The 230,842-nt window shown below is 35.7% G+C and overlaps 2 protein-coding genes and 1 long non-coding RNA gene across 5 annotated transcripts; 1 reads left to right on the top strand and 2 right to left on the bottom strand.

Moving 5' to 3' along the window:
* Positions 1 to 13,978: 13,978 nt before the first annotated feature.
* On the top strand, positions 13,979 to 18,201 carry LOC126824334 (uncharacterized; the record flags this gene model as incomplete). Its single annotated transcript, XM_050553536.1, has 3 exons — positions 13,979 to 14,090; positions 14,735 to 15,116; positions 18,198 to 18,201. Coding segments are annotated over 3 exons (498 nt in total), but the record flags the coding sequence as incomplete, so codon positions are not given.
* Positions 18,202 to 85,020: 66,819 nt separating this feature from the next.
* Positions 85,021 to 228,161, bottom strand: LOC126825375 (dynamin-binding protein). Of its 3 annotated transcripts, none has more exons than XR_008788428.1 (15): positions 228,061 to 228,161; positions 199,878 to 200,151; positions 176,303 to 178,549; positions 154,624 to 154,694; positions 154,247 to 154,385; positions 147,875 to 148,104; positions 127,791 to 127,914; positions 127,182 to 127,273; positions 113,927 to 114,076; positions 96,126 to 96,231; positions 92,765 to 92,895; positions 88,586 to 88,690; positions 88,145 to 88,242; positions 87,193 to 87,326; positions 85,021 to 85,772 (listed from the first exon to the last, which is right to left on the bottom strand). XR_008788428.1 is itself a non-coding variant. In XM_056101584.1 (13 exons), the coding sequence occupies exons 1-13, from the start codon at positions 228,082 to 228,084 to the stop codon at positions 88,207 to 88,209; spliced, it is 3,729 nt and encodes a 1,242-aa protein (XP_055957559.1). In that variant the 5' UTR covers positions 228,085 to 228,161; the 3' UTR covers positions 87,955 to 88,206. The 3 variants fall into 3 exon arrangements, 1 of the variants encoding a protein (XP_055957559.1); XR_008788429.1 differs by having other exon boundaries at positions 87,209 to 87,326; XM_056101584.1 differs by lacking the exons at positions 85,021 to 85,772; positions 87,193 to 87,326 and having other exon boundaries at positions 87,955 to 88,242.
* LOC126825434 (uncharacterized) lies at positions 180,541 to 188,547 on the bottom strand. The gene is made up of 2 exons (XR_007681947.1): positions 181,632 to 188,547; positions 180,541 to 181,143 (listed from the first exon to the last, which is right to left on the bottom strand). It is a non-coding gene; the product is annotated as an uncharacterized LOC126825434 (long non-coding RNA).
* Positions 228,162 to 230,842: the final 2,681 nt, after the last annotated feature.

The following is a 230,842-nucleotide window of genomic DNA, read 5'->3' as shown; positions in this document are numbered from 1 at the left end:
TTTACCAGCAACAACATTAAAATCAATTTATAACTAAAAGAAATGAACAAGACGATGTGCATTCTTTTGGATGAAAATAATATATATCTCTACAATGAACCTGAGTGAAATTTATATGACTTTGTTGTCAAGGTACTAATCTCTAATAGTTTTAAGTTCAATTTGTTGTACAATAAACAATTATAAAATGTTGCCACTAGTAGGGTGACCCATGCACCTACAGAAATACAGTCAACCGCTGATAGTTCGAGACTACCACTGAAGCGTGCACATTCGCCGTGTCGAGGCCAACTTTCTGACAGTATGATACTATAAATAGCCATGGCACGTGCAATTCTCTACAAATCTATCAACTATTACAGCCGTAAAAAATTTATTGTTGACGATTTTGAATAGCAGTAAAATTAAGCTTCTTGGTTATTACAGCAGATTTAGAAATTACGTTCGTTTCATTTTTTAAATCGCTTTATCATTAACTGTACCGATAAGAGCGGCATCTTTTGGTTTAGTACAAATAATATCTCTGAAACACTCGGGTTAGACAGGAACATGATACTAGCAGTAGTTTCATTTTACTTTTACAAGGTTCTTAAAACAATTGTTGAGCTAGCTAACGTGCTCATTTCTAAATTCAATTTCTTGTTCTAGCTTTCTGTTATGTTTCGTAAAAAAGTAGTCTTGATTATCCCGACCTGTCAATCAGACGTAGAATGGTCGATAGACTGGTTAAGCGAGACTAATTTCAAAACAAGGGCACGTAACCTTTCTTTTACTCAAAAGTGTCTGGATGTTATGGACGACACATGGAACCAGTTTTCAGTCTATTATTTATAGATGATTAATGGTCATAGCTTATTAAGTACAACATGATCGTTTATTTAGTGACTATAATTGTGTGAAACTGATTTGAGGCTCGGCATATATATAAAGTTTGTGGCGAAATTGTCGAGATATATGGAGATATTTATTTATGGTGGGTCATCCTACCACTAGTGACTTAAATTAAATAGTTAATTAAATGGTAAATAAAAACAACTAAATGCTATTCAACAACTATACAATAATACTTATGTTGATAAAAGATCAAGATTAAAACAACGAATGGGGTTCCTTGAATGACATTTAGAAGTAGAGGTACAATATTCATAATAACACAACTTTACTACTTCTTAGTTTATTACATGCAACGTTTCAATACTCTTACAGGTATCGTTATCAAGCAATGATCATTAATGAATAATAACCTACATTTCTAGTACATCCATGAGTAAAAACAATATAACAATCAAAACATAACATTAATTCAGATTTATAACAACAACTATTTCCCTTTGAATATGACTTCACTATTTCTATTAAATATACAGATTAAATAGGGGGTGTTCTCATCCAGCTCAAAATATTGATTAAGGGTTTAGGGCTGGGGGATTATGGTCTGTAGCTGAAATGTGTTCACCTAATTAGATATGGATTAACCGTTTAATAAGTGTCATGTGAACTGTGTTTAATAAGTGTCATGTGAACTGTGTTTAATGAGTGATTTTTTACAAAGTAATGAATCAATTTCGCCATCCCCATCCGAATATCTATAAACTTGTTACTGTGCTGAAAAGAGAGCAGACGCTGACTGAAATAAGAATTGTACAGCTCAGTGCTAACGGCATTTCCAGGCCAAAGAAGAAAGCCTACCGTGAACTAGAAGAGAGACTTCAAGCATTGATAGATCAGTTCCGAAATGGTCAAAGAGACATTATGCTTTATGTAGATGCGGTATCTCATCTTGTCCATTTAGAGTAAAAAGTATGAAATGTTTACTTGCCCATATGAAATATATATTTTTAATGTTGATGCTCATTTCATAGTGCTATTTAGTTATTTATTTTTTATATTAAGTTTTTCCATTTACATTAAAAGTGTTAAAATAAACATGTTTTACTATAATAAATGTTGAATAAAACATTATCAAGTGATTTTGTTTTACTATTAGGTTTAACCTAATGAAATAAACAGTGCCCAATGTGAAACAGACTACAGCTAATCCTTCTTTAGAAATTCCAATTAACACCTTAGTCACGCTAACATGATTTTTTAAAGTTTTGAGCTGGGTAAGAATGAACCCAATGAATACATTTAATTATATTGTAGGAGATTAGTGTCCCAGTCTGACTATAGCTGTTAACAAGTTGAACCAGCGGCTGGCAGGCAGGATACGCCCACATTTTCGAGAGATGGATAGAGAACAAGCTAAAAAGAAAGTGATTTTTCGTACAATCAGGGGCCATAATTCAGGAAGTTACTGTCCGATATGCACGAATATCGACAGGAACCGAGATCTTTGAGTTACAAACTTACATTTAAAGTTTAAACTAAATCGGATAAAAATTGTGACCTCTACAGTGTTCACAAGCTAAAAATATGATTTTTCGTACAATCAGGGGCCATAATCCATGAAGTTACAATCTGATACATGCCAATATCGAAAGGAACCGAGATCTTAGGGTGATAAACCTATATTTCAAATTTCATTGAAATCGGATAAAAATTGTGACCTGTAGATTGTTCACAAACAATTGTGGACGGACGGACGGACAGGGGCGACGACAATATACGTCCACATGAAAATGTGGCGTATAAAAACTATAATATTGGGTTCTTAGAATTATTTCTGAATAAACACTATAATAAAAATATTTCTGTCAAGCATCATATTGAAATGCTTGGTTATATAAACACCTACACCAAGTTTGAACATTCTAGCTCAATTAGAAAGAGTTATTGTGTCCCAAAAAGTGTGACGGACAGACAGACAGACAGATGGACGAACCCATTTTAATATTCCCCATGCTTTCGTCAAGCAGATTGTGAAAATATATATATATGTTTTGAATGGAGATTATTGGTATACCTACCTCCATCATCAACAAACCATCGGTCTTTATTACCCATAGGATCTTGATCTTTCAGTAAACCAACAACACTACCTTGCTGTAAAGATAGATCCATTAAATCTACAGCTGTATAATTGCTGGTAACTTCATACAAATTATAGGATGTATGTTGTTGTGTTACATAAATCTTCTGACTATCACTCTGATAACAACTAGAACCCTAAAATTACAAGTTACATTTGAAGAAACAACTCGTAAAATATTTCATTTTTGACCAATACCAAAGTTCAAGATGGGCCTTTTATGATAGTGGGGCTTGTCCATAACTATTTTGTATCCCTATAAAGCATTGCAACATTCGCTAAAAAAAAATTCATCTATCCATCATACTACAATAGAACTGAATGAAACATACACCAAGGGTTGTCAAGTCCCTAACAGACCCACAAGACCCCCAATGCTTCAAACCAGATTTGAAATAAATCTGTTAAAAAATATGGCATTTATCGTGTGATTTGTGTTCACATTGTTTTCTGAAAAGGAGGCATAGCCGCATAACTCCAGAACAGAAGGTCTGACGAGCACCAAAATCATCCAGGATCATTCCATGTCAACTGGACCAAATTTCGGAAAGTTGGGAACATGACCCCCTCCGAAACCAGCAGCTGCCAGGCAGGATACGCCCACATTTTGCAAGAGATGGATAGAGAACAAGCTAAAAACAAAAAGGATTTTTTGTACTATCAGGGGCCATAATCCAGAAAGTTATGGTCTTAAATGCGCAAATATCAAAAGGAACTGAGATTTTTGGAATATAAAGATATGTTATAAATTTATACAAAATTGGATAAAAATTGTGACCTCTAGAGGGTCCATAACCTTTGTATTACATACTTATACACAATTTGTGTACAAAGAGTGTCCATTTTGTAGGGCTGTTTCATTTCGATTTTTCCGAAATTCCAATTCAACCTTCATTATGGTGGAATGGTGATATATCTAAACAGGTTTTAACATCGGAAAAAAAATTGTGACCTCTAGAGAATCCACAAGCTAAAAATGCGATTTTTCGACCAATCAGCGGCCGTAATCAAGGAAGTTACGTTCGGATATGCGTGATTATCAACAGGAATCAAGATCTTTATGATAAAAACATATATTTAAAGTTTCATACAAATCAGATAAAAACTGTGGCCTATAGAGGTCAACACTCCACAACCTTGATATACCATATTTTTACACTATTTGCGTACAATTTTTGTCCAATTTTCACGAAATTCGAACTCAACCATCTTTAGTGTATAACTGTGATATATTCATAAGTTTTGTTTTTTTTAAATTGGATAAAAATTTTGACCTCTATAGGGACCACAAACTCTAAACGTGATTTTTCGTACAATCAAGGGCCATAATTCAGAAAGTTATAAACATCCATTTCAAGTTTCATCAAAATCAAATAAAAATTGTGACCTCTAGGAGGTCCACAACCTTGATATACCAGATGTTCACACTATTTGCGTAAACAAGGGACGGCCATTTTGTCTGACATTTTTGGTCCAATTTTCACTCAGTTTGAACTCAACCATCATTAGGGTGTAACGGTGATATACTGAAATGTTTGTGACCTCTAGAGGGACCACAAGTTAAAAGCGCGATTTTTCGTAAAATCAGGGGCCATAATTCAGGAAGTTACGATCCGATATGCTAAAATATCGAAAGGAACCAAGATCTTGGGGATATAAATATGCATTCCAAGTTTCATCAAAATCAGATGAAGATTGTGACCTCTAGAGGGTCCACAACCTTGATATACCATATTATACACTATTTGCGTACAAGGGGCAGCCATTTTGTCTGGCAGTTTTGGTCTGATTTTCACGAAAATTCAAACTAAACCATCGAACTAAAACCCACATTTTGCAAGAGATGGACAGAGAACAAGCTCAAAAAAAGAAGTGATTTTTCGTACAATCAAGGGCCACAATTCAGAAAGTTACAATCCGATATGCATGAATATTGAAAGGAACCAAGATCTTTGGGTTATAAACATGTATATCAAGTTACATCAAAATCGGATCAAAATTGTGTCCCCTCTCTAGAGGTTCCAAAACCTTGATATACCATATATTTACAATATTTGCATACGAGGGGCAGCCATTTTGTCTGGCAGTTTTGGTCTGATTTGTACGAAATTCGGACTCAACCATCATAAGAGTTTAACAGTGAAATATTCAAACGTTTTTTTTAAATCGGATAAAAATTGTGACATCTAGAGGGATCACATCCTAAAAACGCGACTTTTCATACAATCAAGGGCCATAATTCAGGAAGTTATGATCCAATATGTGCGAATATCGAAAGGAACCAAGATCTTTGGGTTATAAATATGTATTTCAAGTTTCATCAAAATCGGATCAAAATTGTGACCTCTATAGGGTCCACAACCTTGATATACCATATTTTTACGCTATTTGAGAACGAACGGCGGCTATTTTGTCCGTCAATTTCGAACTCAGTTGTCCTTAGTGTGTAACGGTGACATAATAATATGGTTTTTTAAATCGGATAAAAATTGTGACCTCTATAGGGTCCACAAGCTAAAAACGTGACTTTTCGTACAATCAGGGGCCATAATTCAGGAACTTACGGTTCAATATGCACGAATATCGAAAGGAACCGAGATCTTTGGGTTATAAACTTACATTTCAAGTTTCAACAAAATCGGATTCAAATTGTGACCTCTATAGGGTCCACTACCTTGATATACCGTATTTTTACGCTATTTGAGAACGAAGGGCGCCCATTTTGTCTGTCAGTTTTGGGCCGATTTTCACAAAATTCAAACTCAGTCGTCCTTTGGGTGTAACGGTGATCTAAAAATACGTTTTTTTAAATCGGATAAAAATTATGACTTCTATAGGGTCCACAAGCTAAAAACGCGATTTTTCATACAATCAGGGGCCATAATTCAGGAAATTACGATCCGATATGCGCGAATATAAAAAGTAACCAAGATCTTTAGGATATAAACATGCATACCAAGTTTCATCAAAATCGGATGAAAGTCCGATTTTCACATAATTTGAACTCGACCATCATTAGGGTGTAACGGTGATATACTAAAACGGTTTTTCAAATCAAATAAAAATTGTGACCTCTAGAGGGACCACAAGCTAAAAACGCGAGTTTTCGTACAATCAGGATCCATAAATCAGCAAGTTACGATCCAATATATGCAAATATCGAAAAAAACCCAAGATATTTGGGTTATAAACATGTATATCAAGTTTCATCAAAATCTGATCAATATTGTGACCTCTAGAGTGTCCACAAGCTAAAATAAACTTGATTTTTCGTACAATCAGGGGCTATAATCCATGAAGTTATGGTCCGATACATGTGAATATCGAAAGGAACCGGGGCGATGACAATATACGTCCACATGAAAATGTGGGCGTATAAAATTCATAAAAAAATATCTTCGCTGTCAAATTTAACTACTTTTGATGAGGGTGAAAAAAACTTTCACAATTTTTGGGTTTGAGTCAAACTAACTCTAAAACCATTCCAAATAAAACAAAAAACGTTGTAATAACATACACCAAACAGATAACACAATTGGACTTTTGATCGTATTTTTTTAACCAAATTCTGAGATACGAGTTTTACGTGAATTTCTTTGCCAAAGTTTTACAAAGTTTGGATGTATTATGTGTATATACGAGATTTTTTTACAATATGGTAAGTAACGTACTGTTAGTTATCTACGGTAATACAGGCAAATATCTTAAATACACTTTTATAAAGGAACGAAATCATTTTTTTTAATAATTTGACAGTTTTGGCAGGGTTTTTTGTCGATAAAAGAGACATTTATGGAGGGATTCATGAGTAAAAAAACCAAACAACAATTATTACTTAATAACAATTTAATTTCAAAAACACTAACAAAACTCAAATTCAACAGTAGGTTAAATTGCTAATGACAAACAAAATGACAGAGGTTCATCACACGAATGACAAAGGTTCAATACACGATTGACAGAGAATGACAGAGGTACACAACACGAATGACAAACATACTGACATAGGTTCACCACACGAACGACAAACAGAATGATAGAGGTTCACCACACGAATGACAATCAGAATGACAGGTTCACCACACGAATGACAAAGTGAATGACATAGATTCACCACAAGCATGACAAATAAAATGACAGAGATTCACCACACGAATGACAAACAGAATGACAGAGGTTCACCAGACGAATGACAAACAGAATGACAGAGGTTCGACACACGAATGACAAACAGAATGACAGAGGTTAGACACGCGAATGACAAACAGAATGACAGAGATACGCCAGACGATGACAAAGAATGACAGAGGTTAATCAGATGAATGGCAAACAGAATGACACAGGTTAACCACACCAATGACAGAATCACAAAGGTACACCAGCAGAATGACAAACAGAATGGCAGAGTTTCACAATATGAATGACAAACATAATGAAAGAGGTTCACAAGATGAATGCCAAACAGAATGACAGAGGTGCACCAGCCGAATGACAAACAGTATGACAGAGGTTCACCTCACGAAAAACAAACAGAATGACAGAGGTTCACCACACGAATGACAAAGTGAATAACATAGGTTCACCACAGGAATGACAAACAAAATGACAGAGGTCCACCAGACGAATGACAAAGAGAGTGACAGAGTTTCACCACACCAATGACACTGGTGTACCAGACGAATGACAAAGAATGTTCACCAGACGAATGACAAAGAGAATGACAGAGGTTCACCACACGAATGACAAACAGACATTAGGCCGATGAACTCGTGTCATACGCACAAATGACAGAGGTACACCAGACGAATGACAGACAGAATGACATAGGTTCACCACATGAATGACAAACAGAATGATAGAGGCTCACCACACGAATGACAATCAGAATGCCCAGTTCACCACACGAATGACAAAGTCAATGACATAGATTTATCATACGAATGACAGAGGTTCACCAGATGAATGACAAACAGAATGACAGAGGTTCGACATACGAATAACAAACAGAATGACAGAGGTCCGACACACGAATGACAAACAGAATGAGGTTCGACACACAAATAACAAACAGAATGACAGCAGTTCGACACACGAATGACAAACAGAATGGCAGAGATACACCAGACGATGACAAAGAATGACAGAGCTTAATCAGACGAATGGCAAACAGAATGACACAGGTTAACCACACCAATGACATAGAATGACACAGCTACACCAGCCGAATGACAAACAATACGAATGACAAACATAATGAAAGAGGTTCACAAGAGGAATTCCAAACATAATGAAAGAGGTTCACAAGAGGAATTCCAAACAGAATGACAGAGTTTCACAACACCAATGACAGAGGTGCACCAGCCGAATGACAAACAGTATGACAGAGCTTAATCAGACGAATGGCAAACAGAATGACACAGGTTAACCACACCAATGACATAGAATGACACAGGTACACCAGCCGAATGACAAACAGAATGGCAGAGTTTCACAATACGAATGACAAACATAATGAAAGAGGTTCACAAGAGGAATTCCAAACATAATGAAAGAGGTTCACAAGAGGAATTCCAAACATAATGAAAGAGGTTCACAAGAGGAATTCCAAACATAATGAAAGAGGTTCACAAGAGGAATTCCAAACAGAATGACAGAGTTTCACAACCCCAATGGCAGTGGTGCACCAGCCGAATGACAAACAGTATGACAGAGGTTCATCACACGAATGACAAACAGAATGACAAGTTCACCAGACGTATGACGAACTGAATGACACAGGTTCACCACACAAATGACAAAGTGAATGACATAGGTTCACCACACGAATGACAAACAAAATGACAGAGGTACACCAGACGAATGACAGAGGTACACCAGACGAATGACAAAGAATGACAGAGCTTCATCACACCAATGACAGGTTCACCAGATGAATGACAAACGGAATGACAGGTTCAATACGCAAATGACAAACAAAACAACAGAATGACAAGAGAGTGACAGAGTTTCATCACAGCAATGACATACTTTGTCATACTTCTGGTATACCTTTGGCATTCAGCTGACGAATTTCTTGCCATCCACTTTGTCATTCGCCTGGTGAATCTGACATCCACTTATCCACATTGTCATTGGTCCTGTAAACCTATTTTATCCACCTTGTCATTCGTCCGTCTAGCGAATTATCATTCACTCTGTAAATAGTCCGATGTAGGCTAATTCCCTGTCATTCGTCTGGTGATTTCTATTATTCACGTTTTCATATGTCAGTCATTCGTCTGGTGTACCTCTGTCATTCGTATGACGAAGCTCTGTCATTCTCTTCATCTTCATCTTCATTTTCTTTCATTCCTCCCGTAAACCTGTGCCATTCTTCTTGTGAATCTCTATCATTCATTTTGTCATTCTTCTTGTGAATCTCTATCATTCACTTTGTCATTCGTGTGGTTAACCTCTGTCATTCTGTTTGTCATTGGTGTGGTGAACCTTTGTCATTGGTCTGGTGAACCGTTCATTTTTGGGCAATGTATTTCCGTTCAGGCACAAACATTAGAGAATACATATCATATAATTGACAAATGAAATCGCTCGGGGTTTACTTTTGGAATACTACAATACGTAAGTGGAGCTTTGTGCAAAACTCGTTTTAGTTTCAGATTGATTCATTCTAAAAATTCGGAAGACAAAGAAAATTTTTGGTCAAATTCCCCACCCCCAACCTGCCCCCTATACGGAGGTTCACCAGACGACTGACAAAGTGGATGACAGAACTTCGCCAGACGAATGACAAAGTGAATGACAGAAATCACCAGGCGAATGGCAGAGAATGACACAGATTCACCGGACGAATGACAAACTGAATGACATATCCACCGACCGGAGGAATGACAAAGTGATCAGTAACAAAGATCTAAAGAATGCCAGATGTTCAGACAACGAATGACAAAGTGAATGACAAATCACCAGGTGAATGGCACAGATTCACCAGACGAAAGACAAAGTGAATGACAAGTCACCAGACGAATGACAGATTCTACTGACGGAAGGTTGATAGATTTGTTCCCCGGACGAATGACAAACTGAATGACATATCCACCGACTGGAGGAATGACAAAGTGATCAGTAACAAAGATCTAGTGAATGACAGATGTTCAGAAGACGAATGACAAAGTGAATGACAAATCTCCAGGTGAATGGCACAGATTCACCAGACGAATGACAAAGTGAATGACAAGTCACCAGACGAATAACAGATTCTACTGACGGAAGGTTGAGAGATAAGGTTTCTTATCTAGTGTGATACAGTCTGTTCCCTGATCAGTTTCATGCAATTGAAATAAAATATTAATTACTCCAAAAAAGACAAATTAACACTGAGAAGTAGTAATAGTGTTATTTGTACCTTTAGGGCATAAATATCACCCGATTTGGTAAATTTGTATGAATATCGATAAAATTAAAAGGGGTGAGAAATTGACTGAAAGGTGATTTAATTATCGCTAGGGGTGAAAATCTCTGCGACGGTGCGTTTTCTGTACTGGATGTGTTAATTAATGAATGGGTTAAAAACGACTGACACGGTGTGTATTCTTTGTTTGGTGAGTTTTCTCGAAAGCGTGTAATAACTGCACCAAAGGTGTTTTATCAAGGACTAACAGGCTTTATCTGACGCGTAGGTGTTAAATCCAATTTACCGTGCGATTTCTTGTTCGACCGTGTGTTTTACGCAGATCGGTCTTTGTTATGGGTAGGTCTTTATACATGGATTTATACTTGGTGTATAGATACATCTGTGCCTTCTTTAATCTATGCTTATTTCATTTGTTGATTAATACGTCTTTTATACTGCGTACCATTGCCTGGCTGCAGTTATTTACATTTCTTGTCTCTTTGTGGGTTTCATTTGTTAACATTATTGTGGTACCACTGAACTATAAATGTGTGTGTCTTAAAATCGGTCACACGCAATATCGTTACAGGCCTTCACGTCTAAAAAATCATGGAGAGCTAAAAAAAGCTCTCCTGGGATTGGAAAAAACTGAAAATCGCTCTCCTGGAATTAAGGACAGATGATGACGCATGTAATGTTGTTTATTTCAAGAATAAAACACTGTATTGCTATTATTTTGTTTCTTTTTTATTTTGACTAGAATAAAAAAAACACTTTAATTTTAAACAAACATAATAAACTGACTAGAACTTAGTACCTTGCCAAACTACAAGCATCAACCATCGCTATATTATTATATATATATATATTTTTTTGTTCTGACAATTTATTGTTTTGCGGGTTGAAATTAGTACCACGTAAACGGTAACTCATTGCCGGTTTATTGTTTTGCGTGTTGAAATGAGTACCGCGCAACCCATAGCTCATAGCCAGTTTATTGTTTTGCGTGTTGAAATTAGTACAATGTACGTAACCCGTACTTGTTTCGTTGCAACTTTTAATAGATAACCATTTTGCAATTATATTTATATTATAAACAAAAAAATGTTAGCTGTTCAATAATAATTGTTATATAGCCAGCGTATTTAACAATCATCACATAGATGGTTTCCTATACCGTGAGGGTTTGAACAGTGTTTCATTAATAATTAATTAGACCTAGCAAAACTTATTTAACAATCGTCACATATAGATGGTTTCCATAGCGGTCAGATTAAAGTACATAGTTGAGTATTGGTGGGAGGACATGAAATTTCATATATTATATAAATCCCATGTAATTTCGTCAAATCACTTCATTGTGGAAGCAGACTCTACATTAAGTTATTTGAGACACACTCTTCTATAATTAAACTAATTTTCTGTACGATGTCGGTTCGATATCAGTGTTGGTGTACGCGTTGTGATGGAAGTGAAGAATATAATCGTCGAACTGTCGAGGAACTCATCGTAGCCGAAAGAGACAGAGGGATTATTAAAAGATGTATTGCATAATGGTGTTTATTTTGCCATCCGGTTTAACAGTTCGCCGGATAATGAAATGTCCTTAGAAATAGTCAGGACCCACATAATGCGCACAATAATAAATTTTCTGAAATAATAATAATTCAAACAAGTCAAATGATTAATTGATTCCAAGTATATATCATGGCATGTCAGTACAGACTACTGCAATAAGAGTTATTTTCTTTATTACAAATAATCACAAATAACCAAATCAAAATAAGACAATAATCGTCATAAATTTATTCACATTTTTGATATTTTCAATAATACCATTATTGATCATGAAAGCTAATTAATAGCTGAGAGACTAATCTTGTCGGCTCATAATCTTAATTGGTTAATTAACACGTCAGTGTTATAAACTCTACCAAATGTTGACTCATCTGATTGTGTATTGGTCTGTTTATAAAGTTTAACACTGATATGCTTATTACCCGAGATTATTAGCCGATTATAAGATTAGCCAACATATGATTTTACCATAATATATTAACATGGAGTTTTAAAGTTATAAAAGAGAAACCAACATATTTTTGAAAATCAATATTAATTTCATTTTCAGAGAACTTCTATTGGAAAATTGCTAGCTGATCCAACAGATTCCCCATTCCCCACATTGCAAAACAGATCAACATGTCAAATCGATTCAGTTACTGGTATAAGGTTTTAAAATATCATGTCTTAAATAGCCCCTTCGTCCCTTTAAATATATATTTTTTTATAATTTAACTTATAAATGCAAGACACAAACTGCTTACCGTATTTATACAATAGACGATAAATATCCCAAAGAATAACCCGGTTCAGTTTCTTTCCAATAATTATCACAAAAACAGATCATTAAATTTCATTTTTCCAGTTAACATATCGAAGAAGCTTTCAATAAAACACCTAACAACCAGATCTTATGAATGGAATCTTGTCAGGACAGAACTTAGATTAATAGTAACTGATGCGACAATTACATCAAAGAGTCCACATCAAAAGAGTACAAAATAAATTGCCTAACAAAAAAGCGTGTATTAGTTAAAGGGGCATGGTGCGATATAAGGGATGATTTTTATGCCAAATTACAAAAATTATCACCACCGGTTAAGGAATGATTTTATTGACAGTATGTCAACTGCGAATATGATGATTAAGTATTCTTTTCACACCCTGCATGCGCCAACCTTCAAGTCTATACCGATTCAAAAATTTAATTATCTCTCATATCCACAATTTTTAAAGCCTGAGTTTTATCGTAAATAAAATTAATAGAATCCGTTGTAACCTACTGGTAATACATGATGTAAATTGCAGGAGATGGGGTGTGCTATTCATCGTAGCCCGTTCGTAATTTAGCCATGACAACGGCACATATTCTGTGTGAAAATCCAGATTGGTCGCGTCCCAATGATTTCTTACTACAAGGACGTAACTAGCTCATAGAAACGATGGGGTGGGGAGTGTTCTCAAGGGGTGCTGTAAAATTGACGGACAATGTATATCTATAGACAAAATCATTTAACGTGTCACGTGACTTGAAATGGGTGTTTACATTTGTCTCAAAACGAGGCTACGTTACAATTTATAGTAATAAAGCGCGGAAAAAATGTTTCTAAGATTTTTGTAAGAGCCAGTGAATAACTTTTCGTATAATATATATACCAGTAACTAATAACTGATTTATAAGTGCAGTTGTAATCGAATCTTCGATTGATAATAGACTATAATTAGCTATCACTACCAGCACTCAGCAGCGAATAGGCTATAGCGGTACACTGAATTGACGGCATTATTATTGCATGGCTTCTACTACACTGCATTGTGTATGTTGTTCTAACCACGCTGGTTGTTGCGCGTGTGTTACAAAGCTGATAAAACACTGGACCAAATCCCTTCGTAGTTTCCCCAAAATAAATCCAGTCACATGGGCCGAATGGTTAAAACAAGGAGGTAAAAAGAATGTTGGTGAAAAAAGTTACAAATTCTTTCGTGAAGCCTACGTCCATGAGATATACACAGCACAATATCGGTCTGACCCTGTTGGGGATATATTTCACTATATTAAAGCTAGATGTTATCGATCACTGAAAAAAAACGAAGAACCACATTATATATATCTAGTACTCGAAGCAACAGGCGAAGTTGAAAAACACGCCTCTGTGCACAAAGCTCACTGTTCGTGTAAAGGGGGGATCGGAGGACACTGTAACCACGTATTCGCTCTAATATTTCAGTTGAATGATTTTTCGTGTTTGGCAATAAAAGACATACCGATTGATGAGTGTTGCACCAGCCGGCCACAAACTTGGCACATTCCCCGGGCAAAAAATATATGCCCATTGCCTGTCATGGGAACGCATTTTGCACGTGCAGCAACTGATTATAATAATGAAAGAAAACGAGATCCTGTTAGATGCAAGCTCTTTGATGCTAGAGGCCCCACGATTAAATCCGGCTTAGAAAAGGAACATGTTGATTCTCAAGTGGAGTATTTGAAAAATAAAAATTTGAAAATAGGCCCAAGTTCATTAACTTTCCGGATATCCCAATAGTTAATCCTAGTGAAAACGCTTTCCATTTAGATGTGCCGGATTTGTCCGTAAGAAACTTTTGCCTTGATCACATTTTGATAGATATACACGATTCTCATAGTTTAGAGAAACGAACAGTTCTGCAAAATGATTGCACTGAGTGGTTATATGAACATAAATATAGATTAACGGCTTCTAATTTTAATAAAATATATTCACGGGTTAAAATACCTACAGATGCCATGCTTAATTCAATATTTTTATCCAAAGATTTATCTAACATTAAAGGTAAATTAAACAAAAAAATAGCAAGAACAATTTATGCCAAAAAAATGCAAAATCAAACACCAGGATGTTTAGTTTTTGACGCAGGACTATTAGTGCACCCGTCTATGCCCTACCTGGGTGCAAGCCCTGATGCAAAAGTGTTTGACCCATCTGCTTATGAAGCGTATGGGCTATTGGAGATAAAATGTCCATTTTCAAAGAAAAACGAAACGCTCGAGCAAGCTGCAACAGACACCACATTTTATCTTGAGAAAAATGGAGATAGTTACAAACTAAAAAGGAAACATCCAAATGGATACTTCTGTCAAGTTCAGGGACAATTAGCGCTCACGGGATTAAAATGGTGCGATTTCTGCGTATACCTTTCCGAATCTAATGAAATGTGTGTTGACAGAATATATTTTGACAATGTTTTTTGGACAAATGAACTTTTCCCCAAACTTTCTGATTTCTACTTGCATTATGCAATGAGATTTCTTATACATGGACATATATAGTTTATTTCTTATTTATGAAATTAAATATTTAGGACGATAAAATTACCACTTCGAATAACAATATATATTACACAGTGTAGCTGTTACATTGGGTAACATACAGATTAGCATTGTGAAGAAAAAAAAATAACTGTCACTTCCTTGGCCGAAAATACAGCCCCAATTTTAATAATTAGGCCTTAGGCCTAGGAATAAATAAAGCACACGCAAATAACGTCTATATTTCTAGACTGAGTTGACTGTCACTTAATATATATAGAACTAATTATGAGAAAAGAATAATGTTTTTTTTGTTATTTTGTGTCGATATACCATTTCTTGTCTTAATGTACATCGTTACAATAAAAGCCTTATAAACATACACAGATTGTTTAAAACATAAATTTCAACAATCATTATCCGATAGAAGAACAGGATTTTGCAAATTCGAAAGAAGACAAGCAACTGTCCATATTTGATTAATGCTACCAAACATTGTAACTGGTATTACCGAATTCAATATTCTGAACCTACGAATTTTACAAATTGCTCGCTCGACATGTATACGATGCTTAGCTATTGTCTGGGTTTTTATAACATCATCTTCTTCAAATCCAACCATATTTCTGAGAAAAGGTGGAATATTCAAATGTAGTTTAAGCTTGCACAATTCTTCGTGAATTTCAAAACCTTTGTCGGCCATGACCCCGTCACCCTCGTTTATCTCCCCGTGTGCAACCTTTTGCCTCAAAACCTGAAAAAAACCAGACCTAGTTACTATCTGTTTATCGCTTATTGACCCTTCGTAAAGTTGTGATACAAACATAATTCCTCCGTTGGGATCTACGCCTATAAGACCCTTTAATGTTGTGTGCGATTTATAATAACTGTAACTTTCACTGTGTTTCTGCAGTGCACTTGGAACCTGAATTTTAAGCTCAGTTGCATCAATAATTATTAAATTATTCGGATAAATATCAAGAAAGTCTTTCGGAGAATTCTCTAAAATAATAGTGCGATTTGGCCAAATTTTGAGACTACCCAAAGTAAGGTATAAGTAATTTATCCACGTGTAAAGAATATTAGTTACCGTGCCATCAGATATACAAAATCTCTTACCGAGATCAATATTTGTTAACCCCATTCTCAGTTTCATTAGCAGTAGAAGATATTCGTCTTCTATTAGTAATTTATGGGATGTCGGTCTTGTTTTGATTTGATCAGTTTGGGTAGCATTTTCATGTACAGAAATATCTTGTGTGTCATTGTTATCGAACAAGTTTTCGGTATCAATCTGACTTGATTTTGCTGCATTTGTATTCCAATATGTTAAAAGTTTTCGGTCAATTCCAGGTAGAACAAATTTTAAGCTATTATAAAACTCCTCGTGGGAATTAAATCCGGTGAAGTGTGTGAACAATTTAAATTCTTTCTTAGCACTTGTACACTTAGACAGTAAATGTGAAACTGAAAATTTATGCGTGCATGATATTTGTTGAAAACGTCTCTCAAGGTCACCACAGAAGTCGTCATCAAATGTTTGGGTTTTTCGAGATACGAGGTGACCAGTGACACTGTCTCCCTCTCCCTCCGATGCCGTGTCTGTCGCTTCGTCCTCTTCCACTCGTCTAGCGGTCAATTTTGTTAAAACATTAGAGTGTCTTGGATTTACTTCCTTTGTCCATTCAAAAATTTGTGGAATAGCATCGGATTTCAATCTTTTTTTACTAGCATCAGGCTCAATGAAAGACTCGGGTAAAAAATGTTCACTACATATTTTTGTTGAAGAATTAACATTAAAAAATCTAGGGTCTCGTTTCATTTTCACGATCCATGCTTTTAAGAGAGGTTTGTTGTTTATTGGGAGACCATGAAATGATAAGTCCTTACGCTTTTCGGAATTGTTTTTACACCTTCCTGCACAACAATAGTGCGGCATAATTATAATAATAACAATGGCGGGTGTCGGCACGAAGGCCTACACCGGTCCGGTACCTAAATGTTAGTCACGAGAATGTGGACAAATCGATAATAATAACATAATATTAAAACAATAGTAAGTCGTATATGTTTGGGATAAACACTAGGGAGTTCTGTAATGTTAATATAATAAACTTGATTAGCTTTATAAAACTATAAACGGTTTGTTTATGTTGTTACAACCATTACACACGCTACGCTATGACGCGAGAGTTGTAGTGTTGTACCCAATTCAGATCACGTGACATTCTCGCTGACGTTAGCTGATTTTGTCTATTGTTTGCGGGGGGGGGGGGGGGGGGGGCTTTGCCCCACCTGCCCCTTAGTTACGGGCCTGACTTACTGACAATACAGAATATAAGTATTGTCTACAAGACTACGGCATGGTAGCAATTTGTTGTTAAAGGGGCTTCTATTTTAGTCAATTATCGATTCCTATTGATAGCACGTGTGAATTCACGTAATTTGGAAACTTGACTGACAGTATGCATTGACTCAGACTTTTTGGTGGCAAAATGAAAAGGTCATCAAGATATTATCCGACTGATAACGCGTTAATGTGCATGTGTTCAGCAAGGTTGACAGTGACTTCTGACGATGTGTGCTTAAAAACAGGAGATGAAGGCATTTAATTCATTTGTGATTTAAACCCGAAGATATATTACTTCAGATGTGATTTATCAATTTAAAATGCATTGTGTAACTTATTTGTCAGAATGGAAATGGCTATTTCAATGGACAAAACTTTCGCCCACGGTAAGACCAGCATCTATGTGTGTAAATTTTGAAATTTCGTAATTTTAATGAGTTTGAAATAGTCGATCGATGCAAGTATTAAAATGTCGAACATATTGATAAGTAATGTATCGGTACAACCATAATTCTGTTTATTTTATTATATAAATGCCTGCCAATGTTTGATATTTGTTATATTTTCAATATAAGCCAGTAAAATCTGCGTGTCTAACCGTGTTAAATTAACAATCTTTTTTTGCATGCCGTATTAGCTGATATTCGACTACGATATCACTGCCGTGGAATCGCACGATAAATACATAAACCTATTTCAAACCAGCTATGGATGTGCTGACTGTACATGCGTGAAAGTCAGACTTTTTAAAATTCGCCGTGGATGGCGGTTTAAAATAATCACGGAGGTCGGCAGTTTACTCAAATTCGCGAAGGAAATTTAGAGCGGAATTTTGAGCTTGGCCAGAGCAGATTGATTAACCGACGTCGTCGATTTTTACATTTATATTTTATTATGCAACTTTATAAGTGGCGTGACTATAAAACACGTACTGCGTCTTATGTTCATCAACAAATACAAAAGACGCATAGAAGAAACAGCCCCGTACAACTTCCACATATAAAGACCTGTCCTTATACAAAGTCCTATTTGCGAAAAACACACCGGCGAATGAAAAATCGCACGGTAAAAACAATTTTCCTTCCCAAGTTTCCATTTAACACTCACGCGTCAGATAAAGTCGGTTGGTCCTTGATTATACCCTTTTGGTGCAGTTATAACAACTATCGAGAAAACACACCAATTAAACAATACACACCGTGTCATTTGTTTTTAACCCGTCAGTTAATTAACATACTCAGTACAGAAAACGCACCGTCCCAGAGTTGTTCACACCTAGCGATAATTAACTCGCCTTTCAGTCTATTTTTCAACCTGGTTAATTAACACACCTTATCTAGAGATTTTAAGCCATAATGAGGAGTTATAATCCGAATTTTATTTTTTTATCGAGATACGTAGGTATTGACCGTTTTGCGAGTTTTTAATGCGGCAAACGTACGTTTTAACCGTTACCTATTTCTCAGTGATAGCCAGGACCGAACATTTACTTCAATTTCTTAGCCTTTAAAATGCGTGGATAATCGAGACTAGATCGTGTGAACGATTATAATACCGAATCGCTGATTGGGTATGTTTGTGTAGATATATAAATATTATCCAATGAAATTACTCGTTATGGAGCTAATTAATCGGAAGCGTTTAAAAAGTAAACACAAATGACACTCGCCGAGGCCTACCGATTTTTCTCAATTTCTGACGTTTTTATTGGAAGTTAATTTGAATTTCATGAAAAACTATAGCGGGAACATCTGTAATAACGTTTTGTTATTGCAACCGCCTGACGATACCCATGGAGGGGTTGAAATAGTTATTCCATATTTGACGCCCATGTATAATTCAAACGAATTGCAACGAAAGCATACATTAATTTCTTGTAAACAAAAATCACATACACGAGTTATCTCCCTTCAGGCGAGTAAGCGTAAAACTCTGATTTGGGCTCAACGTTGCGAGGCTTTTAAATTCAACTAAATTGTTATTTTGTACTTCCAAAGTCAACAATTTGGTGTTATTGGGCAGTTATTGGGTGTTATTGAGCAGTTATTGGGTGTTATTAATTTCTTGTCAACAAAAATCACATATACGAGTTATCTCCCTTCAGGCGAGTGAGCGTGAAACTCCGATTTGGACACAAAGCAGCGATGCTTCTTAAATTCAACTAAATTGTTATTTTGTGTTTCCAAAGTCAACATTTTGTAGTTATTGGTTGTTATTTTGGAGTTATTGGGCAGTTATTGGGTGTTATTGGATGTTGTTGGGCAGTTATTGGGTGTTATTGGGTATTATTGGGCAGTTATTGGGTGTTATTGGGTAATTCGACGCGCCCTTTACAGGTACAGTGGATTCAGTCTCATCCTTATTATAGAATTTATACTATCCGGAGAGCACGCTTTTCACACGAGATATTGCCCTTTGATCTCAGCCCCTCTTTGATCTCAGACCGAAAGGCGACACTGTTAATGGATTTGCTGAAATAGTTGGATGGAGTGTGACTATTTTTGCCCGTTACACTTAATTCAAGGATGACATACTGTGGACTATTCAGTGTTGGTATTGTTGCAATGACATAAATGTATGTTTTACTTCTCTATCATCTCATTTGAATAAAGCTTGATATTTTATCAACATGTATACAAATTATTTTGTTTCTCATAGGGAATTTCGGTAAGTATCTCAAATGAAAAAAAACCCCAGCCCAAGCGATTATATTATAATCAGAGAAATGTTCAAACACACAAGTAAAATAGACAAGACAAAAATACAAGCAATACCATTATTTATTATTACATTATTGATATGCAGTTTTAATTAAATTGTAACGTATTAATTATCTGCTTTATTTATTTTTTAATTGGCAGTTGATATGGGCCAAAGCATTCGCTTCTATGCATATTAGCTCTGCTCCAATAATGAACCTTGGTTTATTAAAATTCAATATATGACCCTGTAAATTAATATAGATGTGTTGCGTATCCTATTTCAAAAACGTAATTTGTCATACGAACTATTAATTACATCAAAGGTGTATAAGAAATTATTAATTTATTAATTAAGCTGTTAAAACGTCAAATTCTGGACATAATGTGTGCTATGCAAGGTTCTAAAAGTTGAAGACTTTTATGACGTGGGACTCAATTTAGCATAAAATAAGGCCGGAAATATTGTAAATGAAGCTATTTAAGTTTGGGTTTTTCGAGATACGAGGTGACCAGTGACACTGTCTCCCTCTCCCTCCGATGCCGTGTCTGTCGCTTCGTCCTCTTCCACTCGTCTAGCGGTCAATTTTGTTAAAACATTAGAGTGTCTTGGATTTACTTCCTTTGTCCATTCAAAAATTTGTGGAATAGCATCGGATTTCAATCTTTTTTTACTAGCATCAGGCTCAATGAAAGACTCGGGTAAAAAATGTTCACTACATATTTTTGTTGAAGAATTAACATTAAAAAATCTAGGGTCTCGTTTCATTTTCACGATCCATGCTTTTAAGAGAGGTTTGTTGTTTATTGGGAGACCATGAAATGATAAGTCCTTACGCTTTTCGGAATTGTTTTTACACCTTCCTGCACAACAATAGTGCGGCATAATTATAATAATAACAATGGCGGGTGTCGGCACGAAGGCCTACACCGGTCCGGTACCTAAATGTTAGTCACGAGAATGTGGACAAATCGATAATAATAACATAATATTAAAACAATAGTAAGTCGTATATGTTTGGGATAAACACTAGGGAGTTCTGTAATGTTAATATAATAAACTTGATTAGCTTTATAAAACTATAAACGGTTTGTTTATGTTGTTACAACCATTACACACGCTACGCTATGACGCGAGAGTTGTAGTGTTGTACCCAATTCAGATCACGTGACATTCTCGCTGACGTTAGCTGATTTTGTCTATTGTTTGCGGGGGGGGGGGGGGGGGGGGGCTTTGCCCCACCTGCCCCTTAGTTACGGGCCTGACTTACTGACAATACAGAATATAAGTATTGTCTACAAGACTACGGCATGGTAGCAATTTGTTGTTAAAGGGGCTTCTATTTTAGTCAATTATCGATTCCTATTGATAGCACGTGTGAATTCACGTAATTTGGAAACTTGACTGACAGTATGCATTGACTCAGACTTTTTGGTGGCAAAATGAAAAGGTCATCAAGATATTATCCGACTGATAACGCGTTAATGTGCATGTGTTCAGCAAGGTTGACAGTGACTTCTGACGATGTGTGCTTAAAAACAGGAGATGAAGGCATTTAATTCATTTGTGATTTAAACCCGAAGATATATTACTTCAGATGTGATTTATCAATTTAAAATGCATTGTGTAACTTATTTGTCAGAATGGAAATGGCTATTTCAATGGACAAAACTTTCGCCCACGGTAAGACCAGCATCTATGTGTGTAAATTTTGAAATTTCGTAATTTTAATGAGTTTGAAATAGTCGATCGATGCAAGTATTAAAATGTCGAACATATTGATAAGTAATGTATCGGTACAACCATAATTCTGTTTATTTTATTATATAAATGCCTGCCAATGTTTGATATTTGTTATATTTTCAATATAAGCCAGTAAAATCTGCGTGTCTAACCGTGTTAAATTAACAATCTTTTTTTGCATGCCGTATTAGCTGATATTCGACTACGATATCACTGCCGTGGAATCGCACGATAAATACATAAACCTATTTCAAACCAGCTATGGATGTGCTGACTGTACATGCGTGAAAGTCAGACTTTTTAAAATTCGCCGTGGATGGCGGTTTAAAATAATCACGGAGGTCGGCAGTTTACTCAAATTCGCGAAGGAAATTTAGAGCGGAATTTTGAGCTTGGCCAGAGCAGATTGATTAACCGACGTCGTCGATTTTTACATTTATATTTTATTATGCAACTTTATAAGTGGCGTGACTATAAAACACGTACTGCGTCTTATGTTCATCAACAAATACAAAAGACGCATAGAAGAAACAGCCCCGTACAACTTCCACATATAAAGACCTGTCCTTATACAAAGTCCTATTTGCGAAAAACACACCGGCGAATGAAAAATCGCACGGTAAAAACAATTTTCCTTCCCAAGTTTCCATTTAACACTCACGCGTCAGATAAAGTCGGTTGGTCCTTGATTATACCCTTTTGGTGCAGTTATAACAACTATCGAGAAAACACACCAATTAAACAATACACACCGTGTCATTTGTTTTTAACCCGTCAGTTAATTAACATACTCAGTACAGAAAACGCACCGTCCCAGAGTTGTTCACACCTAGCGATAATTAACTCGCCTTTCAGTCTATTTTTCAACCTGGTTAATTAACACACCTTATCTAGAGATTTTAAGCCATAATGAGGAGTTATAATCCGAATTTTATTTTTTTATCGAGATACGTAGGTATTGACCGTTTTGCGAGTTTTTAATGCGGCAAACGTACGTTTTAACCGTTACCTATTTCTCAGTGATAGCCAGGACCGAACATTTACTTCAATTTCTTAGCCTTTAAAATGCGTGGATAATCGAGACTAGATCGTGTGAACGATTATAATACCGAATCGCTGATTGGGTATGTTTGTGTAGATATATAAATATTATCCAATGAAATTACTCGTTATGGAGCTAATTAATCGGAAGCGTTTAAAAAGTAAACACAAATGACACTCGCCGAGGCCTACCGATTTTTCTCAATTTCTGACGTTTTTATTGGAAGTTAATTTGAATTTCATGAAAAACTATAGCGGGAACATCTGTAATAACGTTTTGTTATTGCAACCGCCTGACGATACCCATGGAGGGGTTGAAATAGTTATTCCATATTTGACGCCCATGTATAATTCAAACGAATTGCAACGAAAGCATACATTAATTTCTTGTAAACAAAAATCACATACACGAGTTATCTCCCTTCAGGCGAGTAAGCGTAAAACTCTGATTTGGGCTCAACGTTGCGAGGCTTTTAAATTCAACTAAATTGTTATTTTGTACTTCCAAAGTCAACAATTTGGTGTTATTGGGCAGTTATTGGGTGTTATTGAGCAGTTATTGGGTGTTATTAATTTCTTGTCAACAAAAATCACATATACGAGTTATCTCCCTTCAGGCGAGTGAGCGTGAAACTCCGATTTGGACACAAAGCAGCGATGCTTCTTAAATTCAACTAAATTGTTATTTTGTGTTTCCAAAGTCAACATTTTGTAGTTATTGGTTGTTATTTTGGAGTTATTGGGCAGTTATTGGGTGTTATTGGATGTTGTTGGGCAGTTATTGGGTGTTATTGGGTATTATTGGGCAGTTATTGGGTGTTATTGGGTAATTCGACGCGCCCTTTACAGGTACAGTGGATTCAGTCTCATCCTTATTATAGAATTTATACTATCCGGAGAGCACGCTTTTCACACGAGATATTGCCCTTTGATCTCAGCCCCTCTTTGATCTCAGACCGAAAGGCGACACTGTTAATGGATTTGCTGAAATAGTTGGATGGAGTGTGACTATTTTTGCCCGTTACACTTAATTCAAGGATGACATACTGTGGACTATTCAGTGTTGGTATTGTTGCAATGACATAAATGTATGTTTTACTTCTCTATCATCTCATTTGAATAAAGCTTGATATTTTATCAACATGTATACAAATTATTTTGTTTCTCATAGGGAATTTCGGTAAGTATCTCAAATGAAAAAAAACCCCAGCCCAAGCGATTATATTATAATCAGAGAAATGTTCAAACACACAAGTAAAATAGACAAGACAAAAATACAAGCAATACCATTATTTATTATTACATTATTGATATGCAGTTTTAATTAAATTGTAACGTATTAATTATCTGCTTTATTTATTTTTTAATTGGCAGTTGATATGGGCCAAAGCATTCGCTTCTATGCATATTAGCTCTGCTCCAATAATGAACCTTGGTTTATTAAAATTCAATATATGACCCTGTAAATTAATATAGATGTGTTGCGTATCCTATTTCAAAAACGTAATTTGTCATACGAACTATTAATTACATCAAAGGTGTATAAGAAATTATTAATTTATTAATTAAGCTGTTAAAACGTCAAATTCTGGACATAATGTGTGCTATGCAAGGTTCTAAAAGTTGAAGACTTTTATGACGTGGGACTCAATTTAGCATAAAATAAGGCCGGAAATATTGTAAATGAAGCTATTTAAGTTTAAAACTATGACTTTAGAATACATGTATAGTGAAAATGTTGAAATTGATCACTACAGCAATAAATTGTTGTTTCAGAATTAACATATCTTTAACAAATAAATCATGCTATAACATTATTCTAAACCCGTACCCAAGAATAAATATTAAATATTTAGATTTCGAAATGTTCACAATTAAACAGAATTAACACTAAAAACAAAATCACAAATTACTACGGCATACATGTATTATGAAAATCTTTTCAAATAAAGCGACTCAAATAACAAAAGAGATTTTAAAGTCGTTTTAGACTGGAAACTAACTGATTCCCTAAGGGGATTGCATGCTTTTATAAATAGACACATGGAGCCCGTGCTCTTGATCTGTCATCACGTTGATAAATCACATAATAAAAATTGGATCCACTCGACCCATAGTTTATTAGTACCGACGACCCATAGTTTATTAGTACCGGGAGAAAAATAATAAAGCTATTTCATACAAATAATAGAAATATTAACAAGTGTTTAAATTTAGCTGTTCTTGTAAAGCCTCTATTTCCATATTAAGTCAAAGGTCAATGGACAATATCAACGCCGGCGCATGTCCCTATTTGCATTAGTGTTATTTGATATGTGAATTATCATTTGTTATATATGTGGAAATTAAATTTTTCTTGGATAGTCCTTTTAACAACCCAGGTAGAAACAATACATTTATGCATTAAAATGCCCACGTGTCGTAAATATAGACATGACGAAACCAATAGTTTTTCATCAATTGCTCGATTTTATATTTATAAACTTGCTTTTCGAAACAGATTCGTTAGTCTGATATCAATGGAGGTTGGTTCGGATATACGTAAATTCTTCAGTGGTACGCACGATAATATATAAACAAATTTAACCCACAAAAAAGACAAATATATAAATAATTGCAGCCCGACTATGGTACGAAGTGTAAAACACGTAGTATTCATCAAGAAATGAAATACGTATAAGAACGAACATATGTAACTACAGCACGTATAAATCCATGTATAAAGACCTACACTTAACAAAGACCGATCTGCGTAAAACACACAGTAAAACAGAAAATCGCACGGTAAATTGGATAAAACACCTTTGGTGCAGTTATAACACGCTTTCGAGAAAACTCACCAAATAATAGACACTGTGTCAGTCATTTTTAACCCGTTCGTTAATTAACACACTGGTACAGAAAACGCACCGTCGCCGAGATTTTCACCCTTAGCGACAATTATATCATGACTCAGTCAATTTCTCACCCCTATTAATTAACACACCGTATCTACAGATTTTAGCCTCTTCGTATTAGATTTTAGATTTGAAGCGATAATTGGAATTTTAACGATATTCGTACAAATTCAACAAATCGGGAGATATCTATGCCCTAATCGTACAAATAACACTATTACTACTTCTCAGTGTAAGTTTATAGTAAAACCCAATACTGTTGTTGAATTATATTAGCCTAAAGGGAGCAGTTATTGCTTAGAAATTCTTTGTCATTCGTCATTTGTTTGTCATTCGCCATGCAAATTATAGAGCTTTATAAGACTGACCCAGATAACGGCAAAAATGATGCCGTAAGGAAAGACAATGAATTCAAATGGATTCACACTTTAAGAACTTTCGCAGCGGATGGCATTAACGATAAGATGTAGTCCCGGAACCAAGCTGATTGGGACCATGGCTGATTGGGCCAAAAGTCAAAGCTGATTGGGACCACATTTCAGGCTGATTGGGACCACATTCCAGGCTGATTGGGACCACTAGGCTGATTCGGACCACACGATAAAAAATACTAGAAACTGAGGTTTTGATATTGAATTAAGTTTAAAGGAGTTTTATCTAGGCTATAGCGTGACTATAATTATGTGCTTTTATGTAGGCCTATGTTATTTATGTTTATATTCCATTTTTTTATGTCACAGTTACTATATTAACAGAGATTATCTCATTAATCTTATGTAAATTATCATACGTTTTATGCAATTTAAACAGACCATTTTTATTTTATTTTATAAACTTCATAGCTTGTTTCGGAATCCATTATAGCCTATATATTGTGTGTAATTATACGTAGAAATACTGTTTAACCCATACAAATTTGAAAATTAATACCAGCAATACAGTAGCAACGGTAATCGGTTATTTCAAATATGATGTATATAAAAGCAGTCAAAATGTTAATCCTACCTTGTAAAGAAAAAATCATAACAGATTTATAGACTCAATTTTAACACAAGTAAACAGGTATGTGATATCTAGGAAAGTGTACTATATGACTACATGAAAATTACTCAGACCTTACTGACAGCCACAACAGGGAATTCGTGTGATTGGATCTGATTGTTTATTGGATTACTAGGCTTGTCATTAATTAACAATAAATGGTGTGATTAAGGTCTTGTATATTGCTACCAGAGTTTTATACTATAAAGTGTGATTTAATTAACTTTCACTAATTACACTATTATTGGTGACTAATTACACTATTTAGGGTTTCACACTGCGTAGCTTGTGTGAAACACTATTGTTTTTGTTAAGATTATTAAGCTTTCATATGTATTACATATGAAAGCTTATTCTTTCTGTTAAGATTATTATTATTATTATTTTTTTTTTGTGTTTTTCCTGCAAATCTTATATCTCAGAATCTAACTGTGGGATCTTTCTGAAACTTTGACCTACCCCCCCAAGAATGGGTGGTGGCTTTGGAATAGGTATATTTTCAAAACGTTTTACACATCCGAAATCACCGAATTTTACGAACGAATGCATTTGCCCTACATTGCTGTAACTATGTGACTTTTTGACCTATTTTACTAAATAAAAATTCTTTGAGTACCTTGAATCATTTATTTCAAATCTGCAATTTCGGATTTTCGAATTTCGAAAATTCGTCGCTGCGATTTCGAACCGGAAGTTAAAATCAACTTGACAACTTCTTTAATAGTTGCACGATTTTCATGAAATTCAGTATATAAGTAGATCTTACTGATACAACTTGATAAATGTCATTAGAAATTTTCTGTATTATCTCCCCTTGATGAAATTAAGGATCAAATTTTTAAAAAAAATCGACGAAATATAGGTCCGATTGCCTTGAAATTGTATTTCTTTACTAGTTACGACACTACTGATTCGTACACAAAAAATGGAGTTTGTAGCCCAAACCGGAAGTGCCACCATCTTGAAATGTGAAATATCGCTAAGGCTTTTTTTTATATTTTACTTACAGACAAGAGGATTATATTTTCCAAATCCTTGAAGGAATGCCTAAACAATGTTCGCCGCAGAATTTTGATTTAGGTCAACTAATGGACGCTATTTTGAATTGAAAATGAAAAATAGTGAAAAATCCACATGAATGGGCTTGAAAACATACACAATTGGTCGTGACTTAGAGAATGTGTCTCCATTACCGAAATTATTACATTACATAGCCTGGATCATGGTCGAATGTTTGGTATTTGAATATTTCAAAACTTCGAATTTCTCCTTTGATGTTTTCCGTGCCGACAAGGTTGTTTTCGAGTTTAGCTGGTTTTGATTTCGCGCCTGCGCTACACAGGAACCAACGGTACCATGAGTACTAAGTTCCGGCGAGCAACTTTTCACGTTGGTACCTAGGTACCCTGAAAATTTCAAGGTGATACCTGCATTCGTTCAAGTCGTTTGTTCTTGTCACCTGCCTTTCGTCGTTTTTGTTCTAAGTCAATTTACGGTTTCCATGAGGGGAAAAAGTGGAATTTCGCCGTGACAACAGCACCGATTGTCCGAAAACCATGAAATTTGGACACAATACGCCTATTATCACCTCGGACTCTGTGCTTTACCCCCATTTTGATCCCATTAAAAAAAAAAGAGTTTTAGCAAAAAAACGATTTTTGGAATTTAATATTGGTTTTAACCCTGTAATACATATTATTATAATCCCTATGAAATATTTTAATTATTTACTGCTATAATATGAATTATCATTTATTCCCCGTTAAATGTATATCGGTCACCGGATGCAGCTGTACACCTTCAAGGACCCTGGCCTCAAGTCAAATTACGGCTTCCATGAGGGGAAAAAAGTGGAATTTCGCCGTGACACCGGCACCGGTTGTCCGAAAACCATGAAATTTGGACACAATATGCCTATTATCACCTCGGACTCTGTGCTTTACCCCCATTTTGATCCCATTAAAAAAAAAAGAGTTTTAGCAAAAAAACGATTTTTGGAATTTAATATTGGTTTTAATTAATTTTGAAATTGCAAATGCAAAGAGATTTTATCGCCTCTTAATTATGTGATAGGTATTGGCACTATACACATTATCCTTAAAAGACAATTTTTTAAAATGACCGTAACAATGTATCAACACTAGAAACCGAAATCGCCTATTTTGACATTTTTTGACTGCTGAGGCATCCTTCCGATGGTCCAAATCTCTGGAATTTCTAGCGGTTGGCTGCGCCGCGATGATATTTATCACATATTAAAAGGAGAAAATGCTGAGATATCAAGAACAATAAAAATTCGATAAAATACGGCAATTTTTTAATCAAAAAAACTTTGATGGGTGGGGGTGGGTTTCGAATTTATTTTCAACGTTCTCGGAATCCCACACTCTTCTATTTTTAATATGTGATAGCTAGAATCCCAAGGTACAGTCTGTGCAAATTAAAAGGCAATCGGACCAACGGAACGTTGCCTGGGCAGTGCAAATCAACCCCGGTCGCGAAAATTTGCTCATTCTACAACGCTTATTATAATAGATCAATCCGGGTCCCCGATCCACCGTCACATACCAAACCACTCCGAAATATACCCATAATCTCCAAATCGACCGTAATTTCTTTTGAATTCACGCATGTGCCACGCTGGAACCAAAGGTACGATGACTACCAAATTCCTGCCAGGAACTTTTCACATTGGTACCTAAATGCACTGAAAACTTCAAGGCGATACCTGCATTGGTTCAGGTCGTTTGTTCTTGACACGGTTCCTGCCGACACCGGCACCAATTGTTCGAAAACCATGAAATTTGGACACAATACGCCCATTACCATCCCGGACTCTGTGACTTACTCCCATTTTGATCAGATTAAAAAAAGGAGTTTCAGCAAAAAAAATACAACCGATTATCGGAATTTAAATTTGGTTTGAATTAATTCTGAAATTACAAATGCAAAGGGATCTTATCGCCTCTTCTCGCCTCTTCCTTATGTGATTGCTTTTAGTACTATACACATTATCCGGTCCAGTCTTCACTATAATTTGTGATAGAATTACTTATTTAAAAAAAACTGAATGATATAAAAATAAAAATGGTTGGAGTGCCCAAGTTTAGATTTGTCGTTGATTTCATAAAGATGTTAGGATATACATGGAGAACGTTAAATACTGTGTGATTCAGCATGGCGGCCGAGGGGTTTAATATGATATAAGTACGAAATACATGTACATGTAGTACAAAATGGTTTATATGTATGAGAGTCAAGGTTTGGACTATAATCTCTTGGGGAAGTAGGAGGCGACTAGTATGTGCCTCTCTTTAGTGGACCTATGTGAGATTGCCCATTGTATTAACTGGACGGGTAGGCCTATTCACCTTCGGTTATGTGTCAATGTCAAATAAGCGGCTTCTTATCAACACGATCGGCTCTGGGCCGGTTTAATTCTACTTATCTCTCGTAGCTGAGAGAAGAAAGATTTTTTAGCCGAGAGAATATCTTCCGTCAAAGTGATTGTTGATTCATAGATTCATAATAACCCCTTTTGCAGTTTATATGAAAGCTTTGATATCTGCTATGCAGATCTAGTTAGGGTTTCACACTGCGTAGCTTTGATATCTGCTATGCAGATCTAGTTAGGGTTTCACACTGCGTAGCCATTTCGATTTAAAGGTGAAAAACGGTGTAAAATTGAACCCATTCAGGCTTTTCATATTTTAAAACATTTCTTAGCAACTTTCATAAACTAGTAGCAATAATCCATACGAAGAGAATGTATGTGAAAATTAATTTTTAATATGAACAGTTGCCGAGAAATGGGCAATTTTGTATGAGTCACTTTTTACGCTAGTTTGCCTGTATAAGAGTCAATTATTATTCGATTTTCATAAAAGTGACACCATTTGATGCGTACTGTCAATTTTAACAAGGTCAAACCAATTTAACATTTTCAATGTCACCGGAAATGACGTAATTTGGGCAAAAATTGTATTTATAACCTTCAAAACCAGTAATTTATTCAAATGAGTCTTATTTGTTATTTGTTTAAAATTTTGATATTTGATTCCAATCAACTAATAGAATGAATCCAAACGATCATATAGATATCACAAAATGGTTTCTAACTTGTTCAGTTGCGGAGAAATAGACGATTTTAAACAGGTAACTTTTCAAGGTTTTTGGTCCATAAAAGTGTCAATTATTATTCGGTTTTCATAAAATTTTCACTGTGTGATACTTAATGCCATTTACGATTTCATACAAGTAATTTAAGACTTTCATTATCACCGGAAGTAACGTCATTTTGGCAAAAACTGTATTTTTAGCCTTCAAAACAGATATTTTATTCAAACGAGTCTGATTTGTAATATTTTTAAAATTATGATATTTGATTCCAATCAGCAAATAGATAGAACCCATACGATCATACAGATACCAGAAAATGGTTTCTAACTTGTACGGTTGCAAAGAAATAGGCGGTTTTCTACAAGTCACTTTTCAAGGTCTTTGGTCTATAAAAGTGGCAATTATTATTCAATTAACATAGAATTTTCACCATGTGATGCCTTATGCCATTTCTGATTTCATAAAACTAATTGAACATTTTCATTATCACCGGAAGTACTGTACACTTACATGTAAAAAATGTATAAAATGAATTGATATTGCTGAATTTGGTTGATTCGGCGTCAATTTTATTTGTGTGCAATGCTTATGTGGAAACTTGTTTAATGGTTTCATTGGTACCGGAAGTGACATATGTTTTGGGTAACGTGGCACCGGTGAAACCCGTCATTACTGCTTCGCAGTTCTAGTTCTTATTATTATTTTTTTTTTTTCCAGAAACTACATATCGGATCGATACGATTTCTTCGGTTTTATTGGGAAAGTGGGTCTGAGTTAGAGATTAAAGCTATTTTGGGCATTCTGTGACAATGCGAAATGTCCGAAATCACCGAAGTTGTCGTTTTTTAAAAAAATGCTGTAATATTAACAATAACCATCGAATTTTAACATATGATGCATTTTGACATAGCCGGAGACCAGGCACATAGCTGTGGTATTTTTGATTGTCGACGAATCTTCGTAGATATTAAGCGCCAAATTTCGAAAATTTAAAATTTTAGAAAAAACTTGTTTATTTATGAATATTTTTATATGGCATTTTAACCAGGGTTGAAGAGTTATCCGATTTGACTAAAAATGTCAACATTTTTTGTGTCCGTAATTTTCCTTGGCCGCCATTGGCTAATTCAGTTTTTCAGTCCTAGATTAATTATTTATTATTCTATTTGTACAAAAGAAAGTTCATATGCTGTGTGGTCCAAAATGTAATTTTTTTTGTTACTGGTAAAGATTCGTGTCGGCACCGGAAGTGAAGTAAAAAAGCAAAAACTACAATTTTGACAGATTTTGACAGTCCGGTACATCTTTTTAAAAGCAAATATTATTTTTTCAAAATTTGATATTACCAAAAGTATACGCCATGCAAAGGTGCACAAATCATCGGACTCAGTTTTTTTAATTTCGATTTCGTTTTCAGGCTATTTCGATTAAAAGGTGAAAAAAGGTGTAAAATTAAGCTATTTACAACCCATCCACCTTCTTCATATTTCAAAATATTTCATCGTAACTTTCATAACCTCGTAGCAATAACCCATACAAAGAGAATGTATGTCAAAATTAGTTTGTAATATCAGCAGTTGTCGAGAAATAGGCAATTTTGCATGAGTCACATTTCGTGCTATTTTGCCTGTACAAGAATCAATTATTATTCAATTTTCTTTCACCATTTGATGCCGAATGCCACGTTTGACTAGATTAAACCATTTTAACACCTTTACTGTCACCGGAAGTGACGTCATTTGGGCAAAAACTGAATTTTAGCCTTCAAAACCGATATTTTTTTCAAATGAGTCGTAAATGTTATTTGTTTAAAGGTATGATATTTAATTTCAATCAACAAATAGAATGACCCCATACGACCATATAGATACCACAAAATGGGTTCTAACTTGTAAGGTTTCAAAGAAATAGACGATTTTCTACTAGTCACTTTTCAAGGTTTTTGGTCTATAACAGTGTCAAATATTATTCGATTTTCATAAAATTTTCACCATGTGATGCCTTATGCCATTTCTGATTTCATAAAACTAATTTAACATTTTCATTATCACCGGAAGTAATATCATTTTAGAAAAAACTGTATTTTTTGCCTTCAAAACAAATATTTTTTTGAAGTGAGTTATATTTAGTATTCATTTACCATTATGATATTTCATTCCAATGGAAATATAGATTGGATCAATACGATCATAAATATGTCAAAAAATAGCTTCTAGCTTCTTCTCTTGCAAAAAAATGACCAATTTCGTCAGGATCATTTTTTAAGACTTTTCACATTTTTATTACAGTTTATGGGTTCGAAATTAATTATTTATTGCCTGATTTGTATAAAACAAAAGCTCATATACTCCTTGGAGCAAATTCTCAACTTGTTTCTACCTATAAAGGAAGTGACGTAATTTTGACTAAAATTTAAATTTTTCCTAAGGAAAAATCTTAATTTCTACAAATCTTATCAATGAAGATGAATGCTCCTACTGCAGGCGCAAAATATGTCGGGCTTTGTTTTTTTTTATCAGTTTTGTATTTGCGCCATTTGGATTTAAGGTTGAAAAAAGGAGTAAAAATCAGCTATTTACAACCCATTCATCGTCTTCATATTTTAAATTATTTCTACGCAACTTTCATAATTTTGTAGCATTAATCCATACGAGGACAATGTATGTCAAAAGTAGATTGTAATATGCGCAGTTGCAAAGAAATAGGCAATTTTGCATGCATCACTTTTCACGTTATTTTCATGTAAAAGAGTCAATTATCGTTCGATTTTCAATTTTTGTTACCATGTGATGCCTCATGCCACCTTTGACTAGGTCAATCCAATTTAACATTTTCACTGGCACTGAAAATGACGACATTTGGGCAAAAACCCATACGACTATACAGATATCACTAAATGGTTTCTAATTTGTTCGGTTTCAGAGATATAGGTTTTGGTCTATAAAAGTGTCGATTATTATTCGATTATCATAAAATTTTCACCATGTGAGGCCTGATGCCATTTATATTTTCATAGAATTAATGTAAAAATTTTATTATCACCGAAAGTAATGTAATTTTGTCAAAAACTGTATTATTAGCCTTCAAATTGTTTTGAAGTGAGTTATATTTATCATTCATTTAACATTATGATATTTAATTCCAATGGACATATAGATTGGATCAATACGATCATATAGATGTCCAAAAATTGCTTCTAGCATCTTCCCTTGTCGAGAAATCTCCCATTAAATAGTCAGCTAACTTAGCGGTAAGTTAGTAACAAATTTTGTAAGGATCACTTTTTTGACATATGTAACACATGGTAACAAATGTATAAATGAAATTAATATTGCTGGGTAACTGGCACCGGAAGTGACATAAGTTCAAGGGTAATGTGGCACCGGTGAAACCCGTCATTACTGCATCGCAGTTCTAGTTATTGTCATAGTTGTCTTATTATTTTAAATACACGCGTCATTTAAGTAATGGTCCGAATGAGCCTTGTCGTGGTCCCAATCAGCCGAAAATCTGGTCCCAGTCAGCCAAGAATCTGGTCCCAATCAGCCACAAATCTGGTCCCAGTTAGCCACAAATCTGGTCCCAGTCAGCCATGGTCCCAATCAGCCAATTACCGTAGTCCCGAGGGGTCCCCCACTTTATTGTTTACTCTGAAAAAAAATTACTGAATTTATGATTGGTTTCAGTGCCCTAATTTTAAATGGCCATACCTCAGCGAGTTTCCAACCTAGAGAGGTAAAATTTCGGATTTCTTAGTTTAAGGCCATATTCTATAATATATATTTTTTATAATTTTTTTGGAGGGGGTCATGTTCCCACCATTGGTCCAGTTGATATGGAATGACCCTTCATGATCTTTTGATTCTTAAAGGAGAATGCTATAGTAAAAGTTTAACTTTATCATTTACTTAGTTCATTGTGTAAATTCCAATCACACTCATTTACCTAGTTAAATCTGACAGACTTCCTACATCTAGGACAGTGATTCTCAACCAGTGTGCCGCTGCACACATGTGTGCCGCAATATCTTCCTAAGTGTGCACACTAAGACAATTTCTCACTAAAGAAGCCTGTTATTTGACGGATGAAATTCGAAACACTACAATAAAGTAAGTTCATAGCTGTGTTTTTCTTTATTTAGTTTGAGTCATTCTATGTGACTATGACTAGTCTGTGTCTACGGTTGTATTGACTTGCCATGTTTTTATTTTGCAAAATTCAAATAATTTTCATATATATTTAGCCATCGATGCCACTATTTTTTCCTGTGTTCCAAGATGTGCCGTTGGCAAAAAAAAGGTTGAGAACCACTGATCTAGGACTATCTATAATCGACTGCAAGATCATCGACACATGCCTACGCTTACTACTGACGCGGAAGACGCTTCGAAAAGGGGATATTAATTTCCATTAGTATTTAGGCTACCTAGCTGTGTTTATTTACATTTTGTTGCTATGGTCACATCAGTCAATTCTATTGCTAGATTTTGAAGCTTGTCGGTTTCACCATAGAACTATGCACAGTATTAACATAGAAAGATAACATAACTGCTATATCTTGATAGAGACCAGCCCTTCTCGCCTCATTGACATCGCTGTGTCCAGACCTTTCTGCGTGTTGCCTCGCTTAGAAATTTTATTGTTTGTGCACCGCTACTGACCATGTTTATGCTCCAGGTTAGTCAAAATGACAGGATGCAATACTCAGTTGCAATAGCCTTCTATAGGGAAATTCACAAAGTCTGTTGTCAATGATGACACTCACAGAGAAAATCAAAACAAACCTGCAGATACGCATAAATGTCAATTCAGGATTTTTTTGGTATATTTTTCCTTTGTAAAAATATTCGGAACGACTTTTAAAATTTAGCAGGGCTAAAAATATTCTAATACTAGAACTGTGATGCAGTAATGACGGGTAACACCGGTGCCACGTTACCCTTGAACTTACTTCACTTCCGGTACCGATGAAACCGTTAAACCGACTTCCACATAAGCATTGCACACTTGTTATAAAACGGAAGCAGAATCAACCTTATCCAGAAATATCAGTTCCATTTATACGTTTGTTACATATGTCAAAATAGTGATCCTGACAAAATTGGTAAGTAATTTACTAGTAAGTTAGCTGATGAGACTTTCTAATGGGAAATTAAAATGAGAAAAAAATCTTTAAAAGTGACCCTGACAAAATTGGTTACTTCTCAGTAACGGAAGAAAATAGAAGCAATTTTTTGGTATCTATAGCATCGTATTAAATCATTCTACATGTTGGATGACATTAAATATCATAAATTTAAATGAATATTGAATAACATTCATTTTACTTTAGAGATTTAAAGCAATGGTTATATCCTAAAATATCAAACGTCGTCAGACTTCCATTGCTAATGAATGATGTAAATCTTATATATGTTGAAATAAACCCAAATATTATCAGTTTGTTGTATTTTTTCTGGGCATGGATTGCCCTACTATGCCATAATAATACAAGTCTTTTAGAGATACAAAAGTAATTTATCTTTATAGAAAGCCCAGTGAGTGCAATGACGTGTTTAACCCATTTAACCCGAGAGCTAATTAAAAGATTAGCTACCTACCCCTAGACTCATTAAATCAGCAGGATCCATCTCCCAAAGCCAATTAGTGGATTATTGTTAATCCTAATACCCTCTACAAAATTGCGGTGTGTTCCCACTTAGCCGGCAGACTGTTAATCCTTTGATTGATCTTCAAACTATAGTCTGTTTAAAAGTAGTCACTCAAGAACTGTTAACTAATGTTCAGCGTTAATGAGCTCTTAATCCCTCTTAATAAAGTTTATTAACCAACTAATTAATGACATTTTGAACACAGTTCATGCCGGCGTTATGATTTCAATCATGAATTCAATTCACTATATTAATAAAACAAGAACAATCCTATGTCGAAATCACCATTTCACAGAAAATATTATTTGGTGGTATCGAAAGGCCTCGAGTTAAGAAATATCGACAAATTGATACAAGAATTGAACATTTTGAAAACACAGTTATTAAATGTCTCTTTAAGTGTAAATCGGTATGGAACAAATATTTCCTATTTAGTGGGGCTGTAAAATGATTGTTATGTTGTAAAGCATTTATTTATATGTGTAAGCTATTTAATGTTATTTAATAAAAGTTAAATTTGTTAAAATCAATACAGTTTTAGTCTTAAAAAAGATATGGACTATAGTTTATAACACCATTGTTCTAGGATTAACTCTGGATTAACTCTGGATTAGCGGCAAAATTTGACATCAAAGCCTGCCGGCTAAGTGGGAACACCCTAAAATTGCAAATAACTAAACAAATATTTTCTATACAAAGAAATACTCTGTTACAAAAATGTACAGATTGTGGTGATCTTTCCAATGATATAAAATTCAATTGTACAAAGTAGCATCTATATTACTATAAATAATATTGAAAAATCAGTTCCACTAAAATTATGACACTTCTGTCATAATGGTAAAAGACTATCCCCTAAGATTTTTTTTTTGTTCAAATAGAACGCAGCAGTGTTCTAAAGTAAATATAAATATAACTTTTAAAAAGAAATATCACCCCAAATGACCGTCACTTCATCGCTACGGGCATGTGACATCTCTGCATTTGTTTGGATATATGTCGTCTTCTTTGCTTCATTGCGTCGGAAATAAAAATATATACTTGAAATCTTCGACATATGGCATGTATCAAATCCTAAAAGTTTTGATTCGATTTAGATTTCCAAAGTCTAGAATTATTATCCGTAAGTTTTGTGGTATCGTCTGTCAGGAAGCGTATCCAAGATGGCGGCCGACACGTTTGATCTCAACTGGAGTATACGTATTCTTTGCATCATAACGTCAAAAAAATATATAAATAGTTGATTTCTTCGACATTATCATATTCCATGATATGCCTGCCAGTAAATCATAAAAAATCTGATTACATTTCACTCTCCAAATTATAAAATTATCAGCCGTAAGTGACGACGTGAAAATATTGGAATAATGCCAAAGTCATTGACACAGTGTGAATTTTCACCTCTGACCTATTACAGAAATATTGGAAGATTCTTTGTTGAAACTATGTTTTTTATTGGATAATTAGCGAATATAACATTCCTTTTCATTTGGTGTTTTATTTGTATTACTCAATCATCATTAATTTAAGACATAAAAACAATAGAAATCAGTTGATTGATCTGGCGCTTTTGTTCGCAAAAATGCCGTTGTCAAGTATGATGGGTTCACGAGTTGATTCGCTGATGACAGGTGCGAACTGATTCCCACTCATCAAAAATGGGTTAATGCAATCTAACTGCCAATGAATCTTTTGCACATTGGTTTTGACACTTAAGACAATGTTTAGGTATAAGCATGTCTAACCTTTGAATTTATAGACAATCCAGCATCTAACGACACTCTTTTATTCTGTTTATCACATCTAATACTATCTTGACGATGTAGACTATCATATTTAGGGTTCAAGCCAAGTGGAATAAAGCTTAAACCAGATAATCTATCTAATGCTGTGGTATGTTTAACATCAAAAGATTCTATAAAGCACTCTCTTGCACCCAGCATAAATGGTAACTGAAATAAAGAAATTAAAGCGGATATAATAATTGAAGAAATATTTCTTCTTTCACATATTGTACTGATTACATTGCCTTTTTACTTGGAAAAAATATTATCTTCGAAATATTCTCACAGATGTTGGCCCAGTATAATAGGCCTACTCAAAATGACAGTTATGGTAAGTCTTTATGTTAAAATAAACCCCAAATATTGTCTGTTTATTGTATTTTTTGTGGGCATGGATGGACCGCCCTAAAATGTTACCTTTCGTGGGACCACAAGCTTAAAATGTGATTTTTCATACAATGAAGGGCCATAATTCAGGAAGTTACAATTTGATATGCGTGAAGATCGAAAGGAACCAAGATCTTTGGGTTATTAACAAGTATTTCAAGTTTCAGCAAAAACAGATTAAAATTGTAAACTCTAAACTCTAAATTGGTCTGATTTTCACGAAATTCGAACTCGACCGTTATTAAGGTGTAAAAGTGATATATTCAAACGGTTTTTTAAATCGGAAAAAAATTGAAACCTCTATAGAGTCTACAAGCTAAAAAACGTGATTTTTCGTACAATCAGTGGCCATAATTCAGGAAGTTACAGTCTGATATGTGTGAATACCGAAAGGAACTGAGATCTTTGTGATATAAAGATAAATTTAATCTAAAGATAAATTCAAAGTTTCATCAAAATCAGTTAAAAATTGTGGTCATTAAAGGGCCAATCCCGATAATATTTTGGAGAAAAAAACTGCTTATTTTTGTGTTACATCCTCTACCTTAGGGCCGAGGAACTAACTCAGTATATATGATATGTTTTCAAACAACTTAAACCTGTCAGTCTTCATCTGGAAATGGAGATCTGTGTCCCAAGCTGTATTATTTGGTGTCCGGACAAAACCAGACTTTTATTTTATAAAACTAATGTGTAGGTGAAATTTACCTTTCATTACCAAGTACAGCGCGTGGGTCATTCACAGTATAGACTTCTAAAGGAACGGGAATAGATTATCAAGTCACCCAACGAAAAATTGACCCGAAATCTTAAAAGGGTTACGTGTTCGGATAAGCAGTTTTGACGTTCACGCCCACACGACTCAAAATTTTGAGCTGGAATTTTGAGACAAGGTAAATACACCACCCCTCTATATTTTGATGCTTAAATTTGATACGTACTCGGATTTTTATTTTTGAGACTCTGTTCAAATCGGGATGGTTCCTGTGTAACGGTGATATATTCAAACGTTTTTTAAATCGGAATAAAATTGTGTCCTTGTCCACAAGCTAAAAATCGTGATTTTTTGTACAATCAAGGGCCATAATTCAGGAAGTTACGGTCCGATATGCGTGAATATCGAAAGTAACCAAGATCTTTCGGTTATAAACTTACATTTCAAATTTCAACAAAATCAGATAAAAATTGTGACCTCTATAGGGTCCACAAGCTAAAAACATGATTTTTCATACAATCAGGGGCCATAATTCATGAAGTTACAGTGCCAATATCGATAAAACCAGATATGTTAGGAAGATAAACCTATATGTCAAGTTTTATTGAAATCGGATAAAGATTGTAACCTGTAGAGTGTCCACAAACAATTGTGGACGGACATCTGTGCGAACAGGGGCAACAACAAAATACGTCCACATGAAAATGTGGGCGTATCAAAATGCAGTAGAAACCATGATTTGGCTGTAGATTTCCAACAACAAAATACGTCCACATGAAAATGTGGGCGTATCAAAATGCAGTAGAAACCCTGATTTGGCTGTAGATTTCCAAAAATGTGTAAATTGGCACTTCCAAGGGTAAATGATACACTCAACTGCAGGCCCAACCAAACAAAAATAGCATTCAGGGTAATAGATATAACACAAGCAATAGTAACCATATACCAGCGGCTGCCAGGCTGGATATGCCCACATTTTCGAGAGATGGATAGAGAACAAGCTAACAAGAAATTGATTTTTCCTACAATCAAGGGTCATAATTCAGGAAATTACAATTCGATATGCGCGAATATCGAAAGGAACTGAGATCTTTGTGTTATAAACTTACATTTCAAGTTTCAACAAAATCAGATAAAAATTGCGACCTCTATAGGGTCCACAACCTTGATATACCATATTTTTACGCTATTTGAGAAAAACGGCGGCCATTTTGGGCCGATTTTCACGAAATTCGAATTCAGCCGTCCTTAGGGTGTAACGGTGATATAATAATACGTTTTTTTAAATCTGATAAAAATTATGACTTCTATAGGGTCCACAAGCTAAAAACGCGATTTTTTGTACAATCAGGGGCCATAATTCAGGAAGTTATGGTCCGATATGCGCGAATATCGAAAGGTACCGAGATCTTTGGGTTATAAACTTACATTTCAAGTTTCAACAAAATCTGATAAAAATTGTGACGTGATTTTTCGTACAAGCAGGGGCCATAATCCATGAAGTTTCGATCCGATACATGCCAATATCGAAAGCAGCCGAGATCTTTTGGGGATAAACCTATATTTCAAGTTTCGTCAAAATCGGACAAGAATTGTGACCTGTAGAGAGTCCACAAACAAATTGTGGACGTCCGGACGGACAGGGGCGACGAGAAATACGTCCACATGAAAATGTGGGCGTATAAAAATTTATGTAATTAATCAAAATTGAATATGTAGCCTACAGTAAGAAATAATGTCAAAAACAATTAAAACTAGAACTGTGATGCAGTAATGACAGGTTTCACCGGTGCCACGTTACCCTTGAACTTACTTCACTTCCCGTACCAATGTAACAGATTTCCATATAAGCATTGCACATGTGTTATAAAACGGAAGCAGAATCAACCAAATCCAGCAATATCAATTCCATTTATACATTTGTTACCAAATATTACATATGTCAAAATAGTGATACTGACAAAATTGGTTACTAACTTACTGTTAAGTTAGCTGATGAGACATTCTAATGGGAAATTAAAATGCGAAAAAAATCTTTAAAAGTGACCCTAACAAAATTGGGTACTCCTCAGTAAAAGAAGAAGTTAGAAGCAATTTGTTGGTATCTATAGCATTGTATTAAATCATTCTATATGTTGTATGAAATTAAATATCATAAATTTAAAGGAATACTGAATAACACTCATTTGAAGACGATATTTGTTTTGAAGACGATATTTGTTTTGAAGGCTAAAAATACAGTTTTTGTCAGATTGTTGTCACTCTCAGTAAAAATAAATTTTTGAAATTGGTTTTATGGAATCATAAATGGCATTAGGCATCAAATGATGAAACTTTTGTAATAATTGACAATTTTATGGACCAAAAACCATTAAATGTGACTGGCAGAAAAATCATAAATGGCATTAGGCATCAAATGGTGAAACTTTTGTAATAATTGACAATTTTATGGACCAAAAACCATTAAAAGTGACTTGCAGAAAAACATATATTTCTTTGCAACTGAACAAGTTAGAAACCATTTTTTGATATCTATATGATCGTATGGGTTCATTCTATTTGTTGAATGGAATTAAATATCATACTTTTAAGAACATAACAAATAAGACTCATTTGAATAAAATATCTGTTTTAAACATGCATTATGCAAGAGCAAAATCTGCTTATTACAAGTCTTTCTTTAGGCCTGGAATGTTATCTAAATTATCAATTAGACATTAATTAACTTATCCAGACCATAATAAACTCTCGATGTCAAGGCTAGCCTTCGATGTTGGCTGGATTAGATTCCTATATGCCGCTAACGGCCGTTGATAATTAAATCATAAAAAGTGGATAATCGAGACTGCTGTTTATATTAATGATTTTAGTAATGATGACCGAGACTATGCAAAAATTTCACCCGCTTCTTTCTCGGCTCATAAAGGATCAATTTGACTGAAATTTTCAGCAAATTACCTAGTTTATAACTATTATACCGAGAACTGCCATCTCTTTATCTTATCTCCCATAATGTATCTTTAAAGGTTAGAAAGCCAACAGTGAGGCTGGTGTCTCCTGTCAAAATCCCAAAATAAATAGATGACACATTTTAATTTATCGCACATTTATTTTTTTTCAAAAGTATCAAGCAATCAAACTGATTATCAACTATACACTAAGTTTCATCACTCTCTATCAAATAGAATCAAAGTTATCTTGCCCTAAAGCATTGACCAATGACATTGCTCAGCTCTGCTTAGCTTCAGCACGAAATGTTAATCATTGGACTCTACATCAAGTTTAAACATTTTACCTCAATTAAAAGCAGGGTTGTTATGTTCCAAAGTCTTGAAGAATCAAATTGCTTATCGCACCTTAGCCTCAGCAGAAAATTCTCATCATATAGCTGTAAGCTGTTGTTAGACACAATGTCTGTAAACTTAGCTTCATTGTGGGAGGGTCCATTTTTCAGAGTGTATTTATCATTACTTATTATACATTTACGATACATATACGATTGACCAGAGTGAGGCTGAGCGCGATATGCTGCTCGCGTTCTACCTGTGGGAATTTTTTGATTTTTATGTTATTAATATACAATTTTAACGTGCCATTTTTTGCATGGACTTTTTGGGACTACTGTGGATACATTGTGGGAGGTAATTTTTTAAGCTTTTTGTGTGAATTTTGCAAAATTTTGCAAGATTTGTTTGTCTATGGATTTTTAATAGTGATCATTCAGGTGTGACATTGACTTTCACCCTAACAAACGCGAGCGGATTAGTAACATTCAGTGATTACTTATCAGTAATGTCGCTTAAGTACTCCAGAGACTTCTTGCTGCAATTTTCTTTAAGTAATATATTCGACAAAAATAATTTGAGCTTTCTAAAAAACGCCACAATGCGTCTAGTTAAACGCACGAGACGTGGCTGTTCTGCGGGGAAAAGGCGTCGATCTAAGACCCCAAATCGAATCCCTGTCCATACAACAAACAGAATCGTCAGTAAACCAAACGACCGTCTTGTCAATCACAACAATCTCCTTGTACCAAAGATTGATAATGATGCTAAAATTAAAAAATTCCATGTCTCTCTCTTGAATGCGCGATCAGTTAACAACAAGGCAACTGAAATAAATGACTTAATTTGTGAATCAAAAGTTGATGTTCTTGCTATAACTGAAACTTGGCTCGGTACTGACAGTGACAATTATACTATCTCTGCTCTTGTTCCCAAAGGATATCATATAAACAACATAAACCGTCATACTAGGGGTGGCGGCGTAGCTCTAATTTATCTGTCAATCGGAGTAAACTCCGGTTAATAACTATATACAGACCCCCAGCAAAGCAGCATGAACAATTGTTTCTTGAAGGCTTTAGTCTACTCCTGGATTCGATATCACAATCTAGTCTTCAGCTACTTATAACTGGTGATTTTAATTGTCACTACGATGATACTAACAATTCTTTTGCGTCTAATTTCAAAGACGTTATTGACAAATATTCTCTTAAACAACATGTCTCTTCGCCGACTCATAAACACGGTCACATCTTGGACTTGATTCTGACGAGAAAATCTGAACTGGAAGTTGTTAATATTCAAGTCACGAATAAGCTTTTATCTGACCATTTTTTAATTAATTTTTACATTAACATTGAAAGCTCGAACTTTGAAAATAAGCAATATTCCTTTCGCAAATTTAAAGCAATTGATATAGAACAGTTTATCAGTGAGGTAAAATCATCAAATTTCATGGAAGCCATAGCCATCAAAAACATCGACAGGAAGATGGATATTTACAATAATTCTTTATTTTCTGTTATTGATTCTGTCCTCCCTCTCCAACATAAACGTGTCCGTGTTCGTCCCGGAACAGAGTGGTATACGCCTGAAGTCGACACCGCCAAAAAAGCTTGTAACTCCGCAGAAAAAACTTGGCGTAGCACTGGTCTGCAAATTCATAAAGACATTTATGACACACTTAGGCTTAAAGTAAAAACTCTCATCGAAACCACAAAAACTGACTTTTATGCAAATAAAATCTTAAGCAGCACAAACAAACAAAAAGATCTTTATAGAGATGTGAATTCCCTTTTAGACCCTAATTTTGGAAAAATCATCCTGCCAACAGAAAATTGTTCTGATTTACCAAACAGATTTGCCGATTATTTCTCCGACAAAATATCAAAAATCCGTAATGATCTCTCTGCGAATGCAACTGCCGAAGATATTATCTCTGAGCCTTTTGACCCTATTACTGATGTGTGTCCTTTGAGTAGTTTTTGTGAACTAGATGAACTGAACTTAACGAAGATAATCAGATCCATGAAATCCACTTCCTGTTCGCTGGATCCTATACCTACCTGGTTCCTTAAAACCCACCTTGAAGTGTTCTTACCGGTCATTTTGAATATTATCAACACATCGCTTAAATCTGGAATATTTCCAAACCCGTTAAAAACTGCTTATGTGTCTCCACTCATCAAGAAACTGTCTTTAGATCCAAACATCGACAAAAACTACAGACCGGTCTCAAACCTTAGCTTCTTATCTAAAGTACTCGAAAAATGCATAGCTGAACAATTTAAACGCCATCTTAGTGAACAGAATTTACTTGACAAATTTCAAAGTGCCTATAGAAAATTCCACTCCACTGAAACTGCGTTATTGAAAGTTCACAACGACATCTTAACATCAGTTGATAATAATAAATGTGTACGGCTGGTACTTCTCGATTTATCCGCAGCTTTTGACACGGTGGACCATGATACCTTGCTGTCATGTCTTAAATCTGAATTCTGTGTTCACGGTACAGTGCTTGAAATGTTCCGTTCGTATCTAGCTGGTAGAAGGCAGTCAGTGTTAATCCATGGAAAACTATCTAACTCGACAGATGTTAAGTATGGTGTGCCTCAAGGCTCAATTTTGGGTCCAATCCTTTTCACCGTTTACACGACTCCGCTCGGTAAAATTGTGCAAAGGTACGGCGTTGGTTTCCATCTATATGCTGACGATACGCAACTCTACATAGCATTTAAACCATGCGATATTAATTCTTCTAAGGCAAAACTTGAACAGTGTATCAGTGAAATTAAATGTTGGATGCGTACTAATTTCTTGAAACTCAACGATGATAAAACTGAGTATCTCCTATTAGGAACAAAATCTTCTTGAAGTAAAGCAGAAGCGGGGGGTGATACAAGTATACAAATCGGTTCCCATACTATCTGTCCGGTTGAATCCGCCCGAAATATTGGTGTACTTTTTGACGATTATATGTCTATGAATGCCCAAATTAACAATATCTGTAAACTCTGTTATTACCATCTAAGAAACATTAGTAAAATAAGGTCAACCCTCACTATTGATGCCATTAAAACTGTCGTAAACTCCCTAGTAACATCAAGATTAGATAATTGCAACTCCCTTTTAGCAGGAATACCAGATGTTTTAATTAATAAACTACAAATGGTACAAAATAGTGCAGCAAGGCTTATCACCAGATCAAAGTTTAGAGAGCACATAACCCCTATTTTAATTGAATTACACTGGCTACCTATTTATTTTAGAATTCAATATAAAATCCTTCTTTTAGTTTTTAAATGTCTTAATGGTCTTGCACCTCTTTACTTACGAGATTTACTTGAATTATATACTCCGTCCCGAACGCTTCGTTCCTCCTCTGATCCATTAATTTTATGTTCTAAACGATCAAGACTCAAAACAATTGGTGATAGAGCTTTTAGTGTACAGGCGCCAATTGCATGGAACAAGCTTCCATTTTCTATCAGAAACGCTGTGTCTCTTTCTGTTTTTAAAAAATCTGTCAAAACTTTCTTATATAAAGAAGCCTTTAGCTTATAACGATTTTAATTATTTGTGAATCTTTTAGTAATATTTTATTTTACTGACTTCTGTTATTTTGTTTACTAAATAATTTATGATTATATTGTTTATCTGTGATACTGTTTTGTAATAATTTATAATGTGTGATAATTTATAATGTTTTGTAAAGCGCATTTGAGCACCTAGTGAATTGTGCGCTATAAAAATGTTCATAATAATAATAATAATAATAATAATTTAGGCCTAAGTAAATTCTTAATTATTTCTGTTAATTTCTTTTTCCGCCGTTTAATTGCAGAGTATTTTGTTCGCTGATACCCCTCAATGTTCCCAAAACCACCTATAATAACCATTTGATCAAGAAATAACAACCGCTCCCTCACTTAAACTGGCACACAATAAGCTGGCAGAATTAACAGTCGGGTTGCCAGTTAGTGATACCCTGACAATTTTGCCCAGTACTTGCCCCAGGGGCATTTTTCGGGTAATCCAGTATTTTTCTAGTAAGACTGGGTGTCTATACTTTCCATATATACCAAATTTGACATACTTTTATTGGAAATAACCACCCGATAAATACTTTTCTGGGAAAGTATCTTTAACAAGATTGAACAAAGTGAAACAAGAGCCATAACTCTAGAAGTAATTATTGTAAATTGCTGAAATTCAATAGGATTCATGGTTTCACTAATTTAAATAATGCATATAAATTTCACAAAGATCGGATGACAACTTTCGGCGTTAACAAGGTTCAATCGTGAAACGAGCCATAATTCTAGACGTAATAAATGGAAATTGCTAAAATTCAATCGGATTGTTCTTTTTACTAACTTAAATGGCACATATAAATTTCATACCGATCGGCAGATAACTTTAGAGGTTAGAGCATTCACGAAGTGCAACAAAGTAAGTGAAACAAGGGCCATAACTCTAGAAGTAATAAAAAATTCAACAGAATTCTTCTCTTTACTAATTTAAATGGTGCATCCACAAGATTTTTCAAAGTGATCAAGGGCCATAACTCTGGCAGTAATTATCGGAAATCGTTGGAAATCAATAGGATTCCCCATCTCATGACCCTTAACACTGTATATAAATCTAAAGTCAATCGGATACCAACTTTAGTCTCTTAGAGCATCCACAAGATTTTTCAAGGTGATTAAGGGCAATAACACTGGCAGTAATTATCGGATATCACTGGAAATCAATAACCTTACACACTGTGTATAAAATTAAAGTCAATCAGATATTAACTTTAGTCTCTAGGGCATCCACAAGATTTTTCAAAGTGATCAATGACCATAACTCGAACAATAAATATCGTAAATCGTTGGAAATCAAAAGGCTTCCTCGTCTCTTGACCTTAAACATTGTGTATAACTTTAAAGTCCATTGGATACAAGCTAGTTACTGATTAGACCTAATCACAGATTATTTTAGACACTGTTCGAAAATATGGGCCTAACTATCTAGTTAGAGATTAGTGGTTGACTAAGTTTGATATTCTCAAAAGTCAGATTAGCTAATCTTTGACTATAATTTTTTGTAATCAACGATTAAAATTCATGTTTAAACTTTGATTATAATTAAACATTTAATCAATGATTACATATAATTGGTGATTAAAAAGGCTTTTGTCATTGATAAAGGGGCCCAGTTACAGGAAGTAGATTAGAAAAGTACATGTTTTAAAAGTACATCCTAGGGTCTGTGAAATTATTTTTAGGTTCCGCAAAGTCAAAGGGGTTCATATGGGTGGGCAGGAAAGAAATAAAATGTGTGACAAAAAGGCAATGTTTAGTATTTGAAATAATATGAAGTGGGGGTTACTGTTCAGATCCAACTGGGTTAAGGGAGACGAATATACGCCATACAGTGTGCTATGAGGGCAATTTCGCCTCGACAGCGGCACTACGGCTCAGTTATACCAAATTCTAACTGCCAAGGGTTATTTTACGAGCACCCCAATATGTACACGGTACTTAGGTTTGTTATTCAATCCAAACGATTCAACCTTGTCCCATCCATCCTGCATCACCGTGGCTCCTTTTTAGTAATCGATATATGAATTTCTGTCGCTAATATCAAAGTCCCATTTATTCTCCTGATGCAATTAATTTTATGCCACCTCTTTTCTATTAAAATCCAAAATGATCACTAATTGTCTATTGTGCATAAACTTGCTATATCTGTATTATTAATTTATTTATCCGCTTTTAATACCACTTTCCCAAGTGTCAAGCATATAAAATGTCATTTAGCAACATCAATTATTGCATATCCATAAAAATGTGAAACATTGAATTACATTTATCAAGTTTCAAAGAACTTGTTTCTTAAATCTCTTACATCGGAAACATTGCTTGAACAGCTAAAACTAAGAATTAACAAATTCTTTTTTATTGACAAAAAGAAAGCCATTGTGGACACCTTGAAAAAAATAAAAAAAATAAAGATTATGCTAAATCAAAAGAAACGTTTGACTTTTCTACTTTGTATACTATTCTAATCTTTACTTGCCCTTGATCACTTTGAAAGCTAAAGTTAATATCCGATTGATTATAGATTTATATACAGTGTTTAGGGTGGGGAATCCTATTGATTTTCAATGATTTCCGATAATTACTGCATGCATTATGGCCCTTGATCACCAAGAAAAATCTTGTGGATGCTCTAGAGGCTAAAGTTGGTATCCGATTGACTTTGGATTTATACACAATGTTCAAGGTCAAGAGATGAGGAAGCCTTTTGATTTCCAAGGATTTACGATAATTACTGTTAGAATTATGGTCCTTGAACACTTTGAAAAATTTTGTGGACGCCCTGGAGGCTTAAGTTAATATCTGATTGACTTTAATTTTATACACCTTGTGTAAGGTTGATTTCCAGCGATATCCGATTATTACTGGCAGTGCCCTTGATCACTTAGAAAAATTTTGTGGAGGCTCTAGAGACTAAAGTTGGTATCCAATTGACTTTAGGGTCATGAGATGGGGAATCCTATTGATTTCCAACGATTTCCGATAATTACTGCCAGAGTTATGGCCCTTGATCACTTTGAAAAATCTTGTGGATGCTCTTAAGTTAATACCCCATTGACTTTAAATTTGTACACAGTGTTTAACTTCATGAGAGGAGGGGACCTATTGATATTGATTGTCAATGCTCTCCGATAATTACTTCCAGAATTATGGCCCTTGATACTAAATGTTTTGCATAGTAAACATTCGTAGAGGGCAGAACTAGGAACCAAACAAATTCTACTGATTTCTGATAATTACTTAATGGGTTGTTACTCGTACTCAGATCTTCTTAGAGTCGTAAATGTTTTCATAACTGACCAAAGAAAAATAATATGTGATAACCCTTGTTGACTGCCCGGACGACTTAGCTGCTGTGGGTTCCCTTTTGTGCTAAGAGGTTGATTTGCTCCATCTTTGTAATTCCTTTTGTTAAAATGTTCTTTGACACTTCTAAAAATTATTTGTATTTTGTAGTTTATTCATTTTGATTAAAGTACACATAATTATTTATGTTTTATATTATAGAGAATGTTGAATATTTAAAAATTCTTTTTCGCCAGAATTTACGGTGAATGTGAATTGTTTGCTTTCGTGGCAAAATATATGAGCAGTGTGTCTGAATTCAATAAAAAATAATCATTTCTATAACATTCAATACGTTGTTATTGCATATCCATGTACTTAATCCATCCTTAAACTACCCCCCTGAGATGATTAAATATTGGGGTGATTTAGTCAATGATTAAGTACAAGTCAACGTTCGAGAATACCACATTTTATGGTATTCTCGAACAATGATTAACTCAATGATTAGGCTAATCAAAGTTTATAAAAATCTTAGCTTAAAATTTAATCAGCTTTTCAGAATATGGCTGGTCAGAAAACCAGAGATTAAATCTATGATTAGCACTAATCCACTTTCGAAAATACGGGCCTAGGACGTTAAACCCCATTTCATTTCATTTCTATTATGAATTTGAGGCCGAAGCAGGATCGGCAAGCTTTCATTTAATCAATGTATTACGACAACACATAATTTTGTACGAATATTAACATAAATTTGAATACCATACAGGAATTAAATATGAAAAATATCGAGGTGCACCTATTTTTATTACGTACGGGATTTGAATATTTTGTTGACACGTGACTTTTAAGAGGTATGAATCTGTCTGCTTAAATAACCATAAGAGTTATGCCACTTTATTTTTGGTAAAATGTCAGACAAGAACATTTTTGAAATCCCAATTCTAACTCATTTGTTTTTCATTATTTTCGAATGAGATATGGTTTGTCGATAGAGCAACGTGTGAACTTCAAATTTCATCCCTGATGACCTCGCGATTAAAGTTCAAATGGGTGATTTTCATGGAAGTCAGGTCTGTTTTGTATAATTGTCAATTTTCATCTGCTCTAAGTTAAGACTGTTTTTCAAAATTTTGAATTGAAATCTCTCATTTTTCATAGAAAAAAGATAGGTTGCCAGGCAACGAAACATAAGCCCACAGCAGCTATATCGTCCGGGCAGTCAACAAGAGTTGTCGCATATTTCTACTTTTTTCGGTAATGAAACATTTGTAATACATTAAAATCTAATTAAGAGTAATAACTCATTAAGTAATTATCAGAAAACCTTTAGAATTTGTTTAGTTTTTATAAAGTTCTGTCCCATGCTAACATTTAGTATACAAAACTTTTAACATCATGGATTTAGCTGTTCAAGTCATATAAAGATTCATTGAAAATCAATATACTTGTTCGTCTCAAGACCTTAAACACTGTGTATAAATTTAAAATCAATCGGATATTAACTTTAGCCTCAAGATTTTTCAAAGTGATCAAGGGCCATAACTCTGGCAAAAATTATTGGAAATCGCTGAAAATCAATAGGATTCTTTGCCTCATGACCTTAAACACTGTGTATAAATTTAAAGTTAATCGGATATTAACTTTACCCTCTAGAGTGTCCACAAGATTTTTCGAAGTGATCAAGGGCCATAACTCTAGCAGTAATTATCGAAAATCGTTGAAAATCAATAGGCTTCTTCGTTTCATGACCTTAAAAACTGTGTATAAATTTAAAGTCAATCGGATATTAACTTTGACCTTTAGAGCTTCCACAAGATTTTTCAAAGTGATCAAGGGCCATAACTCTGGCAATAATTATTGAAAATCGCTGAAAATGATTAGACTTCTTCGTCTTATGACCTTCAACATTGTGTATAAATCTAAAGTCAATGGGATACAAGCTAGTTACTGATTAGACCTAATCACAGATTATTTTAGACACTGTTCGAAAATATGGGCCTAACTATCTAGTTAAGTCAATCGGATATTAACTTTAGCCTCTAGAGCGTCCACAAGATTTGTTTAAGTGATCAAGGGCCATAACTTTGGCAGTTATAATAGGAAATCGGTGAAATCAATAGGCTTCTTCATCTCATGACCTTAAACACTGTGTACAAATTTAAAGTCAATCGGATATTAACTTCAGCCTCTAGAGCATTCACAAGATTTTTTGAAGCGATCAAGCGCCATAACTCTGGCAGTTATTATCGGAAATCGCTGAAAATCAATAGGCTTCTTTGCCTCATGACCTTAAACACTGTGTATAAATTTAAAGTCAATCTGATATTAACTTTAGCGTCTAGACAGTCCACAAGGTTTTTTGAAGTGATCAAGGGCCATAACTCTGGTAGTAATTATTGGAAATCGCTGAAGATCAATAGGCTTCTTCGTCTCATGGCCTTAAACACTGTATATAAATTTAAAGTCAGTCGGATATTAACTTTAGCCTCTAGAGCATCTAGAGACGGACGGACGGGGGCGACGACAATATACGACCACATTTCAATGTTGGCGTATAAAAATGATTAAATAATCAGGATCGACATTTTAGATCAAGAATTTGCGAAAATCCATATTCACTGGGAGACGCCATCTTGGATTTGTAGACTGGATACCAAACCACACCGAGACTGAATATTTTGGCAAAGCAGGTTGAAGGGGAGCCGGAGTAGATATATTGACCCTTTGAATAACAATATAGGCGATTGGGTACCTGAATAATCCGCCGATGTATCCCAATCAAAACTGAAGTTTTTGCTAAATTTCGACACAAATTTTCACACTGTTGCATGTTAGCTGACAACGATTTTATTTCTTATGTTGTTAGAACTGGTCAAGCTGTAAATAAAACAATTTTCATTTTTATCGCAAAACCTGCTCCATAGGGTACATTTCAGGTATCTCCAGACACGTATCTTGTGTAGTCTCCTGACACCTATGGAAAATGAACTTTAACCGGATGACCATGATAATGTGATAGGTTAAGACCCCGACTATCATGAACAACCAAAACCTAGTTCGCCAGGGTCATGTAGTAGTGCGACAAAAATAGTTAAATTTGGCTTGAAAATGGCAAAAATCAGCCGAAAAACGTAATTGGCCTGTATCTCGGAAACGGTCGATTTCTGAAATCGGTGATTTTGGCTGGGGAGTAGGCTCGATGGGTCGACCCCCACCTTCGAACATCTGCATGATATTGCATGGTTTTCTCGTGGACTGGGTCTTAATTACTCTACTCACCTTATGGTTATTACTGACCATTTATAGGAATACTAACGCATGGTGCAAGTACTGACAGGTTTAAGCGACTACTGACAACACATATATTTTTCAAGAGTTTCCATAAATAGTAGCCACAATTAACTTTTTCTACTTGATTTAAGGATATTATAACACAGAACCCAGTTAGTAGATCAGTTCTACACACTATGCATCTTGTCGTGTAAAGTGTCCACAAACAAATGTAAATGGGCACACGGACGGACAGAGGCGACGACATAATACATCCACATGAAATGTGGGCATATAAATTTTTTTTTTTACCTGGGTAATTTATTACCCAACCACTAGCTATGCACAAATGAGAACTCTGCTACCCTACCTGTAACTCGGTATAAGTCTGTTGTAAACAAACATCCACATATTTCTTCTGAGCTTGAATAAATCCACACATACAATCTTTTAATACTGAATGTGCTAATTTATGCAGAGTTGGTAATTCATCTAATAATTGGGCATTCATAGCTTCATAATCATTCTTAGCTAATAGTAATTGTTCATTATACTGAAATTACACAAGCAAACCTGAACAAAATCCATCATTATAGATATATGGTACTAAATGGGATTTTAAAGCCAAAGGGTTTGTTATTTAAAGGTGGGGGTGGGGTGAGGGGTAGGGATTGAACAAAAGATGTCACTGAAAGGTCTTACAAATTCATGGCAATTTCACCAATAAAATCCTGGCACCGCTATTTGTATTTCTATATAGATAATCAAAAAAAATATCCATTGTTCAAAAACTAGATCAAAGTATTAAAACAGAATTTATTAAAATTCAACAATAATACTTACCTTCTCTGTATCTTTTGGTTTACCTAACAATCGATCATAATCTAGTAATTTATCAAACCGTTTGCCCATTACTTTTATAGGACCAATAAACATACTGATTAATCTATTGAGTGGAATTATTAATAACTCTTCTAATGTTGATTTCTGAAACATAAATAAATGAATGATTTATCACAGTGCAGAATAAATATAGACTTTGAGAAGTTATGTGATTTGACAAAGAAATATGGTATGTTTAATTTTAGTAGATGAGCCAAAAGAAACAAGCCAACAGTGAGGCTGATGTCCCCCGCCGAAATAGGAAAATAATTAGAGGACACATATAAATTTATCACAAATAAGCGGAACGGACAGACAGACAAACAGACAGACGGACGAACCCATTTTAATAGTTCCCTGCTTTCTTCGAAAGGCGGGGGACAATCAAAGTAGGAGAGTTATTGTTTTCCAAAGTCTCGACCAATCAAATTGCGTATCGCTCTGCTTACCCTGAGCAGAAAATGCTCATTATCAAACTTAGTCAAGGTATTACTGTAATGAAACTATACACCAAGTTTCATCAATCTCACTTAATTAGAACTAAAGTTATCGTGTCCCAAAGCATCAACCAATCAAATTGCTTATCTCTGCTTACCCTAAGCGGAAAATGCTCATCTTTGAACTCCATCAAGGCATTGACCTAATCAACACATACACCAAGTTTGAACATTCTAGCTCAATTAGGAAGAGAGTTATCGTGCCCCAAAGTATCAACCAATCAAATTGCTTATCTCTGCTTACCCTAAGCGGAAAATGCTCATCTTCGAACTCCATCAAGGCATTGACCTAATAAACACATACACTAAGTTTGAACATTCTAGCTCAATTAAAAGTTATCGTGTCCCAAAGCATCAACCAATCAAATTGCTTATCTCTGCTTACCCTAAGCGGAAAATGCTCATCTTCGAACTCCATCAAGGCATTGACCTAATCAACACATACACCAAGTTTGAACATTCTAGCCCAATTAGGAAGAGAGTTATCGTGTCCCAAAGCATCAACCAATCAAATTGCTTATCTCTGCTTACCCTAAGCGGAAAATGCTCATCTTCGAACTCCATCAAGGCATTGACCTAATAAACACATACACCAAGTTTGAACATTCTAGCTCAATTAGGAAGAGAGTTATTGTGTCCCAAAAAGTGTGACGGACAGACAGACGGACAGACGGACAGACAGACGGACGAACCCATTTTAATAGTCCCCTGCTTTCTTCGAAAGGCGGGGGACAATAAATATTTATGCTACAGCGCTGAAATAATCTAGGAAGATCTTAACTTGAAAATAAATTTTGATTCAATTCAATAATCGAGGATGAACTTATTCAGGTACCCCAAATGCTTTTAATGTGAGAAGTTAGGCCTGCAGCTAGAATTTCTAGCGTGAAACTTCGCTACACAGTCCTCCTAACTACAATCTGTGACCAGTATAAAAAGCTGACCATATTTTAAAACTAATTCTGATTAGTTCAAAGTATTATCGGCGCACAAACAGGTGCAATCAATATATTTCTACAGGATTTTATTATCTTGCGCTGTTATAGTGAAATGACAGGTGATTTGGTGACTGGCACAATGACCTATATGATATGCTTGTGTAAACAACTAGCGGCTGCCAGGCAGGATACGCTCACATTTTGCAAGAGATGTATAGAGAACAAGCTAACAAACAAAACGATTTTTTTGTACAATCAGGGGCAATAATCCAGAAAGTTATGGTCTGAAATGTGCAAATATCAAATGGGATTGAGACTTTTGGAATATAAAGATATGTTTTAAGTTTCGTCAAAATCGGATAAAAATTGTGACAGAATTTGCGAACAAAGAGCGACCATTTTGTCGGGCAGTTTCATTTCGATTTTTCCAAAATTCGAATTCAACCTTCATTATGGTGGAATGGTTTTATATCTAAACGGTTTTTAAAATCGGGAAAAAAAATTTATCAATGTGACCTCTAGAGAATCCACAAGGTAAATTTGGTAAAAATGCGATTTTTCGACAAATCAGGGGCCATAATCCAGGAAGTTATGTTCGGATATGTGTGATTATCAAATGCAACCAAAATCTTTATGATAGAAATATATATTTAAAGTTTCACCCGAACCGGATAAAAAGTGTGGCCTTTTGAGGGTTCCACAACCTTGATATACCATATTTTTACACTATTTGTGTACAAAAGGCTGCCATTATGTCCGTCTGTTTTTGTCCAATTTTCAATAAATTCTAACTCAACCATTATTAGTGTTTAAATCAGATAAAAATTCTGACCTCTACAGAGACAACAAGCTCAAAATGCCGTTTTTACGAAGTTACAATCCGATATGCGCGAATATCAAAAGGAACCAAGATCTTTGGGTTATAAACATGCATTTCAAGTTTCATCAAAATCGGATCAAAATTGTGAGCTCTAGAGGGTCCACAACCTTGATATACATTCAGGTGCCATAATTCAGAAAGTTACCATCCGATATGCGCGAATATAGAAAGGAGCCAAGATCTTTGGGATATAAGTTTCACTAAGTTCAGATGAACATTGTGACCTCTAGAATGTCCACAAGCTAAAAACATGATTTTTTGTACAATCAGGGGCCATAATCCATGAAGTTATGGTCCGATATACATGCCAATATTGAAAGGAACCGAGATCTTTGGGAGATATTTTAAGTTTCGTCAAAATCGGATAAAAATTGTGACCTGTAGAGTGTCCACAAACAAATTGTGAACGGACGTCCGCACGGACAAACAGGGGCGACGCCATCATACGTCCACATGAAAATGGCAAGAGCATAAATCAAATGACGAAACAGTAAATCAATGCTGGTCTGTTCTATTTATAATATTGATGGAATGAAATGAAAGGAAAGAAATGGCGTTTAACGTCCTACTCCGACAGGTACTTATGCCATACAGTAATGAAGAAAAGGTTCTATTTTGATGGCATATTCTCGGGTTTATGATAATATTTTGAATGGGATTTATGTTTTTAAATAAATAAAGAAAAAAACAAGCAAGAAATGTCAAGAAATATTTCGATTGGAATAGTGTAAGTAGTTAAATGTTTTAGATGATAGCGTGTGCGAGTGTCAAGTGCTATTATTTACCAATTGATGCCACTCGCTCGGCATCATTAAGCAACGGTTATGGCCCAAAAATTTTCAGGATGTCAATTTTTTTTACCTTCATCCGTATGTAAGTTGGAACGGTGCATAAGATGAATGCTGGACTTCTGCTGAAAAAAGTTTCAACTTATACCCCGAAAAATATAGTAATTTTGTAGGAATACTGTTATGAATTTGAAACACTTACGGGCCAGCAGCTTTCATTCTATCCTATATAATTTAGAATACCGTACGGGAATTAAATATTAATATTTTGTTGACAAGTGATTTTTAATTGTGGTCTGGATTCGCCTGGTTAAATAACGGTAAGAGTTATGCCCCTTTATTTTCGGTAAAAATGACCAAGAAAAATTTTGAAATAGCAACTATGCCGTAAACGCTGTGTAAAAATTTAAAGTCAATGGGATATTAACTTTAGTGTCTAGAGTGTCCACAAGATTGTTCAAAGTGATCAAGGGTCATAACTCTGGCAGTAACTATAGGAAATTGGACACAGCTCACCAAATATTTCTACGCTGTCACCCACGAATGTAGGGCGAAAGTTATTTTTAGTCTTTCTCTCCCTTTCCCTTTTTCCCCCTTTTGCATGGCGATTTTTGTTGACTTTTTGGTTTTGGTGTAGAATTGAAGAAAAAGGTTTGAAAATACATTTTCTACCAGGTTTTGGTGAATATTCATGATTTTGAGGCAGAAGGATACAAGAGTTGAGAGGTTGGTTAGGTTCAAATGTAGGGTCCAAAATTGCATGTTTTCTTGTCTCTACTTCCAGCTTGTTTGTGTATCTCAAGTTTTCCATGGTGAACCTCATACCTGCTTTTGGGCAAGAGGTTGCCACATGTTGCTCCATCTGTGGTAAAAAGCGTTCTACCCAACGAAAATTTGGGAAAAAGTTAGAGCCGGTTTAAGAGATGAGAATTAACATTAAAGTCAATGGGCAAATATTTAGTGATCTGTGGCCTGTCTATGTGTGACCATCCTCGGTTACCCAGTGTACTCATTCCGTTCTACTCCACTATTAGGGTGACCCATGCACTCTACAGAAATACAGTCCACCGCTGATAGTTCGTGACTACCACGGAAGCGTGCACATTAGCCGTGTCGAGACCAACCTTCTGACAGTATGATACTATAAATAGCCATGGCACGTGCAATTCTCTACAAATCTATCAACTATTACAGCCGTAAAAAAAATTATTGTTGACGATTTTGAATAGCAGTAAAATTAAGCTTCTTGGTTATTACAGCAGATTTAGAAATTACGTTCGTTTTATTTTTTAAATTGCTTTATCATTAACTGTACCGTTAAGAGTGGCATCTTTTGGTTTAGTACAAATAATATCTCTGAATCACTTTCGTTAGCAGGAACATGATACTAGCAGTAGTTTCGTGCGTTTTTCTAAATTCAATTTCTTGTTCCAGCTTTCTGTTATGTTTCGTAAAAAGGTAGTCTTGATAATCCCGACCTGTCTGGTTAAGCGAGACGAATTTCAAAACAAGGGCACGTAACCTATCTTTTACTCAAAAGTGTCTGGATGTTATGGACGAAACTTGGAACCAGTTTCAGTTTATTATTTATAGATCATTAAATGGTCATAGCTTATTAAGTACAACATGATCATTTATTTAGTAACTATAATTGTGTGAAACTGATTTAAGGCTTGGTATATATATAAATATTGTGGCGTAATTGTCGAGATATTTGTTTATGGTGGGTCACCCTACCACTATACCAGTGATGGGATTTTGCCCATATATTCCGGACATGTCCGACGCTATTTCCGAAACGTCCTCAATTGTCCGACCAGGAATATTCCCAATCGGACGTCAAGACATGGTAAATAATATTCAAAATTCCAAAATTAATATAGTGTACTGAGTATAAATAACTACCACTCAACCCGATTATCGTTGATAACAGGCTGGATTGATTAGGTAATTAAGTGATCAACGTATTTATCGCTTAAAGATGGGTTCCCAGAAAAGTATTTATCGGGTGGTTATTTCCAATAAAAGTATGGCAATTTTGGTATATATGGAAAGTAGAGATATCCAAGCTTACTTGAAAAATACTGTATTCCCCGAAAAACATTCATGGAGCGTATACAGGACAAAAATGTAAGGGTTCCCCTAATCGACGGGCTGTTGATTAGGAACTTCTGCACGCGAGATGTCAAAGGTCACAAGCAAACATTGAGCGCTTGATGTACAAGTTGATAAACTTTATGAAGAGTTAGACGTACAATATTTTCTGAGATAAAAATGACAGAAAAATATGCAGGTAGTGGATAATTCGAGAATTTAATTAGGATTCAATATTTGTAATAAATAGTAAGCGATTAAAGACAACATCGTCTTATGTATGCAATGAATTCTCCTCTGACACCCAAGACGTGACGTAAACATGACCTGGTTTGATCGAATTTTAATAGCAGGGCATTCCTTCGCAATTACAATGTTTGAGAAGAATTTGAAGCATAATTATGACAAATTAATTAGTTTGAATATGTTTTTGGTCCATATATACCATTAAATCACCAAGTTTGTACGCGGGAACCCATCTTTAATACCGTATAAACACCTACCTTGATTAACTACTTAATCTGCCTTGATTGGCTGACTTAATTCTTTGTCGGACAATTCATCAATTCAATCCTGAACAGAAGTCAGATTAACCCGTGATTTCTCCATTGTCTCACATTTTAATCTCCTTGATGTCGACCGTCGACATTACGAATTTGTCACATATCCTAATAGTATATAACACCCCAAATCAATATACATTGTGTCCGATAACTTGTCTGTGATATTTCTTCAGTGGAAGCCGAAGTTAAATAAAGCTATTTCACACACAAGCAAAATGAAAGTAGAAATCTCGCGAGACACGTGGAATTAAGAGGTTTAAACGTGCAGAACTTAATACGTCTGACGTCGGGAGAAAAGATTATATTTTGATGGCATATGTCGAATTTATGATTATATTTTGAATGGGGTTTATATTTTTAAATAAATAAATAAACACGCTAAGAAATGTTGACGAATATTTCGATTGGAATAACGTAAGTAGTTATAGTAATTGTTTTAGACGATAGCGCGTGCTTAGAGTAGAATGGGATTATTTAGCAGTTGGTGTCACTCGCTCGTTGTATTAGAACGACGTTTATTATGGTTTACGGCCAAATAAATTTCGGGATGTCATTCATTTTTTTACTTTCCTTATATAAATCGAAACAGAGTGTAAGACTAATGCCGGGCTTTGCTGAAAAATATATCGACTTATGACCCCGAAAAATACGGTAATTTTGGGGGAATTTGAAACCCGAATGGGCAGTAGTCGGCACGCTTTCATTCTATGGTATTACGATGTCATGTAATTTTGTAGGAATATTATTGACAAATTTGAATACCGTACGGGAATTAAATATGAAAAATAACGATGTGCACCTATTTTTTTTATTAAGTATGAATTTGAATATTTTGTTGACACGTGTTTCTTAACTGTGGTTTTAAAACGCTTGCTTAAATAACGATAAGAGATATGTCCCCTATTTTCAGGAAGAAAATGTCCGACAACTAAAATTTTGAAATCCCATCACTGCACTATACCCTGGGTTAATCTATTTGGGAGACACGTTTTCAAGTTATCCGCCCTTGATGATTGTGTTATTTTTATCGACCAATCCCATAAATTGTTATTTGAAAAGGAAGTTGGCAAAGGGAAGTTACTCTCATCGGACAGTGTTAGGAGTTGGACACAGATCACTAAAGATTTCCCATTGACTCCAATGTTAATTCTCGTATCTTAGACCGGCTCTAACTTTTTCCCAAATTTTCGTTGGGTAGAACGCTTTCTACCACAGATGGAGCAACATGTGGCAACCACTTGCCCAAAAGCACGTATGAGGTTCTTCATGAAAAACTTGAGATACACAAGCTGGAAGTAGAGACAAGTAAACATGCAATTTCAGGCCCTACATTTCAACGTAACCAACCTCTCAACTCTTGTATCCTTCCGCATCAAAATTATGAATATTCACCAAAACCTGGCAGAAAATGTATTTCCAAACCCTTTTCCTCAATTCTACACCAAAAAGTCAACAAAAATCGCCATGCAAAAGGGGGAAAAAGGAAAAGGGAGAGGAAGACTAAAAATAGCTTTGGCCCTTGTTTCGTGGGTGACGGCGTAGGAATATTTGGTGATCTGTGTCCTATATAGGGGTGAAACTTCAGGGATCACCAAAAGGCCTTTTTTATTTCCTTCCCATGTGTTCTGGCAACATGCCGATGAAAGAAAATCAAAATCAAAGAATAACTGTAAAAATGATGGCCCTTTAAGTACACATGCTGCTTTATGTACACTGGTGCATCTCAGGTCCATAGGCCTTTTGTGCTAAAATTTAAAAATCTTTCTTATTAAAGGCAGTATCTGAGTTCTGTGAAAAAATTAGACAAGTAACAAAGAAACTACATACAAAACACTCATAATTTGGAATTTTTTTCAAAAATATAATTTTTTACTGCCATGTGATGAAAAATGTACAAAATTTACATGTAGCATCTCTCAAAATACCAATAATTTTCCACTTTTTTAAATATCCGGACGGACAAGAAATATATTTTTAGAATCTGTGGACAATATGCAAACAGAAAAAATGCAAACCAGTTGCAATGATTGTAATATTAGAGATCTATACTGAAACATGTATGCCTACCCCCTGAACATGCCACTGATTGAATTAATCTAATCTATGGTTGCAGAACTTACATTACCAAAGGAATCTGTCTAACAGCTATGTTTTACCATCCCTGGCTAACATATGCACATATAAACTAAAATAGGTGCAATAAATATGAATTATGGTTAAAAATAGGCCTTGATGAATGAAAAAAATGCCATATTAGGTCTATGATCACCCCTCTCTAACAGAAGGGTCACAGAATACACAATTTTCACAAATTTGGGAATATTTCAATGTTTCCAACATCTCAAACCTCAGAGGCATGTTACAAATTTGTATTGCAATCCTTGTGCTGAAGCAAGATGTCTGGAACTTTACATTAATTTCCTGAAAAAATGAAGTCAAAAAAGTAGTCATGACAGACTTGACAACATAAAAAGAGGCCTGAAAAGGAGAAAAATTAACATTTTATTGTTTTATAGGCAACATAAATGCAGCAAACACCACAAATGCTGGATTTTGATAAGAAAATATTGAACATTAAACTGACATTTACACATCTACACCAGTTTTATATCTGGGTCTGGTCTCATTGGCCTGAAATGCCTCAGGGTTCTACGTTTGACTCTGAACAAATAAGGGTTAGAAATCCTTGAAATGCACAAAAAAAATATTTTTGGGTGAAAAATAACATTCTTAGCTGTAATTCAACCACAAATTCCAATTAAGATCATTTACATGTCAACACAGGTGCATTTAAATCCCTCAAAACACATTAATAGAAAAGGGTGGGGTGGGGCATTTATTGCCTCTCTAAACAGAATGATGGAGTAAAAAATGTCTAGAAAGGCTGGGATATTGCTTCCTACATGAAGGAAATGCAAGAATTTAATGTTTCAAAGAAGAAAAAAATGCTTATTCTGGGTAAAATAGTGGCAAAATTGAGCCAACCCCTGTTTTGAACATTTTGTACAAACCCATCTGCTGTACATTATTAACTCAGTGTTACCAATTTTCAATTTTCTGTAGGAAAGCTGGAGCTATTTCTAAACCTGACAAACATGTAGATCCCATCTAAGTTATATTAGCAAAGAAAATATGGGCATTTTTAGACATTTTGACTCATTTTAGTAGTCATGAAAATATTAATTTCTACATCCAAATGGGGGGAATCTCAAGATTTTTTGTGAATATTCCTGATTTTTAGACAAAATTTGGTGAAATTTCAATACTGTTCATTTTATCTGTGCTTTCTGAGACTGAATAAGCCAACATTGGGCATTAGAATATTTTACTTACTGTTAAAAATTCAATAAAAATTGAAAATTGAGAAATTTGCAGTAAAATCACAATTTTTCTTCAAAACTTTGATTTATTTTTTTTAATTAACTTTTTTTAGTTTTTCTGTAGCCAAACTATTTTATTCATATTTTCTGAGAATTTAATCTTCATATTTTCAAAACTAAGGCATATCAGTGACAGCCTTATCACACACAGACAGCACACAGATCACTAAAGATTTCCCATTGACTCCAATGTTAATTCTCGTATCTTAGACCGGCTCTAACTTTTTCCCAAATTTTCGTTGGGTAGAACGCTTTCTACCACAGATGGAGCAACATGTGGCAACCACTTGCCCAAAAGCACGTATGAGGTTCTTCATGAAAAACTTGAGATACACAAGCTGGAAGTAGAGACAAGTAAACATGCAATTTCAGGCCCTACATTTCAACGTAACCAACCTCTCAACTCTTGTATCCTTCCGCATCAAAATTATGAATATTCACCAAAACCTGGCAGAAAATGTATTTCCAAACCCTTTTCCTCAATTCTACACCAAAAAGTCAACAAAAATCGCCATGCAAAAGGGGGAAAAAGGAAAAGGGAGAGGAAGACTAAAAATAGCTTTGGCCCTTGTTTCGTGGGTGACGGCGTAGGAATATTTGGTGATCTGTGTCCTATATAGGGGTGAAACTTCAGGGATCACCAAAAGGCCTTTTTTATTTCCTTCCCATGTGTTCTGGCAACATGCCGATGAAAGAAAATCAAAATCAAAGAATAACTGTAAAAATGATGGCCCTTTAAGTACACATGCTGCTTTATGTACACTGGTGCATCTCAGGTCCATAGGCCTTTTGTGCTAAAATTTAAAAATCTTTCTTATTAAAGGCAGTATCTGAGTTCTGTGAAAAAATTAGACAAGTAACAAAGAAACTACATACAAAACACTCATAATTTGGAATTTTTTTCAAAAATATAATTTTTTACTGCCATGTGATGAAAAATGTACAAAATTTACATGTAGCATCTCTCAAAATACCAATAATTTTCCACTTTTTTAAATATCCGGACGGACAAGAAATATATTTTTAGAATCTGTGGACAATATGCAAACAGAAAAAATGCAAACCAGTTGCAATGATTGTAATATTAGAGATCTATACTGAAACATGTATGCCTACCCCCTGAACATGCCACTGATTGAATTAATCTAATCTATGGTTGCAGAACTTACATTACCAAAGGAATCTGTCTAACAGCTATGTTTTACCATCCCTGGCTAACATATGCACATATAAACTAAAATAGGTGCAATAAATATGAATTATGGTTAAAAATAGGCCTTGATGAATGAAAAAAATGCCATATTAGGTCTATGATCACCCCTCTCTAACAGAAGGGTCACAGAATACACAATTTTCACAAATTTGGGAATATTTCAATGTTTCCAACATCTCAAACCTCAGAGGCATGTTACAAATTTGTATTGCAATCCTTGTGCTGAAGCAAGATGTCTGGAACTTTACATTAATTTCCTGAAAAAATGAAGTCAAAAAAGTAGTCATGACAGACTTGACAACATAAAAAGAGGCCTGAAAAGGAGAAAAATTAACATTTTATTGTTTTATAGGCAACATAAATGCAGCAAACACCACAAATGCTGGATTTTGATAAGAAAATATTGAACATTAAACTGACATTTACACATCTACACCAGTTTTATATCTGGGTCTGGTCTCATTGGCCTGAAATGCCTCAGGGTTCTACGTTTGACTCTGAACAAATAAGGGTTAGAAATCCTTGAAATGCACAAAAAAAATATTTTTGGGTGAAAAATAACATTCTTAGCTGTAATTCAACCACAAATTCCAATTAAGATCATTTACATGTCAACACAGGTGCATTTAAATCCCTCAAAACACATTAATAGAAAAGGGTGGGGTGGGGCATTTATTGCCTCTCTAAACAGAATGATGGAGTAAAAAATGTCTAGAAAGGCTGGGATATTGCTTCCTACATGAAGGAAATGCAAGAATTTAATGTTTCAAAGAAGAAAAAAATGCTTATTCTGGGTAAAATAGTGGCAAAATTGAGCCAACCCCTGTTTTGAACATTTTGTACAAACCCATCTGCTGTACATTATTAACTCAGTGTTACCAATTTTCAATTTTCTGTAGGAAAGCTGGAGCTATTTCTAAACCTGACAAACATGTAGATCCCATCTAAGTTATATTAGCAAAGAAAATATGGGCATTTTTAGACATTTTGACTCATTTTAGTAGTCATGAAAATATTAATTTCTACATCCAAATGGGGGGAATCTCAAGATTTTTTGTGAATATTCCTGATTTTTAGACAAAATTTGGTGAAATTTCAATACTGTTCATTTTATCTGTGCTTTCTGAGACTGAATAAGCCAACATTGGGCATTAGAATATTTTACTTACTGTTAAAAATTCAATAAAAATTGAAAATTGAGAAATTTGCAGTAAAATCACAATTTTTCTTCAAAACTTTGATTTATTTTTTTTAATTAACTTTTTTTAGTTTTTCTGTAGCCAAACTATTTTATTCATATTTTCTGAGAATTTAATCTTCATATTTTCAAAACTAAGGCATATCAGTGACAGCCTTATCACACACAGACAGCACACAGATCACTAAAGATTTCCCATTGACTCCAATGTTAATTCTCGTATCTTAGACCGGCTCTAACTTTTTCCCAAATTTTCGTTGGGTAGAACGCTTTCTACCACAGATGGAGCAACATGTGGCAACCACTTGCCCAAAAGCACGTATGAGGTTCTTCATGAAAAACTTGAGATACACAAGCTGGAAGTAGAGACAAGTAAACATGCAATTTCAGGCCCTACATTTCAACGTAACCAACCTCTCAACTCTTGTATCCTTCCGCATCAAAATTATGAATATTCACCAAAACCTGGCAGAAAATGTATTTCCAAACCCTTTTCCTCAATTCTACACCAAAAAGTCAACAAAAATCGCCATGCAAAAGGGGGAAAAAGGAAAAGGGAGAGGAAGACTAAAAATAGCTTTGGCCCTTGTTTCGTGGGTGACGGCGTAGGAATATTTGGTGATCTGTGTCCAGTTGGCCTATTCTAAACACGTACTTATTAACAACTAATTATATATTATATTAATGAAGATCAGACTTTCATATAAAAATGTATGGTCATCAGTTTTATTGATAATCGTTCGTTCGTTCCCAGAATTCTATGTCCACGTGATATCGTAGGCAAGTTATAGTGCATCGTTCATTCGTTCGTTTCTGGTGTTTTACGTAAGGTGATATCGTAGACAAGGATGTTTCCTAAGAAACTTACTTGAGGAAGCCGTATGGATTAGGCTTGGTCCAGTTTAATTTGAGACATAGTGTCTTAGCAGGGAATGCCCAAGTTAAAAATCTCATCGAAAGGAGCGGAGAAAGTTTTGGGGTGTTATAGTGCATCAAATTACCAAGTATAAGTTCAATAACAATAAACATAACAGAACAACATATTATTATTATTATTTCAGACAAAGAACGAATAGTAATAATAATAAGAAAAGTCAAACATATAGATGTTATACATAATTGAAATCAACAACACATACTACTGATTTTGATAATCCAATTAAATATAAATAAATTATAAATATATACATTACTTACATAAATCAATCAGTAAATGGACATGAATATGGTTATCTACCCATATAAAAACGAAGGCGAAACAATTGGTTTGTAAACTATTTTCTGATTGGTTCGTAGATTGTAGCTACATTCTAGGCCAGGGCAGATAATTTGAAATCGTGGAAACCCTATGGGTTAACCCAGGGTATAGTGGAGTAGAATGGAATGAGTACACTGGGTAATCGAGGATGATGTTGTGACAGGCCGAGACTGATATGCCTTAGTTTTGAAAATATGAAGATTAAACTCTCAGAAAATATGAATAAAATATTTTGACTACTGAAAAACTAAAAAAAGTTAAATTTAAAAAAAATCAAAAAAAATCAAAATTTGAAGAAAAATTGTGATTTTACTGCAAATTTCTCAATTTTCAGTTTTTATTTAATTTTTAATAGTAAGAAAAATATATTATTGCCCAATTTTGGCTTATTCAACCTCAGAAAGCACAGATACTGTGAACAGTATTGTAATTTCACCAAATTTTGTCTAAAAATCAGGAATATTCACAGAAAATCTTTGGATTCCCCCCATTTCAATGTAGAAATTAATCCTTTCATGACTACTCAAATGAGTCAAAATGTCTAAAATGCCTTGATTTTCATTGCTAATATAACTAAGATGGGATCTACAAGTTTATCAGGTTTAGAAATAGCCCCAGCTTTCCTACAGAAAATTGAAAATTGGTAAAACTGAGTTAATAATGTACTTCAGATGGGTTTGTACAAAATGTTCAAAACAGGGGTTGGCTCAATTTTGCTACTGTTTTACCCAGAACAAGCATTTTTTTCTTCTTTGTAACATTAAATTCTTTCATTTCCTTCACGTAGAAAGCAATATTCCAGTCTTTCTAGCCATTTTTAACTCCGCCATTTCCTTAGGAGAGACTATAAATGCCCCACCCCACCCTTTTTATTAATGTGATTTGAGAGATTTAATTGCACCTGTGTTATCAATTAAATGATAGTAATTGGAATTTGTGGTTGAATTACTGCTAGGAATGTTATTTTTCACTAGTAAATAGCTATTTTGTACATTTCAAAGATTTATAAGCCTTTTTGTTTAAAGTCGAACTTAGAACCCAGAGACATGTCAGGCCAATGAGACCACACCCTAATATAAAAATGGTGTAGATGTGTAAATTTCAGCTTAATTTTCAATATTTTCTTATCAAAGTCTAGGATTTGTGGTGTTTGTTGCATTTATGTTACTTATAGAACAGTGAAATGTTAATATTGCTCCTTTTCAGGTCTCCTTCATCTTGTCAACTCTGTCATAACTACTTGTGCTTCAGCACAAGAATTGCAATAAAGATTTGTATGATGCCTCTGACCCTTGAGATGTTGAAAACATTGAAATTTTCCCAAATTTGTGAAAATTGTGTATTCTGTGACCCTTTTGTTAGAGAGGGGTGCAGGCTGTTTCGTACTTAGTTCATTCGTACCTCAAATTGATTCGTACCTTTTCCTATGTTGTTGAAATCAGTTGAAAGAAATTGAATATGCCAAACCAGAATTAGAAAATGCAAGAGATTTGTACCTCAAATTTATTAGTCCTTTCTCCTAAATCCAAAGGCTGCGCTAAATTTATAAAAATGGCTGCGGAACGAGAATTGATTCGTACCTTTTCCTATATGTTGTTGAAATGAATCGAAAGAAATTAAAATAAATCTATATGTTGTTGAAAGAAATTGAAATAATAAACGATTACCTGCCTTTCTTTAAATCTGATGTTGATTATCGAACCCATTCTGCTCAGTGAGTTGTGATTATTGACGACAGTTGATTGGTGATTGTTAAAGCAGTTTAAAAAACGAATGAAAAAGTATTTAATCCAGGGTTGATTATTGAACCCTTTCTGTTATATCATGGACCGTATATACGGCCATATCACGGGGTAATTCTGTTATTGAAACCCAACTGCATGAAAATGGCTTTCGATCGTAACCGATGTAAATTTAGTGAAATGCTGAAGCAATTTTAGTATAAATGTATCCTTTAATTGTGTGTGAATTACTACTATTGGGCAGGCTGTGTAATATAAATTTAGTGTAGCCGTTGGATTTGATCAAATCGTTTCACCTTTATTTCAATTTCTTTTAACTGATTTCAACAACATAGGAAAAGGTATGAATCAATTTGAGGTACGAAGTGAAGTACGAAACGGCTCATGTGAGGTACGAAACAGCTGACATCCGTTAGAGAGGGGTGGTCATAGACCAAATATGGCATTTTTTTTCTTTCATCAAGGCCTATTTTTAACCATAATTCATATTTATAGAACATATTTTAGTTTATATGTACATATGTTAGCCAGGGATGGTAAAACATAGCTATTAGACAGATTGCTTTGGTGATGTTACTTCTGCAACCAAAGATTAGATTCATTCAGTCATTGACATATTTAGGGGGTGGGGATACATGTTTCAGTATAGATCTCTAATATTACAATCAATGCAGCTGATTTGTGATTTTTCTGTTTGTATATTGGCCAGGGTTTCTAAAAGTATATCCCTTTCCCATCTGGCTATCTAAAAAGTGGAAAATAATTGTTTTTTTTGAAAGATGCTACATGTAAATTTTGTACATTTTTCATGACATGGCAGTCAAAAATTATATTTTTGAAAAAAAATCCAGCTTATGAGTGATTTCTGTGTAATTTGTTTGTAACTTGTCTAATTTTTTCACAGAACTCAAACACTGCCTTTAATAAGAAAGATTTTTAAATTTTAGCACAAAATGCCCATGGACCTGAGATGCACTACTGTACATAAAGCAGCATGTATACTTAAAGGGCCATCTTTTTTGCAGTTATTTTTTTATTTTGATTTCCGTTCACCGGTATGTTACCAGAACATATGGGAAGCATATAAAAAAGACTTTTTGGTGATACCCACCGCACAAACTGTCTGGCAGTGGTCATTCATGATTCCTGTGGTGGTACTGAACAACTCCAAAGCTGTTTTAGGTGGTACAGATTTGAGCTAATCTAGCCTAGCTTTGGTCTGGAAATTAGATAACTTTTTTCAGGGATACTCTATCACTACAAATGTTTGGCAATTACATAGCTCTGTCAGGGGTACCCCACCACTAGAAATGTCTGTCAGAGTGTTTTTGTAATACCTGAAGATGTGCGGTACATTGCTGTGCGATTTTCATGTGATACACTTTTGAGCTAATCTAGACTAGTTGGGGGGCATGGCATTTTGGGTGTGGAATACCACATCCACCACCAGAAACCCGGCAGACTTACATTCTGATGATACCAGATATACATACATTGATACCATATAGGAGAAAATTGGTACACTTTTCAGCTAGGTTAACCCCCTGGGCTCCCGCTCTATATATAGGACACAGCTCACCCACGAATGTAGGGCGAAAGTTATTTTTAGTCTTTCTCTCCCTTTCACTTTTTACCCCTTTTGCATGGCGATTTTTGTTGACATTTTGGTGTAAAATCGAAGAAAAAGGTTTGAAAATACATTTTCTACCAGGTTTTGGTGACTATTCATGATTTTGAGGCGGAAGGATACGAGAGTTGAGAGGTTGGTTAGGTTGAAATGTAGGGTCCAAAATTGCATGTTTTCTTGTCTCTACTTCCAGCTTGTATATCTCAAGTTTTCCATGGTGAACCTCATATGTGCTTTTGGTCAAGAGGTTGCCACATGTTGCTTTATCTGTGGTAGAAAGCGTTCTACCCAACAAAAATTTGGGAAAAAGTTAGAGCTGGTCTAAGAGACGAGAATTAACATTAAAGTCAATGAGCAAATATTTAGTGATCTGTGGCCAATTGTTGACAATCCATAGGTTTTTTTTGTCTGGTGACATTATACACAGTGTACAATCAGAGGATAAATTTAGTGTCAGAGCATCCACAAGATTCTTCATCTCATGCCATTATACACAGTGTAATCAGATGAAAATTTTGGTCTACAGAGCATCCACAAGATTCTTCAAAGTGATTAAGGGTTGTAACTGAGTCAATAATTATCGAAAATCATTGAAAATCATATCACGAAATTTAAATTCAACTGTAGTTATTGTGAGCGTTCACAAGGCCCTACAAAGTGAAACAAGGGCCAGAACTCCAGATGTAATTAATAGAAATTGTTGAAATTCGATAGATCTGTCAAAATCTGTAGCCTCTATCACATTCAGATGTCAAATGTTGACATACAGATGGACCAACGGACGGGCGACGATTATATATTCAGTTCTTTTTCAAGAGGTATCTGAGAACCAGAATAATATAGGTCAAAACATATCAGAAGTTACGAAACACAAACATCAAACTCCTTTGAACCGTTATCTAACCTTGATAGTACTACAGATTCGGTGTTCAGCCCTCTACACACCAGCAGTCCCAAGAAAAATAAAAGTTTCGTGAGTACCAATAAAGGCTCGTCTACAGCCTCGAACTACAAAAATGGAAATTCTACAGGCAAGAGCAGCGTAGCATTTAGCAACCTCCCACGTAAGCAAATCCTACGAATAATGACCATAAACTGTAGAAGTGTAAAAGAAAACAACTCTGAATTTAAAACTGCAGTAAATTATATTAAACCAGATGTTATCTGTGGAACAGAATCTTGGTTAAGGGGAGTTTGACCTGGGAAACCTCCAAGTAAAGAGGCAATTATGAACCCTGAAATATTTCCAGAAAATTACAAAGTTTACCGGAATGATAGATCCACCAGAGGTGGTGGAGTGTTCATAGCTGTCCAGACAAACATTACTTCTGTTGAATGTATAAAAAACATTACAAACTGTGAAATAGAAAGTTTGTATATGGCTATATGGCTAAACGAAACCTAAATGACCTAGACCAACTCAGATCTGCTCTAGACTCCACTAAAAGCTCACAACAGAGACAACATATTGTGTGCGGGGACTTTAATTGCCCAGATATCAACTGGAATACACTATCATTCTCTGGTGGAAGTAACACTCAGGATAAACTTGTACAACAAAAACTCATAGAAATCTCCGTCGAGTCAAACCTTACTCCAATCCGTGAACAAACTACTAGACAAGGCAACATCTTAGACCTCGTATTAGTAACAATTAACTCTCTTGTGAAAAGCTCAGTGAGCGTTCCTGGCATCTCAGATCATGACATTGTGGTCACAGACTTTGATATTAAACCATCCTACTCGAACAACAAACCCCGAAAAATTCATATATTCAGTAAAGCCAACTGGGAAGATATTAAAACTGTGTGTAAAGACATAAGCACAAAAATAAAATCCATGTCCCAGATCTCAGATGTGGAAGATCTATGGAACTTTTTCAAAACGGAAATTCTAAAAACTGTTGACGACAATGTGCCATCTAAAACAGTTAAACGCAAAAATAACCTACCATGGCTTAACCGTGACCTAAAGAAGTCACTCAGGAAAAAAGCAAGATACCATAAACAGGCCTTGAAAACAGGAAACTGGACTAAATACAAAAACTTCCAAAAAGAGTGTAAACAGACATTTAGAAGAGCTGAATGGGACCATATTAACAACTCCATAATAAAGGGACTCAACGAAAAGAACCCCAAGCCGTTCTGGAACTACGTAAAGTCAAAACAACAAGACAATATTGGAGTACAACCATTAAAACAAAGTGGTAACCTTGTTACTGACTCAAAAGGCAAAGCGAATATCCTCATAAAACAATTCCAATCTGTCTTCTACAAAGGCACAGGCGCGACTGATCCGCGCCACCTACAGTTCTCTGAAAAACATATACCAACTTTACCAGATCTGAAAATCACCGACTCTGGAGTTACTAAATTACTCTTGAACTTAAAGACTGCCAAAGCTATGGGACCAGATCGAATCCCAAATATCTGAAAACATTTGCACATGAACTTTTTCCAGCTTTAACTGAAATATTTCAAAAATCAGTAAACACCGGAACATTACCATCCGACTGGAGGAATGCAAACATTAGCCCAGTATTTAAAAAAGGTGACCGCCACCAAGCCGAGAACTACAGGCCAGTGAGTCTCACTACTGTCCTATGCAAAACATTGGAACATATAATATGTAAACACTTACTAAAACATTTTGAAAATCACCAAATACTCACAAACAGAAACCATGGCTTCAGATCAGGATACTCCACTGAAACCCAACTGATAGTCACAATGAACGACCTACTCGAAAGCTATGATCAGAAATTACAAGTCGACGTGGCAATCCTAGACTTCTCGAAAGCCTTTGATACTGTACCACATGACAAACTCCTTCAGAAATTAGAAAATTATGGCGTGAGAGGAAATATGCTGAATTGGCCAACATCTTTCCTGAAAGATAGACACATGAATGTCGCCATTGAGGGTGAACATTCCGACAGTGTTAAGGTTGAATCTGGTGTCCCCCAAGGGACGGTCCTTGGTCCACTGATGTTCCTTTGCCACATAAATGATCTTCCGGGCGCCGTTAAATCCACTGTTCGTTTATTCGCAGATGACTGTCTTCTCTACAAAACGATTCGCTCACGCGATGATCACCTTGCACTACAAAGGGACCTCCAAGAACTGGAAAAATGGGCTGAACTCTGGGGCATGAAATTCAATGCCAAAAAGTGTTATATCCTCAGCGTCCAACAAAAGTCAAGTTTTTTCTATGAATTAGATAATACCATATTACAACAAGTTGACACAAGCCCATACTTGGGTCTGCATATCTCGGAAAACCTTACGTGGGAAACTCATATAAGTAATATCTGCAAAAAGGCTAATTCTACGCTTGGCTTCCTGAAACGTAATTTAAAACATTGTCCTCAAGACTGTAGGAAGTTGTCATATATCTTGCTAGTTCGTTCTACTCTTGAATACGGAGCTGTTATTTGGGACCCTTATTTAGTAAAGGACATTAAATCCCTGGAAAAGGTACAGCGACACGCAGCTAGATTTATAACGAAAGATTATAAATCCAGGAATGATGATTGCGTCCATGATATGCTACAGAAACTCAACCTTGACACGCTGCAAAACCGAAGACGTCACTCAAGGTTAGTGTTCCTCTTCAAGATTATTCGGGGTATGGTGCCGGCAATAGATAATTCAACATATTTGACACCCATTAAAAACAAGAGACGTATCAAACCCAAAAAATTCAGTGACAATCAAAGTCTTGAGGGCCGCAACTAAGTAGACAACACTCACTCCCGACGCGTTATACCAGAAGTGGTCCCTGCGTCGTATATATATACAGATACAGATATCAAAACCTGCAACAGGCTTTGTTTTTTGCCTTAAATGTATGATTTTAAATGCAGTAGGGCCTCAAAATTATGATATTCTTACCAGTTCAAGGAAATGCTCTGCTGTGATTTTTTGATATAAAGTTTTATATCCCTTTACATCATTGTTTACTTTATCGCTATAGTAATCAACAATATTAACAATGCAACTCTCCTCACAAGATATACACTCCTGAAACACAAGAAAAAAAATATACGATAAGTTGAGAATTTCATATGCCTAGGAGATATAATCGTTCTCACCAACGAACAACCGGTCAATCTCCTTCCATAATACTTGGCATCGTTACGAAGCCGCGAATCTCTAGTTTATCAATATGACGAATGTCTTATCAATAATCTTTTCTTCAACGAATACAAACGAGTTTTAAAACCCAGACACCCCGCGTGGTGTATCGTGGTATCATAGCTGTGTTCAGGGCTCTCACTGTCAGGTCGCAATTTGCGATATAAAAAACAAGTGGTTGCCATGCACGATACACCCACATTTTACAAGAGATGGACAGAGAACAAGCTCAAAAAAAGAAGTGATTTTTTGTACAATCAAGGGCCATAATTCAGGAAGTTACAATCCGATATGCATGAATATTTAAAGGAACCAAGATCTTTGGGTTATAAAGATGTATTTCAAGTTTCATCAAAATCGGATCAAAATTGTGTCCTCTCTCTAGAGGGGTCCACAACCTTGATATACTATATATTTACAATATGTGCGTATGAGGCGCAGCCATTTTTTCTGGCAGTTTTGGTCAGATTTGTACGAAATTCGGACTCAACCATCATAAGGGTGTAACAGTGATATTTTCAATTGTTTATTTAAATCGCATAAAAATTGTGACATCTAGAGTTTTTGAAGTGATCAAGGGCCATAACTTTGGCAGTAATTATCGGAAATCGCTGAAAATAAATAGGATTCTTCATCTCATGACCTTAAACACTGTGTATAAATTTGAAGTCAATCGAATATAAAGTTTGGCCTCTAGATCGTCCACAAGATTTTTATCAAAATTATCAAAAATCGCCGAAAACCAATAGGCTTCTTCGTCTTATGACCTCAAACACTGTGTATAAATTTAAAGTCAATCGGATATTAACTTTAGCCTCTAGAGCATCCACAAGATTTTTTGAAGTGATCAAGGGCCATAACTCTGGCAATAATTATTTGATATTTTGCTTCATCTTAAAAATATTATATTTTGATAGTTGAATTCGGTTTGCTATGGCTTCATACGGCATGTAAAAGTGTGTGTGCATTGTATCTGTCATTGAGTCAACTAGCATGGTTTCGTTTCCACAACCTTGGTATACCATATGTTTACACTATTTGGTCCGATTTTCACAAAATTCAAACTCACCCATCATTAGGATGCAATGGTGATATACTAAAATGTTTTTTTTAAATCAGATAAAAATTGTGACCTCTAGAGGGACCCATACTCCCCCGCAGTGTTTCATTTGATTAGTGCTAATCCCTCTAAACACTGCTTTAATGGAAGGAAATTACTGTTCCAAATTATGACTGGTCAATAGTCAGATTACCAACCAATTGCTAACTGCGTTACAATGCATTACATGGACCAAACATGTTTACATAACATTACGTCATGACTCACGATTTTATTATGCCCCATTAACCAGTTCATAGCAGAATATTGCAGAAAACCTAATTGCGTGACAGACGAGGCTATCAACACGTAAACAATGTAAACAATACTGTATTGAAATGAACAAGACTTTCACCTTCAGGAATATGAGAGGGACCACAAGTTAAAAGTTCGATTTTTCGTACAATCAGGGGTCATAATTCAGGAAGTTACGATCCTATATGCGCAAATATCAAAAGGAACCGATATCTTTGGGATATAAACATGCATTCCAATTTTCATGAAAATCGGATGAAAATTGTGACCTCTTGAGTATAGAAGGATAACGTTGCCAATACTGTTTCAATGTTCACTGTACAAACTGCATAATTCAGGAGTTCAAAATACGTTTTTTAGTCTTACAATTTGCAATTTCCATTGCACCACAATACCAATGTCACCGTGTTAAAACACAAAATACACTTTTCAATAATATATAATACAGTATAATAGTTATTTTGCACATTACACTCCTCCATTCTGCATTTTGCCTAATAGACAAATGCATAATAGAACTTAGTATAGTAGGACATATACCTTATATGGGATCTACGACGAAGCTCGTTTGCATATGGAAAAAACTCTGAACTAAGACAGAAATTTATAAATTTACGCGATTAATCTACAAGGGTAACGTCAGTAGAAGTGACAGAGATTAATCTGGCATACAATAAGTAATCATACAATAAGTTGGCTTACCATGCAATAAGGAATTCGCTGCATGACCATGACTTTTGTGAAATCATGCGCGTGTTCAATCCCTGCATTGGCCGATAAAGTTCATAGAGATTTTCAGACTTGGTTTCACCATGTCCATGGTGCAGGATGGAGGGCCTGACCAGGACAGCTGCCTAGTCGTTTGGATGAGACGAAAAACCGAGGTCCCGTGTATACATTGGCGTGCACGTAAAAAAAATCTCTTGGCAGTTGGAATACGATATAAGAATGGGACATAGTGCGACTGCCCGGGCATAATTTCCCATGTAGCACACTGCATGGCGTATGCCTGTCTTCATTTGCCCGGTCGAAGCAGAACAGTAGGAAGTTAAACCTTATTTCATTTTTTTCAAAGTGTGTAAATATAAATGTGCCAGAAAATTATTTAAATATTTGAAAAGAGAAATGGGCATTCTTTTTAGTGATAAGTAACATGATAATTGGAATTCGTATTAAGACAGGTATGTTTAGGCCTTTTGTAAATACCTCCACCCCCGTGGTTTAATAGAGTTTTGTACCACCCGACTATGACAGTTTTTCTTTACCATGTAAGTGATGCAGGAGAGCCTGACAAGGACAACTGTCTAATCGTTTGGATGGGCCGAAAAAACGAGGTCCCGTGTACACATTTGCGTGCACGTAAAAGATACCTTGACAGCTGGAATTCGATACAAGAGTAGGCCGTATGCAGCACCGCTGTCCGGGAAAATTTTCCCTCACACTGCACGACATATGCCTGTTTTGATTAGCCCAGTTGGAGCAGAACAGTCGGATTTTAAATCCCATTTAATTTCATTGCATTCATCGTTTTTTTAAGTTCTACAGATAAGGTCGATCATGTAAGTTATTAATTTCCGTCCAAGCCCTGACTTTTTTCCGTATGCAAATGAGCTACCTCGTAAATCCCATATATAAGGTATATGTTCTAATATGCCAAGTTCTATTATACATTTCTCTATTATGCAAAATGCAGAACGAAGAAGTGAAATGTGCAAAATAACTATAATAGCCATCCTATTTAAGCAATATACTTTCAGGGCTGTCGGTAATTTTCACAGTTGATTGGCAGCACTGCCAATCAAAAAGTCCAATTTTGCTAAATTTGATTAGCAAATTTAAAGATAGGTTGCCAGGCAAAAAAACATACACCCACAGCAGCTAAATCGTCCACGCGGTCGACAAGAGTTATCATACATTTATTCTTCTGTAGGTAATTAGGGGGCATTTAATAGACAATTTCATACAGATGACATTATAATTTTCGTAGTTTGAGGGTTCAGAAGGTTCTAAAAACTAAAACAAGGGCTGTAACTCTGGAAGTAATCTACAGGCTTTTTCGTTTTAATAATTCAAATAATGCTTATCAATGATAACTTTTGTCGTTCGAATGTTCACAAGGTTCGACAAAGTAAACCAAGGGCCATAACTCTAGAAGTAATTGACAGGAATTGCTGACATTCAATCGGCTTCTTCATTTCACTAATTTAAATGATGCATATGAATTCATACAGATTGGGTGATAACTTTTGTCGTTCAAGCGTTCACAAGATTCAACAATGTGAAACAAGGGTCATAACTCTAGTTGTAATTAACGGAAATTTGCTGAAATTCAATAAACTTGTTTGTTTTATTAATTTTAATGATGCATATAAATTTCATACAAATCGAATAATAACTTTTGTTGTTAGAGCATTCACAAGGTACAACAAAGTGAAACAAGGGCCATAACTCACAGTGTAATTAACGGAAATTGCTGAAATTCAATAGGCTTCTTCGTTTCACTAATTCAAATGATGCATATCAATATCAAACAGATCGGATGATTACTGTTCTCATTAGAGCATTCACAAAATTGAACAATGTGAAACAAGGGTCATAACTCTAGTTGTAATTAACGGAAATTTGCTGAAATTCAATAAACTTGTTTGTTTTATTAATTTTAATGATGCATACAAATTTCATACAAATTGGATAATAACTTTTGTCGTTAGAGCATTCACAAGGTACAACAAAGTGAAACAAGGACCATAACTCACGGCATAATTAACGGAAATTGCTGAAATTCAATAGGGTTCGTCGTTTCACTAATTTAAATGATGCATATCAATTTCAAACAGATCGGGTGATAACTGTTGTCATTAGAGCGTTCACAAGATTCAACAAAGTGAAACAAGGGCCATAATTCTAGATGTAATTAACGGAAATTGCTGAAATTCAATAGGCTTCTTTGTTTTACTAATTTAAATGATGCATATAAATTTCATATAGATCGGTTGATAACTTTTGTCGTTAGAGTGTTCACAAGGTGCAACAAAGTGTAACAAGGGCCATAACTCCAGAAGAAATTAACGGAAGTTATTGAAATTAAATAGACTTCTTCATCTCACTAATGCAAACAACATATGTGACCCCCCCACAGCATACTGAGTCACAATGAGGGAATTTTGAAAATTGAGTTATTGTTATTTTCACATTCTCCAACTCATTACCTTCAATTTTATGTATAGTTTGTTTGAATTGGGCAAAAATTGACTGAGCTGTGTCCATTAGAAGCTACCCAACTCACAAAAGTAAGTTTTGAGAAAAAGCAAGTCAAAGATTTGGTATGTTCCAAAACAAAATCCCATAGCAACCAGGCCATTTATCTGCTGTTTTGTCGTTGAATATATCTTTCCATGGGTTTTCAGGGGTGCTGAAGACGAAAATCGTAGTAAGAATTTGATCCGACTATTTCCGCAATTAATTTGCTATATTTTGTCGTTAAAGATGTTTTTTTTTACTTAGGATTTCAAGGGTGCTGACGACGAATATCGTAATAAATGCACTCCTTTCGTAACGAAACATCCACAACACATACGGCATAATATTCACATGATAGTGTTATACTAAAGAACAATCTATACATTAGTAGTCTGTTGTGTATAATATAACTTTAGTGAGATTAACTCAGTTAATCTCATCAATTAATTAGCACCTTAGTGCAAGCTAGTGGTCAGGAGATTAAGATTGTTGATTGGATAATCATCAAAGAAGCCGCAACAGCTGTACGCGTGTTCATTTAACACGTGAATTAAAATAAGATTTTGCGTGTATGATAGGTCTATTATTATTTTCAGGTACCGTTACGTTATCAAAATATGAGTTCCTACAGAAATATAAATTTCATAGTCAATGCTTACGTTCACTTTCGTGCATTTTGGCTGTGATGTAAATATCAACATTATTCAGAGGATACTCAATGGCAGGTCCGAGAATCGTCACATTTCGGCTTGTTGGTCGTTCTCATTTTTTCGACCCATTGTGATAAGAGAATTAAAAAAAATAATATCCCAAATGCATTCCTTACTTAGCATGCCGTATGAAGAAGCGACGGTAAACGGAATTCAGCTATCAATAAAATTCTCTTCGAAAAGAACATTATTGGCCATTTTGTTTATTGTCATTTAAGGCCTATAGATTATTTTTTAAAGATGATATGAGATATCAAACAATCACCACTTGGATTAATTATTCGGAGTAAATAATGAGTTGTCGACGGCTTTATCATTGACCTGTGACAGTTGATTAGTAATAGTATTACTCAATGACACACACCCGCTTGTCGATTAATTTACATCATCAGCCACATGGTTTCGATTAACACTCAACGGCAATGTATACGATCATTGCCAAAACGGAAGATTTATCGATAATGTCTGGCACGCGGTGTCTGGGCCAATCAGCAAAGGAGTTGTGTGAACAGCATGGCAACAGGCGGAGTTTATTTTTATTTTTGGAGGGTTTAAAACTCGATTGTATCCGTTCAAAATCAATTCATCGACAATATTTTGATCATATTTATAAAAAAAAAAACAAGAAAGATCTTGTCGGGTCAGACCATGGATTAGCCTAAAACATCAGTTTGGGGCTTATTATTATGGAGGAATTAAAGTCACAAGATCAAAGAGCCCTTAAAAATTTTCTTCGGATGGACTGGAAAACGTTTGAGGAATTACTAGATAAAGTAAAGCCCTATATTACAAGAAAGGATACACAAATGCGTGAAAGTAGGCCCATACCATCAGGAGAGAGGTTGGCTCTTACTCTGCATTTTTTAGCAACAGGTATTTCTTTAATTAATGAAATAAATATATAACAATAACAAACATGAGTGATACTATTAACTAATAGCTGAATTGTTATTGTGATCAAAATCAAATCTAATTTAAAGTTAAGGCTTTGAATAAAAATTAAATTAAAGGGAGATAACTACACTTTAAGATTAATCAGCCTATGTTATTAAAGGGAGATAATTACATTTTAAGATTAGTGAGCCTAGGTTATTCGGGGGGCAGTAGTAAAAAAAACATCATACGTCAAGTCGAAAAATATGCACTGGACCTGGGTAGACCACCCACCCATTAAAATCTTGCGTAAAAAAATATGCACCATCATTTTTTAGAAAGACCACCCTAAAATCTTGCGCAATAAAATGTGTTCTTCACAGTTGCTTAATTGACCACCCAAAAATCATGCGCAAGAAAATGTGTTCCTCACAGTTGCCTATTAGACCACCCTAAAATCTTGTGCAAGAAAATGTGTTTCTTGAAATATCTCATTTAAGACCACCCAAAAGTATGTGCAATACCTAACTACTAAAGGCTGAGCAATAGAACAAATGACAAGACGATATGTTATAAATACAGTATTTATATTGAGTTGATGTTCGACAAAATTCTGAGTCTGAATTATTAGCAAAGATAGTCTAAGACTGCCCATATGCAGAGACAGGCTAAAATATATGAACTTAGGTTTGTACCTATTCATTTATTGTGCTTTCCCATATCCACTCAAATCTACTGATCACAGGTTGACCAATTTTGACCAGAGTGTGAAGAAGTAAAAGATTACCCAAATCTCATCTCGGCATGCTGCGGTGTTGAAGGTAAAAAAGATGTTAACCCTCTCCACACGACGTGTTTATTTGGAGTGGGCTGGCAAACCAAATTGACAGGACAACAGTCGATCAAATCACGGGATAACACTTGAATGAAATTATAAGGCTTTGAAATATTAATGAATATTTATGTAAATAAACATATACAAGAAACAGGAGTTACAGTACAAACAAACAAGTTAACAGCTTTCTTTGTTGACAGTTCTAATTCAATAATTAGAGTTCACGAGTCACGGAATTCACAGTTCACAGAGTTCATGGTTCACAGAGTTCACGGTTCACAGAGTTCACGATGTCTATGGAGATCCGCCATGTTAGAAAGCATGGGTTTTCACGACATTAAAGTTCACTTTAAAGTTCACTATAAAGTTAATCACAGTCGTCACCTTACGACACAAAGTTCACCATTCACTTAAGTATCACAATTGTCCTAAAAACATAGTTACCAAACACCACCTCCGAGACAGGGAAAAAAACAGTATCGACACAGCATAACAACATGCCTGTGAATCTTGCGTTTTGGTTGGTGAATTAGACACTGTCGATTGGACAATATATAACTCCTCTGTTTTAGCAAGGCGAATAACTGCGTATATAATAAATATTACAGTGTACTTTTTTTTCATTTTGTGCTCAGCCATCTTCCTCAACCCAAATCTTTATTGACAAATATCTTCAAGAAATTCTGCTCAAATGACCATCACACTATTTTCAAACTTCATCCAAACACATCTCTGAAATATATAAAACAGAAGAAAATCAGTCATAAACAGGCATCATAAATTATTCGTAACTAAGCAGTGTTGAAAATTTTGTTTTGTTTTTTTTGCACTCTGGGAGTCTCTGCAGTGTTTACTTTAAAGTGGACAATTTAAATCAAAGATTGCCCAAATTCTGAATAACATGATTATTATTTTTATTATTATTATTACAGCATATTTATAGTGCACCCTTTCATATAACATGTTCAGGGGCACTTTACAAAGTGACAATGTAAATCACACATAAACAACAAGATTATGGGCATGTTAACGATTGTATACAGAGTCAGTTAAAAGCCTGATTAAATAAATGTGTTTTAAGTTGTTTTTTAAAAGAATATAGAGATGTACAACAACTGGCCCGTAATTTTTAAAAACATTAGGATCCAGTGTAGACTTTTTAATTAAAGGGGTAACATAAGCTCGTTTGAAAACGTTGGGAATAGTTGCGGATGATATACAAGAATTAATAATATTGGTAAAAACTGGAATAACTTCGTCTTGACAGTCTTTAAGAACAGAAGTCGGAACAGGATCTAATGAACAAGATTTAGGAGCAGACGATTTAATTAGCTTTAAAACAAAAGATTCACTAACCAAGTTAAAATTTTCTAAATAAACAGAATTTTCTAACTTATCAAAATCATGAGCGTTAAAGTCAATAGTTTTATTTAAATCATCAAGTTCAGTTCGTATTTTCTGTATTTTTATTTGAAAGAAATCAGAGAATAAATTTGCAAGTTCAGTGTCATTATCATTGTCCGGGAGGATAGTACGCTCAGCATTATGGTCCAAAAGGGAATTCACAACTTTATACAGGTCTTTTTGTCTGTTTTCGCCATTTTCTATTTTATCAGAGTAAAATTTAATTTTAGCATCTTCGATTAATTTATTCACATTGTTTTTTAAAGATTTATAAATCTGTTTATGGACATGTAGATTTGTTTTCCGCCACAGATGTTCAGCCTTATTACGGTCCCTTTTGGCTTCTAAAATAGAATCATTAAACCACTGCGTATTGGGACGAATAGTAAATGTTTTCGTTTGAAGAGGAACAAGCGAGTCCAAAATTTCAGCAAGCTTTGAGTGATATTGGGTTGCCTTCTCTTGTATATCTTGAATATGTTGAATGCCATTGAAATTCGAGTTCACTATTTCAGCTTTAAATTTATTTATGTCAAATGATTTAAACCTTCGATATGTTAAAGTCTTTCTTGTTGGTTGTGGTTTCTGGATCATAAGATTAAAAGTTGCCGGGAAATGATCAGATATTAATTTGTCCGAGACAGAGAGATTATCCAGTTTAATATCACGTGGATTAGTTATCACCAGATCGAGAATATGTCCACCGTTATGAGTAGAAGAAGAAACATGTTGTGTGAGAGATCTATTATTCAGCATATCACAAAAATCAACCGCGGTAGAGTCGTTGGAATCATCAACATGAAAATTAAAATCTCATTAAAATTAATGAGTCATTAGTCTCAAGAAATTGTTTAAAAATATAGTCACTAGGGGAGGTGAAATAGCAGCTGATTTGGGCCTAGGATAACGGGAAATTATGCTAAAATTGACAATGACAATGACTGACAACACGTCAGAACGATATACATAGCAACCACTTGAATCCTAGGCATCACATAGTTTTATAGGGTATTCTGAGGGGTGTATGCAAGAACTGCTCTTCTCTGAACAAGAACTAGCAATAAAATTGTGTTGACGGTCTGCAAATAAAATAATAAAGGCTAAAAACTCACCCATGTTAAGGTTATCAAAACTTCGAAAGTGTAGCCATCATTGTCGCCGGTTGTTGCCAAGAGTTATCCCTGTGTAGTCTCGGTTAACAGGCCGTAACTAATTCATTCACGACTGGCACTACCGGTCAAAATGGCCACACTAAGGCTAATCTAATCTTTTTAAAAATCTTCTGACGTTAAAAATATTTTATTTGAAATATTCGAATAGCATTTTCTTTCATAATTTATTTACCAGCATTTTAAAATTGAATTTATCTTCGCTTGGATTCGACCACTAATTCGACACACCTCGGTAAAAACGGTCATACGATTCTATTTTGATGGAGTTGTTATTGATATGAACTGAAACACTTTGTATCCCGTTTGATACAATTTTCTTACAGGGACCCATTAGACCACCCAATTTTCTTACCCAGAAATGCTTTTCTTTCTTTCAGAACTCTGTTAGACCACCCAATTTTCTTACCCGGAAATGCTTTTTTTCTTGCAGAACTCTTTTAGATCACCCAATTTTCTTACCCGGAAATGCTTTTTTTCTTGCAGAACTCAGTTAGACCACCCAATTTTCTTATGCGGAGATGCACTTTTTCATGCACTTTTTTCGGCTGACAGACCCACCCCACCCCCCAGTTGCTGTTTGCATTTTTTTTTACAGTTGCCCCCTGGGTTATTCACTAGAAGTCATGGATTGAGATGTAATATTCTTTTACATTCTTTCCAGGTGACAGTTACCAGTCTCTTGAATATCTATATAGAATTCCAAGAAACACAGTGAGCTTAATTGTTCCAGAAACCTGTAAATCTATTTACGATGTACTGAGAGAAGAATATTTAAAGGTAAGTGATTTACAAGACCCCTCCTGAGTACAATTCATTTTCTTTTAAGGCCAGACGATTTTTTACACGATGCCAAGCATACTTAAAATAATTCCTTTAATCGAGTTTCAATTTAATTTTTTCAGGTCCCCAACAAACCAGATGAATAGGAGACTGTCATACATGGCTTCAACAGCAGATGGAATTTCTCAAACTGCATCGGAGCACTGGATGGCAAACATATCGCTCTTAGAAAGCCATTTCACAGTGGTGCTACCTTTTATAATTACAAAGGCTTCTGCAGCATTATATTGCTTGCTTTAGTTGACGCGGATTACAAATTTATTTATGTTGATATTGGGGCTAATGGCAGGGTAGGGGATGCAGGTTTACTGCAAACTCACCCATTTCATCAGCTTTAGAAGAGAACACTTTCAACCTCCCTCCTCTCAAAGTTCTACCAGGTAGAGAAACACCAGTACCATGTGTTATTGTTGGAGATGATGCTTTTGCTCTGAAAACCAATCCAATGAAACCTTTTCCCATGAGGGGACTTATTATTGAAAAAAGAATTTTCAATTATAGATTGAGCAGGGCAATGGCCTATGGCATAAAAGTTTGTACACTTACAACCAAAGTTATAGTAATCGAATAAATTTAATTGCATATGTACATAAATAAATAATTTATAAGTAATTTATAAATAAATACAATGCAAGGGGTCCTTAAATTGGTCAGTTGTTCATCATCAGTTGTTCAAATTACAATGAACATGTATTTGACCTAAAAATTGATCAGTTCTTCATTTTCATATTGGTTTATTAAAGCAGTGTTTATCAGCGTATGGATGTCTAATTCCAGTTTTGCACGTTTTCTTGGATTTGTAATAAGTGTCAACTTCTCACAAATATAACTGCTAAAAGCTGAGTTTTCATGTTTGTTCTCTTTTTTTCTCTGCCAATGTCTTTAAAAACATAACAGCAGATGCTGTCAGGTCATCTGTATTTCTTTTTTTGGAACACAGTGATGTTGAGATTTCACTGTCCTTTTCAGGAGTGACTTCAGCTAATTGGTGCTGAGAGCACTGAGAGTGAAGCTGTAAAATATCTCCTTCTGGAGGAAGAGAAATGGCAACATCACAATCCGCTTCAGTTGAATCCTGAAAATATATTTTAAAAAAAACACATTTAATTTTATTGTTATGATTTACCAATGAGACTTGGTTGTTGCAGCACTAAATAACTACTCTCGAGTTTGTAATAAGGCCACCATACAAATGTCAAATAAATTACCATAATAATGGGAGACAACCCCATCAACCATACAATTAAGACAACTATTTCAATTCATGATAGATAACCACACCTAAACAAATCAATAGGATGAGGAAAAGCCTTTTCTGGTCTGACATGTTGAAATTGTTTATTTTCACATGTAGAAATCTGTACGTACTACAGTATAAAATAATTGTTTTGACATTAAATGGTGATAGGCCTGCATTGCACAATTACTCATGCTCAATATATCTTCAAACATGAGACCGTAGATTGCAACCAACAATTTTTATACTAGGTCATTTTGAGACTAATAAATGTAAAATGTCCTATTGTTAGTTAGTTCACATATTCCAGAACAAAGAAAATTTGAGTTACAATAATTCAAACAGTATCCAAAGGTCTTAAGTTTAAAAATTTATACAAATGATTCTATATCACTTACAACTACTAGGCCTAAATTGTTTTCTTGGGATTGTGTTATCCCTCAAAAAAACATCCAAAAGTAGGGTGGCCCATGTACTCTACAGAAATAAAGTCCACCGCTGATAGTTCGAGACTACCACTGAAGCGTACACATTCGCCGTGCCGAGACCAACTTTCTGACGGTATGATACTATAAATAGCCATGGCACGTGCAATTGTCTACAAATCTATCAACTATTACAGCCGTAAAAAAATTATTGTTGACGATTTTGAATAGCAGTGAAATTAAGCTTCTTGGTTATTACAGCAGATTTAGAAATTACGTTCGTTTCATTTTTTTAAATCGCTTCATCATTAACTGTACCTTTAAGAGCGGCATCTTTTGGTTTAGTACAAATAATATCTCTGAATCACTCGGGTTAGACAGGAACATGATACTAGCAGTAGTTTCATTTTACTTTTACAAGGTTCTTAAAACGATTGTTGAGCTACCTAACGTGCTTATTTATAAATTCAATTTCTTGTTCTAGCTTTCTGTTATGTTTCGTAAAAAAGTAGTCTTGATTATCCCGACCTGTCAATCAGACGTAGAATGGTCAATAGACTGGTTAAGCGAGACTAATTTCAAAACAAGGGCACGTAACCTATCTTTTACTCAAAAGTGTCTGGATGTTATGGACGACACTTGGAACCAGTTTTCAGTCTATTATTTATAGATGATTAATGGTCATAGCTTATTAAGTACAACATGATCGTTTATTTAGTGACTATAATTGTGTGAAACTGATTTGAGGCTTGGCATATATATAAATATTGTGGCGTAATTGTCGAGATATATGGAGATATATGGAGATATTTATTTATGGTGGGTCACCCTACCAAAAGGTCAAAGTACCGCCATGTACTCTTGTAAACACTGGAAGTAGATTGACCACTGACAACCTTCTTCACCTTGACCAACTCTTTATTATAATAAGATCTGAGTAGCCCAATTTTCTTATTAACTTGTTGTTCTGAAATGAAATATAAAATTGTAAAAATAACTTTTTATGAAAAATAACTTTTTATTTAAGAGTATGCTAAATGCCCAGGCATTGTATGTAAATTAATACTAGAACTAAATTTATGAATAGTCAATAAATATTATTTAATTTAAGAAATATTTAGATTGAGCTAGGCCCTATAAAATATAAATCTAATATTCGAGAAAATAATGGGATTCTTTTTTTAAATTAAAAAATCGTTTTGAGGGTCTTTGAACCCGAATCGACATAAACAAAAGCAAACAAACATTTGCATTAATGATTTTACACACTAGTTGCACGTAGGCCTACTAGTACAGGTTGCCATTTGGTAGATCGCGAAAATTTAGACCAGGATAATTAGCCTAATCACTGACTGACTGTATCCAAAATCTGCACCAAATGACTTCAATAAGTATTCTACTTATCTATATAAATAATCAGTGTGAACCCAGTTGCAGAAATATCCACAGTTGCCTTGTCTTGCTGTAGGCGTTTCTTAATCTTTCTGACTGCCCAATTTCTTTGTTTACAGAACTTGTCATTTCCGCTAGGAATGACACTGACAGGCATAAGAAATTATGGATCAAAAAATAGTTACATAAAGTTATGTTATAACATATTGGGTCATGGAATTGGAGATATATATGATAATAGTATTGCTACCTACATTAGCTAAAAATAATATCTACTTCAACAATTAAAGATTCTAGGCCTCGCCAATCCGCGGTAGCCTAGCGACTGTCGTGACATTGACTCGTTGAGGCTGATTCGTATTCCCGCTATTGTCCATTAATAAAACAACTTACCTGTCCAATTTTTCCCCATCTCCTGTGCAATGGCTCTCAGTGCTGCCTGTTTTTTCTCGTGTTTATGGTAATCTTCGGATTGAATAGACCACAGCACGCTTTGGCGGTTGAAATAAAAAATAAAATTCTCTGTTTTGGCCCGGTTGAGTTCGACGTCTGACATTTTGAGGAAGTGCGCGTTTGCATTTGATTGGTCAATTCACAGGACAAATCCTACGAGAATAGGACTTGTTCTAAACCTAAGGATTTATCCGTAGGTAAGAAAATCTGTAACCTATAGGACAAATTTTCCCGTTCACATGAAAGGATTCAGCCTATGGATATAAAACCTCAGGATAAATCCACTAGTCTGACTCAGCCTTTAGTGGAGTAGAACGAACAATACTACCAGGGATGTGCCAAGGATGTGTTCAGCTAGGCATTTAAAAAAGAAACAATTACCTGTACATTATCTATATAGGTCTGTACATCTTTAACAAATACTTTAACAGCTTTCTCTAAACAATGAAACTTCATTTCTTCTCTTTCAAACTGTTCATCTTTTGTCTGTAAGTTAATGGGTTTCTTAATTATCTATCTGGTAATAATATTGATTGCTTCTGTGTTGATGAGAAGTCAACTTTATTCTAAATAATTACTTAGCACAATTCCTACCAAAATTATTAAAGATAGGTTGCCAGGCAACAAAACATACACCCACAGCAGTAAAATCGTCCGAGCGGTCGACAAGAGTTGTCGTATATTTATTCTTTTGTAGGTAATAAGGGGGCATTTAATAGACAATTTCATACAGATGACATTATAATTTATGTCGTTTGAGGGTTCAAAAGGTTGTTAAGATAGGTTGCCTGGCAACAAAAGCAGCTAAATCGTCCGGGCAGTCAACAAGTGTTGTCGCATATTTTTACTGTTTTCGGGAATGAAACATTTATAAAACACTAAAATCTGATTAAGAGTAACAACTCATGAAGTAATTATCAGAAAACCATTAGAATTTATTTGGTTTTAAAACAAAACTTTTAATATCATGGATTTAGCTGTTCAAGTCATAAAAATTTACTTGTTCGTATCAAGATCTTAAACTCTGTGTATCAATCTGAAGTCAATCGGATGATAACTTTAGCCTCTAGAGCGTCACAAGTGATCAAGGGCCATAACTTTGGCAGTAATTATCGGAAATCTTTGAAAATCAATAGGATTCTTCGTCTCATGACCTCAAACACTGAGTATAAATTTAAAGTCAATCAGATATTAACTTTAGCCTCTAGAGCATCCACAAGATTTTTGAAGTGATCAAGGGCCATAACTCTGGCAGTAATTATTTGAAATCGATGAAAATCAATAGGCTTCTTTGTCTCATGACATTAAACACTGTGTATAAATTTAAAGTGAATTGGATATTAACTCTATCCTCTAGAGCATCCACAAGATTTTTCAAAGTGATCAAGGGCTATAACTCTGGCAGTAATTATCGTACATTGCTGGAAAATAAATAGGATTTTTCGTCTCATGACTTTAACCACTGTGTATAAATTTAAAGTCAATTGGATATTAACTTTGGCCTCTAGAGCGTCCACAAGATTTTTTGAAGTGATCAAGGGCCGAAAATCACTGAAAATGAATAGACTTCTTCGTCTCATGACCTTAAACACTGTGTATAAATTTAAAGTCAATCGGATATTAGCTTTGGCCTCTAGAGCGTCCACAAGATTTTTTGAAGTGATCAAGGTCCATAACTCTGGCAGTAATTATCAGAAATCGCTGAAAATCAATAGGATTCCTCATCTCATGACCTTAAACACTATGTATAAATTTAAAGTCAATCGGATAAACTTTAGCCTCTAGAGCGTCCACAAGATTTTTTGAAGTGATCAAGGGCCATAACTCTGGCAGTAATTATCGGAAATCGCTGAAAATCAATAGGCTTCTTCGTCTCATTGCCTTAAACACTGTATATACATTTAAAGTCAATCAGATATTAACTTTAGCCTCTAGAGCGTCCACAAGCAATTGTGGATGCCAGAAGGACAGACGGGGGCAACGACAATATACGACCACATTTCAATGTGGTCGTATAAAAACTAAAACAAGGGCCATAACTCTGGAAGTAATTGACAGAATTTGTTGAATTTGACAGGCTTTTTCGTTTTACTAATTCAAAAAATGCATATCAATTTCAAACAGATTGGATAACTTTTGTCGTTCAAACGTTCACAAGGTGCAACAAAGTAAATCAAGGGCCGTAACTCTACAAGTAATTGACAGAAATTGCTGACATTCAATAGGCTTCTTCATTTCACTAATTTAAATGATGCATATGAATTTCATACAGACTGATTGGGTGATAACTTTTGTTGTTCAAGCGTTCACAAGATTCAACAATGTGAAACAAGGGCCATAACTCTAGATGTAATGAACGGAAATTTGCTGAAACTCAATAGTCTTGTTCGTTTTACTAATTTAAACGATACATATCAATTTCATACAGATCGGATAATAACTTTTGTCGTTAAAGCATTCACAAGGTACACCAATGTGAAACAAGGGCCATAATTATGGTGTAATTAACGGACATTGCTGAAATTCAATATGCATCTTCGTTGCAACAGATCGGATGATAACTCTTGTCATTAGAGCGTTCACAAGTTTCAACAAAGTGAAACGAGGGCCATAACTCTAGATGTAATTAACAGAAATTGCTGAAATTCAATAAGCTTCTTTGTTTTACTAATCTAAATGATGCATATAAATTTCATACAGATCGGATAATAACTTTTGTCGTTAGAGCATTCACAAGGTACAACAAGCCAACAGTGAGGCTGATGTCCCCCGCCGAAATCTCCAAATAAATAGATGACACATATTAATTAATCGCACATCTATTTTTTTCCAAAGTATCAAGCAATCAAACTGATTATGAACTATACACTAAGTTTCATCACTCTCTATCAGATAGAATCAAAGTTATCTTGTACCAAAGCAGGAAATTGCTAATCTCTGCTTAGCTTTAGCTCGATATGTTAATCATTGAACTCAGTCAAGACGAACATCTACATCAAGTTTAAACATTCTACCTCAATTAGAAGAAGAGTTGTTATGTTCCAAAGTCTTGACCAATCAAAATGCTTATTGCTCGTTAGCCTAAGCAGAAAATTCTCATCATCGAACTTAGTCACCAAGTTTCATCACTCTCACTTAATTGGAACTAAAGTTATCGTGTCCCAAAGCATCAACCAATCAAATTGCTTATCTTTGCTTACCCTAAGCAGAAATTGCTTATCTTCACACTCCATCAAGGCATTGACCTAATAAACACTTACACCAAGTTTGAACATTCTAGCTCAATTAGAAGGAGGGTTATTGTGTCCCAAAAAGTCCGTCCGTCCCACTTTTTGGGACACCATAACCCTCCTTCTTCGAAAGGCAGGAGACAACAAAGTGAAACAAGAGCCATAACTCAGTTCTAAAAACTAGAACAAGGGCTGTAACTCTGGAAGTAATGTACAGAAATTGTTGAAATTCAACAGGCTTTTTCGTTTTTTACTAATTCAAATAATGCATATCAATTTCATACAGATCGGATGATAACTTTTGTCGTTTGAACATTCACAAGGTTCAACAAAGTAAAACAAGGGCCATAACTCTAGAAGTAATTGACAGAAGTTTCTGAAATTCAATAGGCTTCTTCGGTTCACTAATTTAAATGATGCATTTCAATTTCAAACAGATCGGATGATAACTGTTGTCATTAAAACGTTCACAAGATTCAACAAAGTGAAACAAGGGCCATAACTCTAATTGTAATTAACAGAAATTGCTGAAATTCAATAGGCTTCTTTGTTTTACTAATTCAAATAATACATATAAATTTCATACAGATTAGTTGACAACTTTTGTCGTTGGAGCGATCACAAGGTGCAACAAAGTGAAACAAGGGCCACTGTGACCTCTAGAGTGTCCACAAGCTAAAAACGTGATTTTCCGTACAATCCTGGGCCATAATCCATGAAGTTATGGTCTGATACATGCCAGTATGGAAAGGAACCGAGATCTTTGGGAGATAGACCTATATTTTAAGTTTCGTCAAAATTGGATGAAAATTGTGACATGTATACTGTCCACAGACGGACGGACAGACAGACAGGGGCTACAGCATAACACGGTCACATGAAAATGTGGGCGTAAAAAAAAACTCTAGCCTCTTTCGTGTTCACAAGAAATTTTGTCAGAATGACTGGGTCAATAACTCTGGAACATACTGTCGTAGAATGCTGAAAATCGATTTGGATCATTTATCGTTTAGCAATCATCATACTAAATTTGAAAAAGAAATCGGTCGAACACACTAGCCTCTTTCGTCTTCACATTAAATTTTGTTGCCGGAATGACAGGAGGAATAATTCTGGAACATCAATAGAGGTCATCCTTTAAAGGTTGGCCATCATCACACCAAATTTGAACTTATATGTCAAAAACTCTATCCTCTATCTCATTAACAAGAAATTGTTGACAGACGGACGAGCAGTGACGACATTCACCAACTACATGTGGACATATGATGAGTTAATGCATTCATTATTTACAGATAATCAATTAGTATTTGTAAGTAAGATAATTTACCTGTAAACTAATGCCCATTGTATTAGATAATCTGCCTCTTATTCTACCCGATTTCTTTTTTAAAGTATGAATATTAATCTTAGAGATTTTATCACCAAGACTGGCATCTGATTCTTTCTTATACTTGTACACTAAAATAGATTGAGTAAATCAATAATTAGGTACAGGAAAGCTATGCATAGCGTTGAAATATGCCCATCGAGCAGCTATGTCTCAACAGGGTCATTCTACAATAATGGTGTAACTTTGATATATGAATTCTTGAAATAAAATTAAACTGGCAACATTGAATTTCTTGTTAATTCTTTTCATTAATATATGTTCTATTCAAATATGTGGTCGGCCGTAATCAAAATTTATTTTTAGCCTAATGTTTTCACATAATGGCATCACAGGTATCTAAATTTATTTTAAAAATCAAACGTATTTTGCATAAGAATGTTAATCTAGTCCTGCCAATACCAGTAATAACGATTATATCGTTATCTGCCTTCAGGATCGACTATTATACACGTTTGATTCTTTATTCTGATGAGATCGTCCAACAACAAACTCTTTCAATCCTGCTCAAGGGTCACAAACTAAGGGATAACTATTATCGTTTGCATGGCGATAATCGTGGACCTCTGGGTTACTGTTTACATCCATAAACAAGTTAAGCATGACAGAGAGAAACAGGTGACAGAGATTAATGCACATGTTGCGAAGTTGAAACGGCTGGCGCGAAAATGACAGGAATCGCAAAGTTGACACCTTTAAGGTGTTGCAGTCTTTGAAACTTGATATTACTTGGAAATGGTCGATAAAAACATTACAAATATTGTAGAATAATGTTTAATGAGAATATACCCAATTCATTTAGATACATAATGTTTAAATGCACTTAAAATCCTTAAAACAACGTTCAAACACATGACATTCGTTCGCTATTTTTATTAGACTTCAATACTGAGTCTATTGACAAAGTTTAACTAGGGGTAGAAAATGTAGACTGGGTTGTCATGACGCTCAATATTCTAATAGCTTAATTTTGATCAGGATCGTTTTAGATATCAAGTATACCATATTTAATAGATTTTATCATCTACATGTATTTTGAGGGCTTTCTAATGTTGCAATTCTATATATACATATAGTTTAAAACAATATATAATAACACATGTAAAATATCAATTCGTTCTATTATGAAAATAAAATAACAAAATTGGAAACAAAATCAGAAACAAAACAACTCAGTATGGGAACTGGGAGAGATGGTAATAAACAAGCAATCATAGAAAAGATCTCTAAAAACGTTCAAATGCGTCATACTTTTAGGACAAGTTCTTGTACACATCATCATTTATTTTGAAATGACGCCCAGTAACTTTATCCATATCGGCAATACAGGCGACCAACTTTGAATGCTCATACCACCAGGGCTGCCGACAACCAGTATCGCAGCGCAATTTGCGATACATATTTTGTCCGTTGCTAATCAAAAATTAAAATCTAAAGTTTTTGATTCGCAATAACTGCGAATCATTAATATGCCTGTCATTTTGGATATTGACACAAGGATAATCCACATTTGAAGACTAGAAAGCTTTCTCAACAATTTCAACGAGTATAAAATGTTGAATAAAATTTTATAAACAAAACTAAATTCTCCGTGTGACATTTTCTTCTCGAAACTACCCAGACACAATTCATTATACGGTACTATATAATACAGGGACATAACTCTATGAATAGGGACTATTAAACCGGAAACAGGGAATCAAGTAGTACCACTCACGTTGCGAGACATCAAGTAATTATATGATATTTTGAAAGAAATAAATCCAGTGTATCCTCTACGTATTGTAAATAAAATATAAAAAAATAAATGTTAACGTATTGTAAAATGATAAATCAAAGTAAAAATTCCCGTAAAATATCACGTGTGTCTAGTCAATCGAGGTGCGCCCGATTGAACAAGAAAGGCAATACACGATAAAAAGCAGACGAAATTGTTTTCTAATGAAGATTTCTAACGTACAAAAAATAACAATTAAAATGATTGGGGCTTCGGAAGTCACTGTTAAGAATTGGCTTCAGACATAAGACCTAACTAAATGTCTACATCACATTCACAAACTGTCACAAGTACTTGTGGCAGTCCTAAAAAAATCTAAGATTAGTAAGAATGGAATCTAATCATATTTGTTATGAACTAAAGTAATATCTTGTTATTTAGGTGTTTTATGTTGAAACTGAAAAACTGCTAATCAATTTTTAAATTTGCTAATCAAATTTGGCAAAATTGGACTTTTTGATTAGCAGTGCTGCTAATCAACCGTGAAAAATTACCGACAGCCCTGCATACCACAACCAGTCATGCATGGACGGCCAGTAATATTTATTAGTTCCTGCATTATGCATGACCGTAACTTCTACGTCATCTTCGTAAACATCTTCAAATTTTCCCGCATAAAATTTTCCCTCATATTCCACGACACAGAGCTGTTCAACTAGTTCTGGTAAAACAACAATGTCGTCTTTATTGGTATCAGAGTTGATGTCATCTTTTGATGGACTGTCATTAGTCTCAATTTCATCCAGAGATTTCAATATCTGTATACTGCTAGGTAGATAACAGTCACAGTGAACACCTTGACAGAAACAACTAACATCCCTGAACAACATTTCGCCAAATTTAGTTGTTATAAGTTGGTGGATTTTCAGGGTACCCCTTACAGCAACAATATTGTTATATACTCTTCAAAAAAAGTAGCGGATATTCAGAAACATTACAAAACTGCAGAAATGCACTGATGTTTTTATTAGAGGTAACCAGTGTATGTTAATAACAGGCCAATTGCCTACACATGAACATAAAAAACAGTTCATATGAGCGGCTTATCTGACGACCCCATTTCATTCAAAATGAGATACACTGTCAAAAGTGAAAATGGAGGTTTTTGATTTTTGTCTTAACAATGAGTAATTGCTCCACCATTAATATAATATAAACAAACATGAATCATGACGACAAATTAGAATTAATTTAAAAAACATATATATGGCCCATGAAGAGAGAAATTTTACAATAAAAAAAAAATTGATAATTGATATTGAACTGGCAATGCAATCAAATGGATTTTTTGAAATGGCATTCTTAAATTAATGTCATGGGCGTCAACATCTTGTTTTAGGACTAGTTACCTCCATTAGACTTTGTCTATGATAATGTAAAAGACCGGATAATGTAGCTGATGATCTATTATTCTCAAATGTTGACAACGCATCCAGACTAATTCGTAGAATATTTTTCTGGATGATAGAGACTGTCTAATCCAACAAGGATAAAAATCATAAATTCAAAATATGGTTTACTTACCTAAATCTTTTCTGCGTTTATATTCATTAATAGCTTTTGCTACATCTGTCATGGCATTGATAGCTTTTACTACTTCTAGTTTATCAATATGATCATCATCTGTATTCTAGAAAACATCAAAATTCAAGTATATACATCGCTCGTATATTCTGGACATGTCCTAAGTGATTTTTCAAACATCCGACCAATTGGACATCAAGATATGGTGAATCATATTCAAAATTCCAAAAATATTTACTGTAATGAGGTATAACTATTACTAATCTCGATTGCTGTTGATAATAGTTGGGTGTTATGTTTAAGTTTCATTATTTGGTACAAATTTGATGTCTTGTAACAAATTTTTCGTGTATTCTACATTTTTTGACTGTTAAGAATTTAGTCAGTCAAAGCTACTGGCAGGTCGAAGCAGCAGGCTTCACGTGTTGTGATCCCGCCAGTCTCATATTATTTTTTCACTGACATATGGTGACAAGTGGCAGCAAGTGAAAATTATGTGAGAGAATCTCACGCTAACATGCATAGTGTGTAGAACCTATCTCTAAGTATTGACTAACTGGCCTATGTGTTAGAATATCTATATATGAAGTAGAAAGGGTTCATTGTGGTTACTATTCATGGAAATTCGTGAGAAATATATGTGTTGTCAGTAGTCGCTTAAACCTGTCAGTACTTGTAACGTTCGTCAGTATTCCTATAAATGGTCAGTAATAATCATAAGGTGAGTATTTAAGTTAATTGGTTAGTATTCCTTATTTGTGTAAGTATGTAAAAATAACGCGAGGAATTAAACAAACGTGAGTTAAGCCGAACATAATTCAGTCGCGTGCGGAGGAAATTGAAAAAAGCGTGACTAATTAAGAAACCGTCACTAATTGAGCTCTGGGTCACTATCAGAGTGAAACCGCCAGTTATCTTTGATGTGCGTCAGTAACTGGACCCGACGCCAGTAGAGCGTGAAATCGTTAACTATATAAATTTCTGGTGAGTATTGTTAGTGAGTATCGTCGCTACATTCTGAAAAAATTATTAATTAATTATTTACTAATATTCTCGAATCGGGAAATGTTTTTAAACAATAATGGATGGCAGTCAACAATAGGAGTATTTGTCGGCGATTTTGATTACCGCCGTAATGTGTAGTGTTATTTAATTTACAATTTATATTTATAACTGTATGGAATAAATTTGGAACCACAACTAATGATTAAAAAAAGATCAACACAAATCTGTTTTCACTAATTTTATTGAAACAGATAATATGATAGCAGATAACAGAAATAATGAATTTCATAAACATACACACAAGCTAAAATTCTGATCACTGAACAATCGTGTGAATATCTATATACATTATTATTGGTATCTTCAGATTTGCAACATATTACAAACTGATTCCTGTTAAAAAAAAACCCCAAAAAACAACCCATATAATTCAAACGTCAACCCGACCATTTCAAGAATAATTGTCTGTGTCAAGGTGACTGATTTAAAAAGATTTTTGTGAAAGAGTTGCAAAATTGATTACAGCTCACAGGAAACTAAAATTTTGTAATGTGGATTTGGTATCGTTTTACTATTGTGTAAGAAAACAAAATATGAATTCAAAGAACTATATCAACCTTCATTTTTTATCTTGCAAGCATACCAAGTTGATAAATTGTGGAAACTCTCTCTCCCTCTCTGGATAGCCATAATGTGGATGGGTATGCTGTGGCGGTCTTCGTTTAATTTTATGAATTGTTTTTATTGAATGAATGATGTTTTCAAAAGGTAATAAAATTAACTGCCAAACGACTCGTTATCCCGTCAGGTAGCACATGTTTGGCAGTTCAATTTATGATTTTTTGCATTTCAATCTTTAATAATTATTCTTTTAAAGTAAATAAATTAAAGTGCCAAACGAACGATTTGTCATGCGTAGAATGTTTGGCCTTGTATACTGAGCGCCATGGAAAACGCATCACTTAGTTTTTCGTATAACAAAATAATCCTGTAAACATATCTTATTTATTTTGCTTCTTATTGTGAACAATATTCAAATGGGAACACATCAATAACAACACATTTGTAGACTTATGGATGTTTAATCTGTAATCAACGTAGAAGTCAGAGGGGTCAAAACCAAAAGTACGACACAGATGTCAGTAGCGCGTGTTCTCCATGGGCTCTTACGCACGCTGTGCAGCGACGTTGCATGGAATTTACCAATGTTTGAAAGAAGGCCTGGGGCAAATTGTTCTATTCGTGGACAAGAGCAGCTTCTAAAGCAACAATGGTGTGCATCTGTGGTCTCCGATACAGACAGCGACCAATCTCATCCCATACATGTTCTATCGGTGCCATGTCCGGAGACATGGCTGGCCAGTCCAAGACATTGATGTTGTTAGCAGCCAGGTAGTCCATACTAAAACGGGCGGTATGCGGACGTGCATTATCCTGTGCGCTAGAAACATCGGAACAACAATTGGTTGCAAGACATCATCATGGTAGGCTACAGCATTAACGCGACCCCTGCAAATGTGTAGGGCGGTCCGGTGATGAAATGTGAAGCCTCCCCACACCATTACATTTCCCCCATCCCATTGATTTGTTTCGAAGACGCAGCAGTCTGCAAGACGTTCCCCAAGACGTCTCCACACACGTTGACGGCCATCAGCGTGATAAAGATGAAAGCGACTCTCATCACTGAAGAGCACACTTTACCAGTCTACTCTTCTCCATGTCTGGTGTCCTTGAGCCCATATCAAACGCTGCTGACGGTGATGATCCCTGAGGATAGCTCCAACATAAGGTCGTCATGCACGGAGTCCTACTTCTCTTAGACAACGTCTTACGGTGTTGGCACTTACTGGTCCTTGTCTTCTGACGACTGCTGAACCTGTTCGAGTCGCTGGGCGGAATCTGTCACGCAGATGAGTGACCTGGATGTTGCGGTCTTGAGCCTGGGTTGTATTGCGTTGTGGACCAGGATGTTGACAGTCATGTGTTGATCAAGTAACTCGAACACGTTCCACCAACCTTACAATAGTGGACTGATGACAATTGAAGTGTCTGGCAATAGCACGTGTAGACATGCCAGCCCTGGACATTCCCATGGCTTCATTCCGTTGATTTTCAGTAAGTCTCGGCATCTCTAGCTCGATTCCTTCACACGTCCAACAACAAATTACGACAGATTGACGTTTCACAGTTCATGCACTGCACATTAAGTTGAAAACATGCTTTTAAAGGGCTCACACACAATGCTGCACGTGAATATTGGGTTTTTCATGTGTGTCTTGTGCAACTTTTTTTTGTGCACAAGGGCCGATATTTTTTGCATTTGGGAGCATTGTGGGAAACAGTAGTCCATAGTATTGCATAATATTATACATACAAAACCACCTAGTAATAAAATATTTGGGAAAAAAAAGTGATGCGTTTTCCATGGCGCTCAGTATATATTATACCATATAATATGTTATTACTATATAGATACATGCAACAAATAAACACTAATATAGCAGGAGAAACCATAACTACAAGATGAAAATGGTTAACCGTACAGGCAAGAAATTGAAAACTTCACATTAATAGGGATTAAATAAATCCTCCCAAAGATTTGGGAGAAAATGTCCAGAGTCCCTTTCATCTTGTAGTTATGGTTTCACCTGTTAATTAATGTATTAACTGTTATCTATATATTCCTATCTCTCTAAAACGGGCGGTATGCGGACGTGCATTATCCTGTTGGAAGTGCAGAAGATGTGGGTGCGCTCGAAACATCGGAACAACAATTGGTTGCAAGACATCATCACAGTAGGCTACAGCATTAACGCGACCCCTGCAAATGTGTAGGGCGGTCCGGTCATGAAATGTTAAGCCTCCCCACACCATTACATTTCCCCCATCCCATCGATTCGTTTCGAAGACGCAGCAGTCTGCAAGACGTTCCCCAAGACGTCTCCACACACGTTGACGGCCATCAGCGTGATAAAGATGAAAGCGACTCTCATCACTGAAGAGCACACTTTACCAGTCTACTCTTCTCCATGTCTGGTGTCCTTGAGCCCATATCAAACGCTGCTGACGGTGATGATCCCTGAGGATAGCTCCAACATAAGGTCGTCGTGCACGGAGTCCTACTTCTCTTAGACGACGTCTTACGGTGTTGGCACTTACTGGTCCTTGTCTTCTGACGACTGCTGAACCTGTTCGAGTCGCTGGGCAGAATCTGTCACGCAGATGAGTGACCTGGATGTAGCGGTCTTGAGCCTGGGTTGTAACGCGTTGTCACGTGTTGATCAAGTAACTCGAACACGTTCCACCAACCTTACAATAGTGGACTGATGACAATTGAAGTGTCTGGCAATAGCACGTGTAGACATGCCAGCCCTGGACATTCCCATGGCTTCATTCCGTTGATTTTCAGTAAGTCTCGGCATCTCTAGCTCGATTCCTTCACACGTCCAACAACAAATTACGAGAGATTGACGTTTCACAGTTCATGTACTGCACATTAAGTTGAAAACATGCTTTTAAAGGGCTCACACACAATGCTGCACGTGAATATTGGGTTTTTCATGTGCGTCTCGTGCAATTTTTTTTTGTGCACACAGGCCGATATTTTTTGCATTTGGGAGCATTGTGGGAAACAGTAGTTCATAGTATTGCATAATATTATACATACAAAACCACCTAGTAATAAAATATTTGGGAAAAAAAAGTGATGCGTTTTCCATGGCGCTCAGTATCTATTATACCATATAATATGTTATTACTATATAGATACATGCAACAAATAAACACTAATATAGCAGGAGAAACCATAACCCAAAGATTTGGGAGAAAATGTCCAGAGTCCCTTTCATCTTGTAGTTATGGTTTCACCTGCTAATTAATGTATTAATTGTTATCTATATATTCCTATCTCTCATATAGTTAATCTCTTATAATTATTAGTTTGATCTGCTAATATTTCAAATTGTTATCAATACATTACAGTCTTTCATCTTGTTAATCCTTTTGTAATTGTTTATCCATATTATTACTTCTCTCATCTTGTTTATTCTTAATTAATGATTAATCTGTTACAGGGTTTCCAATTGTTAACTATATATTGCACCACATTTTTGTTATATATCATTATTTGCTTGATAACGATATCTGTATGTGTATCGAAACGTAGCATGTTAATAAATTCAGAAGTAGTATATCCATATAAGTATTTTTAATACGTGGATTAGGTTTTAGACTTGAATGTGAGGTATCCTGAATGTTAGTGTGTAAACTGATAAGTGTTTTGTGTGCAATATATGTGTATATAGTTTGCAGAAGAACTTTTCATGTATTTGGATATTAAATATTATAATGACCCTGCTTGTTTTGCTTTTGTTTTTTGATTAGAAATACTCGATTTTATTGTGACAAGACTAATTATAAACTAGATACGATTTACTGTCCTTGCCCATTTCAATGTGGGGAAACTGTACCTACAATAGTTAACAATTCCCCTCCTTCGGTATTTCTCCAACATTCCCAAAGGGTGGGGATACAAAAATAAATGTTAGCCAAAATAGTCCCCCAAAGACGCCTAGATAAATGGCGAAAATGATGTTTCATTTGTGGCCGAAACAAGAACTGCACACATTAATTTGTAAATTCACAAAGACATTTGTTATTAATTGCGTAGAGAAAATTGTCAATTCATTGTAAATCGACTTTTCCCAACGGACGTCGGCAATACAAGTATGCAATTCATTCGAGAATTTTAGAAATCATACTCAGATTCTAAATCTGAAAATAGTTTCTAAAATTGGGAGATAGAAATTAAATATTTCACACAAAAACAAATGCCTTAAGTTTTCTAGATGACACTGGGCAAACTAATTACAAGACATGAAAAGTAAACGGCATTGCATTACTACTCACCCGTAAGTTACGAGACGGCTCTCGGTAAAGTTGTAATTTGGTGTAAAATCTAAACGCCTTAAGTAATTAAACACTATGTTCATTTCTTGACAACGTCCGGGAATATAAAGGCCTTGTCTAAAAACTAAACCCCTTTCAAATGGTAGTGTTCATTTCTAAAAAACATCCTGAGAAACTGGACAGTCGTAAAGCAGATGATCGATGTTAAAAGTAAACAGTGTTTCTTAATCTACATGGTAGCACAAACTGGCCGGTTTTGGTGAATCTTGACGGCATTTAACACATTCTTGACGCCAATCTATTAGCTGGATACGTGTATTAAATTCTAGATGATAAGCATAGTTTCTTTCCTTTCTTCGCAAAATCTGGACGATATATGGTCCCTAGTGCTACAGGTCACAATTTTTATCCTATTTTTACGAAACTTGAAATATGGGTTTATCTCCAAAAGATCTCAGTTGCTTTCGATATTGGCATGTATCGGATCGAAACTACATGGATTATGGCCCCTGATTGTACAAAAAATCATGTTTTTAGCTTGTGGACCCTATAGAGGTCACAATTTTTATCCTTTCTGTTGAAACTTGAATTGTAAGTTTATAACCCAAAGATCTCGGTGCCTTTCACTATATGCGCATATCACACCGTAACTTCCTGAATTATGGCCCCTGATTGTACGAAAAATCACGTTTTTAGCTTGTGGACCCTATAGCAGTCATAATTTTTATGCGATTTAAAAAAACGTTTAAATATATCACCGTTACACCCTAAGGATGGTTGAGTTCGAATTTTGTAAAAATCAGACCAAAACTGACAGACAAAATGGCCGCCCCTGGTACTTAAATAGCGTAAAAATATGGTATATCAATGTTGTGGACCCTCTAGAGATCACAATTTTCTTCTGATTTTGATGAAACATGAAATATAAAATCTTGGTTCCTTTTGATATTCGTGCATATCGGATAGTAACTTCCTGAATTATGGCGCCTGATTGTACGAAAAATCCCGTTTTTAGCTTGTGGACCCTATAGCCTTCATAATTTTTATGCGATTTAAAAAAAAAAAACGTTTGAATAGATACCGTTACACCCTAAAGATGGTTGAGTTGGAATTTCGTGAAAATCGGACCAAAACTGATAGACAAAATGGCCGCCCCATCTTAATCAAATAGTGTAAAAAGTATGGTATATCAATGTTGTGAAGATTGTGAACCCTCCAGAGGTCACAATTTTCTTCTGATTTTGATGAAACTTGAAAGGTTAGTTTATAACCCAAAGATCTTGGTTCCTTTCAATATTCGCGCATATCGGATTGTAACTTCCTGAATTATGGTCCATGATTGTACGAAAAATCGCGTTTTTAGCTTTTGGTTTCTCTAGAGGTCACATTTTTTTTCCGATTTTAAAAACCATGTAGATTTATCACCATTCCACCATAATGAAGGTTGAAGTCGGATTTTGTGAAAATCGAAAAGAAACCTTGCGACAAAATGGTTGCTCTTTGTATGCAAATTGTGTGTAAGTATGTAATACAAAGGTTAGGGACCCTCTAGAGGTCACAATTTTTATACGCCCACATGTTTCCCACCAAACCACCAAACAACAGACGACCAATGTTTCCCATCAAGAAAGGAAAGCCCTCAATGACCTAAAAGACGACAGATCTATCAAATTTGTTTCCACTAACAAGGGAAAAGCAACAGTCTTCATGAACACTGACGAGTACCTCACAACTGTCAACGGTTTACTCCAAGATCCAGCAACATATAGAAAAATCCGCAAAGACCCAACAAACGTGCACAAGGACAGCCATGAAAACTTGCTTAAAAAACTAAAAGAAGACAAACAGATCTCTGAAGCTCTCTATTAGAAGCTTAGACCAAACCGCCCTCGACTACCTTATGCCAGGGCTACTATAAAAATCCATAAAAAAAACGTCTGTTGGTGTGGTTTTTTGGGGGGGTTTTTTTGGGGGGTGGGGGTGACACTATTTATTCAATAAACATTTACATATTATAAAAGTACACTATATGATTGTGGGATCTGAAAACAAGCCGGGGCTTATATAAATTCATCTCCCGAGGCCATTATTTACAATAAAATATAAAGTACATTGTATAAGATTGTAATCATAAATAACAAAACTGGTATAAAATTACAAGGTAAAAGTGTTACTCTCATTTAATTAATCAAAACGTTATATTGGTGAAACACGTCAAGGAAAACCCACCAGTACACGTTTAGTATGATCAATTTAGATAAGTGTATTGATAAGCATAGTTAATTGAGAAACGGTGAGTAAACATAACGCGTAGACAAACAAGAATCGGTAAGTAAAAACAAACCGCAAGTTTACACGGTAAGTATCACCAAACAGTAGGTGGTAAGTAATAACACGGTAATAAGTAAGTATGCGGTAGGTATCATAAGTATCACTATTATGGTAACTAAAAAAGCGGTAAGTATAAAGTATACCGAGCGCGAAACGATATGTATCATATATCTAGAAGGTACATAGAAACTAATATATCCGCAGCAAGAATGGTCAAACATGATGGTAAGTGGAAACATGTGGAGCACGATTGTTGTTTACTTAAATCTATTGGATTGGTTTATGAATAACTGAACTGTAGTGAATATTTCCATATTTGTCGAGGAATCGAGAAGGTCGTTTCCATATAATAGCGTTCTAATCTCCCGGTGAGTACTTGGTAGTAAATAGTATAGTTTCTTATCTTGCTCTAGTAAAATTAGAGCAGTATAATAAAAAATGTTCGCTGTCCTCAATTGTGTGACCACAGTTACAGGATGGATTGTTTAAAATATGCATTAAAAATTTGTGATAGTTTAGAGTACTTTTTTGACATCTTAGTCTAGTGTGAATGATTTGCGATCTTCTGTCTCCTAGATAGTAATGAGTTGGGATCGCTTGGTCGTTTTGGCGTAAATGATATTTGAACTGTTTCAAGGTTGAACTTTGCTTTATGTCGTCTGTTAGATTATTCCAGGATGAGATTGTAGAAGGGAGAAATGACTGTTTATATATTGTTGTTGATGCGAATATGTTTCGGTAGTGAGATTGGTTACGTGTAGCGTGAGGATTTAATGTAGAGATTTGGGGTGGTGCAAGTAGTGAAAGGTAGTCAGGAGTTTGCTTATTGATCATCTTGTAAAATACAATTAGTTTATGTCTTGCGCGTCTTTCTTTTAACGAAATAAAACCGGATTCTTCGTATATAATTTTATGTGACGTTCCTCTAACAAGTCCAGTTACTGTTCGTAGGGCATCGAGTTGGAGTTTCTCAAGCTCAAAAGTCTCCTGGCCAGTACAATTGTCCCATGTAGTTCAAGTGATCTGTCCAGTTGCATGATTTTTCAAGATAGACTCCTAAATATTTGTGAGAAGAAACTTCAGACAGGGCAGTGTTGTCGAATGTCAATTGAAAGGACGAAGGGTTTTTTTTTCTGGAGAAAGTAATACTAGTTGTTTTATTGGGGTTATATGCTATTTTCCACTTAGAAGCCCATTTGCTAATGGTTAAAAGGTCAGTATTTAGACTTTTTTGAGATGAGACAGGGTCTCCAATGACAAGATACAGGGAAGTGTCGTCTGCGAAAGTCGTGTATTTGATTCTATATCATTTACAATCTTGTTTATGTAGGCGACGAAAAGAAAAGGACCGAGTACTGATCCTTGTGGTACTCCTGTATGAACAATTGACGAGTTCAAAGATACTCCATCAATCACTACACGCTGTTGTCTATTTGATATACTGTAGTATTACGGACTTCTTTATTTGTTGTGTTCCTTGTAATCGTAAATAATACTACAGCAACAATGATATCACAGCTTTATTGATAAACTGGAATTAACTTTGCAGGTTCCTCGATCTCAATGGTAATGGCTGGTAAGAATTTCTGGGTGAGCTCTAATCCAACTCGCCTCTACACCCTAATTTATACCCCCTAATTTATACCCCCTAATTTCTGCAGGTCTTCGATAACCTTGACGTGAATTTCCACGCCATATAAGGAATAAAACTCATTATTTCCCACAAATAAGACAGGCAACATTACCTATTTTTGGTCTATCAACCATAGGTCGATTAACAGCTAGAATTTGATGACTATTTTGACAATGATTATAATTTGACCAAAACATCACTGTTTTTTTACGAATAACTATATCCACGTTCATTTAGTACATGTGATTTGACTTTATAGACAAAATTGAAGAGACAATTTTATAAAGACCCACAATTGTCTCAAGGGGCAAAGTGCTACAAAATACCTTTCTAGAAGCGTGTGGATATTCCCACGAATACCAAAAGCATAAAGTTTAGAAAGAAGACCTCGATGCCAGACTTTATCAAAGGCTTTGCTTATGTCGAAATATACTGATCAGACTTCTTTGCCCTCGGCAAGAGCTTTACATATTTGGTCATATAGATCTAAAAGTTAATAAACTGTGGAATTGTTCTTAATGAAACCAGATTGGAGTGGTGTTAAAATCAAGAAAGAAGTTGTATATATATTTGTAGAGGCATCTTTCGAAAATTTTACCAATGCAGCTTAATAAGGATATTGGATGGTAGTTATTAATGGACGATGGTGGACCATTCTTTAATATCGGCATGATAAGCGATTCTTTCCATTGATCTGGAAATACTGAGTTTTCTAAGAGAAAGTTAAACAGATTTGTTTGAGGGTTTGCTAAACTGGAACGACAAGATTTGAGGACTTTGTGATTTATACAATCTGCCCCTTAAGCTTTACCTATTGCAAGTGACTTGATGTGATGATATCTTGGATTTCTGATGTTTTGAATATTGGGGTTTCTAGCTCAAAGTCATTTATCGGAATGCATGGTGGTTTGTCGTTTGGGTTTTCTACATTAGACTGCGCAATAAAATAATCATTCAAGGCATTAGCCTTTTCCACTGCGCCGTACAAGATTTTGCCTTGTTCATCTACAAGAGGGGGAATAAGACTTTTGTTCCTCTTAGAACTTAAGATATTTGTTTTTACTAGTTTCCACCATTTCTTTTCAGTAAAATGGTTTTCACTGATTTCTTGGTCAAGTTTTTGATAGAACTCCTTTTTTACTCTCCTAAATTCGTCTGTGACATAATTTCGCTGATGTCTGAAATTTGCCCGATCTATTGGCAGATTTGATCGTTTGCCTTTTTTGTGGAGACGATTTCGCTTCCGTATAATACGGCGAATGTGACCATGCATCCAAGGACTATCTTTGGGTACAGTTATTTGTTTATGTGGTATGTACAAATCAATACCTTTTAAAATTATATTAGAAATGTTGTTTACTAAAACATTTGGGAGTAAGTCTTTTTCAACGTATAATTGATTCCAGTTAAAATTGTTATAAAACAGATTGATATTTACAATGTTCATATGTTCATAGTTCCAGATTGTATGAGAGTATGCACGATCGTGCGGTTTGTTTCTACATATTTGAATTTCTATTGGACAGTGGTCACTCAAGCCGGCATCAAGAACATTTGAGGAAACGATATGATCTGGACAGCATACAAGACATAGATCAAGAAGGCTTGATGAATAGGGTGTAATACGTGTTGGGCGTGTGATGAGTTGTTGTAGATTTAATCTATTGGCCAAATCGAATATCTTACCACTAGGATAATGTAGTGTGTCATAGTTAAAGTCACCAAGAATATACAATTCTTATTATCTTCCTTTGCTAAAGTAAAGCTTTCTTCTATGGCAGTCCAGTGTGTCACCGGAGAGTTGGGCTTGCGATTGAAAGAACCTAGAAGAAAATTTCCAGTATTTAGTCTAATTTCTGTCCAGATTAACATGAAGATCGTGTCTTGGAATGACGTGTATAGAAGAGCTGATGTAAATGGCCACACCACCATAACCGTCGTCCCTGTTTAAGAGAATAGGTGAATGAAAACCCTGCAATGATATTTTTTCTATGTTTGTGTTTTTACCTATCCATGTTTCAGGCAGTCTGATGATGTCAACATCCTCAAATTCAACTAAGAGATTGTCAACTTTATTTTCAAGACTACGAATATTCAGGTGAATAATTTTAATGTATCTTGGTCCTGGATTCTGATGGACATCACCGCATAATATAAGCAGAAGTAGCACCAAACGAGAAGTTGAGAAAGAGTGTGTACCACAACATGGAGTTCGCACACTCAAGGTGATTAAGTCACGTCTGAAATTGACGTAATGATTTCGCTAACCACGGAATAAGAAGAGTTTGATAAAAGTAATGAAAGTAGCGACATGATCGTATCAACTTTTCTTAAGTTTTTACTGAACATGTAAATTTTGAGAGCAGTGTTAAATGAAATTAAGTACTTATCATTCATATGTAAACAATGTTTTAAATGTAGACGGTACATACAAATACATTGACAAAGTAAATTAACATATATACAAGAATTATAGAAGTGTAAAAGGTTTGATGAAAGCAAACATTTGTATATGTAAACAATGTTTAAAATGTAAGTGGGGTATAATACAAGATGAGCATATTTCAAACAACAAACATAAAACGTCAAAAACAACATATATACATTAGAAGTAGAGAATAATATCTTGATTGTGTCTTGGATGAGTATCAGATTGCAGTCAATATACACATGTTAAGAGTGGGTAGTTTCAGTATAAGTCAAAATGGGCTATAATCTACAATTTCCTGCTTGACTAGTTTCTTTACTGTAGCACAAGCAAAAAAGTTTTTGTAAGCGAGAAATTAATTTTTATTAAAACAGGAAGTGACATAGTTGGTTCAACACGCTGACTGGGATCTACAGTAAGCATACAGATTTGGCATAAGTTTACTGCTGTATTATGTTCACACGTCGTCCTTTGGTCAAAAATCTGATCAAATGGGCTGTTTATTAGGATATCATAAACACAAATTTATGGGTTTTTTTAACGTTTAGTACACAAAGCCGTCGCGTAAATTCACTCAAACTGAACAGTACGCTGTTCCTCAATTCACGCCAGTAGTGGTAGGTATGTGGGGATACATATATACTACATGTAGTAGTGATAGTATTTAGGGATACATACATCATAATGATAGGTAAGTAGGAATACATACATCATAATGGTAGGTAAGTAGGAATACATACATCATAATGGTAGGTAAGAAGGGATACATACATCATAGTAGTTGTAGGTATGTGGGGATACAAACATCATAATGGTAGGTATGTAGGGATACATACATCATAATGGTAGCTAAGTAGGGATACATACATCATAATGGTAGGTATGTAGGGATACATACATCATGGTAGTGGTAGGTATGTAGGGATACATACATCATAGTGGTAGGTGTGTAGGGATACATACACCATAATGGTAGGTAAGTAGGGATGCATACATCATAATGGTAGGTAAGTAGGGATACATACATTGTAGTAGTGGTAGGTATGTGGGGATATATATATACTACATGTAGTAGTGATAGGTATCTAGGGATACGTTACGTCATTTCCTGTGCTGACAGGAAGCTTTATCGGTAATAAAAAAGTTGAGACTTTGCACCATTGAGCAAATGAACTTTGTTTTATACAAATCGAGCAATAAATAATTAACCTAGAACCCATAAACTGAATTAGCCAAAAGCGGCCAAGTTGAATAATTAATACAAAATTTTTTCATATTTTTGCTTAAATCACATGACCCTATAATTATGGGTGAAGCGCCATAAAAAAATATTTATAATTTAAATTTTCAAAATTTGGCGTCTAATATCTTCGAAGATTAATCGAAAATCAAAAATCTAAACATTCGTAGCTATTTGCCGTGTCTCAGGCTATGTCAAAATGTATCAAATGTTAAAATCCGACAATTATTGTTAATATTACGGCAATATTTCAAACCAGCGGCTGCCAGGCAGGATATGCCCACATTTTCGAGAGATGGATAAAGAACAACCTAACAAGAAAGTGATTTTTCCTACAATCAAGGGCCATAATTCAGGAAATTACAATTCGATATGCGCAAATATCGAAAGGAACTGAACGAACGGCAGCCATTTTGTCTGTCAATTTTAGGCAGATTTTCACGAAATTCGAACTCAGTCGTCCTCAGGGTGTAACGGTGATATAATAAAACGTTTTTTTAAATGGGATAAAAATTATGACCTCTATAGGATCCACAAGCTAAAAATGTAATTTTTGGGTTATAGACTTACATTTCAAGTTTCAACAAAATCGGATAAAAATTGTGACCTCTATAGGGTCCACAACCTTGATATAACATATTCTTATGCTATTCCAGAACGAACGGCGACCATTTTGTCTGTCAATTTTGGGCCGATTTTCACGAAATTCAAACTCAGTCGTCCTTAGGGTGTAACGGTGATATAATAATACGTTTTTTAAATCGGATAAAAATTATGACTTCTATAGGGTCCACAAGCTAAAAACGTGATTATTCGTACAATCAGGCGCCATAATTCAGGAAGTTACTGTCCGATATGCGCAAATATCGAAAGGAACTGAGATCTTTGGGTTATAAACTTACATTTCAAGTTTCAACAAAATTGGATAAAAATTGTGACCTCTATAGGGTCCACAAGCTAAAAACGTGATTTTTCGTACAAACTGGGGCCATAATCCATGAAGTTTCGATCCAATGCATGCCAATATCGACAGCAGCCGAGATCTTTTGGGGATACACCTATATTTCAAGTTTCGTCGAAATCGGATAAGAATTGTGACCTGTAGAGAGTCCACAGACGGACGTCCGGACAGGGGCGATGGCATAATACGTCCACATGAAAATGTGGGCGTATAAAAACGACAACTTTGGTGATTTCGGACATTTCGCATTATCACAGAAAGTTCGAAATAGCTTTAATCTCTAAGTCACACCCACTTTCCCACTAAAACCGAAGACATCAAGTCGATCCGACAAATAGTTTCTGAGATATTTGTGGGAAAATAATAATAATAAGAAGAATAATAATCTTAACAAAAACAATAGTGTTTCACACAAGCTACGTAGTGTGAAACCCTAATAAAAACTTTTTAAAATCGATAATAATTTACTGCCTTATAGACCAATTCATTAACCGTCAGACTGTCCTCTCTCACTTCATTCCGGGCTGTACCAGGCTTTATCTATGCATGTTTTAAAAATATGAATCATGTTTTATAAATTCTTGAAAAACACACACAACTAACGTATGATTGAATGTGATAATTCTTGGTAGTTTTGTTACCAAAAATACTATAAAACTACAAAATTAAAGAGATTTAGTTCATCGATATTGATATTGTCACGTCGTTGAGCCAACTGTCAAGTGTGAGTTTATTACAGACAATTCCCAAGATGCATTGTGCAGTGTTTCTATGGGCCGTAATGCGAGTCGCCATTCTGTGTATTTTTACTCTGTGGTATATGTTTTATGATTTCAATCATTAGTTCAAACTATACGCTTATTGGATAACTACTTTTGGAAAGCCAATCGTCTTTTTTTTACAACTTTATTGATCAATAAAACAATACATCAAAAAGGCCGGCAGCAGCCGTTGATGGGCAAATTATCTCACGAGTTTACGACCTTTATAACCCCTAAACCTTTGATGTGACCTACAAATTTTATGATTCCAGTAATTAGTTCAAACTATATATATTTATTGGATAACTACATTTTGGAAATTATCTCACGAGTTTACGACCTTTATAACCCCTAAACCTTTGATGTGACCTACAAATTTTATGATTCCAGTAATTAGTTCAAACTATATATATTTATTGGATAACTACATTTTGGAAGCCAATTGGCCTTTTTTGATAACTTTATTGATCGAATAAAACTATACATCAAAGAGGCCGACAACAGTCGTCGTTAGGAAAATTGACTAGACGTTAGGTAGTCGACAGGTGGCGTTAAGCCTGGCGCACACTACACGACGACATAGGCGATTTCGGTCGCCGACGATGAAAAATCAAAAACTCGCCTAGTGTGCGCAGTCGATCGCAAGCGATATTTCGTTGCCAGTGACCATCCTTCGATATCAGACTTGTTTGATATGATCCCCAAAGTCGTCGCTTCATCAGCAACAAAGAATGTGCTCATCTCGGCTACAAGTTAAGCGACAACGAAGAAAATAAATTCACCTATTAAACCAATCATTTTTGGTTATTCTTCTTATGTGACATAACCACACACGAGATTTCTCGTCGAAATTTTTTTTCTGTTGCATGTACAGTATATATAAGTGGCTTGGGTGTTCTAATTTAGCCCTAACTAATTGAAATTAAGTTTGGAATTCTGGCAAAGCTGTCAAATACATATGGTAGGCTGGGTGGATTGTTCCGTCTATATAGCAATATACTCGATAATAACATAGTCCTAGGATTCATAGATGGTAATCAGTACCTGTAGCGAGAAAACGGAGAGTGACCGTCAACCGCTTTCCTGGGCTTATTGATTGTGTCATCTTGGTTGGTTGTTTGAGAATGAGAGCATTGATTATATTTAGGATTCTCTGGAATATTTCTGGACTCATCCTTACATAGCCTGTTTTTTTTTTATACATGTAAGAGTCTCCCAACTATAAACTATACTATAAACACACTGCATTTGACAGGTGTTGTACTTAGACGACTACGCCACCGTATTCAGCGCGATGACAACAGAAATGAATTTAGAGGTGTCACATGACGAAGCATGTGACAGGGTGTTTCTTTCGTTATCGCCAAAGTCATCGTGTAGTGTGCTCACTCCACTTATATTGCGGCGATATTTGTCGCCAGACTCGTCGCTTAAGTTGTTGCATAGTGTGCGCCAGGCTTAAGTCGGTGAAATTCAGTAGCTAATTATGTGACGCCTGGCGTAAGTTGGACCGAATTTAAACACTGTGTATAAATTTAAAGTTGATCGGATATTAACTTTAGCCTATAGAGCGTCCACAAGCAATTGTGAAACCGGATGGACGGACGGGGGTGACAACAATATACCACAACATTTCAATGTGGGCGTATAGAAATTGTGACCTCTATAGGGTCCACAAGTTAAAACCGTGATTTTTCGTACATTCAGGGGCCATAATCCATGAAGTTACAATCCGATACATGTCAATATCGAAAGGAACTGAGATCTTAGGGAGATAAACCTATATTTCAAGTTTCGTTGAAATTGAATAAAAATTGTGACCTGTAGAGTGTCCACAAACAATTATGGACGGACGTTCGGATAGACAGGGGTGATGACAATATACATATAAAAACATAATAAAGATGATGTATATTGTCCGGTGGATGACCCGTGGACTCCCCTCTATCTGGGGAGAGAGCCCCCCCCCCCCATAAAATTCACTGCCCCTCTGAGGCTACGGGCCTGATTCGTGAGTGTCCAAAAATTTCAAATCGGCTCTTTTCATCAGCTGGTGAGTTTTCTTGACAGGGCGTTATAGTGCGACAACAATATACGACCACATTTTCATTCAAATTTGTAATAAAAGATTCTATGCTGAAATACATACAACCGAATTACACCATTCCATGTTAACAGCTGATCGACTAGCGGCTGCGTAATATGTATCGGCATTGGATTTATTAGGAAAATATCAAATCTCTGAAGCGTGACATTTTTCAGATAAAAAAGCAATAGTATGGATTAATAGACTTTTAAGTGCATTTTCCGATTGTGGGTTGTAACATGCAAGTTAGAGAATACAGACCTACGATAACAAGTAAATTAGAAATTCACGAAAGGTAGCTGTTTATATACCTTACTTTCATTTTCCGAAAATGGTGAAAATCTGCCGATAAATTTTTCTTCTGACAAAATGACAGACTGTTAGTGAGTTTCACCTGACAAGTTGTAAAAATTGTTATTACATTACATTTAAACTAGTTTCTACATACCCTCAATAGCTCACCAAGTAGTAAAGGGTATTTGAGTATTCTTTGTATAGGTTTAATAAGTAAAGCATCTAGATCAAATACATTACACTTCTCTTTCATTTTTGTAATTATTTTCTGAAAATATTCTTTTATTTCTGGTATTGCATTATACTGAAAAAGATAAAAAAAAAGGTTTTGGTGTGTATTTCTCAACCTGTCGATTATTTTTTTTGTATTCATTTCAACTATGTCTAAGACTATTATGTCAACAGAACAACGAAATACTCACAGGAGGTAAGGGGACAGTGGTAGTCGAGCAGTGAACTGTCACTAGAATGTTTGAATCCCCCTTGGGCTAAGAAGAACCTCAGTATGTTTCAAGCCTGGTTCCTATTTATTAGGGGTAGTGCCTGAGGGGTTGACAAGTAAAGTGTTGCCTATCGATCACATGGGATAGAAAACCAAGGTCCACTGGTGTACACATTGGTTTGGATGTAAAATAAACCTTGACAGTTGGAATTTGATGAGTTTGCTGAACTGCCACTGCAATGTCACCTCTCTACCACTGCACTAGTGTACTAGTGACCACAAAAGTAAAATTAAACTGGCATTATGCCTATTGCAGCTCTTTCTTTAGAAAAATGTTATATAAATTATTAATTAGACATTAATTGACTTACCAAGACCATAATCAACTCTTAGTGCCATCGGATGGCTCCAATATTAAGTAGATTCAAATAACTTTTACGGTTCATGATTTACCGCAAAAATGGATAATTGAGACTTTGTTTATTATTGTAACAACAATAGCAATTTCCCAAAATTCCAAATTCAACCTTCATTATGGTAGAATGGTGATATATCTAAATGGTTTTTAAAATGTAGAGGCCATAATCCAATCACGGGCCATAATCCAGGAAGTTACGTTCGGATATGTGTGATTATCAAAAGGAACCAAGATCTTTATGAAATAAACATATATTTAAAGTTTCATCCAAATCGGACAAAAACTGTGGTCTCTAGAGTGTTCAAAACCTTTATATACCATATTTTTAAACTATTTCCGCACAAGTGGCGGCCATTATGCCCGTCAGTTTTTGTCCAATTTTCACGAAATTCAAACTCAGCCATCATTAGTGTACAACTGTGATATATTCACACATATTTTTTTTTAAATCGGATAAAAATTTTGACATCTATAGCGACCCCAAGCTCAAAATGCAATTTTTCGTACAATCATGGATCATAATTCAGGAAGTTACGATCCGATATGTGCGAATATCGAAAGGAACCAAGATCTTTGGATTATAAACATGCTTTTTTGGTTTTATCAAAATCGGATCAAAATTGTGACAACTAGTATCATTATGTATAGCATTCGTTGTAAAACTAATTTGGAGAGATTTTGATTTAGCAGTTTTTACGTATTTTTGAAACAAGTTCCTATGCGTTTTGGTTCTGTTATGCAAGATCATTTTCGATGTTCCAAAGTAAAAGTTTGGTGCTAAGACCACCTAAAGATAAATTTTAAATGTTCCTATTATTAATTAGAACAGGTTTCCCTTTAGTTTTTATATTTTACGCTGACATTTGTTACTTTAAATCTTCCTAGTGCTAAAACGGAAAATGTGACCTTTTGACCTCTGGGGAAACAAAGAACAAAGGTGAATTTAACAAGTTTACATTCTTTATTGGAAGTGTGATTACTTTCGATCATTTTCAGCTTATTTTCATGATACAAGAATGACCGCGCATCCACTTTCAGTGCAAATGAACCCATTTGACCTTTGACCCCGAATATCTCGAAAACGCCCCAACGGCGGACTGATTACCACTCGGCATTGTACTCTACAAAAAATTTTACTCTAGAAAAGTTGAGTCTGGTTTTGTGCCCATTTGATGGACCCCCCTCCCCCGCGCTGAGCCTCCAGACTAGTACTCAACTATCATTAGGTTGTAACGGTGACATACTAAACGTTTTTTTTTAAATCAGATAAAAATTGTGACCTCTAGAGGTACCACAAGCTAAAATAGTGATTTTTCGTACAATAAAGGGCCATGATCCCTGAAGTTATGGTCCGGATGGTCAAGTGGTTAGAATGTGCGCGCTGTATCATAAGACCTGTCATTGAGTCAACTGGCATGGTTTCGAATCCCGGTTGTACGTGACAAGGAGTAGGGTCGCCTGTCCAACCTCGTGGGTTTTCTCCGGGTCCTCCAGTTTCCTTCCACTGCTAAAGACCCCTACGCACAAGCAAATTATTGAAATAAAATTGAAACAATGTTAGTCCCGAAATGACCTAGTTTGTGTTGAGGGGGCATTAAACCCCATTTCTCTCTCTCTCTCCAATACATGCCAATATCGAAAGGAACCAAGATCTTTGGGAGAAAGACCTCATTTCGCCAAAATCGGATAAAAATTGTTACTTGTAGAGTGTCCACAAAAAAATGGAGTTTGTAGCTCAATCCGGAAGTGCCACCATTTTGAAATGTGAAATATCTCTTAAGTTTTTTTGATATTTTACTTACAGACAAGGGAATTCTATTTTCCGAATCCTTGAAGGCATGCCCATAAAATGTAGCGCTTAGAATTTTGATTTCTGGCAAATGGCTGACGCCATTTTGAATTAAAAATGAAAAATAGCAAAAAATCCACATTAATGGGCTTGAAAAATACACAATAGGTCTTGGTTTAGAGAATCCATCTCCTGTTACCGAAATTATTACATTTCTTGATAGCCCGGCTCAAAATTTCCACTTTGACATTTTTCGTGCCGACAAAGTGGTTTACAGGACAATTTCTTTCTGTCAAGCTCAATTCCAAGAATCTAATCTTTGGATCTTTCTAAATCTTTAACCTGTCTCCCAGAATGGATGTTGGCTTTGGAATACATATTTTCGAAACGTTTTACAAATACGAAACCACCAAATGTTACTGACGAAAGAATTAACCTACATATGTGAATATTTGACCAATTTTACATATTCATATTTCTTTGGATACTTTGAAAATCTGCTATTTTCGAATTTCAAAAATTACATCATCGACATATTGTTTCGGAAGTAAAAACAAATTTGACATCTTCTTTAATATTAGCCAATTTTCTTGAAATTTGGAATAAAAGTAGACCTGATTCATTTAACTTAAACAAAGTCTTTAGAAATTTTCTAATCCCCTTGGAGAAATGAGGGATCCAAGCACGATTTTCATGATATTTGGAATGAAAGTAGATTGATTCATTTAACTTGACAAAGTTATTTACGAGTGAAAAATCTGCATTAACAGCTTGGAAATACTCGGAATAAGCCGCCATTTCGTGAATTGGTTTCCTATTTCCGAAGGTTAATTGCATGACATTTTTTTTATCTTAATTTTTAAAACTTACAAACTTGATCTAAATATTCGAATAGCTGAGGTCAATCCGATTCCAAAAATATAAGATTCATTATATGTTATCTCAGTTTATTGTTCAATATTTTCTCTGCATTTTTCCAGCCATTATCAGCTCATTTCCTGATCCTTCTGGGTTTTAAACGACTTGATCGATTTTTCAGAAACTTCTGTAATACGTAAATCCGATTTCAGCAATACGTTCTCAGCAATATCTTTTTATTTTTAGATTATCTTTGTGTCAGGGGGAATCGTTTTCGTTATATTTTAGCAGTCTATTAGTTGACTCAACTTCACTCTTCAGCCCATTTCAATACTTGCTACGTTAAAGCTTAGCAGAGCAGATTATCCAGATTGTAAAGCCATTGCTGTTAATTATTTCGATAATTCACCTTTTAACCTAATTCAAGTTGTCTAGGGATATTAGACTGAAGCTCGTAAGTGTCGTAACCTACAGGAAAAAAGTAAATTCTCTGACATTAAACCTATGCAATATGATATATTCGAACAGTTTCTGACATTTTGGGGGGTTTCAGGTTTGCGCAATATTGTAAATAGCATGGTTTTGATTTTATCTGATATATGGAAACACCTGCTGTCCCAGCCAGGTGACTTTATTCTAGCTCTTTGAACTATAGAAATATCTTTCAATTTTTAAAATAAAAAAAGAAATGATCCATATTGTAAATTTCTGGAACAGGGAGTTAATTCAATTAGATCAAGTCTCAGTTATTTCCCTTTATTTTCCCAATTTTTTTTGCCCAGGTGCAATGTTACTCAATATATATACGCATAAATATCAGCATTTTCCATCGTTTTTTCCCTTTGTCAGTGGTACAGAACGGAGGCCCTGACAAGAACAGATGTCTAATCATTCGGATGGGCCGATCAACTGAGGACCCGTCTATAAATTGGAGTAAAAGCTGCCTTGGCAGTTGGAATTCGATATAAGAGTAGGCCATAGTGCCGCTGCCCGGGCAAAATTTCCCTCATAGCATTCTGTATAGCGTATGCCTGTCTTAATTAGCCCAGTAGAAGCAGAACAGCCGGATGTTAAAGCCCATTTTATTTCATATTAATAACCGTGCAATTTGGGGTTGTATAATTTTCCAAATGATTATCCCACTACACAATTTACTTGATCGACATTTTCCTGCCATTTTATTGTTTTTATTAAGATTATTATTATTCTTCTTATTATTATTCCAATTCCATTTTGATTAGATCTCAGCAACTGCTTGTCGCATCGTTACGATTTCTTCGGTTTTACTGGGAAAGTGGGTGTAGGATAAAGCTATTTTGAACATTCTGCGACAATGCGAAATGTCCGAAATCACCAAAGCTATCATTTCTAAAAATATTGCAGTAATTTTAAAAAATATAGCAGTAATTTTAAAAAATATAGCAGTAATTTTAACAATAATCGTTGGATTTTAACTTTCGATACATTTTGGCATAGCCAGAGACAAGGCACATAGCTACACTACTTATGATTTTTTATTTTCGTCAAATTTAGAAAATTTAGAAAATTAAAATTTTTACAAATTTTTTTTTTATTTATGAATATTATTTAGTCGTGTTTTACACAGAATTAAAGAGTCATCTGACTTGAGCAAAAATGTGAATTTTGTTTGTCTCAGTAATTTTCCTTGGTCGCCATTGGCTAATTCAGTTTTTCAGTCCTAGATTAATTATTTATTGTTCAATTTGTATAAAACAAAGTTCATATGCTCCATTGTATCAATTTTCTTTTTTTTTGTTACCAATAGAGTTACCTGTCGGCAGCAGAAGTGGCGTAATTTTACCCAAAACTACAATTTTGACAGTTAGGTACCATTTTTCGAAAGCAACTATTATTTTTTTTTAAAACTGATAGAACTAAAAGAGTGTGCCCTTTAAAGGCGCAAAAAAAGTGTGAGCTCAGTTTTTTTTAATTTCGATTTCATTTTCGAGCAAATTTGATTAAGAGGTGAAAAAAGGTGTAAAATTGACCTATTTACAACCCATTGAGGCTTTTCAGATTTTAAAATATTTCTATGTAACTTTTATAAACTTGTAGCTATAATCCATACGAAGAAAATGTATGTTAAAATTAGTTTGTAATATATGCAGTTTCCTAGTAATGGGCAAGTATGCGTCATATCAAATTGATTACAATTTAAAATTGACACCGGAAGTGACGCCATTTTGTCAAAAACTGCATTTTTAACTTTTTAAATAAATATTTTTTTCAACCAAGAATTATTTAATATGTATTAATAATTTTAAATTTTGGTTTAATTCACATACATGTATTAATAAAATTCATACGGTCATATAGATATCATAAAATTGTTTCTAACTTGTTCTGTTGTGGAGAAATAGACGGATTTCTACAAGTCACTTTTGAAGGTTTTTGGTCAATAAAAGGTTTTTGGTCCATAAAAGTGTAAATTATTATTCCATTTTCATAACATATTCACCATGTGATGCCTAATGCCATTTACGATGTTATAAAACTAATTTAACATTTTTAGTATCACCGGAAGTAATGTCATTTTGTCAAAAACTGTATTTTTAGCCTTCAAAACAAATATTTCATTCAAATGAGTCTGATTTGTAATGTTTTTAAAATTATGATATTTGATATTTGATTCCAATCAACAAATAGAATGAACCTATACCATCATACAGATACCACAAAATGGTTTCTAACTTATATGGTTGCAGAGAAATAGACGATTTTCTACAAGTCAATTTTCAAGGTTTTTGGTCTATAAAAGTGGCAATTATTATTCGATTTACATAAAATTTTCACCATGTGATGATGCCATTTCTGACTTCATAAAACTAATTTAACACTTTCATTATCACCGGAAGTAATGTAATTTTGTCAGGATCATAAATATGTAACAAATGTATAAAATGAATTGATTGCTGGATTTGGTTGATTCTGGATTGATTTGATTTCATGTGTGCAATGCTTATGTGGAAAACTATTTAACGGTTTCATTGGTACCGGAAGTGACTTAAGTTCAAGGGTAACGTGGCACCGGTGAAACCCGTCATTGCTGCCTCACAGTTCTAGTTCTTCTTCTTATTATTATTTTTTCCACTTGAGCATCTCAGAAACTACTTGTCGGATTGATTCAATGTCTTTGGTTTTACTAGGAAAGTGGGTGTGACTTACAGATTAAAGCTATTTCGAACGTTCTGCGACAATGCGAAATGTCCGAAATCGTTGTTTTTTTAAATATTGTCATAATATTAACAATAATCGTCGGATTTTAACATTGGATACATTTTGAAATAGCCAGAGACAAGGCACATAGCTTCGGTTCTTTAGATATTTGATTTTCGACGAATCATTGGAGATATTAGGTGCCAAATTTAAATTTTTCGAAAAATTTTTTTATTTATGAATATTCTTATGTGGTATTTCACCCAGGGTTAAAGAGTCATCTGATTCGACCAAAAATGGCAACATTTTTTGTCACCGTAATTTTCCGTAGCCGCCATTGGCTAATTCAGTTTTACAGTCCTGGGCCCTGTTTCACAAAAACTTAAACTAAAATCACTAAAATCGATTTTAACTAAAATCAAACTGAAATTTTAAATTTTATGCGTTTCACGAAGATCGATTGTAACTTACAATGCAATTTTAATAGATTTTAGTTAAAATTGCTTGCGCTTGCGCAGTGCACAATTCCGGCGAGGGCACTTAGGGTGCAAGCATACACGCTTCGGAACTGAAAACTGTTACCAGGTTGAACTAACCTTTACAATACCAATGAGGAGGGTTTCATACATTGTAACAATGTCGGCACATGGTCAGACAGTCGTAGAAAGATGAAATAAATAAGTTAATTGTGTGTTATTCGATTTGAAATGAATTAGTTGGTTGGCCTTGAACTTGCATGTCATTTTCGTGACCTTGGCATATGATTTACCCACAGGCTTCAATAGGAATAATGCGTATTGATATACTAAATCGCTTGAATTTCGTAGTTTATGGTATTTTGGATAACAGAAACTATTGAGAAATTGTCACAAACTTGATATTTCTGACTCAAACGATTAATCTAGAATAAAGTATTGTCGATTTTTAAAAATATTTAATAACTTTTAAACTAATACACGAAATAACCAATGTTCCGATGCCTAGATTTCAAATTTCAGTCCCATGGACACTTTTAATAATAATTTGAAATTGCCAAATTGCCACACTCCTTACTGGATAATGCCTATCTATCTTACTAAATTAAAATGCATTTTTCCCAATATAAAATACCCTTAGCTCTTATATAAATCATCATAACCCCAAAACCATAAATACTTTGCATATGGCGTATCTAGTATTATGGACTGACGGGGTTTCGATTCCGAGGTTGTACGTGACAAAGAGTAGGGTCGCCCGTCCAAACTCGTGGGTTTTCTCCGGGTCCTCCAGTTTCCTCCCACTACTAAAGATCCCTACGCGCAAGCGAATTATTGAAATAAAATTGAAAAATGTGTTAGTCCCAAAATGACCTAGTTTGTGTCTAGTGGGCGTTAAACCCCTCTCTCTCTCATTTTAAACAATTGTAGGCCTACAAAAATATTGTTTTTAGACATTAGATATAAAGTGGATTTAGATTTTTTTAAGTTTTTTTGGGGGGTCGATTAATAATTTGAAAATAGTATAATTTATACTTGAATCATGATAATATATATTTTTGGGAATGATAGTATGTTTATATCATTTGTCAATAAAATATGTTTAAACAAATATAACCCGGGCCATTGGCAATATTATCATTATTCCAAATATATCTATAGGTCGCAATAGATCTCACAAAGTAGCTCTAATCAATGTTTGTTAATGTCGTGATTTTAAGTTAGGAGAGGGTGACGGCTGTCCTAAGTTAAAATTGATTTTAGTTAAAATTGTCCCTAAAATAGTTTTGTGAAACGCCACTATTTTAAGTTAAGATACAATTTTAACTTACAATATTATTTTAGTGGATTTTATCTAAAATGCTTAAAATCGTTTTGTGAAACGCATCTATCTTTAAGTTAGGATGGAATTTTAGTTTAAGACGATTTTAAGGTGATTTAAGTTTTTGTGAAACAGGGCCCTGGATTAATTATTTATAGTTCAACTTGTATATAAGTTGTATATAAATATCATTTTTTTTGTTGCCAGAAAAGTTACCTTTTGGCAATGAAGTGACGTAAATTTAGCAAAAACTACAATTCGGTACTAATGTTTGAAAGGAAATATTATTTTTTTTAAATCTGGTATGACTGAAAGGGTCAATTGAGCTATTCACACAACCCATTCAGCCTTTTCATATTTTAAAATATTTCTTCCCAACTTTCATAAACGGGTAGCAATAAGCCATACAAAGACAGTTGCTCATGCTTGCTGATTATGCATCCCATTGGAGGGTTCGCACTGATCTTGTATATATATAACCATATTTTTTTTCATTTTATTTATTTGTGTTATATGCTTGATAACGACTTGTGAAATCTTGTTGAAACGTTGCAGTGAAATAAAAAACATTAATTGTTATCCATAAATAGTGCGTTATTCGATTATGTTCCAATTACTAAATGCCATTTAAAGAATATGTGAAAATTAGTTTGTAATATGAGCAGTTGCCGAGAAACAGTCAATTTTGCATGAGTCACTTTTTACGCTATTTTGCCTGTAAAAGAGTCAATTATTATTGGATTTTCATTACAGTGACACAATTTGATGCGTTTAGTTGAGGTGAAATAGGCGATTTTCAACATGTCACTTTTCAAGGTGTTTGGTCCATAAAAGTGTCAATTATTATTCGATTTTCATAAAATGTTCACTGTGTGATAGCTAATTCCATTTACGATTTCATACAAGTAATTTAAGATTTTCATTATCACCGAAGTAAGCGATATTCATTATTTTTTGTTGAAAGCTGGAAGTGACGTTATTTTGCTCAAAACTTCAATTTTGATGTGTCGAGGTTGCCAGGCAACAAAACATACGCTCACAGCAGCTAAATCGTCCGAGCAGTCAACAAGGGTTGTCGCATATTTATTATGTAGTTAATTAGGGGAATTTAATAGACAATTTCATACGGATAACATTATAATTTTCGTCGTTTGAGGGTTCACAAGGTTCTAAAAACTAAAACAAGGGCCGTAACTCTGGAAGTAATCTACAGAAAATGTTGAAATTCAACAGGCTTTTTCGTTTTACTAATTCAAGTAATGCATATAAATTTCATGCAGGTCGGATGATAAGTTTTGTTGTTCTAACGTTCACAAGGTTCAACAAAGTAAAACAAGGGCCATAACTCTAGAAGTAATTGACGGAAATTGCTGACATTCAAAAGGCTTCTTTATTTCACTAATTTAAATGATGTTTATGAATTTCATACAGTTTTGGTGATAACTTTTGTTGTTCAAGCATTTACAAATTTCAACAAAGTGAAACAAGGGCTATAACCCTAGATGCGATTAATAGAAATTTTTTGAAACTCAAGAGGCTTGTTCGGGTTACTAATTTAAATGATACATATAAATTTCATACAGATCGGATAATAACTTTTGTCGTTAGAACATTCACAAAGTACAACTAAGTGAAACAAGGGTAATAACTCACAGCATAATTAACTGTAATTGCTGAAATTCAATAGGCTTCTTTGTTTCACTAATTTAAATGATGCATATCAATTTAAAACAGATTGATGATAACTGTTGTCATTAGAGCGTTCACAAGATTCAAGAAAGTGAAACAAGGGCCATAACTCTAGATGTAATTAACAGAAATTGCTGAAATTCAATAGGCTTCTTAGTTTTACTAATTTAAATGATGCCTATACATTTCATACAATCAGTTGATAACTATCATAAGGTGCAACAAAGTGAAACAAGGGCCATAACTCCAGAAGAAATTAACGGAAGTTCTTGAAATTAAATAGGCTTCTTCATCTCACTAATGCAAACAAACATATATCAATTTCAAAACAATCAGATGTTAAATGTAGTCTGTAGAGTGTTCACAAGAAATTGTGGACGATGGACGGACCGGGCCGACAGACGGACGGACAGGGGCGACGGCAATATACGACCACATTTCTATGTGGGGTGTATAAAAAGCAAATATTAATGTTTACAAATCTAATACATCAAGATGAATGCTCCTACTAAAGACGCAAATTATGTCTTACTTGATTATTTTTTTATTGCGGTTTTGCATTTGCGGCATTTTGATTTAAATGCGAAAAAGAGTGTAAAAATGAGCTATTTACAATGCATTCAGGCTTTTCATATTTTAAAATATTTCTTGACAACTTTCATGAACCTGTAGCATTAATCCATACGATGACAATATATGTCAAAGTTAGTTTGTAATATAAGCTGTTGCCGAGAAATAGGCAATTTTGCATGAGTCACTTTTCAAGTTACTTTACCTGTAAACGAGTTAATTATAAACCGATTTTCTATTTCTTTTCACTAATGCCATTTTTGACTGGGCATTGAGATTTCCTAAAAGTGATATTACATTTTCATTATCCCTGGAAGTATTGCCATTTTGGCAAAAACTGTATTTTTAGCCTCAAAAACAAATATTTGTTTTAAGTAAGTGATATTCATTATTTGTATAAAATTATGATATTTGATTTCAATGGACAAATAATATGAATCAATATGATCATACAGATATCAAAAAAGTAATTCTAACGTCTTCTCGTGCCGAGAAATAACCAGTTTTGTCAGTATCACTTTTTTAAGATTATTCGCATTTTAATAAAGGATTAATTCTGTTCCAATTTTAATCAATTGTCTGTCATGCAAAGGACAATCAGAGTGTTTTTTTTCTTCTGAAATCCAATTTAAATATTTTGTTGAAAATGGAAGTGATGTCATCGTGTCGAGTCTTCGTTGTATTGATGGACCTGATATTGCTGGATTTATTGGCTAATTCTGTGCCCATTTCATTTTAAAACACATGTGCAATGCAAATGTGGAAATCTGTTCAACGTTTTCATTGTTAGGGAAGTGATGTTAGTTCAAGATTAATGTGGCACCGGTGAAACACGTCATTACTACGTCGCAGTTCTATTTTTTAACTGTTATCGCGAGAACTGTCGGCTCTTTATCTAATCTTACCTAATGCCCTTTAACAATATGTTATGTCTAAAGTATTTTGTTGAGGAGAAGTTAAACCCTCACTACATTTACCCAATACTTAATAGTAAGTGCAGGAGAACTGCACTACACACAAAGAAAAGACATAAGACAAAATTGCAGACAAGATACGCCCACATTTTGCAAGAGATGGACAGAGAACAAGCTTAAATAAAGAAGTGATTTTTCGTACAATCAAGGGCCATAATTCAGGAAGGTTACAATCCGATATGCATGAATATTGAAAGGAACCAAGATCTTTGGGTTATAAACATGTATTTCAAGTTACATCAAAATCTGATCAAAATTGTGTCCTCTCTCTAGAGGGTCCAAAACCTTGATATACCATATATTTATAATATTTGCGTACTAGGGGCAGCCATTTTGTCCGGCAGTTTTGGTCAGATTTGTACGAAATTTGGACTCATCCATCATAAGGGTTTAACAGTGATATATTCAAATGTTTTTTTTAAATCGGATGACTTTTCGTACAATCAAGAGCCATAATTCAGGAAGTTATGATCCAATATGTGCGAATATCGAAAGGAACCAAGATCTTTGGGTTATAAATATGTATTTCAAGTTTCATCAAAATCGGATCAAAATTGTGACCTCTATAAGGTCCACAACCTTGATATACCATATTTTTACGCTATTTGAGAACGAACGGCGGCTATTTTGTCTCAATTTTGGGCCGATTTTCGCGAAATTTGAACTCAGTCATCCTTAGGGTGTAACGGTGACATAATAATATCTTTTTTTAAATTGGATAAAAATCATGAACTCTATAGGGTCCACAAGCTAAAAACGTGTTTTTTTCGTACAATCAGGGGCCATAATTCAGGAAGCTACGGTCCGATATGCACGAATATTGAAAGGAACAAAGATCTTTGGGTTATAAACTTACATTTCAAGTTTCAACAAATTCGGATTAAAATTGTGACCTCTATAGGGTCCACAACCTTGATATACCATATTTTTAAGCTATTTGAGAACGACGGCGGCCATGTTGTCTGTCAATTTTGGGCCGATTTTCACGAAATTCGAACTCAAGCGACCTTAGGGTGTAACAGTGACATAATAATACGTTTTTTAAATCAGATAAAAATTATGACCTCTATAGGGTCCACAAGCTAAAAACGATATTTCTTACAATCAGGGGCCATAATTCGGGAAGTTACGGTCCGATATGCTCAAATATCAAAAGGAACCGAGATCTTTGGGTTATAAACTTACATTTCAAGTTTCAACAAATTCAGTAAAAATTGTGACCTCTATAGGGTCCACAAGCTAAAAACGTGATTTTTCGGACAAACAGGGGCCATAATCCATGAAGTTTCGATCCGATACATGCCAATATCAAAAGCAACCGAGATCTTATGGAGATAAACCTTTATTTCAAGTTTTATCAAAATCGGATAAGAATTATGACCTGTAGAGTGTCCACAAACAAATTGTGGACGGACGGACGGACAGGGGCGACATCAATATACGTCCACATGAAAATGTGGTCGTATAAAAATATCATATCAAATCAGGTGAATGGATTATCCATTTTGTAGCTCACTTTTTCTTTGTGTGCAAGCAACTGAAAAGTCAACATATTGCTGAACATGTAATAACCTCACAAGGTACATGCACACTTTCAATTAAGGTAGGGATAAAAGAAAAGAAAACAGGGTAGCATTTTATTATAGAACACAATATCTTGAAATATATCTTCTTTTATTTTTTTACATATTTCACCTTTTCTAATATGGTGATAACTTCATCATGATTTCTACAATATGGTGCATATGTATTCTTCATATCTTCAGCATATTTTACAAAACTTGTTCCTACAACAAAATACGGTAACATGTTATTTTAATGTTCTTTTACAACTTTTACAAATAAAGAAAATTTCAAATTAATCATTCCAAATTAGTTTACAATTTCTGAAACTGAAGCAAACAATTTGAATTTTAAGTTCTTTAAGTTGTTTATTCATTAAACATACATTATGCAAGAGCTAAATCTGTCTATAGGTCTTTCTTTAGGCCTGAAATGTTATCTAAATTATCAATGCTAGCCTGTGATATTTACTGGATTAGGATCCCATTTGCTGCACAACTTTCATTCATGATTTAATCATGAAATGTATAATCGAGACTAGGCTTTTTATTGTACTGACTTTAGTAATGATGATTGAGGCTAGGTCGAAAATCGCTAAAATCTTGGTTCAGAGTGGATCAATTTGACTGAAGTTTTCAGCAAATTCCCTTTACATTATCTAGTTTGTAACTATTATAATGAGAACTGTCAGCTCTATATCTAATCTCCCATAATGTATCTTTAATCTACATAAATACTTACCAACAATTTGTTCGTCAAAACGTTTTCCTAATACTGCTGTTTCTAGACTATTTAAAAAACACTGTGATACATCAGCTATTTCTTCCATATTACCAAATAAACGACCATAATCAATCCCCATCATCTGATAAATAAACAAGCCAACAGTGAGGCTCATGTCCCCCGCCGAAACCCCAAAATAAATAGATGACACATTAATTAACCGCACATTTATTTTTTTCATAAATATCAAGCAATCAAACTGATTATTATCTATACATTAAGTTTCATCAATCTCTATCAGATAGAATCAAAGTTTTCTTGTCCCAAACCATCAACCAATGAAATCTGCTTAGCTTTAGCTCGAAATGTTAATCATTGAACTCAGTCAAGACATTCACCTAATGAACATCTACATCAAGTTTAAACATTCTACCTCAATTAAAAGCAGAGTTGTTATGTTCCAAAGTCTTGACTAATCAAATTGCTTATCGCTCCTTAGCCTAAGCAGAAAATTCTCGTCATCAATACTCAGAGTTTCATCACTCTCACTTCATTAAAACCAAAGTTATCGCGCCCCAACTCATCAACCAATCAAATTGCTTATTGTCTGCTTATCGTAAGCAGACGATGTTTATCATCGAACTCAAGGCATTCACCTAATGAACGCCTACACCAAGCTTGAACATTCTACTTCAATTAGAAGGAGAGTTATTGTGTTCCAAAGTCTCGACCAATCAAATTGCTTATTGCTCTGCTTAGTCAAGGTATTGATGTGAAAAAACTATACACCAAGTGTCCTCACTCTCCCTTAATAAGAAATAAAGTTATCGTGTCCCAAAGCATCAGGGGGGTTGGATGGCTGAATGGTTAGCGTGTGCGCTGTATCATAAAGTCTGTCATTGAGTCGACTGGCGTGGTTTCGAATCCCCGGTTGTACGTGACAAGGAGTAGGGTCGTCTGTCCAACCTCGTGGGTTTTCTCCGAGTCCTCTAGTTTCCTCCCACTGCTAAAGACCCCTACGCGCAAGCGAATTATTGAAATAAAATTAAACCATATGTTAGTCCCGAAATGACCTAGTTTGTGTCGAGTGGATGTTAAACCCCATTTCTCTCTCTCTCTCTCCCAAAGCATCAACCAATCAAATTACTTATCTCTGATTACTCTAAGCAGACAATTCTCATCTTGGAACTCCATCAAGGCATTCACCTAAAACACCTAAGCCAAGTGTGAACATTCTAGCTCAATTAGAATGAGAGTTATTGTGTTCCAAAGTCTCAACCAATCAAATTGCTTATCGCTCTGCTTACCCTAAGCAGAAAATGCTCATTAATGAACTTAGTCAAGGTATTAATAAAACTATACATAAAGTGTCTGACAGACAGACATACCGATGAACCCATTTTAACAGTCCCCTGCTTTCTTTGAAAGGTGGGGGATAATAAATACCTTAGTTTAATCCATTGTCAAATAATGTACTGTAGAAAAATGTATTCTTTTTCTAAAGACATCATCATTTTATACCTTTGAGGCTGCTTATCAAGTTTGACACATTTACACATCCAGATCACAAACTATGTTACGTGTGGGAAAATCCAGATCTATAGAGACCAGTGCATAGCTTTTCTGACACTAGCCCAGGTTGATATTTTCCAACAAATAACTTTCTGAGACTGGGATTTGTCTTCCATAAAATTATGTGGTTTTTTTTAAATGGATTTGTATGTTTAATCCATAGCTGCAAAGCAGACACAAGCCATTATTTGTGAAATTAATGTATATCATGGTAGTACCAAATTAACCTGGTTGGCTGGTTGGTGTGACGTGGACATTGAAACACACCTTTCTCTCTCTTTCTAGGTTCACAAGTCAGGCAACAAAACATACGCCCACAGCAGCTAAATCGTCCAAGCGATCAACAAGGGTTGTGGCAAATTTATTCTTTTGAAAGTAATTAGGGGCATTTATAGACAATTTCATACAGGTGACATTATAATTTTCGTCGTTTGAAGGTTCACAAGGTTCTAAAAACTAAAACAAGGGCCATAACACGGGAAGTAATCTACAGAAATTGTTGAAATTTGACAGGCTTTTTCGTTTTATTAATTTAAGTAATGCATATAAATTTCATACAAATCGGATGATAACTTTTGTCGTTCGAACGTTCACTTGGTTTAACAAAGTAAAACAAGGGCCGTAACTCTAGAAGTAATTGACGGAAATTGCTGACATTCAATAGGCTTCTTCATTTCACTAATTTAAATGATGTATATGAATTTCATACAGATTGGGTGATAACTTTTGTTGTTCGAGCGTTCACAAGATTTAACAAAGTGAAACAAGGGCCATAACTCTAGATGTAATTAACGGAAATTTGCTGAAACTCAATAGGCTTGTTCAGTTTACTTCTTTAAACGATACATATAAATTTCATACAGATCAGATAACTTTTGTCGTCAGAGCATTCACAAGGTACAACAAAGTTAAACAAGGGCCATAACTCACGACATAATTAACGGAAATCGCTGAAATTCAATAGGCTTCTTCGTTTCACTAATTTAAATGATCCATATAAATTTTAAACAGATCGGATGATAACTGTTGTCATTAGAATTTTCACAGGATTCAACAAAGTGAAACAAGGGCCATAACTCTAGATTTAAATAACAGAAATTGCTGAAATTCAATAGGATTCTTTGTTTTGCTAATTTAAATGATATATATAAATTTCATATAGATTGGTTGATAACTTTTGGCGTTAGAGTTAGAGCGTGCAACAAAGTGAAACAAGGGCCATAACTCCAGAAGAAATTAACGGAAGTTACTGAAATTAAATAGGCTTCTTCATCTCACTAATGAAAACAACATATATCAATTTCAAAACAATCAGATAATAAATGTAGTCTGTAGAGTGTTCACAAGAAATTGTGAACGACAAATGGACGGACGGGGGCGACGGCAATATACGACCACATTTCCATGTGGGCGTATAAAAATGCATATGTAACAGGTGGTCGAGAAGCAAGATACCCTCACCTTTTGGAATAGATAGACGTAGAACAGGGAAAATCAATAAACACATTCTCTCATCGTCGGACTGTTATATTTTACTGTTTTTCCAACCTCTATCCATATATAAGTCAAAGCTGTATATATAAGACAAATGTTTTTCAACCCCATGGTAGCAATCCATTATAGAGTTTCGGGACTGTTATCCTAGTCTAATACTGTGTTGTCGTACGCCAAGAAAAATTGTCCCATAATATTAAATAATGTAAAATCATCCCTCTTCCGTATGTGATAGGTATTGGTACTATACACATTATCCTTAAAAGACAATTTTTAAAAATGACCGTAACGATGTATCGCCACTAGAAACCCGAAATCGCCTATTTTGACCTTTTTTGACTGCTGAGGCATCTTTCCTGTGGTCCAAATCTCTGGAATTTCTAGCGGTTGGCTGCGCCGCGATGATATTTATCACATATTAAAAGTAGAAAATGCTCAAATATCAAGAACAATAAAAATTCGATAAAATATGGCAATTTTTTTGATGGGTGGGGGTGGGTTTTGAATTTATTTTGAACGTTCTTTGAATCCCACAATCTTCTATTTTTAATATGTGATAGCTAGAATCCCAAGGTACATTCTGTGCAAATTTGAAGGCAATCGGACCACAGGAACGTTGCCTGGGCAGAGCAAATCAACCCGGTCGCAAAAATTTGCTCATTCTTCAAAGTTATTATAATATTGTGTTAGATCCATCTGAGTCCCCAATCCACCGTCACCTACCAAACCACTCCGAAATATACCCAAAATCAACCATAATTTCTTTTGAATTCGCGCATGCACCACGCTGGAACCAAAGGTACCATAACTACCAAATTCTGTCGAGGAACTTTTCACGTTGGTACCTAGGTGCCTTGAAAAATTCAAGGCAATACCTGCATTCGTTCAGGTCGTTTGTTCTTTACACGGTTCCTGCCTTTCAGCTTTTTCCGCCATTTACGGCTTCAGTAAGGGCGAAAAAAGAGGAATTTCACCACGACACCGGCGCCGATCGTCCGAAAACCATGAAATTTGGACACAATACGCCCATTACCACCCCGGACTCTGTGCCTTACTCCCATTTGATCCGATTAAAAAAAAGGAGAGTTTTTGCAAAAAAACGATTTTCGGAATTTAATATTGGTTTTAATTAATTTTGAAATTGCAAATGCAAAGAGATTTTATCGCCTCTTCCGTATGTGATAGGCATTGGTACAGTGATGGGATTTCAAAATTTTTCTAGTCGGACATTTTTACCGAAAATAAAGGGGCATAACTCTTATTATTTAAGCAGGCGGTTTCAGACGACAATTAAAAATCACGTGTCAACAAAATATTCAAATTTGTACGTAACAAAAAAAAAATAGGTGCGCCTCGTTATCTTTCATATTAATTCTCGTACGGTATTCAAATTTATGTCAGTAATATTCCTACAAAATTACGTGTTGTCGTAATACGATAGAATGAAGGCGTGCCGACTACTGTCGGCCCGTACTTTTGTTCAAAATCACCTAAAAAATTACCGTATTTTTCGGGGTATAAGTCGATACTTTTTTCAGCAGAAGTCCGGCATTCGTCTTATACTACGTTTTGACGTCTATACGGGTGGAGGTAAAAAATAAGACATCCCGAAATTTTTTTCGCAGTGACCGTCGCTCCCGGGTCAGTGACACCATCTGCTAAATAATAGCACTAGCACGCGCTATCGTGTAAAACAATTAACTACTTACATGTACACTATTCCAATCGAAATATTTGTCGACATTTCTCAGCTTGTTTATTCCTTTTTATTTAAACATAAACCCCATTCAAAATATTATCATAAACCCGAGAATATGCCACCAAATAGAATCTTTCCTACGATGTGATAATTGTCAGGTTTACATCTCTTGTAGTTTCACGTGTCTCGCGAGATTTCTACTTTGGGTTTCGATTATTGTATTATAACCACGTGTGGGTGTTTGTGTAAAATAGCTTTATTTAACGTCCGCTTTCATCGAATTGATATCGCAGACAAATTACCGGATATATTGACTTATAAGTTAACGTGCAATTTCACGCGTCTCGCGAGATTTCTACTTTTGTTTTCGATTATTGTATTATAACCACGTGTGTTTAAATAGCTTTATTTAACGTCCGCTTCGACCGAAGTGATATCGCAGACAAATTAACGGATATATTGATTTACAAGTTAACGGATAATATATTGATTTGGGGTGATATATACTCTTACGATATGTTACATCTATGATTAGTTGATACATATTGTCGGCTCACATCAACGGGATTAAAATGTACGACAATGGAGAACCACGAGGTAAACGCTTAGATAAAAAGGATAGTCGCTCTTTTTGGATTGATGAATAGTCCGACAAAGGGAAATCAATGACTTCTGTTTAAGATTAGATTGAGGAATTGTCCGACAAAGGATTAAGTCAGTCAATCAAAGCAGATTAAGTAGTTAATCAAGGTAGGTGTTTACATGTAGATGGTATAACACGATAAATACGTTTATAACTTAATTACCTAATCAATCCAGCTTATTATCAACGATAATCGGGTTGAGTGGTAGTTAGACACTCAGTAAACTATATTAATTTCGGTATTTTGAATATTATTCACCATGTCTTGATGTCCGATAGGGCATATTCACGGTCGGACAATTTTGGGCGTTTGGAAAAAAGATTTGGACAAGTCCGGAATATACGGGCAAAATCCCATCACTGCATTGGTACTATACACATTTTCCTTAAAAGACAATTTTTTAAAATGACAATAACGATGTAACGACACTAGAAAGCGAAGTTTCTGGAATTTCTAGCGGTTGGCTGCGCCGCGATGATATTTATCACATATTAAAATGAGAAAATGCTCAGATATCAAGAACAATAAAAATTCGATTAAATACAGCAATTTTTTAAGCAAAAAAACTTTGATGGGTAGGGGGGTGGATGGCCGAATGGTTAGCACGCGCGCGCTGTATCATACGGTCTGTACGTGACAAGGAGTAGGGGGCCTGTCCAACCTCGTGGGTTTTCTCCGGGTCCTCCGGTTTCCTCCCACTGCTAAAGACACCTATGCGCAAGCGAATTATTGAAAGAAAAATTAAACCATGTTAGTCCCGAAATGACCTAGTTTGTGTGGAGTGGACGTTAAACCCCATTTCTCTCTCTCTCACTCTCTCTCATTGATGGGTGGGGGTGGGTTTTGAATTTATTTTGAACGTTCTCGGAATCCCACACTCTTCTATAATCAATATGTGATAGCTAGAATCCCAAGATACATTCTGTGCAAATTTGAAGGCAATCGGACCACAGGAACGTTCCCTGGGCAGAGTAAATCAACCCGGTCACGAAAATTTGCTATTCTTCAAAGTTATTATAATATTGTGTTATGACCGCCATCTTAGATCCATCTGAGTCCCCGATCCACCGTCATCTACCAAACCACTCCGAAATATACCCAAAATCGACCTTAATTTCTGTTGACTTCGTGCATGCGCCATGCTGGAACCAAAGGTACCATGACTACCAAATTCCGACGAAGAACTTTTCACGTTGGTACCTAGGTGCCCGGAAAAATTCAAGGCGATACCTGAATTCGTTCAGGTCGTTTGTTCTACACACGGTTCCTGCCGTTAGGCTTTTTCCGCCATTTACGGCTTCAGTAAGGGCGAGAAAAGTGGAATTTCACCACGACACCGGCGCCGATTGTCCGAAAACCATGAAATTTGGACACAATACGCCCATTACCACCCCGGACTCTGTGCCTTACTCCCATTTTGATTCGATTAAAAAAAAAGAGTTTTAGCAAAAAATAAGATTTTCAGAATTTGAATTTGGTTTTAATTAATTTTGAAATTGCAAATGCAAAGGGATCTTATCGCTTCTTCCGTATGTGATTGCTATTAGTAGTATACACATTGTCCTTAAAAGACATTTTTTTAAAATGACTGCAACACTAAAAACCGAAATCGACTATTTTGACTTTATCATACATTAAAATTTATATTATATGCATGCGGTTAATTTATATACACAAACATTGAAATGTGGTCGTATATTTTCGCCGCCCCCGTCCGACCGACTAAAGTTAATATCCGATTACTTTAAATTTATACACAGTGTTTAAGGTCATGAGACGAAGAAGCCTATTGATTTTCAGCGATTTCCGATAATTAGTGTCAGAGTTATGGCCCTTGAAAAAATCTTGTGGACGCTCTGGAGGCTAAACTTAGTATCCGATTGACTTTAAATTTATATACAGTGTTTAAGGTCATGAGACGAAGAAGCCTGTAAATATGAAAGCTTTCATATCTGCTTTGCAGATCTAGTTATTAGGGTTTCACACTGCATAGCTTGTGTGAAACACTATTGTTTTTGTTAAAATTATTATTCTTATTAGGCTTTCAGACTTTCGTCTGAAAGCCTATTGAGATTACTAAAATTATAATTATTATTATTATTATTATTTACCGCGGGAGCCTATTTCTCCATGATCGGAAATAGATATCGATCTGGAACCAAATTTTCTATCGGGAAACCATGTGGTGGTTACTTGATAAAGTATTTTTGAAACTTCTGCGCAGACCGGAAGTGGCCGAATTTTGAACGGTAGCAATAAATCAAAAAGCGGCCGTGGTTTCGCCAATTCTTTACCCATTTTAAAACAATTCACATTTTTGGAAACCCTGAATCTTTTCCGAGACAATGGCTATCTCACATTTTTGGATTTCGAACATTCATCTATGGCTTTTGTCGTTCGAAATTTGAAAATTTAAATTTTTACAAAAAACTTTTTTATTTATGAATATTTTTTAGTCGTGTTTTACACAGAATTAATGAGTCATCTGACTTGGGCAAAAATGTGAAATTTTTTTGTCTCAGTAATTTTCCTTGGCCGCCATTGGCTAATTCAGTTTTCCAGTCCTAGATTAATTATTAATTGCTCGATTTGTATAAAACAAAGTTCATATACTCTGTTGTCTCAATTGTCATTTTTTTTGTTACCGATAGAGATATCTGTCGTCACCGGAAGTGGCTTAATCTTACCAAAAACTACAATTTTGACAGTTAGGTACCATTTTTCGAAAGCAAATATTATTTTTTTAAAAAACTGATATAACTAAAAGAGTGTGCCCTTTAAAGGCGCACAAAATGTTCGGATCGTTTTTTTTTTAATTTCGATTTCATTTTCGAGTAAATTCGATTAAGAGGTGAAAAAAGGTGTAAAATTGACCTATTTACAACTCATTCAGGCTTTTCAGATTTTTAAATATTTCTACGTAACTTTTATAAACTTGTAGCTATAATCCATACGAAGAAAATGTATGTTAAAATTAGTTTGTAATATAAGCAGTTACCTAGAAATGGGCAATTTTGCATAAGTCACTGTTTTCGTTATTTTGCCTGTAAAATAGTCAATTATTATTGGATTTTCACAAAAGTGACACCATTTGATTCAAAAAGCAAGTATGCGTCGTATCAAATTGATTACAATTTAAAATTGACACCGGAAGTGACGCCATTTTGTCAAAAAATGCATTTTTAACTTTTAAAATCAATATTTTTTTCAACCAAGAATTATTTAATATGTATTAATAATTTTAACTTTTGAATTACATTCACATATTAATAAAATTCATAAGGTCATATAGATTTCCCAAAATTGTTTCTAACTTGTTCAGTTGCGGAGAAATAGGCGATTTTCAACAGGTCACTTTTCAAGGTTTTTGGTCCATAAAAGTGTCAATTATTATTCGATTTTCATAAAATTTTCACTGTGTGATACCTAATGCCATTTACAATTTCATACAAGTAATTTAAGATTTTCATTAATCACCGGAAGTAACGTCATTTTGGCAAAAACTATATTTTTAGCCTTCAAAACTGATATTTTATTCAAATGAGTCTGATTTGTAATATTTTTAAAATTATGATATTTGATTCCAATCACCAAATAGATTGAACCAATACGATCATACAGATACCAGGAAATGGTTTCTAACTTGTACGGTTGCAGAGAAATAGACGGTTTTATACAAGTCACTTTTCAAGGTTTTTGGTCTATAAAAGTGGCAATTATTATTCGATTTACATAAAATTTTCACCGTGTGATGCCTTATGCCATTTCTGATTTCATAAAACTAATTGAACATTTTCATTATCACCGGAAGTACTGTACACTTACATGTAACAAATGTATAAAATGAATTGATATTGCTGGATTTGGTTGATTCGGCGTCCATTTTATTTGATGTGTGCAATGCTTATGTGGAAACCTGTTTAATGGTTTCATTGGTACCGGAAGTGACATATGTTTAGGGTAACGTGGCATCGGCGAAACCGTAGTCATAAAAATATTCGATATTAAAAAAAAAACACAGTAAAAATCGGTGCTCTTGCAAAAATCGTGATTTCACGGTCAGGTGTGACCAGATCAAAATACCTAAAGTATCGTTTGGTAGCTCGATGAATGGGCTATTGTATGACACACTTCCTATCTGATTCCTGAAAGCCGGTTCAGTGCTGCTTGCAGGTCTAGTTATTATTATTCTTCTTTTGTTTTGAGTAGATCTCAGCAACTGCTTGTCGGATCGTTACGATTTCTTCGGTTTTACTGGAAAAGTGGGTGTGACTTAGAGGATAAAGCTATTTTGAACGTTCTGCGACAATGCGAAATGTCCGAAATCACCGAAGCTATCGTTTTTAGAAATATTACAGTAATTTTAACAATAATCATTGGATTTTAACTTTCGATAGATTTTGGCATAGCCGGAGACAGGGCACATAGCTACGCTACTTTTGATTTTTGATTTTCGGCAAATCTTCGCAGATAATAGGCGCCAAATTTCGAAAATTTAAATTTTTACAAAAAACTTTTTTATTTATGAATATTTTTTAGTCGTGTTTTACACAAAATTAACGAGTCATCTGACTTGAGCAATTTTTTTTGTCTCAGTAATTTTCCTTGGCGGTCATTGGCTAATTCAATTTTTCAGTCCTAGATTAATTATTTATTGTTCGATTTTTATAAAACAAAGTTCATATGCTCCGTTGTCTCAATTGCCATTTTTTTTGTTACCGTTAGAGTTATCTGTCGGCACCGGAACTGGCGTAATTTTACCAAAAACTACAATTTTGACAGTTAGGTACCACTTTTCGAAAACAAATATTATTTTTTTCAAATCTGGTATAACTGAAAGGGTGCGCCCTTTATAGGTTTTACTGGAAAAGTGGGTGTGACTTAGAGGATAAAGCTATTTTGAACGTTCTGCGACAATGCGAAATGTCCGAAATCACCGAAGCTATCGTTTTTAGAAATATTACAGTAATTTTAACAATAATCATTGGATTTTAACTTTCGATAGATTTTGGCATAGCCGGAGACAGGGCACATAGCTACGCTACTTTTGATTTTTGATTTTCGGCAAATCTTCGCAGATAATAGGCGCCAAATTTCGAAAATTTAAATTTTTACAAAAAACTTTTTTATTTATGAATATTTTTTAGTCGTGTTTTACACAAAATTAACGAGTCATCTGACTTGAGCAATTTTTTTTGTCTCAGTAATTTTCCTTGGCGGTCATTGGCTAATTCAATTTTTCAGTCCTAGATTAATTATTTATTGTTCGATTTTTATAAAACAAAGTTCATATGCTCCGTTGTCTCAATTGCCATTTTTTTTGTTACCGTTAGAGTTATCTGTCGGCACCGGAACTGGCGTAATTTTACCAAAAACTACAATTTTGACAGTTAGGTACCACTTTTCGAAAACAAATATTATTTTTTTCAAATCTGGTATAACTGAAAGGGTGCGCCCTTTATAGGTTTTACTGGAAAAGTGGGTGTGACTTAGAGGATAAAGCTATTTTGAACGTTCTGCGACAATGCGAAATGTCCGAAATCACCGAAGCTATCGTTTTTAGAAATATTACAGTAATTTTAACAATAATCATTGGATTTTAACTTTCGATAGATTTTGGCATAGCCGGAGACAGGGCACATAGCTACGCTACTTTTGATTTTTGATTTTCGGCAAATCTTCGCAGATAATAGGCGCCAAATTTCGAAAATTTAAATTTTTACAAAAAACTTTTTTATTTATGAATATTTTTTAGTCGTGTTTTACACAAAATTAACGAGTCATCTGACTTGAGCAATTTTTTTTGTCTCAGTAATTTTCCTTGGCGGTCATTGGCTAATTCAATTTTTCAGTCCTAGATTAATTATTTATTGTTCGATTTTTATAAAACAAAGTTCATATGCTCCGTTGTCTCAATTGCCATTTTTTTTGTTACCGTTAGAGTTATCTGTCGGCACCGGAACTGGCGTAATTTTACCAAAAACTACAATTTTGACAGTTAGGTACCACTTTTCGAAAACAAATATTATTTTTTTCAAATCTGGTATAACTGAAAGGGTGCGCCCTTTATAGGCGCACAAAATGTTGGGCCCAGTTTTTTTAATTTCGAGTCCGTTTTCGGGCTATTTAGATTAAAAGGTGAAAAAAGGTGTAAAATTAAGCTATTTACAACCCATCCAGCGTTTTCATATTTTAAAATATTACTTCGTAACTTTCATAAACTAGTAGCAATAATCTATACGGAGAGAATGTATGTGAAAATTAATTTGTAATATGCGCAGTTGCCGAGAAATGGTCAATTTTGCATGAGTCACTCTTTACGCTATTGTGCCTGTAAAAGAGTCAATTATTATTGGATTTTCATAAAAGTGGCACCATTTGATGCGTAATGTCAATTTTAACTAGGTCAAACCAATTAAACATTTTCAATGTCACCGGAAAAGACGTAATTTGGGCAAAAACTGTATTTATAGCCTTCGAAACAAATAATTTATTCAAATGAGTCGTATTTGTTATTCGTTTAAAATTTTGATATTTGATTCAAATCAACTAAAAGAATAAACCCGTACGATCATATAGATATCACAAAATGGTTTCTAACTTGTACGGTTGCAGAGAAATAGACGATTTTCTACAAGTCACTATTCAAGGTTTTTAGTCTATAAAAGTGGCAATTATTATTCGATTTACATAAAATTTTCACCATGTGATGCTTTATGTCATTTCTGATTTCATAAAACTAATTGAACATTTATGTTCAGTTGCGGAGAATTAGGCAAATTTCAACAGGTCACTTTTCAAGGTTTTTTTGTCCACAAAAGTGTCAATTATTATTCGATTTTCATGAAATTTTCACTGTGTGTATAATGCCATTTACGATTTCATACAAGTAATTTCAGATTTTCATTATCACCGGAAGTAACGTCATTTTGGCAAAAACTGTATTTTTAGCCTTCAAAACAGATATTTTATTCAAATGAGTCTGATTTGTAATGTTTTTAAAATTATGATATTTGATTCCAATCAGCAAATAGATTGAACCAATACGATCATACAGATACTAGAAAATGGTTTCTAACTTGTACGGTTGCAGAGAAATAGACGATTTTCTACAAGTCACTATTCAAGGTTTTTGGTCTATAAAAGTGGCAATTATTATTCGATTTACATAAAATTTTCACCATGTGATGCTTTATGTCATTTCTGATTTCATAAAACTAATTGAACATTTTCATTATCACCGGAAGTACTGTACACTTACATGTAACAAACGTATAAAATGAATTGATATTGCTGGATTTGGTTGATTCGGCGTCCATTTTATTTGATGTGTGCAATGCTTATGTGGAAACCTGTTTAATGGTTTCATTGGTACCGGAAGTGACATGTTTAGGGTAATGTGGCACCGGTGAAACCCGTCATTACTGCATCGCAGTTCTAGTTATCATTATTATTATTATTATTATTATTATTCGTCAGGCCGAAGTTAGATTTGCACTCCAGCATCCAAGATGGCGGATGAAATCAGCAGTTCATTTTCCCGTCTTTTGCACAAATAAAATGTGGTTTAGTAGCCAGTAATCTGAAAGAAACTATAATAGCATATTGCTGGATTGACTTCTGATACTTACGTTTTTGAGGGAGTGTGTCTAGATAGATAGTAAGTATTTGTAATTTTGATAATGGAACATTTTTTAAACTTGAATTTTTTGATGAAAGTATTTAATCTGCGTTTATATTTATTTGTTTATTTCTATTTTTATTATGGCTTGCTCTTAATGGAACTGAAAACCACGTTAATTTGGTTTCAAGTGCCATGTTATACTTTTCAGTGTCTAAATAAAGCGGTTTATTTTTCGTCATTTTTGTTGAAAATCGTTATTTTTGTACAAAAATGGAAATTATTTACTACAAAACGGGTCGAGTGCCACACAATTTTTTTTCTTGAGATATAGACAGAATAAAATGACATACCTAAATTGAGCTATTTTGGTACCTTGCAGCAATAAGTCCCTATACCAAAAACCGCTGCATGAAAATCCATCAAACTTTCAGAATGTATACTCACTAACCATACCTGCTACGCTCCAAAGTTTCATTATTCTACTCACCGTAGTTTAGTTGTACGATATAATTGAAAAGTGGCCTGAAAATGATGATTTTTTGGCTTTTTTCGGTCTTAAAATTTCAAATTTTTTTCTACACTCTAAAAATGGTTCGATTGATCTAAAATTGTGGCAGTGGGGTTTGGAGGGGTTAACCATCATACATAAAAAAAATGGTGAAAATCGGTCACCCACCATGTGCCGGTCCCTGCATGGTTCTCTCGCAAACGCATTCTTAATTACATCAAAGGTGTATAAGAAATTATTGTTGTTCTGAAATAGTTTTCTTTATCAAATTTATTAAGCTGTAAAAACGTCAAATTCTGGACATAATGTGTGCTATGCACGGTTCTAAAAGTTGAAGACTTTTATGACGTGGGACTCAATTTAGCATAATATATGGCCGGAAATATTGTAAATGAAGATATTAAAGTTTAAAAAACTATGACTTTAGAATACACATGAAAATGTTGAAATTGATCACTACAGCAATAAATAGTTGTTTCAGAATTAACAGATCTTTAACAAATAAATCATGCTATAACACTATTCTACACCCGTGCCCAAAAATAAATATTTAGATTTCGAAATGTTCACAATTAAACAGAAATAAAATAAAAACAAAATCACAAATTACTATGGCATATTATGAAAATCTTTTCAAATAAAGCAACCGAAATAACAAAAGAGATTTTTAGACTGGAAACTAATTGATTCCCAAAGGTGATTGCATGCTTTTATAAATAGACCCATGGAGCCCGTGCTCTCGAGCTGTCATCACATTGATAAATCACATAATAAAAATTGGATCCACTCGACCTGTAGTTTATTAGTACCGGGAGAAAAATAATAAAGCTATTTCATACAATCGTAAAAAATAGAAATATTAACAAGTGTTTAAATTTATCACCGCCGGCACATGTCCCTATTTGCATTAGTGTTATTTGATATGTGAATTATCATTTGTTATATGTGGAAATTAAATTTTTCTTGGATAGTCCTTTTTAAAACCCAGGTAAGAAACAATACATTTATACATTAAAATGCCCACCTGTAGTAAATATAGACATGACGAAACCAATAGTTTTCCATTAATTGTAAACATGCCTTTCGAAACAGATTTGTTAGAAAGAGAGAGAGAGAAATGGGGTTTAACGTCCACTCAACACAAACCAGGTCATTTCGGGACAAACATATGGTTCAATTTTATTTCCATAATTCGCTTGCGCGTAGGGGTCTTTAGCAGTGGGAGGAAACCGGAGAACCCAGAGAAAACCCACGAAGTTAGACAGGCAACCCTACTCCTTGTCACGTACAACCGGGGATTCGAAACCACGCCAGTTGACTCAATGACAAACTTAATGATACAGCACGTACGTGCTAACCATTCAGCCGTCCCCCCCCCCCCCCCCGATTCGTTAGTCTGATATCAATGAAGGCTGGTCCGGATATCGGTAAATAACGTGCATTTACACTTCAGTGGTACGCATGATAATATATAAACAAATCGAACCCACAAAAAAGACAAATATATAAATAATTGCAGCCCGACTATGGTACGAAGTATAAAACATGTAGTATTCATCAAGAAATGAAATACGTTTAAGAACGAACATATGTATAAATCTACGTAAAACACACGGTCGAACAAGAAATCGCACAGTAAATTGGATTTAACACCTACGCATCAGCTAAAGCCTGTTGGTCCTTGATAAAACACCTTTGGTGCAGTTATAACACGCTTTCGAGAAAACTTACCAAACAAAGAATACACACTGTGTCAGTCGTTTTTAACTCGTTCGTTAATTAACACACCAGTACAGAAAACGCACCGTCACCGAGATTTTCACCCCTAGCGATAATTATATCACCACTCAGTCAATTTCTCACCTGTGTTAATTAACACACCGTATCTACAGATTTTAGCCTCTTCGTATTAGATTTGTTGCGATAATTAGAATTTTACCGATATTCATACAAATTTACCAAATCGGGATAAATCTATGCCCTAAACGTACAAATAACACTATTACTACTTCTCGGTGTAAGACCACTCAGCCTCTACAGCATACGCAAGATTTTGAAAGTGATCAAGGGTCACGCTTCCTACGCAATCACAAATACACTCCCATCCATTATGAACTTAATTATTTGCTGTATCAGTAATGGATAAAGTCAAGATTATCATATTTTAAGTGTTGATTGCGATATAATTCCAAGAGTGATCGGCACCTGTATGTCTATAATAGATGATGGTTCATGCGGTAAGGCTGACCTTAAAAATATCTTTGTTTCGCCTAACCCGACCGACTAACTAAAACCACCCCCGACTTAAATTATTTTATTGCACTTTTCCACGATCTTTTTGTCCCCCGCCTTTCGAAGAAAGCAGGGGACTATTAAAATGGGTTCGTCCGTCTGTCTGTCTGTCCGTCTGTCCGTCCGTCTGTCTGTCCGTCACACTTTTTGGGACACAATAACTCTCTTCCTAATTGAGCTAGAATGTTCAAACTTGGTGTATGTGTTTATTAGGTCAATGCCTTGATGGAGTTCGAAGATGAGCATTTTCCGCTTAGGGTAAGCAGAGATAAGCAATTTGATTGGTTGATGCTTTGGGACACGATAACTCTCTTCCTAATTGGGCTAGAATGTTCAAACTTGGTGTATGTGTTGATTAGGTCAATGCCTTGATGGAGTTCGAAGATGAGCATTTTCCGCTTAGGGTAAGCAGAGATAAGCAATTTGATTGGTTGATGCTTTGGGACACGATAACTTTTAATTGAGCTAGAATGTTCAAACTTGGTGTATGTGTTTATTAGGTCAATGCCTTGATGGAGTTCGAAGATGAGCATTTTCCGCTTAGGGTAAGCAGAGATAAGCAATTTGATTGGTTGATACTTTGGGGCACGATAACTCTCTTCCTAATTGAGCTAGAATGTTCAAACTTGGTGTATGTGTTGATTAGGTCAATGCCTTGATGGAGTTCGAAGATGAGCATTTTCCGCTTAGGGTAAGCAGAGATAAGCAATTTGATTGGTTGATGCTTTGGGACACGATAACTTTAGTTCTAATTAAGTGAGATTGATGAAACTTGGTGTATAGATTTATTATATGAATACCTTAACTAAGTTCGATAATGAACATTTTTTGCTGAGGGTAAGCAGAGTGATAAGCAATTTGATTGGTAGAAACTTTGGAACACAATAACTCTCCTTCTAATTGAGGTAGAATGTTCAAACTTGGCATAGGTGTCTATTAGGTGAATGTTTAAACTTGATGTATATGTAGATGTTCATTAGGTGAATGTCTTGATTCTATCTGATAGAGAGTGATGAAACTTAGTGAAAAAAATAAATGTGCGATTAATTAATATGTGTCATCTATTTATTTTGCAATTTCGGCGGGGGACATCAGCCTCACTGTTGGCTTGTTATTTTATTTTGTGTGTCAACCTGAAATATATCACGAGAGTTATTTCCCTTTACTATGGCTATGGATTGATTCATTATTGAAACTGGTTGATCAAGACGAAAGCGTCATAGGTGTCGCTTCTCAACAAAATGGTTGCAGACGAATACACGTCCATTCCCACGAAATGATTCTGCTTCTATGTCTGTGGTGCGTAGTTTTAAACATGACGACGATATTTTCAATATCCGTTTTCGAGAAAAATGAAGGCACAACCCTTGTTGAAGGAGTTTCACACTTCAAGTTCGTGGCAAATCGTGTGCGAGTCGGGCATCACGAAAAATTCCCGATGTCATTCACTCATTGATTTTTTTGCCAATTGAATAAAGAAGACGAATGTTTCCACCCGGAAAATTATTAAGCTGTCAAATTAGCTCTTAAGTTTAATAAAAAAAACTTTCAGTTCGTTACTTTTTACGTCAGACCCCAAATTCATTAAACAAAATTAATGAATCTGTAGTATACAGCTAGGCTAATAAGTTTTCTGTATTGATTTCTCTAACTTTAAAAAAAAAATCTGAAAAAAAAAACCGACCTACCGACCCTTCTCCTCGATTGTGGGTCGGGTTTGGTGAAACAAAGATATTTTTAAGGTCAGCCTAATGAATGATACATCAAAGCGATAGCTTCCTGACCTGTCTGTCAACCGTGGCAATCATTTGACATTCTCCCGCCATTTTTAGAACTATAGTTACAAATAAAAACATCTAATGGGAACTTATTTGTTGGTAATATTATTGATTAATAAAGTATGATCTATATTATAAGTTATTATTTGTTGATACAAATTATGTCTAAATGTTTAATGTAGCCTAGAATAACAATACAAATCACTAAATTATTTCTAAATATTTATCGGCATTTAGAAGGCATGTCTAACAGTAATCACATGACATCAAGGGATATTCCCACCCCCCTTTTATCTTTCCTTCCAATCCATGTGATATTTTCCAAAACTTCTACTCATTATAATATAGTGTTCAGCAGTGAACTAGATAAATCAAAGGGGAAAAAAATGCTGCAAACTAGTAAGATTTGGATCTATTTCAAGATAAGCGACAGCACAAGACTTGCAGCGCTTCATACCAGCCCGGTATGCAATGATGAGCCATTGTTGACATCTTTTTTGGTGTAATTATCGAGAATCATGATAGACAAATAACTATTGTGAGGACCATTGTTTATTTCAGATAGTTGATAAATTTGTTAATACTTATCAAAAACAATTTAAACAAGCCAACAGTGAGGCTGATGTCCCCCGCCGAAATAGGAAAATAATTAGAGGACACATATAAATTTATCACAAATAAGCGGAACGGACAGACAGACAAACAGACAGACGGACGAACCCATTTTGATAGTTCCCTGCTTTCTTCGAAAGGCGGGGGACAATCAAAGTAGGAGAGTTATTGTTTTCCAAAGTCTCGACCAATCAAATTGTGTATCGCTCTGCTTACCCTGAGCAGAAAATGCTCATTATCAAACTTAGTCAAGGTATTACTGTAATGAAACTATACACCAAGTTTCATCAATCTCACTTAATTAGAACTAAAGTTATCGTGTCCCAAAGCATCAACCAATCAAATTGCTTATCTCTGCTTACCCTAAGCGGAAAATGCTCATCTTTGAACTCCATCAAGGCATTGACCTAATCAACACATACACCAAGTTTGAACATTCTAGCTCAATTAGGAAGAGAGTTATCGTGCCCCAAAGTATCAACCAATCAAATTGCTTATCTCTGCTTACCCTAAGCGGAAAATGCTCATCTTCGAACTCCATCAAGGCATTGACCTAATAAACACATACACCAAGTTTGAACATTCTAGCTCAATTAAAAGTTATCGTGTCCCAAAGCATCAACCAATCAAATTGCTTATCTCTGCTTACCCTAAGCGGAAAATGCTCATCTTCGAACTCCATCAAGGCATTGACCTAATCAACACATACACCAAGTTTGAACATTCTAGCCCAATTAGGAAGAGAGTTATCGTGTCCCAAAGCATCAACCAATCAAATTGCTTATCTCTGCTTACCCTAAGCGGAAAATGCTCATCTTCGAACTCCATCAAGGCATTGACCTAATAAACACATACACCAAGTTTGAACATTCTAGCTCAATTAGGAAGAGAGTTATTGTGTCCCAAAAAGTGTGACGGACAGACAGACGGACGGACAGACGGACGGACAGACAGACGGACAGACAGACGGACGAACCCATTTTAATAGTCCCCTGCTTTCTTCGAAAGGCGGGGGACAATAAAAAATTCATTAGTCTAATTAAGTATTGTTCTAGTTTGTGATCTTGTAATATCAACACGCACTGAAAACAGATCAAAGAGGGGTCTCCGCGATGTACTGACTGTTCTACAATTCTATGATTTTGATCATCATACAATTAGCTTATTCCCTATTCCAATCAAAAGTTTTATCAGGTGGACTGTTGTAGTTAATGTCTGTCTGCACATGCGCAGAAATGGTATTCTCAAAAATCTCATTGAGTGAAGCGAACTCTTAAACAATGTGAGAATAAATATTCAAAAAATAACGGAGACCAGTAAGGATTTTATACTGTTTATTCTTTCCTTTTATACGGCCCCTGAGAGAGTCTTGTATTACCGGTACATAGAAATAGCAACACGCACGGCAACCGAAATAAAACTTTCATTTTGGTTGCCCTCCACGTAGCTATTTATATAACAAATAGACCGGTAAGGATTTTTTACTGTTTATTCTTTCCTTTTTACGGCCCCTATGAGAGTCATGTATTACCGGTACGTCCAAATAGCAAAGTGCGTGTGCGTGTGCCTATTTAGTTGCACCGCATGTCAAGCAAAATAATGATTTGTTCACAACTCGGATAATATTTCAAAGGTAATAACCGAGTTGTTTTGAACAGATATTGGCAACTCCACTATCGGCGAAATGGCCGTGTATCGGCCGATACCGATTTCTCCCAAAATTACTGATGTTGAAACTGATTATCGTACCATCACTAGTGATAACTCTGACTTCTTCGCCTCATGACCGTAAACACTGTGTATTAATTTAAAGTCAATTGGATATTAACTTTAGCGTCCATAAGATAATATACTATAGTTGTTAAGACTTGTTTGTTACCTTTTCTGCACTTGGAGAAAGAAACATATCCATACACAGGTGTAAATATTGTAAAAATACACTTTCTGTCTCTATTATTTCTTCTATAATTTTCTCTCTCTTGTCTTTTTCTTTCTCCATTTTAATTCTTTCTTCTATTTTTCTTTTCCTATCTTCCTCCTTTCTTCTTTCAGTCTCGTCCATGTTATTGGCAGCTTTCCGTGCTTTTGGGCTCAGTTCATAAAGATTTTCTGAAAATATATTATAACAAGTTGGTGGTTGTCATCTAAGATATGCCAATATGGACAAAAAACAGGGAAAATCAATAGGAATCATCCTCTCATTGTCCCAATTACTGTCTGAACCACCCTAAATATTAAAAGTATTTTTTTTCGGTTAAATAAAATCCATTGTACAATTAAATATTCCAACGAATAAAAAGTTCTCTCTCGGAAAATTTGACTCCTCACAAACTTTGACATTGAGAACCAGTGGTTGCTAGGCAAGATATGCCCACATTTTGCAAGAGATGGATAGAGAACAACTAAAACAAAAGCAATTTTGCGTACAATCAAGGGCCATAATTCAGGAACTTACGATCGGATATCGAAAGGTACCAAGATCTTTGGGTTATAAAGGTATATTTCAAGTTTCATAAAAATCAGATCAACATTGTGACTTCTAGAGGGTCCACAACCTTGATATACCATATATTTACACTGTTTGCGTATACAAGGGGCGGCCATTTTGTCCAGCAGTTTTGGTCCCATTTTCACGGAATTCGAACTCAGCTATCATTACGGTGTAACGGTGATATTTTCAAATACTTTTTTTCAAATCAGATAAAACTTGTGACCTCTAGAGGGACCATGACAAGCTAAAAACAAGCGGTTGCCATGCAAGATACGCCCACATTTTGCAAGAGATGGACAGAGAACAAGCTCAAAAAAAGAAGTGATTTTTTCGTACAATCAAGGGCCATAATTCAGGAAGTTACAATCCGATATGCATGAATATTGAAAGGAACCAAGATCTTTGGGTTATAAACATGTATTTCAAGTTACATCAAAATCGAATCAAAATTGTGTCCACTCTCTAGAGGGTCCAAAACCTTGATATACAATATATTTACAATATTTGCGTACGAGGGGCAGCCATTTTGTCCGGCAGTTTTGGTCCGATTTGTACGAAATTCGGACTCAACCATCATAAGGGTTTGACAGGGATAAAAATTGTGACATCTAGAGGGATCACATCCTAAAAACGCGACTTTTCGTACAATCAAGGGCCATAATTCAGGAAGTTATGATCCAAAATGTGCGTATATCGAAAGAACCAAGATCTTTGGGTTATAAATATGTATTTCAAGTTTCATTGAAATCGGATCAAAACTGTGACCTCTATAGGGTCCACAACCATATTTTTTCGCTATTTGAGAACGAACGGCGGCCATTTTGTCTGTCAATTTTGGGCCAATTTTCACGAAATTCGAACTCAGTCGTCCTTAGGGTGTAACGGTGACATAATAATATGTTTTTTTAAATCGGATGAAAATTATGACCTTTAGGGTCCACAAGCTAAAAACGCGATTCTTCGTACAATCAGGGACCATAATTCAGGAACTTAAGGTCCGATATGCGCGAATATCGAAAGGAACCGAGAACTTTCGGTTATAAAATTACATTTCAAGTTTCAACAAAATCGGATAAAAATTGTGATCTCTATAGGGTCCACAACCATGATATACCATATTTTTACGCTATTTGACAACGAACGGCGGCCATTTTGTCTGTACATTTTGGGCCGATTTTCATGAAATTCGACCTCAGCTGTTTTTAGGGTGTGACGGTGATATAATAATACGTTTTTTTAAATCGGATAAAAATTATGACCTTTATTGGTTCCACAAGCTAAAAACGTGATTTTTCGTACAATCAGGGACAATAATTCAAGAAGTTACGGTCCGATATGCGCGAATATCGTAATGAACTGAGATCTTTGGGTTATAAACTTACATATCAAGTTTCAACAAAATCGGATAAAAATTGTGACCTCTATAGGGTCCACAACCTTGATATACCACATTTTTACGCTATTTGAGAACATACGGCGGCCATTTTGTCTGTCAATTTTGGGCTGATTTTCACGAAATTCGACCTCAGTCGTCCTTAGGGTGTAATGGTGACATTTTTTTAAATCGGATAAAAATTATGACCTATATAGGGTCCACAAGCTAAAAAGGCGATTTTTCGTACAATCAGGGGCAATAATTCAGGAAGTTACGGTCCGATATGTGCGAATATCGAAATGAACCGAGATCTTTGGGTTATAAACTTACATATCAAGTTTCAACAAAATCGGATAAAAATTGTGATCTCTATAGGGTCCACAACCTTGATAGACCACATTTTTACGCTATTTGAGAATGTTAGGCGGCCATTTTGTCTGTCAATTTTGGGCCGATTATCACGAAATTCGAACTCAGTCGTCCTTAGGGTGTAACGGTGACACAATAATACGTTTTTTTAAATCGGATAAAAATTATGACCTCTATAGGGTCCACAAGCTAAAAACGCGATTTTTCGTACAATCAGGGGCCATAATTCAGGAAGTTAAGGTCCGATATGCGCGAATATTGAAAGGAACCGAGATCTTTGAGTTATAAACTTACATTTCAAGTTTCAACAAAATCGAATAAAAATTGTGACCTCTATAGGGTCCACAACCTTGATATACCATATTTTTACGCTATTTGAGAACGAACGACAGCCATTTTGTCTGTCAATTTTGGGCCGATTTTCACGAAATTCGAACTCAGTCGTCCTTAGGGTCTAATGGGGATATAATAATATGTTTTTTTAAATCGGATAAAAATTATGACCTCTATAGGGTCCACAAGCTAAAAACGCGATTTTTCGTACAATCAGGGGCCATAATTCAGGAAGTTACAGTCCGATATGCGCGAATATCGAAAGGAACCAAGATTTTTGGGTTATAAACTTACATTTCAAGTTTCAACAAAATCGGATAAAAATTGTGACCTCTATAGGGTCCACAAGCTAAAAACGTGATTTTTCGTACAAACAGAGGCCATAATCCATGAAGTTTCGATCCGATACATGCCAATATCGAAAGCAGCCGAGATCTTTTGGGGATAAACCTACTCCTTGTCATGTACAACCGGGGAATCGAAACCCCGCCAGTTGACTCAATGACAGACCGTATGATACAGCGCAGCGCACACGTGCTAACCATTCGGCCATCCAACCCCGCCCCCCTAATTAGGTGAGAGTGAGGACACTTGGGGTATAGCTTTTTTTACATCAATACCTTGGCTAAGTTCGATAATAGCACGTTTTCTGCTGAGGGTAAGCAGAGCAGTAAACAATTTGATTGGTCGCTGCTTTGGAACAAAATAACTCTCTTTCTAATTGAGGTAAAATGTTTAAACTTGGTGTAGGCATTTATTAGGTGAATGCCTTGATGGAGTTCGATGATGAACATTGTCTGCTAACAGTAAGCAGAGATATGCAATCTGATTGGTCGGTGCTTTGGGGCACGATAACTTTGGTTATAATGAAGTGAGAGTGATGAAACTCTGAATATAGATTCATTATATCATTACCTTGACTAAGTTCAATGTTGAGAATTTTCTGCTTAGGCTAAGGAGCGATAAGCAATTTGATTGGTCAAGACTTTGGAACATAACAACTCTGCTTTTAATTGAGGCAGAATGTCTTGTCTTGACATTAGGTGAATGTCTTGACTGAGTTCAATGATTAACATTTCGAGCTGAAGCCAAGCAGAGCTAATCAATTTGATTGGTTGATGCTTTGGGACAAGATAATCCTGATTCTATCTGATAGAGAGTGATGAAACTTAGTGTATAGTTTGATTGCTTGATACTTTTGAAAAAAATATATGTGCGATTAATAGTACTAAACAAAATTCGAGTTTTTCCTCTGTGGGATTTGAACTCCTGACCAAACTGCGTAGCCTACTGCAGTCTAGTGCTTAACTATACCATTTAGTATAGAAGCCTATAACTACCATGCATAATTTCTACTTTTCGCCCCTTCAGAACAGGAAAGTCAAAAAGTAGAAAAGTAGAATTTACGACAAAATGTGAGGCAACAGCACGCTATACAAACCAAAATCAACTCGAAAATAGAAAACTAACAAATAATATACCGCGATAATAGAACACCTCGTTTTTTCATAATTCCTAATTTTTGACTTGCATTTTGGCTTGTATATCATCTTGTTGACTTTCGACTTAGTCATATTTTTGTATTTATTGATGGCAGTAAGAAGGCACCAACATGCATACCAAGCCAAATGCAACTCGAAAAGTAGAAATTAGGAAATTAACACACCGCACTATTAGCGACCTATCATTTTGGCTTGCTGACATACTGTCGACTTTTCGAGTTTTGCCTCGGAAGTTGTTGTAGTCTCTGCATTCCAGGTCACATTTGAATACATGCAATTCGCATTAACAAAATAGTCTGTATAATAAGTCTAGTATATATTGATGGCGATATTAGCGACCTATGATTTTTGGCTTGTTGTTGCGCTGTTGTTGCGCTTTTCGACTTTCGCCTCAGAATTCCAGGTCACATATGAATACGCGCATTGAAAATTGAATTTTGTTTACTGTGGCTTTATACAGCATGTAAAATATACAAATTTCAAAATTTGCCCGGTTGGATATTATTATTTTATTTCAATTTATATTAACACCATGGGTAGGAAAAGTAAGAATGAACCAAAATGTTCTAAAGTGAAAGACAAGTGTGATTGTAAGCATCTCTTACAAATGAAATTGAAATTTCTATCAGGATTCAGATTCTGGATCATTACGGTACCTAAAACAAGCCAAGGTATCGAGCAATCAAGCTATACAAGTTTCATCACTCTCTATCAGATAGAATCAAGATTATCTTGTCCCAAAACATCGACCAATGAAATTGGCTAGCTCTGCTTAGCTTCATCTCGAAATGTTAATCATTGAACTCAGTCAAGACATTCACCTAAAGAACATCTACATCAAGTTTAAACATTCTACCTCAATTAAATGTAGAGTTGTTATGTCCCAAAGTCTTGACCAATCAAAATACTTATCGCTCCTTAGTCTGAGCAGAAAATTCTCACTATCGAACTTAGTCAAGGTAATAATATAATGAATCTTTATTCAGAGTTTCATCGCTCTCACTTCATTATAACCAAAGTTATTGTGCCCCAAAGCATCAACCAATCAGATTGCTTATCGTCTGCTTACCGTAAGCAGACGATGTTTATCATCGAACTCAAGGCATTCACCTAATGAACGCCTACACCAAGCTTAAACATTCTACTTCAATTAGAAGGAGAGTTATTGTGTTCCAAAGTCTCGACCAATCAAATTGCTTATTGCTCTGCTTATCCTGAGCAGAAAATGCTCATTATCGAACTTAGTCATGGTATTGATGTGAAAAAACTATACACCAACTCCATCAAGGGATTCACATAATGAACGCCTACACCAAGTTTGAACATTCTACCTCAATTAGAAGGAGAGTTATTGTGTTCCAAAGTCTCGACCAATCAAATTGCTTATCGCTCTGCTTACCCTGAGCAGAAAATGCTCATTATCGAACTTAGTCAAGATATACACCAAATTTCATCACTCTCACTTAATTAGAACTTAAATTATCGTGTCCAAAGCATCAACCAATGAAATTGCCTATCTCTGCTTACCCTAAGCAGAAAATGCTTATCTTCGAACTCCATCAAGGCATTGACCTAATAAACACCTACACCAAGTTTGAACATTCTAGGTCAATTAGAAGGAGAGTTATTGTGTCCCAAATAGTGTGATGGACGGACGGACGGACAGATGGACAAACCCATTTTAATAGTCCCCTGCTTTCTTCGAAAGACGGGGGACAAAAATATAAAAACATAACCCAAGTCGAAAGTCGACAAGACAGTACACAAGCCAAAATGCAAGTCGAAAATTAGAAATTAGGAAAAAAACGAGATGTGCTTTTATCGTTGTGTATTATTTCTTAATTTCCTGTTTTTGAGTCGATTTTGGGTGCTGTCGCCTCAAATTTTGTCATAACTTCTACTTTTTGACTTTCGTGTTTTGTAGGGGCGAAAAGTAGAAATTACGAATGGTAGTTATAGGCTTCCATAATTTAACTATATCCACATTGCACCCACCCATGTGGACGTGACGTGACATTTCCTGACATGGCATATTTTGATGATGTGACAAGGATTTTTTCCTGTTAGGACTACATCTATTGAAACATGCCAGTACTGCATCACTGTTCTAGTTACTTTTATTCTATAACATATTGTAGATTTCTAGAAGATAATATAGTAATTGAAAAATAATAATTTAACCTTTTAATTGACAAAGTTCTACTGACAATCCTGTAATGTTGGCTTCATAAAATCCTAAACTTTCTTTTACTTCTTCTTTTATCTCTGCATTTACAGTCTTTAGCAAGGTCACAACATTTTCTTTAGATTTCTCATATTTCTGTAAAGTTTGTGAAATACAACATCTAAAGTTACACCATCATGTGAGCTGATAAGATAATTGATCTGTTTGGGCTAGATTTACTACAGATATAGGCTTAGCATAGCTTTCATTGACACTTATGCAATTTGCAATTGCTAAAAAATCAATGATTACAAAATAAGCAATGTTATATTATCTAGTATAGACTGTCAAATACTGAATATAAAACAAAGATATGAGTGATATGCTTTGTTACCTTTAAGTCAACAATGATTTCAGATATCCGTCGTTTTAATTCAATAACAACCTCAGCATTTGCTGCATCTTCTGTAAACACAACATGTTTCAGTTAAACACAATGAAAATACATACTTCTTTCAAATCCTTTTTAATTTCACTAGCCCGATGTGACAGATCATGAGTATTCTCGATGCATGGATCAACATGTAAAGACTAGTTAACCAACAATATATATGTAGAACAATTACATTCTAGTCATACTAAAATAAACACTCCTGTATAGTACAGTCTTTCTCTCTCATACTTAGAATTCTAATGTTACTAAATTCACAAATAATCCAGGCAAGATAGCATAAGTGCAGGCAGTTACTGCAATAGAAATGTCGACCACGGTTTATGGTCGGTCTAGACATATCACCAGAAAAAAGTCTGAGTCCAAAATCTGTGTCCAAATGGGTCAAATTGGCCAAAATCCAAAATGGCCACCGGTTTTGGCTTGTAAATTATCATATTTTGGTATCAAAATATATGTTTTCGGGTTAACTAAATCCATTCCATACACATTTTTTTATATGTTTTACCACTGAGTCAATATTGGGGGTTATTCAAGATGGCGGTCAGTTTGGGCTGGAAAATTCGAATTTTACATAAGGATCAAGTTTGGTGTCAAAATATAGGTTATCGAGGTAGCTGAATCCATTTAGTGATTAAGTGATTCCCCTGGGTCAATATAGGAGACATTCCAATAAGGGATTTAGATTTCCGATTAGGGATTGGAGTTTAAGGATACTCCTAGCTTAAACCTAATACAATGGCATTCATCCAGTATCAACTAAATTTCATTTGGCGTGTCTCCCAGCTCACTGCAGTAGCAGGGTGGGGGTATGTTTACTGGGGCCACTCCCAGGTCACTGCGGAAGCTGATCATGCCTATTGGAACACATGGCGAATTTATTTCACAAAATGCTTCAAATGTTGAGACACATATAATATGGATACAGTATCACCTGTTTGTCAGATATGCTATGAACCATTTGATAATGAAGAGACCACCGTTATTGAAGAGGAGGAGCGGTGCAAAATTCATTTTTGCAGACCGTTGTCTTTTACATGGTCTGTAGGAAAGACTAGCAGACGGTCCATTACAACAGATATAAACAGTGACTACTGTTACATCACTCTGTGTAACCTAAGCAAAAAATCTCATTGCAGTGGCATGTTTGGTAGTTAGTTAATCACCTACCCTGCCCTCATAAATATAAAAACAAAAGAAACTGGAAATGGTTAATAACGCTCGAATCCGATGAGATTTCCTACGAGGATATAGGGGAGGGAGCGGGGGTGGCTATGTGCCCTCCCGTCCGAAAATGTGCCCCTGAATTTTGACAGAAATACCTTAAATACTCAAGACTCAAGGAAATACCCACCCTATTGACAACATTGTGCCCCCTTTTTCTGCTGCCCTTCCCTCGTTCCAACCAAATCCAGAGATAAGAAAAGCCAACGCACTCAATGTACGTACAGAATATGTACGTTTTTCATTGATGATGTAAGGGCCCCTACAAGCTCAATCAGACCCTGATTTCCACGGATTAATAGTTTCATAATACAAGCTCAATCAGGGCCTGATTTCCACGGATTAGTTCCATAATATTCAGAATCAATTAATTTGTCTTAGTTTTATTTTTTTATCTAAATGAATTTAAGAAAATTGCAACATGGGCATCGAGAAAGTCTTTGCTTGTTAGCCTACTGAAGGCCAATACTGAACACAAATTTTCCAGATCCTACCCCCTCCCCTAAAGTGCCCTACCTTTGGCCTGCCTACTCTTATTCAGAGGCCCTAGCACAAACCTCTGCTCATTTTTGAACTTAGTCATGACTTTACACCAAGTTCTGTCCTAAAATCTCTGCCATTGAAATTGATATCTCTGTTCATTATTGAACGTATGGTGGGCTGTTCATTATCAAATGGTTCACTGCATATTGGGATCAATCTGTGTCTCATCTGAATCATTTTGTGAAAACAATTTGCTGTGTGCTTTCAATATGTTTAGCCATCTTGGCTCAATTTTTGAGGTTGTTGATAGAAATCGGACACGCCCACAACGCTGCGTCCAGTGAGCTGAGAGTGGCCCCTTTCATCATGCCTGCTACACTGCTTTAGTTTATGCTTGATCAATGCCATCGTATTATATCTGAGGCAGACTCAACTACTCTTAATCCCCAAATCTCCTATCGGATTTTCACATATTTTGACCCAGGGGAACCAGTTGAATACCAAGATGAGACTAAAGCATCGCTGACGCTGCAATATACATCCACATTCCTTTCATTGATATGGTACTTCTTGAAATGAAGAGAATGTAATATGACAAGAGGCAAAGAAGGTTAGGTGTTGGGTTTGTTTTGCCAAATTTAGAGACTAAATATTAACATCATGGATTTAGCTGTTCAAGTCATAAAGATTCATTGAAAATCAATATACTTGTTTGTCTCAAGACCTTAAACACTGTGTATAAATTTAAAGTCAATCGGATATTAACTTTAGCCTCTACAGCGTCCACAAGATTTTTCAAAGTGATCAAGGGCCATAACTCTGACAAAAATTATCGGAAATCGCTGAAAATCAATAGGATTCTTCGTCTCATGACCTTAAACACTGTGTATAAATTTGAAGTCAATCGGATATTAACTTTACCCTCTAGAGCATCCACAAGATTTTTCGAAGTGATCAAGGGCCATAACTGTAATTATCGGAAATCGCTGAAAATCAATAGGCTTCTTTATCTCATGACCTTTAACACTGTGTATAAATTTAAAGTCAATCGGATATTAACTTTGGTCTTTAGAGCATCCACAAGATTTTTTGAAGTGATCAAGGGCCTTAACTCTAGCCATAATTATCGGAAATCGCTGAAAATCAACAGGCTTTTTCGTCTCATGACCTTAAACACTGTATATAAATCTTAAGTCAATCAGATATTAACTTAGACCTCTAGAGCGTCCACAAGATTTTTTGATGTGATCAAGGGCCATAACTCTGGCAGTAATTACCGGAAATAGCTGAAAATCAATAGGCTTTTTCGTCTCATGACCTTAAACACTGTTTATAAATTTAAAGTCAACGGATATTAACTTTAGCCTCTAGAGCATCTACAATATTTTGTGAAGTGATCAAGGGTCATAACTCTGGCAGTAATTAACTACTTACATTATTCCAATGGAAATATTTGTCAACATTTCTTAGCGTGTTTATTTATTTAACAAGCGGTTGCCATGCATGATACGCCCGCATTTTGCAAGAGATGGACAGAGAACTAGCTAAAAAGATAGGTTGCCACTTGCAAGGCAACGAAACATACTCCCACAGCTGCTAAATCGTCCGGGCAGTCAACAAGAGTTGTCGCATATTTTTATTTTTTTCGATAATGAAACATTTATAATACACTATAATCTGCTTAAGAGTAACAATACTAACAACTCACTAAGTAATTATCAGAAAATCATTAGAATTTGTTTGGTTTTTATGAAGTTCTGTCCCATGCTAACGTTAAGTATACAAAACATTTAATATCAATATATTTGTTTGTCTCAAGACCTTAAACTCTGTGTATCAATCTGAAGTCAATCGGATGATAACTTTAGCCTCTAGAGCATCCACAAGATATTTTGAAGTGATCAAGGGCCATAACTCTGGCAGTAATTATCAGACATTGCTGAAAATCAAAAGGTTTCTTCATCTCATGACCTTACACACTGTGTATAAATTTAAAGTCAATCGGATATCAACTTTGGCCTCTAGAGCGTCCACAAGATATTTTGAAGTGATCAAGGACCATAACTCTGGCAGTAATAATCAGAAATTGCTGAAAATCAATAGGCTTCTTCGTCTCATGACCTTATACACTGTGTATAAATTTACATCAATCGGATATTAACTTTGGCCTCTAGCTATATAGAGTGTCCACAAGATTTTTTGAAGTGATCAAGGGCCATAACTATTGCAGTAATTATCTGAAATCACTGAAAATCAATAGGCTTCTTCGTCTCATGACCTTAACACTGTGTATAAATTTATTTAAGTCAATCGGATATTAACTTTAGTCTCTAGAGCTTGTGGACGCCTGACGGACGGACAGGGGCGACAACAATAACAACATTTCAAATGGGATTTTTTTGTACAACCAGGGACCATAATCCAGGAAAATATGGTCCGATATGCGCGATCTTTGGGTTATGAACATACATTTCAAGTTTCATCAAAATCGGATAAAAATTGTGACCTCTAGAGGGTCCACAACCTTCGTATTACATACTTATACACAATTGGGCAGTTTCATTTCAATTTTCCCGCATTCGAATTCAACCTTCATTATGGTGGAATGGTGATATATACTCTTCAAAAAAGTAGGGGATATTGAAATGCAAATACCTATGCAGGTTGTGATATGATAAATAGTCATGGACACTTGACATGCTTTGAGAGTATGTTCAAAGATGAAGAACTTATCGCCTCAACAGAACCACTGAGATGCACATGGGACACGCAATAGCGCAATACACGTGGGAGGGGTTCATTGTCAAATTTGACACTTCACTGTCACATGCTGGTTTATCTATCCATGTTTGCTTTCCTATATTCACCCTTTTTAATTTAAATCGGATAAAAATTATGATTTAAATTTTGTACAATCAAGAGTATTAAGTTTCATCAATATCAGATCAAAATTGGGACCGCTAGAGGGTCCACAACCTTGATATACCAGATGTTTTGCGTACGGGGAGGGTCAGATAATAATTGTGACCTCTAGAGAGACCACAATCTAAAAATGTGATTTTTCATACAATCAAGGACCATAATTCAGGAAGTTACGATCCGACATGTGCAAATATCGAAAGGAACCAAGATCTTTGGGTTATAAACATGTATTTCAAGTTTCATCAAAATTGGATTAAAATTGTGACCTCTAGAAGATCCACAACCTTGATATACCTTATTTTTACACTATTAGCGTATGAGCGGCGGCCATTTTGTCCGGTAGTTTGGGTCTGATTTTCACGAAATTCGAACCCAACCATCATTACGGTATAACAATAGTATATTCAAACGTTTTTTCAAATCGGATAATAATTGTGACCACAAGCTAAAAGTGTTATTTTTCGTACAATCAGGAGCCATAATTTAGAAAGTTACAATCCGATATGCGCAAATATCGAAAGGAACTAAGATCTTTGGATTATAAACATGCATTTCAAGTTTCATCAAAATCAGATGAAAATTGTGACCTCTAGAGTGTCCACAAGCGAAAAACGTGATTTTTCATACAATCAGGGGCCATAATCCATGAAGTTTCGATCCGATATATGCCCATATTGAAAGGAACCGAGATCTTTTGCAGATAAACCTATAGGTTAGTTGCTGAAGCAACATTTAGAGATCTACGTAAATTAATTTTTTATTTTCATTTTTGAAAAATAAAACAACATTAGTTAAACACACACACACTTAATATAGAAAATCGTGTGAGAAGCTTGATAACATACGTAGGGTGATCAATTGAGTGTTTGAAAAACTGTTTGTGATGATCCCAAATTTCTGTAACTAGTAATAGTAATAGTATTAGATTTTCATGTATATTTGGCTTTGAATTTAATTACAGTTTTCTTTTGGTTTTTAAAATTATCTCTTTGGCTTTTTCTGTCTCACCTTGCCTACGGTTTTGTCAGTTATTTATTTTTATATCTAATTTTAATGTAATCACTGTCCATTGTATTTGTTTTATCGGTAATCCTTGTATTTTTTATTGTTCATGTGTAATGTCCTGTATTGTTAATCTAGTCTACTTCCCTCTCTTTTGTCTCATTGCTCATGCGTGGCACGCCGTATTTAAGGACTAACAGCTAGTCTGTCGGGGATTCAGATGAAGGATTTCAAGGTGAGAGGTCAGGTGTTACTTCTTGTGTCTGGATACGTGACCATTTGTTGGGCCATGTGTCTCAAGTTACCTTGACCACAATCTGGGCTTTTGCTCATACATTGGCCAATACTTGTAAGCCCTACACTCAGAACTGCTAAAGGGTGAATCTGAGCACAGCCACCATATATTTCTCAGTCATGGTTGTTATTTGTACGTGTATCGAAAGAAAATTAATTTTGTGACTATTACTCGGTATTACCGCGTTAAAACTGAAATAAGATGTGTTAATTACAGGCATGATTCTGGGGACTAAAAAAAATAACTGAAATGTTTGGCCATAGGCCAAAAATACGCTGAGGTATACGATTGAGGCACGCCTTTTTTAAAATTTAACTTTAAATCGTGCACTCTGAAGACATTTGGATGGTAAATGCCTTGATTAAAAATAAACCTGATGCAGCAAATTCCAGCAAATATACAAAACAAAAACAGATAAAATAATTTATTTGTTTAAACAGTCTGGCTTTTTTTGAGGCAGACTGTAAAAGTTCCTTTGATTTTTTTTTTAGTTAAGGTTTTGCTTTTTATTTCTAGGTATTCTTTCTTTTCTTCTTTTTTTTCTTTATTTTCCATCCCCGAGTCACGAGTGCCGTAGCTGATGTCTTTTTCACATACAATGCAAAAAGCTTTTCCTGGTTGACGCAACTTTCGGATAGATTATAGATAATCCAATGGCTTTCCATTCACCTCCTTCTCCATTTCCATAGATTTTACGTTGTCAATCATTTTTATGTCGTGAATATTGTCGCGTTGAACAATATTTTTAACGGTCGTCATTTTCTATTTTTGTACAGAATGCCGGATGTGCGTTTTACTTTCACTTTTTACTCGGGATAGTTCGCACCACAGTATTCCTATGGATATTAAATACGGTCTTGATCGTATATATATATATATTTTTTTTTTTTATATCAATTACCTAAAAGAGGTTAATAAATGTTTTTACATCACTGATGACCAAAAATATTAAAGCCACAGAAAATGACAATATATAAATTATAATAGAAACTGTGCCGTTACAAATAAGCGCAGCTTAGGAAAGTTGTGAATCGACCAACGCTAACTATTACAGGTGAAGCGAAACGACAGATCAAGTCAGCAGAGTAATACTTTTCTGCAATTTCATTGGACATTAATTCCCAAGTCTCGATTACCATGCTTTTAATTTTCTACGTTGACACGGCAATTGAAACATAGTCTGGTTAACCTTCCAAGCATAGCACACGGTGAGGATATAATAATATAACAACCAAGATCGTCAGACAAAGTCAAAAGACTCTACCATGCCCAAAATTTTTATTGCAAATTTAGATGATTCACGAAAACGACCCTCGGGCGATGAAAATAGCGGAAATCCGTTAAATAACGGAAAAAAATCATGCCTGTGATTAACAAGGGTGAAAAACTGTGAGTTAATTAACGCTAGGGGTGAAAAACTGTGCGACAGTGCGTTTTCAGTTGAGATGTGTTAATTATCCGACCGGTAAAAAATGAATGTCAATGTTGTGTATCGTTTAAAGGAGCATAATCAAGGAACAACAGGTTTTATCTGACACGTACGTGTTAAAGTAGCTAAGTCTCTAACTCAATATCATCCAAATTCCTACACGTTGAAAATACGAATTATTTGTCAATTCAAATCAACATTGATGTTGTGATCTTACCAGGAAAAGGCAGGCTTCTGATATCCAATATTTAAGACAAAATAAATATTTTACCATTCATATTCAACTGGAGAGCCTGCTGAATAGACTGGAATAACCAGACGCTAGAAATTGCTATAGGATTGAGACACATGCCTTATTTCGCTGGACATAACTGATTTAAAATTTAGAGTCAAAACGGAAACAATTGAATGTAAATCAGTTTATATACAATCAGATTACATTATTATATGCGTTGCGACCCATTTGGGTCAATTTTTAGGCCCCAAGTATTAGCAATTTAGCTCCTTTAAATCAAAATTTGGGAAGTAAAACTGTTTTACCGTGCGATTTATCATTCGACCATGTGTTTTACGCAGGTCTTTGTATAATTAAAGACAGGTCTCTAGACAGGCGTGTGTGCTCGCTATGATCTACGTTTCTCTTATGTGTCTTTTGTACTGCGTACCATATATATATATAAAGTTGAATTTAATGAAATAAAAATACGGACCTTACTCTATCGCATACGGAAAGGCAAATGTAATGTCGTCATTTATAAATACCCAGCAGTGAGAGCCCAATTTGAATATCCACAGGAATACAGAGAGTAAATCCAGCAAAAACAACAGAAATATATTTCTGCTTTATTGCTAAAGAGACGCGTACTCACCGTTTGACATTTATTAAATTTATAAAAACGTGCCACGTTGCGTAAATTGTGCATCTTACCTTCAATAGCAATATCCATAAAACAGAAATCTCCATATTGATAAATAATACGGCACAACCAACCGAACAGTGATAATTTCCACACAAATGATATATTTAAACTAAAATTACTTTAGCTTTTCACTAAATTTACATCGCATACGATCCAATGATCCTCATTCCAGAACTTGTAATTTATAATACTATAATAGCCGCTTTTATGCAATTACAGAATTGTTCCGTGATCTAACATATCAAAGAAGCACATAAGCCCGATATGACAGATAATCATTTTTCGAGACATGTCTTCTATTCTTACGACCATACTTGGCGTTTATGCTGCGTAGCATATAGTCACGCTACTTATAAAGTTGCATTTAATAAAATAAAAATATTGACCTTAAGTGCTTGTCCACGAGAAAACCATGCAAAATCGGGCAAAATCGGGAAGTTGAGGGGTCGGCTGATTCCATTCATATTCATAAGGTTTGGTCATGCCCATGAGACTACTCGATAGCCAAAACTGCCGATCTCAGAAATTGATCCTAGCCGAGATACAGCAGGCAGGTGTTTTTTTCTCATTTTTTCGTCAATTTTAGGCAATATTAGCTGCTGTTTTTCAGGTTGTAAATGTGTACTTATGAAACAAATGATGATTCGATATATTAGGCTAGGTAGTAATGTTTCAAAAAAATGAAGAAAGAAAAATCTATCTTATCAAATGTATCAAATCAAATCAAGTAAATCAAATCAAATCTTATAAAGTACCCTAACTTTATGCAGTGATATCTCCACTGCTGCGAGGTCCCATGAATTCTTTTTGTGGTTGTTAGTAACTGGGTATCAGGTCTTTCGATTAAAAAAATAAAATTTCATATATGTCTTTAACTACACTCTCAAAAATAGTGGGTAATTTTGACAAAAATCGGATAAATTCGACAATTTTAAGCAGCTTTATCCCCAATATTATCAAACTGATATTCAAACAAATGTAGTATAATACAGACGCCTTCACAACTGCTATGTTTTCGCAACATAATGTTCGTATGACAACTCTTACTGCAACTGGAAGTGAAAGTTTGCTAAAATTTGCATTATTTCACTCTTAAATCTCTTGATATGTACAGATCTCATTATAAGTTGAGAGAACTGTCATAGCTCACAGTAGTCATTGAATAGTAAAATGTAGACCTAAAGCCTCAAGATTGGAAAATAAATTCTACACTCTAAAAAGTTTCAGGTCAGCACGACTAAAAAGGCAAGATTTTGTCTTTTCTTTCAATTTTCAGGACCGATGTTATCTTTACCTCTACCTGCGACCAATGAGTTAATCATCTATATTTAGACTACACCCTCCCTACAAGTAGTAGTCCTACACTCTTAAAGTACGGTGATCATCATCTTCACAAAAAAAAACATAAATAAACAAAAAACTGTTTTTTTTCAATTGGGTTAATGTAGCAATAGGTGTACGTATATATCAGAATATCGAACAGCAACAATTGGTACTAGTAGTAAATTGTTTAATACATGTTGGTCTAATTCGTAACATTTAAGCAGAAAGCGCAGATTGCTCTCTGAGGTAAGAATATACAATCGCAGATTAAATACTAAATTGGGCAATGCCCCTTATTGACCTCGTGAGTCAATCATTAATCCTCACAAAATATCAAATATATACAAAAATTACTTTCGGGAGGGAATACTTATCCTTACAAAATATCACATCTAATTACATTCATGAACCCTCACAAAATATCAAATGTAATACAAAAACTACGTTCATAATTTATATCAGAGACATTTAATGAATCCTTCCCTTACAAAATATCGAAAACAATATTATACAAAATTTACATTCATGAACCCTCGCAAAATATCATACAAAATTTACATTCACAAATTTTTACAAAATATCAGAAGGATAAAATAGTGGAAGTACCTCATGAATCTAATCTTCTAAATGTATATCAGGATCTATCAGCAGGATGGTGTTACTATCATTGACAAACAGTAAATATCATCAGGACGGTATTATAATCATTGACAAATAGTAAATATCAGTAGAACGGTGTTACTATCATTGAAAAATAGTAAATATCAGCGGGACGATGTTACTATCATTGAAAAATAGTAAATATGAGCAGGACGATGTTACTATCATAGACAAATAGTAAATATCAATGAAACGCTCCCTCAGATATCACCAGTTATCACTCTTAGTATTTAGCGTCCGCATAATAAATCCACTGCTAACAATGATAGATACCCTCTGATGTCTTTAGTACACTCTTTCAATAAAACATGCTCAGTCTCTTTAGGATACACAGTGAAAACGCCGCATTTTGAAGTAGAAAACTGCGAAAAACCACATACAGCAGCCACCATCTTGGATGGCTGGATACCAGAACTGATAGTTTTGACAGAGCGGGTTCTACGACTGCCTGAGCTGGTTCGAAACGCTAGTCTGTCAATTGCCGATGGTATCGAGTCGTTTAGCATCCATACATGTATTTTGTCACTATATTGATTAGAACATATCAATATCAGATGATCCAATATCAAAATTGTCAAAACTTAGACAATGTTATCGTGCATTCGTATGAAGATTTATGAAATTTTATCTTTTTAATCAAGAGACCTTGTACCCATTTACTAACAACCACAAAAAGAATTCATGGGACCCCGCGACAGTGGAGATATCGGGGCATAAAGTTGGGTGGGTTCGATTTATACCCTTCAGGAATGGAAAGATAGATTTTTCTTTTTTCATTTTTTTGAAACATTACTACCTAGCCTAATATATATAATCATCATTTGTTTCATAAGTACTCATTTACAACCTGAATAACATCAAGTAACATTGCCTAAAATTGACGAAAAAATGAGCAAAAAGCCCCCCAAAACACCTGTTTGCTGTATCTCAGCTATGGTCAATTTCTGAGATCCACGGTTTTGGCTATCAAGTAGTCTCATGGGCATGACCAAACCCTGTGAATATGAATGGAATCGGCCGACCCCTCACCTTCCCGATTTCTGCATGTTTTTCTCGTGGACTGGCACTTAATCTATCACACAAAATGCAATGTCGTCATTTATAAAAATATCGAACAGGTAGGCCCCAATTTAAATATCCCCGTGTATATAGTGAATAAGCCAAATTTGCGACATCGTACATCCGACATCGTACGGGATCGTTACAATATTTCGGATCACACAGCGTGTCGGAATACCGAGCTTTCTCCAAAACCGGAAATACTGTAACTTCGAAAACCGGAAGTATTTTTATATTGTATTGGATGAATGATTGCAAGTGACAAGTGTAACATGAAGTACGCATGTAGTCTTCAGTGACCAAAAACAATGCGGTAGCTACCATTCCTGGTTTTTGAAGGTCAGATATGATACAAAAACGAAAATCCATTAGTAATTTTTAGAACCGATTCCCCTCATTATTAAAATGTATAGGGATTTAGTGAAGTGGAACATTTTTTTTTCTAACGTTTTATTTTTTAAATGGGGACACCGTGGGATTTAAGTCATAAACCTCAAAATATATAATATAAAAGAATATAAATGAGTCAAGTTATTTCTTTAAAAAATACATTCACTGCAAGTGGAAATGAATAATAGCACCATTTAAATCTGGATAAAACATGAAAACAGCGCAACCATTTTATGTAACCAATTGGTTACGCAATGGTCATCTGACGTAACCAAAGAAAATGGTTACTTGGAGCATAAACCCGCAACCATTTTTCTGGTTACGCCAAATATTTGAAATTTCGTGACCTGTATAATGTCGCAGTATTTTACATGAGTAACTAAAATCAAATACCAAGGGCACTCTTACAAGAGATTATAAATTGTAAAATAATCAACAAAGAATTTATAACATTATCAAAGTAATCAACACAGACCGGCGCTTGCGAGTTTTAATCTCACCGATAATTGATTGGTGATTGCTTGTTAATCTTTTCTGGCTTCACACCCATTGAGTTTTAATCTCACCAATAATTGGATGCTTCACACCCATCGGTGTCGATTCAATGGAAATTATGTGACGGGATGGCTGATTGATGTCGTAATCCGGAACATACAGAATCCGGATTTACCAGCAATTTTTGGGCTGAAGTAATAAGGAAATAAATCGGGACATGAAAATCATGTCGGATGTCACAGCAATCCGGAGCGATCAGACATCGGATGTGACAGAGTTCACTGTATACTGATTCTCGTAAATATACTTATTCTCGTAAATATAATTATTCTCGTCTTCCGACAAGTTATTATTTGTGTCTTTAAATTTGTACCATTCAATCACAGATATCAAATATAAATCACATTAATTAGATGAACAAAGAATTTGACAAATCTTATATCAGTATCTTCTCAAATAAAACAAACGAACAGTTTTCCAATACGTGCAAATAAGCTTGTGCACGCTTTTACATGTATAAATAGAATTGACAGCTGTCCTTGTCAGATCCTCCGTCCTGCATTACTGACAAGGGGGAATCACGCAGGAATATCTGGATGAACTTTCCTGGCCAATGCAGGGATCGAACACCCGACCTCCAGGCTAGCGAGCCAGCGTCTTACCCACTTAGCCATCGTGCCCCCCCCCCCCAATGAACGCAGCTTTGAAACAAAGAGCATTGTAATTTCATATTTGATTAAACTTCACATTTCATTTAGACCTTAGACAATTACGTTTCCAACAAAAGTGACAATTTAATCCTAAAAAAATCAAGATTATGGACATGTAGCGTCGGTTAAAAGCCTGTTTAAATAGCTGTGTTTTAAATAGTTTTTTTTTTAAAGAATATAGATATATACAACATCTTAAACTAAATGGTAGATTATTCCATAAAACAGATACGCCTGTATCAAGAGATAATTTGTTACTGGTTGCAGTAAATTTTACTATACACGTTTGTATATGTATTCTATTTACATGCCATAAAAAGTTTTAACCATAAATTATCTTATTTTTCAGTTTGCACGATTTTTTAAGTTAGCGAAAATTACGGTCAATTAATAAATCTATAAACAAAATTAAGAACGTGTTCGTGAGAAAAGCATGCAAAATGTGATAAGGCCCTAAATCATGAATCCGGACCATACCACCACTGTTGGTTCCTTAGGACCCCCAGATGCACATGCGGGCATATTGCGATCCAAATCCCACCAGTACCCACAGAAATTATTTTTCGTTATTATCTAAAAAAATAATGGCTAATTTTAATGCATTTCTTAACTAAATTTTAAGTCTCACTCACGCAACGGATACTCACCTGAACGAAATTCTTTTTAGGGATTTTGTAGGCCTACTGTCCCTTGAAATTTTCCACAAAATTATTTTCACTTGAATCCAGCCATAGAGCCTGGGTTAGAGTTTCGATACATGAAGTCCATGGCATCAAATAAAATAGGCTATGTTTCGACACGTTTCTCTTCACTGCGGCGGGGGTGGGAGCGAGGGTGAATACATGTGCTTTTAGTACTTTATCTCCACTATATATATCAACAATAATATTGGATCCAGCTCGCCCCAGTTTTTCGGAGCGAGTGTTGAAAGTAGGCACACTCGGCAGATATTACGACACTTTCGGATACGATGTAAGTTAAGTTATTGTCAACTTTTCTGCCATACATCAAGATGAAATTTTGAATGTAGCTTCCCCACGGTAATACAAAGTCCAGAAGGGCACTTCCGGTATCAGTGACGTCACTTCCGGTTTCTTGGACTTGACACTAATATACCCATGTGACATATCGCTGAAAAGGTCATCACATGTACATTACGATTCTGTCATTACCACACGTTTTTACAGAGACGTCAAGGGACTATGGCCAAAAACATCGCCGCAAATTTGATCTGAGTATATGAGACGATGATAAAAAGAAATATACGAAATGTAAAAATATCATTAATTTGAATAGTATTCCATATATATTATGTACATATCATACATATAGAGTTACTAGCAATATTATAACTCGTAATACATATAGGCCTGTATCTCATATCACCCTTCGGTTCGAATTTTTTGATTTCACACCGTTTCGCTTTATACAGTGTACTCGTGAAAAAGGACACTGGATTCAACACACTAAATGAAAATACATAGTATAAGACGTTACAAATCGTGAATGCAAAAAGTGGCACAGCATACTAACAGTTCTCTTTTCACAACATTTTAAAAGAGACTGGATGTCAAAGAAATGAAGAGAGTCAGGATCATGAATGCTTAATTCAGAGTTGATGTCCTCAATATATGGTCATAAATGAATATACGGCACACACTGCAATGAATATGATGATATGATCAATAATAATAGTGAACAGAATCGAATGAAGTATGAAACGAATCGACCGAGTGAATGTGATCTACGAGTATCAATAGAGATCAAGATAATCAATCAAAAAATACCTTCTAAAGCGAGTAAATACCCAAAGTTCCCAGGGTTCCTGTGATTTGCATAGATCCGATGCAGTGAAACTTTTTTCAGATAAATTATGTGTCACTAATATACTTCAGCCCTCAAGGTCGATGTCGACCATGCACCCTGCCGCAGTCGAGAAAAACGCGTTTTAAAATGTGTCTAATTTCAGTGTTTTGGATACCTAGGTTTTTCAAACTAGTCTTATTTCTACACTCCAACTTGAACTTCGTTGATATTGGGCATATATTGAGGGGAACCCAAGGTGGTTCATACTTCAGTCTCACTGAAAATAGCGTCGTTTTAAACCCAAAAAATCGGGGCGACCAAGCTCCGCAATCAGGCGGAGCAGAGACCTACTTTATTTTCTGTGGGGTCTGGGGGCCCCCGGGGTACCAACCACCAAGTTTGATCAAAATTGGTTTCCTGCTGCCTTATCACTTTTTCCAGAATTTGCATGGTCTTCTCACGGACTCGTTCTTAACAACCGTAATTCAGACAGCAACTTCAAATACACATTTTTGTTGAAATAATAATCCGCGTGTAGCTTGTTAATTAGTTTTATTACTTTATGGCCCCAATCAAGTATCAAAACATCGCATTTGTTACGCAACACCATCAATCAAAGGTCAACATGTGAACTTGCACGTTTAATCAAATGAAAGAATGTCTAAAATGATTATAAAATAAACCTGATATTGCTTTCTGATGTGGCTGGGTTATTTCAGGTGCCAGTCGTAAGAATAAAAAGACAGTACATGTATATTTACATACGGCAAATTTGAATTATTCGCTATATACCCAGGTATATTCAAAATGGGGTCTATCTGTTCGATATTTATAAATAACAACGTTGCATTTCGTGCGATTGATTAAGGTCAATATTTTTATTTAATTAAATGCAACTTTATATATAAGTAGCGTGACTATATGGTACGCAGTACCAATGCCATGTATAGTCGAAAGAATAGAAGACAAGTTGTAAGACTTTGGTCCTTAAGACAATATTGGGTCTTTGAAAAATTGTTGGTTAACTCTTTCTATAGAGTTAAATCACACGTAATAATAAAAGCGAACAACATGTTTATATGTAAAAAAAAAAACCAGTGATATTTTGGTAAAATCCTAACCATTGTCAAAATATCCATCAAATTCTATCTGTTTATGACATATGGTTGGTAGACCAAATAAGGTCTTGGGAAATGGGGAGGTTTATTCCATATTTTGGATTAAAATTAAAGTCAAGGTCAGTCTAGGACGTGCAGAAATTAGGGGGTTATAAAAGAGGGTGTTGAGTGAGACTGATCAGAGCTCACCCAGGTATTTATTGAGAACGAGGGACCTTTGAAGCCAATCCAGCTTAATCATATTTAAAGTTGAAGAAATCATTTAACCTGTAGTTTTATATATTAGGATCACGAAGAAAACACAACAAGGAAGTCCAATCTATAAAGTCTCGAAAAATGTTTATGTGTCATATCGGGCGTATGTGCTTCTTTGATATGTTGATCACTGGACAATTCTGTAATTGCATAAAAGCGGCTATTATAAATTACAAGTTCTGGAAAGAGGATCATTGGATTGTATGCGATGTAAATTTAGTGAAAAGCTAAAGCAATTTTAGTTTAAATATATTATAAATTACAAGTTCTGGAATGTGGATCGTTGGATTGTATGCGATCTAAATTTAGTGAAAAGCTACAGTAATTTTAGTTTATATATATCATTTGTGTGGAAATTATCACTGTTCGGTTGGCTAAAGCAATTTTAGTTTAAATATATTATAAATTACAAGTTCTGGAATGCGGATCGTTGGATTGTATGCGATCTAAATTTAGTGAAAAGCTACAGTAATTTTAGTTTATATATATCATTTGTGTGGAAATTATCACTGTTCGGTTGGTTGTGCCATATTATTTATCAATATGGAGATTTCTGTTTTATGGATATTGCTATTGAAGGTAAGATGCACAATTTACGCAACGTGTCACGTTTTTATAAATTTAATAAATGTCAAACGGTGAGTGCGCATCTTTTTAGTAATAAAGCAGAAATATATTTCTGTTGTTTTTGCTGGATTTACTCTCTATATTCCTGTGGATATTCAAATTGGGCGCTGACTGCTGGGTATTTATAAATGACGACATTACATTCGCCTTTCTGTATACGATAGATTAAGGTCCGTATTTTTATTTCATTAAATTCAACTTTATATATATGTACACAATACAAAAGACACATAAAAGAAACGTAGATCATAGCGAGCACACTTTCTAAAGACCTGTCTTTAATTATACAAAGACCTGCGTAAAACACATGGTCAAATGAAGAAGCTGTATGTTTTGTTTTGATTATATCCATATTTTATTATATCTATACTGTGCCAATAACTATGCTGTGCTATACTGGTGAACCTGTTTGTTTTTATTATACTTGTGTTAATTTTTATGTCATTAAGATATATTTTACTCGATGGCTTAAAAGCCAATGAAAACTCTTGTCTGTCGTAAGCCCTGCCTTTTCGTCAACTTGACTGATATCACCGTTGACGACACACTGTTTGGATTGCCGACAATGGCTAACAGTACTGGTACACATTAAACGGATTAGCAGAAATATATGTCATCAAATACGCAGGAATAATAGAAATATTAACGAGAATTTTGCAGATATTGTTAGCACAGTCGTTTATGATTAACGGTATACGGATAAGCAGAAATGTATGTCATCAAATACGCAGGAATAATAGAAATATTAACGAGAATTTTGCAGATATTGTTAGCACAGTCGTTTATGATTAACGGTATACGGATTAGCAGAAATATATGTCATCAAATACGCAGGAATAATAGAAATATTAACGAGAATTTTGCAGATATTGTTAGCACAGTCGTTTATGTTTAACGGTATACGGGTTAGCAGAAATATATGTCATCAAATACGCAGGAATAATAGAAATATTAACGAGAATTTTGCAGATATTGTTAGCACTGTCGTTTATGATTAACGGTATACGGAAAAGCCGGTATCTTAAGTGGCCGCCATTTTTATTGCACGAAAAATGACGACATAGGAATGTCGGAATAGCAGAAATATATGTCATCTAATATACTATTCAAAAAAAGTAGGGGATATTTGATTTTGGGGGCATAATACTAAAATATGCAAATGACTACGAAAAAAGTCACTATAGAACCTAACAGAAGAAACATTTCCAGTTACATGTGACGCCCAAACGCACCAATAGCTACCGCATGGAATGCAGGTGATGCTTGGGATCATCATGGGGGTCCAACCCAAGATTTGCATGACTCTGACTTTGAATGTTACAGTCATTGTGGCCTTGAATTCCAGGGTGGAAACATCAGTTTAATTGTTTTAGTGACCAGAAAACAAATTTTGATATGTGTCGGCTTACCCAAAATGAAAGGTTACGTGCCCTTGGCACGCTACAGATCGGCACAACACAGGCGGTTGTGGCGCGGACGATGAATGTTTCTCAGTCTGTCATAAGCAGGCTATGGTCCAGATACCGTGATACACAATCTGTACAGGACAGACCACGCTCAGGTCGACCAAGGGCGACAACTCAAGCCCAGGATCGATTTATCCGTACCGTGGCCTTGAGAAATCGTGTCATCACAGCAAATCAGATCAGCGCTCGTCTTCAAACAGACACTGGTGTGAGAGTGAGTGGCCAGACGATTCGGAATCGACTGCATAGGGGTCACCTTCGCGCCTGACGTCCTCGCGTGATCCCTTGTTTGAGAGATCATCACATTCAGGCAAGACGTCGTTGGTGTAGGGATCGTCAACACTGGGATAATCGACGCTGGAGCAATGTGATGTTTTCAGATGAGTCAAGGTTCACTGTTGATTTTTTTGACAGACGTAGGAGGGTGTGGCGTCGTCGAAACGAGCGCTTCCAAGACGTTAACGTCATCAGACATGATCGATTTGGGGGTGGTTCTGTTATGGTGTGGGGAGGCATCACTGTTGCTGGAAGAACGGCTTTACATGTTGTTGCAGGGCGTGTTACAGGCCAGTACTACCGGGACAACATCTTGGCAGTCCATGTTGTGCCGTTCGCACGATGTCATGGCCGCCGTTTCATCTTCCAGGATGACAACGCAAGATGTCACAGGGCCAGGATCGTTACAGGTTACCTCCAACAACAGAACATCACCACATTACCTTGGCCAGCACTGAGTCCCGACCTCTCCCCCATCGAGCATGTCTGGGACATGCTTGGACAGAGGTTACGTCAACGTCAACAACGTCCTGCCAATGTCCAAGAACTTGCTGCTGCGTTGCAACAGGAATGGGACAATCTGGACCAAAATGACCTTAGACGTCTCATTAGGAGTATGCCACGTCGGATCAATGCTTGTTTGGCAAACAGAGGAGGATTTACCCGTTACTGACTTGGTTGTGATGCTGTGGTAACTTTGCTGTTTGACCCCGGGTATCATTTTACCCTTATAATGGTCAGTCTGTGCCTTACTTAGTCTAACGATCATTTGGAATAAATCGATGAATGTGAACTTCATTTCATTTTGTCATTTGTTTCTTCGTCAGTTTCATTAGGTGACTTTAATAACACTTAAAAATCAAATATCCCCTACTTTTTTTGAATAGTATATTTAGGAATAACATAATTATTTACGATAACTTTGCAGATATTTTAAAAACACTAAACCGCTATCGACCCATATTGTTGGCACTGTCGTTTATGACTAACGGTATACGGGATAGCGGTATGTGAAATGGCTGCTATCTTTATTGCTGTTGTCGATATGATCCAACTTCAGACCTCGATGTTGACACACAGAAAAGCCAAGATTTGCTTAATACTATGTATTAGGCGCACCCCTTCTAGAAAATACCTGGTAAAAAAAGTGCGCCTTATACACCGAAAAATACGGTATTTTTCGTACAATCAGGGGCCATAATTCAGGAAGTTATGGTCCGATATGCACGAATATCTAAAGGAACCGAGATCTTTGGGTTATAAACTTACATATCAAGTTTCAACAAAATCGGATAAAAATTGTGACCTCTATAGGGTCCACAACCTTGATATACCATATTTTTACACTATTTGAGAACGAACGGCGGCCATTTTGTCTGTCAATTTTGGGCCGATTTCAACGAAATTCGAACTCAGTTGTCCTTAGGGTGTAAAGGTGATATAATAATACGTTTTTTTAAATCAGATAAAAATAATGACCTCTATAGGGTCCACAAGCTAAAAACATGTTTTTTTCGTACTATCAGGGGATATAATTCAGGAAGTTACGGTCCGATATGCGCAAATATCGAAAGAAACCCTAGATCTTTGGGTTATAAACTTACATTTCAAGGTTCAACAAAATCGGATAAAAATTGTGACCTCCATATGGTCCACAACCTTGCTATACCATATTTTTACGCTATTTGAGAACGAACGGCGGCCATTCTGTCTGTCAATTTTGGGCCGATTTTAACGAAATTCGAACTCAGTGTCCTTAGGGTGTAACGCTGATATAATAATTCGTTTTTTTTAAATGGGATAAAAATTACGACTTCTATAGGGTCCACAAGCTAAAAACGCGATTTTTCGTACAATCAGGGGCTATAATTCAGAAAGTTATGGTCCGATATGCGCGAATATAGAAAGGAACCGAGATCTTTGGGTTATAAACTTACATTTGAAGTTTCAACAAAATCGGATAAAAATTTTGTCCCCTATAGGGTCCACAAGCTAAAAACGTGATTTTTCGTACAAACAAGGACCATAATCCATGAAGTTTCGATTCGATACATGCCAATATCGAAAGCAGCCGAGATCTTATGGAGATAAACCTATATTTCAAGTTTTATCAAAATCGGATAAGAATTGTGACCTGTAGAGTGTCCACAAACAAATTGTGGACGTTCGGACGGACAGGGGCGACGACAATATAAGTCCTGATGAAAATGTGGGCGTATAAAAAGCATTATGTCAGAGCTAAATCTGCCTATAGTAGGTCTTTTTTCTGGCTTCAAATGTGAAATAAATTATTATTTTGACATTTATTTACATGACAAGCCATAATCAACTCTTTAGGTCATCAGATGGCCCAGATATTAAATGGATTAGAACGCCTGCAGTGTCTAATAATTTAACATTAGAATGGAAAACTGAGCCTTTGATTATTATCCTAGCAATGGTATTTGACAATTGAGACTATTTAGGCTAATCTTGTCAAAACTTCTAATATGTATTACCTCGCACAGAATATAGTAATTTGACAGAAATGTTCAATATATACATTCTTTATTATCTATTATTAAACTATTGTATTATAGCAAGAACAGTTTTAAACTTAATCTTACATAATGCATCTTTGACTTTAAAGAAAGCAGGAAAGGAACACAGCAGATAATTTAATACCCCATTCAGACGCTCAAGTTGAACTGGTTTAAAAACCCTGGGGATCGTTAAACCAGTTTAACTTAAGTGTCTGAACGCAAATGTGGGACAAATAAACCAGTTTAAAAACCCCAACTCGCGACCTGTTTTCAAGAAGGCTTTTTGTTTTAAACTGGTTCATCTTAGACGTCTGAATGGGTTGGCTTAAAAACCCTGGCTCCAGCTTGCTTTGAGCATGCGCAGTACGCAGTTAGTTACATTCCAGTAAAAATATCGGGGTCAGACAGTGCCAATGTTATCGAAAGCGTGCGAGAACTGAATAAGCTACCCATGCGTAGTTAACTCTAACCTCCGATCGAAGAGGTCAGAATTACTAAACTGGTTTGGCTTATAGTACGTGTGAACGCAACACGATGCTGTCTTAAAAACCCCAGCGATTATGAACTAGTTTAAAAATAAGCGTCTGTACTAGCTATAATTAATTTATTTGAAACATTCCAAAATAATAGATGTATTTACCTGCTTCTTCTTCTGGGCTGAAGGTCATAAGGTCAGTAGTTGGTAAATTGGATTGAGACAAAGGCATCTGTTTCTTATGTCGCATGGAACCAGTTGGTCTAGGAGGAGCTGGTCGTGTTGGCGTTATACGTCGGCCAGGAGCGATAGGTGCGGGACGGGAAGGCAGGGGTCTTGGCTTCATATTAGGTTTCAAAGGTCCATTAGGTCGCGGGGGATTTTTTGTAGACACATTTTTTAAAGATCTAGATTTAGGTCTATTAAAATTGTTTCTAATTTTGTCAGTTGTGTTATTTTCAGTCATAAACGCATCATTTACATAAAAACTAGATAGGCCAAACCTTACAGATGTGGGACATGGTGGTTTCGAGCCAACAGGTTCTGATTTCGATGGACTCATGAAGACATTAATTTCTTCCTGATTTAAAGAAAACCTTTCAGAAAAGTTATTGCACTGTGAAGTTTGTTCTGTTTGTAAAGGTTTAATGAGTCTCGTCGACTCCTCTCGAATCCCAGTGATCGGAGGAGGTTGAAACTCTGGTGGTGTATTGTTAGGTATGGTTAGTGAACGATTCATTTCAGTGTTTGATTCATTAGCTTCTGCTGGTTTCCTTTTAAGATCACCCTTAGCCTTATTAAGTTCGTCAGTTATAATGGAATCCAATGACATACTGGTTTTGATTTTAGGAAAGACTTTCTGGGTGGGAGAATAATTGGGTTTACATGTTAGTACAAGTATGGGCTTAACAACTGGTTTTGGAGCTAATTTGGGTTTTGCAGGAGGGATTAGTGTAGGGTGCTTTGATGAATCAGTTGATGTATCAGTATATTTCACAGTGGATGAACTAGTCAGACTCGCAATTGAGGTTTCTGTATGAACAGATGTATCATCAGCATTCAATGATTCAGTATGAATGGCATCAAGTTTTACAATTTCCACAGAACATTTTGTGTCTGTTTCTTCAGCAATTAAACTAGACTTGCTATTAGAACAGTCTTCAAAAATATTTTTTCGATTATTATTAATAGTATCACTATGTCTATAATTTATTGCACAAGGTGAAGATTTTTTATTTGAGTCTAAACTGTTAGAAGGTACCATGCCTATATTACCATTTTTACCTTTAGCTTCCAGCGAATTATCTTCATACCTCTTTAACACTGTGATTGTCTCCCCAACGTTTTGCAACTGATTTTCACTTTCTCTTTGACCTGACATCATTTGTATGTGCTCTTTAGCTTCTTCAACATTAGCACAGGGCACATTTAATTCTTCAATTGATTCATTTTTGACAGAATTAGTTGAACTATTTTTACTTTCAGTTTCGCTTTGTTCTTTTGTCTTCTGAACATCATTTTGATAATAAGCGTACGGACAGTCCACAATAATTTCTACATAAGTAGTTGGAAATAGTCCAAATCTACCATCAATTTCTCCTTCTATCCAATCAGGATCAACATGTTGTATTAGCATAACAATGTCATTTTCATTGATGGACAACTCTTCTTTAGATTGAGACAGGAAAGGATATAGAACTCTAGCATAAGGTGTAATAACAACGTCTGCAGATCGCGTATTTTCGCTTGTGTAAGAATAAAGTCCAGCTTTACCATCAGTTTCAATATAAGCATCTAATTGAGCATAAACATTATCGTTGGAATCGAGGGCATATCCATAACAATCGGCAGTACGTGGAAGCTCCATACTAGGTTTGATATAAGGCTTATCATGTGATTCTGTATTTGGTTTATATAGTTGGGTATTAGATTTCTGGGTATAAGACTCAGTGTATTTTTTGGTATAAGCTTCAGTGTATGGCTCAGTATCTGTAGTAAGATAAGAATACAGGGTATTTGTTTTAGAAGATGATTTGAAATTATGTGGTAAATCAACACAGATTGACATAACAAGACCCTCTTTTCCACTTAACTGACCTTTGAACCAATCATCATCAACAAACTCTACAACTGTCACTACATCACCAGCTTTAAAACCCAATTCACCATCTAATTGAGGTGTAACATCAACTAAAGCTGTAACTGTGAAAGGCACTTGTGAATGAGCAGAACTATCAGATTTTGGTTTACTGTATGTAAGATCATGGTAATTAGATACTGAACTACCATTTTGTTCACTAGGTAAAAACGGTAAATCTTTAACAAAGGTTTTGGGGAAAATTCCTGTCTTATTGTCCAAAGACCCCTTCCACCAATTTTCATCCACTGCATTTAATCCTAGGATTATCTGTCCTGAAAAATATACAAAGACTAATTCAAATCTAATTTACAATTTCGAAAATATGGATATGAAATATATAACATTTTAAAATATCTAAATCACTGCAAGGTTAATCACAGTGTTGTTTTTAAAAAAACAAAAACACATTCATAATCTGTAATCAGCCCTCGTTGCTGTCAATCACCATTGGCGCCAATTGCGATAAAAGCATAATTTTGGCGATAAAATATTCAATCTGGGGGAATTTTTGCGATAACTTTTTCCTGTATGGCGATTCTTTTTTAATCGTGGCGATAAATTTTTCTTGCCAAAAAGATTTGATTTCCACGTGCATACACGTTACAGTCTATTGCGCTTGGCTGAGTCAGTTATCAATCAATTAGGTGCCATTAATAGAGATATCTTTTGTCTCTTGATCAATCTCGGATTAGTGTTGATTAGTATTCACAGTAAGAGTAGTAATAAACTAATTAAGAGACAAAAGATTTAATTATTTATCTTCAAATACGAATCGGTGACTTTTTTGACGGTTTCTATATATTCAAAATGGCGGACACTGTGAATAATACTTGTTCGATTTGTTTGGGATTATTGAATTATGACGTCGGTTTTATCCTTTTCTTACTGCTGTTGCCTGTATCGTTAATAAATGAAGCCTGGTTTGTTGTTACAGTTTATAATTGCGTATACAGTGGACTCATCCGATCTCTGATCACTCCGGATTGTTGTGACATCCGACATGATTTTTATGTCCCGATTTATTTCCTTATTACTTCAGCCAAAAAATCGCTGGTAAATCCGAATTCTGTATGTTCCGGATTCCGACATTAATCAGCCATCCCGTCACATAATTTCCATTGAATCGACACCGTATAATCCCTACTTCAAACGGTGGGTGTGAAGCATCCAATTATCGGTGAGATTAAAACTCAATGGGTGTGAAGCCAGAAAAGATTAACAAGCAATCACCAATCAATTATCGGTGAGATTAAAACTCGCAAGCGCCGGTCTGTGTTGATTACTTTGATCGGTAAAGCAGTAAACCCGAGATGTTTTAAGGGAGTGGACAAGATCAACCTGCCAGTCAATTGGTCGGCCAATCGCAAAGCTTGGATGACACGGGGGGCAGTAGTAAAAAAAACATCATACGTCAAGTCGAAAAATATGCACTGGACCTGGGTAGACCACCCACCCATTAAAATCTTGCGTAAAAAAAAATGCACCATCATTTATAAGAAAGACCACCCTAAAATCTTGCGCAATAAAATGTGTTCTGCACAGTTGCTTAATTGACCACCCAAAAATCATGCGCAAGAAAATGTGTTCCTCACAGTTGCTTATTAGACCACCCATTAAAATCTTGCGTAAAAAAAAATGCACCATCATTTATAAGAAAGACCACCCTAAAATCTTGCGCAATAAAATGTGTTCTGCACAGTTGCTTAATCGACCACCCAAAAATCATGCGCAAGAAAATGTGTTCCTCACAGTTGCTTATTAGACCACCCTAAAATCTTGTGCAAGAAAATGTGTTTCTTGAAATATCTCATTTTAGACCACCCAGAAGTATGTGCAATACGTAACTACTAAAGGCTGAGTAATAGAACAAATGACAAGACGATATGTTATAAATACAGTATTTATATTGAGTTGATGTTCGACAAAATTCTGAGTCTGAATTATTAGCAACGATAGTCTAAGAATGCACATATGCAGAGACAGGCTAAAATATATGAACTTAGGCTTGTACCTATTCATTTATTGTGCTTTCCCATATCCACTCAAATCTACTGATCACAGGTTGACCAATTTTGACCAGAGTGTGAAGAAGTAAAAGATTACCCAAATCTAATCTTGGCATGCTGCGGTGTTGTAGGTAAAAAAGATGTTAACCCTCTCCACACGACGTGTTTATTTGGAGTGGGCTGGCAAACCAAATTGACAGGACAACAGTCGATCAAATCACTGGATAACACTTGAATGAAATGATAAGGCTTTGAAATATTAATGAATATTTATGTAAATAAACATATACAAGAAACAGGAGTTACAGTACAAACATAAACAAGTTGACAGCTTTCTTTGTTGACAGTTCTAATTCAATAATTAGAGTTCACGAGTCACGGAATTCACAGTTCATGGTTCACAGTTCACAGAGTTCACGATGTCTATGGAGATCCGCCATGTTAGAAAGCATGGGTTTTCACGAAATTAAAGTTCACTTTAAAGTTCACTATAAAGTTAATCACAGTCTTCACCTTACGACACAAAGTTCACCATTCACTTAAGTATCACAATTGTCCTAAAAACATAGCTACCAAACACCACTTCCGAGACAGGGAAAAAAACAGTATCGACACAGCATTGTAACATGCTTGTGAATCTTGCGTTTTGGTTGGTGGATTAGACACTGTCGATTGGACAATATATAACTCCCCTCTGTTTTAGCAAGGCGAATAACTGCGTATATAAATATTACAGTGTACTTTTTTTTCATTTTGTGCTCAGCCATCTTCCTCAACCCAAATCTTTATTGACATATATCTTCAAGAAATTCTGCTCAGATGACCATCACACTATTTTCAAACTTCATCAAAACACATCTCTGAAATATATAAAACAGAAGAAAATCAGTCATAAACAGGCATCATAAATTATTCGTAACTAAGCAGTGTGGACAATTTTGTTTTGTTTTTTTGTACTCTGGGAGTCTCTGCAGTGTTTACTTTAAAGTGGACAATTTAAATCAAAGTTTGCCCAAATTCTGAATAACATGATCCGCCTGATAATGAGTCATTAGTCTCATGAAATAAATTGTTTGAAAATATAGTCACTAGGGGAGGTGAAATAGCAGCTGATTTGGGCCTAGGATAACGGGAAATTATGCAAAAATTGACAATGACAATGATTGACAACACGTCAGAACGATATACATGGACCGTGACACATCGCAACCACTTGAATCCTAGGCATCACATAGTTTTATAGGGTATTCTGAGGGGTGTATGCAAGAACTGCTCTTCTCTGAACAAGAACTAGCAATAAAATTGTGTTGACAGTCTGCAAATAAAATAATAAAGGCTAAAAACTCACCCATGTTAAAGTTATCAAAACTTCGAAAGTGTAGCCATCATTGTCGCCGGTTGTTGCCAAGAGTTATCCCTGTGTAGTCTCGGTTAACAGACCGTAACTAATTCATTCACGACTGGCACTACCGGTCAAAAAGGCCACACTAAGGCTAATTTACTAATCTTTTTAAAAATCTTCAGACGTTAAAAATATTTTATTTGAAATATTCGAATAGCATTTTCTTTCATAATTTATTTACCAGCGACCCAAGACTCATCAAGCATTTTAAAATTGAATTTATCTTCGCTTGGATTCGACCACTAATTCGACACACCTCGGTAAAACGGAAATACGATTCAATTTTGATGGAGTTGTTATTGATATGAACTGAAACACTTCGTATCCCGTTTCATGCAATTTTCTTGCAGGGACCCATTAGACCTCCTAATTTTCTTACCCAGAAATGCTTTTTTTCTTTCAGAACTCTGTTAGACCACCCAATTTTCTTACCCGGAAATGCTTTTTTTCTTGCAGAACTCTGTTAGACCACCCAATTTTCTTACCCGGAAATGCTTTTTTTCTCGCAGAACTCAGTTAGACCACCCAATTTTCTTACCCGGAAATGCTTTTTTTCTTGCAGAACTCAGTTAGACCACCCAATTTTCTTACCCGGAAATGCACTTTTTCATGCACCTTTTTCGGCTGACAGACCCACCCCACCCCCCAGTTGCTGTTTGCATTTTTTTTTACAGTTGCCCCCTGGATGACAGGTTCCATTTACTCTGATTGGTTTGAAAAACTGGACATAGAACGACAGATTATAAATGAACACGTAAGGCTGACCTTAAAAATATCTTTGTTTCACCAAACCCGACCCACAATCGAGGAGAAGGGTCGGTAGGTCGGTTTTTTTTTTCAGATTTTTTTTTTAAAGTTAGAGAAATCAATACAGAAAACTTATTAGCCTAGCTGTATACTACAGATTCATTAATTTTGTTTAATGAATTTGGGGTCTGACGTAAAAAGTAACGAACTGAAAGTTTTTTTTATTAAACTTAAGAGCTAATTTGACAGCTTAATAATTTTCCGGGTGGAAACATTCGTCTTCTTTATTCAATTGGCAAAAAAATCAATGAGTGAATGACATCGGGAATTTTTCGTGATGCCCGACTCGCACACGATTTGCCACGAACTTGAAGTGTGAAACTCCTTCAACAAGGGTTGTGCCTTCATTTTTCTCGAAAACGGATATTGAAAATATCGTCGTCATGTTTAAAACTACGCACCACAGACATAGAAGCAGAATCATTTCGTGGGAATGGACGTGTATTCGTCTGCAACCATTTTGTTGAGAAGCGACACCTATGACGCTTTCGTCTTGATCAACCAGTTTCAATAATGAATCAATCCATAGCCATAGTAAAGGGAAATAACTCTCGTGATATATTTCAGGTTGACACACAAAATAAAATAACAAGCCAACAGTGAGGCTGATGTCCCCCGCCGAAATTGCAAAATAAATAGATGACACATATTAATTAATCGCACATTTATTTTTTTCACTAAGTTTCATCACTCTCTATCAGATAGAATCAAGACATTCACCTAATGAACATCTACATATACATCAAGTTTAAACATTCACCTAATAGACACCTATGCCAAGTTTGAACATTCTACCTCAATTAGAAGGAGAGTTATTGTGTTCCAAAGTTTCTACCAATCAAATTGCTTATCACTCTGCTTACCCTCAGCAAAAAATGTTCATTATCGAACTTAGTTAAGGTATTCATATAATAAATCTATACACCAAGTTTCATCAATCTCACTTAATTAGAACTAAAGTTATCGTGTCCCAAAGCATCAACCAATCAAATTGCTTATCTCTGCTTACCCTAAGCGGAAAATGCTCATCTTCGAACTCCATCAAGGCATTGACCTAATCAACACATACACCAAGTTTGAACATTCTAGCTCAATTAGGAAGAGAGTTATCGTGCCCCAAAGTATCAACCAATCAAATTGCTTATCTCTGCTTACCCTAAGCGGAAAATGCTCATCTTCGAACTCCATCAAGGCATTGACCTAATAAACACATACACCAAGTTTGAACATTCTAGCTCAATTAAAAGTTATCGTGTCCCAAAGCATCAACCAATCAAATTGCTTATCTCTGCTTACCCTAAGCGGAAAATGCTCATCTTCGAACTCCATCAAGGCATTGACCTAATCAACACATACACCAAGTTTGAACATTCTAGCCCAATTAGGAAGAGAGTTATCGTGTCCCAAAGCATCAACCAATCAAATTGCTTATCTCTGCTTACCCTAAGCGGAAAATGCTCATCTTCGAACTCCATCAAGGCATTGACCTAATAAACACATACACCAAGTTTGAACATTCTAGCTCAATTAGGAAGAGAGTTATTGTGTCCCAAAAAGTGTGACGGACAGACAGACGGACGGACAGACGGACAGACAGACAGACGGACGAACCCATTTTAATAGTCCCCTGCTTTCTTCGAAAGGCGGGGGACAAAAAGATCGTGGAAAAGTGCAATAAAATAATTTAAGTCGGGGGTGGTTTTAGTTAGTCGGTCGGGTTAGGCGAAACAAAGATATTTTTAAGGTCAGCCTAACAGAGTGGACAATTGACTGAAGACGGTGACGATGAAGCATATACATTAACGACAGACTTGACCTATTCAAAATGCCTACGCATGCTCAACGACATTAAACACTTCGCACAGATTAAGGACGAAAAGATGATCGCAACAATTCATTTGTTAGAAGATGTTGTCCAGGACTCCGCCTTACGATATGCTTCCGGTAATCTTAAGCAAACTACTTTAAACGTTAACATGCATTGATATTTATAAATATATTGTGAGCATGCATTGATATTACATGTAAATGATTTTATGAATATATTATACGCATGCATTGTTATTGTTAATTATTTAATGTAATAAAATTTTCGAAGCTACAATATAAAACTACTTCCGGTTTTCGAAGTTACAGTATTTCCGGTTTTGGAGAAAGCTTGGTATTCCGAAACGCAGTAACGATCCCGTACGATGTCGGAGGTGACAGAGTCCACTGTATATTCTTTGGGTTGTTGCAAGTCAGTTATCATCAAATCACATGTCAAGGGTCGTAAGCGAAAAATTGAACAGCCTTCGTCAACGTCCGATAGAAGAATGTCAGATTATTTTAGTATATCACCACCAAAATGCTCCAAGTCTACAGATGATACTGACATGATCAGCTCTCGTCCATCTTATATTATTGCATCCTTGAATGTTGAAGAGATATCAACTTCTACAGTAGGTCTGTATTAGGCTACCTCAAAAGTTCGTGACAGAGAAAAATTTAGAAAAAAAAAATCTTAAAGGGGCATTATGGGAGATTAGATAAAGAACTGGCAGTTGTCACAATAATAGTTAAAAAAAGATAACATGAATAGAATATGCTGGAAATTTCAGTCGAATTGCTCCACTCTGAACCGTGATATTAGCATTTGTATTTTAGGAGAGAGAGAGAGAAATGGGGTTTAACGTCCACGACACAAACTAGGTCATTTCGGGACTAACATATGGTTTGATTTTATTTCAAATATTTGCTTGCGCATAGGGGTCTTTAGCAGTGGGAGGAAACCGGAGGACCCGGAGAAAACCCACAAGGTTGGACAGGCGACCCTACTTCTTGCGACGTACAACCGGGGATTCGAAACCTAGCCTCGATCTTCATTACTAAAGTCGGTACAATAAAAAAACATAGTCCCTATTGTACTTAATAAGCTATGACCATTAATCATCTATAAATAATAGACTGAAAACTGGTTCCAAGTGTCGTCCATAACATCCAGACACTTTTGAGTAAAAGATAGGTTACGTGCCCTTGTTTTGAAATTAGTCTCGCTTAACCAGTCTATCGACCATTCTACGTCTGATTGACAGGTCGGGATAATCAAGACTACTTTTTTACGAAACATAACAGAAAGCTAGAACAAGAAATTGAATTTAGAAATAAGGACGTTAGGTAGCTCAACAATTGTTTTAAGAAGCTTGTAAAAGTAAAATGAAACTACTGCTAGTATCATGTTCCTGTCTAACCTGAGTGTTTCAGAGATATTATTTGTACTAAACCAAAAGATGCCGCTCTTAACGGTACAGTTAATGATAAAGCGATTTAAAAAATGAAACGAACGTAATTTCTAAATCTGCTGTAATAACCAAGAAGCTTAATTTTACTGCTATTCAAAATCATCAACAATAAATTTTTTACGGCTGTAATAGTTGATAGATTTGTAGAGAATTGCACGTGCCATGGCTATTTATAGTATCATACTGTCAGAAAGTTGGTCTCGACATGGCGAATGTGCACGCTTCAGTGGTAGTCTCGAACTATCAGCGGTGGACTGTATTTCTGTAGAGTGCATGGGTCACCCTACTGGTAGTCACAAAAGAATCCAACGAGTATTTTGGTTAAAATTACAAAACTTCAATTATATAAAATGTTAAACAAAAATAAAGATAGGTTGCCAGGCAACGAAACATACGCCCACAGCGGCTAAATCGTCCAAGCCGTCGACAAGGGTTGTCGCATATTTATTCCTTTGTAGGTAACTGGGGGCCTTTACAAGATAGTTTCATACAGATCAGATCATAATTTTTGCCGTTTGAGGGTTCACAAGATTCTACAAATTGAAACAAGGGTCTCAATCTGGAAGTAATCTACAGAAATTGTTGAAATTTGACAGACTTTTTTGTTTCACAAATTTAAATGATGCATATAAATTTCATACATATCGGATAACTTTCATCAATCGAGCATCAACAAGGTTTAACAAAGTGAAACAAGGGCCATAACTCTAGATGTAATAAACGGAAATTGCTGAAATACAACAGGATTCTTTTCTTTATTAATTTAAATGACTCATGTAAATTTCATACAGATCGACAGATAACTTTTGATGTTAGAGAGCATTCACAAAGTTCAATAAAATTAAACAAGGGCCATAACTCTAAACAGAAATTGCTGAAATTCAATAAGCTTCTTCGTTTCACTTATTTAAATAATGCATATAAATTTCAGAAAGATCGGATGATAACTTTTGGCGTTAAGAGCGTTCACAAGGTTAAATAAAGTGAAATAAGGGCCATAACTCTAGATGTAATACACAGAAATTGCTGAAATTCAATAGGCTTCTTCGTTTCACTAATTTAAATAATGCATATAAATTTCAGAAAGACAGGATGATAACTTTTGGGGTTAGAGCATTCACAAGGTTAAACAAAGTGAAACAAGGGCCATAACTCTAGAAGTAATAAACGGAAATTGCTGAAATTCAATAAGCTTCATCGTTTCCCTAATTTAAATATTGCATATAAATTTCACAAAGATCGGATGTTAACTTTTGGCATTAGAGTGTTCACAAAGTTCAACAAAGTGAAACAGGGGCCATAACTCTAGACGTTATAAACGGAAATTATTGAAATTAAATAGGCTTCTTCATTTCACTAATGTAAACAACGTATATCAATTTCAAAAGAATTGGATGATAACTTTTGGCGCTAGGGTAATTGGTATTAGCCAGGAGAGAGTTCATTCTATTATCACTGAAACTTTGGAAATGACAAAGGTTTCAGCACGATGGGTGCCAAAGCTTTTGACGCCTGATCAAAAGCGTTCAAGACACATCATGTCAGAAGAGAATCTAGCCTTATTTGAAACCGATCCTGACAGTTTCCTAAAACAAATTGTTACTATGGATGAAACTTGGGTACACCACTTTCAGCCAGAAACAAAAGAGCAGTCAAAATAGTCGCCGACCCCAAAGAAGGCAAAGATTGTTTCATCGGCAGGAGAGGTGATGGCCTCAGTATTATGGGATTCTGAGGGTGTTCTCATGGTGGATTACCTCCAAAAGGGTCAAACAATTAACGGTAGATACTATGCAGCACTTATAGTGGAATTATTCTAATTGCATCATTTAGCTTAAAGTAACCAATCATTTTGTTAATTACACAAGTTCAGGGCCATGATCACGCTTTATGGTGCATGATATTTATATACCTTTAAAAGAAACCGGGGAACCCTGTAAGTCAGACTTCCATTAGATTCCAGAGATCGAGGGTACATCTGAGTTCCTAGACAGCCGAGAGGCTGGATAGGGTGGAGAAGTGGTTTTAGCTATGCTATATTGTATTGTAATTTGTGCTATGCTTGTATACCTGTATTCAGTTATATGCTATATAAAATGTAGAAGCGAACTATGCATTATTATTCCTGGTAAGACAAACGTCTTAAGAAACTAGAAGAAGTAAATACACAACGTGAAGCAGAAGTAAAGACAGCTAGAGACAAATCCTAGCCGATCACAAGGCTACAGAAATATGTAGTAAGAAAAGATGCATGGGTCATACGTAGGATGTGGCGACCGGTTTCCCATAGACGCTCTCCACGTCAGACAGAAGGCTCATGGTGCTACAGGAGGCGACTGGTATGTGTCTCTTTTGTGGACCGAGGTGAGATTGTCCTTTGTATTAACTGGACGGGTAGGTCTGTTCACCTTCGGTTATGTGTCTATGTTGAATGAGCGGCTTCTTATCAACCAGATCGGCTCTGAACCAGTTTCATTCTACCTATCTCTCGTGGCAAGCGTTTTTATTTATACTAATCCAAAACTCCGGTAAGCGAGCTACCGACCCTGGTAACAAATTCGTAAACCCTGCCAAGAGGCCAACCATGGTAACCCTGTCAATTAGTAACCATGGAAACCCCACCAGGGTTTCGGAACAGTATAAATAAATACGCCCGCCACATGAGTCAAATCAGTCAAGAGTTCAATATGAACGAAACTATGGGTTTTTGAGCCCTAGAATGAATGAATGAAATTAATGAAAAGTTGTTAAATGGCATATCAGCTCCAACCAGGCTATATTGCGCCAAACATATAGTGGGGTTTCTCAAGACAAACTAGAAACGAATAATCACAATATTTATATATATATATACATAAATAAAGATAGAATGCCAGGCAATGAAACATAGACCCACAGATATTTTAACTTTGGCCTCTAGAGCATACACAAGATTTTTTGAAGTGATCAAGGGCCATAACTCTGGCAGTAATTATCGGAAATCGCTGAAAATCAACAGGCTTCTTCGTCTCATGACTTTGACCTCTAGAGCGTCCACAAGATTTTTTTAAGTGATCAAGGGCCATATCTCTGGCAGTAATTATCGGAAATCAATAGGCTTTTTCGTCTCATTACCTTAAACAAAATGTATACATTTAAAGTCAATAAGATATTAACTTTATCCTCTAGAGCATCCACAATATTTTTCAAAGTGATCAAGGGCCATAACTCTGGCAGTAATTATCGGGAATCAATAGGATTCTTCATCTCATTACCTTAATAAACACTGTGTATAAATTTAAAGTCAATCGGATATTAACTTTAACCTCTAGCGCGTCCACCCCGGAAGGACAGATGGGGGCGACAACAATATACCACCACATTTCAATGTGGGCTTATAAAAACAAATATTACAGTAAATATCAAATAAAAATAAATATAAACTTTATGTATATATATTCAAAACATGAAAGAGAAAAACAGATATATACTGTACAATTAAAATTTTCGACAAAAATTTGTCTAGCACTTTACAATACAGACCTGGTTGGGCAAACAACTGATGTAGTGATTGGCAACGGTAATACTGTTATCTTTGAGATGCTTGCACTCAATCATAATGTGGTTAACTGTCAAAGGAATATGACAGTGTTCACATTCTGGTTGAAGCTCTCGCTTTAAGATGAAACAAGCTAACAGTGAGGCTGATGTCCCCCGCAGAAATCCCCAAATAAATAGATGACACATATTAATTAATCGCACATCTATTTTTTTTCAAAAGTATCGAGCAATCAAACTGATTATCAACTATACATTAAGTTTCATCACTCTCTATCAGATAGAATCAAAGTTATCTTGTCCCAAAGCATCGACCAAGGAAATTGCTTATCTCTGCTTAGCTTTAGCTCAATATATTAATCATTGAACTCAGTCAAGATGAACATCTACATCAAGTTTAAACATTGTACCTCAATTAGAAGCAGAGTTGTTATGTTCCAAAGTCTTGACCAATCAAAATGCTCATTACTCCTTAGCCTAAGCAGACAATTCTCATCATCGAACTTAGTCAAGGTATTAATGTAATGAAACTATACACCAAGTTTCATCACTCTCACTTAATAAGAACTAAAGTTATCGTGTCCCAAAGCATCAACCAATCAAATTGCTTATCTATACTTACCATAAGCAGAAAATGCTCCTCTTCATACTCCATCAAGGCATTGACCTAATAAACACCTACACCAAGTTTGAACATTTGAGCTCCATTAGAAGGAGAGTTATTGCGTTCCAAAGACTCGGCCAATTAAATTGCTTATCACTCTGCTTACCCTGAGCAGAAAATGCTCATTATCGAACTTTGTCAAGGTATTGATGTAAGGAAACTATTCACCAATTTACATCACTCTCACTTAATTAGAACTAAAGTTACGTGTCCCAAAGCATCAACCAATCAAATTGTTTATCTCTGCTTACCCTAAGCAGAAAATGCTCATTTTCGAAATCCATCAAGGAAATGACCTAATAAATACCTACACCAAGTTTGAACATTCTAGGTCAATTAGAAGGAGAGTTATTGTGTCCCAAAAAGTGTGACGGACGGACACACCCATTTTATTTTTTCCCCCCGCCTTTCGAAGAAAGCAGGGGACAAATATGTGTTAAAAAAGTATGACCTATGCGAGAGCGACACAAACAACTTTATCTCTCCTGTTAGACCTGTAGGAGCTTGGCCAATCTCCAAGGAGAGGCTTTATGTGATGAAGTTTACTTGTACCCGCAAGATCTCAAGACCGTTGCCAGCGGCCATGAATGCAATGATCAATGCAATGTTTAAAATCGTTGTATGGTATTAAAAATGTTGATAGGGGAAGATCCAAAGCAGCTTTGGCAGCTAAATCTGCTAGATCATTCCATTTTATATCAACATGTCAATTTAGATCAACATTGGTGTTGTTATCTTATCGGGAAAAGATGGGTTTCTGATATCCAATATTGAAGACAAAATCAACATTTTACCTTTGGTACACGAATCGTGTACCATAATGCGTTTCGGTGCCATTTGTAACATGGGACTCGAAAAACGAGGCTAGATATATTCCACGAGACATGTCAAACGGTGACCCCATATTCTTATCTGGAGAGTATGAGCAATAAATACTATCAGTGTAGACTGGAATAACCAGACGCTAGTGACTGCGATTCGATTGGGACCTCTGGATTATTTCGCCGAACATTAGAGTAAAAATGGAAACGATTGAACGTAAATCAGTTTATATACATTCATATTACATTATTATATGCGGTGCGACCCATTTGTGTCAATTTTTAGGTCCCAAACATTAGCGATTTAGCTCCTTTAACTAAACAACTAACAGTGTTTACAGGTTGTTTTTTTTAAATTTATTTTTCATGTAACCATGATTGGTATAATAAATTGTAAAGGCTATCGTTTCTCTAAATAAGTCTTGTCTAAATGCCTTAAGTAATAGTTAGTCATTCTATAAACTAAAAGTCAAGTTATCACTAAATGGTTAAAGTTCACTAAAAATTCACTTATCACTAATTGGTGAGCTACTTTGAGATAACAGTTTCCTGTAAACTAAAAGTCAAGTTATCACTAACTGGTGAAGTTCTGTCTTAGCTGTCACAGATAAACTTACACCTTTCATTAGTGACTCGGTTTATTATCGTGCTTTCAAGATCTTAGTTTTGTTATTTCTACAATAATCTTTAATATTCCTCCAACATCTCCACTTCAGTACGGGGTGTCTTTTTTGGACCTCTTCTATGTCCTTCTTCCCAGGTATACGAATATGTAGGATATTTTTTAAGGAATTAATAGCAATAATTTCATCCTCATACCAAACGGTTTTCTTTATCGGAAATTTTGATGTCATAGCAATAGTTCAATTATCGGATATTTCAGGTTTCTTGGCCTTAGTGTTTGCTGGATTGGTAGCAGCTTTTGTCTGTGGGATTTCTACATCATTATTGGATTCTTCATCTGAACTAATAATATCATTTTCTTCTATGTCGACAGTCTATTCCAAGCTCATCAAGTGATCGCCCTTGATATTTTTCAAGCATACCCTACTCCATCTCAATAAACAAACGCGAAAGCTTGGTAACACAAAAAACATTGTCTGGGAGTTGATAATATTCCCGATGAACACTCACATCATGGCCCATGTAATTAGCAAGAAAGCTCAATCTGGTTTTCTTTTAATGCCGGCATCTGTGCCACTGTTGCTACTTGCTTACGTAACTTAGTTGATCTCATGGTTTCAGGGTTCTTAACTTCGGCCAACAGAGCATGCTTTCTCATCGTGTCACTGCCCCTTATGTGTCCAAGGCTTTGATAACTGGATCGAGGAAACAAAAACTTGTTTTTTTTGCGGGAGTTTCAAGTTCAGATCTTTTATCTAACAGAAGAGATATCCATTCTATCATTTGAGTTGTTAATAAAACAGGAACTGTTCCACCTCGTTTCCCAACTACTTCCATAACTTCAAAAATCTTGCACAAATGCTTTTCTATTTCACTTAAGTGGATGGTATTTCCAACATTGGTGATTTGTTTTTTATGGAAATCCTCAGTCTTCATCTTGGATACCCCCCCCCCCCCCCTGTATCCAAATATTGAGACAGTATAACCACATCCGTACTTGAAGGAAGCATATCAGGATTGTTTCTTTTAGCTTGATAAAGAGTTCTGTGGGCATGTGTCGAAATCTCTATCTCCCATTTCATTTCACATAACTTGTAAAGATAGGTTGTCAGGCAACGAAACATACGCCCACAGCAGCTAAATCGTCTAGGCAGTCAACAAGAGTTGTCACATATTTTTACTTTTTTTCGGTGATGAAAAATTTATAATAAACTAAAATCTGATTAAGAGTAACAACTCATGAAGTAATTATCAGAAAATCATTAGAATTTGTTTGATTTTTATAAAGTTCTGCCCCATGCTAACGTTTAGTATACAAAACATTTAATATCATGGATTTAGCTGTATCAAAATTCATTGAAAATCAATATACTTGTTTGTCTCAAGACCTTAAACGCTGTATAAATTAAAAGTCAATCGTATATTAACTTTGTCCTCTAGAGCATCCACAAGATATTTTGAAGTGATCAAGTACCATAACTCTGGCAGTAATTATCGGAAACTGCTGAAAATCAATAGGCTTCTTCGTCTCATGACCTTAAACACTGTGTATAAATTTAAAGTCAATCGGATATTAACTTTGGCCTCAAGAGCGTCCACAACATTTTTTGAAGTGATAAAGGGCCATAACTCTGGCAGTAATTGTCGGAAACTGCTGAAAATCAATAGGCTTCCTCGTCTCATGACCTTAAACACTGTGAATAAATTTAAAGTCAATCGGATATTAACTTTAGCCTCTAGAGCGTCCACAAGATTTATCAAAGTGATCAAGGGCCATAACTCTGGCAGTAATTATCGTAAATCGCTGAGAATCAATGGGCTTCTTCGTTTCATGACCTTAAACACAGTGTATAAATTTAAATTCAATCGGATATTAACTTTAGCCTCTAGAGCGTCCACAAGCAATTGTGGACGCCAGACCGACGGATGGAGGGACGGCCGGGGGCGACGACAATATACAACCACATTTCAATGTGGGCGTATAAAAATTGTCCACAGTTGCCGCCATATCTCTGTCATTCTTTTCTAGTGCATTAGCTTTTAACAATCAATGCACATTATTTTATAGTGTGTCCAAGTTTTAAGGCCAATGAGGAAATTTTGAAATTATGTGATTCAAAGTCAAAACCAGCAAGATCGTGAACTGATTTTATTATGGTACTAAATTTCTCGGGATCAACAAAGTTTTGTAAACAAACATTGGGATTTAAAGTGTTCTTTCTCAACTGCCATAGTAGTCGACCAAGTTTTCGTAGCTTTGTTCGAATATAGTTGTGTTGGTCCTGATCGTGGCCGGCTTTCATAAACTCCCGCTTTGCAACTTCTAGAATAAGATCATCACTTTTTACAATCCAAATAATCTCATCGGATTTCACTGGAGCAAGAATTTGATTTAAAGGTGCTAAAACACCACATGGCGCAGGATTTAACAAAATACTCTTAGAAGCCATTCGTTCACGAATCGTTGGGCATTCGCAGTCTGTATCTTCTTGGTTGTGTTTACATTTTTGAGATTTTAATGGGCATCGGTGCTTCCACAAATCTTGCCTGACGTAATACCTGTAACAGTAAGAGCATGGGCCATAATCATTAGGATTAACACTTTGTTTTGATGGGCGGTATCCGACGATCAATTGTCCACTATTTTTTAGAATGACGTCACAATTGTGTTTGTGGTTGCCCAGGTTTCTTAATTTTCACAGCATATTACTCCGTGTTTTAAGGCATGTTTCTGCTTTAAGTTTAACAACTTCTGGTTCATCTGAGTGGTTTGACATTAAGTGACGTGGTAACTTTGATTGGCCCTTCAAGTAAAAGTAGTACTTTTTGTCCCATTTACGGACATAACCATCATTATTTGTTGACATAACCATTATTCTATTAATACATGCGCTGTCACATCCTATTGTGGAGGAAGGGGTTTGTTCTGTTATTGTTCCATTTTGATGGATTATTCAGGCCTTCACATAAAAGGAGTGTGATCGCTCTCGCTCTCCTGGACGCACCTGGATGTCAGTCGAGGAGTGCTTTTTAAAGCTCTCCTCAATGTCTAAATTGACTCCCCTCAAAGAAAATATACTATTCAAAAAAAGTAGGGGATATTTGATTTTTAAGTGTTATTAAAGTCACCTAATGAAACTGACGAAGAAACAAATGACAAAATGAAATGAAGTTCACATTCATCGATTTATTCCAAATGATCGTTAGACTAAGTAAGGCACAGACTGACCATTATAAGGGTAAAATGATACCCGGGGTCAAACAGCAAAGTTACCACAGCATCACAACCAAGTCAGTAACGGGTAAATCCTCCTCTGTTTGCCAAACAAGCATTGATCCGACGTGGCATACTCCTAATGAGACGTCTAAGGTCATTTTGGTCCAGATTGTCCCATTCCTGTTGCAACGCAGCAGCAAGTTCTTGGACATTGGCAGGACGTTGTTGACGTTGACGTAACCTCTGTCCAAGCATGTCCCAGACATGCTCGATGGGGGAGAGGTCGGGACTCAGTGCTGGCCAAGGTAATGTGGTGATGTTCTGTTGTTGGAGGTAACCTGTAACGATCCTGGCCCTGCGACATCTTGCGTTGTCATCCTGGAAGATGAAACGGCAGCCATGACGTCGTGCGAACGGCACAACATGGACTGCCAAGATGTTGTCCCGGTAGTACTGGCCTGTAACACGCCCTGCAAAAACATGTAAAGCCGTTCTTCCAGCAACAGTGATGCCTCCCCACACCATAACAGAACCACCCCCAAATCGATCATGTCTGATGACGTTAACGTCTTGGAAGCGCTCGTTTCGACGACGCCACACCCTCCTACGTCCGTCCAAAAAATCAACAGTGAACCTTGACTCATCTGAAAACATCACATTGCTCCAGCGTCGATTATCCCAGTGTTGACGATCCCTACACCAACGACGTCTTGGCTGAATGTGATGATCTCTCAAACAAGGGATCACGCGAGGACGTCGGGCGCGAAGGTGACCCCTATGCAGTCGATTCCGAATCGTCTGGCCACTCACTCTCACACCAGTGTCTGTTTGAAGACGAGCGCTGATCTGATTTGCTGTGATGACACGATTTCTCAAGGCCAAGGTACGGATAAATAGATCCTGGGCTTGAGTTGTCGCCCTTGGTCGACCTGAGCGTGGTCTGTCCTGTACAGATTGTGTATCACGGTATCTGGACCATAGCCTGCTTATGACAGACTGAGAAACATTCATCGTCCGCGCCACAACCGCCTGTGTTGTGCCGATCTGTAGCATGCCAAGGGCACGTAACCTTTCATTTTGGGTAAGCCGACGCATATCAAAATTTGTTTTCTGGTCACTAAAACAATTAAACTGATGTTTCCACCCTGGAATTCAATGCCACAATGACTGTAACATTCAAAGTCAGAGTCGTGCAAATCTTGGGTTGGACCCCCATGATGATCCCAAGCATCACCTGCATTCCATGCGGTAGCTATTGGTGCGTTTGGGCGTCACATGTAACTGGAAATGTTTCTTCTGTTAGGTTCTATAGTGACTTTTTTCGTAGTCATTTGCATATTTTAGTATTATGCCCCCAAAATCAAATATCCCCTACTTTTTTTGAATAGTATAATAAGGAAAAATATACTGGTAACGAAAAATACTGTCAATATCGACAATCAATTTGCTTGTCGACTACAATAAGTTATAACAGTCATACCTTAATGAGAATCGGCCATCCGGTTCATAATCCAAGTAATTAGCACATTTAACGGTAATTTTGATAATTCGGCAAAACAAACAAAACAAGCTTGCTGGTTATTCATAACAGATCCAGTAAGTTTCCTTTGTAATAATAAACCACGTGGCGAAGGAAGACATCTCGCTCCGCATGGATTGTAAATCTCGTGCTTCGCGCACCGTCTTCGACTCTCGATCTGTACGAATTCTAGGTAGATATGAAAATAATAATTGGATAATGCATTTTATGGTTTCACTGACCTGTTGTTAGTTAAATTTAAATATTCATTGAATAATCCCTGATAGAACACCGGATATCCCGAGAAACAGATATATTTTTCCATCAAGATCTTCAATGCTTTCAGATTCCCGATAACACGTAATCAAAACAACTAAAGTGTCATTGGATAGCCCAAACAATGGACGATCGTATGACATCTAAATGGTAAAAATTCGCTGGTTAGGCAATATATAATGGGACGCTGAAAAGCTAGTATTTTCATTTTGGGGAGCTATTCAGATGCTTTCATCCCGAAAACTTCTCTTATTTCCTTTCTTAAACTTCTGTTACTTAGAGTCCTAATGGTGGTCTAGGGTGTGAATCCAAATTTAAAAGCCTCAATATTGTATAAATGGTCTAAAAAGGGTCAAAATCTATGAAAAAAGTCGAAAAATCGTTATATTTGTTTAAATCTAATGTACTTCTAATTATCGTTAAATATCTTCTAATTTTCCTTTCTTTTAAAAACTGTAAAACCGATCGTTCTGAAAATTATGTTACGGCAAGACAATGATCTGTAAACCGGGAGTAGTCGAAAAAATATTCGATATTTTGAGAAAATATAGTAAAAAATCGCGATTTCTCAGCTGGGTGTCACTGAATCAAAACAACTAAAGTATCGTTTGGTAGCAAGTTGAATGGGCTATTATATGACACACTTACTGTCTGATTCCTGAAAGCTGGTTCAGTGCTGCTTTCAGGTCTAGTTTTACATATATTTTCCTTCCAGAAAAATAACTGATGAATACTCTGTTCCGAAATACGTACTTCAGAATCCCAACTAGAATCCCATTTAAAATATCAATAGACAATGATCGTGTCATGATTATTTCTGGTTTTGGCAATCAACTACATACATGTACATTATTGTGGACAATGGAAATATTGCCTGTATTTAATGTATTAAACGGACCAGGGTTTTGTTATATGCAACCGACAATTAGCAAAGTTTTAATTACCAGCAATAGATGGATATTTATACCATAACACAAGATAGGATGTAAGATCACATATAAGGCATGTTGATTGTTCCATTTGAGAGGCAAAATATTATTAATTTTAATCGTGGATGTTGTTCAGTAATATTTTACGTTCACATGTAAGATCAGAACAATCAGACATATATTTATATATATTTGGGTACGTATCTATAATGAGATATGGCTTCATATTAGAGATTACTTTAAATATGGGATTAATACATTTTACACTCCTATAAGTTAGATAAATGGAATAATGAAAATGTGACAAACAAATATACACTGAGAACTGCTAAAGGGTGAATCTGTGAACAGCCATCATATAAATCTCAGTCATGGTTGCTATTTGTACGTGTATCGAAAGAAAATTAATTTTCCGACTATTACCGCGTTAAAACTGTAAATAAGGTGTGGTAATTAACAAGGGTGAAAAACTGTCTGAGAGGTGAATTAATAAACGCTAGGGGTGAAAAACTGTGTGACAGTGCGTTTTCAGTAGAGGTGTGTTAATTACCTGACCGGTAAAAAATCCAAGTATAGTCGTTGGAATAGAAAACATGTCTCCAAAAATGATTATGTGTCATATTGGGCGTATGTGTTTCTTTGATATGTTAGATCACGGGACAATTCTGTAATTGCATAAAAGCGGCTATTATAAATTACAAGTTCTGTCATTTGTGTGGAAATTACCACTGTTCGGTTGGTTGTGCCGTATTATTTGTCAATAAGGAGATTTCTGTTTCATGGATATTGCTATTGAAGGTAAGATGCACAATTTACGCATCGTGGCACGTTTTTATAAATTTAATAAATGTCAAACAGTGAGTGCACGTCTTTTTTAGTAATAAAGCAGAAATATATTTCGGTTGTTTTTGCCGAATTTACTCTCTATATTCCCGTGGATATTCAAATTGGGCGCTGACTGCTGGGTATTTATAAATGACGACATTACATTCGCCTTTCCGTAAACGATAGATTAATGTCCATATTTTTATTTCATTAAATGCAACTTATGGTCCGCAATACAAAAGACACAAATGAGAAACGTAGATCATAGCGAGCACACACGCCTATCTAAAGTCCTGTCTTTAATTATACAAAGACCTGCATAAAACACACGGTCGAATGATAAATCGCACAGTAAAACGGTTTTACTTCCATTTTGATTTAACACGTACGTGTCAGATAAAGCCTGTTGGTCCTTGATTCTACTCCTTTTGGTGCAGTTATCGCAACACGCCAATTAAACAATACACAACATTGACATTCATTTTTTACCGGTCGGTTAATTAACACACCTCTACTGGAAACTGTCACACAGTTTTTCACCCCTAGCATTAATTAATTCACCTCTCAGACAGTTTATTACGCTGGAATACCAAGTAATAGTCGGAAAATTAATTTTCTTTCGATACATGTACAAATAGCAACCATGCCTGAGATTTATATGATGGCTGTGCACAGATTCACCATTTAGCAGTTCTCAGTGATATTACATGACAATAAAGAAAACATCAGAATAGTATTTACAATCATAATTACAAACCAATTCATAATTATATCAAGGTATGAGTTTACATCTCCAACAGTTATATTACTTACTTTTTTTATTTCAAGTTTTGGAATCGAGTAATAAAACTGACGGAGAGTAACTCTGGTCCTCAACATGTTTACCGTATTGTCTAAAGAAGCAATTTTTTTATCTAAACATGGTCTTAGATGTGGCCTATTGACTTGTGCTGACATACGTGCAGGTACAGAAATATCCTCATAATCGTTAGCAAAAGAAGTATCTGGTAAAGGATATTGTATATTATGCCTTTGTTCTTTTAATTGTGCTGTATTTTGGGATGCACGTTCTGCTGTCCAAACCGCAATCTTTTTTATTATAATTTGATGAAGGAGTTAATTCATTTAACGCATGTACTGGTACAATAACCAATCGATGCTATCTACAGATATCTTACTGATAGTCGAAGATGGAGTTGTATCTGTAAAGTTGTCGTCAATAACTGGTGTATCGTTAATCATTGGTGCTGTATTGGTCACTATGTGAATAGCAGTCAAAGATGGATCTGAATCTGTACATATGTCCCTCATAACTGGCGATTGAGCTGGCGGCAAATCGACTGGCAACCAAGTATCATTCTTCATTGCAGATGCGTCTGAATCGCTAATAACTGACGATGGAACAGGTGGCATATGGACTAACAATGGGGTATTTTTAATCGTTGGCGATGTATCTGTCAACATGTCAATAGCAGTGGAAGATGGAGCTGTATCTGTAAATATGTCGCTAATAACGTTTGACACAGGTCCGCGATTAGAAGGTGTGTATTCAGGTGTGTGTCCTTGATATACACCATATACAAACGCACACTGTACACACAGACAGGGGCGACGACAATACGTCCACATTAAGAATGTGGACGTATAAAAATGTTTAAAATATACAAAATAATGAAATTTTTTTCATGATACCTTTTTTAAAGTTTAAGTCACCATCTTCAGATGATGTGAAGGTTTCTATGGAAAGAAACAATTTCTGACCACTTTTAATTTGGGGAACATTAATTTTTTCTACAAAATTTGTGGGAAAGCTTCCTTCTTTGCCATCTAGTTTTCCACAAACCCAGTTATCATCAACAACATTAGTTACTAGAATTATCTGCCCTGTTTTGATACAGATCTCACCCGCCTGACTTGTTTCAAAGTCAAAAACTGCCTTTACATAATTCCCAGGAATAATATCCATCTGCAAAAAAAAAGGAGAAAAATATATAATTATTACAATGCATGTTTATGTATACAGAAAATTTTGTTACAGTTATGTGAACAAGTGAGAAGTGTAAAAATGTAGTGCTTCAATGTCTCTTCATCCAGGCTCTTATTGGTAATTCAAAATTTTGTCATCAGTCATCTGATTCTTGAAAACTCTGTAGGACTAGTTTCAGAAATATATGGCTCCCAAAATAATAGATTTGTCAAAGTAACAACTTTAATATTTTTTTATACAACACAATCACACACTAATACATTAATTACAAATATCTAGTACATAGTAAAGTGTATTGTTGACCTAGACATCATAAAACTGAAAAGATTTCAACATGAGAAAGTAAAGAATTATCAAAATCGACCCAAAACTTGTTAAGAGATATTACCGTAAGGCAAGCACCGATATTTTTTTTATTTTGGCTGTCTAATATAATAGGTATTGTGCCATAATTTTGCAAATAACTGATTGCAATAAAACTTTCAAAATAACCAAAAGTCATAATTAAGAATAAGTCTGCGAGAACTATGTGATGAATTTTGGACATGTATAAACCACAAACCCATGTGTTCAGTTGGTAGACCTCAGAACTCAATATGTTCAGTTCCTGAGAAATCGATTTTTCAGAGGGCACCTTATAGGCAATTTCCTGGCTCATTTTGTTTTCTGATTCGGTTTGTTACATAATTCTCATCGGTCGGCTTTTCAGGTAGAAATCGTGGAAAAAGCTTTATTATGAAGGTTTTCATGTTTAATGACAAAAAAAAACAACAACCAATGTTGACATTTTTTATGAGAAGGTTTCCATAGTATAGGAGGCCATTATTTGAAGAGTAACCATTTTGCAATAATATTCCAACTTATTTTTTATTTTCACCTTATTTATAATGTTTTCGACATATAAACTGTGATTTGGCAATGTATTAATATTGGCAGAGGTCATGACTATATTTTAGATTTTTTCCATCACTTTAAAAAGATATTTCCATGGATAGCGACCATTTTTGGCGGGAAAATCGATGTTTTAGTTTTGATTAAGTAGTAGTGTTTGGTGTTAATATATGTGTTTTGAGGGGCACAGATTCCATTTCTGCAAGTTTCAACTGTGTTATATGATCATATGTTCACCTTTTTTGCATATTTCAAAGATGGCATTCATCTTTGGTGGGTAAAATGGGACGATGTGCTGATAATGTTTAAGTAGTCGTCTTTGGTGTCAATATATGTTTTGGGGGCACAGATTCCATTTCTGCCAGTTACAATTGTGTAAAATAATCACATGTTCTCCTATTTAGCATATTGTTGTAAATGAGGGTTTTTATAGAGGTCACGTGATTAGCGTGACGTAATTGATGTTAAATGAGTCATTTATCATACAGCTACCAAACTATCAACACGTCGCTACTACAGCTTGTCTACTTGAGTGTTTGGTGGTTCAACATAGTAAGTCATGAAATATTACATTGGCGTCGGCATAAATTCACTTGTCTACGACTACGATTGAATATCGGTTTATCAACTGAAGAAAGTGCTGATTCAGCAATTTCAAGTAGGTCGAGTCAATCAGGTGTGTTGTAAATTTCACGCTTTCAGAGATTTCTGAAGGTCCAACAAGAAGAAAGAAGAGATAATATTAAAGATTACAGCATAAATCCATTATTACAGATAATTACAGTATTATTCTTTGTTTCACGTAAACGAAGAAAAGTGGTCATGTGAGTTGTCATTCACGACAGCTTTACACTTTACTATAGGCGGTCACAGCTGCCAAAAATTACAACTTCTAATTAATCTAAGTCTGTGTATTTATTCCCGCTAATTATTTTAATTTGCTTTTCTAATGGAACTCGGGCCAAATTTTCCGAATCTGGCATTATTTTTGGTCTACGCCTAAACCCTGGGTCTGTAACTTGTACTGAATTTGGTATAAAAACGACTGAAAATCGAAACTTTGTGACGCGTTCACAGCCAAACTACGAGTGCGGCTAATGTCATCTCTGGATATTCTGGAGCTCTTGGACAGGTCTTATGGTCAAACAAAAAAAATTAGGTTCTCCGGTCCCGGGTTCGCAGAAATTTTCGCACCTGAAAATTGAAAATATCGAAAATTTCACATTTTCACACTCAAATTTCGAAAAGTGGGGTCACATAGATTTCGACGAAAATCGCATGGTAGTAAGAACCATCCAAGTTAAAATAAGTCTATTGGCTTTTGAACCTGCCTAATTCGTTGCTTGAACTTAGCCAATTTGCGGTTGGATGTGACTCAATTTTCCAACATAGAGCTCTTCTGGGCGCCATAACTTCGCGAAAAATTATTCGACGGGCCTGTAATTTGGCATATGGTCATCTCAATGGATCCATAACAAAATATAAAAAAATTGGAAAAATTCGCAGGGGTCGGGTTAAAACCTTGCATCAGTTGATATGGAATGACCCACATTCCCGTTTTACTTTTTAATTTATTACCATTTCAAAAGTTGTAACTATTTTAACCATTACATTTTTAACCATCGTTAACTTTGTATCTAAACTGAAAGTCTCGATGGTGCCACCAAGTCATAAAACCAGACTTAGTCCAAATACTACAACATGATCTACCAATTGCAAGTAAATATGCTATTTTCTTGGAAAATCTATATCAGCTTAGTGGTCAACTCGGATGAGGAATTTTCATCGTTGGATATTATACCTAAACACTGGTTAAAACACTACATTGTCCCATTTTCACGCCACAAATGGCAGCCATATTAGAAATATGCTAAATATTTAAAAATGTGATTATTTTACACAGTTTTAAACAGCAGAAAAAGAATCTGCATCCCGAAAACATATATATTGACACCAAAGACAACTACTTTATCTATATCAGCACATCGTCCAATCTTCCTGCCAAAAATGGCTGCCATCTTGGAAATATTGTAATATTTTGTGACTTACTATGTTGAACCACCAAACACTAAAGTAGACAAGCTGTAGTAGCGACGTGTTGATAGTTTGGTAGCTGTATAACCAGTGACTCATTTAACATCAGTTATGTCACACTAATCATTGTGACCTCTATAAAAACCCTCATTTACAACATTCCTCCCCGTTTTGTTGGCACTTGGTCACAATAAGGGTACAGGAAGCTCATACAGGGACCAAACATTTTGTTAAAATCAGTATGTACAATAAAAGTGAAAGCTATCTACACAGTAAAATCATTAAAACTTCTGGTGAAGATTTCAGGTCAGAGTAAAAACATCCTGCAACGCCTTGCCCAAGGAATGAATCAGCTGGAACCAATTCATCAACTGTAAGCCTGTTATCTTCCAGAACATCATTGATTCCAGGTGAATAGAATCCAGGCAGGGGGAAACAACACCAGTTTCTAGATCTTGAAATGAAGGTCTGTGTCGCTCCAACCATAATTGAAAGTCGTTCAAGTCTTGTTTGATCTGATCACAGTGGATAACTATTTGTTGTTTTCTGGCATCCAATCGATACAATGTGAGGTTTGCAGCAATACCATTTAAATAATGCATATAAATTTCAGAAAGATCGGATGATAACTTTTGGAGTTAGAGCGTTCACAAGGTTCAATAAAGTGAAACAAGGGCCATTAGACGTAATAAACAGAAATTGTTGAAATTCAATAGGCTTCTTCATTTCACTAGATTAAATATTGCATATAAATTTCACAAATATTGTATGTTAACTTTTGTCATTAGAGCGTTCACAAGGTTAAAAAAAGCGAAACAAGGGCCATAACTCTAGACGTAATAAACAGAAATTATTGAAATTAAATAGGCTTCTCTTTATCTCATTAATGTAAACAACGTATATCAATTTTAAAACAATTGGATGATAACTTTTGGCGTTAGAGCGTTCACAAGAAATTGTGGACGATGGACGGAGGACGGACCAACAGACGGTAGGGTGACCCACTATAAATAAATATCTCCAAATATCTCGACAATTACGCCACAATATTTATATACATACCAAGCCTTAAATCAGTTTCACACAATTATAGTCACTAAATAAACGATCATGTTGTACTTAATAAGCTATGACCATTTAATGATCTATAAATAATAGACTGAAACTGGTTCCAAGTTTCGTCCATAACATCCAGACACTTTTGTGTAAAAGATAGGTTATGTGCCCTTGTTTTGAAATTAGTCTCGCTTAACCAGTGTACTGACCATTCTACGTCTGATTGACAGGTCGGGATAATCAAGACTACCTTTTTACGAAACATAACAGAAAGCTGGAACAAGAAATTGAATTTAGAAAAACTCACATTAGCTAGCTCAACAATTGTTTTAAGAAGCTTGTAAAAGTAAAATGAAACTACTGCTAGTATCATGTTCCTACTAACAAAAGTGATTCAGAGATATTATTTGTACTAATCCAAAAGATGCCGCTCTTAACGGTACAGTTAATGATAAAGCGATTTAAAAAATAAAATGAACGTAATTTCTAAATCTGCTGTAATAACCAAGAAGCTTAATTTTACTGCTATTCAAAATCGTCAACAATAAATTTTTTACGGCTGTAATAGTTGATAGATTTGTAGAGAATTGCACGTGCCATGGCTATTTATAGTATCATACTGTCAGAAAGTTGGTCTCGACACGGCGAATATGCATACTTCAGTGGTAGTCTCGAACTATCAGCAGTGGACTGTATTTCTGTAGAGTGCATGGGTCACCCTACAGACGGACGTACAGGGGCGACGGCAATATACATCCACATTTCAATGTGGGCGTATAAAAAGGAGATCTCTGCCACTTTGTTAGCTTGGGGTACCAATCCTTTGGTTGCAGGTTGCAGGTCTTTGTGACATGACATTATCAGGTTCTTGCTTGGTGATGTTGGGTATGTCATTGATTCGTCCTACAAGACTGAACAGCGTATGAAATTGCCACCTCCTGAGGAGGATCCTTATCTTGGTATTGCTGCAAACCTCACATTGTATCGATTGGATGCCAGAAAATAACAAATAGTTATCCACTGTGATCAGATCAAACAAGACTTGAACGACTTTCAATTATGGTTGGAGCGACACAGACCTTCATTTCAAGATCTAGAAACTGGTGTTGTTTCCCCCTGCCTGGATTCTATTCACCTGGAATCAATGATGTTCTGGAAGATAACAGGCTTACAGTTGATGAATTGGTTCCAGCTGATTCATTCCTTGGGCAAGGCGTTGCAGGATGTTTTTACTCTGACCTGAAATCTTCACCAGAAGTTTTAATGATTTTACTGTGTAGATAGCTTTCACTTTTATTGTACATACTGATTTTAACAAAATGTTTGGTCCCTGTATGAGCTTCCTGTACCCTTATTGTGACCAAGTGCCAACAAAACGGGGAGGAATGTTGTAAATGAGGGTTTTTATAGAGGTCACAATGATTAGTGTGACATAACTGATGTTAAATGAGTCACTTGTTATACAGCTACCAAACTATCAACACGTCGCTACTACAGCTTGTCTACTTTAGTGTTTGGTGGTTCAACATAGTAAGTCACAAAATATTACAATATTTCCAAGATGGCAGCCATTTTTGGCAGGAAGATTGGACGATGTGCTGATATAGATAAAGTAGTTGTCTTTGGTGTCAATATATATGTTTTCGGGATGCAGATTCTATTTCTGCTGTTTAAAACTGTGTAAAATAATCACATTTTTAAATATTTAGCATATTTCTAATATGGCTGCCATTTGTGGCGTGAAAATGGGACAATGTAGTGTTTTAACCAGTGTTTAGGTATAATATCCAACGATGAAAATTCCTCATCCGAGTTGACCACTAAGCTGATATAGATTTTCCAAGAAAATAGCATATTTACTTGCAATTGGTAGATCATGTTGTAGTATTTGGACTAAGTCTGGTTTTATGACTTGGTGGCACCATCGAGACTTTCAGTTTAGATACAAAGTTAACGATGGTTAAAAATGTAATGGTTAAAATAGTTACAACTTTTGAAATGGTAATAAATTAAAAAGTAAAACGGGAATGTGGGTCATTCCATATCAACTGATGCAAGGTTTTAACCCGACCCCTGCGAATTTTTCCAATTTTTTTATATTTTGTTATGGATCCATTGAGATAACCATATGCCAAATTACAGGCCTGTCGAATAATTTTTCGCGAAGTTATGGCGCCCAGAAGAGCTCTATGTTGGAAAATTGAGTCACATCCAACCGCAAATTGGCTAAGTTCAAGCAACGAATTAGGCAGGTTCAAAAGCCAATAGACTTATTTTAACTTACTTTTCGAATGGAACTCGGGCCAAATTTTCCGAATCTGGCATTATTTTTGACCTATGCCTAAACCCTGGGTCTCTAACTTGTACTGAATTTGGTATAAAAACGACTGAAAATCGAAACTTTGCGACGCGCTCACAACCAAACTGCGAGTGCGGCTAATGTCATCTCTGGATATTCTGGAGCTCTTGGACAGGTCTTATGGCCAAACAAAAAAATTAGGTTCTTCGGCCCCGGGTTCGCAGAAATTTTCGCACCTGAAAATTGAAAATATCGAAAATTTCACATTTTTACGCTCAAATTTCGAAATGTGGGGTCACATAGATTTCGACGAAAATCGCATGGTAGTAAGAACCATCCAGGGTCATGTTTATGTGAAAGTATGAACTTTGATATTTTTCTCCTTCATACATATTTTTGACAATAAACAGACGTAAAATCATGGAATTTCAAGCTTTGGTTTTCATGTACTAAAATGGCATTGATAGAACTTTAGAGCTTGGATAGACCATAAAATATCATACATATGTCATGCACGAGTCTTCAGTATTCGCATAAAAGTAGAATGGGACTTATCCTCGAGTTAACTATAAAACTTCAATCGAATGATACATCATATTCCAGTTCCTCCACTATCTTTTCGTAGTCGCGCTTGGAGAGTCTTTGCGACCTATCCAGGCCCTAACAGTGCAAACCACGTCTTGATACGGGATGTAACATGAATCGTCTCGAAGAGGCCATGTGAATTGGAACTGACCGGGCTTCAGTTTTAACCTCGTCGTCAATGCGGCGTCGATGCTTCTCAGCGCCTCTGAAACAGAAACTGAGTGCGAAATTGCGTACGGACCCTGCAATGCCAAATAAGGGGGAATGTCCATTCCCCCAAAAAATATGAAGAAATGAACGATCGACGACCTATTGACTACAATTAACCAAGTAAATAAGACACCTGAAACTATTGACAATAGTGAAATAACTTTCCAAACGAATTTCGGGCCCTGCTGCATGTTCATCAGCTGATTGCTGAAAGTTAAGGGCCATCGTCAAAGAATTATATTGCATTAACTTACTTTTGACGATTCTTTTGTGACGTTTTCCGGGATCCATGCACACCTTCTGCATGCTGTCGTACTTCGCGAGGTAGAAACTGACATGAGGGTTGCAAATTGTTGCACTTTCATTGGATAAATCCGCACCCGATCTCCATTCGATAAGTCCCTTGTCGTCTACTGAGAGAGCAGCGGCTACAGCTAGTCCGTGAGACCGAGATAGATATCCGTGACATGTTTCACCAAGTTGTACTCCGATTGAGCAAGATTCTGCCATCTCTTTTTTTCGATCACTTTTCAATGTTTATATTGATACAAGCGCCTATGAACCTAAGATCAGAAATTTGGAGCCCAATGACCCCTTCATAACCCCGCGATTCTTCCACGTGAGATTTTCGGAATTTCTGACGTCTATGAAGTCGTACAATTTTCGGTTTCTTGACCACTTTCAAACGAATGGCGAAGTTCGGATCTCTCGTACACCGTGTGGTTGTCATTCGGGGTCTGGACCAAGCTTAATTCCGGTGCTAAATTTCCCCCGTGGTGGAAGCGTGGACCTTGCTGCTGTCCGCGGCATGACAGGCGCAGTGTCACCACAGATTGGCAATTTGCCAACTTTTAACACCATTTTGGCAACACTTTCTGGAAGAATACTGGGAGCGACAGCGTAGTTGAGGCCGCAATACCTCATTTCTGCCTCATTGAGTGAGAAAACATGCATCAAACGTACACCTCGCTCCAAAACAGAAATCGTGAAATCAAGTTATTTTATGTATTTTTATTGTCAAAAATATGTATGAAGGAGAAAAATATCAAAGTTCATACTTTCACATAACCATGACCCTGGATGGTTCTTACTACCATGCGATTTTCGTCGAAATCTATGTGACCCCACATTTCGAAATTTGAGTGTGAAAATGCGAAATTTTCGATATTTTCAATTTTCAGGTGCGAAAATTTCTGCGAACCCGGGACCGGAGAACCTAATTTTTTTGTTTGACCATAAGACCTGTCCAAGAGCTCCAGAATATCCAGAGATGACATTAGCCGCACTCGTAGTTTGGCTGTGAACGCGTCACAAAGTTTCGATTTTCAGTCGTTTTTATACCAAATTCAGTACAAGTTACAGACCCAGGGTTTAGGCGTAGACCAAAAATAATGCCAGATTCGGAAAATTTGGCCCGAGTTCCATTAGAAAAGCAAATTAAAATAAGTCTATTGGCTTTTGAACCTGCCTAATTCGTTGCTTGAACTTAGCCAATTTGCGGTTGGATGTGACTCAATTTTCCGACATAGAACTCTTCTGGGCGCCATAACTTCGCGAAAAATTATTCGACAGGCCTGTAATTTGGCATATGGTCATCTCAGTGGATCCATAACAAAATATAAAAAAATTGGAAAAATCCGGAGGGGTCGGGTTAAAACCTTGCATCAGTTGATATGGAATGGCCCATGTATGATATTTAATATAAAGTGATTACAAAGAAAATAAAAACATTGCAAATGAAATAGTAATACTTGCTATAAGAAACCTTCGTGGCATATAGATTATATTATCAACTGACCCAAATTTGAGTGTGGAAGGAGCGGTTCACAGAAATGCTGTCGCTTTGGAAAAACAAACTATACTATTCAAAAAAAGTAGGGGATATTTGATTTTGGGGGCATAATACTAAAATATGCAAATGACTACAAAAAAAGTCACTATAGAACCTAACAGAAGAAACATTTCCAGTTACATGTGACGCCCAAACGCACCAATAGCTACCGCATGGAATGCAGGTGATGCTTGGGATCATCATGGGGGTCCAACCCAAGATTTGCACGACTCTGACTTTGAATGTTACAGTCATTGTGGCATTGAATTCCAGGGTGGAAACATCAGTTTAATTGTTTTAGTGACCAGAAAACAAATTTTGATATGCGTCGGCTTACCCAAAATGAAAGGTTACGTGCCCTTGGCATGCTACAGATCGGCACAACACAGGCGGTTGTGGCGCGGACGATGAATGTTTCTCAGTCTGTCATAAGCAGGCTATGGTCCAGATACCGTGATACACAATCTGTACAGGACAGACCACGCTCAGGTCGACCAAGGGCGACAACTCAAGCCCAGGATCGATTTATCCGTACCTTGGCCTTGAGAAATCGTGTCATCACAGCAAATCAGATCAGCGCTCGTCTTCAAACAGACACTGGTGTGAGAGTGAGTGGCCAGACGATTCGGAATCGACTGCATAGGGGTCACCTTCGCGCCCGACGTCCTCGCGTGATCCCTTGTTTGAGAGATCATCACATTAAGCCAAGACGTCGTTGGTGTAGGGATCGTCAACACTGGGATAATCGACGCTGGAGCAATGTGATGTTTTCAGATGAGTCAAGGTTCACTGTTGATTTTTTTGACAGACGTAGGAGGGTGTGGCGTCGTCGAAACGAGCGCTTCCAAGACATTAACGTCATCAGACATGATCGATTTGGGGGTGGTTCTGTTATGGTGTGGGGAGGCATCACTGTTGCTGGAAGAACGGCTTTACATGTTGTTGCAGGGCGTGTTACAGGCCAGTACTACCGGGACAACATCTTGGCAGTCCATGTTGTGCCGTTCGCACGACGTCATGGCCGCCGTTTCATCTTCCAGGATGACAACGCAAGATGTCACAGGGCCAGGATCGTTACAGGTTACCTCCAACAACAGAACATCACCACATTACCTTGGCCAGCACTGAGTCCCGACCTCTCCCCCATCGAGCATGTCTGGGACATGCTTGGACAGAGGTTACGTCAACGTCAACAACGTCCTGCCAATGTCCAAGAACTTGCTGCTGCGTTGCAACAGGAATGGGACAATCTGGACCAAAATGACCTTAGACGTCTCATTAGGAGTATGCCACGTCGGATCAATGCTTGTTTGGCAAACAGAGGAGGATTTACCCGTTACTGACTTGGTTGTGATGCTGTGGTAACTTTGCTGTTTGACCCCGGGTATCATTTTACCCTTATAATGGTCAGTCTGTGCCTTACTTAGTCTAACGATCATTTGGAATAAATCGATGAATGTGAACTTCATTTCATTTTGTCATTTGTTTCTTCGTCAGTTTCATTAGGTGACTTTAATAACACTTAAAAATCAAATATCCCCTACTTTTTTTGAATAGTATATATCACCACTTAAACGACGATGTGACCCCTCATCTAGTTGGACGCATCGTTTTGTAAGTGGTGGTATACTTAATTTCCAACAAAGCAGCATTCCACATGCTTGTTCCACATTCAGCTTGGAAGTCAGTTGATAACATAATCTATGCCACGAGGGATTGTTAGCAAGTATTTCATTTACAGTCACATCTCCACTACTCTGAACCACGTTGCCGCCAGGCTTTTACGACCTTTTTGTATATATACGGAAGCGACTGAGCATCATCCATCAGCTCCAGTCTAGCATCCAAAGAGGAAACATCAAGAAAACTAAAAAATGTTCTTGATTGCTTGACATTTGATTGTTCTCTGCTTTCCAAGTGAATGAGGACGGGACAGGGGCCACTAAAGACGTATTTCCCCTGCCCCTAGTTGATGAATGTATGGATGCCTTGTCGGGAAATAAATGACGCAAATTCAGCGTATTGGCAAATTCCTCTTAGACAAGAGGATCGGAAGAAAACCGCCTTTATTACTAAGTACGGTTTGTTTGAATTTACGAAACTTCCTTTCGGATTGACTGGAGCAGTTTCGGTTACTCGAGGAGTATCAGTCTGGTTCTAAATGGTCTCAGTTGGAACATTGCATTAGCATTTTTGGACGAAACAATGGTCATGTGTAAAAATGTGGATGACCATTTAACAAATTTAAGATTGGTATTAGATCGATTCCGGCAATATGGCATGAAATTGAAGCCTAAGAAATGCGAATTGTTTCAGCAGGAAGTCGAATTCCTGGGCCGTATAGGCAGCCACAATGGTGTAAAAGCGGGTAACAATTTAACCAAAACCGTCGAAAAATGGATGGTTCCTACTTGTACTAAAGAAGTCGAATCCTTCCTTGGCTTCGCGAATTACCATAGAACATTTATTAAAGGGTTTGCTAGAATAGCCATACCGTTATATGCTATTACCGGTAAAAAGCCTTTTGTATGGGGTGATAATCAACAAATTGCATTTGATCAACTAAAACATTTACTTGTGACAACTCCTGTGCTAGCGTTGCCTACGGAAAATGATACCTTCATTCTTTACTGTGATGCCAGCATGAATGCTGTCGCCGCCGAATTGTCACAGGTACAAGATGGCCAAGAGCGAGTTATCGCTTATAGTAGTTTTTCCCTTTCGTCTCAGCAGCGTCGTTACTGTACCACCAGACAAGAACTTTTAGCAATTGTATGATTTACAAGTACAAGGCAATTTCGACATTATTTGCTAGGCAAACCTTTTATAGTAAGAACAGATCATGCCAGTTTAACCTGGCTGTTACGTTTTAAACACCCGACAGGACAACTCAATATTATATGACGGTCGTACACCGAAAGGCGAGTTTGCATATTAATGCGGATGTTTTAAGCCGTATGAAACTGTCGGATAAACCATGCGACAATTTTAATATAGACATTCAGTTAGCCGATTTGCCGTGCGGCTGCTGTCTTTATTGCCAGAGAGCTCACAAAAATTGGATTGAGTTTGCTACAAATGTGGATGATGTAATACCGTTGCCTTATAAATTCGGTATTAAAAGCAATTTGCTATTGGATAACAATTTAACAGAGGAACCCATTAGCATAACAGTAACAGGGTATCCGAATGACCCCCGAGTAAACGCTGTAACTATCGAGGGAACTGATGACGATACGGATGGCGAAGCGATTTCTTTAAGTGATTATTCAGTGGAAACGATTAAAACCGCTCAATATAATGATCAAGATTTAGAGATTATTTTTACTTGGTTAAACTCCGGAATCGAACCCGAAGAAAACGATTTAATATCGACAAATCCCGCAGTAAAACATTACTAGATTAACCGCAATCTATTTGTTTTAGATGATAACAGTGTTCTTCGCATTAAATAACCTAGTAATTTGTCAAATACCCAACTGGTTGTCCCGGAAGAGTTAAAAATTGTCACAACATTCCATTGTCGGGCATTCAAAGAACAAAAGGTCGAATTAAGCAACAGTTCTATTGGTATGGTATGACTGATTATGTACGCGCTTATGTCACTTCTTGCGCCATCTGTAATATGAATAAAAATATGCAAGCTAAAGCGCGTTACAAATTGAATAAATATCACGCAGGTTCGCCAATGGAGAGGGTACATTTAGACTTTTTGGGTCCGTTACCAGTTACGAAAGTGGGGAATGAATACATCTTAATGATGGTCGACCAATTTTCAAAGTGGGTTGAGTGCGTTCCTCTACCGTAGCAGACTGCGGAGATTACGGCCAAGGCAGCAGTTAATTAATTCTTTTCGCGGTTTGGTTGTCCGCTTCAAGTTTTCACCGATCGGGGAAGGAATTTTGAAAGTCATTTGTTTACTGCATTGTGCCAAGTGTTACAAATACATAAGGGCCGCACTACACCCTATAGACCGTCTTCTAACGGGTAAGTTGAACGTTACAACCATACCCTTATGGAAGCTGTAAAATGTTATATAGACGGGTGTCAAAACGATTGGGATATTTATTTACCGCAACTTGCCAGCACTTTGAGGTCGAGTGTCAATAGACAGACAGGATATACTGCTAACAAACTTATGTTAGGTCGGGAAGTTAATCATCCCGCTGATCTGATGTTTAGTTCACCCATTGAGAACGCTGGTGACGTGGATTCGTTCGTTTCCAAACTCGAACAGGCCTTAATTGAAACGCATAAATTGGCTCGCGATAAATTAAATACAAGCCAAGAACGAATGAAGAGAGATTATGATTTACGTTCAAACGTGAAACGATATCAATTACATGATGCAGTTTATATTTTGGACACCGCTACTAAAAAGGGGAAAAGTCGCAAATTATCCCCAACATGGAAGGGCCCAGGAGTTATAACGCAAGTAATTACGCCATATTTGTTCCGAATTAAGACACGGAAAGGTGAAACGGTTTTAAATCACGACCGTATAAAAGTTTGTCATGATAAGGAATTGCCGTCGTGGATTTTAAGGTTCTGTATAAAATCGGAAACTAGTATAAATCCGATTGATACCGGAAATATTGATTTTTATTGCATTTGTAGAAAACCCGACGACGGTCTTCCAATGATATGTTGTGACCGTTGCGATGAGTGGTTTCATTACCGCTGTGTTAATATAGACCTGGGTATAGACTGGGATGATAGGGATTATTATTGTCCCAGTTGTGTTATGTAATTATCCGTCGTGACGTTGATATGGGAACGGGGGGTGGACTTAACTAATACAGTTACTGTCTTTACCGCTATAACGGTAAGGGCAGTGCTAGCTTTTATTTTTTAGGAATGGAAGAACCAGGAAGACGCTCGTGGGCTCCTTATAACTCCCGGAGAGGATTCAATAACATAAATAGACGGGGTTACCAAGCACCCGTGGGATTTGGGGACTTTGTGCCAGCTCCTTCGCCACCCAGACATACACCTGTTGTTTTGACCGCGGAGAGGCCAGTTTCTCCGCATCCCATCACCCACAATCCCTTGTTTTTAGGGTATACCCGAACGGGTGAAACCCCCAGGACTGTCACAGTAAATACAAATGCACCTAGGGTCGTCAGGCACACTCAAGGCCGAGACCAGACCTGCCCCTTAATTGGCTGTGGGTACAAAGACAGGAAAATTAAGTTCCACTGTATCCCCAACCACCTGCCTGAATGTTTTTCAGATGAATACACTACCAGTCACAATATTTTAGGGAAAAGGGCCGAATGCATAACGGTTTTATGTAGGATGTTAGGAGTGACGCCCAAATGAGATGGTACAACGGTTTAATCGCTGGCGGCTGCTGCCCAATCAGAGCCAGATACGGGAAAAGGAGTATCCCACCCTCAGATATGTTGTGACCGTTGCGATGAGTGGTTTCATTACCGCTGTGTTAATATAGACCTGGGTATAGACTGGGATGATAGGGATTATTATTGTCCCAGTTGTGTTATGTAATTATCCGTCGTGACGTTGATATGGGAACGGGGGGTGGACTTAACTAATACAGTTACTGTCTTTACCGCTATAACGGTAAGGGCAGTGCTAGCTTTTATTTTTTAGGAATGGAAGAACCAGGAAGACGCTCGTGGGCTCCTTATAACTCCCGGAGAGGATTCAATAACATAAATAGACGGGGTTACCAAGCACCCGTGGGATTTGGGGACTTTGTGCCAGCTCCTTCGCCACCCAGACATACACCTGTTGTTTTGACCGCGGAGAGGCCAGTTTCTCCGCATCCCATCACCCACAATCCCTTGTTTTTAGAGTATACCCGAACGGGTGAAACCCCCAGGACTGTCACAGTAAATACAAATGCACCTAGGGTCGTCAGGCACACTCAAGGCCGAGACCAGACCTGCCCCTTAATTGGCTGTGGGTACAAAGACAGGAAAATTAAGTTCCACTGTATCCCCAACCACCTGCCTGAATGTTTTTCAGATGAATACACTACCAGTCACAATATTTTAGGGAAAAGGGCCGAATGCATAACGGTTTTATGTAGGATGTTAGGAGTGACGCCCAAATGAGATGGTACAACGGTTTAATCGCTGGCGGCTGCTGCCCAATCAGAGCCAGATACGGGAAAAGGAGTATCCCACCCTCAGAACTATGAGCATCATAAAGAATTGGGCCCGGCCCGCTAAGTTTTCATTAAGACCCCTTAATTCTCCCACATGCCTATCATACTGGAGGTGCATGATAGTCATGCTGAACTATCTCTCTTCAAGAGACCAGGGGCAATTTGTTAATTTTTTAAGATCCCCAAGATTGATTTCCGTTAACAATACGCCCGTGGAAAACTGGGACCTCGAGGTGGAATACAATATATAATGACCCAGGGGGTGGGTTTAATCTTTCTGGGGAGAATGGCGAGTGAATCTTACTGGTGTACTTGTATACCGTTGCCAGCGTGACTGTGAGAGTGAATGACTTAATCATTTTAAAAAAATAAAAAAAAATTAGTGTATATAGAAGGAAAAACAAAAATGAAACAGTTTTTTTTCAGATGTGCAGGTAGCACCTTTCCTCTTTAGGAAAAACGGGGAAGAGTGTTGGGATTTTACCGACCTGACCATCTTCCGGTATAAATTCTGAGACCCGACTGGATATCCGGGACTACGCACAATCTTCAACCTGAGTTCCCGTATTCTTACGCCGGATAGAATATAAACCCTCGACCTGAGTTCCTGATTGCTACGCCGGACAGTATATAAGTCATCACCGTCAATGGATCGGTCTTCAAATCTTCACAGAGATACAGAGATACTTAATCGGTAAATACATTTGCACACTTAACTCGGCAGCCAAGTTGGCTGGAAAAATTCTACAGTGGTATATATAGTGGGTCGCACAAAGGAACCAGCGGCTGCCAGGCAGGATATGCCCACATTTTCGAGAGATGGATAGAGAACAAGCTAAAAAGGAAGTGATTTTTCCTACAATCAAGGGCCATAATTCAGAAAATTACAATTCGATATGCGCAAATATCGAAAGTAACCGAGATCTTTGGGTTATAAACTTACATTTCAAGTATCAACAAAATCGTATAAAAATTGTGACCTCTATAGGGTCCACAACCTTGATATACCATATTTTTACGCTATTTGAGAACGAGGGGCGGTCATTTTGGGTCGATTTTCACGAAATTTGAACTCAACCATCCTTAGGGTGTAACGGTGATATCATAATACTTTTTTTTAAATCGGATAAAAATTATGACCTCTATAGGGCCCACAAGCTGAAAAAGCGATTTTACGTACAATCAGGGGCCATAATTCAGGAAGTTACGGTCCGATATGCGCGAACATCGAAAGGAACCAAGATCTTTGGGTTATAAACTTACATTTCAAGTTTCAACCCTATAGAAGTCATAATTTTTACCCGATTTAAAAAAACGTATTATTATATCACCGTTACACCCTAGGGACGACCGAATTCGAATTTCGTGAAAATCGGCCCAAAATTGACAGACAAAATGGCCGCCGTTCGTTCTCAAATAGCGTAAGAAAATGGTATATCAAGGTTGTGGACCCTGTAGAGGTCACAATTTTTATCCGATTTTGTTGAAACTTGAAATGTAAGTCTATAACCCAAAGATCTCGGTTCCTTTCGATATTGGCGCATATCCTGACGTAATTTCCTGAATTATGGCCCCTGATTGTACGAAAAATCGGTGATATAATAATATGTTTTTTTAAATCGGATAAAAATTATGACCTTTACAGGGTCCACAAGCTAAAAACGTGATTTTTCGTACAATCAGGGGCCATAATTCAGGAAGTTACGTTCCGATATGCGCGAATATCGAAAGGAACCGAGATCTTTGGGTTATAAGCATACATTTCAAGTTTGAACAAAATTGGATAAAAATTGTGGCCTCTACAGTGTTCACAAGCTAAAAACGTGATTTTTCGTACAATCAGGGGCCATAATCCATGAAGTTACAGTCCGATACATGCCAATATCGAAAGGAACCGAGATCTTAGGGTGATAAACCTATATTTCAAGTTTCATTGAAATCGGATAAAAATTGTGACCTGTAGACTATTCACAAACAATTGTGGACGGACGGACGGACGGACGGACGAACAGGGGCGACGACAATATATGTCCACATGAAAATGTGGGCGTATAAAAAATAAATTAGTAGATGAAAATGGATATACATATGTCAAGAAGTCTTCAACTGAGAGACAGGACAACAAAACATCAATGTGGTGCTACTGTTATACAAACCATGTGTCCTGAAGAATTTGTCAGTGGAAAAATAGCCCATAACCACCACATGATGTAATTCAATGGAAAGAGGTGAGTACTAATTAATCAACTGATTGGATAATCGACTAGTTAGGTACATGTACTTCACACCCTCTGATCTGATTAGATAATATGAGATAAACATTAACCATTTATTTTTTATCAAATAAAGGTAAAAGACATGGCCATCTCTAATATTTGAAGAAATAGCGAATAAAATTAAAGATCAGCAAATTTACTTATGCCACTCCAATCTGCTCAAACAGGTATTTGATAAAAAATAGAACAGAAAGACGAGATGAAATTTTCAATTCGTGGAACGAGTACAAAGACGGTAGTATCAGTGTGTCGATGCTGCTAGGGATATGTACCAGAGTTCATGGTCCAGTAGTGTAAAGGAGATATACAATGTAATATCTATATGTTATGTTTTTTTGGTTGTTTTTTTAATGTATTAAATTAATGTTTATGTAATGTATGTATTTATATTATTTATTATGCAATAAATGTTTTTTTCTATGTATTAAATTAATGTTTATGTAATGTATGTATTTATATTATCTATTACGCAATATTTTTGTTAATAAATATCATTTCCTACATGCAAGAAATGTTTTGTTTTTTGGGGGACGTTTCGACTACATTTTTGGGCCGTTGTGACCAAATTTTTTGGCTGTTATGGTTTAGGGCCGTTATGTCTATAACCCATCTCTAGTGCCTGTAGTCTCGATTTACATGTCAGTTAGAAATCTTGCGTCAACAGTATGGCAGTTCTTAATAAATGTTCGCTGTACCCGACTATTCCGATTGGTAAATAGAAATTCAAAGAACTATGACATTTATATTCATTAATCATTTATAACAAATAATATAGGCATTCTCACGAATCTGGTAGTCTTAGAGTATTCTGAACTGTTGCTCAATGAACAAAAAAGTTTTTTTTATCATAAGAGTAGGCAGGTTTTGTAATAGGTCGGTTGGGTTACCAGAAACAGAACATTTTGGGGGGGCCTTAGAAGTTGAGTTATCGTGTCCCAAAAAGTTTGATGGACAGACAGACAGAAGAACCCATTTTAATAGTCTGCTGCTTTCTTCGAAAAGCGGGGGACAACAATGTATATCAAAATTAGCATGTAATATGAGCAGCTGCCGAGAAATAATCAATTTTGCATGTGTCACTTTTCACGTTATTTTGCCTGTAAAAAAGAATCAATTATTATTACATAAAAGTTCCACTATTTGATGCATAAAGCAAATATGCATTATATCAAATTGATTTTAATTCAAAATTGATGTAGGAAGTTATGCTATTTTGTGAAAAACTTTATTTCTAAATTTTAAAATAATATTTTTTCAATTGAGTATTTTTTGCTACATTTTGAAAATTTTCAATTCTAGTTTAAATCAACAGATAAATAAAAATAATAAGGTTTTGGTCCATAAAAGTGTCAATTATTATTTTATTTTCATAATTGTTTCATCATGTGAAGCCTAATGCCATTTATGGTTTCATAAAATAAATTTAACATTTTCATATTGTTACTGGAAGTAATGTCATTTTGGCAAAAACTGTACTTTTAGCCTCCAAAACAAATATTGATATTCATTATTCGTATAAGATTTTTATATTTGATTTCAATGGACAAATAGTATGAATCAATACGTCATATATTCATTATTCGTATAAGCTTCTGATATTTGATTTCAATGGACAAATAGTATGAATCAATACGACCATATATTCATTATTTGTATAAGATTATCATGTTAAAAAGTGTTTCTAGTTTCTTCCCTTGCTGAGAAATAACTAATTATGTCAGGATCACATTTTAAGTTATTTGATTCTAATGTACAAATAAAATGAATCGATGCGATCATATGGATATCAGAAAAGTGTTTTTAATACCTTCCCTTGCCGAGAAATAACCAATTTTATCAGGACCACCTTTTTTGCTTTTTAGTAAGGCTTTATAAAGGGTTAATTCTGTCACATAAAGGGCAATCAAAATAGTTATTTCTATAATCAGATTTAAATATTTTGTTGATAACGGAAATGATGTCAATATGTCGAGTCTTCGTTTGCTGCATTTTATTTATGACATATGTAACAAGCCAACAGAGAGGCTGTTGTCCCCCGACCAAATCCCCAAATAAGTAGATGATACATATTAATTAATCCCACATTTATTTTTTTTTAAAAATATCATGCAATTAAACTAATTATCAACTATACAAGTTTCATCACTCTCTATCAGATAGAACCGAGATTATCTTGTCTCAAAGCATCGACCAATGAAATCGATAAACTCTGCTTAGCTTTAGCGGGAAATGTTAATCATTGAACTCAGTCAAGACATTCATCTAATGAACATCTACATTAAGTTTAAACATTCTACCTCAATTAAAAGCAGAGTTGTTATGTTCCAAAGTCTTGACCAATCAAATTGCTTATCGCTCCATAAACTAAGCAGAAAATTTGAATCAATATTTGGAGTTTCATCGCTCTCACTTCTTTATAACTAAAGTTATAAAGTGCCCCAAAACATCAACCCATCAGATTGCTTATCTCTGCTTACCGTAAGCAGACAATGTTCATCATCGAACTCCATCAAGGCTTTCACCCGGGGGCGTAACAAAAATTTTGAATTCAAAAGCCCAGGGCTAGTAGTCTACTGTCAGACACTAGCCCGGCATTAATATCCAGTAGTCCATAGTTCGACAAGGCACAAGATTTAATCTTCAATATTTGGGCATATGTTTTGTTACCTGCCAACCTATCTGATGGTGAGACGGTAAAAACAAGCGGCTGCCGGGCAGGGTACACCCACATTTTGCAAGAGATGGATAGAGAACAAGCAAAAAACAAACAGGATTTTTTGTACAATCAGGATAAATAATCCAAAAGTTATGGTTTGAAATGCGCAAATATCAAAAGGGACTTTGATCTTTAGGATATAAAGATATGTTTTAAGTTTCATCAGAATCGGATAAAAATTGTGACCTCTCGAGGGTCCCCAACCTTCGTATTGCATACTTTTACACAATTTGCGAACAAAGAGAGGCCATTTTGTCGGGCAGTTTCATTTCGATTTTCCCGAAATTCCAATTCAACCTTCATTATGATGGAATGGTGATATATCTAAACAGTTTTTAAAATCGGGAAAAAAACTGTGCCCTCTAGAAATGTTATTTTTCGACCAATGAGGGGCCATAATCAAGGAAGTTACATTCGGATATGTGTGATTATCAAAAGGAACCAAGACCTTTATGATAAAAATATGTTTAAAGTTTCATTCAAATCAGATAAAAACTGTGGCCTCTAGAGGGTCCACAACCTTCATATACCATATTTTTTTTACACTATTTGTGTACATTGGGCGGCCATTATGTCTGTCAGTTTTTGTCCGATTTTTTTATGAAATTCAAAACAAACCATCATTAGTGTATAAATAGGATACAAATTGTGACCTCTATAGGGACCACAAACTCAAAACGCGATTTTTCGTACAATCAAGGGCAATAATTTAGGAAGCTGCGATCCAATATGCTCGAATATCGAAAGGAACCAAAAACCTTTTGTTATAAACATGTATTTCAAGTTTCATCAAAATCGGATCATAATTGTGACCTACCAGAGTTGTTGACACATTTTGCATACAAGGACGGCCATTTCGTCTGGAAGTTTTGGTCCGATTTTCACGAAATTCAAACTCAACCATCATTAGGGTGTAATGGTGATGTACTTAAACTGTTTTTTTAAATCGGATAACAATTGTGACCTGTAGAGGTACCACAAGCTAAAAATGTGATTTTTCGTACAATAAGGGGCCATAATTCATAAGGTTGTGTCCGATACATGCCAATATCGAAATTCGAAATGAACCGAGATCTGTGGGATATAGACCTATATTTCAAGTTTCGACAAAATCGGATAAAAATTGTGACCTGTAGAGTGTCCACAAACAACAGGTGTGACAGTATAATACAGCGTATAAAAAAACTACAGGAAGGCAAATATGGACAGGTTCATGCTCATTGGGCAATCAAATATTTTTGATATCATGGTTCAACCCCTTGACTGAAGGTTCAACAATGTATCGAAAACGGGCGTAGTAAATTTATCGTAGGTGCCGAATACTAAAATTTACCGATTTTTGGCACATATATTGAAGGGAATCTTACGAGATGAAACATACATTGTTGTGGAATTTATACCATGTCACGCTTCAGAGATTTGACATTTTCTCAATAAATCCAATGCCGATACGCACTGAGCAGTTGTCAGTCGAATGGTGTAATTCGGTTGTATGTATTTCAGCATATAACCTTTTATTACAAATTTTGATGAAACCTATTCCTGCATATTTACAAAATAGGTTTCCTGTTTAAAATTTCTTACAAGTTCGTAAACTACAGTAAAATAATTATCCATACCCCAGACGTTCCATATTATATTATTATTCCGATGTAGTATTTACGGTGTAGTAATCTCTGCATGTTTTCACTGTAACATGTACATAGATTGGGTAGCCACTACAGTTTATAAAGGGATTTAATATTTTAAGATTTGTGAGGTCAAAATAAAATCGGAGATTAGTCAAGATTTGTATCGTTTTCGACATTTATTAACTGATAACCTAAATAATACTTGATCAATTAATAATACAACAAACAAATAAGTTCCCAAAAGAAGATCGTATTTTCAACCCTTTATAGAAAAGGCGGGAAATTGTCGCGTGAAGAGGCCAACATTGTTAAAGACGGGTAACTATATTATCGGATGATGGGTGCCAATGAAATTTGGGATTTATATTGTAGTGAACAATAACTCAAAGCCTCGATCATACTTTATTTAATCATACAACAAATAGTTAGGTTCTCAATGAGTGGTGTGTATTTTAAATCCGCAGAAAGCGTGACCCAATTATTCATTCCTCAAACATCGTGTTCGTGTTACATTTCCGAGATAAAATAGCACCCAGCATTTCCCGACCGACGTGTGTCAACCCCAAGTATCATGACATTCAAGGCATTTTAATGGGTAACATTTTTATATCTGTAACAAATCAAAACCAATTTCGTCTAACAAACGAAAACTGTCAGGCAGAATGTTTATCAAGCCTGACATGGTGTCCGACACACATTTGAAAGTTATATCCAGGCTTGTGTAGATGGTTTTACTATTTCACCGTTGCATGCAGTGTATCAGTTATATTTATCGTGTGCTAAATAAGACAATTTCTAAAATATTAATAGATTCTTCCGTGCTCATAATTTCGGTTTACTTGTATGTATGAAATTCATTTTTTTTCTGTTATGTATGATCCTATTGTATTTTAACATTGTATAACGTACCTTATTATATGTTATTACTACATGTACATGGATTTTCATCGTTATATATATTTTTAATAGTTATTATTTCTCAAATGTAAATAGATATTCACATGATTCTTCAGTGCTTGTATATACAATTTTCGTAAAATTTTCACTGTGTGATACCTAATTCCATTTACGATTTCATACAAGTAATTTAAGATTTTCATTATCACCGAAAATAATGCCATTTTGGCAAAAACTGTATTTTTAGCCTCTAAAACAATACTTGTTTGAAGTAAGCAATATTCATTATTCGTATAAAATTAGGATATTTGATTCCTATAGTATTAATCAATGCGATCATATTGATATAACATCTTCCCTTGCAGAGAACTAACCAACTTTGTCAGGAAGGATGACTTTTTAAGATTTTTCGCATTTTAGTTTCAGTTTATGGGTTCTGGGTTAATTATTTATTGCCTGATTTGTGTAAAAGAAAAGCACATCTTCTCCATGGTGCAAATTCTCAACTTTCTTCTACCGATAAAATTTTCTGTCGCCACCAGAAGTTACGCAATATTGCTCAGAACTTTGATTTTAACGTGTTTAAAGGTCTTTTAAAACACAAATATTAATGTTTACAAATCTAATAGATCTAGATGAATGCTCCTACTAAAGAGTTAAGATTTTCATTATCATTTGGGCAAAAACTGTATTTTTAGCCTTCAAAATAGATATTTTATTCAAACGAGTCTGATATGTAACGTTTTATAAAATGATGATATTTGATTCCAATCAACAAATAGAATGAACCCATACGATCATACAGACACCTCAAAATGGTTTCTAACTTGCATTGGCCGAGAAAGTTCATCCAGATTTTCCGGCGTGGTTCCCCCTTGTCAGTGATGCAGGACGGCGGGCCTGACAAGGACAGCTGTCTATTCCTTCGGATGATATGAAAAACCAAGGTCCAGTGTATACATTGGAATGCATGTAAAAGAGCCCTTGGCAGTTGGAATTCGATATAAGAGTAGGCGATAGTGCCGCTCCCTGGGCAAAATTTCCCTCATAGCACACTGTATGGCGTATGCCCGTCTTCATTAGCCCAGCATAGGAGCAGAACAGTAGGATGTTAAACCCTATTTCATTTCATGTTCATTTCATTTCTAACTTGTACAGTTTCAGAGAAATAGACGATTTTCTACATGTCACTTTTCATGGTTCTTGGTCCATAAATGTGGCCATTATTATTCATTTGTCATGCATTTTCACCATGTGATGCCTTATGTCATTTATGATTTCATGGAACTAATGCAACATTTTCTTCACCGGAAATAATGTCATTTTGGCAAAAACTGTATTTTTAGCCTTCAAAACAAACATTTTTTTTTAAAGTGAGTTATTATATTATTCGCTTAAAGAAAGGGCCAATAACACTCTTGCTGGCTTGAAAGCTCCAGTAAATAAATATTAGCCTTTTTCTAAGTATTAGATGTTTAAGTGTCCTACCTGTTGTGTAAATTACCCATAACATCCTATTTTACTTGTCCAGAGGGTTGAAAATATTTTTAAATCTAAGTCACATTTGAAAAGGTTTACATTCGGCTTTTCAAATCATTTAGTTGAATTTTTCCATTTTTTTAAATTAGGTGTGGTAAGATGAAATTTGTATCATCAATTAATTGGAATACTGTAAAATAGTACAATTTGTTGACCAGAATAAAAATTGGGACATATTATTCTGTTACAACAAGAGTGGTATTGAGCCTTTAAAGGAGCTAAGTCGCTAATATTTGGGATCTAGAAAATGACACAAATGGGTTGCAACACATATAATAATGTAATATGAATGTATATAAACTGATTTACATTCAATCGTTTCTGTTTTACTGTAATTTCTAATCAGTTATATTCAGCCAAATACGCCAAAAGTCTTGATCGAATGGCAATCTCTACACCGATAGTATTAATTGTGCATGCTCTCCAGATAAGCTAATGACGTCACCATTTGACATGACTTGTGGAATATGCCTAGCTTCGTTTTTCGAGTCCCTTGTTACAAATGACGCTGAAAAGCATTATGGTACACGATTCGTGTACCAATGGTAAAATGTTTATTTTGTCTTGAATATTGGATATCAGAATCCCATATTTTCCCGGTAAGATCACAACATCAATGTTGATTTAAATTGACAAATAATTCGTGTTTTCAATGTTGAAGAATTTGGATGATACTGAGTTAGAGACTTAGCTACTTTAACAATATGATATTTGACTCTAATAGACATATAGATTGGATCAATACGATCATATAAATGTACAAAAATTGCTTCTAGCATCTTCTCTTCGCTTGTCGAGAAATAACCAATTTTGTCAGGAACAATTTGTAAAATGTTTTTCGCATTTTAATTTCCCATTAGAAAATCAGCTTACTTGTAAGTTAGTAGGGGTTTCATGTCAAAGTTTCATTTGAGAGAAAAAAAATTTGTGAAAATATACATAAAATGCTACCCCAATTTTTTTATTTCATCAAAATATTCTAATTAGATTTAGATCCAAAGTTATGGAATTTTAAAATCCGAGATCGACGTCAATAATGTAATCAAAATGCTCTATACCAGTCAATGTGTGGCATAGCACCAAAATAAGTGTTTTTCAGTCATATTTGAGCGACGTCATAAGCGGTATTTTCCCTTCAGAATCGTTAGTTACCAATTTTAAAACTGAAATCCGCACGTTATTGTCAGCTAAGATTTATTAAAATCGTAATAATTTGAATGATAATATGTCAAATATTTATAAACTGGATGATGCCACAAGAAAGTATTTTATATTTAGTCGAAATTTAGCAAATTTCAGTCATCAAAACAGATAAATCCTGTTTTCTACGGCTGTAATTGTCCAATCTCGAGGTATCAAAGACCATAATAAGCACAAAAATGTTATCTATCGTTTGATTTGGTTCTATATCAAATTCCACCGGAAACTAAGGTGCGGATTCACCAATGAAGTGAGTCGTAGCAATGGAAAATCTCCGGCCGCGTGACGTCAGAGCAGTATTTTCCCGCAAGCGTCTCATGTAAACAAACGGTAATTTCACTTATATTTCTATAATTTTTCAGCCTGAATCTTTGCAGATATTGAGATTAATATTAAACATGCATTATGCAAGAGCTAAATCTGATTATTGCAAGTCTTAATTTAGGCTTCAGATGTTATAGAAATTATAAATTAGATCTTTATTTAAACAACAAGACCAAAATCAACTCTGTAGACCCACGGATGGCTCGGTTACAGCTCGGATTTAAATAGGATTTCACTAATTGATTAAATCAGATAAGGGGTAACCTGATGAAAATACGTCAGTTAGATCGAGGCTAAATGATAGAGTGTACTTAGCGAGGCCGCTGTAAAGCGTTTCCGTATGCCATTGAAAACTTTACTTGATAATCGAGTTATGTAGGTGGAGTTAACGCCTGTCAATCAAACGTTTGGCGACGGCGAAGACACATTTTGCTACCATTTCTAGGCAAATATTACAACGATGATAACTATGTTCAGAATAAAGTAATTTGACTGAATTGTTCAATATATTCTTCTTTCATCATCTACTTTTGAACTGTTATAGCAAGGATGGCCAACTCTCTATAAATATCTCCCATAATGTATCTTTAAGCTATTACAATACAATTGCTAGTAATACATTTACATAAAATCTTAATTCAGAATCGTAGATTGAAGTGGGCTATATTTCAGCCGCTGGCTGTCTGATTTCACGCCAAGTCACGTGACCTGAATGAAACCCTTGAACTCACGTCAATTCCAGTTTCTTGTTGCCCTTGAACTTATGTCACTTCCAAATGAAACCGTTAAAAAGATTTCCACATAAGTATTGCACATATGTTATAAAATGGACGCAGAATCGAACAAATCCAGCCATATAAATTCCATTTACCGCTTATGACGTCACTCAAATATGACTGAAAAGCACTTATTTATCGTAGATTGAAATGGGCTATATTTCAGCCGCTGGCTGTCTGATTTCACGCTAAGTCACGTGATCTGAATGAAACCCCTAAAGTTAGTTACAAATTGTGTCAGGATCACTTTTTTGACATTTGTAACTTTTTCGATGGTTTTAAGTAATTTAATATTAAAGATACATTATGGGAGATAAGATAAAGAGATGGCAGTTCTCGCTATAATAGTTAAAAACTAGATAGTGTAAAGGTAATTTGCTGAAAATTTCAGTCAAATTGATCCACATGAGCCAAGAAAGAAGCGGGTGAAATTTTTTGCATAGTCTCGGTCATCATTACTAAAATCATTAATATAAACAGCATAGTCTCGATTATCCACTTTTTCTGATTTAATTATCAACGGCCGTTAGCGGCATATAGGAATCTAATCCAGCCAACATCGAAGGCTAGCCTTGACATCGAGAGTTTATTATGGTCTGGATAAGTTAATTAATGTCTAATTGATAATTTAGATAACATTTCAGGCCTAAAGAAAGACTTGTAATGAGCAGATTTTGCTCTTGCATAATGCATGTTTAATACAAAATAGACTAAATAGGAAGATCTTGCAGGCGAATTCTGATATCATCAAAGTGAATTCCAGTTATTTGTAAGTGAATTCCTACTGGTGTTTGAATTCCGGTGATTAGTCTACCCCGTTTTAGTTATGGTCCGATACATGCCAATATCGAAAGGAAGCGAGATCATTGGGAGATCAAGTTTTGTCAAAATCGGATAAAAATTGTGACCTGTAGAGTGTCCACAAACAAATTGTGGGGGACAAAAGAGACGCCATAATGCGTCCACATGAATATGTGGGCGTATAAAAATCAATCAACCACTTTTTCAACTTTTGACAATGGTAGACATACAAAGAAACAAACCCACGATAAAAAAAGAGTTAACATCTGATGTATAAATTTAAAAAAAAAAACATAAAGTAAATAAAAAAAACAACATTTTGTTACTAAGCCTACTTACATTTGGACTGGTTCGTCTTGATATAATGTTTACAAATTGTAAGCTTGAAAACCTATGTTCTAAATGCCATGACAGTGGGTGAACACGAAAATATGACAGGCATCATAGTCACCAGTGCAGAATGACCATCGGATAGAGTTATATATAGAAAATATAGCTCTATGAGAATGACTGAGAGCTGTCAGCCTTCACCTTGGAAATATCAAGGGAAATAATTTGAACAACTGGAGGCCGGAGTGGATATTCGCCGCGAATAGCCTAGAGCCATGAGGATGGTTATTCGCCATTCGTTTTATATAATAAACCTAACATTCTTGAAGATTGTTTGTGCTTTTAATCAAAATACAGACCCAGAATCCCTTTTTAATTGTCATTTGTTATTTGAAGCTTCATAGTGCATAATATGAACACCTTCGTTCACAGCGAAACCGACATCGTGTGTAGATGGAAGTAGCACACATGTGAAAAGTTCCGTATTCTGTGAAATTTTGTATCTTTACTAATACATTGAAAACGCATTTCTTTGCACTTTTGTTTATCACAAAGTAGATAAAATACAAACTTAATCTAATTTCATTCCTAAGAAAGCAGCAGAGGCTTATTGAAATTGTTCTACCTGATCTACCTGCCCGCCCACCTACCACCCGGAGCAGGCTACCCATATTATTTCATTGCCAACCGCATGTTCTATCTATATACTATTCGTATATTTCATTTCCTACCAATACATTTCATTTCCAACTGCTTGTTATATTTGCCACCCGTATATTTCTATTTGTACCTTCCATTTCAAACTAGAGAGAGAGAGAGACCTCAATGACAGACCTTATGATACAGCATGCACGTGCTAACCGTTGCATTGCCCCCCCCCCCCCTGCTATTTCTTTATTGGCATCCTATATTCATTTGCTATTCATAGCCTACATTTCTTTCTCAGCCGTGTGTTTTATTGTCAAACATATAATTCATTTACATCTACTCACATAGGCGTACTATAGCCAGGGATGAGATCGTAATTTCTTACAATTGACTAAGGGATTAAAATTCGGCATAAAATTTAGAAAATTTAAAGTCAGTTTAATACACAGTGATATTTTTTCTGGAATCATGAATTTTTGTTTAAGCGACCGGCTTCGCATGTCGCGTCTCTGTGTACTCTAAACGATATATTTTTTAGGCATGATCAGCTATTTCCCCTTGTCAATGGTGCAGGTCGGAGGGCCTGACAAGGACAGCTGTGCAGTCGCTCGGATGGGACGAAAAACCGAGGACCCGTGTATACATTGGCGTATCCGGGCAACATTTCCCTCGTATGAAACTGGAATGAGAGAGAGAGAGGGTCATTCCGGGACTAACACATGGGGTTCCATTTATTTATTTGAATAATTCCCTTGCGCGTTGGACAGGCGACCCTACTCCTTGTCACATACAACAGGTGAATCGAAACCACGCTGAAACTGACTGAAATTAGAACATTACAAACTGTTTAAGTTTGACTTGTAACAAATAGCAACTTTTATTCTACTTTGTCTTGGCTTTTTCTTCCTCAGAAAATTCTTTCGGGGTCGCTTGTGCGTAGGGGTCTTTAATCGTGGGAGGAAACCAGAGGACACCGAGATAACCATGCCGAACAATACATATGAACATTCTCATCCAACACTGTGTATGATCATCAGACTAATTCGCCATCCGGATGACAAAGATTATTTCGCCATCTGTTTTCGTTATCTGACGCCCTTTTATTAAATCGATATTCTCTGTCCTTGTATCATTTTGCAAAATAGAGTAGATCATTAAGTGCTGAACCAACAAAGGCCCACACCCTTTCACATGTTAAGAAATGCAATGGGGTTTAACGACATCGATTTTTCGTCTCAGCCGAACGGCTATACGTCGTCCTTTGGATTCACGCTGGAAACTCCAAATGAACTTTTTCGGCCGGAATCACCAGTCAACGTCTTACTGACTGAGCCACCGTGTCCCACTTTAGCGTGACCCAAATATGTCTTGTGGTGTGATTAACGCGTGCGCCTCGGATCTGAAGGTGTTATATAGTCAAGTAGTGTGGTTTTTGATTCTGCGCTTGTACGTGAACGTAACAAGGAGTAAGGCCGTCTGTCCAATCTCGTGGGTTTTCTACGGGTCCTCCCACTGCGAAAGAGCTCTGTGCGCAAGTGAATTATTAAAATAAAATTGAGCCATATGTTAGTCCAGAAATTACCAAGGTTGTTTCGAATGGGCGTATGGCGAACCGGCTCTCTCTCTCTCTATCTCTTTCTCCATCCATGTGTGTCCCATCAGGTTATACAGTGAATATCAACATAAAATAAAACATACCAAAGACAGACAATTATTATCTTATTGTACATATCTTTCGTCTTTTTGTGCCATTCGTTTTTATATTTCATATTTAGCATCAGGATTTTATTTTATTTTCATTTTTTTTTATCTACCCGAACCTTTTATTGTCAACCACTGTTTATTTAAAATCCATATATTTGAATAAAACTATTTTGTCTTATAAATTTAAACCTTTCAAAGACAGGTCATAAAGTATGGTACTTTTTCGGGTAGTCACCACTAGGCTATAAATAGACCTCCAATGGCACTGTGTATTTCGTATTATGTATTAAAAACTTGTAAATATATTCCAAATGAATATCATTTTTGTTATGCTCTTCTAAAAAAATAATATCGTCAGATATAAGACATTTGGTCGGCGGTAATTACGCCATGGTCGGCGGTAGTTTCATTACGGTCGGCGGTAAAAAGTAGTTGGTCGGCGGTAATTATGTGGCAGTCGCCGGTAAAAAGTATTGGTCGGCGGTAAAAAGTACCACCCCCGCCGGGCCCTTAAATAATTACATTGGACTCAACCCGGTTGCAGCTGGGCCCTGTTTGCGGTTGCTAGACCTTGTGCTGTGTCTCCACTGGAGCGGTTTTGTTGCAGGTATTACCCGTGGGAGCTGTGGGTGTTGAGGTGTTGGTGCTAGGCATCGATTGCCTAGGTACAGGTGTGAGACGTTCCGGAAATACGAGTATACATGGATTAGCAGAGTTCCTGTTAACTTTGCGACTAAAAAGGCTACTTTATTTCTGTACATAGTCGCGTGCCTATTTCACTGTGTTGTA

Source organism: Patella vulgata, chromosome 6, assembly GCF_932274485.2.
Source record: "Patella vulgata chromosome 6, xgPatVulg1.2, whole genome shotgun sequence".
Classification (NCBI taxonomy): domain Eukaryota; kingdom Metazoa; phylum Mollusca; class Gastropoda; family Patellidae; genus Patella; species Patella vulgata.
The sequence above is the reverse complement of the archived record's forward strand: the minus strand, read 5'-3'. Positions and strand labels throughout refer to the sequence as shown.

Bases quoted from the DNA above. Each gene is read 5' to 3' on its own strand.
- LOC126825375 (XM_056101584.1), bottom strand. From the start codon at position 228,084: ATGACAATTAAAAAGGGATTCTGG. The intron at 96,232-113,926 runs GTATGTAGAAAC...GATGTTTTCTAG, and splicing joins TACTTGGTGAGCTATTGAGG to AATACAGATGATGATCATAT. The intron at 88,691-92,764 runs GTAAATTATCTT...ATTAACTTACAG, and splicing joins CAATGGGCATTAGTTTACAG to ACAAAAGATGAACAGTTTGA.